We start from the raw sequence: 279546 nt of genomic DNA, 5'->3' as shown, positions 1-279546 counted from the left end.
GCATTTTTGTCATCATCGTCATCATCGTCAACACCGTCGTCGGTGTTCAAAGTGCTTGAATGAAGTAGTGGCCACTTCAGGTGGAGACTAAAACAGGGCATAAATTTTGCTTCCATTACGCGGTCTACTTGGCGGCTCGCTCGCGTTAGCGTAAACAACGAGACAGCAGCTGAGAGCTTTTTTTTTTTTCATCCCGACACTTATTTATCCCTCGGATGAAGTTTGCAGGAAGGTCGCTGCCGGAGTGGAAAGTTTGCGTTCCAGCCAGCTGGCAGCAGCAAACGCAAGTAAAGTACGAGTGCACACAACAGCACCGCAAAAAACACACACCAAAGATAAAACTAAAAAATAAATGATCATTTGGGTTATTTTGGAGCTTGTTTATTTGTTTATCATCTTGCGTTCTGCTCTGATTTGATCTGCACATTGTCGACTTTGCAAAGCAACGTGAAGGCTGTGAAGTTTGACAACAAAGCTTCCATCCATCCATCCATCCATCCATCCATCCATCCATCCATCCATCCATCCATCCATCCATCCATCCATCCATCCATCCATCCATCCATCCATCCATCCATCCATCCATCCATCCATCCATCCATCCATCCATCCATCCATCTTCTTCCGCTTATCCGGGGTCGGGTCGCGGGGGCAGCAGCTTTAGGAGGGCCAGCTGAGAGACATAGTGTCTCCAGCGCGTCCTGGGTTGTCCCCGGGGTCTCCTACCGGTGGGACATGCCCGGAACACCTCCCCAGGGAGGCGTCCAGGAGGCATCCTGATAAGATGCCCGAGCCACCTCATCTGGCTCCTCTCAACGTGGAGGAGTAGCGACTCTACTCCGAGTCTCTCCCGGATGACCGAGCTTCTCACCCTATCTCTAAGGGAGAGCCCGGACATCCTGCGGAGAAAACTCATTTCGGCCGCTTGTATCCGAGATCCCGTTCTTTCGGTCACGACCCATAGCTCGTGACCATAGGTGAGGGTAGGAGCGTAAATCGACTGGTAAATTGAGAGCTTTGCCTTTTGGCTCAGCTCTCTCTTCACCATGACGGACCGGTACAGAGTCCGCATGACTGCCGACGCTGCACCGATCTGCCTGTCGATCTCACGCTCCATCCTCCCCTCACTCGTGAACAAGACTCCAAGATACTTGAACTCCTCCACTTGGGGCAGGATCTCATCCCCGATCCGGAGAGGGCATTCCACCCTTTTCCGATCGAGGACCATGGACTCGGATTTGGAGGTGCTGACCCTCATCCCGACCGCTTCACACTCGGCTGCGAACCGTTCCAGCAAGAGCTGGAGATCACGGCCTGAAGAAGCCAACAGCACCACGTCATCTGCAAAAAGCAGAGACGCGATGCTGAGGTCCCCAAACCGGACCCCCTCAACGCTTCGGCTGCGCCTAGAAATTCTGTCCATAAAAATTATGAACAGAATCGGTGACAAAGGGCAGCCTTGGCGGAGTCCAACCCTCACTGGGAACGAATCCGACTTACTGCCGGAAATGCGGACCAGACTCTGGCATCGGTGATACAGGGACCGAACCGCCCTTATCAGTTGGCTCGGCACCCCGCACTCCCGAAGCACCCTCCACAGAACCTCCCGAGGGACACGGTCGAACGCCTTCTCCAAGTCCACAAAACACATGTGGACTGGTTGGGCGAACTCCCATGCACCCTCGAGGATCCTGCCGAGGGTGTAGAGCTGGTCCACTGTTCCACGGCCAGGACGAAAGCCAAACTGCTCCTCCTGAATCCGAGGTTCGACCTCCCGACGGACCCTCCTCTCCAGCACCCCTGAATAGACCTTACCAGGGAGGCTGAGGAGTGTGATTCCCCACAACAAAGCTTTGCAAATGCAATTTGGCTACCTGATTACTTAATGGACACCATGCCGGCGAGGAAGGGGGCGAGGCGGCTTTTATCGTCATTTTGCCGCAACTCTCACGTTACCCCCAATTTGATTCAATTAAGTGTGAATGATGACTGCGCTAAAGACGCGAGAGGCCCAAGCAAGGAGGAAGGACCGCGGTCTGCATACATGTGTGCGTGGGTGAAAAGGGATTGCGGGCCCCGTCCCGTTTTCAGCTGCTTGGTGCTGTCCGTAGCGCCACACAACAATGCTACTGCACATTTGCGTCAAATCAAGGTGACTTTCCAAACTGCACAAAAAACAAAAGCAAAGGGAAAAATTACCACACTAACAAAAGTTATGAGACGTTAAGTGCTTTTTTTAAGGTTGCTGAGTAAGCAAGTGCTGGAGCAGCCCCCTTCGTCTCCCAGGAAGATGGAGAGGAAGTAGGAGGAGGAGGTGAAAGGGTGGTGCTGTGTTTGTTAGCTGACATGACTTAAAAAAAAAAAAGGTTTTCCTGGGAGCTCCCATGAACGCTGATTAATGATTTATTTGCAGGAGAACGCACAACATGGGCGTTTGGCATCGCGGCGTGGTCAACACATGCTAACAGACAGCCAATTAGTTCGCGGTGGTGTGGAAAGGCACGGAAACAAAATGGCAGTCCGCCAGACAAGTTTACGCCGTGGGTGGGAGGGGCTTCTGTTGAGTGGAAACTACGTGAAAGGGGCTTTGCAGAAGCACCACTAACTGCAGAAACCTTTGTGCGTTAAAAAGGCCGTCGCTGTTGTTTTGTCAGATGTTGCGCGATGGTGCCGTTTAAAATGTCAGCGGCGGGCGGTCCCCCCGGTAATTGGCCGCGGACAAATGTCAGGGACACTTTCAGCTTTGTCGCCGACATTCGTATGATAGCTTGCGTGTGTGAGGAAGCGTTTCATTGCGAGCTCACGCAGCTCTCCAACTGCTGCAAACGAAGCTTCTTTTGCACACATGCTGCAAAATGGAAGAGCTCATTCAAGGCCATGCGCATAGGCCAAGAGGTCACGGCGGGTCACTGTGCTGTTAGCTTTAGCATCAGAGCTAATGTTGCAAACAAAAACATCAACTCTATCTTTTATCCTTAAAATAATTTAAATCTTTGTGCTTTTTAACAATGAATTATTGTCTGACGGCAACTGAAATGGAAACGATGATTGCGTCCTTGTGCAAATTGGGCATTTTTTAGCGTGCTTAATTACGACTGGTCGTTAACATTTTCTCTTGACACTTTGCAGGATGAACGCACACATGCGTCGACGCACGCACATTTACCCAATGTGCACTTGCCGCTCTGGAGACACACACACGCGCACACATGCGCACACGTGCACACACACGCGCACACACACACACACACATGCACATACTCAAACACATGCAGAAAGACACTCTCATTCTCACACACTTTCTCAAACGCACTCTCACTCACAGAGACACACTTCCAATCACACACACACACACAGATAGACAGACAGACACGCATGCAGCAGGCAGGCCTTATAAATCCCGTCCCGGTGCGTTGTGATTGTGTTTGAGGCCGGTCGTCATGGTGCCGCTTCCTGCCGTGTTTACAGTGAGCGCCACCATAAATTAAGACCATCTCAACAACACTTAAGCACGTGGGTGCAAAAGCGGCCCAGGCGCCTGGACCAAGGCCTTTGCCTTCGCAGGATGCGCAAACGTCTCTAAAAGGCCAGCAAGACGGACGCCGCCTCTTGATGGAAGCTGATGGGAAAAAAAACGCACGCACGCACGTGCTCTAATGGAGGTTCTCGTGAGCGTGTGTGACAAAGATGCTGACACAGGAATACAGCACAGGACGCTTTTCACGGCAATATCAACTAATACGAGCGCATATGCGGGGCTGCGTGTGGTTCGTGTCACCCTGTGAGCAGAGCAGTAGAAACAACAACAAACACGGCAGCAGCACGTTGAAGACCTCCGCTGAGGCTTAATATCACTAAACGGGTCACAAAGGCCATCTTGCGCCTGGGCCTGTCGCTGCAACTGGATTGTCATATCATCCAGCTGCAGACACGACACTTAAGCAGTGCCACCTAAACGGGTCTGAAGTGGCACAGGTGGCGAACGACTCATCCCTTGCGTAAACAATCCAGTCATCGTTCCTTGTCAAAATGTTTCGTCTGTTCCCGACTTGTCACCGTCGCGGCTTTAGCAATGACGTGGGTGGTGGGGGGGCTGATTTAAAGCCGTGTGAGAACCAAAACACGGGCAGCGGGAAGGGGGACAGAACTCCCACAACGGCTGAGAGCTGTCGGATCGAGAAATAGCTTGGGGAATGCTGATCATCCAAGCCAGAACTGCCACCTCCTTTTTAAATCTTGGACTTGCAAGTATTAGGCACCTCGCCTTGCGAGAAGGTCGAGGTCTCTCCTAGACACGTTTTAGCCCAGAAAGGAGAAATGAAGGCAGAAGACGCGCGGGGGCGGAGCATGCCGACACGTCAACAGCGTGGCTACTCGGCAATGTTGGCGTCCCTGGAAAATTTTACTCCTATTTCACGTAGCCATTCATTAGCCGGCGGAAGATCCCTTCATGGCCGCCTTTAATCCTGGTGGAAGACGGACTCGACGGGTGCGGGAACATGTATCGTATTTTTTTAGGCAGGGGGGCGCTAACTGAAACGTACCTTTGTGGAGCGTGTCTGTTTTACTTGTCACAGAGTTAAAACCAGCGTGAGGCGGCGAGGTAGTCTGGGAGGGAGAACGGCGGGTCAATTAGAGTGGGAAGCCCGGCTAATGAGAGATCCAGGAAGAGCCAGCCAGCGAGCAGCTAAAGGCACGGGGCTCATAAAGGATCGTTAATGGAGCAGAATTTACATCAGCCGCAGACTTCAACACATCAAATTAAAATATGGCCACTTGAAAATGCATAAAAGCACCAAATTAAACAAAAAAAAGTCATTTCGAGACATCATCATCCTGCCTGTGAATTTTGATTTTTTTTTTATAACCTTACTCCTATTTTATTTAATACTAGATTTCTATGTTTACTATTACTATTACTATTTGTTTACTCATTTATTAGTTGATTTGTGATTATTTATATGATTTTACGAGCACGTTTCTGTAACAAAAAGGGAAAGCATTCTTTTCTATTTGTGCCCGCCAGCAACATTTAGAATGTTTTTGCACGCCGCCGCAGTTGCGAGTAAGCGTGCACGGAGGCTTCTGTTAAGACTTTCTCCCAGTTCATCTATAAATACGGCGACTTTGGCCTCAAGCTTTCCTAAACACACACACACGGTAGCTGGAGGGAGCGTAGGCCATAAAAGGTGACAGGGGATGTTTTCCAAAGACTGACAGCGACTTACTTTGCGCGATTGCATTGGAGGAGACGTTAACTATCATCCGGTAGTTTTTCAACGACTAGACGACACGATCACGCCGAGAACCAGGAACAAACCGTCGCACGTGTTAACACGGCGCCGAGGTAGAAAATTGCTATAAAAATTATTAAGAGTTGAACTGCGTAACTCGCCCCAATTAATAATTCATGGACACTCTATTTACGCCTGTCAATCAATCACTTATCACTCACAAGATCACGGCTGGCTTCTCATCCACAGGAGCACTTTTTTTGTTTAGTTGGGACGGATTTAGCATGAAGTCTCAAGGAACGAGGCGGGCAGAATGATGGGTTCATGTGACGCGCTATATGCGGCCCTGGGTGAAGGGTCAAAGGTGAAGGCAAACATTGACCATCCCTCAAGAGAACCTCGTGTCTTCCTGATATTTGGGGCCATTCAACTTGCATAAAAAGTCTGCGCACCCATTGTTCATGAAACAAATGAAATCATGTCAAACATTCTTTTAGCATGATTATGGCTGATACATTTTAAAAGTCAATTAAAAAGCCGACCAGAACACCTAAAGTTTAGTTGGAGGGTATCCTGCAGTTGATTCATTTAAAAAGGAGGGGTGTGTAGACTTTTTATAGCCAGCGTACCATAAGACTGGGCCGAAATGTCGGAAACACTTTTTAAGTGGACTTCAAGTGATCTCTTCAAATATGCGTGCGGATTTTACTGCCACTCAAGTGGAGAAACACAACCCGACACATGTAGACAGATTTGGGAAAACCATAGTGTGGTTTAGCAGATGACATTCTGATTGGATGTTTGGAACAATTTTATTTTTACCGTTTTTAATTGCTTGAGTTTTATATCCATTGTAGTGCAACCATCTTTGTGTGTTGAAAAACAAAGCCCAGCTCATCGTTTTGGAATTTAGAACTGCTGAGCTCTAATTGGCAAAGTAGATGCCATGACATCACTGCTGATCATGTTGCATTTGCCAATCTTTCCCAAATCAACCGTTTAGACAAAATTAGTTCCTAGACGCCTCACTGCAAATGGATGGCTGAAGATAGTGCTGCACTCCTCCACGGGAGCAATTCAATTAGCAAAGCTCAAAGCCGCTTTAAGCGGGCTTTGCTATGAACCCCCCCCCAACTTGTGGTTCTGACCCAACATAATAGGACTCTCAATATGCGCTTCCCCGGCATGTGAAACCGGATCCCGGCGGGCTCGCAAAAAACAAAGTCCGGGATTTCCCTGGGTGGTGGCATCAGCGCGGCAGCGGCAGCTGCTCACGGCATACGTGGGCGGCATATGGGTCCATGCGTGTCATGTGCCAAAGGACAACTGTTGCCCCGGCCTGACAATGCAACGCTAGCTGACACACTTTACAAATAAGTGGCAAGTGAAGTTTGACTTTCGCCAGGCGCTTGATGTCCATGCTGACGCAGCGTTCTTCATTTGACAAGGACATTTAAAAACGACTTTATCGTGCTCACGCTTAGCAAGGTCCTGATTTTGTGAATGTCAACAGTGACCATCTAGGCTACGAAGGCCAATTGGATTTTCTGGGGTTAAATTCAATCTTTGGCTTCTAGTTAGATTGAAAACTTTGCTTCTAACTATGGAAAGGGTTTGGTTTTAAGCGGCCTCCCATCATAGCTTCACACCAAAATAATTAAAGGACAAAATCTGCGTCTTGACCAGTGGACAAATTTGCAACCTGACGTGCGTTCGTACTTTTGCGTACCCAAAGAAAGGTTTCTATGCTATGTTGTGAGGGGCTGCATGATTTCTTAGCCTCATCAATTCTATCGGAATGGATTGATTTTAATGTCTCAAATTTCCCCACGTGATTTCATAGTGGAAATTGAAGAGCGGAGATCCTGCGGAGATGATGCATGGCTGGGATGCTGCCTGGGTAATTGGAAGAAACGTCATACTGCACGTGATTGGACTTTTTTCTTTTTTTTCTCGCTTCTTAAGTGTGTAAAAAGGAGACTATACTCACATGAAGACGTGGTAGATGAAGGCCCATCCCCGTGGTCGTTCCAGAATGTTATACAAGTAGTTTTGCAGCTTGCGGAAGCGCTTGCTGGTCTGGGACGCGCTGGCCCGGGGCCCCGGGGGTCCGGGCAACGGCGTACCCAGCAGCCCAGTGCGGTGCGACGGCAAGATGCGCTCTGGGGTGGACGGCTCGCTGCGCTCCGTGTGCACGGCGGTGAGCGCCACGAACTCGACGCGTCGCTCGTCACCGGCGCCCGGTGGCGGCGATGGCGGTGGCGGCGGCGGCGGCGGCGCCAGCATTCGGACGCCGCCGTTGTTGGACGGACTCCCCAACATCAACGTCTCAGGGGCGCAAAGTTGGGCTCCATCCGAGAACACTCCGCACCCAAAACACAAAAGCACGCGTGGAGGTTTGTTTTTGTTCCCTTGCTTGAACGACTTGAGTCAAGTTACAGTCGCCAAGGGAAGCGTCCGGACAAGCGTGGCGCGACCTGCAGACTTCATGATGCCTGCTTGCTTGCTGGTTTGGAGATAGTGGCGCGCGCTTCCGTCCACTTTGAGCGAGTCCAGACCAGGTGGAGAAGGGAGGGTTGCGCGCACGTCAGCCTATCGTTGCTCCGCCTGCCCGGTGGAGTGCGCGCGTCGTTATGCACTCGCACTAAAGTCAGTAAAAGAAACTACGACTCAATTTGAGTAATTAAAATAAGATTAAGAAATTAAGTGACTGCACCTTAATAACACATTTCTAATATTTCCGTTTACGTTTTCATCCATCCATCCATTTTCTATACCGCTTTTTTTTTGCGGTCTCTGGTACGAGGGATTGTGTGTGCGTGTGTGCGTGCGTGTGTGTGTGCGTGTGTGTGCGCGCGCGCGTGTGCGTGCACGTGTGCGTGCGTGTGTGTATGTGGTGTTGGGGTTTGTTTCAACATGTTACTTCACACGGGACAGATGTCGTGCATGCTTTTTAAGTGTGGAGAAGGGGTGGGGGGCTTGGGGGTCAGTTTTATCAATGTCAAGGGGAGCAGACCTTCACACACTGAAGTTTTCAAGGATGCCTCAAACAGACGAAATGGTTTCTTCCAAAGAAAATGTCAGACTTTCGCTGTTGTCTGTGGCTTCTTTAAACTTTTAGTTAACAGCTGCTCTTGGTTGTGCTACTGAGCCAAACCAAAATGGCTGAACTTCTGTGTGTTTTTTTTGTTGTTTTTATAGTAAATGGCCTTTTATGATTTTGTGGGTCTATCCATGTCAATCAAATTTCAGGTACTTAAGTTAAACTGGCTTTGAACACCAATGTCACCATTGACTAATCATAGATCGTAAATTATCAGTGGAGCAACTTATCTCATGCACTTTACAATGTCCGCAGAGTGCCAAGCAGCGGCTTCTATTCTAATCTGAGGAACATTTCCTTCACCTTTGCTCCGCAGAAAGTCATTGTGAGCGGAGGGGGCGTCGCAGAAGCAACAGAGACAGGTGCTGTGTGCCTGGCTTGGGAGTGCTGGTGGTGGTAGGGCACAGAGTACAACAACAGCCTCCTCGCAAGACCTAAATGCACAACCGGGCGCCATCGAGATCACCTGTCAAGTGGGAATGCATGGCGTACGCCCTGCCCCCCAGCCTTTGTTATCTGACCACCAAAAGGTGACATGGACAAAGGCCGCGCCGCAGATCCTGCAATCTAACAGCACAATAAAAGTTTTTTTTATGAGGCGTTCCAGAGCAACGCCAATGTTAACGGCAGGTCCGGCACCTACGTCGACTGAGCCGACGTGTGAGAATGCAGCTGGAATGCCTCACGAGTCACAAATCCGGATTTAAAATCTTGCCAGGGTTGGCTCGTGGCGTGGAGTTTGATGTGGCTAATCTCTCAAAATCTCTTCTGCCCTTTGAACTGAATACAAATGCCACACAAACACCAACAAAAACATGTTTGCATGAGGATAAACAAGACTCTTCAGGATTATAACCCAGCAAAAATGTAGGCATATGTGCATCATGACGTCAGTGGGCATCTGGTGTGCACTCTTTGGCCACCAGGGGGTAGTACAACACACACAGACATACTGTACTACATGAGGCTTGGTTGCAACACAGAAGACCAATGAAACTAAGCCGCAGTTGCAGTGTTGATCTTTTTTGGGGGGATAAAGCTTAGAAGCAGAGGGACTTTGAACATTTTAAGTCATAAAAATAAATACTAGTAATAAAAACAACCACTATCTTTTTTTGTCTGCAAAATAAAACTGAAACCAGGTGGTAACCAAGAGTCAACACAAACCCACCTTGTGCATGACAAGCCTCCTTCTGTTGCCCCCCCCCCCCCCCCCCAACAGCAACAACAGCACCGGCTTCCAGTCTTCGGCCCCACGGGACCCGATGGGGGCGGCTCCCTGACAACCCCCGACAGCTGAGTGGGCTCAGCCCGCAAGCTCTGGCGCTGTAACAAGAGCATTGAATAGGGCACGCCTTTCAATCCACATCATCAACAACGTCTTGTACCGGAGTGGAATAACAGTCGGGGATCACCCAAAATGAGGGTGGGGGTGCTTGGGGCGGCCTGGACACCCTCTGCCACGCTGTTCTTTTTCCACTCCAGTCTGGGAGCCACTCAGGGAGAGGAACCGGGAAAAGGGTCTACAGGGATTGCAAACTACTCCAGTCAGCAAATGTGCACATTACAGTTGGACCACTGCACCTCCCCCATCCGCACCGACTTTTTTTTTCCCCCACTGCTTAAAGGCCTTCTCGGCCCTGGAGTGGCCCTTATTTTATCGCTTTCCTTGAAGTTCTGCTCTTTGGTGTGTCTGGAGAAGCTCATGTGGAGCGTTGACACAACACAGTGGCCTAGCATTAGCATCGTGGGGGATGCCTGTCTAAAAGGGCTATGGAAGGAATTCAAACAAAAGGATGGAATGGAATGGGAGAACGAATATGAGTAGGAAATTGGACATTGCTGTAATTACTTTTTTACATTTCGCTCTGAGCTTCATCTTTTTCATTCCACCAATTCACATTCAGTCACTCAGACAAACTCAACAATATCATTTGACCTTGGAGTAAAGGTTCTGTACGTTCCTTACAATTTCCTGTCATCTGACCGCAATCTAAAAAATTAATTATTAATCCGCGATTGATCGTTTAATGTTCTCATTGATCAAGTAAACGCCCAGGCCTCTAATGCACATGCAGGTGTGGCGGCGCAAAGGCCAGAGAAGCCAAAGCAGGAAGTTAGAGGGGAGACGACGTTTTTGGGACTCAGAGGCGCAATTCAAGCACCAGTCAAAGGCTTCTTTGTGAACTGCCCTTGCTTTTGGAGCCACTCAATTGGGATGTTTAGCAGACAGACGCCAGTGGCCCAACGACGCAGTGCCGCCATAATGGAGCCACCGACTGTGACACAAAAACATGACACCACGGGAAATGCAGCGGTGGGCAAGATTGCGCAACACTCGAGTCGTCATTGGCATCGAGTCTAATTTTAGCTGATGTGGACCACAACCGTTTTAGATTTAGGTGAAGAAAGAAGGGGGGGGGGAGGCCAAAATTACCCAAGTCACCCGATAAGTTTTACAGTCAAATGACTGAGTTATTTTGGATATTACGCTATGCTGTCATTAAGCTTTGATAAATATTGATTATCATTTTATGGCAGCATGTGAGCGATATTGTGTACAAATTGCTGCAATCAATGAGCAGATAACAACAACAGCAACCTCTTCAATAAGTTAAACATGCACTCGCCATGGAATACTCACTGACCAAAATATTAGGTACACCTTATTTTGTACCTATAATACAAATGAATGTAATAGGTGTGATGAATATAATTGGTTAAAAATATTTCAATGCAATTATTTCATGTTTCAATATTTAATTAAATTGGCAGTATAATAGAAGAGTGTCAGTATAGACGGCCAATAGAATTCAGTCATATTTAATTATGCATAAAAATATATTTAAAAATTCAATAAATTAAAATTTAAAAAAAGGCTACCCGTGAAAAACAAGTTCTCAGGGGCTAAACCATCATTATTGTTGGGCAAGTGAATGATTAGCTGCCAACCGGTCACACGGTCCAGAATCGGCCTGGGGGGGTGGCGCACACCATTCCAGCCGCTGACTTGATGTGAGCGCCGAAGCCGGCCAAGACAAACACGAGCAGACAATCCCCCTCGCGCTGGATTTAAGCCACCCGACATTCTCGCCCCGCTCATTAATGCCGTTATTGTTGCCCCATTAATCCGCCATTAGCCGCCTGTGCCGACTACCGTTTTGCTCGGCGAGGTGGGAACAAGATAGCCATCCGTGGTTGTGTACGCTGCCTATCAGCTACGACGTAATTAGCCTTTCAAAGGCGCCGCCAGATAACCCGTGACGCCTGTTGCGTCAGGAGTCAGGGCTACTTTGGGGGGGGGGGTCGGTTTTGGCAAACTCAGGCCATTGATTCAATTATTTTCATAAACGGATGAAGTGTTTGTAATCAAATTATTCGATGAATCGTTTGCAGCCAGTAAGAGGACGCTGCTGTCAGTGTCAGTGGGGAGGCCGCAGTGGCACTCACCAAGATATGACACTAAAGCTGAATAAATGTTGATTGATTTTCTTGCCAATTGCAGTCATTGAGACATTGAGACGATACACTTAGTAGTAATACTCAAGAAGGCTTTTAAAGCTAAAGCTGAAGAATCAAAATGTTACCAGTACAGAGAGCATAACCTGGTTGCCTTGGCCCCCAAATAAGTGACGCCCCCCGGTGCTCCTGATGGAATAGTGTTGGCGACTTGTACACTACATTAGACAAATGTTGCCCTCAAGTGGCCACTTTAAAGAACACAGGGCTGTACTTGCTGGACTCCAAAACTGTCGTTTGGAGGATGTGTGACTCGCCGCATTCATGAAGAAAAAAAAAACACAAACATCCGACGAGACGTTCTTGACCTGTCACCATTTTGTTCTACGACAATATAGACAAAGAACACCTACCAAAACAAATTATACACTAATATTTCATCAGGAGAAAAAAAATCTCTGTTCTTTCTGATTTGAAGAAGCATTAAAACCATAGAAGACTGTTGTCCCAATTTGTGGTTTAAAAGCACTCCGCCTTTGAGAATTCATTTTTTTGTGCTTTTTATCATTTTCAGCCATTGTTGACTAAATCAATAAAATTGCACCAAACTGAAATGGTTGTGTACCTGTTTGTGCAGAAGAAGCGCTTGTCACGACTCTTTTGTATGCCTCACCGAGCACAAAAGTGCACCACACGGCCTGAAAGCATTCGCGCTTTGTTAGTTGGTCAAAGCAACAAAACACGAGTCGTACTACAAGTTGAAGGCTTCTTCTTTCATTTATTTTTTTTTGTCACCAACAAAATTTGCTTACAAAACATCCCAAAAATAAAAGTGTACCTGTCTTTCGGCATGTCATGCAGGCTGGCGGTTTGGACCACATACACAAATACAAATGAGGACAATCGCAGATAATTACTGTACAAAAATGAGGAAACATAGATGGGGGGTGCTATGAAGAGGGACACTAAACAAAACAAAGGTGTAATTGCTGAAGCTCCTCCTCCTCGTCTGAGCGCATGTGTGTGAGGTATATGGCTACTTCCGTCCGAGGGCGGGACAAAACGGCAGACGGGGCGTGGTCCATAGCGTATCAAAAAAAGTATAAAAACATAAAAGACTACATGGGGGGGGGGGGTTAAGATTTCACTGTAGAAAAAAAAAAAACGAACACGGGCGAGGCAGTCTGTCGGTCAGAGCTCAGTCGCTGGTGACCTGCGTGACCTGCGTCTCTCCCGTTTGGCTGGTGGACTGAATGAACATGGACTGGCTCAGGTCCTGACCCACCGGCACAGTCACCTGCTGGATCTGGTACAACTGCTGTCGAGCCACAACACACACAGGGAGGCGGGCCTTACAAACACACTTCCAAAAGACAAGACAGATTGTGAATGCTAAGCTACTTTAAAATCATCAACGTTGGCTGTGTTTGCGCCCCACCCCTCCACACAGAAGCCCCTAATTCGAAGCCCGAGTCTCAGGATGTGTTGGTGAGTCATTACCTGTCCGTCAGTGAACTGGTTGAACTGCTGCTGCCCTGGTTGCACATCAGCCTGCGTGATTTGCAAGAGCAAGTGCGTCGTCGGATGAGCAGCCAGTCGTTTCAGACAGTGCAGAAAAGACAAAAAGAAAAAAAAAGGTGTGTACCTGCTGCGTGTTGGCGAGGGTCTGAATCTGTCCTTGGACCACCTGCGCGTTGGAGACTGGCTGGGCCAGGCGAATGTACTGCAGCTGGCCCGTATTGAGCTGCACCTGCACTCGGTGGACACAAGGGGGAGACAGTGTCGAGAAGCACAGTGTGACGATGAGTATGTCCAAATAGGAGTTGAAGTCATTCCGTGAGTACAATCATAACGTAAGACATTTGGAAAAAAATAAAACACTTTGTCCAAGCGACGGCTTGGACTCACCGGAATCTGCTGGATCTCGCCTGTGTTGGTGATGATCTGCTGCATGACTTGCATGGTCTGGCCCTGGGCCTGTGCCTGGGCCGTCTGCGCTTGTCCCCCCGCCGCTGCCTGCACTATCTGCACCTGCTGGTCGCCCACCTGCATGGCCACGGGCGCGCTCTGGGGAAAGATGGATGCAAAACGGTCAATGGGGGCACGGGGGAAAACAAATCATTTCCTAAGCTGAACTGGGGGAGGGGTTTCATGGGCGGGGTGGATCAGACAGACAAGCGCATGCTGTGTTTACCGTGATGGGCGTGCCTTGCGATTGCACCTGCACTTGCTGCAACTGCTGCATGGTGGCACCTTGAAGCATCTGATGGGTCGCAGGAGAACGGGGACAAAGAAAAAGCAAAGCACCAGAATAGAAAGGAAGGAAGGACGGACGTACGGGGAGGATGACAACATGGAGAGAAAGGCAGCGTGAGAAAAGCGGCAACGCATGAAGCACAAGTAAAAAAAAAAAAAAAAATGATCCAAGCATTTGTATGAAAAATGGCAGAAGTGATGGGAGAGCTTCACATACAGGAAGGGGCACACAAGGCCGAAAATTTTCTTTACGCCGCACATTACATTCTCTTCCTCCTTGGGAAGAGAGATGAGTGCTAAGCTAGGCTATCCAATTATTCAGAAGAAGCCATCTACATGTACCATACGTCCAGTGTTTGCTTAGATCAAATGCTTCCTCTTGGGCTCGAGCGCCTGGGTGCCAGCAAGCTAACCAAAGTCAACAAAGGCAGGTGCGTTTGCCTGTCCGTCCTCTTTTGTTCGTGGGTACCTGTCCTTGCTGCGGCTGCGCAATGATGATCTGGCCGGGTTGGATGGTGGTGGCCGTTTGCGCGGCGGCAGCCTGCTGGCCCTGTTGCGCCCCCTGCACTTGCACGGCGCCAGGCTGCTGCGCCAGCGTGAAGTAGTACTGCACCGGCTCGGCTGGGGCCACTGTCTGACGCATCTCCTCCTACGCGTGCCGACAGAAGTAAGCTTGTCAGCACATGACGTCTCCCTGCGGTGTGTCAGCAGGTGTAATGGGAGAGGGGAGCCACTGATGAATAACTGATGGGGGTTGGGGGGGGCAGTTTGTACTCGAGATCTATTACGAGTGAGAGTATGTGTGTGTTGGCGGGGAAGAACATAGCAGAAAAGGTGTGAGTGCATTGTAAGCAACTTCAATTTCTATCAGCACTCCTGGGGGGGGTCACATAAGACCACACGCTTGCTTGCCAAAATATTTCTTCAATGGCTCCCGCACCAGTTATTCGGAACGCAATAGAAATTACAGCGATGAGGAAAACAGACCTAAGGAAAAAAGTCCACTTAATGTACACCAACAGGTGTCAAACTCAAGGACGGGGAGCCAGATATGGCCCACTGTATCATTTTCTGTGGCCCGCGAAGACAAATTGTGCATTAAATTTAAGTCATACTAAAATTGCAAATTGTCTTAACTTTTAAAAATCATCTTTTTAAAATATTTGAAAAGTTTTCATTAGTCTGATTTGAAAAAACAATTATTTGTCAGTTTGTTTTGTAGCTTGTACTGTATATAATATGAGGCGTTTATTTATTTGAGTTGACAGTCATAATGGCCCTTCAAGGGAAACTTTGACTACAATGTGGCCCGTGACAAAAATGAGTTTGACACCCCTGATGTACACTGTCCCACCCTTTCTTTCATGTGAATTGCCACCTTTCACAATAAAATGAGCTTGTTGGAGCGCGCTGGCTAAGCGAGCGACGTGGTGGCTGCCGCCGGGAGCGTAAACACCCCTCTCCCAGCTTTCATGACGGCACAGCTGAGAGTGTAGGATGTTTACACGCCCGGAGACACAAAGAGCTCGCACGTCCGTCTTCTGCTGGGTTGGGGCGCTTTGGTCAGCGCGAAAGCTGTCGTCAGGAGCAATAAGACGCTGCAAACATCCGACTGAAAGCTCTTGCGGCTCAGAGCGGCAGCTTCCAGTCAAGGATGTTTACAGCGCCTCCGGGTTGCCAACGGGCGAACGGCGGCGACCGAGATGATCGTCCCAGACAAACACAAAATAAATCCTACCTGTCGCTTCGGGGGCTTCAGGTCATCTCGGGGAACAATGTCGATGAGGAAGTCAAACTGGTCAAACTTGGTAATGGCCATGGCGATGTCGTTCCTCTGTAAACATGGCAAAATGTGAGTTTTTCCACCACGACTATGTGTTTAAAAAGCACTGTTAGAACAGTTTGGGACTTTTCATCACAGGTTACTTCTTATTTCTCATTTCTTCCCCTATTTAGGATGATTCAAGTGAACTTTCTTCAATGTTTGTGTGGTTGCCATACATCTCTTCCATATGCACAGCCTAGAGGCCCCGCTACTGCTGCCTCTGTGGAATTTTCCACAGGATATTGACTGTCAGACCCCCCGGTTCCCCCCCTTGCTCCATTGTGAACCTCCCAGCACTATTTATAGTCACTTGATTAATATCTGGCCACACCGGGTCACCCATCTCCACTTGTTCCATTGATAAGCGTTGCCGTGGTGATCCTGGACGCTGTCCCGTGCACGTGTGCAAAGGAAAAACTTACTTCTGAGGCGCTGCAGGAGGCAAAATAAATCAGATCTTAGGTGCCTTAATATCTGCCGTCCAAAATCAATTTGGAGCAGCGGGTTTGAGCCACAGCGCCCTCTACCGCAGTTCGGGCTTTGCCTTTCCCAAACTGTTTTATGGTGGCTGTTAACAACTGGTAGCATGTCATGTTATGGGGGTGTGGGGGGGAGTACGTGAACGGAACAAGATGGCAGTTTTTTTTTGTTTTAGTTGGCTTAAAAGTGTTCTTGTAATTTCTTAGTGTCACTTTGTCTGCTGTAGAGACAACGTATGAGAATGGGACTGGATAAAGCGGACTTAGGGGCTTTCATGTTCTGCTTGACAATTTTCCCTTCTTAACGTACTGGTGAGGCGAGCTCTAAGCTTCCCAACTGTTCCCATCGCCTTTTGCCGCCATTGCCCCCCCCCCCCCCCTCCCCCCCAACCCCCATTCCCGCTGGTCATTCCCAGAGTCCAGCTTGTTCAACTTTGTACCAAACGGCAGCTTGGGGGCGGGCCGAAAGTGGCTCAGTGGCACCCGGCTGGCTTTCAGACCCATTCCTTAGTGGGAGACGGCCGCTGAGGGGCCCCTTTCGCTTGTAGGCATACAGCGTCACAGGGCCTTAGTGAAGCGCAAGGAAGGTAACGCGGGCTTCTTGGCGCAAAAGAAACGTGAACAGGAGGAAGAAGCACAGTATGGACGACAACTGACCTGTAGCGTGCGTCGCTTGTTATCCTCCGTGTGGATCCATGCTCGCAGCGTGAGTTCCGTGATGAAGATCTGCGCCGCCTTGGCGAACAACACGGGCGCTTCAGCGCTGATCATCTGCGCAGTTAGCGAAAAAGAAATCAATTCTGGACTTTGCATGGCAATCAAAAGTTTGGTTTGAAAACGGCAAAAAAGGACAGTGTTGCCTCATAAAGAAAACCTCTGAGCCCTGTTAATAACAAAAACAGCAGTGCCTACAGACCCCGGCCGGCTCATACCAAAGACTATAAAAATGGGACCCATTGCCTCCCTGCTTGGTACTCAGCATTAAGGGTTGGAATTGGGGGGTTAGATCACCAAATGATTCCCGAGCGCGGCACCGCTGCTGCTCACAAAAAAAAGTGTGTCTGACTTCATAAGAGACCAAGTCGGGTTGTTGTGATGCGTCTAGTGTGTTGGTGGAGTGCCCAGTGCATGTCACTTCTCACTGACAACCCTCACCGCTGGCTAGCAGTATGCGAACGGGAGAGCCGAGTGCGTAAGTCTCTTCCTGCTAGTACATAGCCTCTCTAACAGCAAGCCCTATGTCGTGGCTCCACGCGGCGACACATGGCAACTGGGTACAACACGGACCCAGGCTAAACTACAAGGGACTCAGAGGAGGTTTGGCCCCTAGACGTGCGGCACGCAGGCTCACCGGTGTGTGGACACGCCCCGGTGCCCACGAACCAGCCCCCAACTATGGGTTAAATAGTACCACTGCCCAGTGGGTTCCTCGGGAGAGGAATGGGCTAAGGGAGTCAACCCCTACAGAAAATAAATTTCCCTTTGGGTTGGTGTCAGGAAGGGCATCCGGCTGTAAAAGGTTTTGCTCCAAAAAAAATTCTCAGTATAGGACTCTCAACCACGAGATGGCCATGGACCGTCCCCGGTGGAAGAAAGCCATACTGAGAATCCAGTCCAACCGAGCGGCAGCCTGGAAAGCGGACTTTAAACCGATGATGATGATGATGATGATGATGACTACAGATGCATAGCCAAGTAAGAATTACCAGTGAGGTATTCAAGATTTCAAAATGATTAGCAGGTAGGTTGACTAAATAGAGGGAATTGTTCACTCAGTGCCATTCAAGAGTTAGCTGCTCATTTTAACTCTGTGGCTAACAAAAACAGCAGCACCCGCAAAAACATTCGTGTGAAGCCTTGCATAATGTAGTGCTTAGCCTCGCAGCTAATGTGAGCAGCTGAAGGCGATAACCAAGCGCCGAGTGGTGCCGTTTTGCCGTTCTGAGAAGGGTCTCGCTGTCCTCACATAGAGGCCAGTGATCTCCTGATCTCTTTACGACATTTAAGCCGCCGCTTAACAGCAGAGGACAGCGCTCGACACGACACGGGTTGCGGCCCGCTCGCGCTTCGAGCCGATAATCCCAGCAAAATAAATCGCCCGCCACGTGGCGAGAACAACTCTGGCATCACTTCTGCTGTTTTACCTTCACATCCTCATCCAGCTTCATGATTTTCTTGATTCGAGCCAAAGGCAACTCCTGCACGCGGAAGTCCTTCTGGAATCAATCAACAAGCTAAGCGAGTGACAAACGACTACTTTGCCTTGCGTGCCGGTGCCAACGTACCACAGTTAGGTTCCGGATGTCTTCCATGACGCGAGGCCAGAAGGACTGAAGCGTCTGCTGGGCGTCGCTGCCGCCAGCGCCAAATGAATCTGCGGACATGATCTACAAAGCTGCATGGAGAGAAGACACAAATTTGTTAAATCACACTGGTCGCCGGAGGTTCGGGAAACTGTCAAATCACAGCCATCAATGTGCGGCGTTCAAACATGACATCCCCGCACAGATTCCCTTTCACACAGCCTCGGGCGCTCCAAGCCAAGCCGGCAATCTTGGCGGGTCGACTTTGCCCCATTCCGTGTCCCAAAGAGCAACTTTGACTGGCGCTGTCAAAGGGGCTGAAGCTTATCACCGCCTTGTAATTGAGCACCTCATGTCAACAATTGGCCTTCGCGGCGCAGCCTTCGTTCCGCTATCCCGCCTTGGCACAAACATTCGAAAAGCACGGCGTTCCGGAATGAACGCTTGCTGGCTTATCAGAACACCAAGCGTGGCATCGTTTGAGCAGGTATGTCCAACACAACCGGGTCGTATTCCATCAAACACGGCCTGAACGGGCTTCTATTCTGGTCCTGTCAGGATGGTCACTGTCGACCACATAGCTCCTCACCTAGACTGGCGTGTTTTGGATAGTGGCCGTGCCACCGAGTTCACAAAGACAGCAGCTAACACCGGGAAGAGCACTGCTAGCTAAGGGTGTCTGAAAAAGGATTCGGCAGGTTACTACGGCATGCCAAGAATTTGGTGGGGGGGTACTGGGCGGCGTGTCTGGGCACGCACAGCTACTGAGTGTATAGATCGCCGTCTCGCGCTTAACAGATGCGAGGAGCGTTTGCCTGAGAAGTGTTTGCCCAAGTTCACGCCGCAGTGCCACAGACGTTAACGCGAACCGGGCAGACACAAGCACGGGCGCAGTGCCGCGACTGGAGAGCTATGCGGGTCAAAAACATTCACAAGTGTAGGAAGACATGCCAGGGAGGATGCAACTCTGCCCAAGCCTGCCTATGGTGTTATTTCATTCCCTCCCGACATGGAAAAGATACTGAAAAAATACAGGACAAATGAAGAAAAACCAAAGGTGACTAGAGCTCCAAAATATTGTCAGTCCAAGGTGAGCGATGAGAGCAGACTTCCCCTCCGGACGGTGACGGGTGCTGGCGAACGTAGCCGCAGCCTCAATGAATGCGACAGAGAGGCCGCTGTGGCAATCAATGGCGTCGCTTGTAGCCGCCATGACAGTCGAGTGATTGACCTTGACAATAGCTCACCGCAGTAGCGCGCCTGCTCCACTCGGAGCACGATTGAAACGCAGCGGGTGAGCGCGCCGATCCTTGCCGACGTCTTCCGGCACCCGTGCTTCCGACGGCAACGAGGCAAGAGAAGCCTTTATTTGTCCCAGGGGAGGCGGCTAAATCAGCAAGCGGTCCCGTGGTGACTCGGAACAAGATGGCCTTGTCCCAGAGCGCGCCCGCCAGGCAGGGCAACTTGCTCTCCCTCGCGCTAACCTCAACAATTGAGCCATTAGCGTGGCCAGTTGGACTTGAACGCCATGGCAACGATGCAGCGGGACTCAAAAGGCTAACTTTTTGTCACTTTCGCTTCTTTGACACGCCTTTGATCTAAATACGCCGGAGGAAACGAATACAAACGAGAGGCAAAAAATGTAAGGCCGAGCCGTCAGAGAGGTTTTGGACAACAATATGTTCATTGTGTTCTAGTCAGAACAGTTCCTAAAATTTTAGCTTAAGGTGACGCGACACAGTTTACAACACTGTGTCTTTGTTCATCTACCTTTGCCGATGATGCATGGAAACTTTCCCACAGTGACATCCCGCAAATAGAAATGGTGATGTGCAAGACAGGTGGGAAGGCGCTGATCGCTTTCAACCACACGGCACAAGTGAGTCAGGTGTCACATTTCTCAGTAGCTTTTTTTTTTTAAACAGAGCATCAAAACAGAAAGAGACTATGAGAAGCATTTTTTTCCAGCTTTGTTCACAAATCTCTCATCTTTTTCACAATTGTGTTTAAATTAGAGCTTTGTGGGACATTCAAGACAAAGCTGAAAGCTGGTTCCTATGTGGACGCTGAATGTTTCTTGATTAGCTTCTTTGCTAGTGTCGGCTTTGTTACGGCGGACTGCGGAGGACGCCTATCGTCTCCTCTTCCCTGCGGCTGCGCCATCGTCGTCCTTTCGGGTCGCCAGAAGCGGCGGTGTCGGGTTTCTGCGCGCTGACGTGTAGCTCAACCTTTCCTGCTTTCACCTGACAACCCTTGTCGGAGAAAAGTCAATGGCGCTGCGCTGAATCAGCAGCTGCGCTGATGTTGCTCACAGCCTGGCCTTTTCCTGCCACAGCAGCGGCAAATAAGATGATAGCGGTTAGCCATGCGCCCGCATAAACGGTTTGATAGGTGTAATCAGGTGTATCAATAAGGCGCTCGCTCTTTGGGGGAGAGGACCAGTTCATCTGTCATAAAGTGTAAGAAGCGCCGCGACGCAATGATATCATCTAGGCATTTCATTTCCGATGAGATTAAAGCCGAGTGTGAGTTGTGCCGAAAATAGCCACACTTTACGACGAAATCCCGACGGGAGACGGAGGGCTTCCTTCCCCGGGCACCACGACCTCAAGCCGACCTTCCTGATGGTGACGAGTGAAATGAGCGAGGGTCTGTGGAAGGGTGGCTAACAAAATGCGTCGTAGCTTTGTGCTAAAGCTACCTTCTCAGGCAAATGTCGACCTTGAAAACACCGTTTCCTCACAGATCCAACATGCGGGGATCAATCATCTACTCCTAAAAAAAACAAGTTCCCAGGAGCGCATTACAGATTAACTACGATAATCTGTGCTGGTTTTCGTTTTTTTAGGACAGCAGATCATCCGTTTGTCAAACTTTGCCCTTGGTCCTGGATTGAAGAAAACTCTAGGAAGTGCTCGTCACTGATCTGTCAAGGTCATTTGGGAGAGGAGAATGCGACGAGGAAGGGTGGAGGAACTTGGGGGTGGGGGGTGGGGGGTGGGGGGTGGGGGGGGGGGGGCAGGTTTTGCATTGCAGCACGAGAGTGAACCCAAACTTGTTTTTGTTAGCACGCAGCTAAGACAATCAGGCCTCTCTGATTTGGAGCTTACACTTCCTCCACATACTTCCTTGCATTCTTGTGACCTTCATTCACTGCCGGGCCTCCAAGGAAGAGGAGGAGGAAGCGGGAGGAAGGAGGAGGGCCGACGCTACCTGCCAAGGGCAACGGGACGCGGCACCGCACTGACCTTAGCGTTGTTACCACAAATCTCCACATCCAAAACCCTGAGATTTGGGGATTCAATTTAGGATGGGTTATTTTTAGGCTTCCTCACTGTTGTTAGAAAAAAGAAAAGAAAAAAAAACAGTGGAAACTTTCAACAAGGGAGGGAAAACAGTGAGTGAGAGAGCGAGCGAGAGGGCAACTAAGGGAAAGCTGCGCCCTCCAAAAAGATTACATCACAAGAGATCAGATCAGACCATTAGTCTCCTCTGCCCCCCACCTCTTCCGCTCGCCCTCCCACGGCCCATCTGGAAGAATAACAGTGTACGAGGTCACTGAGACCAGCTGCACGTCCACCTCCAACCCCGAAGGACCACCAACCTTTGCATGTCCCCTTCAAGACTGGGGCGCTCACATTAGCGTATCAACAGGGACGTTCGGGGACAGGAGGCTCCAGGGAAAGCGGCTTCAAATAAGCAAATGTTACTTCGTCAAATTGTCGTTATCAGTGCCACTGTGGGAAGCCACAATGTCGATGAAGGGATGGGGTAAAAATAAATGTCACAAGGATTTTTTTTTTTTTATTGGGAAGAGATGCAGAAGACAACACAGGCGACTAAGATTTTGTCAACATCTTAAAATGTGTGTATTGGCGCCTACTGTTTTGTCGAATTTCTCATATCTCTATCCCCATGTTTCCCAATATTTTTTTGAAACTGTGTGCTTATTTTTCTCGTATTTTTTCCTGATCTTTTTACAAATATTTACTACCAGTTTCGATTTCATATTTTTTTTAGTTTTTATTATTTATTTACGATTTACCTGCTATTTTTGCATGTATAATTTTCCAGATTTCTAGTTTCTTCTATTTTCTACTTTGTATTTTATATTTTCGCATTTGTGTGCCATGTCTAATGTTTAGTTTCTCAATATTTTTGTATTTTATGTGCCACTTTTTGGATTTGTTCATATATCCTCAAAAATCTTTAAATTTTTCCAATATATTTGTATCTTGAAGTACTTTGCAATGTTCTTGTCATCCTTCTATGATTTTCCTGAGCTGTTTCCGTATTTCTGTGTGCATTTCTCCTGCTGAGGGTCACAGTGAGCTGGAGCCGACCGACCCAGCTGACTTGGAGTGAAAGGCAGATTACGTCATGGACTGGTTGCTCAAAGGTTTTGCATTTTTTCCAAATAATATTTATCATAGCAGGGGGGGGGGGGCAACTTCACAACACAACAAGCGAGAGCCTGAAGAGCAGGTTGTTGCTACAACTCAAGGGCATAACTCAGGACAGGGCAGGACAGCCTCATCACTCCAAGAGGTGAGTCTTGAAAAGATCACCTCAAACATACAGGTGCAGCCCCCTCCACTTTTCATTCTTAATGTGTGTTTCCAGCGGTCGCACTCACCCCGTGCCCTTCATGGTGGATGGTCCGTTCCGTGTTGATGGCGGTGGGGGGGACAGGACGCTGCTTGATTCTCCTTGCAGTAAGAACTTCCTTCCAAAACGCCACCGTTGCTCCACCGTGGGCCGTGGGGTAGAAAAAAATCTCGCCTTTGCTTGTTCACAAAGCCCCCCCCCCCCTTTACCTAGAACGACCCCCCAGCTTAAAAAAAGAAGAAATAGAAGGAGGGCTGGAGAGAGCGGTGACAGTCCGACTCCTGACTAGAACCGCTTTGCCTTTAACACTGGCCCCGCAATCAATCTAGCCTGCTACGTAACACCCCGGCTCCGCCTCTCGGCCAATGAGAGCGTGTGATGCTGCGCTTTCATTGGTTTGCCGAGCATGTCTGTCAAGCCCCCCCCCCCCCCCCCCCCCCCCCCCCCCTGCGCTGACGGCCAACTTCCTGCTCTAAGTTACCTTGAGCGGCAGCGTTAGGGGTCAGGGGAAAGAAAAAGAGGAAGAGAAAAGCTCGGAGAAGAGAAAAGTCGTGTGAGGAAGCTCTGGCAAGGTGCGTTCAGGGGTGCGACCTCATGCCGCCTTGCCTCTTTTGCATTGTCCTCTTCAGCGTGACACCCCCTCACCCCGTCCCTTTGGCTTTTCCGCGCGCTGCTCTGTCTGTGGCTGTGCTCTTGTTTACAATGTCAAACTAGACGTCTTTCCGTGGCCCCGCCACTTACGCTGCGCCATTGGCCGTTGAGGGAGTGACGTGTAAGGCCGCGCTGGGCGCTCATTCGCCGGCGCAGGTGCCCGTGCGGGCCTCCGCGTGTTGCATGCGCATAATTTAAAGCGCGCGCACACGCACGCACAAACACTTTGTCCTTGCTTTCTCGTTCATCGTTACTTGTCGACGCAGGTACAGCATGGCAGTTGTCCAGATACATGGGCGCCTTTTATTTATAAAATAACAATTATGGCCTGACCAAATCGATTAAAGTAGTACAAAATTAAAGTGTGTGCTATTGTGGCATTTGACAATAATTTTGGTGCTTCCATTTAATTGCACAGACAAATAATATTTACCCTCACATATTTGGTTGCTAGCACAGCTATAAACAACAGTGATCATTGTGGTCACCATAGTATAATTAAAAAAAAAAAAAAAATTGCCCTGACTTGCAACAGCCGCAAAATAGATCCAATTAAATTTCCATCAGACGTCAATGGAGCTGACGTGGAAAAGCGTCGGAACACTGAAGGAGGCTAATAAAATCAACGGCTACAAATAGCCAGCCCGCTATTTGTGGACAAAACGTATTATTATGCTTGAGTACAGAGGGGCAAAACAATCCAAAGGTCTCCTAAAAGCAAGTTGCAGGCATAGAATGGTGCTCGTTGTTGGCGGACGAGCGCACCTCAAAGGCGGCGACGACCTTCAAGGCAGCGAGGCCAAACGCCACTCGTGTGCATCCTATGTTGGCAATCTTACATCATAGGCCTTACAGAAAAGAGAACAAAAATCATTGCGCACAATTCGTATCACATGGCTAATACTAAAACTTGCTATTTTTCTTCACAATAAAATTATTTTCCAGTATTTTTATTGTAGTATATTTTTATTTTGTCTAATACATATTTTGCCTTTTTTGCCAAACGTGTGTAATTCTCACTAAATACGCGCATTAACTATTTCCAAATATTCTGCCTAATATCTTGTCTTATTTGATGATATTTTTGAAACTCTAAAAGAAATGGGACGGAAAAAAGCAAAGTGGTGAAGGACGCAGCAGATAAAACTCCCGGGACATTCCCTGTTTCTATTTGGGTGACGAGCCTAGGGACCGACGAGCGCGCCGCTTCTTCCCGTGTGCAGCACAAGATGGCCGCCCGCAAAAAAAGGCGTGCAGAGACACCTGGCAAGGTCACGGCAGACGGCAAACCTTCCCATGACCTGCAGCGGCGACGTGTTTAGAGATAAACATGCAGCATACAGGTTGCACCTTTTGGTAAATACACACCATGGGGGCAAAGCTGACTTTCATTGCATATTTTGGTCCTTAAAAAATGCTGACACCAACAATAAAGTAATAAAACGCACATTGTGTACGACTCTCTGAATTTTGCCGACTTAATGCTAACGTAATGCAAAATGCCATAAACGTGCTAACAAAACAATAGACCTCGCATATATTCTTTATACTTCGTGAAAATAAAGACTAATATTCTTTTTTGACTGCCCTTTGTTGGCTCAGGCACACAACAGCACGGGCAGCATAATGTCCACTGAATTACATATTTCATACAGTACAATATGCAAAAATGTCAGGGTTTTTTTTTTTGGGGGGGGGGGGGTGAAACTGATAGCAATAACAACTTTTGCATTTATTTCAATGATTAAAGATGATTTGAGCTAAAAGCTGGCAATGGAGCAAATTATACTTCTATGTCAATGTATTTGTGCATTTTTCATTTAATACTATCTATTTTCAATCATTTTGGGTGCATTTTTAGTTTATTTGATAATGTCTACTATTTTCTGTCTGAATGTTGAACTTTTTCCTTTCTCCATTACTTTACGATACTTTCGGAACTGAAAACCGTATTAATCATTGTTTTGCTGCGGTTTGTAAACAAGCTCTTTCTCATTTTGATACATCTTGATGTCGTTTTATAAGAAGCACCTTTGGCATGAAGATAACAATAAGATCATCCTTATGACCTTGTCAAGCATGCGTCAAAGTGCAGACGTGTATCAAACGACGTCGACACCAACCAACCAACCAAACAAACAAGATTTTGGTGGCGACCCCAGGACAAAACGCAATGAGGGCAAGGACACGCAAGCTATCTTGCTACTTAAATGGTTTCAACGCGCTTTGGACACGTTACGCTGTTGTGGCTCGAGGCAAGCTAACGTGAATGCTAAAAGCAAATTTTGAATTTATCCCTTGCCAGCACGATATCACCAAGTGGGAAGTTGATAAAGCTTCACTCTGGCCCGGGCAAGAAGGAGCCCTATCCAATAAAGACAACGTTCGGATGTGTCATTCAGACCAATCAAACCTCGGACTACATTCCACCAATCAAGATTTCTTGGGGGCCGATGTTGCTTCGCAGAGCAACCGGCGCCATTCAGGCTCTGTCGCCAGCGGCGCGCTAAGTCGAGCGCTCACTGACGTCGCGAGCCAAAATGGAGGACCGCTGGCGCCAGTTTCCCGAGCGGGCCACCCAATAAGCTGCTCACATAGCGCGGGGAGGGAAATGGCGCCGCTGTTCATGTCGCCTCCAAAACAATCGTCCATTGGCCAAGAACGAGCACATGAACCCTGGACAAAGTCTTACAACCCCCCGCTCTAGCACCCGCCGCGGGGCCACACGCTCCGTTCACACGCGTCACACTAAAAAATTGCGGTTTGGGCTACTTACTTTGTTGATGGCGAAGAGAGGACAGGCTCGGCACTATTATTTATTTTGTTTAGCTTGCTGAAGTCAAACAAGATGGCGGTGGCCGAAACCGGAAATAGTTTCCCGCGCGATGTGATGATGTCATTAATTCCGACAGCCACCCCGACGGTATGGCCATTTAAAATCAATAGTTTTGCACTTAGCCTTTTTTTTTAATAAACGTTGGGTTAACTGTTTCTAACCCTAACCTCATAAAATATAAAATAATAGTGATGAAATGTGTTGCATGATTAAGAATTTATTTTGGCATCAATTAGCATTAAAAGAAGTGAAAGCAGAGGAGGTGCAGCAGACAAATATTTTATTTACACATTTCCTGAACAATAATTAGCAATTTAAGTTTGCATGGCGCAATGAGTGACCAGTCCAAGGGACATCTGACCTTTGCCAAAAGTCAGCCGACTTGGGTTCTGGCTCTCCCGCAACAATAAAGAAGATATGCAGTACAGAAAATAGATGGGTGGATAGTCAACAAAGATGACATTTTATTTTAAAGCTTCTACTTAAACTGCAGCCATGGTACACTACAATAAATGTATGACTAATTCCTAGACATGAATTCCAGGATAGTGGATTTGAGTTTTTCTAGACTTTTGGAGTACTGAGGGTTCCGATGCATCCCAATGGGGCTCTCCAAGTCCAAAGGCGGCGAGCGAGAATTGAAAACACCTTGGGAGAATGGCTGCAGGTCACGCCGCTGAAACTGCTGCTGCAGAGCGTCTCCTTGGAAGCGTTCAGGACACTGTGCTCGCTCATCCGGATGACGCGTCATGTACATCTGTTGCTGACCAAAACCTCCAATGGACAGGAGAAAGGTGAAGCTTGATTGTGCAGGTGCAACTCATGTGAGAAGTACAACTCGTACCTTCGTAACGGTTTCCGTCCAAGTCGCTGGGCTCTCTGCACACTTCTTGCTGGTACATGTGCGGGCCATCGCACAAGTTGCTCGAGTTTCTTCCTCCTCCGTTTCTTTCCTCGCCATAACCGTCTTCGGATCTCCGAAAGTTGGGCTCTTGCCAGGAGCGTTGAGAGGACATCTGTAGGAGTGTGGGACTGTTTGGCTGTTGGAAAACAGAAACATTTGTCAACAAAGGCTTTTCAGGCAGAACCCAGCCAATTAGTAGAAGTGCAGGAGGATGACATTGCCTTCACCGCGGGATGGCAAACTTCACCCCAAGTGTTCTTCGCCCCATTCCCTTTGACTCTGAACTACTTAGTACCTTTGAAACGAGGACATTCGCAAGTCGACCCAGCATGCCTTGCCACATTAGCTGTTTGGCTATTGTGAATATTCTCCAAAACCAGGCATGGGATGATGGCTATGAAGAGAGGTTGTCATTTTATTAACAAAGACTACCTGTGTTTGTGAGAATTGATTGGGATGCCGCGTCAGTCTACGGGTCTCCTGCTGGGACGTTCCGCTGGCGGATGATTCCAGAGGACGTCTGAGTTTGACGTCCGGAGGTCTATCGTTGAACCTGTTGACAAAAAAATGTCCGCAAAGCTAACAAATCACAACAAAACCAAAAGAATAGCAACACTCAATTGCTTACATCCTGTTGGTCACCGCCACCTCCTCGGGCGTAGCGTCCGAGAAGCGGCTCTTTCTTTTGCGTCTGCCAGATGCCTCGTCAGCTGCGGGACCATTCAAGAAACGGCGGAAAGGCTCCGGGATGGCCGACATGCTTCTGGAATCTTCTAGAGGGGTCTGGAAGCCGGCGGGGTTGTCTGGAAGGGACTCCGCTTGACACATGCCATGATTGTAATCTCGAAAACGCTCACGCGGTCGCTCTGAAGATAAGCGAACATTCCTCATGGGTGGTTCCGACACACTTGTCCCAACTCTCACATCTCTACCCTTGTCATAAGACCACCACAGGTCATCTCCTTGAAAGCCTGGGCTCTTGGACTGAAAGTCTAGACGCTGGGTCTGGTATTCCGGACGCTTGGTCTGGTACTCTGGATGCTGGGTCTGGATGTCAGGACCCTGGGTTTGGAGGTCTGGATGCTGGGTCTGGATGTCAAGACCCTGGGTTTGGAGGTCTAAACGCTGGGTCTGGTAGTCCAGACGCTGGGCCTGATAATCTGGACGCTGAGTTTGATAATCTGGATGCGGGATTTGGTACTCAGAACGCTGGGGCTGATACCCTTGACGCGGGGGCTGACAGTCCAGACCAGGGAGCAGAAACTCGCGCCTTCTATCCTCTGTGAAAAACTCATTGTTTGCCTCCTGCTTTTTGTAGTTGGTGTAACTCTCTGCGGGTTGATCCCAAGCCTGTTCGGTCTCTCTATAGGGCTCGACCCTTTTTGTTCCTGTGCTACAATTATCCAGACGATATTCCAGGTCCAAACCCTTTCCCTGGCTAGAAGTCCTTACCCAGTCGTTGGCCTTTGCCATCTGCTGATTCCACGGGTTTGTAGTCTGTCCCCTTCCTGCCACATTCATGGGGCGAGCCTCGGCTGGGAGGAACGCGGCTCTGCTCGGTGGATCTGCCCTAAAACGACCGTGGTCCGAGGCATGGAATTCCTGCTTGCGTTGGTGCGCGCTTGAGGGCTTCTGCGGGTTTTCCGTATGCCTCTGCCATGAGGGAACTACACAGCCATAGGACTTGAATCACCACAACGGCACAAATTGTACAGTAGCCATTGTCATTTTTGTCATTGAATTATACTCGTGAAGCAATAAATACTCAGTATTTAATGATCCACGAGTGGTCGCCACGACGACCTATTCCTGTTGCCTTTTGTTCGCATTCACCACAGCAGACATTTATTTACCTCTTGTCATGATGTGTCCCAAATTCTTCATTGTCTGTAATACAAAACAAAAGTATTTTAGTTCCTTTTTGGATGCAAGGTGACGACTACCAGACCATGCGTCTTACCTTGGGACGTCCGCTTCCGTCCTGCCTGGCGATGATCTCCGCTCGGGTGCGAATTATCTTTCCAGTTAGCGTCATCACCGATTGCTTATCCCAGGAAACCAGATCCGGACGCTTTGTCTCCTGCAATGATACACTGCTTTGAGTAACGTTATTATTTAAAAAAAAAAAAAAAAAAAAATGGAATTTGTGGGATTATGAAGTGCAATACAATATATTTCTGCCTGTGTTTTCGCCCGATCACATGATGAATAATTTCCGGCGGGTGTGCGGTGATATTACAAAGTGTGCATGTGTATCGGGGCCCAATGTTGGAATGCTCCGCATTCACACTCAGCACCTCTTCCAAGAAGCTTAAACCTGAAACGGGAGTTAACAATTATTCTGTCACATCAATTTAGGAGCTGAAAAGCACAAGCTGCGTTACATACCAATCACTGGCTCGTCAAGCTTCAGGTAATCCACGTATTGTAAAATATCGTTGAACTTTGGTATGATTTGTTCTCGGACCATGTGACCTGACAACACCAAACAAAGATGCATAAGTAAAATCCAGTTTGTTTGAGTTATGCTCAAATTTTAACCTAGTAGTGTAGTGGAGTGTCATTGCACCTTCCATTGGCAACCTACAAAGATGGCTTAAAGTAAGCATGCAAAGAGGGCACTGGTACATGTTGGCACACCCACTCAAGTAATGACCGTGGGGAAAGGGATGCCTAAAGAACATTAGAAAGATTCTCAAAGTCAGCTGATCGCTGCGCCAATCTTCAAGACCGCTGAAGAAAAAAGTCACCAGTCAGCCAAGAGAAAGTCTCCACTTGCTCCACTGGTAAACAACAGAAATAGTGATTTCTGATACAGCCTGCTTGGTAAATGTAAAACTAAAAAAATGTGATGTTGCAACTGTGCAAGAGCAGTTTACCCAAAGTGCAGCCTCTGCACCAAAAAGAAAAATCCAAGCTACTTGAGAACCAACTAAGGAGTACTATTGGACCCGGTACACAAGATCCAACGTAAGGGCACCAGAGACAAGAACCATTCTTGTGTTAAAGAACCAAGCTGCCTGTATTCAAGAACCAAGCTACAAGTCCTCAAAAAAAATCCCAGTAAGTGAACTTGCCTCAACACGCTCCGCAACATCGTCACTATGAAAGTTCAGAAGAGCTCGGGAGAACTGCGCTGGGACCCAAAAGTTAAGACCGACGATCCATATGAAAATATGACCGGTGCTGCCACTGCAATCCCATCGACACGGAAAATGTTTGAAAGATGAAGAACGGGACCTGCCTTTGTGTGTGCGTACCTGTACTTCAAGTGTGGAGCAAACATATGCTAGGCCATTGCAGACCCCAAATGACTCGACGGACGACGGGGTCTACTTACCAGCGGCGACGGCAGCATCCTCCTTCTGCCAGGGATGAAAGGAGAGCAATAAAAAAAAAAAAAATCAGTGTTGAGCAGAGGCGTGGTGGCGCTACAATGGAAAAATACATCTTTAACAGTTAGTTCAGTAAATATCTTTGCTTTTGGGAGACGCTGTACTTACAGAACGCCAATATGGTTGTGGGAGAGGACCGAATCCGATTGTACTGACTTGGAAGGTGAGCAGACAAAGTGAATTTGTTGACTAAACTTACCAAGTCCTACATACTTTGAAACGTTTTTGTTTAAAAGAACAAGATGTTGCTTGATGCCTTCGGGTACTCGAGAGGGGTGGATCCCATAAGTGTCCGAGAGAAGACAAGACAAACATCAAAGAGTCAGATGAAGAAAGTTGTGAGCGTAAAAACTCAGTTGGCCAGGACTAGAGAAGGTGTTAGCTTCAAAACTCGTCATGAACCCCCCCAAAATGGAACACCTGAGTATGGAGGTTGGACTGCTTCCTTGAAACTGGACAGGTCGTAAAACTTGTGGGTTATAATTTGAGGTGTCCTGTGTAGGGGCTTGATGTTCTACATCAAGAGTCTGAAGCACTTCAAGTCAATCGGTAGCGGTACACTGCGGTGTCAAGGCGACAAATGGCTGCAGAGTGGAAAGCAAGCTGCACATGCCAAGACTGAACAGAATCTTCTCTTTCGTGAGCATGCTCATCAAGACCACCATTTCTTCAAGTCCGATAGTCAAGCAGTTCAGCAATGTCGTGAAAACATAAGAACACCTTATCTCTTGGTCACTGGTTATTGCTCAATGTCCAGAAAGCCTCTTTCTTGCTGTTCCCATCACTATGGCTCCACCTGCAAAGCTAAAAACTTGAGTTCGTGCCATCAGCGATTAGAGTTGGGAAATGGCAGCTTGAAGGGGATATGTAAAGGAGACACGTAAATAAAGCCTTGGTCTGCTTTGCTTATTGTCTTTTAACTGTGAAACAATAGTTGCATTGTCATAAATGTTAAAGGTAATGCATCCAGTTCCCAGAAAATACCATGCGAGAGCAGCGTTATAGCATTATAACGCAAGTTTCCTGAACTCCGTTTACACGAGGACGTGGGGGTTTTTTTTCCTATAATTTTCAAACATATACTGTTGGCTCGCAGTCTTTCAGCTACTTATACTTTAAACTTCCCATTGATGTAGTACAATGCAGAAGAAGCACCTGAATACAGACTCTGGACTTTACTGAGCTCCTTTTTGTTGCTCGATTGTTAATGTACAAGGATAATGAAATTAGCTACAATCATCATCATCGTACCTTTAAGTGTCCCGGCGTCGTTAAGTGTATCTTATACAAACTGAGTCCCCTTAAGGATACTTCACATACCTGCAAGTGCAAAACACGTAAACAATTGTACGAATTGATGCTTGGGTAGCTGAATACTCCATCTTAGCTCGCTTACCGAACACTCCATGAACTCCGTCACCGAGTCATCTTCGTATGGAGTTGTCAAACCATCCATTGTTAAAAAAAAAACAATCAACTCGTGGTCGTTTCAAATTCAATTTGACCAGGGGTACGCACGACGATAGCGTTTGAGGCTAAGCTAACTAGCATGCAAACGCGATTTGCAGAGAAAACCAGTTCAGTTTTAAGGTAAACTATAAAAATTGAAGTTATATTGACTATATTTATGCTACACTAATAGTCTTCGTGCACAAGTTAATTCATAATTCTTAATATTTAAACTAAATCGGAAACGACGCTCATCCTAAACGCGCAGGCTTGGGACTCCAAACCATGTACTTCCGGGTAATAGTTCATCCTTTTGGATTGTTGAGCGGTTTGCCACCTAACTGGGCATTACCGTCAACTACTGCTCCAGACACTAAATCAGAGCATAAGCTCTCAATCTAAAACTTTATCTACACCTAGCTAATACACGCATATATAAGCTCCGTGTAATAGCATTTAGAGGGGGAAAAAAATATTTTAAAAAGTATTTAGAAGCAATTGTCACTGTCGCCCCTTCTTGGCCTGGCGCAATACTACACAAATTATACTGCCATAGCCTTTTTTTTTATTTTGACACCAGCAGATATGTACAAAAAGCCACAACCTGAATGAAAAAATTCACATTGACACAAATTCAAATATAAGATATTTACATGGAGCCGTGTAGTATTATGTACACTGACTCTACACTCACACTTTTGCAATTACAGCTTGAATTAACATGTAATACAGTAGCATGGTTTTCGAGAACGGCAGGATATAATGATATGGGGAGGGTGCAAGATGAGCACGTGGGAGAAATTAAAAACACACTGACATTATTTGGATGAAAATAAAATACGACAAACAATGCTAAAACCGAAGAAGTGACAGATTCAAAAGTTGAATGTCAGGTGGAGGCGTCACGGAGGCCACCCGGGAGATTGTTCAAGCGGGATCGCAGCTCTTTCCTGACCTGGCTCACTCGGGCCAGTTTGCGTTTGTATTCCTGGAGAAAAAGCCACAGAAATTTGGAATTTGCATCATTTCCGGACCTGGCTCACTCGGGCCAGTTTGCGTTTGTATTCCTGGAGAAAAAGCCACAAAAATTTGGAATTTGCATCATAACTATAGTCATTTACCAGACCTTGATTTAAAGAAATTATATACAGTACCATAAAGTAAAAATTTGGCACCAACCAACGAGATCAGTTCTCCGTTTTATTACAAAGTGACACAAATCCTATTATGCATATTTTTGGTTGTTGGCTAACCATTTGATTGTATAAAATCATGACAAATCTAGAAGGGCTTCAGCACACCCTCAAATTCATGCAAAGAATAAAAACTAATGGCTACATACTTCGAGTTTGTGCTCGTTGTGAACCAGACCGTCACGCTGGCTCTGCAGGAAGCTGGTTAGCGTGCGTGTCAGCTGCCGCCGGTCGTCAATTTCGGCCGCCAGCCGGCCACTGTAGTCGGCCAGCAGCATGCAGGCGTCGTCTACCTGCCGCGAGAAACGTGCGCCCGACTCCTTATCTGAGACGGGGACACGCATCACACCAGTCGGATGCGGTGAGCAAAATGCAAACGCTTGATTAGGGCTGGCTAACCAGTACAACATTTTATTTTGAATTTTACACAATACTAATTGAAAACATAAACACCATGACTCAAGCAAAGACATGTTTAAAACAATTTAATGAAACTCAGCCTAATTGACTTGTCTATTAAAATAAAATAAAGAAACAAAAATACAACATTTTTGTTTCAACTCCAGAGACGGATGAAATTATTGAAATGTAACAAATGATTTTTAATGCAGTTTCTTAGATCAGAGCTGTGGAAAAACTGCTGAGTTTTGATTTAACAGAGGTACTAGTTCTTAAAGTTGTGGAGTGCAAATGTGTTTCAAGAAGAAGATGGCTTCCCCTACCTGTAATCCTGTGCAGCAGCGACGTGTCCTGCACCTCAGCGGGCAGCGAGGAAATGCGCTGACGCAGCAGCGAGTCTCCCGAGGTTGCGTTCTCCAGCTCCTGCAGCGCTCGGATCAGCTCCGAAGTCTGTCGGGAAGAGAATCAAGACCCCATCAGGCTTCAAAGTCAAGGCCGTTGCAGTAAAGCGGCCTTTTCAGCCATTAGGAAGCCAGAACAAAGTCACTTCCAGGAAAAGAAAAAGGATGCTGCCGTAACTGTACGCTTTCACACAGGGGTGCAGCTTCCCACATTTAGAAAATTGGATGATGTCTTATGATTTTCCGACATGTAGACGATATATTTTTTCTGTGTAGCCTAAAATTCAACCAGCGAAATGTGTAACAATTCCGCCCGCTGTCTTACTAAACCGTCAGGGTCAGGACCTTCGGGGGCTCGGCTGGAGAAGTCTGGCTGGGAAAGTTGTCGTTCAGTGTTTGGATGGACTCGTAGGACCTCTTGATGGGCTTCCTCTCACCATCTACGGAATGTCACAAGAGACAATGCACGTCATTGTCCTCAATCAATTAGGAAAAAGCAAACGGGAGCTTACAGATGACTCTGGAGAGCTGGTCCAGTAGCTCATTTTCGTAGACGGCTCTCTCCTGCCAGATGGACAACACTCGGCCCAGTTGCTTCTTACAACCATCCTCGCACTCTCTGAGGGACAACACAAACTGTGATAAACAAATTGTGTGTGACACTGGTTTAGCGTGAGGCCAGGGGTCACTGTTGCCCACTGATTCATGTGATCGTTGTTGACCAGTCTCATACGCACTTCTGGACTGGACTAAGGTAAGTTGGTATGGTTCAGGGTGCAGAAACACACATGCATACCTGTAAACATGTTTGAACGCATCGACAATGATAGGCGCAAAATCCTGGGTGAACTCAGGTCCTTTCCTCTTGCTGTTCTGAATGACGTCATTGGCCAAGTACAGGAAGGTCAGTTTGCGTGACACCGGAGCTGCACACACAATTAAGAAGAGTACACGTGTTGTGGTAAACATACGAGAGGTAGCAGAACTGCAACATCGATAAGCGGCTGGTGTAAATACGAGCTTGGGCGTTTCAAGGACGGTCTTGGTCTTTAGAGCGATCACAAGTACGTTGGGCATTCCCCATGATCTTTAACAGTGAAGACACTATTCCGCATTTGACTTGCTAGCGCCTGCACCACAACACATTATGCACGCTGGCAAAGAAAGCTTGCAGCTGCATGGAGGTCGCTTACCTTTAACGAGCTCGTCGTACCAAACGTGCACGATGGTCTTGGAGTGTTTCCTGTGGTGGATGAGCCACAGCGACAGCGTCTGAACGCTCTGCTGAGAGTTGCTGAGCTCGGACAGTTTCTTCTCGAGAGCAGCTTCGGAGAACGAGGACATGACGACCGCCGCACAAACCTCGTCGCTCCGCGTTACCGACACGCTTTAGCTTGATTGTTCCAACTTCCTCACTCGGTTATTGCAGTTCTTTTTTAACTTTAAATGCGCGTTAAAGTAGCCATCCACAATTAAAACATGTTAGCGTACCGCTTGCGCAGTGTCGTACTTGACTACCTAGCTAGCCTAGCCTGGTGGCCTGCGCGAGGTACTTTTCCGTGTGCTCGTCATGACGCATTCATGACAACCGGAATTCCAAAGATCTAGATATCAATTTTAGAATTAAATGTATTTAAAACTATTCTTGATATTTTAAGAGCGGATTGACAATTGTGCAGAAGCTATTTGCATGTCTGAAAAAATAGTACATACGTGTCCCTGTTCACTACAGGTTAAAAAGATACACGATAGCGCTTACTCTTGTTATAATGCGTTAAAAATGTGTCAAAACTCTGTATTTTAAAATGCTGATTTGGAATCTAATCAACATGTAAAATGAATCTGGTGACGAACTTTGATTTGACCAATTGTAAATAAGCCTATTTCGCACTATGGACAATTTTTACGTACTTACCTTGAACAGATCAGTCCGTGTCTGTTATACGTTAACACGGCCGCCGTATTGGATGTGGCAGATCTGCTGTAAATTACCACACGTTAAAGGACCGATACATTTTTTGTAGAAATTTAATATTTTATAGGGAAATTATTTTATTTATGCCTTTAATGTAACCAATCCCATCTTCAAGCTAGAGATCTTGGCATTGCCTACACAGGTTTACATTCATGCCTGAAACATTGTATGAATTAATTCTTGTCAATCCAAGTGTTGGTGCTGCACACTGAGCTACTCACATGCTATGCTATATTCATTAGTATCACGAAATGTCAGTTGTATTGCATTAAGCTACTTTTAATCTTTCTGGAACAGGCATGAATTTCCCTGCGCCAGCTTCCTGATCACAGTACTCCTCAATCAAAGCATCGAGGGATGTTACGGCCTCTGAGAATAAACTCTCCTCCATCCCATCGACTTCGAGGTAATGATGTAAGTGTGCCTTCTTCCGATAAAGTTTTTGGAATCGTTCTCTCATCTCCATGAATGTGGATTTGATAGTGGTAGTGTTGGCCAGGGCTAACAGGGATTGAGAGAGACCAACAGGGGGCACAGAACAAAGACTTGTCTTCCAGCCTTCCGGGTTCCATGACACAAAGCGCACCGTGGGCTTTAACCTCTCAATATTCCTGCGCAGGTCTGACACTTGAGCATCCCCCCTAAGCATGAGGGCACAGCCAAAGTAGAGACTGCGCTTTGGCTCTGCTTTGATCAACTGGTGGCCTTTTCTGAAGACATCGCTAAAGAGCTTATCCATTCTTCTTATCGGGTGGCTGACCTGCGCAAGTCTGTAGACAGGACTTAGACTTGGAACCAGATAGTGTAATCGAGGGAAAGGAACCAGGTTCATGGCAATTTCATTCAGATCCATATTGAGGGAACCCTCAAAACGGGCAGAACTGGTAAGGTTGAGTAGCATGTTAGCAACAATGTCATTCATAGCATCAAAAGGCTTCTCAGAGCCCGTCAGCCTGTCCTTTGCCGAGATGATGTTGCCTTTCGCGTGTTGTGTGCCATGGCATGTGTGTTCCGTGTTCAAAATGTCCACCAGTGCCTGGTTCTCTACCAGCAGAACACAGTCAGCATTCTCTGTGAGCTCTCTCATGGCCAGCATACTGTTGTAGGGTGACACAATGACATCGTCATCCACAGATGGGCAGACAGGTATAACAATGCGACACACCTCTGGAAATTCATCCTTAAGAAGGCGCAGTACTTTGGTCCCAAGCCCTGAACCTGTACCTCCTCCCATCGAGTGGATCAGAAAAAAGGATTGCAGACAGTGACACTGCTCTGCTGCCCTCCTCAGCTGATCCACAATCTCGTCCTTGTAGGTCGAACCGTAAGTCAGGTGGCCAGCTGCCCAGTTGTTGCCCGCACCTGACACGCCCGTGAGGAGCTGAGTGCTGTCAAAAAGCTCTCGCAAAGGCCCTTTCAGGAACTCACCGATTACACCCTCCTCCATGTCCAGCAGCACCGCTCTCGCTTTCAGCTGCTGGATTCTCCCATTAGCAGAACCACAACAGACGCCATTCCAGCTCACCGAGTCCACATTGCGAAAAAAGGTGCCGGTGGTGTCGTCATACAATCCCCTTTGGTTGTAATGGGCATGCTCTTGCAAAGCCAGGTCCCAAAAGCGACAACCGATCTGGTTTCCACACTGTCCGACTTGAACTACAATAGACTGGGTCATGTTAAATCCCGTTCGTCACCCAAATCTTGCTCTTTCTTTATGTTGCCAGTATAAAGTGACACCGATCAGCTGGCGCTCCAGTTTGTACTTTCTTCTTCTTTTTCGTTTTTTTCTGGTCACGAAACCGTACGCCGCTCAACATCATATGAAGCAGCGCCGTAGTGTGGCCACAAAGTGCCACTGCAACAACAAACAAGCTCTTTTTTGTTTTTTGTTTTTGTACACGCTTTACCACACTGCACACATATATGTTTAAAGTCCAGGACGCTGGCTGATGTAAGACATTCTTTTTAAAGTGCACATTTTTGTGGTGGCAGTTTTTTTTTTACATACAAAGCTACTCCCTCGTATGTGGTCAGAATTCTTGACCGAGTGTATCAGGGTCACGGCGTCTTTTGAACGCTGATAACGCTCAGGAAGGCACCATGTGAGTCCTGTCGTCATGGCAACCGGAGGGAGGGAAGTGTTGTGTGTATGGCAACAGATTATTGTAGCGACCCAGATTGCGTTTGAGAACTAACCTACAATTTGTTTGTTTACTGTCGGTGTCTGACAGATTAACAGCGAGACACATTGGTGCTATAGTGGTGAGACAAACTGAAATGATTCAATAAATTCATCCATTTATCCATCCATCCGTCCGTCCGTCCGTCCGTCCGTCCGTCCATCTATCTATCTAAACAAAAAACACAAAACTAAAAACGTCCTTGTCTGAGGTAACAATCCTAGTTTGTCTATTTGTTTGTTTGTCTGTTTGTTTGTTTGTTTGTGTGCGTGTGTGTTTTGTGGGGATTAACCCCCGTCTCAAGTCTGTGATCGCTCAAACTGGCTCAAACCAACGTAATCCGTCGAAGCATTATGAGAAGGATACTCTCTGACGCTGCATCTATACCATTTATCACGTTTGACAATGGAAATAAAGGGAATGGGAAAACTTTTGGCCGTTAATTTCTCGTTATACTTTCCGATCTATCCACGGAGTGGCGCTGCCGCCATCGGTGTCCAAGCTCCCGGTCACGTCTCACTCGTCGTCCTCGTACGCCCCCCCCCCCCCCCCCCCCCCCCCCCACACACACACACACACACACACACACATACAAACACACACACAAAACATCACTGTGGGGGGGGCACAAGAAGCAACACCCTGCATAGTCAACAATTAGTCACCGGCAGCATGTGATAAATTACTGGGTCATCATCGCAACAAGCAGCAATTTCATCATTTACTCACGAGTTCATTTTCGCGATTTTATCTCTTATTAGAATGGAGATACAGTAATACACTTAGCATGCAAAAGAGTAAACCAAACGTTAAATGACTAAATAAGAAATATGAGAATATAGATATATTTATGCAAGAATGCACACACGTTTAACTGTAATATATAAATGCTAACAAAATAGAATTGTTATGATTATTCGACCTCCATAACAGCATTTAACAAATGTCTTATAGAATAGAAAATTATTTTAAACAAATTCACTTGATTTTCAGTCACGTCAAGTATTGAGATGATTCTCGATCTTTGACATTGTCGCTGTCACTTTGAAACTCTCAATTGTTCGTCGTCGCCCTTTTATTGACGACTGTTGAGGTGAAGTCTGATATGAGCCACTAACCTTTGATTTACGATTCACATGAGCTGCTTTGTGTTAATTGTTCACTTCAATGATCAAATATTACAACAAAGTGTGATTGTTGTCCTGTTGCCACTCCAAAACAATCTTGCAACGATTAGCGTTTCGTTGTTCATCTACTCCCCAAGTGAATGTTTGACCTCGACCGAATGCAAAATGTCGGCTGTTGTTTCTCATTCCCAAAACATCCCATCCTCAAAAATAGCTTATTTATAAACCTGTTGTTCTGCCACATTACATCACATTTCTTATCCCGCTGTGTGTCACAGGACACGGGACAAATCCAGGAAGACGCTTGCAGTTGAGATCGCCATTTCACACTGGTTTTGTTTTTGTGGAAAAATAAATAAAAACACAAACATTTCTCATGTCCGTCATTCCTTTTTTACCTTCACACAAAACTAAAAATGCAACCCTGCTATTGTTGCTTGGAAGAATTCGCGTTAAAGAAAGTCTGATGTATTAAATGCATAAAAAATGTACAGCATGTGCCGCGGTCTTTTTTTAATTTCAGGTTAATTAGAATTCTGTGGTTTCCTCGCCCACCATTCAAGCTAACGTGCGTGCAGTGTGAGCAATGTGTGCTAAATGCTAAGGCATAGCATAACATGTCTTGTCATGTGTCCGGTGTCTTTCTCGGAACAAGGATGTCAGCTGAGCAGCGTGACCACGTTGGGTGCTTCGCAAAAAAAAAAAAAAAAGCAGTGGACATGTTCAAGTACTTCCCATAAATAAATAAATAAAGTCAACTTGATTTATTTATTTATTTATTATCTTAACCTTTGCACCTATAGCGCAAACAGTACTATTAAGCCTTCAATCTGTCCACCGCCCGGCGAGTCACTCAGTAACAGTTTTATCAGCACCCGGAGGGAAAGGAGGGCAATTTTATCGCGACTTGAGTCAGACGATCGATATCAAAGTCAAGCATTGTAAAATATTGTTGCGGCACGATGGTGCAGAAGAATGAGACGCACGTTCGACACACTGGTAACAGCGACAGTCTTAAAAAATGCAAAGAAGCCTTGTGAGGGAATGTTACACTGCGAGCGTCTACTGTCTTTAACTTGAACCATTTTCTTCAGGGCCTGGTCTCAACTTGCAAACTCTCGCCAGGGTGAAAGTCTGCGAGTGCTTTTATCAAGTGTTGAGCAACCCAACACTTTTGTTCTGTACTTTTGTTCGCCAAGATGAAAATCGCAACCAAAAGGCCCAACGGGTGCGTTCGAGGACGCTTGGCTTTCAGGGCCTCATCCACACTCGCTGAGTCCTTCAGACAAACAAAAATGCAATCTTGCGGGTAAAAGTCCAAACCGCTGCTGGTTTTATCAACTATTAACCTACATTCAAAGCTTTTTACGCCCTACACACTTTACTCCATATTTTGTATAAGATAATGCTCCACCCCACAAAAAAAAAAAAAACATGCAGTCATTTTGTTTATTGGACTTGCCAATGCAGCCATTGTGTTCCCATTGAGGGCCTTGCGTTACAAGGCAACAGTGAACTTATTGTGCCTCGGCCGAGGCCACACGCGCACGCACTGCAACAGTTAGTCAGTCAGCGGCGGCAGGTGTGGAAAATTTCACAAGGAGGCGTAAAAGCCAGACGCATGGCTTCGGAATCGCAAGCAGCCCACTTAGGAAACTCGACCCCATGTCAAAGCAAAGCGTTTTATGGCGCCCGCCAATCAGGGGGAGGCCAAAGGATGGGTCTCATGTGAAGATACAGCATTTTACTTGGACAAGGTGCTAGCATCCTTGCGGCAATGCACAGCATCTTCATTCCTCAAACTTTAAAGTAATCCAGTAAAAACAAGTGTCTCCCCAAATCAAGTGACACCATGACTCGTGCCCATAATCTTCAATATGTAATCTCAATTAAAAAGAGTGACTTCAAAAATAAAACGTTTAACCTCGCATTTTTACAATTTGTTTTCATTTTTAAAACAGTTCCATATAAACATAGGAGAGGAAAGGTGAAGCAAGTTCATCAAGGCGCAGCGAGTTCATCAAGGCGCGACCCAGTTGAGCGGCAGTTGCGCTTTACTGCCTCCCGAACGGGTCCTTGAACATCACACGGGCCAATTTGCCAACATTTGAGCTGCTACTCCGCCTTGAGAGGGCGTCACGTCCAGGTGCACACGTGCTTACTTTGGACGGGTACTGCGCCTATTTTGTCCCTGTGCAGCCCAGCCCAGCTGCATTTTCATCGTTTAAGATGTACTTTTTATTCTTTGTTTTGAGGAATGTTATTGGCGTTCTTCTTGGTGCTGCTGTTAAGCTGTGGGAAAGTTGCACTCGGTTGCACGATCACTCCCCGCAGCAGATGTTGCCCAATCCGGGAAAGTGGGCCGAGTTTTCGCCCCTCCACTCCGACCCCACCCCCCGCCTCTTCGCAACACTCATCTCCACCCTCCCCAAGTCTTTATAAAATTCCCTCATACATCCGCCGACACGTTGTAAACAAAACTGCTGCCGTCACTGAACGCCTGAACGCCTTCAAATCTTTTGAAATCTATTTGTGAGAAAAATTTCCCCTCTGCTTCAGGACATTTTGAAACCTGCAAGTAAGTTGAACTTTTAAAACATTAAAATATATATTTTTTTCTTTTTCACGCACATGCACGCAAGTAAGGAAAGGCGCACGCGCGTGTGCGTGCAGGGATCTGCATGCACAAGTGACAAGTTCTTCGTGCAATCTGCAGAAATTTTTTTAAAAAACGGAAGAAAAAGATAAACCCTTGCCCAAAAGACTTGGTGTTTGAAATTCCGTCTGTAGTTTATGGTCACAGTACAATCGCAAAAGTGGAAAACAAAAAGTTAATCGTGCACATCAAACGCTCCATTATCATGTTTCGGTTTATGTTTATTATATTGTTATTATTATTTTATCTCGGGTTTACTTGTTTTATGTATTGTTTTGCATTCGTTATCTCATCACGCTTATGGTGAACATCTGTTTATTTTTCCAATCACGGTGGTGCTTGGCTCGGTTCTGGTTGTGTCCTCTTTCATTTTTCCCCCCGTATAAAAGACAAAGAGAAATAGCTACACGCACCACGTGACTGAGTAACAGCACCCAGGTCATATGATTGGATGATCAAGTTGCGTAACGAGACGTTTTATTTTGCATTCTTGACAGAGAGGAAGAGTTTTTTTAGCGTGTCTTGTTTACTCGCATATCCTCCTTTGGCCCTGGTAACTCATCTGTGCAGAGCCGCGTTCAGGGTCCCTCGTTTTTAGGGTCCTCATAATTTCAGTGCTATGTGTTCAGGGTCCCAGTGTTTTTTTTGTTTGACATGGTAACTTTTCTTTCAACGCTGCGTTCAGGGTCCCTACTTCTAAAATCTGGTTCTTGAGCGCACCCTCATTCACTTTTATGCATCAAGTGTACGCCAAACAGGACCCCTTCCCCAGTCATTTAGTCCAAATGTAGGTCTGCGGCGGCTTAGCTCAGTTTAGTTTATCTTGCTTTCTTGCTCGCTCGCTCGCTCAGCTCTGTTGATATTTGACAAGCGAGGGATTTGACAGATTAAGTGAGTTTGTCGGAAAAGATTAGGGAAGCAATAATTGTTGCTGCAGATGGACACCGATTTCAAAGAGAAGGAGCTTCTTCATCTTGTTGATACAAACAATAGTTATCATCATCAACCCAAAATTACCAATACAATAAATAGCTAATGCCATTTATACAAATAGTTGCTAACATGGTCAGCTAAGCTAACACTGTGAATGCAACAACTCATCAGTCACCTTGCACAGTGTAGACAACAAGTGGAAAGTGCCATCATAATCTGTTGCGGCGTCTTCTTTTTATGCAAGGCAGCAGATTTTCAGGCCCATCCCGACCCCGCCCCCCCTTTCTCCCCAGCCTTCGTTTCCTCTCCCAATTGCATAACAAGCCTGACCCACGCCAGCACTTCTTTCGGCAACAACAAAAAAACAGAACGGAGCAGTCGGGACTCGCACGGAGGGACCGGTTTGACGTGAGTTGGTTACTATAGACACTAAAACTGCAAGAACCAGCGCCGGCAACCTTGCCCCTCTCCTCGGCCCCCTCAAGACCACCCTAGTAACAGAAGAAGACCCTTAGTTGGGGGGGGGGTGTCAAAATTCACATGAGCGTGTTTGATTTGCCAGCACGTGTGCTGCTCCTGCGGTGAAAAGCACACAAGGAAGCTGGTGCTCTGTTTCCCCACGTTGTGCCCTCACAAGAAGACGGCTGTGAGAAACAAAGAAAGCCAGCTGGCGAAGTTGACACTTGTGTTTTTCCTGTGACGGCTACTCTGACATCATAGAAAAAAACAGTTGCTGACATCACGTTGGCTTTTTAGCACGTGAAACGGGTCACGGCATGCCATGGCTGCCCTGCCTCCTCCTTCTTCTACTGCTTCTCCTTCTTCTCCTTGTCCTCCAACAAAGGTTCCACAGTGCAGCCCACCCAAAAAATGGGCGTGTTGTTTGATACTACTCATTGCCATTGTGCGATCCGGATCGCTCCGGTCTCCCGGCCCTGACTCTCCATGTGAGAAAGAGAAAGTATTTCACACTTCCTGTGCAAGACGTCTCGCTGTGTCAAGCCATTAAGTACGGCTACACGCAAGTCACACATTCATGCGCTAATGTGGCTGTCGTCCAAATAGTAGCAAACATCGGCCGCGTTGGTGCTTCTCCACTTTTTTGACCCATTAAGATCTGGCATGTTTTACCAATCCTTCCTCATAAAACAAATTCCCCTAAACAGGTATCTTGTCATCTCCGCACCTTTGTAGTGAAATGTTGAGTATGAAAGCAGGCGTCAAACAAGCATGCAGGCACGGCAGGCATGACGGGACACGACAAGTGATTGATAGACAAAAGGGAAAAAATGCCCACACATTTGCTTGAGTCTCGTGCCGACAAGTCTGTTTTTTCCTACACTGTACCTAAGGCTGATGAAGGCAGCACAGGCAGCACCAGAAGAACCAGTTGGTGTCCAAGATCACGTCTGTATCTCAATCCTATTGTAACTTGTTTTGTGGTCCAACAGGCCGCGCAGCCCGTAGCCATGGACGACATCCAGGTTGTTGAATCCAAACCTCTGCTGGTGGATAGGGAGCTGCCTGTACGTATTCATATGATTGCTCCTTATTTTGGCCATCCCAAAATTTGAGGGCACGCTCCCTCATGATATTTGATTAGGCGCATGCTAATTGTGATGTGACTTGAGAAGTGTTTTTTTTGTGTGACTGTGTGTGTGCATGCGTGCGTGCGTGCGTGCGTGCGTGCGTGCGTGCGTGTGTGTGTGTGTGTGTGTGTGTGTGTGTGTGTGTGCATGTGTGCCTGCGTGTGCATGTGTGCGTGTGTCTGTGTTGCAGGGTCTGAGGGAGGCGGTGCAGCAGCTTGCTATCAAGGTACGCTAGCACACGCGCGGGACATTTATTAGCTCGCTATCAAATTACACTAGCACTGATTAGCCATCTTATCTGGACTGGCGACCTTTGTCACATGACCCAGTTAGCTTGGGCCGGCCTAGCACCATCTAGCAGCAGAATGAGTAAGCAATCATCATTGTCACGGTGATTTTGTTTTTCCACAAATCAAATCTGGGCTTGGCTAATCAAGTTTGCCTGCTTCTGTATGTCGGCTTTTTTCTGCGGCGATTTGGTGATTATTTTGTTTATTCAAATGTATTCTTTTGTTATATGAACATTTATGTCTTCATATAAAAATCTTTGGAAAACTCAGATATGTTCCTTCCGTGCTGAAACGTACCTGACAACAGAAGCACAGCCTTTTTTCTAGTGCCTTAGGCAGATCGATTTCATCACGGTGGTGATTGCAGACAAACGCAGCAACTTGTTTGTGCCACGAAGGTGGCGGGATTACGACTCGTCCGGGCCCAGCCTACGTGCTGGTGTGCTCGTGCAGCGTGGGTGTGGTCGCAGATGACGCCTGGGTGTTTACGTCTGGTAAACGGGTCATCCTCGTCTCTCACTTGAGGAGGATGAAAAACAAAAGTAGGAAAATCAACAAGCACAAAGGTGCCATTGGTGTGTATGGTGAAATCTGACATCCACGCAAACATATATTTTGCAAATGATTGAAACAAGATCTTACTGTGTTACAATTGGTGTGGTTCAAGAGTAGTCCCCTGTGGTGCTCCTCATGCTTTTGACCTTCTATTAACTCGAGGGACACTTTTATAAATTGGACTTCAGAATATTCCCTTGACTGGTGGAATATTTTCAGAATCTCACAGCTGCACAAACACACAGCATCTTTGTTTCGTCGGCCATTTTAACAAGACTGCCGGTGAACGACTGCGAACCCGCCACCGCCTGGTCCCAACAATCCAATTTAAGGATCTCTCCATCTGGATTTAGCTTGTTTTGACCGGGTCGCAAGGCACCACGGGAGGTCAGGGGGCTTATGGCTTAGCGCTATAAACGCCTCGAACCGATCCGCTCCACCCAGCCTGCACTTGGGACCTTCGCCGTTCGTACCCATCTCGAGTTTCCCGCAAAGATGGTTCTGGACGATTCCGACGGGGAGATGATTGTGGCCGACGTTGAAGTTGCAGTGAGTCCGCGCGCTGGGATTTTGTCCGATGTTTTTTAGATGGGGCGTTTGGCTGCGGTTTGTCAGCTGCTGCGACAGAAATGTGGAGTGGTTACAAGGAACCGGTTTGCAAATGAAGTTCTATATGTTCTATACAGTTATAGAGTAATAATTGTTGGTGTAATGTGCATCGCTTACTCTGCTGTAAAACAACTATAGCCACTTTAGTTGAATTAATAATGTAACTGTTTTTAATATAATGACAACCTTACAAAGTATTTTAAAGCCAGCAGTTTTCAGGGTGTCTAAAGTAGTGTTTTGGCGTCATTTTGGAAGGAGCATGACGTGGAGACGCCGTATGGACGACTCCACTGCACCATGCGGGGCATTCCCAAAGGCGAGCGGCCCGTCATCCTCACCTTTCACGACATCGGGCTTAACCGTAAGGCGCGCCTGCACGCTGCGACTCTTCGTCACGCTAGTCACATTCCTCATCGTCATCATTTTCTTGCGGGCAGACAAGACGTGCTGGGACTCGCTGTTCCAGCATGAGGACATGCTGGAGATCCTGCACCACTTTGCTGTGTGTCACGTGGATGCGCTGGGGCAGCATGAAGGCGCCAACACCTTTTCTACCGGGTAAGCCAAACCCACGCACACACTTGCGCCGGTGACCTTTGACACGACGACCAGATCAGGGCAAGATGTGTTACAAATTTCATATGACAACTTGCATTGTATTTTTTATTGGTGATATTTTTTAAATTGACACTTCCTCCAGCTACGAGTATCCTTCCATGGACGAGCTCTCTGAGACGCTCCCGCTGGTCCTGAAGCATTTTGGGTAGGTTGAAACGCTCGCTTGTTAAATTGCAGACGTGCCAGATTGTTGTTGGGACTTGTTCTAATAGCTTGTGTGTGTGTGCGTGTGTGTGCGTGCGCGTTTGTGCACGCTGCAGGCTGAAGTCTGTTATTGGATTAGGGATGGGAGCTGGAGCTTTCATGCTGACCAAATTTGCTGTAAGCCACAAACACACACACACACACACACACACACACACACACACACACACACACACACACACACACACACACACATCTCCTCTTCTTCCTCGGCCGAGCTTAATCATTGACTGAAAATCAATCATCCTCCTCCTTTTTGATGATTTTGGCAACACACCTCCACAATGTCTCGAGACCGTTCCAAGGTCAAACGTTCACCACAGCGATGCATTCATTTTTTACCAAAAATATCATATTGAAGTAAAACCAAAACCGCTCCTGACTGCCACAGTGACTTTGTGTTTTTAAGAAAAATATTTGCACGATTAGAAGCTCGGACGCAACAATGGTCTGAGTATGATGAACTGTTTGTCTAACTGATTGTAATGTTTGCTCTGAACGCGGTAGCTGGAGTACCCGAAAATGGTGGAAGGTTTGGTGCTGATCAACATCAACCCGTGCGCCGAGGGCTGGATGGACTGGGCTGCGCACAAGGTCATCCATTGAAAATAAAAGAAAGAAATTCAATTAGAGATGCAGTTCTCAAAACTATCTCATTGTGACTTCAGATTAGCGGCTGGACCCACGCCTTGCCCGACCTGATTATCAGCCACCTCTTCGGAAAGGTGAGCATCATGCCGCTTTTTGTTCCAATATGCTAACGGAAGCTAATGCCAAATGTGAATCCGGCAGGAGGAGATCCACCACAACCAGGACATGGTGGCCACATACCGCCACCATGTGATGAGGGACATGAACCAGTTCAACCTGCAGCTCTTCGTCAAGGCCTACGAAAGGTGAAAGGTCACATTGCCTTTGTAGGTCGCTGAGAATTTCCAATTTAATTTTCTTTTTTTTTTTTTTTAAGTCGGCGGGACCTGGAGATCGAGAGGCCGATGCCAGGAAGCAACACCAGAACCCTCAAGTGAGTCAGCGCCGTTTGCGTTTGTTTGCTTCATCCCAAAACCCTGCTCATGCGTGACCTTTGAACCCAGGTGTCCTTCTCTTTTGGTGGTCGGGGACAGCTCGCCTGCCGTGGACGCCGTGGTGAGGAACACGCCGCAATTCATTGCTTGAAACTAATTTAAGACTTCAACTTAATCTAAGACCCCAACTAGAAGCCCCAATTTGAAGCCAAATGTCTAACCGGTAATTTGAAACCCTGATACGGGCTGGAAAGGGTCATTTTGAAACCTTCAACCTGTCTGAAACCCGACTTTGTAAACCTGAGCCTGTCTACTTTTGATGTGTTGTGCATGCAGGTGGAGTGCAACACCAAACTGGACCCCACAAAAGCGACCCTGCTTAAGGTGCGAGCGTTAGGCTACTTGAGGCTACTTGCTATCGTCACGGAAACGGCACGCGTGTCTGCGTGTCTGTGTGTGTGTCTGTGTGTTTGTGTGTGTATGTGTGTGTGCACGCGCGTGTGTGTGCGTGCGCGTGTGTGTGTGTGTGCGCGTTTACGTGGTAACACATTAACCGGCGCCTGTGCCCAATCTGCCGCGTCTGACCTACTTGTGGCGACCTCTGGCTCAGGTCCGACAGGCCAAAATGTTGGCTGCGTGCTGATGTGGCGTTTAATGGCCCTGTGGAGAAAATAACGTCAGCTCTTTAATGGCCTTTTTTCTGCTTCTCGTTTCACCTGCTTTAGTCATTTGATTTAATATTTTATTTCCTTTCAGATGGCCGACTGTGGAGGCATGCCCCAGATTGACCAGGTGCGTATGACTTCAAATGTCCATTCATCAATGTAGAAACGGACAAGACGTACTTTGGCATTGTGTTTTTGTTTTTTGATAGCCCGCCAAGCTGACGGAGGCATTTAAGTACTTCATTCAGGGCATGGGATACAGTGAGTACATCTTGCGCTTTGCTCATAGTTGACTGCCCTCTTGTGGTCAAATGAGGGGCTACCAAAAATCATTGCCAAGGCAGAGTTTGTTGGCAATACAATCACATTTAAGCAAGACAGATCAGTTTGCAATACTATCTGCCCAATTTGATGGGACACCAATTGAGTTTTCCACTTGTGTTTGTTGTGGCAGTGCCGTCAGCCAGTATGACCCGCCTGGTGCGCTCTCGCACGGCCTCGGGTTCCAGCGTGACATCCTTCGAGGGTTCACGCTCGCGCTCACACACCCACGAGGGAAACCGCTCGCGCGCGCACACGAATGAGGGCCCACGCTCACGCTCACACACGGCCGAGCACCTGCGGGGTCACACCCCTGCCGCCGCCACCAACGCTGCCCCCGACGTGGACCAGGGCATGCTCAAGACCCCCGAAGTCTCTTGCTAATCCCGTCGCAATTAACTCCCTTTTTGTTTGCTGTACCTACCACTGTCAAAATTTTTGTTTTTTTCATCTAGATTAAGAGGGTTGGACCTAAGATTTTGGGTTTGGTGATGATGTAGCTTGTAGGGGGCATCGCTAGTGGCTGACAGAGCACAGAGGAAGCTTGTTGTGCATCATTATTTCTCTCCTTTTTTAGTACCAAAATGGACAAATATTCATTCACATACGATCAGTTGACTTTTACACATTGTCCACATGCAAAAATCTCTTCAAATAATAATCAGATCAGAGAGCACGGCGCCATCTGCTGGGTGGCACGCACGCTCCCTTCAGCTCTTGCTGCCCTCGTGGACCACGCCATGCCAACGGCCACTTTTTAACAATAATTTTTTCAAACGTATAAAAGAAGGTTGAACCAGTTGAGTCTGGAGATGACGTGGTAGGTTGGAGGGGGTGGGGGTGAAGGAGAGCGCAGCGGAAGCTAGCTTTTTAAGCATCATTTTAGCTCATCCTGTTTTTATTTTGACCATACTGAACATGCATTTTATTTCCTTTCCCTCGAGAAACTTTTTGGAGAAAGACGAAAATACGTTAAGGGATATGAGTTGCTTTTTTGTAATCCATACCACCAAAACGAAAAGCTTTATTAACAACGCCGGCAGACAAACGATTAACTGTTTTTATAAGGTTTTTTTTTTCAATACTATCAAGCACAAGGGAACAAAGCGTTGCCATGTAGTTGTTGACAGTTCTGCGTCTTGTCATTTTGTCGTCATTAATAACGTCGTCATGCTCTGTCGCTCTGACTTGCACTACGTTGGCAAACGTTTGCTTTTGTAGGAGCTGTGTAAAGATGCTCGAGCGGCATAACAGTTTGTATTTATTAAGAAAAAAACGACATTAAAAAATGACAATGTGTAACTCAGCTGAACTCAGTGTGTCGTCTTTTTTCTGCTTTGTATATATATATATATATATATATATATATATATATATATATATATATATATATATATATATATATATATATATATATATATATATATATATATATATATGTTTTGTTTTTATAAACAACAGCAACAGGAACAACAACAAAAGCTCTCTATTTTGGGGTCCAATTCTAAAGGGTGTCCATTATTCAGATCGTCACTATTGCTGAGCCACATCTGCAACGTCAACAAACCAAACCAGACACTTACTTGGTGAACTTTAGCAGGTTCACACTTACTTCAGCAGAACTTTAACAGAAGACTTGCTTGACGTGAGCAAACTCTCGGAGGTCGTTTCGCTGCCGGTTGATGAGAAGCACCTGTGGCTAAAGGCAAACTGTGGCAGGCTTTTTACTTTCTGGACCTGTATTTGACATTTCAAAAATTAAATGCGCCAACTGTATTGAGGAACAATGTTGAGAGAGTATTTTAAAACGGCCATTAAAGTCAAATGTAGTGGTTCGTGTTTTTTTGGGGCATTTCCAAGGCCTATCTTTTTATGATTTGAAAAATGACAAAATTAAAGTCTAATGCATCATTCATTATAAATATCATGCAGGTGTTTATTTTTCCATGTTTTTTTAGGGGGGCATTTCCAAGGCCTGTGAATGACAAAATTAACGTGTAATGCATCATTCAGCATTATAAATATCAGGGTTTTTTTTTGTTTCTTTGTCTGATTGAGGGTGTAAAAAAAGAGCTGACACTGACATGAAAGTGCGGCCATCCATCCATCCATTTTGCCACTTTTTATAACAACTTCTCAAGTCCCTTTTGCAAGGCATCAGTGGAGCGGGGAAGGGCGGGGCTTAATTAGTTGCTGACCTCGGGGTACCCGTAGTAATTCTCCAGCTCGGCAAAGATGTCGTTGGGGTTCTTGCAGCTGAGGTTGCAAAAGCAAGCCTGTACCCACATCACCTTCCACGACACAGCCGAGCCGTCCGGGCACACAAAGTCCACATTCACCGTCTTAGATTTGTACGGAATGCAGCAGCGCTCGTCCGTGCACACGCCGCAGAACTTAGGCCGGTACTGCTTGTTGCTGGTGCAGCCCGAGATGCTCATGTTGGACGCACGCTCCTCGCGGTAAACGTTCAAGCACTTCTTGCCCACCTGACGACCACAACGAGGACCACCAAGCAGCTTACCAAAATCTCATTGTCATAACGAGCGAGGAAAAAAAATGTCGGGAAGAAGGAAGGGAAAACGGCAGGGGGGGTGCTGCATCTATACCTTGATGTGCTTGGTGAAGTCGATGTCGCACGGCCGCAGGGTACACAGGCGCGACTCCTTGACCAACTCGCAGCGCCGGTTGGCATTGGAGACACGCAGAGACAGACCGCGCCCGCACGTCTTGGAGCAGGGACTCCAAGACGTGGTCTGGCTGACACAGTTCTTGTGCCAGCTGCTCAGTTCAGCGGGGGGCGCTGACACATGCGGAAAACACGTGGACAAACCCCGACACAGCAAATTTAGCGATTTCATAAAAGCGCCGCTTTGTCGCCATCTTGTGGTGTGATTGTTGAGGCGAGTCGAAGAACTCATACCCATATCGCCTAGCGCGTGTGCAGCTCTGTTGTTTTCATCCATGTTCGACTCCACGGCGTGCCTGGGCGCCGTCTTGCGTCCCCTCTTGGGCTCGTCGCATATCCACTCCTCGCAGCAGCGTCCGGGCACCTTGACGCGGCGCGGGTTCTGGCACCAGACGCGCGGCGGCTTGGACTGGGTGCAGAGCGGCACGCAGCCGATAGCGCCGTTGACGCACACGCACTGGTACTTGCAGCTGGGCTGGAAGCTCTGCCCGTTGCGGTATATGATGCCGTCGTGCTCACAGCCGGTACCCACCATGTCTAGCGGAAGGGGGCGGGGGGGAATTTGCGGATGACCGAGACGCTACACGGAGACTGCGAGCGAGCGACACTTACATGCACACAAGCCCTTTTCGTACCTGGGCTTGTCCGAGCTGTAGTCACAGTAGAGCCCCCTGTGGTGGTCGCAGGTGTCGGCCTCATTGCACACCTCGCCCACCTGCCGGGCGCAGGCCTTGCAGCAGCCGCAGCCGTCCATCAGCAGGCTGACGCCCGGCGGGCAGGCGGGCGGCCGGGCGGGACACTCGCAAGGCCAGTGGCAGTAGCGCACGGGGGTGTAGGGTTCGGCCGACGGCGACGTGAGCGCCGCGGGCACAGCGGTGGCATTCTGCTGGGAGGACGTCTGTGGGACGCAAAGTGAGAAAGACTCAAAACTGCTTTGTCCACTGCAGCAATTTCTAGTAATCCACCGTCACTTAATCATTGTCGTCGAGTTTGTAAGGACAAAATTAAGCCATCGCTGAATCCAGCAACAGTTTGCAGCATTAGAGGCGCAGTGACCCCTGATGGCCACATTAGGTCGCCAAAGCAGACTTGATCAAGAACACTGCTTCTAATGTTTGGATGACTTATGATCCCCCCCCACACACACACACACACACACACTCTCACACACACACCATGAAATACACGGATGACTTCTATGCATTCATTTGGACGAGTGCAGGCAGAAGCCAGAAAAACAATCCGACCCTTTCCTGTATACCTGTTGAATCCCGACTGCAGTTATAACCCACAAAAGGAGCCAACTCATCCCGGGCGAGTTGCCTGACATGGATCCAGCCCAGAAACGCCGTTCATGTGCTCCTATACGGAGTGCGCAGTGTTCCGCGCGCACACGCCACATCCTGCACCCGACCGCGACATCCCTGCACGCACCCACCGTCCAACTGAGCGAGCGAGTTCCGAGCACAAGTGTAAAGAAATCCATGATGACGTCAACGGGCTTTGACACGCGGCTTTTCAGTGTGCAGCTCCTCCTCCTCCTCCTTCTCCTGTGAGTGCGGCCCTTTCAGTCCAAGAGCTTTTGGGCAGAATTAGCGCCACCAATTGGCGCCGAAAAAAAAAGTGCGCCCTGGGGCAACGCGTGAAAATACAGACGTCGCAGGGCGCTTCATAATTGGAAAAAGATGCGTTACAAACAGCTTTACATTAAATACGCCACAATTATTCAATCGGGAGGTGAATGCATAAAACAATCAGAGCTACAATCATATTGCTGCAAAGCTCAGTTAATGGCAACCTATTCTAGTTGTTGCCATTTAAAGAAAATTGAGAGCGTTCTCTTTTTGTCCCGATATTCTGATTCTTGAGCTTTTTGGGTGGATAATAATTTCACGCGAGGCCCGTGGCTTTTTGCTACATGCCTTGTTTTTGAACGTGTGGACCAAGCAATCCGCTAATATAGAGATGCTTTATATAGCCGCGCTCTCGAGCTCACGGACGGGCAAGAAAAAAATTAATGGAAGCGCTCCAGCAAGAATGCTGCAGCCTGGCGCGAACGTGCCCGCAACGCGGGTCAACATCTCCGAGCCTCCACGATCGGAATGCAACGTGCGCGTCTTCGGGGAAGCACAACATCGGCCTCACACAGAAACGCGTTTGAAACCAAATAATGTTTCCCCAAAACGCCAATACGGCAACTCTGCCACTTGGCAATGGAGGATTCTGCATTCCAAAAGATTCCAATTGAAAAAGTGACGTCACGCTCAAAGTGCCAACGAGAGCGCAACAAATCAGACGCAGGATTCGAGTGGGCCCGTCTAGCGGTACTTCGCCGCCGGTGGAGAAGCAAAAAATGATTTGGACTCTGTGTGAGTTCCTTTTGGGTTCACGCTAAGTTGGCGAAAACAAGCAAAAGTGCGTCTGCCTGCCCGGCATAAAAACGGACGCCGAGCCTTACTCGATGGTGTGGTGCGTTCTCCGCCCACCCGCCACAGGAATGCTCTGTCTCGGGAGTGTTTTGGCTGACCCGCCGTCCATTGACGCTGCGGCCGCTGGGTTAGTCGGCCAAAGTCATTCGTGAGAGGCACAGCTGGAAGACATGCAAGCAATCGATGAGATGCTGAAGCGATGACAACATCTTGCCTCTGATCTTCTCGTGCAATAAGAGAACGTGTTTTGCCTGACGTGCGAAACAACGAGATCGAGCAGAAAGAAAATCTATTTTTAGGACACAGACAAGCGTGAAAGCGTCTGCCGATATTTTCGAAATAGTTGATCGTGCATATCGTTGACGTGGAGGTCCCACTTGTCAGGCAGGGATCAAGGCGGAGGACTCGGATGCAGAGTCTTTCTTTTCACGGATTTATTCCAACAGAAAGATGACCAAAAAGACAACTCAAAGCGCCTCTTGCGAGAGAAACACTCGGCAAAAGTCCAAACAAAAAGCGTCGCACTCAGGCGAGACAAAAAGGGCTATGGGGGAAAAGGCACTAACAAAACGCGTCGCTCTGTGGGGAGACAGAAAGGAGGAATCTTAGTAGGAATTCGTACGGCAATGAATCGCTGGTGGTCAGGACGAGGGAAGACACACTGGCACAAGACAAGGGGAAGACACAGAAAGGAGGAATCTTAGTAGGAATTCGTACGGCAATGAATCGCTGGTGGTCAGGACGAGGGAAGACACACTGGCACAAGACAAGGGGAAGACACGGACTAAATACACACAAAAGGGCTGGGACACAAGTGCTGACAATTAGTGTCAACCACACAGGTGCACACAATTGGGATCAGGGAATACAAGACAACAGAAACAGAGGAAGGAACCACGAACTGAAACGGAAGAGATGACAAAATAAAACAGGGGGAATGCGCTTTGCACAGGTGCGCCTGGCCATAATGGCTCCCTGGTGCATAATAACAGGGTGATAGATGATGACACGGCGATAAATGCGCAAGTCCCATCTGGGCGGCTGAAGGCAGCACGCTCATTATGAGCTTGGCTGGCAAGCAAACTCGTACTCGTAGGTTGGCATTAAAACATGGTCACGTAGGGGGGGAGGGGGGGGGCGCACAGGTGGCACCACACAAGAGACTTTCACTCTTTGCACTGTCTCTTCTGTCTTTGAAGAATAACCTGAAGGTGCAAAAGCCGGCTGGTATCACGCTGCCCTGCGCTGGATGATGTGGCAGCCGGAAAATGTGATGTCATTCTCATGAGTGGGCCTTTCCGGACAAAAAGAGCCACAAATGCCTCATGCGGGCTTCACTTAAAGAATGTTGTGCGAGACGGAATGATGGATTTTACGTCGAGATTTTTTAATTTTTTTTTTATTTTTTATGGTTTTGTTGTACCCGCATTTGACAACATCCTCAGTTTGCACACAAGAGTAAAACGACGGCAACGGTCTCATGGCGGCCAGTTGTGGTTTTGGCTGCGCAATCGAGTCAGACTCGCTTTTAGATGTTATTTGCAGCTAGCCAGGCGCTAACTAGTGGCCCGACGTCTGTCATTTCGAGAGGGCAGAGTCGACTTTGGAAGGAAAAACGATCCCTGACGAGCATCTGGGGAATTTGGCTTGTAAGAAAAAACCTCGCAGTGGATAATTTTGTCATTTCAGACAGAGGCTGTGGAAATGTCCTTGCAGCGTTCAAACGCTGTCGGGGTTACTGGGGTTCCCCTAAAGACGTTAGTGGAAATGCCACCAAAACGGGGCGAGGTGCTCCTGCATCTGCATCTTTTTCCTGATCTGCTCAAAAGTTTATAGCTTCTTCCTTTTTACAAGCTCGCCTGCTCATTAAAGCGCGAGAGTGGATGAGTCAGTGTTTTGTTAGTGTAAAAAGGGCATGGTTAAATCATGTCTGTGTTCGTAAAATTGACATTACGTGTTGGCAGAAAGCCTCCTGTGCAGTGCATGGTAATTTTAGGGTGCAAGCCTCAGAAAGCCGTTGCTCTTCTGTAGCCAAAATACTCGGAACTCGGCCCAGTCCACTGCACACATTGTTAAAACTAGTCAACACCCTGTTCATAGTTCTGGAGAGGGGCGCATTTGAAAACAAGAGGTCTCGGACAGCCAGTTTCACTACGTTGCTGTAAAGGTTTTGGAGAGGCCCACGATATGTTGACTTGAACCTAACAAGTATCCGTCATGTTTTTTGTTCTCGCGCTCACATACGCACATCCATGGGAGTGAAATATTTCCGGCCGCACCCCAGACTGCTTTGGGTATTTTTAGTAGTGCTATAAGACCTATAGAAAACAACTTGGGAGAGCACACCACAACTTCAACAACCCTGCAATCATCTTTTGACATTTGTTTGGGGGACCACTGATTTGTGCAAAGTAGTTAAAAGTTACTGACCTGGATGGGGCAGGGAGTTCAAATGGGGCAGATCTAGCAAAATGCAAAATGAAAAGAAACAAAGAAAGAAAGAAAAAGCTCACATTGGCAGTGTGGCAGTTGTGACCTAGTACATTATGAGCATTAGTGCCACCTACAGGACAGGAGAGGGTAGCACCGGCACTATGGATTTTTCCGAGCCAGACGGAACCAAAAGACTTCCTCCCAATGCACATTTGCAAATGTCTTGTCCTTTTCCAGGAAAATACTTTTTTTCTGGCTTCTGTTTGGCTGCAGTGGCCTTTAATGAGTTGTGACTTGCTCAAACGCATCCTGGCCTTGGCCCATTTTCTTAGGTGTTCCCTTATCTATCTTTCCAAGCTCCTGGAGCAGGTCCACGCCCGGGGTGTTTTTCATGCCAAAGAAGAAGTCGAGTGTAGCGGTAGCAGCTGACGTGGAGCTCCGTGTGTGCTTTTGTGTGTGTGTGTGTGTGTGTGTGTGTGTGTGTGTGCGTGCGTGCGTGCGTGCGTGCGTGCGTGTGAGCCTGCTGCAGCTGCAGACGCTCCAGTGACAGCGGCCCGCCGGTGAACCCCTCGGGAAGGAACCTTCCAACAATAAGTGGTGAAATGCACGGAATGTAGACAGGCTGACAGATACAAATGGACAGCAGAGCAACTGATAAACACTTGAAAATGCCAAAACAGCAAGAACAGGAAGCCGAGGGGGCACCGTGGACACCAATCTGGGATCATTATTGGACTCCGAGGAGCTTTTGCAAGTCCAAAATGGTGTGATCATGTACCCCCATCTCAAAAAACAGAGTGCCGAGTTATTGTAAACTTAGTCATTTGGCTTTTGAAGCAGGGAGGGCAGCGACCCAGCAGCTCCAGCAGATGGCGCCACAGTGAAGAAACTTACTTCAAGCTTATTCATATTAAATCAAAACTAGCGGTTTTAGCTTGCATGCTAACTAAAAATTGACTGCAAATCTAGCCAAGTGGGCTGTGTGCCGCATTTTGCTTTCATCCTGAAAACACCACTGACCATATGTTTTTTTTTATTCTAGGGCTGATGCAAGATTCTCCCTTTAGATGAACTATTTCCACCCAAGCGACCATTACATTTTTGGTGTTGCGTGAGAGTCATGGAAAAAGTCCACACGACAGGCCCTGACAGCAAAACTTTCCGTCTCGGCGGCAGCTGATGCAGACAGAAAGATTTACGGAAAACTCATTTGGCTGTCAAACACCTGTACTACTCTGACATCTTGTGGACAATGTGAAAAACTGTTTAGGTTGACTAGAGTCAATAGACGGACGGCACTTACTTGATTGCTTGGTGAAGCCAATTACTTGCAGGCGGAATTTGTCAGGTTGTCTGTGTAAATGTGAAGAGGACAGCGGCTGGTGCACTGCACGAGACAGATCTACTCCTAAAACAACGGAAAACATGCTGTTACAACAATGTTGAGTATTTCTCAGCACATACAGTATTTTGACCAAAGTTATGACACATGAAAACGGTTTGCAATGGTATAACAGATGTTTTGGTTAAGACAAATACTTACAATTAGTTGCTTATCTATTGCAAAAGTGCTGTCTGTTTTTTTTTTTTTTTATACACGCGGAACTTAGAATGCAGAACCATTTTCTGTATGTCTCTTTTGAAAGCGGACCGTCTTTTTGTGGTACACTGTTTACTGTCCGACAAGAAACAAGTAAGGTGAACATCGTAGTTCTCTTTTAATCCATTTCATGGACGACGATGTGGAGCACAAAGTTGGTGACGCCGCCGCGCCTTCGGTGATCGACCGTTACTACACACGATGGTATAGAGCCGGTAAATAAAAACAAAGTGGTCCTCGTGTAAGGCTTTTAGCCTAGCCGTCGTGTAAAGTGGACTTGAGGCTTAAGTTGTCACTATTGCAAAAATATCGAAATACAAATGTGTTTCACAAGTCAGGACACTGCAATAATGGAAAACAATATAAGCTCATAATTGATCAATGGGACCAATCATTGATTTATTGTGAGTTTTCTATGTAATGCATACATTTTATAGATATGAAGGGAAAGCCGTGTGAAGACCATTGCATTCTTCAGCATTCAAACAGGTAACTATTTGTTGTTCTACAATTAAATAATAGCTGATCATACATAAAAAAAAACCTGTGTCTGTTCTTCTTTCAGAATATGTGTCATCACCTTGGCCGAAACTCACCCGCTGCTGGAGAAAGGGCGAACCATCACTAAGATCGATTACCAGATCAGTAAAAGCTGCAGCCGTTTAAACAACAAAGTGTCTGGAAAGTCCAAGCGGGTAACGTTAGCACCCTGAATGTGTTGCATTTCAGCCTGCCTCTGTACTCACTTTTATTGCTTTGCGTTCACCAGGGCGGACAGTTCCTTACCGAATTTGCACCACTGTGTCGTATATCGTGCACGGATGGAACTGAGTTCACGGTCTACAGGTGAACCTTCCGGTTTTGTATCCACAATTCGTGTGTGGAGAATTTTGTCCCAGTCATCCCAATCTATTTTGCAGCTGCATCAGGGGACATCTGCTGGAGGTCAACGAGAACATTCTGGAAAGACCCGCTCTCTTGCAGGAGAAGGTAACTGAAGCTTAAGAACGTTCATCTAATCATGACGTCAGTTTGATTTGAAGCGGTTTTTGCGTGCAGCCATCCACGAATGGCTACATCGCCATCATCCTGCCGAAGTTTGAGGAGAGCAAAAGCATCACGGAGAACCTTCTGAGCAGAGGTGACTTTGAAAAGCTCATCGCCGGACGGGAAACCGCACAGACGACGGCGTTAACGCAGCCGTCGTGAAGACATACGTGAAATTGTGCAAGAGCCGTGCTTTCAGGATGGCTGCACGTCATCAGCCGTTTGGTCTTTGATGCACTGACTTCTTTGACATTTGCCTCTTTTTTCTATACTTTTGGAAATGGGCAAAATGGCCTGATATGGTGGACTTCCTGTTGCATCTTTTCCGTTCTCAAGTTTTGTACGGGACCTATCGGAGGTTGTAAATATTGAAAACATTTTAGTTTCAAAGCCTTATGGTTTAGTTTTAGGTGAATGTAAAATCCTGTTTAGTTTTGAATACATCACATCAAACAAGCAACAGTGATTTAATAAAAAATATTGTTTATTATTTATTCTTCGTGTTATGCATTTTATTATTTTATCTAAAACTAAACTTCTTCACGTCCGACCAAGCATCCTTAGCTGCTCACACTTTGAGACAAAAAGCATCTCGACACAAAATCGATCATGGCCATTCCATGTACACACCTGCTAACAAATTTCTCCTTAAGATCATGTTTGGCATATTTAACTGGGTTGTCCTTATGTGGCACATAGTGTGGAACAGCGTAGCGCAAAACTGGCACAAAAACACATAGCACAAGACAATCATGTTGACGCAGTGGATGTAAAATGTACACACCAGTGTTCAAATATGCAATTTCTTTTGAGTCAAAAAAGACCTACAAACCATTTAAAAACTTTTCCATCATTGAGGCGTTCTGACCACAGCCACATCCTCAGTTCTAAGAGGGTGTGCACACTTTTGATCTCTTTCGTAATGCCGTTTTGAAAAGGCTCCACTAAAATTTGAGTTTTTAAATGACAACATTTTGAGCAGAGGTGTGTCACCTTTTATCCACTGTTTGTACAAGACAACAAGTATGGGCGACGCCACAAAGCTCAAGTGAAGTTCTTGAATCAATTTCGGCAGCTTTGTCGCCCTCGTGTGGCCGTCGGGTGTAATGACGCGACCCACAGGCTCCAGTGTTCGTTTTAGTTGCTTTCCAGCAGGTTGAGGCCTGCCAAGTGCTGCTCGAAGGCCTTGACGGCAAATTCGTCATGGTGGCTGCCATCGTTGTTGTCATTGTTATGGAGGATGTCCTCGCCGTCTCGGACGGGTGTGGAGGTGTTCGGGCGCCAATCTTGCGGAGAGTCCAGGCTGCTCTGCTCTGACTTGGACTGCCACAAGAGGATATGGAAAGCCGTTTGAGCATTTATTCCATAGCCTTGATATTCCGCTTGTTTTGCATGTACTAATACGTGTTCTCAACGCACTCGCAGTACTTCTACTACACCATTAATTTTTTTAAACTCTAATAATCCATTTTGTCTTATTTTTTTGGGAATTACCTTTGCATTGGGCTTGTTACACGCTGGAAGAATGTTGAGGATGAGGGTCAACATGCTCCTGGTAGTCTGAATGGAAGAGTCCACCTGAAGAGACAAGATAGGAGCCCTCAAGAGCTAGTCAACACATCAAATGTGTTGCTGTGTGGTACCTTCTGGAAAGTGGCGCTTTTGCCCAGCACGGGGGTCCTGGACCCCGCCTGCAGTTGTTGACACAACACGAGCAGCTTCTCCACCTTGGACATCAATGCCAACTTCTCATCACCAACCAGCTGAAAAGAGATTTAATAAATGGAAAGAAAATTTCGGTGAACACAGCAAGATTTTGTCATGATTTTCAGTTCAGCTCAGGTTAGGAATCACTCGCTTCCTGCAACCCGGAAAGTTGAAGGCAGTTACTCCAAACACACATTGGGCCCTTCCAAAACGTTCCAGTTCCCTTTCACCGTGTTAATGCGTAACATGGCAAAACAGCAGGGAGCGCTGTTTTGCCGGTAAATACCTGCGTGCTGAAGATTTGCAGGGAAGAGCACAGCTGGAGTCCTTCTTCCGACAGAACCTGAAGAGGACAAGAGCAAGGAAAACAAACAAGAAAGTGATTTCTGCAAGGCGAGAAGGGGGAGCGTGTCTCGGTTTCTGAAGAATCAATCTCAGAACAAATGACATCATTTGAAAGGCGGGAGGAGGTCAAGAACAGACCAACAACAATAAATGGCCTGATGATGCGTTGGGTCCATCAAGAAAAATGATTTCTCACTTCTGGGGTGTTGTCTGTTTTATCCCCCCCATACCAACCAGTGTAAAATAGCCCGACTGCAAAGAATGGAAACGTAATCGACCCGATCTGGAAAAAAAAAATTGGGTCACTCCTCAGGAAAGACGTACAAGAAGAAGTACCTCAGCTTGACGGAAGAGATCGAGCGTGGTCTTGAGCAGCCCCTCGCCTCTGGGAAAGGCAAGCAGAGAAATAAATGAAGACCAAGCTACGAAAGAGGACGTTGTGCTGACAAGTCAACCTGGTAAAGAGGTACATGTTGTAGGCCATGCTAGCCACGCTCTGGCTGTGGCGAACCACCTGCTGCTCTTGCTCCTCCCACTTTTCCAGTTCGGCGTCCACGTCGGACGACAGCAGTCGCAGCTCCAAGCCCACTTTGGCCACGCCGCTCTGCTCCTGCACGACCAGCACAAAGGCGCTGCCGGTTTGATCTGGCTTAGGGCGACAATCGATCACGCACTGTAGCATGACAGCGTGGCCTCACCTCGGCGTCCAACTCGACAGGCTTGGCACTCTTCGTGTTGGCGGCGTGTTTCTGCAAGGTGGAAGAACAGAACCAAAACAAAAGTGTATCTCACCATGCCGTGATGAAGGACGCATGGGTGCACTGCAGGCGACTCACTCCGGTTCTGGGAAGGGACAAATAGGCCCTTTTGTCTCCTGTAAGCACAAAAGCGGACGGATGGGGCTTTAGCTCATCGGCATTCCTCAACTTGAACTTTGAAAGCCTCACGTAGAAAACAACAGCACGAGCTTGCCGCTGAATGTTTTCATTATTGCAGACAGAGTTGTTTTTAGCAATTCACAAGTTAATCAACGTGCGCACCTTGCTTTCCCTCCAAGACGTCGTCGATCTCGCGCAGCAGGAGCACCACGTCGGCCAGCTGAGACTCCCAGGCCTCGCAGAACACGTCCAAGTTCTCCTTAGCGATCTTGCTGGACGGGTGCAGCGCAAGCGTCTGCGCTGCCGAAACGATCTTGAGAAAAACACGTAAAATTATAATTGGTATCATGACTATCATTATATGTATTATTGCTATTGTATAACACAGTGAGGAAAAAATGGCATCATGACAACCTGCATAAAAACATCAGCAAAGGTTAAAAAAAATCAATGTTAATTCGTCCTACAGGAAATGAGGTCGTCCCCGGGAGGGTGTTTTCATTAATAGCCAATTAGCCTGTTGGGCTAACAGCATAGCGCCTGGTGCTGCTGCCTTACTAACGGCTCGACTTTTCACCTCTGCGGCCGTGTAGTCATTACGCTGGAGGACCGAGTCGGATAATTACAAGCACGGACAATTTCCCACAGCAAACACAATTAGATGAGGGAGAGGCGCACGGGCTGGCTTCAAAAACAATGGACGTCTGCAGCGGCCAACCGGAATACAGGCGATAGCGGGATGGTTTCCACTGAGCAATGTGGCGCTTACCTGCGGGCCGATCACGTGGAAGGTTTCCTGGGCGTGCACGCAGGTGATCTCCAGCGGTTTGGTGCCGCAAACATGACACAGCAGCCGACAGTTCTGCGGGTGGGGAGAGCCGTTGGGAAGGGGGTCGGCAACACTACTTGCCATCCCTCGGCCGTCGTCGTACCTCCACTAGCTGCTCCTTTTGCTCAGTCAGCGTTCGGGAATACTGTGCCACCGCCTCTGGGTCGCCCTGGGCGCCGGCAGCCTTGAGCGCACGCAGCGGCGAGTGCTCGGCATGCATCCTCAGCAGCTCGAAGGTGCGACCCACCGCCACCTTGTGCAACTGAGATGCCAAAATCGCAGAAGTGCCGGTTGAAAGCAGCCACATCATCCCTTAGTTAAATGCTAACAAACGGCAGACAGGCCGGATGGCTTGTCACCTCGCGTCTGAGGTCGTTGACACTCTGGCACGACTTGGCGATGGCCACTTCCAACTCCTCGCTGGTCTCCATGGCCTGCAGCGACTGCTGCTGGAGCGGGCGCAAAACAAGACGGGAGACATTTCACACGCGGCTCCAGAAAACCCAGAAAGGAAAAGGAAGCTCCGTACGGCCTGGGTCCAGGCGTGCAGCAGCTGCCGGGCGTCTTGGCGCGCCAGCTGGCACAGGGCTAGAATGGCCTGGCGCTGCTGGTGTCCCGTGTACGGCGAGTCGGTGAAGTCCTCTGTGCGCTCCACCAGCGCCTCCAGCCGGCGGCCCACGCCTTCCGGTGGCGAGGCGGCCAGCTTGTCGCGCAGGCTCTCCACGCTCATCTGCCCAAAGCAAATGCAAATATTTCAGTCACCTACTTTTTGAGTCTGGTCATTAGATGGCGTGCGGTGGACAAATGCGCTGGATATAGCGCGCACCTTGTAGTCCTTGACGGCATCGCAGATGCTAGCGGGTAGGACGGTTTTGGCGCAGCCGCGGGCCTCGGTGACGATGTCCACGACCTGCTCAAGGGCGCAGCGCATCCGCTGGAAGACGGCGTCCTTGTTGATGCGCGCCGACTCGCAGTCAGGGTGCCTCAGGCAAGTCTGCGGCCGCCAAAGCCAAATGGGTCAAAAGCCTCAGCTCAGCTTCATCCGGACGGCGAGCCTTTTTACCTTGGAGGCCGTCAACAGCATCATGGTGCATTTCTCCAGCACGGCCCGAGCCGCTGCCATACGGGCTTTCTTCCTCTCATCTTTCAAGTCCTGCAACAGACACGCGGGTGGTCAAAAGTGGCTCCTGCCAATTGTCTCTGGTGCTGCTACGAAGGGACACATCAAAACAAAACGGAAATCCAAAATAACAGAAAAGGATCTCACAAAAATAGAACGAGAGGGACACAAATTGCACCTCTCAAAACCCAACTGGGCACGAGGAAGATTTGGCCAAGGGACAAAAGAATCAAACACGCTCTCAGCAATTTAGCACAAAGGCCATGTAATTATTAGTCATTATTTCCTCCCGCTTAGCAGCGACGCATAAAAAAGTGCAAGCTGCTCCCAAAGAGAACTCGGCATGCAGAGTTGAAGCGTACTAGTCCTCACATTCTGTCTGTCGCCAGTGAGGTGTGCAAAGTCCACCATCTCGTTGCCAAACTGGCTGAAGATGTGCACAAACCCCTGGAAGGTGCTCACGCGCTCCAGATGCTCCAGAGTCACCAGGACCTGCCACAAGAGAGAGAGAGAACTCTTTCATTAGGGGCTGATGTCGGCTGTCTACATGTGTCTACACAGTTTGTGTTCAAATGGCTTGAGGCTATGCTGATGCTAATTTTCCTAGCGTTGAGCTAGCGGAGGCAGTTACCTTGTTGCGCGATGCCACTATCTGCTTGATGACGATGCGGTCGGCAAGCACCAAAACCTTTGTGACGGACGACAGTAGCAGCCGGGCGGCCTTCACCATACCTGAGCGGTCGCTGAACACCGTCACCGAGGGCGAGGGAACGACGCAGGGTGGGCCCGGCTCTGTCAGCTGGGCTATGGTGTCCCCTGCAGGACAAGACAAGGCAGAAAGTCACGCGGGACCAAGAATAACACGTGTGGGAGAGTTTGCGTGTATCCTGACTCTTTTGTGGCCAACATACCGGCTCGGCGCGCCTCGAAGCAGGCGTGTCCCATCTCGTCCTTGAGCTCATGGTGCTCCAAGGCGATGGCCTCCCCGACGGCTACAAAGCGGCCCACCGCCACGCTGACCGCCTGGCCCACGCGCTGGATGGCCACCAGGGTGCGCTCAGACTTTCTGGGACGCTCTTTGTGGTTGATCAGCGTTGTGATCTGGACGGCAAAAGTCAAGTCAGGAGCGCATCGCACAGCCTTAGCGGAGGCCCGGTAAAAATAGAAGTGGGCGGGAAAGGCCACCCAAGGGTGCTTGACGCAACTCCTACTGAGCCCATCTATTATGTATGCCTCCAGTCAATGAACCATCACTTGATTATTAATTGCTTGCACACTTATTATTGCGCAGAGAAAAGTACCGATGCTGTTTATGTAAGAAACCAAGTCGCAAACTGCGTTGAAACTGTTTGGAAACACTTCATACCTGTCTTATCGTATTTTCCGGAATATAAGTCGCTCCGGAGTACAAGTCGCACCAGCCATAAAATGCATAATAAAGAAGAAAAAAAACATATACAAGTCGCACCGAAGTCACATTTCTGGGGGAACTTTATTTGACAAAATCCAACATGACATCTACAGACATGAATAGGCAACAACAGGCCAAACAATACAGTATGCTAACTTTACATAAACACAAACGCAGAACTGAGAACGTGCCTAACGTAACATCCATCCATCCATCCATTTTCTGAACCGCTTAGTCCCCACGGGGGTCGCGGGCGTGCTGGAGCCTATCCCAGCCGTCATCGGGCAGTAGGCGGGGGACACCCTGAACTGGTTGCCAGCCAATCGCAGGGCACACAGAGACAGACAACCAATCGCACTCACACTCACACCTAGGGACAATTTGGAGTCTTCAATCGGCCTACCAAGCATGTTTTTGGAATGTGGGAGGAAACCGGAGTGCCCGGAGAAAACCCACGCGGGCCCGGGGAGAACATGCAAACTCCACACAGGGAGGGCCGGAGGTGGAATCGAACCCGCACCCTCCTAACTGTGAGGCGGACGTGCTACCCAGTGCGCCACCGAGCCGCCCCTAACGTAACATATTAACTTTTATTCAAATAACTATAACATAAATAACAAGTTTATCAGACCATCAGCGTCAGTCCAAATCATTAAATCCAATTTAATCTTTATCCTCCGTGTATAAATAACGCTGCTGCTGACTCCGGAAGTACATGTGGAGCTGAGGTCAAACTCATTGTCAGTTGCGGTTCTAATTATTCCACAGGCCTAGTGCGCCCTCATGCAGTTTTAAGTGAAAATAATATGTGAAGTGATTAACTATACTTGTGAGTATGTAATGTGTAGTGGTAGTAAGTAATGTGTTAACAATTTCACATATAAGTCGCTCCTGATTATAAATCGCACGCCCAAACTATGAAAAAAATACTGTGATTTATAGTCCGGAAAATACGATAGTTTGGATCAATTCAAAATTGATAGAAATTGTTTTATTGGTATGGCCAACACCAGAGCTGAATATCTCCCGAGAGTCAGGAACGCATCGCTGATGTAAATCAGTCGGAAAACAAAAGCAGCTGGGGAGACGCACGCCGTTAGGAGTGGAATGAAAGCAGAAAGCAGACGACACGGCTGACACGGATTGCATTTTTGGACCCTGTTTGTGTCGCGTCCGTAGCTACTTTGCACGATTCATCGGTGCTGAACGCTCCCACCATTGTAAGCCGGGACAGCTCTGAGAGCCAAGCCAGAATTTGGAAAGAAAATTGGATTTTTGGCCAATTTTTGCCCAGCAAGAATGTGAGGTCTTTATAGTGGGTGTCAGCACAAAACGTATTCCTTTTATTCTCAGTGTATATGCTATTCAATATCTCTATTTTTATTCATTTTTGTGAGCAAGCATGTGGCTGGGTGTGTAAACGCAGGAGGCCGCTGATTTGTTTCCTGGCAGCGTTGCCGTGCCGCACTCAGCTCGGCCGGCCGCTGTGACTTCCCGAACCTTGCCCCGCCCGAGCATTTAGGGAAAAAGGACGAGGAACGTCATCTGCCGGGCTGATAAAAGTCCGGGAAGTGGAGGAAGAGGAGCCGGCCGCAGCGGATAACAAACGAGAGATAATTCAAACATCCACTGAAAGATGGCGGCGCGTGCACACGCAGCGGCCACTCTCTGTCCCGTCGGTACGGTGATTTGTTCGTCTAATGAGTGTTCGTCCGACAGTCTTGTGTGTTCGTCTCGTCCGTGCTACAAGTACAGCAGGCAGGTTCTGCTTGACATCGGCAGAAGTGGGTTTTGCGGCGTTCTGGACTTTGAAGCGTCGACATTAAAGGCGCTCGGACTGCTACGTCCTGAAACGTCGCCGACCTCACCCGCTATTCCTCCTCCGGTTGGGAGCCGTCGGAAACGGTGTGCGAGGAGGCAGAAGAGGGGCAAGCGCGGAGGCGTCCGGGCCAGGCTGGCGGCCAACCCAGCGCGACCGGCGGTGCCCTCCATTCTTCTGGCGAATGTTCGATCGCTGGACAACAAAATGGATTACGTTCGCCTGCTGAGGTCTACGAACCGGACGGTGCGGAACTGCTGTGTGCTCGTGTTCACCGAGACCTGGTTGAGTGACAACATTCCGGACTCTGCAGTGCACCTGGAGCGGCTAGCGTGCTATCGGGCGGACCGTGCCATTGTACGAGGGGGAAAGTCGCGTGGAGGTGGAATATGCGTCTACATCCGAGAAGAATGGTGCCGGGACTCTGTGGTGGTATGTAAGCACTGCTCGCCGCTTGTGGAGTTTGTGATCATTAAGTGCCGTCCTTTTTATCTGCCGAGGGAATTTACCGCGATTCTGCTAGTCGCGGTATACATCCCGCCTTCCAACATCGAAGGAGACAGGATCGCGGCGCTTGGTGAACTGTACCAGGCTGTCAGTGAACAGCAAACAGCGCACCCTGACGGTTTCACCATCTTCGCTGGAGACTTCAATCATGCCAACCTGAAGTCTGTTTTCCCGAGGCTTCACCAGCATGTTCCTTTTCCGACACGTGGCGACAGCTTCCTGGGCCTAGTCTACTCGGCGCAAAAGGGAGCTTTCAAAGCCACCCCCCTCCCCCATCTGGGGCTTTCTGACCATCTCACCGTTTTGCTTTTGCCCGCATACAGACACTTGGTAAAGGCATCCAGGCCGGTTCGGAGGCAGGTTCGAGTGTGGCCTGAGGGTGCCTCCGATGCACTTCGTGACTGCTTCGACACCACTGACTGGGACTTGTTTAAGCAGGCAGCCACCTACAACGATTGGACGGACATAGAGGAGTATACAGACTCTGTTACCTCTTACATCACGAAGTGCATCGATGATGTGACTTGCTCGAAATCCGTCGTCACTCGCGCGAACTGGAAGCCGTGGCTGACGGGGGCTGTCCTCAGACTGTTGAGGGCCAGGGACAAGGCTTTCAGAGCGGGGGATGAGGCTGGCTTGAGGACAGCGAGGGCCGACCTGTCCCGAGGCATCAAAGAAGCGAAGAAGGCGTTCTCGTGCAAGGTCTCCACCCACTTCAAGGACAGCAAGGACGCACGTAGCCTTTGGCGGGGCATTCAGACCATCACGGACTACAAGCCCGCGCCGAGGAGCTGTGAGGGCGACATCCGTCTGCTGAACGATCTGAACCGCTTCTTTGCTCGCTTCGACGCCCAGAACAGCACTTGCCCGCTGAAGACCACTCCCCCCCCCACACGAGCAGCCCCTGCGCCTCTCTGCCGACGGTGTGAGGAGGGCGCTTGCCGCTATTGACACCCGTAAGGCGGCTGGCCCTGATAACATCCCGGGTCGAGCGCTGAAGGACTGCGCTGGGGAGCTGTCGGGTGTCTTCACGGACATCTTTAACGTTTCCCTGCAGCAGGCCATCGTCCCCTCGTGTTTCAAGGCTGCCACCATCGTTCCTGTGCCGAAGAAACCTGCACCGTCCTGCTTCAATGACTACCGCCCTGTGGCACTGACACCCATCATCATGAAGTGCTTTGAGCGGCTGGTCATGGAGCACATCAAGTCCGTTCTCCCCCCCACCATTGACCCTTTCCAGTTTGCGTACCGTGCCAAGCGGTCCTCTGAGGATGCCATCTGCTCTGCCCTCCACTCGGCCCTCACCCATCTGGAGAGAAAGGACTCATATGTGAGGTTGCTGTTTGTGGACTTCAGCTCTGCCTTCAACACCATTGTGCCGCAGCGACTCATCTGCAAACTCGACGAGCTGGGCCTCAGTACCTCCCTCTGCAACTGGATACTGGACTTCCTCTGTCAGAGGCCTCAGGTGGTGCGTGTTGGCGACAAAATCTCCGCCAGCATCACGCTGAGCACGGGGGCCCCCCAGGGCTGCGTGCTCAGTCCATTACTCTTCACCCTGCTGACGCATGACTGCACTGCGACCTACAGCGACAACCGCATAGTGAAGTTTGCTGACGACACGACTCTGGTGGGTCTCATCACAAAGGGCGACGAGACTCGGTACAGGTCGGAGGTTGACCTTCTGACCACGTGGTGCAGGGACAACAACCTCCTGCTGAACGTTAATAAGACCAAGGAAATCATTGTTGACTTCCGGAAGGGTCACACAACACACCTGCCGCTGATCATCGATGGTGCTGTGGTGGAGAGGGTGAGCTGCACCAAGTTCCTGGGGGTGCACATCAGTGAGGACCTCTCCTGGTCCGCAAACACCTCGTCACTGGCAAAGAAAGCTCAGCGCCGCCTGTACTTTCTGCGGAAGCTCAGGCGTGCATGTGCTCCTCAGGCAGTCCTGTCTACATTTTACCGTGGCACTATTGAGAGCGTCATCACCGGTTGCATCGCTGTCTGGGGTGGTAACTGCACTGAACAGAACTTGAAGGCCCTGCAGCGCATAGTGAATACGGCTGGTAAGATTATTGGTGCTTCGCTCCCCTCCCTGAAGGACATTTACACCTCCCATCTCGCCCGCAAGGCAACCTCGATTGCCAGAGATGTGAGTCACCCGGCTCACTCTTTGTTTGACCTTCTGCCCTCTGGGAAGAGGTACAGGAGCCTGCGCTCCCGCACCACCAGACTTGCCAACAGCTTCTTTCCCCAAGCTGTTAGGGCCCTGAACTCGCTACCCCCTTCTGCGTAGCGTGTGGCACTGTTGCGCTATTTTCGGGAATGTCTGCTGTACGCGCACTTGCTCCTTTTTTTTCTGCTCCTCTTATTTATTTATTTATTGTTGTGTTATTTATTCATTATTTATTCAGCACGCTTTTGTTATACTTGTTACTTGTTTGTCTGTTGTGAGCCATGTCTTGTCACCGTGGGATAGGGGGGAACGAAATTTCGGTTTCTTTGTGTGTCTTTGGCATGTGGAGAAATTGACAATAAAGCTGACTTTGACTTTGACTTTGATAAAGCAGCCGAGGGAGGGAACAGTAGATGGATACCCGCGATGGGCGACAACGGCGAACGCACGATCCGCAAGAGACGTGACGGGCTAATACCGCGTGTCCGTCTGAACAAATACGAAGCGGCGCGCGCTCAATTCGCTGCGTCAGATGCGATCTGATTTGAAGCGAGACGGCAAAGGCGAGCGGGGAATCGATATCCAGCTGGAGCTGGAACCGTGACGGCAAAAGCCCCTCAACGTTCGACACCTGCTTAGCTTAGCGTATCGCGTTAGCGTTACATTAGGCAATGGATAACACAAGAACAGTGTCTTGTATTGTTGATAATGACTACGTGGAGCACTGCATGGAGTTTGGTCCTCATCAGGGGTCTCAAACTCATGGCCCGCGTGCCAATTGCGGCCCTCGGGACAATATTTTGCGGCCCCCTGCGTGACATCTAAGCTGTGTGTTAGTGCGGCCCGCGAATTTCTTTTCGCACATGCATCTGGCCGTTTTACTTTTTTTGACACGTATGGGCTCCCGTAGCTCAGGCTCGTGACAACTGGGCGAAATAGCAATTGGCTAATTGGCGAATTAGCACTTTGACATGTTTGAATGAGCGAGTGGAGGGAAATATCTTGTCACTGTCACCTAGTGCTGTACATTGTTTGTCAGCCCTCGTCATGTCTGTTTCAAAACCTGCCGTGAAGAGAAAAGTTGCGGATGAGCACAGGCAATTTCAGGAGAAGTGGGAGGCGGAATATTTTTTTGTTGAGCACAGGAACGTCGCAACCTGTCTAATATGCATGGGTAAAGTTGCTGTTAACAAAGAGTTTAACATCAGACGTCATTACTCAACTGAACATGCTGAGGAGTATGCAAAATACCTGGGAGATGAGCGAGAGGATCGGGTCGCCAAACTTAAATAATCTCTACTGAGGCAACAAGTTTTTTTCAAAACAACAAGCAAAGAGAACGAAGCGGCTGTGAAAGCTAGCTATGTTGTGAGTGAAATGATAGCAAAAGCTGGAAATGGATTCAGGCACAGCATTCAGTGGTGAGAAGTATGCTGATACCATTGGGAAGCTACAAGAAGAATTTGATCACAGGTTTGCAGACTTCAAGACACACAGAGCCACTTTTAACATTTTTGCTGACCCCTTCTCCTTTGATGTTGAGGATGCCCCCCCCTGTTCTGCAGATGGAGCTAATTGACCTGCAGTGCAATACTGAACTCAAAGCCAAGTTCAGGGAAGTGAGTGGAAGAACAGTGGAGCTTGGACAATTTTTGAGAGAACTGCCCCCCAGCTTCCCTGAGCTTTCCAGGATGTTCAAGCGGATCATGTGCCTTTTTGGCAGCACCTATCTGTGTGAAAAGCTCTTCTCCACAATGAACTTCAATAAGTCAAAGTACAGGTCCAGAATTAAAGATGAGCATCTTAAAGCCATACTGAGGGTCTCAGTTGCCTCCTCCCTCAAGCCAAATGTGGCTCAGCTGTGTGAGAGGAAGCGTTGCCAAGTCTCTGGCAGCAAGGAGTAGGAGGAAGTAGAAATGAAGCCTATGTTCTGAAGAACTGTTCCTGTTCTTCATGTTCTGCATGTTCTGACTGTTAATTTGTTCAAATTGAGAAGATTGGATCAGGACCTTTTTTATGGATTACTTTTGTGGATTACGATTTGTTGCGGCCCAGCCTCACCCAGACTCTACCTCCAGCGGCCCCCAGGTAAATTGAGTTTGAGACCCCTGGTCCTCATTAACACTAATCGTTTGGATTAGACCTGGTTTTTGGACTTTGAACTGAAATTCTAATAAACCCAAACAAACCAACGAACAAAACAAGAGTTGGTCCAAACAAGCTGCTCACATGTCGTCCCTTGTGTCGTCTTTCTACAGAGCGGAGTTTAATGAGCGGGTAATTCAATAAAGTCCTCGGCGGGATCGGCCCGACCGCTTGCCAACTCGGCCTTGGAGAACATTCCATCAGTCATCGGGATGGCTAATTACAAGTAATGGAGAAATAATAGCATGCGGCTTCCCACAGCTATAGAATGCTCGGCTGAAGAAAAGGATCAGCAAGAGAAAGCAGCCCGGTCCAGACACAAAAGCCGACTGCCGTGACTCTCCACCACTACTTATAAAGAGTTCGCCTCGAGGAAACACTCTCGCCTCTCGGCTTGTGCTTTTCGGAAAGATAAACCCCCCCAGACAAAAATGAATGACGGCGTCAATTCATCAAGATAAACATCAGAACCAGAATTGAGCCTCCAAGGACGAAGACGACTTGGGCTGCTTCAGGCCTGTAAAGCACTCAAGAGACTTTTGACCCTTGATAGTACGCATGGGCTGGAAACAGGAGAAGGAAGGCCCCTCCCAGTGGATGAATTCAGGCGTTCATCTGACTGAATTTCAGTGAAACTCGTGTCAGGGGCAGATTGCCCCCAGCAACTTTCCAAAGGTGCACTGCTCAAAGTTGCTTCCTCTCTCGATCGGCTCGTTATTTATAGAAAGCGGGTGACTCCCCCCCCCCCCCCTCCCCCCGTCATCTGGCCCACAAATAGTGACGAGACGGGACGGGAGTGTCTGATATGATCTTACATGCCGAGGTTGGATGATGTCCACTCACAGAAGCGCCACATTATCACCCAGCTGATAAAACGCTATCTCTCCTTGACAGGTTCCAGAATCACAACAAAGGACGACGGCCGCTGCACTTTTTCTCCTTCAACACTCCGAACGCAGAGGTTTGTCTCATGTCATGACAACTGTCGACTTTGGCTCCGCTTTCATGCCCCCGCCTAGCTAATGAGTTAAAGTTAAAGTCCCAATGATCGTCACACACACATCTGGGTGTAGTGAAATTTGTCCTCTGCATTTAAGCCATCCCCGTGTGATTTTGAGCCATCCCCTGTGGGAGAGGGGAGCAGTGAGCAGCAGCGGTGCCGCGCTCGGGAATCATTTGGTGATCTAACCCCCAATTCCAACCCTTAATGCTGAGTGCCAAGCAGGGAGGCAATGGGTCCCATATTTATAGTCTTTGGTATGACCCGACCGGGGTTCGACCCAACAACCTTCCAGTCTCAAGGCGGAGTTGATCCGGGCACAGCGGAGGGACTGAGATTAAAGATTGAGAGGCCTGCAAGGCGAGCCATTCTGTGATGGGAAACAAAATGAGGAAAGCGGATGTCGTCCATCAGCCGTGGTCACAAAGAGCGCTAACGTAGCTAGCAGCAAATGACAACTGTCTGAGCTGTCTCATCTCATTCCTTGCAAACGATTGACAGAGACTGAAAGTTGAAGGAGAGTGGGTGGCGGGGCTTGGGGGCAAAGGGCCACAGCACTACATTAGCCGCCACAACCCAGCTGATAAAGAGCACTTCCTGTCTATCTCATGAGTGGAAATGGACGACTTGCAGCTGTGACGCCATGTCGCCATCAGATGAGTCGCATCTTTCTCGATAGTTGCGCTGTACCTGCGCCATGCCAGCATTTTCGCAGCAACGACAGAACGATGATCATGAATGCTTTCATCGCTGCAATCACAGCTTTTTTTTTTTTTGGGCATAAAAATAATGGCCATGCATTTTGGCCAGTGCCCAGGCAGCAGACTTGTCATCTTTTCACTCTTGGTTGCCTCCTTGGGCCACTCCATACCTGACTAGGATTTTATGTATGAACCCACTTTGACGCCATTCGCACGTTGCGGGTTCAAATGAGAATGGGCAAAAACGAGCTGATCAGCGTGTCCACTAAAGTACGCTAATTGCTGGAAGCTGTTGGCTTGGCGACCGGACGAGAAAACAATGTGCCTTGGCAACGCTGGAGATAAGCGTGAACCCTCGGTCGCTCTGATTCACTGGCCCGCCGGAAAAACACTTTTCACGAGCAAATGCGTGGAGTCGATGGAGCCTTTTATCAGCACTTAACGAGAGGCAAAAGAATCGATGGCGACTCCAGGGATGTGAGCGTCGCCGACAGCGACCGCTTCACACTTTCGGCTGCGAAAACAATGATGCACGGACGGCGAAAGATCACCTGCCTGGTAATAGCGCGCTGCCTATGTCATCGCCCAACCAGCCAATCAGATCCCAGCTTGAGCACTTTTGCAGCTACCAAGCTATTCTGAAGCCTCCCGCGTGCTTGGTCCGGACATTTCGCTTTTAAAAGGCAAAATAAAGAACATATAGCGAGGTCGACCCGCAATACAACAATTACATATGAATGAAAAAATCAAATCCAAATACAATTAAAGCAAAAGAAAAAACCTCCTGAAAATTGAATGACTTTGTTGGTGTAAACAAGGCTATGGATGGCGTTGATTTGCGCTGCACATCCCTTCGCTTTCTGTTGACCCAAAGCAAACAAGCGCGCATTCCAAAGCGCAAAGACACACAAACCCCGCCAGCGCATTGGCACTACAGTACACACAAAAGGACGACTGTCTCGAGAACGACAGCGGCCTTGAACGGCAGCGCGGGAAGGCGCGTGATGAGGCCGCTTTGGCTTTCCGCGGCAAAAGAACAGCTTATGCAGGAATTGGAGGGACAAAAACAAATGTGGAAGCTCCGCGCAAATCGCATCCCGGAAGCTTTTGTCGGGATTTAAAAATATGCAATCCAATTTGAGTCACATGACAAAACAACAAGCCTCGTAATCGCGTCTCTCGATGATGTGCAAGGGGTGGGCGTGTCATCAAATACGGGCCCATTTAGCTGAATATCGCACTACCAAACTTCAGACATCAAGTGAGCACGACTTGATGCTAAAATACTTGGGCAGAGGGCTCGTTTGGTGGGCCCAATTATTCTGGAAAAAAGCCAAGCAAATCCCTGTCACAGCCGTTTAGCTGTTCTCCCATCTGATCAAACTCCAAACGCCTCGTGAGAGCCTGAGACCACCGACAAAAGCCTCCAAGTTAGCAAGGCTTTGACGCCGCTGCCATTCTCTCTACGTGAGGGCTAATTACATCCCAGCTGGTACGCTACCATTGGTATGGATATGGAGCGGCGGCGGCGACATCGGTTGAAACAAAACCAAAAACTAACTTGAGTGACAACCTGTAGCCCGAGGCTTTGGTGGGACAAAAAAAAAAAGCAAAAGGCCTCCTCAGTGTTGCAAATAAGAAGTGAAAAGTCATGTGGTTAAAGGCAAGCTGAGAAGGGGCGGGCAGGAAGTGCAAAAAGGGGAAATGGAAGCACAAAGAATCAATAAAAATGCGTCAATAGGGCAAAGCTGGGTGGGACAGCGTTCATGTGCCGTGCATATCCGGCGTGCATGTGCAAAGGCGGGAGTCGCCCACCGGGCTCGGGAGGGATCACGCCTGATAAGGGGACTCGGAAATAGCAAGGGAAAAATACAGCAGAAGGATCAGACGAGATAGCAGATTTTCTCATTTCCTGCCTGATAGACATCAAACGCCACAACAACACAAAAAGTCCACCTTAAGAAAGCCATTGGCCCTTTAAGCTCCGATGCCTTGGCAATTTTGTCAATGTTGCTTTGTTTGCCTTCTCTTCACGTTACAAATGTGTCACTGACAAGCTGTTGGACGACAAATGCTTACTTCTCTCACTTCTGACTGAATGATGTCATTCAAAAAAGCAGTCCTTGGAAAATATTCTCTTTGCAATATCTGTTGCTACGCAAACAGAAGAAAGAAAGGTAGGAATAAAAAAAATATCTTTGAAGCACAATAAAATAAATGCCGCAAGAAATTATTAAAAGTAATTCAAGTCGTTTCAACCATGCAAAAAGCATCTTAAAATTCCGCGGCATAAATAGGATTAAAATATATCGTCTTCCGATGAATGAATCCGTATACTCAAACTTGTTCCAGTAGATGTGTGAATGCTAAAAGTCAAGCATTTATACGCACGAGGTTGGGTTAGTTTGTGTTAGCAAGGGTCAAGCGTTACATCCAAAACGTGAATGCTGAGTAAATGCTGAGCTTCAAACCGTCACACTACCCCGCCCCCACCCAAAAAATACTCCTCGTGAATGCTGAGAGTCAAGCATTAACATGTTTGGGAACTTTGAGTTCAGCAGTCACACGCATGTTGCAAGTCAGAACGGTGGATGAATGCTGTGTGTTGAGCATTCGCCTCCAATCGGCGTGCGTGGAATGTTGCAAACTTTTCGGAAACTTTTTAGCAGGCACACGCAAAAAAAGGTGCATTTGTGCGTGCGCCTAGTTGTGAGTAAAATGCACACGATGTGTTACGTTATGTAATCTTGCAGGTTCTGCCCAACAACAGACCAGCGTGAGCTAAAACTTGCATTAAAAAAAAAATGTCCCATGTGCTTCACTCACGCTTTCACCGGAGAAACACAACAACAATTAAAGTGCGCGCGCGCCCCTATACGACAAGACAAAACCCATTGCAAAACACGCAAAGTTGCCGCGCGGACTTTACCTGAGACACAAGCGGGATCAGCGTCTGCTCCACCGAGCGAGTTTTGATTTCCAGGCCGGAGTCCAAGTTGCCGCACGGAGGCGAAGCCATGCTCGTACGCCCTCCCGCCGAACCGAGCAGCGGCTCCCGGCCAGCCTCACTAACCGCGCGACGCCGCCGACTTCACCGCGGATCTCTGGGGGAGTGTCGGGAGTCCGATTTGCGGTTGCTGCTCCCCGCTCGATTTGTGGCAACTGCGGCTTCGAGCCAAACCAGTGCATGCAAGTTGACGGCCGGAGGCGGAGTGCGGACTGGAGCTCACGTGTACGAGCGCACACACATGCACGCTCGCGTTCAAACACGCTGCTCGAAGTGAACGTGTGCAACCTTGTGCAGCGTGACCACAATGAGAATGTTCCGTCGGATTAATTTACAGTTACAGCTCATATCTGTTCCGAACCACCACAAAGTAGCATTTAAAATGCTTGCATTTTTTCTATCCTATCCAGAATACTTAAAAATGGGGAGAAAATAATTGGTTAATCTTTTCTAGTCCCACGCTGTCTAAATCTACGTGACGAAAACAAACTAGCTCGATAATGTACGCGTCGTTCTTGAATGCAGGTCTACCGCTTAAGGGTGTCAGCCCTAAAAGCTAAAGAAAAAGCCAAATGAGGCCTACAGAGTTGATTCTTTGACACTGGTGAGCTTTGCATGACGGGAGAGGTCACAAGACATGTCGGCGGCCATGCTGGCGACAGTTTGAGGCCTTTTTTGTGCTCTGTTTGCACCTTTGTGACACTCAGGCACTATGTATTGCAAAGCCTGCAGTGAAGCTTCTTGTTCACACGCACGCACACGTAGTATGTCAGGGCATGCAACGTGTCGTGCCGCTACCGCTAACGAGATAATATCGACACGTTTTCTCTGGTGTTAATCAGCCTTCAGGTGCCCTTGCGTGAGCATCACCATGATGATAAGGAGCTCATTGTGCGAACCGCGCAGTTTGTGCCGTTCCACCCGCGACTGTTCCATTCACGCTCCGACAGTTTAGAGAGCCGCACGCAGATAAGAAAAGCGGATAGGTCGCCGTGTGTGGCTGGGAAATTGTTTAATTTTTGCGCTGGGAATTTGCAAAATGTGCAATCATCTGTTAGCATTCTACCGACCTAAAATGCTTGTAAACTCAAACTAGTTTTTTTTTCATTAAAGACTCATCATTTAAATAAAGGTCTGGTTTTTGGGAGAAATTTGCCATCCCGCCACAAAGATCAATGGAATTTGGTAGCCATGTCTTTGCCTTTGCCAAAGGAGGTTGCTGTGGAAATGCTCACCTTCATTAACACGGGCGTGAAAGCACCAGTTTTATCTCCTACGTCAGCATATTTGCGTCTGCTATAGGAGCGTGAAAAAAGAACCACTTTGAGGCTCACCGGGTGTTGACAGGCACCTGCTGTTCAACTCTGGATGCAGCCACGTTAGTTTGTTGGCAATCATAAATAACATTCCAATGCAGCGGCAACTGGATTGGAGTCACACTAATGAGGAACGGGTTTGCTACGTTGTCGCCACCTCAGGCACAAATGGGCTTATTTAAAGACAAACAGCAAAAAATTCAAAATAACAGCGTCTCCGTTTCCGCTGTTACATCATCAGCGGCATACTGATGACGACGTTTAGCAGCCGGCTGGGTGCTGTGTAAAAGCAAACACCAGACATGGTAATGGTTGCACAAACATGCTATTTTGGGGGGTCTGCTGAAAAGTACAAGCATTCCGCCCTACGCCAGGCTTGCCTTGGTGTATGTAGTTACAGCTGCATTTAAGTCAAATGAATAAATTAAAATAATAATGACGCATTGATCTGCCTTGAGTCCTATTGTGTCAACATTCTTCAACCAGCAGACAACGGTTGACAGTAAACAAAGACCTTTGCTTTCCACTTTGTCGCTGCTCGTAGACTGCTGACAACTCTTGGTGACTAAAGTGTCACCTCAGCCCTTGACCCCCCCCCCCCCCCCCACCCCCCTAAAAAAAAGGCCTCAGGGCTTTTTATTTAACAAGCACGGTAGCTCTGCTGCGACCAATTATTCAACACAGTCAACATTGAGAGAGGTTTACATTGTGACTGTCGTGTCAGCAGCGTGTCAAATGGGCTTCGTTTGCTTGTCTGGGGATGGAGTCGCTGCCGTTTACAGAAATGTCTGTTCTATTTTGTTGACTTCACTCAAAACAAAATCGAAAAAAAAGCATCAAAACTAATCTAGTGGAGAGTGGGAATTACTAAAAACGAAAAAAAAGCATCAAAACTAATCTAGTGGAGTGTGGGAATTACTAAAAACGAAAAAAAAGGTAACATACAATCCAGTACATTCAGTAAACTACAGAACTGTACTGTCCGTTTAGTATTTACGTGAGTGTATTTTGCCCCCTCGCGGTTATATTTCGAAGGTGCACTTTATGTTCCTGATTTAATTGAAAACAAAACTAAATGTTTTTGTTCATCATCATTATTATTTATTAAGTAATAATAGTTTTTCATCTAGTTTTGGTTGTGTCATATTTTTTACTATTATATTAATTTTGCTTTCTCTTAGTCTATTGTTTTCATTATCGGTGTTATTTATTGTAATTTATTTGATAGTGTGTCATTTGTGTGCGTATTTTAGTTTTTATTATTGCATTGTTTTTATTCGTTTATATGTTGGAATTTGTTATATTTTCAATTAATCCAAAGGCAGACCAAGTATCTCAGTTTGTGTTGCACTACGGCCGCCCTCAACTATGACGCCATCGTCTTTCGAAATCCTGCAGCAAAATGGCGACGCTCAGGCTCGAAACATGCCATGTCGCCTGTTCGGCTAACAGGACGCCCAACGTCGTGTCTTGGGGCCGCGGGGGGTCGCTCGCTTTTGGGACATGTCACTCCGTAGCACTGTACGACCCGCAGGTAGGGACATAAGTCATTTTTGTCACATTTGGCCGTGAATTTTCCACTATTAACAATCTCTGAGCTAAAAAGAATATTTGGGGCTTTCGATCACAGGAAAGACGAGTTTTGTCAATGCTGAATGGCCACACAGCAAGAGTCAACGCCGTCCAGTGGGTCTATAAAGAAGACGGTGGTGAGTTTATTCCAAAAAATACACATGCAAGTTGTCGCGTCTAAGACCCGAGCCATGGTGTGATACCGCTTTCTTCCTTCTAGAGGGGGGTGTTGCATTGTTATTGTTGGCTACCATACGAGGTATTAGATTGCCATTAAAAGAGATGTCATTATTTATAATGGTTGTATTTTGAGTTGTGCTTCCCTCAACAACATTAGAGAGTAATCAACAACAAGAACTTTGATTAAATAAATGTGTTTAAAACAATACTGTGACTGCAAATATGTGCACATATTATTATAAGTGGGGATATGGCTTTCAGGAGCCAGTCACATTCCAACTCAGCGCATATCTGCCACCATTTATAGTGTCAGACTGACCCCAAATTAAGTTCGGATGCTCTAGTTCTAGTAGGCTATTCTTGACATTTTTTTACTTTATAGCAGAAAACCAAAGGGTTTGCACAAACGCACCATTCAATTAACTTGAATCCAAAGGATATAATTGTGCTCTATGAAAGTTTATTCTGTTGGGTTTTTCACACCACAGGTGCCGAGACCCATCTGGTCTCAGGAGGCTCGGACAGCCGCATCCTGCTTTGGGCTGCTCAGAATGGCGAGGGGAACCTCTGCCGCCAAAGAGCACAATTCCCTTCTTGTGTGCAGTTTATCCAGTCGGTGGAGTGCAAAGGCCACACGGGTGCCGTTTGCACTGTGGACGCCCTCTACGTTGGCACCAGTATCCTGGTGGCCTCTGCAGCGGCAGACTCTAGCGTTAGGCTGTGGCGCTGCGGTGACACCAAAGAGGGTATGAGCCGAAGAATGTCAACACGTTGAAATAATATTTGCCACCTTCTCATTTTCATTTGATATATTTTAGGGACGTCATATCATTTAGAAAATGTATTTTCAATTGACTTGAATTGTCATTATGTAAGATGTTAAAATGTGCTTGATGATCCATAAACAACTGTGATAAACATGCTAAAAAAAGAAAATCATAAATTGAGAAGGAGGCAAACGTACTTTATGCCGGGAACACCATATACGTACAACAAATGTTTGTTTTCTGCAGCCGAGTGTCTCCACTCGCTAACATTGGGCAACGGGTTCGTGATGGACGTCTCCCTGGCTCTGTTGCCAGGCACTCGAGGTACGCCGCCGCGTTCTAGTTGTGCTCATTATTTTCCTGACTTGTCATACGCTGTCTCTCATCGCAGTTCCTGTTCTGGCCTGCGGGGGCGACGACTCTTGGGTCCACCTGTACGTGCAGTCCCGAGAGGAGGTGAGTTTATGCTTGCTTGTCATTTGGAATCTGAACAAGAAAATTATGTTTGATGTCTGAACGTTGCTCTGCAGAAGCTGCAGAGAGTCCTGACACTGCAGGGACATGAGGACTGGGTGCGTGGCGTTGCCTGGACAGCCATAGGTGAGCTTCTATGCGATTGACTGGGTCGCTGCCGAAATAGACAATAAACAAGGTGAATCGTTAACTCATCACATTGGCAGATGAAGCTTCAACCAACAGATGACAACAGTGAGTCCGGCCCACAGTTTTGCCACCTAAATGGGCAGTCCAGCATGGCTTTTGGCAGCGGCCCAAAACAAACCCTCATTAAGTTTAACCGCGCCGCGTCACCCACCCATTGACAAACAATAAAGACTTCCTCCTCCGCCCCACCGCCTTTACGAAGGCGGCCAAGCGTCACTTTTCGCCCCCGTCGCCGTTCATCACCGCGCCCAACGAGGCCAGAGCTGACATCGCTCACGCGGTGAGACGGTGGAGCGTGTTCGTTTTGTCTCCCGCCTGCTGCCGGATATTTATTACTTGGCTCGTCTGTCACCGGCTCCAAGGTGGACTAATACTATTAGCACTTGTGGTACGCCACAAAATGTTCTTTGTTAATTGTTTATGAAAAAAACATCCACCCAATATATTTGTTAATCATGAACTTCAATCAGCCCGTCCAACTTGCACCCCACCGACTCGACTGGTGCACCCAAACGTGCGTGTGCGTGTATGTTTGTGCAGGCAGCGAGCTGCTGCTGGCCAGCTGCTCGCAGGACTGTCTCATCCGAGTGTGGCGGCTGCGCGCCAAGCCCGGGAGCGGCGCCCGGCCCGAGGGCGACCGGGATGACGCTGTCATCAGAATGAAAGAGGACGTTTTTGGAGTGGAGTGGCAAGAGGAGGACCGAGGCGAGCCGCGCTCCAAGCTCATCAACTAACCGCTGCTTATCTTGCCAAACTGGGTTTTCGACTGTGCGCCTTTTGGCGTCTTTTAGTCTTTGCAGTGGCTCTGGAAACGGTGTTGGCAGGACACGAGAACTGGGTGTATGGCGTACACTGGCAGCCTCATGGGGGTAAGGACATTTGGAGGAACTAAGTGTACCATTTGGTCAACTCTTGGGCTCCTGGAATGGAAACGAGCTGTCTTGGTAGTTGTCTTGGTGTCAGGCATCCCGGGAACTTTCTAGTCCGGTGTGGGGTGAATGTCGTTTATGTCGCCCCCTGCAGGCGGCGAGAAGCAAGAGCCGCTCAGTTTGCTCTCAGCCTCCATGGACAGGACCATGATCATCTGGAAGCCGGACCAGGAATCTGGAGTCTGGACAGAGCAGGTGAGTTGTAGCGCCGGTCTTGTTTTGCCAGAGTAGAGTGAATGACGCCTGCTCATCTCTCGACCAATCGCGTTTGCGCCGCTTCAATTTCAAAAGAGCGATTAGCACCCGAAGCGACGCACAAAGGCACCGGCCGTGCAAGAAAATCATTATGTGGCTGTTTGAAGTTCACTCGGGTGTGAACCATCTGTAGAAACGAGAGGTGGCTGCTTTGAAGCGACTGGTGCTCAGTCTGCACAGGAAGCTTAACATGGCACAGGCGCACTCGAGCGCGCATCAAAGGTGCGCTGGCGAATTAGCATTTTGTCTCTTTTGCCAGCGCCAGCTCATAAAAGGCTTCGACTCTTCTTGGGTGCATCAGCCGTTAAGCAAGCTATGAAACGGATGGTATGCAAATCTCGGTTTTCAGACAAACACCCCTACACCATTCCCAGGAAATCACAATATCCTATCAGCGTTGGGCTATGTTTAGGGCTACTCTGTTTACTGTGAGGTAGAAGATGGAATTAAAAATGTTGATCTATGTCATGACTTCTCCAAATGCAGTCTTTTTTTGTTTGTTTCTGGGCGCAGGTGCGTGTCGGGGAGGTGGGCGGTAACACACTGGGCTTCTACGGCGGCCAGATGAGTCCGGACGGTTGCATGATCCTGGCGCACGCCTTCCACGGTGCTCTCCACTTGTGGAGCAAGGACGCCGACTCGGTTGGAACTCCACTCGTTCGCGCTGTCCGTGTAGCTCGACGCTGCTTTAGGATTCTTCATCAATCGTGCGTCTCCTCTGCCAGGGCGAGTGGAGGCCCGACGTGGTGCTGTCGGGCCACTTTGACGCCGTCCAGGACCTGATCTGGGATCCCGAAGGCCAGTTTGTGCTGAGCGTGAGCTCAGACCAGACCGCCCGCCTCTTCACGCCGTGGAGCGGGCGGCCGCGGCCCAGCTGGCACGAAATTGCACGTCCGCAAATCCACGGCTACGACGTGCAATGCCTGGCCGTGCTGGGCCGCTTCCGCTTCGTGTCGGGCGCCGACGAGAAGGTTCTACGCGTCTTCCAGGCGCCGCGCAATTTCGTGGACAACTTGGCCAACATTTCAGGGACGTCCAGGGAAGAGCTGCTGGCGTCCGACGTGAGGATCTGTCCGTAGTTGTTCGAAAAGCTTTCGTGTGGAAAAGCTTTCGTGACTCATCCACGTCCCCCTCGGCAGGACTGCGCCCGGCTGCCTGAAGGCGCCAGCACGCCCGCCTTGGGCTTGTCCAACAAGGCTGTCTTTCAAGGTCAGATTTCAGGGCCGGCATGTCATTTGTGCCATTTCCAACATCTTGGGTATGATTGACAGCTGATCCTGTTCTATCATTCAAAGACGGCGAGGAGAAGTTCAGCGGCGCCTCTGACCGATATCAAGAGTCTAACTTCCACCCTATCAACATGAGCGGTACGCTACTTGCCTCCTTGGTGTCACCACCTTTACGACCACAACCACGACGTACGCTTGCTTGTTTGCAGAACCTCCACCGGAAGATCATCTGCTGCAGAACACACTTTGGCCCGAGGTGCAAAAACTGTGAGTATCCATCAGCCCTCTTTGCATTAGCAGTCCAAGCCTCCTGATTGGTCCCTACGACTGACAGCCCAATATTTGCATCCATTTTCTTTTGCAAATGTCACGTCCATTTCGCCTTGCGCATTTATTTAGCACGGCCCCCAATTGGACCCACAAGCTAAAAAAAACAAAAACAAATGTAACATTCTCTTGGGCGACATGAAAATGACTTTTCCCCTTTGTAAAGGTTTCCAATGCAGCGAGATGGAATTGTTTGTTTTGCTTTGGGCCCTGAGGCTTAATTGCATGTGAAAATGATGCTCTTGCCTTCTTTTCATCAGCCCACTTTACTACGCACACACACGCGCACACACACACAGCGTCCAGCCTATGCATTGCCTGCCTCCTGTTGTTAATTCCATTTACAAGTCATTTTGCCATAAAGATGACACATGATGCCCGTTTGTTGCCCCGGTTTGACTAGAGTGCATCGTTTAGCCTTAATGGCACCCTGACAAATTGTCCTTTTCCAGGTACGGCCACGGCTTTGAGATGTTCTGCCTGGCTTCTGACAGAGGCGGGACGGTGGTGGCGTCAGCGTGCAAGGTAACATCGGCCCAACCAACAGAAGGGGCAAGGAGAGCCACCATCGCAAGCTGCTCTTGAGCCACAAGGAAGGAATGGAAGCCGCAATTTTTTTTTTTCCTGGATGGCAGGCGTCCAAGGCGGAGCACGCGTCGGTGCTGTTGTGGAGCGCCAGCACGTGGCGCCAGCTCCAGGCGCTGCCATGCCACGCCCTCACTGTCACTCAGATGGCCTTCTCGCCCGACGCCGCCATGCTGCTACTCGTCTCCAGAGACCGTACCTGGTCTCTGTGGCGCAGACAACAGGCTCATCCAGGTATTGTGCCACTACAACAGGGGTGGGCAAACCTTTTGACTTGCGGGCCGAATTGGGTTCTAAATTTTGACCGGGGGGCCGAACCAGGAGCTGATGGATGTAGTGTTTGTGTGAAGTAATATAAACGACCTGTAAAGGTCATTGCATAAAAGGTTTTGGCCTTTAGTAGGTAGTAAAGCATGGATATTCCAAAAAGGTTTTTTGAAAACAAATGCATTTATTAACAGCATTAAAAAAAAAAAAAAAAAATCCCTAAAAAACTGCTATCAGTGATTGTCATAAAATACGACACTGTTGTTATGAATAACAGTCTCCATCACTTCAGTGCCTGCAGGTCAGATTAATGAAAGATGTTTATCTTATGAGATCACATCAAACGGCAAACATTCTGACCAAATATATCATCTTGAAGAATCGGTGAAAGCATACATCCAAATAAAGTAATCAAAACGGCAACACGGTGAGGGGTATCTGAAAATGAGAGCAGAATTTTAACTCACAAACACCTGGTAACAGAGGTGAGGAAAGGGGAAACACTTCCTTAAAGTAAGCCTTAAGAACTTTACAGGTTAAGATTAGTCACAAACAGGTGGTGCATCAATGTCCTTGAGCATCCTGCATTGTTTGAAAATGAGAATGGTCGCTAGTTTCCATCCCTGCTATTTGTACAGATCATATTCAAAATGCATTTTTTTACAACAAACTTGAAAGCCTCCCCTTCATTTTCAGTGGGAACAGTGTTGTTGATCTCCCATTTTTTGATAGTGTGTCATAGTCTGGAGTAAAATTTTTTGTGGCAATTCTTAGGAGAGATCCGAGGTGTTGGTCCGTTTACCTAGATCTGTGACGGGTTGATCTTGATGTTCATGTGGCTGAACGTCACGTCGCGTACGTCGAGCCAAATTGGCCACTCTTTTTAAACACTCGGCACTCAGTGTCCACCTTGCTTTTCCATGGGCGACTCATTTTAATGGAAGGATTGCAGGGGAAGGTTTGTGGGTGGCTTTAGCGTAAAACTGTATCCGAAAGCTCGGCGCGCAAATTACAAGAATGCTGTCGTCACAGCCCACGCTTTAAATTCGGCACTGATACAAATAGAGCGCGAGTGCGCCATTTCCGTACTACTGAGTACGTACACGCACTTGTGAGTGTGCACCGAGCTTTCTGACACGGCTTCCGGTAGTAAATGCGCAGGCGAGTGGTTCCCCATCTACTGGGGAAACACAGTCGTTGCAGGCAAAATGACCGGAAAAAAAAAAAAACGTTTAATAATACAATTTATTTAGGGTTGGCGGGCCGGATTAAACGGTCCCGTGGGCCGGATGTGGCCCGCGGGCCGTAGTTTGCCCATACCTGCACTACAACTATTCCTTACGAACAGAACTTAGACGTGTTGGTCCGGGCGAACCAGTCCTTCTCTTAAATGAGCCACTACTACAAATAATATTAGGATTTGCTGCTTTTGTTGTTGTTGTGTGCCCGTGCAGAGCCTCAGTATGATTTATACGCACGCACTACGAAGGATACGTCAGTGCACAGCCGCATCCTCTGGTCATGTGACTGGAGTCCCGACGGCACATACTTCGTGACGTCCAGCCGAGACAAAAAGGTGACCTCCCGCCCGTAACATGGACGGCACCACGTGCAGCACGGCGCGACAACGTGCTACGTACTTTGCGTGTCTTCCAGGTGCTGGTGTGGGGACCTTGTCCAAAGGACCGGCGTGACGACTCGGTCGCTCCCGCTGAGGTGAAGCCGTGCTCCTCCATCTTGGATGTGGGCGATTCTGCTACGGCCGTCACCTTCTGCCCGCAGCTCTGCTCGGACAACAGGTTTTTTTTTTTTTTAACACTACCACCACCGCTAAAGTTTCGTAAACCTAATAACATGCATCATATTCAAAAGACATTTTTAGCAAGACACTTATTCATCTTCCTCTTCAGTTACCTGCTGGCCGTGGGACTGGAGTGCGGCCGGATAATTGTGTTCGGGTGGAGGCCCGATGGAGATCCCGCCGGAGGCCAAGACTGGATCAGATACGGCGAAACGGACCCTTCGTATCCTTCCGCTAGACATTTATCGCTTTCCGTCTCCTGTTGTAGCAGCGTTACAAGAGTGTCTTCTAGTTGCGAGTACCCCTGCACACTTTGCAGTCTTGTTTACCTTCACCGTGCGCTGTCCAACAGACAAAGTCACACGCTAGCCGTCAAACGCTTGTGCTGGAGCCCCCGGCCAGGCCGGGCAGGGGTCCCGGAGAAGAGCACCAGCGCCTGGCTGCAGCTGGCCAGCGCCGGTGCCGACCATGCCGTTAAGATCTTTGACGTCAATGCCAAGGCGTGCTCACCGATTCCATGCAGTCAGTCAACAGAACTAAAGAAAAGTGAGGCAGAATTTGCCACCTTGCACATTAAAAATCAAGGCCACTCTCAAAGGTGAACTACCAGCATCTCAGGGAGATTCGTTTCCGCGTAATGTCGTTACCGGAATCGTCCATCCGACCCGAGCGGCATATTAATGCTCGGATGCCCTTGAAGGCTTCTCTAGAAAATACATGCAGTGAAAAAAAAGGTCAAGACTCATTTTGTCACTTTCAGTCTCACTTTATTCAACAATGATGTGAAACGTAAAAGCCTGTCCAGAACATTCAGACGAGAAAGAAGGTCGCTTTTGAAACTCCGCTCACAATTAGCGCCTACATATTCAGGTCCGGAATAACAACTAATGGCTCTCTGAGAAAATAAAGAAAAGTGAATAACAAATAAGAACATTCAGGTGTTTCCAACATGTGATACTTTTTCTTTTATACAACGCTTCCATATCTATAACTCATCTGTACATAACAGTTACAGATACTGTAAATTAAGGTTTGCCCAAAAATAATTCAAAAGATTAAAAGGAGACGACTTCCAAAGTATCCTGGTGGCATATTTTGTGAAAGAAATGTAGAAATGGTACTTTTACATATACACTTCAATATATCTATGTATTTTGTATATATATATATATACTGATATATAAATATCTATATACTGCAGTTCACTCTGTGTGGTAACAGAAAACAAGTTATTGCCCTTCTTGAACGTGTTGCATTCAAACGCAAGTTTTGGTTAGTGTTTGCTGCATGTTGGTTCATGAATAATCATAATCATCATCATAAATGTATCGTTATGGAGTAAAGCACAATCATTGACAAAACAGCAATTTTTAATCCAGAATGTAGTGTGCGTTCGGCTCTTGCGGAGACACTTTGATTTTTGTAAAAAGGCCGCTTTGAGAAGGAAAAAAGTCAAATGTATTTTGAATTGTTTTGAGGGAGAATAGATTAACAATTCCTTTCCTTTTTTAAATGAGATTCACCCTGCCGACTGCTCGTGAGGAAAAGCGTTTCTGAAGATGAAATTTACCAAAACCAGCTTTTTTTTAGGCTTGAATGTAACATTTTCTCAGTAAAATTAAGATTATGAAAGTTTTGGGGGAGAAAAATTTTAGATGAAGTGAAGGAAATTTCTGAAAGCTTTTATTTGAAATCTTGCAGTATAACCTCCCCCCCCCCTCATTTTTCATCTCGTAAAAATACTATTTTTAATTTAAAAACCAACAACTTTATTGCCATATGACTACTGTATATGTTTTTCCTTGTCAGTGCGGCTCTGTTAACACTCCTTAGTCATTTTGAAACAGAAAGGCTACAACTTTTGGACCAAATTGTGTTCATGTTTGAATAATAAAAAAACAACAGCAGCAAAACATGTCATTTGGCAAATAAAAAAGCGGTGCGAAGGATCGTTGAATTCTGTCTGCTCACCTGTTCATACGACTCAAAAATGAGTTTTTTTTTAATTATTTTTATTTTATTTTACGGGAACGTCACAAGGACGAGCAGCTGATAACACCTGTGTGAAGTCTACATTTGATTTCATGCCGTCTTGAGGGAAAAACACCTCAACAATTAATTGGAAAAAAACAACCAAAAACAAACAAACATCCCATCCATGGACACCTGTGCTCAAGGTATCTGCAAAATTGTACACAATCACGGAGAATGTCACAGAATAGAAAATGTCCACTTGGACTTTATTCAGCGTCTCTGAATTTTTCTTGTTTGGACTCAACTGGGCGAGGAGCGCCAGTCCTGCGCAAGATTCCGAAAAGGGGGCGGAGCCACACTGAAACTTTGAAACTTCGCCTACTGCTCCTTTTACGTTCCCAAGTCAGAACTTGAGTACAGTTTCTGCTCGATGGGGGAAGGGAAGGAGTGCACTCCTGCTGTCCCGAGTGTGTGTGTGTGTCTGTGTGTGTGTGTGTGTGCGTGCGTGTACGAGTGTGTGTGTACGTGTGTGTGTGCCCAGCATGATGACGGTGAGTGTAGAAGACGACAGGCGCAGCGCTTGGACAGACGCCTTTTACAAAAACAAAAAACCAAGACACCGATGGTGAAAAACAACAAATTTGCTCCAAATAAGCAAATATCTCCATAGCAACGGGGGCCAGAGGAGTGTGCTTTGACGCTCGGACCCGCTTGGCAACGACGCCTAGGCGGCCAAAACGCGGGATTGGGATGGATATGCTCGCAGATGACAACGCTCAAAATTTCCACGAGCCACAAAGGGGTCGTGCTTTTTATTGCTGAAGATGGATGGACGGCTTCAACAATTTTGGTAGAATAATTTTGCTTGCTACAGCACTTTTTAGACGTGGGCTAGTGCTAGTTTCTTGCATTCCATTTCTTTCGACAGTGACATGACTGTCATGCGATGACAAATGTATCATCTCATACAGGTACAGATTTGTAACATTGCAACAATTTACACGCTGTTTGTGATACGACAATTCGGGAGCTTCATCATTCGTTGCGAGTAAAAATTGTATCTAAATCTAAATTGGCGAAATCTGCGTTTTCGTCAGGCAAAATAGAGACGTTCTCGTATTTTGGTTTTATATTATGGAAAAAAAAAATCTGACTTTAAGATTTTTGAGAACCAGTGCCTTGAGCACAAAAATATATATATAAAGCTACCAATTAGCATCTGATCGTTTCCTGAACGGCGAGCAGAGTCACCGTTACCCGCGGTGTGGCCGTCATGACGATATTTACAACATCACAAATGATAAAGACCTGCGGTGTAAGGAGGCGGGGCAAGCGAGGGACTGCTCGCTCTCAAGGTCGCGCTCGCCGTGGCGGGTGTTTAGCGGCTCGGCCACCGAGTTCCCCGAAGAGGCTCAAAAGAGTGCTTGGCTCTCCTCCGCGTGGATGCTAGCAGTCAGTCTGCCGTAGAAAAGACGCCGACACACAAAAAGACAGTTGTGTGCGCGTGTGCGCGTGCGTGTGTACGGGGAGGGCGTTGTCTGTGCGCAGCTCACAGGCCCGACACCATGACCCGGTAGGAGGGCGGCATGTGTCTGTGGCGCGGGCTTGATCCGGGGCTGTCGGTGGGGCTGGTGCAGCTGGCGTCCACACCTCCTATGGATGGCAGATAGGCGTGGTGCAAGATAGGCAGCTGCAGGGACAGCCGGCGCTGGATGCTAAGCACGCAAAAAGCACAAAATGCCATTACAAGATGACTCGCGGCGGGCGGGAAACGTGCTACCACAAAAGTTTGCTAATTTTTTAGCCTATCTCATCGAATTCTGTATTTGACGATGAATGCTATCAAAGAGCGTCACGCTCATTGTGGCTTCCCCTGAGACAATTGTGGAAAACGCGGTCTGTCTCCCTCTTTGCCGACATTTGAGCTCACTCCGTATTTTCTTTCCCCGGCGCGCAATCAAACATTCAGCGGGCTGGGGAATCGCTGCCAGTGTTCTGCTCTATTTCCAGAGCCACCTTACATAAGCCTCTTTCCGACATCCTACCTGTCGAAGTCGGCATTTTGACGCCAAATGCGTGCGTGTGTGCGCGGCGCTTCGCTAAATGATGCATGACGACCATGCCACGCGCTCATCAATTATGAGTGAGAAGACGTCGACGCGACGAGTCCGGTGCAAGCGCAAGGCGGCGTGGGCGAGCACCGTCGGTGACGTGGGCGAGCACCGTTGGTGACGTGAGCTCCTTTGCGCGATTGCCACAGCAACCGCCGAGCGACCAAAAGACGGCCGGCGAATGTTATGAGGGTGTATGGGGGGGGACTTACTGTTCGGGAGAGTTGATGTCCTCCAGGGGACCTCTGGTTATTCTGGAAGGATCCATGGAACCCCACTGGCCTTGAGGCTTCTGCTCCAGGTGGTTCTTCAGCAGGCTCCGCTCGATGTCTGCACGCAAACACAAAATGCAGCCGGCTGTCAAGAACGGCATCGCTTGGGGGTTTCTCTTTGTTGTTTCGTCCTCCTCAGTTTTCGTCCCAGATTTCTGCGCACCGGCTGATCTGGTTCATTGATCACAGTGTTCTGAGCGCCCGCTGGACATCAGAGCACCACCATTTGAAAGTCCCTAAAAAGGCTAAGCTTGTAGTGGCGCATTAAAAGCGCGGCTCGATGTCAACTTCGTTAAGAATGCAGGAACGCAGTGCTCTACTCAAAAGGAGACAAGTCGCACTCGAGGACGAGTGGCCAATTTGTTACCTTTGCCGTCAGTGAAGTTGCGTATGCTGAGGATGTTGTTGGCGTCCGGGTAGTGGTTCTGTTTGATGTAAGGCGTCTTCTCAGGGGTGTCCTGCAGCTGCATGGTCACCTCCTCCAGCTCCTTGTCCAACTTAAAGACAAAACGAGACACCAAATGTTTGGCCGCCAGCTAACAACGTCCCGGGTCAAGTTTGATGGCTCTCTGCGCCACCTCGGTGATCCTCATGCGGAGGCGGTGGTTGTCGGTCTGCAGGCCGTCCAGTCTGGAGGTATTGGCTTGATTGACGCTGGTGACCGAGGTGGAGGTCTTGGAGTCCTCTTTCTTCTGGTTCTGCGTGAACTTGAGCCTGCGGTTCTGTGTGGCGGCGTCCGGGTTGGTCCTCATGGTAATCAACTACGAGAGGACGTGATGTCATTAGCTTGCCAGCGTCGACGTTGGCTAGCTCGTTTCACTACTTTGGGCGACCATTCACCTTGGGTACAAAGACCAAGCAGAGGGTGATGGTACTGCAGAAGATGATGACCAGCGCCACAATGCAGAACTGGACGTTGGGCTGGTCCCTGGTGAGGAAAGAGACGGCGGCTCCGATGATGCACATGATGCCGACGTTGTAGACGCTCATGCCAATGTATTTGCTGTCGTTGAGGGCGGGGATGCTGACGTTCCTGGTCTCCCAAGCCAGGAAGCAGCCGAACAACTGCGGGGGCAACAAGAGGAAGGCCGTGAGCGAGGTGTCGAGGCGGCGTGTCGGAGCCATGTTTCCGCACCATCAGCAGGCCCTTGTAGGCATAGACGATGCCAAGCCAGATGGTCATGTGGGTGCTCTCGCAGTGCTCCAAGAAGGGACGGATAGCGATGTCTCTGTCGTGAGGGTCCGCCTGTTCCCAAACACAACGCAGGAAATGTGCTTAGATACAGATGCAGATGGTGGCTGCTACCGAGTTTTGAAACACTGTGGCAGCGTCTTTGACCAATGAGAGACAAATTTTATGATGCTAAGTAAAACTAGCATTAAGGGCTGAATCTGTAGAGCGTGCAACCTAGCCCAAGATGACCCAAAACGGGGGACCTCCTGTCTTTTTCGTGACGGCATTGTCTCATGAGGCGTTTGGGAGTCCTCCTTTCAAATTGTGGATTCTCCCAAGTGGATTTCAACTAATCCATGACACAAATGACACTAATGGGCGAGACTAATCTGGAATAATCATGAGATTTACACCTCCTCATGTGCTCTTGACACAATGCGTCTAATCTCATACGCACATCCACGCGTGAGTTAAGGCACGCTTTTTGTCTTAAAAAAACAAGTTTAAAAAAGGATCTTGTGTGCGAGAATATTTCTGGAGTGGGACACCCAGCAGTGATGTAGAGGGAGAGCAAAGCCATGAAGGCAGAAATACTGCGAGGGAAAGTTGCTTCATTATTTAAAAGCAAAGAAATGTCTTTAGAAATGTTTTGTTTCTGTTCCCAGTCCATAAAAAAGCAAGCTTGGATTAGTTTGAAGCGAAAAAGGAAGGCAAAAAGTCCCTTGGGAACACTCCAAAATCTGGGGACGAGCCGATGCCGGAAGCGGCAATTCGTGTTTAGACACAGTTTTTAGCGGAGTTCCTCAGGGCAAGTCCACACTTCCTTCACTTAAACCTTTGTCCCTGATTATTAGCTCACCCATAGCCTTGTATTTTAACCTGTGATATAAGCTATTAACTACGTTTTCAGCCCATTATTCTGAACACCACATCCATTATACACGTTCATGTTTTGCTGGTTTTCATCCCGACAGCGGAATTGTTTGTTTGTGCAAAGCCGCGTCGCCCACAAGGAGAAAAAATAAAAATAATGAGCGTAAATGAGTTATAACGCTCATTAGGCTCACGTGGCTATCGTGGCGCGGCAGGCGGGAGATGTCTGGGGAGTTGCCAGGCAACCGGGGGGAGGACGGGAGGTGGCGGGTGGAAGGCAAAAGGCGCCCGTCCACTGTCATTTTTCACGGCATTAGCCCGGTGACAGGAAGGCCGCGAGAAGAGTTTAGATGAGCCCGGTGGGGAGTGACGGGAGAAATGGAGGGTGGGATGGAGATGGATGACAGGATAAGACATCAAGGCGGGTGGGAGAAATGGAAGCAAGGAGACAGGAAGGAATGCGGAGCCTGAGTGGAAATGAGGAGCCACAACCGACCTCCCCCAAGGCTTGCTTGTGTGGTTAGATCAAACACAATTCATTTTTATACATGCATATTTGGATTTCATTTCAAAAAATTTATCTGTATTCAATCAACTGTTTTGTGGCGACCATACATAAATTAGTTTAAAGTCACTTCATTACAGTTTCAACTAGAGAGTCTTTTTAGAAATATCATAAAACCCTCCCACTCGAAGAGTGTGTATTGTATTCCCGCGTCACGTGTGAGCCCGGCGGCCATGGCACGGAAATTCAACGAGGATCAAGTGTGACTATATGACAAGGTCCAGAGGAGGAAGTGAAGGAGTCCCTGCCTGGTGCTGCTGGTGTGGCTGTGCCCCCTTAGGCCTGAGCTGACCTACATGCACGCCTACACACGCACACACCGCAGCGACTTGCCTTCATGCTCACATGAGGACCAGCTTTTGACACGTCCTGGTGAGCAGTGAGTGCCCGTAACAACTTTGATGGCATAAATAATCTGAACAATTGCAATGCCTTCACCCACAGGGATTGTTTCCTGAAATCCAAAGACAACCCGTTAAAAAAACAAAACAATTATGAATATAGTATACCTGGTGGCGGTAAATGGTTCGATTTCAGTTAGTGAATATCAGCATCCACGGTGGTAAAGTTTTTGTTTGCTGACGGCTGCATGTCTTGGCAGGCTTCTGAGGACAACGGTTTGGGGAGTTCAACACCCCGTCCGCTCCCACCTCAGGGGAGTTGACGAGAGGCGTTGCGTGCACTGGATAACACAGCCAATTAAGCAGCCGCCATGCGGCGGCGCCGGCCGAAGGCAACCAGTACCGGCCTCGCAAGACTCAATTAGTACTCTGTTTTGTCAGCACTGCCGCAGACGAGAGGATTCCCTCCATCGGAGGATCAACAAATCTTGAGGCGTCAAACATGATGCACACTAGAATTTAGCATAACATTTTTTTTTTCAACCTTTTATTCAAACACAAACACATTCGATATAATAACACCATCAACTAAAATCCAACAAATACAAAATTAAAACATCATTTTCGGCATAAAGTGTGTTGGTTGGCAATGGCATAGCGGCAATGCTGTCTGTCACTCACTCGTGAATCTTCGCGAACAACCAATCAGCAGCGCCAGCGAGCGTTAAATGGAGGAGGGACTTTACGAGTTAGTGACGTAATTTCCCGTTCACGAACGAGTCAGTGACGCATTTTCCCGTTCACGACCGGGTGAGAGACTGTTGCCAACGGATCAGTGTGTAAGTGTTGTATTATAGAAAGAAATGTGTTAATTACCCGAGCCAATTATTATTATATATAATAATTTGGGGGTGGGGGGGGGGGCGGGGTAGTTGTATTGTTTGATGTGTATGGGTTATTTCCACTGGATATTAAAAAAAAAAAAGCCGAAGGGGTGCATCCTCTCCCCACTGCTCTTCTCCCTCTACACCAACGATTTCTCCGCAAGTGACTCTTCTGTGAAGCTCCTGAAGTATGCAGACGACACCACTCTCATCGGACTGATCCAGAACGGTGATGAGACTGCGTACAGACAGCAGGTGAAGCGGCTGGTCCATTGGTGCAGCCAAAACCACCTGGACCTGAACCCGCTCAAGACCGTGGAGATAACAGTGGACTTCAGGCGAGGCCCTTCACCACTTTCACCCCTCACTATCCGCAGTAATGCTATTCTCTCATCAGACACCTTCAAGTTCCTTGGAACCACAATCTCTCGGGACCTGAAATGGACCGGCCACATAGACTCTGTCCGGAAGAAGGCCCAGCAGAGGCTGTACTTCCTGAGACAGCTCAAGAAGTTCAACCTGCCGCGGGAGCTGCTGAAGACCTTCTACACTGCCATCATCCAGTCTGTCCTCTGCACCTCCATCACTGTCTGGTTTGGATCGGCCTCCAAAAAAGACAAGCACAGACTGCAACGGATAATAAGGACTGCAGAAAAGATAATTGGAATCAACCTCCCATCTATCCAAGACTTGTACCTGTCCAGGACCAGGAAACGTGCAAGTAACATCTCAACAGACCCTTCGCACCCAGGTTGCAGCCTGTTTGAACTACTCCCCTCCGGACGCCGTTATAGAGCTCTGTACACTAAAACCAGCAGACACAGAGACAGCTTCTTCCCCCAGGCTCTGATGAACTCACACCACTCTTAGAGTCTCAGAGTCATTACTGTGCAATAACATCCCGCTTTCCACACCTTTTTTGTCTACACTGTTTGTACTATGTGTACTCTCTGCATCCATTGCAGCCTGGTCATCCTAGAAGAGGAGGGTCCATCTGTGGTCTCTTCTCAAGGTTTCTCATTTCCCCTAGCTGGAGTTTTGAGTCTTTCCTTGCCCTCTTGGGAGTTTAAGATCAGTTTAAGGTCAGGGGATGTTTGAGAATATCTTTCGTTTTTCACATGTCCTGAGTGTTGTTGTTAGTCACCTAAATATTGAACAGAGGCTGTGATTTACCGAAGTCAAATTCCTTGTTTGGCACGCTCAAACATGGCGAATAAAAAACTCTTGAATCTTGAATTGTGTGTGTGTGTGTGTGTTGGGGGGGTTCATTTAACGATTCGTTTGAACGAATCTTTTGAGTGAACTGATTCTAACGATTCAGTTCACCTAAAAGAACTGGAATGCACATCACTAGAGGCCGTGTCACATTGACTGAGACTGTTGCGAGGAAACACCTCCTCTAATCTCCTTCCACCCTACACGAGATGTTCGCTAATTATGCTCAGCACGTCCACAAACGTGACGGAATTAAAAAGCCACGAGAAGCAGAGGCTCAGGCTGAGGTGGCGGCACGGGCGGAGCGCGCCTCAACTAACGCTAACCCCGTAAAGCCCATAATCACAGAACCAACGACAGCGAAACCGAGAACAGATCATTTGCATCTAATCAACCTCCATTTTTTTTTTTTTTTTTTTTTTTTAAGACGTTGCCGACAAAAAAGGTCCTCCGCCCGTGCTGGGATTTAATACCCGCCATCTTCGTCAGCATGCCGCAACTCATTAGCAGTATTGCCACTTCAGTGGCATTTAACGCCTCGCCACAAATACGACTCAGCCTGCCCGCCGACAAAGCAAACAAACGGCAGCAACTTCGCGGCCTCGGGCAGTTAACGCACAAGTCGCAGATGGAAAGCGCTTAACAAACGGCGGCCGTAAAAGAAAAATAAAGTCGGAAGCTAGGCTCGACTGACAAAGCCCGAGCGGGCTGCCTTGCATTTGCATATTCAAATGAGAGCGCCGTTCAGGGTTAGCCGCTTACGCTAATGACGCGTTTAGCGCCTACTAAATCAGTTAAGGCACTTCCATTCCGCAGCCCAGGGAGCTACGCTACTGTAGCTTTCTCCAGTTGCTTATTTTAGCGGCTATGCTTCAGCCTCACGTTTTTATGCCCTTTGCATTTTTTCCATCAAAGCATTTTTCCCATTTTCACAAGCGTACAACGTGACATTCTGGCAATAAATGTTTTGAATTTTGTTTAACTTGTATTCTTCCATGACTGTGTTCGGCAACTATCGGCTGTAAAGTGCACACGTAGGCACAAAGAGTGCGACAGCCGTGACAAAGGTGGTGTTCGGAGGCCGCAAGTTATGGGATAGGAGCATCGCTGGCCACCCGAGGGAGCTGACACAACGAGTGCGGCAGCGGTGGCTGAATATGACAGCCTTGCCAACACCTCAAGAGTGAGTCACACGCGCTCCCCGGGCCATCTCAGCACCTATCTAATGCACACAAGTGGCAAAGGCGACAACCTTATGCCACCGAGGCTACGAGGCGCTGGAAAGCCCCGACGCGTGGCCGAATGCGGCCCCATGAAACTTACAGGTGCCAAAGGGACCGGTGTTTAATTTCAAGCCACATACGTGGGCGTACGCAGGCGCTCAGGCAATCAGCTTTGGCTCTGGCTTTGGCCCGCCGTCGCCGGTGACTGATGCCACCACCCAGAGAGCATCCTGGCACAGTCACGGGAGAAGATATTAGAAGACATTAAAGGAAATGAATTGCTTGGGTGTCATTTGTCTTCTGGTTTGGCAGCGTACACATTTGCAGATGCTAGCATATAGAAATCTATATATGTACGTCTATCTGCAGGTTCTATGTCTCTGTCCATCCATCTGTTAGTCCATCTATCTGTCCGTCCATCCATCTTAGCACATCTCTTCTTTCTTTCCCTTTATAGACGTAATGAAGAACCAATCCATCTCTCTCTCTGTCTCTCTGTCTCTGTCTCTGTCTCTCTCTCTCTCTCTCTCTCTCCAAATCGATCCGTCCCAACCAATCAGTCTCATGTGAAGCTCATTGTGAGGATGAGGCAGCACATTTAATCTGAACGTGAATCGATAGCTGGGGTATGGTGAACCCCACTGTACGTACCCCAAATTATCTTGTGCACGAATGAAAATCAAATACTGTTACATTGAACGCACGCATGGAAGTATTATTGTCCCGCTGATGTCTAACCAGAATGGCACTCGGCTTGACCCGCACTCTCTTTCAATTCTGCTTTCAACAACCGTGCGCCGCATTTGTATCGTCACACACACTTGTGTGGAGAACAGAAGTGGCCATTTGGCTTTCAGAGCCACACAAAACACTTTGCGGAAGGCGCTTGACAGATGGCCGTCGGCGATGTCGTTGCCGTTTGCGAGAGGGGGGTAGATTGACACGCGGTGGACTTGGCGCTCGGCTGTAACCCACAGACATCATTGAACGCACACGACGTTTGGATTGCAAGCTGCTGGTCTTGCAACACATCACCCGTTGACTTTTTCAAAATTCATCGACCAAAAAGACAAGACGATGAAAAGTGAGTTTTCTGGGGTTTTTTTTGCAAATGGAGTCCGGTTGATAGCCCACAATGAGGCTCTTTGATGTTCCTCCTAAAAGGCAAGGTCACGGAGCAGAGATCCAACGGGGCGGTCTTCTGAACTTATAATAATGATACATCGCATTATGACATGATATGTAAAGCTTGGCTCGCATAAGTCTTTAGAGGGGGTGGAGAACTAAAGTGGTAGTCAGCGATATATTGCATCCTGAAGGATATGGCAATACAGTGACTGAACTTGCCCTACTAAGCCACCCTCCACCTAAGTGATTTTGCTTCGACTGCTGCTTGAAGTCACCCATGAAGCTCCCGGAGCTCTCACGGCGGTCCTTTTTGACTTTGAGGAGCCGAGCCGGGAAATGACAGGAAGCCAATTCACACTTTGGAGGAGGAGGAGGAGGAGGAGGAAGAGGGTTTAAACAGAGGTGACATTGACACAAAGAGCCAGCCAGCCAGCCAGCCAGCCAGCCAGCCAGCCAGCCAGCCAGCCAGCCAGCCAGCCAGCCAGCCAGCCAGCCAGCCAGCCAGCCAGCCAGCCAGCCAGCCAGCAGGTAACGCAAACGAGGCCTACAGCGTCGGAGAGAGCCGGGTCTCCACGGTGTCGGCTCGGGTTTAATTAGCCGACCTTTCAGTCGGCGCTGTCAGCGGTGTGCGCAAATCAACGTCACTTTCCGTGGCGTGACGTTAAGTGGCCGTGACACGTTCACAGAGCTTGCGCTTCAGCCTTCTGCTACTCTCGTTTACTTTCTTCCTGTTCCACCAGCCGGTTACTGCAAGTGGATCTCGCTTAACTTTCCGGGCTCTGTTTTACTTCAACCGGCCTTTCTGCAAGTGGGCCTAGCACCTTACTTGAACTTCAAAGCAATGATTTAAATATCACACTGCTGCTTTTAACCGTGAGCTGAACTCAACGGGACCTTTGTCATTGACATTTGGTGTCCTTGCCTCACATTCATCCACTTCAGTCCCTCATGAGTTCTGCGTCACCCCCTCCCCATCTTTCAATCTTACGCCATCGTCCACAGCGTGCCCGAGGCTCAAGGTCTGGTGTAAAAGAACTCCACAGAGCAGCCATGTCTTTGCAATTGGCGGGCTCACACCGCCGAGGCGGCGGCCAAGTGCTCTTATCATCTCCGTCGTTGGGCGACCTTGGTGGTCTTCTCACAGAAAGGGCAGCATACTTGTGGCAAACATTCCAATCCAGAAGCACTTACCTCCTCAGGTGAGGTGCCACACCCCGGCATTTTCTCCCTCCATCCATGCGTCCAGCCGTCGTCTTACTTTCCATCTAGGTCCCCCGGGCAGCCTGCAGAGCTGCGGGCCCTCCATCAGGGAGCAGACACATCCATCAGCATCAGAGGATTCCATTATGGCTCAGCAGCTGATTCATTCGCCTTTGTGTCAATTGGCAGTGAATCACACTTGCGTTCGTTCATAGAGACGAGACGTGCCACCAGTCGAACGTCCCTTTACTGGTAGTGCACTAAACACAACCTAAGTGCAAACTGGACCTGTCACCTTCAAGTAACTTCAAGTTCTAAAATATGCTGCAACTAGGCCTGAAACCTCGTTTGTGTCAAGGATAGACAAAATCGCAACGAGCATTTTGCCACAGCTGAATATCAAATTGAAGCGAGCGCGTCAAACAATCAGCACGTTTGGCTTCCATTGCACACTGCTGTGCCTTTACAGGACACGGCCGGCACGTTCGAGCCTCGACCGCGTAACCGAGGGGACTCTTCGTACTGGTTTTCATTTGGAAGACTTCTAATTGGTCAATCAGCTGTTGCCGAGCAACAGCAGTCTGGGGGAGCAGCAGGAGAGGAGAAATGAGGGGGAAAAAATGAGGAAAATAAAAGAGGCGAGTGGAAGGTGACGGGTGGGTAAAAGACACAGCGAGATAGCAAAGAACACAAATACAGAAAAGGAATTGCCCCCCCCCCTTTTCATTTTGAACGGGCTGAGCCGTGCGGAACCACGAGGTCCAATTTAGTCCGCCAGAGTGTCAACAAAGAAGCAAGGCACCTCTGGAAGAGGCCTCAGAGAGCTTCCCGCAAGATTTCTTTTCAGCAGTAGGAGTGGAAAGTGTAACTTTGACTATTGCAATATGAAAAAACAATTTTTTCCGTAGCGTATTTGTAGCTAAGTATAATTTGCGTCATCGGGCGCACATGCTCGGTATCGATCGATGTCTGCCATTGCCATATTGCTACGGAGGACTGCTGTCTCCGACTGCATTCCTGAAAAGAAACGCAAAATTAAGGCACACTCTCGCTCCCTCTTCTTCTCTCTCTGCCATCCCAGATAAAAATCCACAAGAGGAGCTGGCCCCACTTGACATAGCGCCGGTTCGCGTGCACTCGGAAGAATATCTGGCTCGGCAAAACCTGCTTTTGGCGTAATCTTCTTAAGAGTCGACGCGAAGCAAAGCAAAGTGGCTGCTTTCACCCGGCAGCTTGCGAGTTGAATCGAGGACAGCCACCATCTTAATTGCACTTGTGTTTTATAGGCTTACGACAAATTGGACCTTTCTCCCATGACGCAATGGGGCGCTCGCTAACACTTGCGCCATTCTTACTGTCTGTCAAGACTCGGCTTGAGCGGAAGGAAAAATGTTGCAAGGTCTCGGTGCGCCGCCTGGGTTCCTGCCTCCCCCCCTTGCCTCCCCCGGAGGTGGTCGATGAGAAAAGGCCTAGGTGGGTGGCGGTTATCCCTTAATGACCCAGTTCGCTTTGAGAAGGCAGGCATTGATCAGAGTAGTTGCGTTGTGTCCTCGCTGACAAAGCCAGTCCGTGCTCGGCGGCATCGGCAACGCTTAATGCCGCCCGTGAAGACCGAATCCCGCTCGCTACTTTCTCCTTACTTATATTCAGGCTCACCGCGGAGTGCAATTGAATTCATTCGCCCGACCTGAAGACGAGCTAAATAGGAAGTGAGTGAGTGCCACCCATGTATTTTGTGTTCAATCTTTTATTTGTCTTTCAACGATTTTTTGGGAGAGGGAAGAGCCAGCTGGCTTTTGAGGCGGCATGAACGAGACAATTGCGCAATAGTCAAAAGTCAGTAAAAGTAGTAATTAAAATGCAATCAACAAAACGGCTTGGCACTGTTGCTGTACCTGGTCGGCGATGATGTCAGCGTTTGCAGCGCTAATAATAAACAACGGGATACCTTCAAAGGGCCGGGCGGGAGCTGAAAGCGGGCGGCGTGAGTCAGTGAACACTTCATCATCGCTGCCGTCATCATCACCCTTGCACGCGTGTTGCCACGCAAAAAATCCGCAGAAAAAGCCCTAAACCTGCTATTTAGGTTTGCCGGGATCAACGGAGTTACGGGTGTCGGGAACCGTGGTCGTTGCCGTAGCGACGGAGGGGGGTAGGAAACAGAAGGAAGGGTGGAGATGCTTGGCTGCGGGATCCGACGGAATGCTAATCATCTTCTTCCTGACAGTTTGTCCTTCATTATGCAAGAGAAGCCACGGGAGGGGGCGGCGACGCACCAGCGGGCGGGTGCAAAAAAAAAAATCATAAAATCAAATCTACATCTATGCAAAAGCCACACACAAGGTCACATGCTTGACTCCGTTGCTAAACATGCGTCTCATTCGTCATTCCCAAGTTGCCCCCCCAAAGAAAAGAAAAAAAATGCTTTTTGACAGTGAATGAGCGGCTTGTTTTGTGACGTCACGTCAAGTTCAGCGGTTCCCCCGTAAGCTCAGAGGAGGCTCTGTCAGCGTGGTCGCAGTTCCATCTTCTTGTTAACGCTCAAACGGCCAGCAAAAGGGGCTGGCCTACTTTTGCAAATGGTTGCTCATTAAGTGGAGCCAGCTGTTTTAAGCATAAGCACGTTAGTCCCACCATGGCAACATAAATGTTGACATTCCGCCACATGAACAACACAGGCTTATTCCCAAAAATGTCCAATGGCTGGAGAAGTTATCTGATTTTTCCAACACTTTCTGCCAACAGAAGCAAAAGAGTCAAAATATATTCGTGTTCTTCCTCACTAAGTTACTTATTAGCACGATTGCAGCGATATGTCATGGCAGCGCGTTCCCATCTTCCGCCATTCTGAGAGTTGGGTATGGTAACAGCGTATACGTACGGCGTGCATCTCTGGCACAGATCTCATTGGAAAGACTAAAATAAACCTCCTTGTGGACTTTACTCATCACTGCGTTAAGTGAAGGCGCTGGTCCAAACGAGCTGTCAGATAGAGAGTCCTTCTATCCCCTGGCAGGATGTTGGCAACAATCAACAAACAGAAAAGAAGATGAAAAGCAGGAATCACGTTTTCCCTGTCGAGACCTTCCAATAACCCCCTGATAGCTTGTTAATCATCTCAAAGCTCCAACCATTCAGACTTTCATGCTCCAAGTCAACACAAAGCTCTCCACTTGAGGTACAGTAAAGCCGCGAGATGTGCAAAACATCACGAGTGATTCTCACGAAATTCTCATCTCACCCGAAAAATACTCGACTACTGAGTGAAGCTACTTTATTAAGAAACTGATTCTGATCCTGCTGATGCTAAATGCCCAAAAAGAGCCTTGCCAAATATGGTTGGTAATTATTTTTTTTTTTTGACAAAAATGCGGTAGCAAAGCACTGCTGACTCATGAGATGCCAAAGCTTCGTTCACATTTTAGCCAGTGGGTGGCTGAGCGGGAAACACCAGAGTCACGAGTTCATTTTAATTACACGCATCTCCGGCTAGAAAAACAAGGCCAAGCGGGGCGATGCCAGCAGGCCTTGCCAACGCCTTGCATCCAAGTTGGCAAATGTTGGGCGGTGTGGGGGTTGTGGCGTGGAAAGTTGTGGCGGCTCGCATCCGAACCCAAAACTAATCAAGAGAAAAAAGACAGATGGTACCATAGCCCGAGGCTCACAATTTGTTTTTCTCTGCTCCAAATGCAGGCATTCTGGGGTTTTTTTCAGTTTGATTCTGGGACTCTCCCAAATTGCGATGGAAGCAACGAACAGAGGTGGGCTGACACGGGAGCGTGCACTGACCTCCAGGCTGTATTCTTCCACGGTCCTCTTGAGCGGGTCCACAATCTGCCAGCAAATCAGGATGCACAAGTCGATCAGCAGCATCCCACCAACGATGATCAGCAATTTCTGGTCTTTTATAATCTGCACGAGGGGGGTGGTAACAAAAGGTTTTATGAGCGTGGCACTCAACAATCCCGATTATTGTCCGACCGGCGACCCGCGGGTTTCTCACAAGCGTCTCTGATTAGCTGCAATTAAGCAGCGATGAGGATGCGTCATGCGCCGTGTGCAGCGCGAGACACTAACGGCCAGGTGTGGAGCAATGACATCAGATGGCGACGCTCAGCTTTTGTAGCCTGAACTTTTGCTGGGATGAAAGCGGCAGCCTGTCGGTGATCTTTATTTGGAATGCCGTTTGACGGTACGGAAACGTCGTTCAAAGCAAAGGTCAGGTGGCATTTCTTCCTGAAGCAGACTGTACTGCTTGGTGGGAATTGAGCCAGTCAGATGCTGTGAATATTTCAGAACATCTTTCGCCGTTGCCTGGGCCTAATTAAAAGATACAAAGGCTGACAAATCAGCTTTGATTTTTCTCATCCCGAGAAGATCTCGGTTACAGTTCCTGATGCTGCGAGGCATCCCGCCATATCGGAATTCCCGCTCTCCTCGTCTTCGAGCCAAGCCGACTTCCTTTTCCATATGTGCCACTTTGTCTGCCTCTCTGGTTTGTCTTTTCTGCGTCTCGCTTCTTGGCCTTCTTTGCCCCAAATCCTTCCAACGCTTTGATCCGTCCCTCATCATGGCAGGCCACCCACACTTGCTCCAGAAAGCCGGCAAGTGGGAGCGAGAGACAGGGCAGGAGGAAGGGATGGCGGAAGAGAGCGGTTCTATTTATACAAAAAAAAGGCCACGAACCGCCACTACTGTCTGCATCTCTTTTACATAACTGGGCCAATCGATGTGATTGAATGTGATGGCTCAAAAACGTTCACGTGCTTCAATAAAGTTATTTCAAGACTATAAAGAGTGGCTACAAACTGATGAGTCGTGCGAACATTTTGGGCTTTGTGGCGTGGGACCCAATGAGAGCCCTAACGGTGTCTGCTAAAATACGTTGACATCACGTACCTTTTTCTTCATCTTAACATTCTTGAAGATGGCGTGCACCCTCCACGTCTTAGCAAACATGGCGCCAAACGCCGTGGTGTAGCCAACGATGAGGATCCATGTTCGGACCTATCAGGCAATACATGGGTCGTGACCACTTTTTCTTGCGTGACACACACCCGCTGTGGTGTCAGTGTGTGCGTCGGGGGCTAACATTTTCTAACTTGGCGCTCGTGACGTCTGTGACGAGTATGAACGTTTCCTTGAAGATGCCAAAATAGCGCTCTAAAAATGAACCACAAATATATGAATAATAAAAAAAAAAGCTGTCAGGTTGCTTTCTCATCTCTTATCTGGTAAGCACCGCGGCTGTCACACTGAAGCGAGTAATTCGTCCTAATGAGAAGAAACAAAAGGTTGACCTCTCGCTCTGCTTTGGCGCCAGAGGACGCCGCTGATGTGGGTTTTAAAGTTTGAACATAACCCGATAAAGCCTGATATAGCCACGCTGTGCAAACTTCTACCTGCAGCATCCTATGCGGCCTGCACCATTTTGCTGCTGCGGCAAAACACAATGTTATCTGCGTAATGGCAGAAACTGACCGTGCAGAGTGTCTGAAACTCGTTGTCGGATACAAAGCCGCCATCCAATCCGAACAGGAAGATGGAGGCGTAGGAGAGCATGCCGCCCAAGATGATCAGATTGTTCATGTAGGGACTGGACATCTTGATCAGTCTGCAAGACAAGACGCACTCTTCAACGTTTCGTTTTGCACTTCTCTCATTGTTTCTTTTTTTAGACCGGCCCTCACCTGTGGTTTCTGTTCTTGATGTTGAAAAAGAGGAATGCTCCGGCCATAAGCATGCCCAGAATGGTGATGGTGGACAGGATGCTGTAAAGCGGAACGTTGATGTGCCGTCGCTGCGAATGCACAAAGGTCTGATCTTTGGGCGGCTCCACGCCTGACGGGAAGAAGAAGGACGGCTTCAGATGACTTTGGCAGCAAGTTGTGGTCCTCCCAACCGCCAACTTAGCGACAAGGCTATTCCACGGCCATTTCCTGTTTCCTTTGCAAGCGCGGCGGTCGTTCGAGCTATTATGGGAGCCTTCGCTTTTTTTATCTCCCGGTCTATTCTTTTCTGGCTGGGGGCAGATCGATGGCAGCGCAATCGTTTTACACATCTCTGCTTTCCACGCTATTGTCCAGAACTTTCTGAATGCAGAGGCGTGGGCGGAAGGGAAAAAATAACAGTAAGGTACGATGACAAGCAAAAATTGGAGTGGTAAATAATTTTGTTTCCATGGGAAAAAAACGTACCTATAACGTGCTTAAAAAAAAAAAAAAAATTCAATTGACCCCCATCAAAAAAAAAAAAAAAAAACTCAGCATGACCTTATTTTTGTTTGTTTATTCGCGGCGTTGTGATGTCAAAAAAAGTTTCAAAATTGAGGGGGAAAAAAATCATAACCTGAGATTTTTTTGGGAGAGGCAGCTTTCTGTTTTTGCAATGATAACATGTTACAGATAAAGATTATGGGTGCTGGACATTCATTTTTCCTCCATACCTTGGAAGCGGATTGAATTGTTGATGAGATCCAGCACGTCTGCGATGGCGTTGTACTCTCCCACTTTCACTTCCTGCCCCTCTGTTTTGAAAAACAACAGCATCCGATCAACTTTACGGCCTTGAACAAAATATGTCCAAAGCGCATTCGTAACATAACAAAACATCAATAAGGTAGATAATAAAGCACTCGGCAACGGCTATCACTTAAGGATGGGAATATGCACTTTAATATGTTTTTTAATATGCTTCCCGCTTTTATGCCGTTTCAATTATGCGTTTATTTCACCTCAAGGAGAGCCGGCGGGCGATAAAGAGAAGATAGCGGCGCAGGAAGCAAAGGCGATAAACGCTTCTTCAAGATGGGTGGGCAGCGAAAAAACTAGCGCCGCTGTTCCGCTCAAACGAATCGCAGTGTTTTTGCGGAGTAACTTTGTCTGACGATCAACATTGGAAAAAGAAAAAAAAAAAAAAAAAAAAACCAGCAGCCGACATGACGTCGTAAGTTATTTTTGTACCTTGGAACTGGTTGAATTTAATCGTGCCCATCCGCTCACCGTTACGGAACATCACTTGGCCCTGGAAGAAAGACAAACAACAACAATAGGGCATCATTACATTTAATAAACATGTTAAGCGCGAGCAGCTCAAGTGGTTTATTCTACCACACGACCAAACTGTCATACCGTACTAAAGCCGGGAAAAGTCCTGACGTTAGCATTTGGCAAAAGAGAGCCGTCCTCGGTGAGCCTCCTCCCAGCAAAATAAGTCTTTGATTGAAGCAGGGAGGGAACAAGATAAGCACTTTTAAGCCGCAGAGCCGACAAAGCAGACAAAACAATGGAGCTTTGCGCCATTATCGTCTAGTGTCGTCTACTCAGTTTGGCTTCTGTGGCTTTCTCCGGCCGCCGACTCTGTGTGTTATTGACGTGTGAACTTCAGAGAAGACTCATCGCTCGACAGAATTTGCTGCTGTTCACGAAATGTCTGTCTGTTCACGATTGCATCCTGCGTGTGTCTGTCCATTCACGCACAGGGTAAAAGTGTGTCAGTCCTTTCACGATACATCAACAGCTCACCTCATTAAGCGGCACCTTCGGGCACCTGCTGTGCAAACAGGGTCTTGCCCTCATGACTCAGCAAAAAGTCAACATCAGCAAAATGAGCAGATGACTGAACCGGGGCGCCGGTGCAACCTCGGTTGCTCTCCGCTTCACTTCCCCTCCCCTCTACACGAACACTCACTTGCGCTCTCCAAACAAGGCGCTGACTCACACCTGGCTAATTACAGTAATATGTCGCCGCCCCCCGGATTTAATTAACACACATACACGCTCGCACGTAATGAGAAACGTTTGCGCTCATGCCTCGGTGACCGCAAATCAAAGGGAACATACGCATCATCTCAATAGCCACCCATTACATTCGCGGTTCCGGGGGTATCTGCTACGCAGTGACCTCCGTGATAAGAGTGGTCACAATTGTGTTCTCTCAGGATGGGAATGTGCGTTGCAAAAAAAAAAAAAAAAAAAGTGGACCACCACCAGGGGAAGACAAAGGCTTCTAATGAAGGGGCGGAATTTGCAGTTTTTCCCGTTGTGTAACACCGGCTAGTTTGTGTGTGTGCGTGAAAAGAAAGTAGCATAAAAGATGCATGCGGCTTGCTGGCCGTGCTGGCGGGAGATTGCCTTCCCGTGTCTGCTGCGTGTGGGTGTGGTTCTTGTGCGTGCAGGATCATCTCATTTCAGGGATGCTTTTAAGAGGACAGCTCTTATTATAGCATCAACACACGTTTATACTTATATTGCTAGTGCTCGTTGATTGTTTACTAATTGGGAAATGGCCCAGTCACAAGCAAACAAAGCACAATGACAGAAACAATGCACGGCTCAAGACGTAGCCTTCAATGCCACACTTGGCATCCTGCTGCCGGACGGGAGCTGCAATTTCCTCTCACGGCCCAACAGGCAGGACAGAACAGGATCAATGCTGGATGCGCTGGACTGGGCACGCAGCAGCACTTTGCAGGGGCTAAGTAACCTCTGCAAACCATTTGCGCTAATCAATGCAAAGGCTGCCTGACATTTTTCTTGCGTACGCGCGCACACACGTACACAAGCCTGCATTAGACACACATACAGATATTTGAAGAAAGTCGGAAGGGACTTATTAGCAACTTTTTGTGTAAGCTGGCCGCCCTGTCATTTCGACTCACCGTGACGCCAAAGAAGTTGGTCTCGTTCATGACGTCGAGCACCATCTTGCCCACCTCGTGGTTGTTCACAGTGAAGTTGGGGTGTCCGCTTTCCCGCTGCTTTTCACGCAGCAGGTGCATGACCCGAGTCAGGGTCTTGGCAATGACCCAGATTCCGTCGTAGGCGAAGCCGTGGAACTTGCTGGGCTCCACGCCCTTCTGACGTAGCTCGCGGCTGTACTCCAGCTCGTACTCCTTCGGGGTCTAAAACGGGGCATCGCCTTTTAGTAATTAGATGCAAGCCAGACAAATCGGGAAGAAGCTCGCTAATTAACAAACTGCAAAAACAATGTCAGATGCCTGCTCAGCGTCGAGAAAAAAGCACCTTACTACCATGTTGCCTGCTAACAAGAAAGACAGACCTGGAACTCATGAAGTTGAAAAACAAACGGGGACATTGCCTGCTAACTGACCAAGCAGGCAGAAGCAAACCAACAGATGAACTACAAAGTAGTGAGCTAAATCCCAAAGTCCACAAATTGTAACAAAACACTTCATGGTTCAACTGCCCAGTGCTCTTTTTTTCAGTGTGGCAATTATTGGGAGCGTAAATACCAAGCAAATACCACCACCAGCAGCACGCTTGAGTGCATTTGCTATTTCCTGTACCTCTTTTTTGTTTTTCTACTCGCAGACTGGGAAACAGGGCTCACCCTTCCGGAGATGCCCTTGATCTGCCTGGCGCTGAGGGGCTCAAAGTCCACACTGATGTAGCCCTCCATGGCGGCCAGCAGCTTCTTGGTGGTGCAGTTGGTGCTGTTGGCCTGCTCCCACCAGTTGCCCTGGTACCAGCCAGGAATGATCCACTGGTATTTGCTTCCAAACATGTTCAGGTTGTACGCCTGCACGAGAGGAGAGGAGAGAGTGCTGTTCAGGTGCCGTGGGGCCGTCGAGGCGTCGCATCAGGGGAGGCCACTTACGCAGCAGAAGACTTTGGCAGCCAGGTTCTCGTCAAACTGGCCAATGATGATCCTCACATCGTTGTCCTATAAGAAAACCCAAAAATGGACAGATAGTTAGAAAAAGTAGGTCGTGTGTGCAAAGTATGTGCCCACAAATGTACCATCCGAATGTTGCTGTGAGTGTTTAGTGCAGCTGTGCCGTCTGCTTGAAACTTTACGATGGTCATAATGAGCAACATGCTATGCCACGCAAGCTGCGAGCTTGTGCATCGGGACTAGCGGGATGCCGACGGCGCAATACAGCAAGAAGAAGAACACCCCGTCACCATCAAGGCGGCGTTGAGACGCTCCCGTGTTCTTCGTCCGGAGCACGACCGTCAGGAAACTTTAGCGGAAATCACCTTGAGTTTTTTTACGTTGACGCAGGGGTCATTGGAGAAACTCTCGGTGTCTGCGATCTGGATGTCGGCCTTCTCCAGTTCGCTTGTGAGGTCATTCCTCACCTGAGGAAGCACGCCAAATTCCAGTTTCACAATCAATCTTTTTTTTTCAATAACGTCAAATGAATAAATACAATATGAATACACAATTCAATCCATTACTTGAGTATGCTAATTGTGTCTTTTCAAGGGCTAAAACACAATTTTTGTCCTTTGTTATTTGACTAGAAAGGTCAATACACAACAAGATTCTTTTGCTGTGTATTGTTCCAGAGTGTAATTAAACACCCTGAGGGCATTTTCCTAATCCTGTTCTCCGTCAGCTCTGATTGATGTTTGCCGTTCCCGCCTGTCCGGCAATAAAGTTGATTGCCAAATATTGCGCACGTGTTCACGTGTGGGATGGCTCGCCGCTCCCTCGTCGTCGTTACCATTAAAGCAGGGATGTGCCGTAAATAGAAGGTGGCCGGAGAGGCTCAAGCTTGCAAGGCGAGGCCAGCTGCTGGAAGTGGGCTATTCCTGCCTTGGCGTCGGTCCGCGCCCACCCCCCGTATGTGACGCCAACGCCGTCGAGGGGGCTTGTGCAAATACTGGAGCGCGGGAGCGACGCGCTCGCATATTTGAAAATGAGGATTAGAGGACAATCTGGCAGGAGGTTGACGGAACGGCGGCGTTTTCCATCTTCTTCCTGCCCTAAGCCTCTGCCTGCTCTCACAAGCGTGGCGATGAAGGGATTTCAGCTCGTGGAGGAAGTTTTGCAAGCACACTTTTCTAGGTATATATTTAAATAGTGTATGAAGTACGGAGCAGAGCAGATTGCTTTCTGGTGAGGAGGTGACGTTTTCAGCAGTTCTGTCTTGTTTTATCGCGATACAACGTTGGTGTCGCACTTGTGTCTCCAGCATCTTACAAACACTTGAAATGAGATAGCGACGCGCAACACAACTTATACACTCCGTTGAGTGGGAGAATGATAAGAGAAATACCTCCTCCAGAGTTTTTCATGTCAACGCCTGACGCCTCAACCTTACTCAAAACCCGAACACCTCAACCCACAAATGTGCAGCCCATCAATTTATCTGGTGGGGGTAACATCCAGCGCAACGTAAAAAAATGAGAAGCTAATCAAGCTAACGCTAACCCACCTATAGTACAGCAGCTCAGAATGGCGCCTTTCACAATGTCATTGACGACAGAAGAAGCGTTTGCGTCCACAAATGTTCTCCCGATGCAAGCGGCAGATTTGCGTAGGCGGCAAAGAAATGAAGCGGCACGACGGGAGAAAGGGCTTGAATGGAAAATGACTGCCACCTACTCAAAACACATTGGCATCGTCAAAGAGATAATGCTTTCAAACGTGCCAATTATTGCTGGGCGTTGATACTCCGGCCTCGCGTCACTACACTGTTGTTTGTGCCGTGTCGTTTTTGGTTTTTAAACATTTTGTTTTATGCTCGTGGTTAGCGGTAAAAAAAAATGAACATGTGTATTTGATAAGTTAGCTATTAATTAATTCGCGATTCATGGCTACTTTGACATTCGCAAAACAGCTAACAGCTATTTTGAGGCGATGCTTTGATTTTCTGAGGGCATAGACACCCTTTGGACTCTTGTTTGATTTTGTTTGTGTTGTTTTACCATTAGCCCGAAACAAAGTACATCTGCTGTCTGCTTGCATCATTCACACGCCAAAAAAAACACTGAGCGCTTTCTCATTTTCATCGCGTTCCACTGGGACGCCCAAGTCTTCTTATGAAAAATACGTAAATCCTCATCTTTATTTTACATACAAAGTGCTGTTTTTTCCCCCTTTTGTTTGTGAATAGAGCAAAAGGAGAGGACAGACCTCGGAGAACCTCTGCACGTCCTGTGTGAGTGTCCCTACGCGGCTCCAGTTGTAGTAGTTGAGGAACTTGACCACGGCCGGGTTGACGGCGTTGTCCGACGGGACTGTGCGGAAGAAGTTGGGATACTTTTTCTTGTCTGCCAGCACCGGGGTGGTCGCTGCAAAGGACAGCTGAAAAGCACAAAAAACACAAACATGACTAAGATTCAATGCACATGTGCATTAAATGGTGTAGAGAGTAGAGATCGTTAAAAAGAAGGGGGGGGGGGGGCATAAATGTTAAATGGGAATGATGTCGTTTGTCATTCCTTGCTGTTTGGCTTTGCCTTTCTCTCTCGCTTCACCATGCACGAATTCTAGCAATAGGTCACCAGCGTTCCCTTGAGCCAAAAACAGCTGTAATTAATTTTTGCAATGAGATTAGACATAGGCGCGCGCATGCACGCACACACACACACACACACACACACACGCACACACACACACACACACACATACACGCGCGCGCGCACACACATGCACACACTCGCTCTCATGCAAAATGGAAGCGGCACCTTGCACGAGGACAAGAGCGCATGTGACGTTTGCCGCAATATGACAACGTGTACGATAACGGGGGTCAATATTTCAGTGGATTGTTGCACAGCAATGTCGAGTGCGATGGGTGCAAATTAGACCTTAGATAACGTAAATCGGTGTTGATTTAAGGAAGCGTGTGACTCAGTGGGGTTAATTACACACTTTACGAGTAGCAGACCAGGCTGTGATTCATGATAGCGATAGACAGCGGCGTTACGGGGTCCGCCCCTCGCAGCGTTTTCCTAAAAAGAGTTCAAGCACCTCCTGACTGTGATCTCCTCATTATACGGCTCTCTCGGTGAATCACGGTCGCATCATCTTTTCATCTCCCACTCGTCACCAGGTGCAGTTAGCTGGCGCTGTTGAAATTTGACTTTTGCTTAAGGAGTTCGCAGCAAAAAAAAATCGTTTGTGTTGCAAGAAAGATGTCTATGGTTTGAGTCTTTCACAATTTGATTTTTTTTCCAAGCCTGCATTAGCTGCTCATGAGGTGAGCCCTGCACTGGGGTGTCATTTTCTGTGAACTTGAAACAGACTGCAATCCATTAGGATGTGCAGCCAACGCGTAGGAAAGATGACGACTCCGATGACCGTCATCTTATCGTCGTAAAAGTGCTGGCGGTTCGGATCGGATCTTTTCTTGCAGAGTGCCTCCGCGACCTTGTCGTGAGACAAGCGCTTTTAATTACCTTCGGTGTAAAGGGGAGGAGGGAGCCAGGGACCGAGCGAGACATGGCAGGCGAGTGAGTTCCGAGTACGAGTGAGTTCTTTACATTGGCTGCTCCGAGGACTATTTTGGGCCCTTTCCGTCGGGGGTCTTCAGCGTTAGCTCAAGACTCCACTGCTCTTTCAATTACCGTAATTTCCGGACTATAAGTCGCGGTTTTTTTCATAGTTTGGGTGGGGGGGCGACTTATACTCAGGAGCGACTTATATATGTTTTTTTTTCACAAATTTTTACTTGATCATTAAGACATCACTTACAAGTATAGTTGACCACTTCCCATGTTATTTTTAGTATAGTTGATCACTTCACATGCTTTTATTTCTTTATCTTGAACATATTCAAAACATAAAAAATAGAGAAAACGTCAAATAAAGCAATTAACACTTTAAAGCACCATATCCAAGTCCACTGTCTGCTGTATGTACACTTGCTCCATTTTTGCTCCTCTTATATTTATTATTATTATTTATTATTATTTGTTTATTTATCATTTATTCAATACTCTTATTTATTCATTGTTAGTGCCTTCTTGGTTTTTTTTTGTGATGCTTGTATGCATATGTGTACTATCTCACCGAGGGATAGTGGAAATGTAATTTCAATCTCTTTGTGTGTCTTAGTATATAAAAAAATATATCGACGATAAAGCAGACTTTGACTTTGATAAAACAACCAAAAAAAAATATATTTTCAGACGAAACTGGATGAGGGCGCTCTAAATTTTACCGTTGGCCGTGACTCATCAACTGGGTGGGCTTAAGAAAAATGGCACCAAAAAGAAACTCATATTTTGCAGGTTACAAACTTCAAGTTGTAAAATATGCAGCTGAAAACAGTAATCGAGCAGCAGAAAGAAAGTTTGGAGAACCGTGATGTACCAATGGATTACTATTTCAAGTGACGTCAGTAGCGCGGCGCGCCGGTTGTTTACATACAAACGTGCCCACACAAGGACTACCATCATTAGCGGTGACCATTTCTAAGTGACACGGAGGACAACGAGTTTGAAGGAATTAAGGATTTGGAGTGACATAGAAGGTTTGAAAAACTATTATGGCTTTTACGCACGCCCGGTCTCTACTGAGTCGGGGGCCGACGCTCGGCCGAGTGGCTGTCCGCGAACGGTGCGTGGGGCTCGGACATGGCCATTACGCACGCCCGGTCTGTCTGGAAGTCCACGCCGCCACACGCTTGGAAGTTTGTTTTGTTTAATAAAGAGCCGTTTACCAAACCTACGTCTATCCTTGTACTTTGTTAACGCTACAATATAGTTATATAGTAGATCTGTGGAATAAAGACGAGGCTGACGTCAGGGCGCACGCGCGGCGATGTTGACAAAGGACGAGGAATTTGATCGATGGATTTAATGGAATTAAAGTGCACGGATGGTTTGATAATATTATTGGCTTGTATTATAGTTATTTAAAATATAGTTTATCTATCGTTATATGAGCCTGTGGAATATTTTGAAGCGCAAGCGCCCTCAGCCGTGCGCACCCATTGTTGACAAAGAACGATCGATGGATTTAATGAATTGGAGTGACACTGATGGTTTTATAAACATGTTATTCATGTAATAGTTGTCCTTAATCACTCTATATGTTACGTCAGGCCCGTTCTCAGCTCTTTGTTTGTGTTTGTCATGTTAGCATACCTATCGTTTAGCCTGTTGTTGCTATTTAATGAATTGGAGTGACACCGATGGTTTTATAAACATGTTATTCATGTAATAGTTGTCCTTAATCACTCTATATGTTACGTCAGGCCCGTTCTCAGCTCTTTGTTTGAGTTTGTCACGTTAGCATACCTATCGTTTAGCCTGTTGTTGCTATTTAATGAATTGGAGTGACACTGATGGTTTTATAAACATGTTATTCATGTAATAGTTGTCCTTAATCACTCTATATGTTACGTCAGGCCCGTTCTCAGCTCTTTGTTTGTGTTTGTCACGTTAGCATACCTATCGTTTAGCCTGTTGTTGCTATCGTTTAGCCTGTTGTTGCTCGTTCATGACTGTTTTTGGTGTGGGATTTTGTCGAATAAATTGCCCCCAAAATGCGACTTATACTCCGGAGCGACTTATATATCTTTTTTTTCACTTTTTGGGGCATTTTATGGCTGGTGCGACTTATACTCCGGAGCGACTTATAGTCCGGAAAATACGGTAAACATCAGTGCTCCTTCAAACCGGATTGGATGGATGGTGTTGACAAAAGGTTTGGCCTCTGGGTTCCTAAAGAAAATGGCCACACCTTGATCCAAATGCCTCAAACTGTCAGGGTCATCCGCAGTTCATTTGAAGCAGCGCAATGTTGCAGTAGAGCTGCGTTTTCATGGAACACTGATGGTGGGTTTCAACGCCTTGGTGTGGTTCAGTAGCAAAGTAGCCAGCTAGTGAGTAAAATTAACAAACAATGTCGCTAGTTTGTCGGAATAGCGAGCCATTAGAAAATCAATGAAAAAGCTTAGGCTAAATGAGCTTCCATTAAACAGCAAGTCAGTCTGTCCCTAAACGAGGAGCCGGCGTGATCTGGCAGCATCGATCGATCGTAGCGGGGGCTCCGTTCCAATCACTTCCGCCGAGGCTAACTGGTCGGTTTGCCTTTGAATAATGAAGTGGCCGTCGTGGATAATAAATGAAGCGATACGACGGCCACGTTTAGACCGCCACGCATGCGACTAACTCAATAGAAGAAGAGGAGGACCAACCGAGACCCTTAAGTATGAATATCGATAAGTGCTTAAATGGAAACCGGGCTGGTGGTCGATGCGACGACAAAACATTTTGAACGCGCTCAGTTGGGCCAATCTTCCTCAAGGGGGAAAAAAAATGTTGTTCAATGGTGGCGAAAAAAGTATTTCCTTGCCCATCCCTGTGGCTTATTGATCAAACATGATTGGCTGCAACGATCGAACACGGGCTGATGAATGATCGGCGCTTAACCCTGAAAAATTAATCATTGTGGGATCGTTACAAACCCGAGAGGAATTTAAATACGGAAATATTTCAGTGCTTACAAGCATCATGTTTAGCATCCGCTGCAATCCCCATTTGTGACATTCTATCTTGATGGTCCTAATGAGTTGCAAGCGTTTGTGTTGGGTCCAAAAGTTTCTCCAACTCGGTACTCCCGCAGCGCAGCAAAAGCCACATACTGAATATTGAATGAAGCTCAGGACCACCGGCGTGCTTCCTGATCTAGGTTAAACTGCACCGAAGGTCTCTGCTCTCCAGAAAGTAACCGATAATTGACACCAAAAGGCTGATTGGTAGAGCCTCCAATACATCAATTAGTAACCATCAGTGCTAACACGCAGCAATATATGTCTCAGAATCACGGCGTCATTTCAACGTTGGACTTTTATGACATCGACATGCAGCTCCTCGCAAAATCTGACCATAAAATTAAGTTTTACGTTACCTTTGCACCCTCAATCAAAGCCAACATACGAGAACCAGGAAGTATCCTTCCTCCCCAGCTGCCAACTCGTAATTCTGCTGAGGTTGACGCGCGATAAGTTTGACGTGACATAAATTGTTAACACGGCTACCCCGCCTCCCTCATCACTCGCGTCCGCAGGCAGCTTTATCAGCAATGGTGGCCATTCTTCACGCCGCCATCTGTCGACGGATCGGGCCTGTCCCCCCGCTTTCAAGGACAATGATGGAATTGTGCCCTGCCATCATCCCCCTTAACCATCAATTACTTTTAAGGGAGACATGCATTTTTTCATCATTTTAAACAGATTCCACATCATCTGTGTGGCTCATGGCCAAACAAAATCAGCCACGCAGCAATCACCAAGTGGCATTCCTCAGAAGCAAGCACCCAGAAAGGTTCCATTGCGTGACCACGAGTGCACTGTGCTGAAAAAAAAAAAAATCATATATTCAATTAATCGTCTCTGACTTTCATCACATTATAGTCAAGTACAAAAAAATATTGCTTCATGCAACATTTAGAATTTTAATCATGCCCTCCGTGTGTCTCCCAGGTTTTGAAGGAAATCCCAGCAAGAGTGGAGAGCAAGGGGAGCTTATGGGGGGGGGTCGCTGTTGAGCGATGGCATCCTGTCACCTGGCTTCATAGCTATTCTATTTATAAATAGAGATTTGATAGCGCAACCTGAAATGGCCTGCCTGTGCATGATTAATGAGCAGATGCTGCGTCGGGGAGGCCACCACCGTGCTCTCCAGCTGTTCTCTCCCAGAGAGAAAGCCAATGAGAAAAGAACTGGAAATTTACCGCAGATCAAGAATGTTCGAGTGCACGGCTTGTGGCGTTATTCGAGTGAACGGTGCCAAATGTGTTGAAGTTAAGCTGGGCTCCAACACACAAATTGGTGTTAAGGCTCAGCTAGGCCAGGAAAGCTAAAGGTACCAATATTGTAACTATCTTTCCCACTTTAACTTCAAATTATTATTTTAACCTAGCTTCTTTTTAAGAACATTTGTCATGTTTTGCATATGCTTGCTCCTCTTTAAAAACAAAGACATTGGTGTGCTGTCTAACTCTGCATTCGTGAACGCGTTCCGACGCCGCGTGCATGAATTAAAGCTGACTCTGCTTTTTTTTCGGCTGCTTCCCCGGACTCCCGTGCCGTCGTGACGCATTAGCCGCGCTACGTGATGTCGGTAAAAAGGCGTCCCCGCATCTTCCTGCACTGCCTCGGCGGTCCCGCGGGCGGGCTGCACTTCAGAAAGCAGCAGATTACCTCTGGGCAACAACTCTGCTTGTCAGAACACCTCTTTGCCATGCTAATTGCTTTTTTTTTTTTTTTTTTTAATTTATTTTTGCATTAGGAGCATTCCGTTAGCATTTCGATCATTGTTAGCATTGTTCAACAATTGTTAGCATCGCTGCTAACAAGCTTTTACAGGTAGTAAAGCACATTGCTGACTTTTTGAGATTTTTGAGGGATTTAAATTTAAACATTTCCAGCTGAGGACTTTCCTATACAAGCCACGTTAGTGTTTGATTAGTGCGTTCAAAGACCCGACTCGGCGTGTATGCAGTTTGCTTAGTTTCTTAATGACGCCGCCGTAAATGTCAAGATTATTACTGGCAAAGTATTATACGCGGCTAATGTGTGCGTTACTACAGCCTGCACATCACTGCGTGTGTGTGTAGGTTGAAAGAGGAAGACGATAGCGCCAGCGGTTACTTTCAATTATGTCCTTATTCATATTTAATGTTGTTTATTAGCGCTAAAAGGTCAGCGCCGGTGTGTGTTTGTGCGCTGACGCGTCCTGCTGCCAGCAGGGTGTCCAAGGGGTGGTGGCAGCCCGCGCCATGTCTTTCAAAATTCGCTGCCCCAGGACTCCCTGCCGCCGCCCCCCGCCGCCACCCTTTCCTGTTAACCTATCGAGTTGTAAATATCTCATAATACCATCCGTCCCGGCCCCATATCCAGCCCCCCCTCCTTGCAACTTGCTTGGATGAGGATTCCAACCACCAAATAAAGTTTAGGCCTCAATGCCTAACAGTAGTATGACAAACAGCATGTAGCCATAAAAAGCAGGCTTAAAGAGGATGTCTTGTTTAGTAATCTTTGGCAAAAACTAAAATAAGCTCAAATACTAATTATTTTCATTCGTCTTTCAAATTTACATCTTCAAACAAAACTCAGTGTTAGTAATTAGTGTCAGCAGTGGAATTGCACCCAACAAAATAAGGAAGCAGAACACAATATTGAGTTGCAAATTGCACAAAATAATCTACTAAATAGCATGACTGTGAACCCAAGACCCACAATGGATTTTTTTAGCCGTTGAATAACATTTGTTTTCTTCATGTCCACGCCGTGCACAATGTCTTATCTTTCTCTGTAAATGTTTCCCATTTCCTCCTGGGCTTGTATGCGTGCAATTTACATACAAATTTGAACTCCAAATGACATTATAAACATGCAAAGTGTCCACAAGCGTGTGATGAATGCTTTAAAAGAGATTTTCACTGACTAGTGACTGGCTCTGCTTATCCAGCCTGAAAAAGACTGGTGGGGAAAAAAGAGAACTTGTCTGAGTTATTTTGGATTGTCACACTGACCCAATGTCATCTTACCCCGTCCAGTGGTTGAAAGGAAATCCGCAAAGAAGGCGGAGCGCTCCGAGCGCTTGGACTGCCGGACTCCATTACGAGCCATTAAGCAACGCGACGGCCTGCTTGGAAAAGACCAAAGCTGGCGCGATCGATTAAGAGCAGTTTAACTGTCTGACACAGCCACACGCTAAGATGAGAAACATCAACTCCCCCTCACACACATGCAGAGAGAGTTAGGAAGTAGAAAAGACATCATTACTACAAAGTGCTTTGCAAACCGCTGGTTATCATCACTGGATTGCCTCATCATGGGCCAACACTCACCAAATTTGGCATGTGCTTGAATTTTGGTACTGTCTGCATATTTTAGAGATCCCAAACAAGTCGCCTTTAAAAAAAAATCAAAAAAAAAATCCCTGCATTCGAAAAAAAAGCTTATCTCCGCTTGCAGTTTAATTATGCTTGCTATTGTCAGCTAGTTGTCAAACATACCCAGGGATCAAAAGGTCAAACTGGTGTGTTGACAGCATGTCCAAAATGACAAGACTCTAACGACTATATAATGACAAAAATATTTGTCACGTGCTGGCGCCACCTGCGACAGGACCACGCCCCCCTGTCAGTGGAATCGCTGTAACCTGCCACGGGCTCATGGACAGCGCTATATCAGCGCCGCCAGCGCAGACCCGAGTGTCAGTCTGTCCCGTGATGCTTTGCTCATCTGTCCCTGAGAAACTGACCTTACAATTCGAAAATCCGCAGAACTGCCTGCCAGATCGCCGCTCCAGCGCCAGCTATTTCCATCATCCCCTTCCACAATAAAGTCTCTGTCGCTACGCACTTGGCTGTACTGTCTGATCTCTTACAGTACAGGCTGAACAACGCTATGCAGCCAGCGAACAACGAGACGGCATTGAGCCGACTGGAACGAGCCGAGACCGCCATCAGCAGCCTGTCCGCCGACATCCAGAATCTGATCGAGGTTGGTCAACAACAACAGCTACAGCACCAGGAGATGGCCCAAGCCCTCCAGTGACTGTCGGTGGCTGCGTCCCCGGCTGTCATGGCACCCCCGCACCGCCCGTCTGCCGAGGCCAGGAGGCTCGTGGACGTCCCGGAGCCCCGCCTTGGCAACATCGAGAAGTTTAACGGAGATCCCAAGCACGTGAGGGCATACTAACTGCCGTATAATGTTCAGCCTCCAGCCCGTCACGTTTGCGTCGGAATCTGCCAAGGTCGGGTTCGTCCTAACCCACCTCACGGGCGAGGCGCGGCTGTGGGGTCTGGCCGAATACGAAAGGATGGCCCCAGCTTGCGATTCATTCGACGCCTTCGCGGAGGAATTGCTCTGCCTGTTCGACCTGGGCTCCGCCGCCGAAGACGCCGCCGAGGAACTGGCGACGCTGCGTCAAGGTAGTCAATCGGTCGCGGAGTACGCACTTAAGTTCCAGACGTTGGCCGGCAGCAGCGGATGGAACACGCCGGCGCTCGTTAGCACATTCCTCAACGGCCTCGCTGAGTACATGAAAGACGAACTAGTTTCTTACGATCGCCCGCGAACCCTGAAGGGCACGATGGACTTGGCAGCCCGAGTAGACCGCGATCGGGAGAGGAGGTCCCCACGGAACCCGCGTGGTCACCTTCCTCCGTCTGCTGGGGACCCGCCAACCGCACCACCCGCCGAGCCCATGGATCTGGGAGGGGCCCGGGTTCCCTCGGAGGAGCACCGTCGACGCCTCTCACTGGGCTTGTGTTTTTACTGTAGGGAGGGGGGTCATCGGGTGGCGGGGTGCCCGTTAAAAGGCCGGAGCTCACGCGGCGTCAGGGGATCCGCGTGAGCTTGACCAGCACCGGCTCTCCCAGTCCCAGCACGCTCACGCTACAGGCACGTGTCCAGCTTGCGGCGGGCGACCAGAATGTGGCAGCCTTGGTGGATTCCGGGGTGGAGGGGAACATCATGGACATTAACCTGGCACGTCAGTGGGGAGTCGGCTTCCTCCCTCTGAGCCCGTCCATTCCCGCACGTGCCATTGATGGCCGTCTGATTGGCGAGGTGGCTTTCGTGACGGAACCAGTTAAGTTACTGCTCTCCGGCAATCACCACGAGACCATCCATTTTTTTCTTCTTTCCCTTCCAGGACAGCAGCTCATACTGGGGCACCCTTGGTTGCGGCAGCACAACCCGGTGCCGGACTGGGAAGTGGGGGTTGTTCGGCAGTGGAGTGAACCCTGCCATTGGCTGTGCCTGAAGGCGGCCACCAGCCCACTCGGCAGAGCCCCGCCCAGGTACAGCCCCGACATTTCCAATGTCCCAGCATTTTATTACGAACTCAAAGAGGTTTTTAGTAAAGCCAGGGCCACTTCTCTTCCTCCACACCGGTCCTACGATTGCGCCATCGATCTGTTGCCCGGCACCTTCCCTCCCAAGGGACGCGTCTCCTCCCTGTCCGCTCCTGAGCGCCGGGCTATGGAGGAATACATCCGGGAGTCCCTGGCGGCCGGTATCATACGGCTGTCCTCTTCACCGGGGTTTTTCTTCGTGAAGAAGAAGGAGGGCACGCTCCGCCCGTGTGTCGACTACCGGGGAATAAACGAGATCACTGTAAAGAACCGATACCCTCTGCCTCTTCTTTCTTCCGCCTTCGAGAGCCTTCAGGGTGCCACCATCTTCACAAAGCTGGATCTTCGCAACGCCTGCCACCTGATCCGCATCCAGGAGGGAGACGAGTGGAAGACGGCTTTCAACAACCCGAGCAGACACTACGAGTACTTGGTGGTTCCGTTTGGGCTCACCAATGCCCCAGCGGTTTTCCAGTCCTTGATAAATGACGTGTTATGAGACATGATGGACAAATTCGTGTTCGTTTATTTGGACGACATCCTCATCTTCTCCCACTCGCTACCTGAGCACATCAAGCATGTTCGGGCGGTGCTGCGCCGCCTCCTGGAGAATTCGCTCTACGTGAAGGCAGAGAAGAGCGAATTCCACGCCTCCTCTGTCAAATTCCTCGGCTACGTGGTGCGTGGGGGATCCATCGAAATGGACCCTGGGAAGGTGCAAGCGGTCACGTCATGGCCTGTTCCCGAAACACGCAAGCGGCTGCAACAGTTCTTAGGATTCACGAACTTTTATCGCCGTTTTATCCGTGGATACAGCATGGTGGCCGCGCCCCTCACCGCCCTTACCAACCCCGCCTCCCCGTACAAATGGACGGAACGGGCAGAACAGGCATTTCAGGAGCTTAAGAGGAGGTTCACATCCGCTCCCATCCTCCGAGTTCCCGATCCCAACAGACAGTTCGTGGTCGAGGTGAACGCCTCGAACGTGGGTGTCGGGGCGGTGTTGTCTCAACGTAGCCGCCAAGACGATCGTCTCTACCCGTGCGCCTTCTTTTCTCGCCGTTTGTCAGCCTCAGAACGGAACTATGACATCGGTAATCGGGAGCTCCTCGCTGTCAAGTTGGCCTTGGAGGAGTGGCGGCATTGGCTCGAGGGCGCCACCACCCCGTTCATTATCTGGACCGACTTGGAGTATCTGAGATCGGCCAAGAGACTGAACGCGAGACAAGCACGTAGGGCTCTGTTCTTTGACCGGTTTGACTTCTCTCTTTCCTACAGACCGGGTTCCCGTAACGCGAAGGCAGACGCCCTATCGCGTTTGTTTCCTGGTGGGGAGGAGGGACAGGGTCCGCCTTCCACTATCCTCCCGAGCTCGGTTCGGGTGGCGGCTCTTTCATGGGAGATTGAACGCCAAGTGAAAGCCGCATCACGCGATCAACCCGGCCCCAGCAACTGCCCGGAGGGTCGCCTGTTCGTCCCTGAAGGCCTGCGGTCGTCCGTCCTGCAATGGGCGCACAACTCACGCCTGGCCTGTCATCCCGGAGCTGCACACACGAGGTACGTGGTTGCACAGCGTTTCTGGTGGCCCACCTGGCAAGTGGACACCAGCGATTACGTCAGAACCTGCTCAATTTGTAACCGCTGTAAGACGTCTACTCGTCCTCCGGTCGGGCTGCTTCAACCCTTGCCGGTTCCCCAGTGTCCCTGGTCTCACCTGTCAATCGACTTTGTCACGGGCCTCCCCCCCCCTCGGAGGGAAACACGGTGGTCCTCACGGTGGTGGACCGTTTCAGCAAGATGACGCATTTCATCCCTCTGCCTAAGCTCCCATCTGCGAAGCAAACTGCGTCCATCATGGTGCGGGAGGTGTTTCGTCACCCCGGTCTCCCACAAGACATCGTGTCAGACCGAGGTCCACAATTCGCTTCCACCTTCTGGGCGGAGTTCGGCCGACTCCTTGGCGCCACGGCCAGCCTCTCCTCGGGGTTTCACCCTCAGTCCAATGGTCAAGCGGAGCGCCTGAACCAGGAACTGGGCAGGTCTCTCCAATGCAGCGCGGGTGGGTCCAACAGCTTCCCTGGGTAGAGTATGCTCACAATTCCCTCCCCAGCTCGGCCACGGGACTTTCACCTTTCCACTGCGTCTTCGGGTACCAGCCACCCTTGTTCGCCCACCAGGAGCGTGGTGCGGCGTACCCGTTGGCCCAGGCTTGTGTCGGCCATTGTCATCGTGCCTGGGCGAGGGCCCGGATCACTCTTCTCCGCTCTGTTTCAGGCTACGCCCGCCAGGCGAACAAGCGCCAGACGCCGGCTCCGGAGAACAGACTGGGGCAGCGTGTGTGGCTCTCGACGCGGGATTTGCCGCTGCGAGCGGGATCCCGCAAACTGGCGCCCCGCTTTGTTGGACCGTTCGCTATTCAGAAGGTGATTGGCCCATCCGCAGTCCGTCTTCTTCTTCCAGAGTCCATGAAGGTTCACCCCACGTTCCACGTGTCCCGTGTGCGGCCCATCCATGAGAGCGTGTTGGCGCCGGCGCCCGTTCCGCCGCCCCAGCTCGTCGGTGGGGGTCCAGCTTACGCTGTCCGCTCCTTGCTCCAATCGTGGCGGCGCGGTCGTGGCCTCCAATACCTCATGGATTGGGAGGGTTATGACGACGCGCACCGCTCCTGGGTTCCGAGCCGCTGGATACTCGACTGTTCACTCATCACGGAGTTCCATCGCTGTCATCCGGACCAACCGGGTCCTCGGCGCGGGCGCCCGAGGAGTGACGAGGGGACCAGGGGTGAGGGTCAGGGGAGGTCTTGTCCGCCGGTACCGGGGTCTTCTGCTCCCGCGTCCGTCGATCCTGCGTCTGGCGGTGTGCTGACCCCCCCCACCTGGTCACCCGGGGGATTGCCTTCCTTTTTTTTTTGTTTTTTGGTTCCTTGTGGGGGGGTTCTGTCATGTGCTGGCGCCACCTGCGACAGAACCACGCCCCCCTGTCAGTGGAATCGCCCTAACCTGCCACGGGATCATGGACAGCGCTATATCAGCGCCACCAGCGCAGACCCGAGTGTCAGTCTGTCCCGTGATGCTTCGCTCATCTGTCACTGAGAAACTGACTTTACAATTCGAAAATCCGCAGAACTGCTTGTCCACCCCAGCCAGATCGCCGCTCCAGCGCCAGCTATTCCCATCATACCCTTCCACAATAAAGTCTCTGTCGCTACGCACTTGGCTGTACTGTCTGATCCCTTACAATATTATGAGAATTGCCTACACGTCCAGCTCAGGCAAAACAAAAGCCAGCAGCATCAGCATCAGTGGCAAGCTGCGAGACGAAGTGGAGGGGCTAATCATCTCGCAGCCCTGCAGCAGCACACAGAGCAGCTGGATAAATACGTGCTAAGCAAACAGCCAGGCATTCAACAAAGAGCTATACATCTCATTTGTGCAATTAAAATAAAAACAACTTGGCAGCCACGTCAAAGTGTTTGCATTTGACAAATATTTCTTGCCATTTGTATTCTCCAGTGCTGCTCTGATGATGTTAGTGCAGTTTCTGTTATAAAGCAGACAAACGTAGCCATGTATTTAAAAAAAGAAGAAAAAAAAAGACTTTAATGCTCGATAAAACAACTTGGTAGTTGCTTGGTGTCTTGTTGGTAGGATTCAGGGAGGTGGGTGCAGTACAGCCAGATTTTGTAGGGCTCAATCACAACTGCCACCACTGACCAATAAAAAGCCAAGAAAACACATCATAAAGTAAATAGAGATGACTCTTTTGCCAGTAATCCTTCCTGATATATCGTCACGTCCAATGTCGGATGCAGTAAAAATCTCCACAAAGAAACAATTTGAATCTATGAATGAAAGAAATTTATGTTTTTTCGTGTAATCTTTTCTCCTGCGAGGTGTCTTGTTGGCCATAATTGCGGGCAGAAGGAGATTCGTGGCGTAAATGTGACATTGGCATTAAGCCGCTGCCTCTTGAATTATGCTATCTGCTGGCGGCAGCGGCTTTTCGCCTTATCTTATCGCCGGCCAATAACCTTTTGCGGTGCTCGACACAGATGGAGCATTTTTCCATTCGGCTGGGAAAGGGGGTGCCGATGTATCGCTGGCTTTGAGCACATGCTCGAATGTAAGGAGTACACTGTAAAGAGTGGGGGGGGGGAGGGGGTCAATGCTATGTGGTCGTTAGCTTAGAATGCTAACATTATAAATGCTAATTTAAGGCCTAAAAGCTTGGTTTGGTCAGCTGCATCAAATCTCTCACAAATGAATTCCAGGCTCAGCAATATATTTGCATAGTCTGTAAAATAATCCTATGCTTTTGTTAGCGGTAAATGCTAATCAAGTAAAGTCAGATTTATTTAGATGTATTTATATTTATTTGTATACTACAAATGGCGCACTGGGTAGCACGTCCGCCTCACAGTTAGGAGGGTGCGGGTTCGATTCCACCTCCGGCCCTCCCTGTGTGGAGTTTGCATGTTCTCCCCGGGCCCGCGTGGGTTTTCTCCGGGCGCTCCGGTTTCCTCCCACATTCCAAAAACATGCTTGGTAGGCCGATTGAAGACTCCAAATTGTCCCTAGGTGTGAGTGTGAGTGCGAATGGTTGTCTGTCTCTGTGTGCCCTGCGATTGGCTGGCAACCGGTTCAGGGTGTCCCCCGCCTACTGCCTGATGACGGCTGGGATAGGCTCCAGCACGCCCGCGACCCCCGTGGGGACTAAGCGGTTCAGAAAATGGATGGATGGATGGATGGATGGATGGATGGATGGATGGATGGATGGATGGATGGATGGATGGATGGATGGATGGATGGATGGATGGATGGATGGATGGATGGATGGATGGATGGATGGATGGATGGATGGATACTACTAAAATAGGAGGTGATGTGGCTGTCTGATTTAAATCACTGCAAAAAATGTAGATGCGCAGCTGTTTTCTCAAAGGGAAGCATCCATCCATCCTCTGAGATGTATTATCTGACAAATAGTCTGAGGTTTAAAAGCAACTAATTACAACTAAAAGTCTAATGCTATGCTGTTATGTTGTTTTCGTTCAATATGCTTACATTATGCTAGTGAAGTCATTCCACCACAATTTTGTTAGTGTGGATAGCTAAGTTTATAAAAATGAGACATCTTAAGCGTACCAATGCCGCTCCTTGATTGTACTCAACTCTGTTAGCATGTCGTAATAGACGATGTCAGGACAATCTTCAAAACAGACTGCGAGTAATGGTGGCATTAGAAATTAGCTAGTACCTGCACCAGGTTCCATCCCTCCAAGGACTCCGCAATGATAGAGGTGACGGAGGGGCAGACGCCGCCAAAGATCATCAGGCGTTTGGGTCCGTAGCAGATGGCGTCAAAGAAGGCCCGCAGGCCCTTGGCGTTGTCACACTGCAGACCACAAAAAAAGAAAAAAGAAAATGAAGTCTGCTTTATTTACTTTGTTCAGTTGAAGAGCCTAATACTTGCCACTATCAAACACTTTAAAAAAAAAATGTTTTTCTTATGCCTTTTCACCACAAATGTTTAGAATGTATGATTGGGCTCAGAGAGCTTTTTCCAAGAAACACTGCCACAGCATCAACTCTCCGCCGATGTTACGTTGCCATGGCAACGGCTGAAATGAGCCGAGGCAATGTGTAACAAAGTTTACATGCCTATTATGGGTATTAATAACCATGAAGCACCCTTGTATAGATCAATAGTTTCCAACTTGGACCAGTGGAAGTGATATTAGGTTTAGCTCATGGGAGCCAAGGATGTTATTACTAAAGGGAAGCTGCAGAAGAAAAGAGAGTTTGTGTAAATACCGTATTTTTTGGACTATAAGTCACGTTTTTTTTTTCATAGTTTGGGTGGGGGAGCGACATACTCTGAAGTTCAAGTTCAAGTTCAAGTTTACTTTATTGTCAAAAATCCTATGTAACAGGGTTACCACAGAAGTTTGAAATTGCGTTTGACCAGTCTCCAATGTGCAGTTTAGCTAAAAACATTTAAATAAGACATTGACATAAATCTCTTTCTTTCTCACACACACATACACACAACACACACACACACACAAGCGACTTATATGTGAAATTATTCACACATTTTTACTTGATCATTAACACATTACTTACTAGTATAGTTGATCACTTCACATGTTATTGGGGGGGGGGGGGGAGCGATCCACGGCGCTTGCTTGGAGCACACACACATATGTTGAGCTCTTGTTTTGTGAAATAAAGAGCCGGTTACCATACCCACGTCTTGCCTGGTACTTTGGTAACGCTACAGTATAGTTATATAGGTAGATCTGTGGAATAATTGGAGCCGCAACTGACGACGAGTTTTACGTCAGTGGTGCATGGCGTTCCGGAGTCAACAGCTGTTTTTTTTGTTGTTGTTTTTTTAAGTGACACAGAGGACGAAGATTTCTATGGATTTAATGCTTTGGAGTGACACGGATGGTTCGATAAAATTGTTGTTTATATTATAGTTTGATATATAGTTTATATATACTAGTTGTATGGGCCTGAGGAATAAGTTGAACTGCAACTGATGTCAGCGGCGCACCGCACACACTTCCGGGGTTAGAAGCGCCGGTGTTTACACAAAGGACAAAGATTCCAATGGATTTAATGATTTGGAGTGACACGGATGGTTCGATAAAATTGTTGTTTATATTATTGTTATTTAATATATAGTTTATAGTATCTAGTTATATGGGCCTGTCGAATAATTTGAACTGCAACTGACGACGAGTCCGACGTCAGCGGCAAGCCGCATGCGCGGCGTTGTTTACACAAAGGACGAAGAATTCGATTAATTTAATGATTTGAAGTGACACAGATGGTTTGATAAACGTGTTCTTTATGTTATAGTTATTTGAATCACTGTTAATGTTACGTCAGGCCCGTTCTCAGCTCCTCGTTTGTGTTCATGTCACGTTAGCATACCGTATTGTTTAGCCTGTTGTTGCTGGTTTATGTCTGTTCTTGATGTTGGATTTTGTCAAATAAATTTCCCCCAAAATGCGACTTAAACTCCGGTGCGACTTATGTTTTTTTCCTCTTTATTGTGCATTATATGGCTGATGTGACTTGTACTCCGGAGTAACTTTTAGTCTGAAAAATACGGTATGTTTATATTGAACAAATAGATAATAAATATTCTCAGTGAACATCCAACATTTGTTGTAAAGACAGCCTGTGTATCCTGGATGCAAAAAAATTTTTCGTAGGATATTTCTGGTATTATACATTTCTCTGCCAATCATGAAGCCAGTACGTCATACATATCATGAGGCAACACCCCTCGGAGCAAGGTTTCTCACATACGTAATACTGTGAATTTACCTCGGCACCATGGCCCTGTTAATTGTATGGATTCAATCATGGACACAACGATTCCATGGACTTATAACACGTGTGCATCAAATGCCAAAAAATCGCTATTCATTCATGCACTGCAGGTTGTTTACGTGGGATATTTACCTTCAATCGTGAGAATTCGTACAAAGACCTTTAATCACACTCGCACCAGCGCCATTGTTGTGCTAACGAATGGATGACGTAGCGCAGGGGTGCCCAATACGTCGATCGCGATCGACCGGTCGATCGCCTAGCCACTACTGGTCGATCGCGTGACATTAAAATGTTTTTGTTTTTTTTTCACACTTGACGCGTGCGCAAACGGCGCTAACACTAACGCTCGCGAGTTCCCTCCAATTGTCCCTGTTTTTTCTCTTAAATTTAAGAAAGGGTATAAAAAGGGCAAATTTAAAAAAAGTATCACTTTCATAGGGAATGGCAGGACTTTTTTTTTCACGTTGAGATATATATATATATATATATATATATATATATATATATATATATATATATATATATATATATATATATTTCCATGTGTGATCATTTGGACTTCCGAAAATTACGTCAGCTATATATATATATAAAATAATTTTTTTAGTGGGTAGATCTTTGTGACTTGGTCATTTCAAAAGTAGCTCGCGAGCTGAAAATGTTTGGGCACCCCTGACGTAGCGGGTTCTGGCGCCAACGATATGCATGACGTGGCGGGTTCTGGGTTTATGATTGGGTGAGAAGTGTACATAATGGCAGAAGTATCCTACGCGAAAAAAATCGCATCTCGGATGTGTGGAAGATAGCGGGCTAAATTAGCCACGAAGGAAAGCTCGAGCTAAATGTTTAAAGAGAGTAACTGAGTTTTAACAAAGTAGTTCAAACACACAGCGTTCAAACTTGTCAGAACACTAACTGATAATAGAAAGTCTTTCCTTTCACGTTTTTACTCTCAAAATACCTCTTTAACCCAGCCGACAAATACGTGCGCACTGGTTTACGTGGCGTCTGGAAAAGAACGAGATTAATCAGACGGCGAGCGTTTGCTGAAGCAAAGCTAACGATGGTGTCCCTCATTGGGTAACACCTAGTATGCTGTGCCGTGATTGGCTAATGCCACCAACAATTCTTATTATTTTTCCCTTATTGTTAGAAGACTATTTTAATAATGCTCCGCTTCTCATCAGCATAATGTATTTCCTATCCTTTAAACGAAATACGCATCTATTTTACATTTCATTTATATTTCCTCTGTCATTGCTTAACGCCTCACTTGTACGCTGTGCCCTGATTGGCGAATGGCACGGATATCGTACAATTTGTTCTTATTACTACAAGACATATATATATATATATATATATATATATATATATATATATATATATATATATATATATATATATATATATATATATATATATATATATATATATATATATATATATATATATAATTTTTTTTAATTGATCATTGCTTCATCCCATAACATGGGATACAGAGAAGAAAAAGAAGGGAAGGAGGAGGAGGAAGTCTACTGATAGCGACACAATCTCACTAGTTTTGTTGTGATACACACACTCGCTAATGATATCAGCAGCCCTCACTCTTCTATTATTGACACTCCATTCCCGCAGATGGACCGCGTGTGTGTCCAAGTGTGTGTGAGCGTGTGCTCCGCCAGTGCACCTCATCTGTGGAGTCATTTGACCTTGTTAGCCGTCAGCCGGCAAACTGAATGAGATTTCCCACAACAGCACCTCCGCGCACTTCCATTGAAAAAGAAAAAAAGAAAAGAAAAGAACTAGGAAATGCAATCAGATGGGTCACCGTGATGGGCTTTATTTAGAAGGGGCAAGTGTTGGCCATGTAGCTCGTCTGAGCGCATGGCCTCCTTTCAAAAATGTCCACACACGGATGGAAATCAATTCAGTCAACCATTTAGTGGCATTTCATACAAAAATGACTCAAAATAAACCCATCAGGGGTCTAAAATGACAGCAACCAATGGCGTCTTGCGGTTCTTGTGCTTCCGGTACAAAGTTTGGTATCTAGCAAAACTCTTGTGAGACTCTATGAACTCTACGAGAATACCCCATAAATTAGCATGATCTCATCTAAAAAGCTTGATACATCCCGCACTCGTCTTCCACCCCAAGTCTCCCGAGAGAGATGCCAAACACATTAAGTGGTTTGCGGTACGACGAGGAAGTCACGAGAGCACTTAAATCCTGAGCCGAGCGTCGAGGAATACTACGCCACTTTATTTCCCCCTCATCATCTCATTCCTGGCATTGGGAACCCATTTGGAGATGATCGATGGCGATAACGTTGGTGGCGGTCATCAGACAGAACTGTCTGGGTGGCATTGACGGCAGGGCGGTGGCACGGGGCAGGGCCAAGGGATAGCACGAGTGAAGGCGCGCGGCAATTCAGCTAACACGGATGCAGTTGCCGTGGCGGCCTCGCATGCTGAAAGGTCATCGAATATCCATTCAACTCTGTAATCAAATTACAATGCAGTAAAACGACTCACCCAAGTGTTGAATTGTATTGTTATTGCTAGCTAGCGCTTTTGGAGGCTCACTGAGCTGAGGTTTTGCAAAATTTGCTGACATCATGCGTGATTTGGTTTAGGATGTGAATCTGTCTGGATTTTGAGGCAGATTTTCTCCACTGTGCAGTTCTTGTGTGTGTGTGTGTGTGCGTGTGCGTGTGTGTGTGTGTGTGTGTGTCGGCGTTAACCATGATGAAATGTCTTGTTAGCGCCACAAACAGAGGCAGCTGCACCTGTCCTCCATCTAATAGCAAAATGAGCACACTCCAATCAGCAAGCTGCGGTGCAGCGGCACATATACACGTCTAAATTCATGGTCGCCTAACTCTACATAGGGCCGAATCCTTTGTGGCAGGCGCTTTATTGGTTATTATAGGATGCCAAATAGGCTTCGGGCTTTATTTGATTGGGTGAAATGTTTTAGGCTTGTTGTGACAAATGAAAATGTCTTTAAAATAGTAAGTTGATGTGTGTGAGGGGTTCAACACTGTTCAATCTGAAAGTGCCATGGCATTCCGTTGCGGCTGCTGGCAGCTCGCCATGCGTTCGGGCTGACTTGACAGTATGCAAATGAACGGGGGCCAGTTTGTCAAAATTGGAGAGCTTGCACTTGAGACTAAAGTCAACTGTAGCCCCTCGCGCTGGTCGGGGTCATTAATCAGCATCGTCTTGATTCAAGCGTAAAAGCAGAAGAAGGAGCTAGTCAAGCCTTCGTTCGTTGACAGCTAATTTACTGGGTGCTGAAGAAGAAACGCATAATCCATCAAGGTTTACAGCAAGTGGCCCCAACAGTCACAGCCACACACAACATCATGGTTCATCCTTGTTGCCCCCACCAAATTGTCCATTTTTAATCACTTCATATTTGTGTTAAAGTAGCAGGTACCAATGCTAATTTCCTGTAGCCAGTCTATGGCCTTTTGCATTCTATCTTAGCATCAAGCTGGTAAGATATTTTGACCTCATTTGCTTGGTATTTAAGGATCCAGTTGAATCTGTTTGACCGTTAAAAGCCGCTGCTTGTGGAGGTAATATTTAGACAGCGAGCTCCCAACTACCCGAGGAGAGTCGACATTGATCCGACAGCCGGATGAAGTGGATCAAATCAAATGGTGATGGAGTGGAATTTTTCTATCTGCTCCCTCAACGCCGACACCGAGGCCACTCGGAGAAAATAACAAGAGGCAGACTAGCAAACTGCCCTTTCGAATCCACCCACGAGGACAACCGTGGCTACCCCACGACTTCATTCGCTAAACAGTAGCCGATTATATTGTATTCTATGTATTGCGCAATCACACTAAGTCACACAATGATGTCATATCACAAGAAATGATACATTTCGCGTTACAGTCACATCAACGACGTGACACCTAATCACATTACGGAACTTAATTCCACTTTGACTTTAATTTGATTTAGAAGGACGCAATGGCCGAGTGCACTCTGTACCCGAGTCACGTTTGCGTGCGTCTCTCTGACATTGCCAGCAGTGGTCTCTCCTCCGCGCTGGTTATCTCACAGAAGCCATTCAGAGGCGGACATATTTCCGTTGACCTTTTTCGGCCCCGCCTGAAAGGACCAATGCGTCGCAGATAAGTCGACGAATGAGAGGCTGGCTGTGCGTGTAAAAAAAAAAGGCAACGTTTGTGTTTTTGCTTAAAAATAGATCAGAATTGTGTGTGCGCGTGTGTGTGTGTCACTGCAGCCAGCTGTGGAATTCTTCTGTCCACACACATCAATCTTGTTAGCGCGTTAGCGGCATAGCCTCACAGGAATCCTGGCCCCGCGGTTAACGTTGCGACCCACAATTCTATTCTGTCAACCTTGCTTGCGTTCTCTCGTTTGGCTTCTCGGCATCAATGAAACGCTCAACCCGCTGAAGATAGAATGAGCCGGACTGGATATGGCGTGCTATCAAAGGTCTGGATAAATGGTTGATGTTGGCAGGTGGTGGATGACAAATGAGAGACAAAATTCATCCTGGTGGAAATTCACATAGGATGCCGAGTGGCAGGCCACCAAAATTGTCTATCATGCCTAAATGCACCAAAAAAGCTTCAAGAAGTCATTCTTGAAAAGGCAACGAAAGCTCGCCATTTTGGTTTGAAGCTAACATTTGAGCCTACATCGTAAGCTTTCACTGTGTTGTCTGTTTGCCATCTCAGCAAGGGTGTGCCAAAGTCTTAAACGATGACTCATCGAGCGCTGTTTGCGCCGACTAATTGGGGGTGGGGGGTGCAAATCATTCGCACCAATCACTAACCCCCCGCTCGCATTTTTCCGAGGGTCGGTCCGACTTTGGATGGACAATGGCGTCAACGTTTGAGGGGTTGACGTGCTACACTGCGTTACCATGGTGACATAGGAAGAAGAACAAGAAGAAGAGTGAGGCGGTAGAAAAGGAAGGAAAATTAATTTGTGTATAAGGTCGCTACGAAAATTGCTTTTTTCTTTAAACAGAAGGTGACAGAGGGAACGGCCTTTTTTTGTGCAATGCGCGTGTGTGTGCGTGTGTGTGTGTCTTGATTATGCAGCCGTTTTTGACCCAAAACATACTTAAAGGCTTTAAAACAACACAAAACATGTCAGACAATGTGCTACAACACACACATCCAGATTTTTCATCTTGTGTGATACAACCAGTTGTCAGAATTCCACGGCTCTCTAAGTAGGTCACGCAGCTGCTTTCTCTTCCCCCCCCCCCCCCCCCTTTCCCGCTCCGCATCAAAATTGCATCAATCCCTGCAACATTGGAAGCGTCGGAGAGATACTGTATGGCTTTAGCAAAGCTTTTAAACGTCGTGTACGATGCCGTGATGACTATGAGCGCTTGCAAAAGTAGGGTTGCAAATCAGGAGTAGGGTTTCAGTTTTGGGATTCAAGTCTGCATTCAAGACTCAAGAAACGAGGTCGACAACATGATCATGTCAATATCTTCTTGCGTGCTGTGCTTTGTGCGAAAGACCCCTTCTGAACATTTCGCTGTCATCTCGATGAGGAACGTCTACCCCCCAAAATTTATTCTCGTCAATCACACCTCGCGGCTGACAATGTGTTTCATCACAGGTGGGAGACAAAACGCACATGTGGCCACTGGGCTGAAGAAATCTTGCGCATATACACTTTTGCGGTGTGGTAATTTTCCCGCACGTCTTCTCCGGTTACCGAGGAAATGAGCTTTTCACTTCATCCTGCGGCGTCGCCACGGCAACACCCGCTGACGATGGCGTTCATGAGGAATGTCATGGAATGTGGCCGGACAGGTGAGCCACACATTTTGTGGTATCTCTGCGTGAAATGTCTTTAAAAGGCAGGATGCTTGAATGACAAGCTTGAAAAAAATCTCAAAAACACCCCCCATACACACACACGCACACACACTCACGCACACGCACTCACGCGCACACGCACACACACACACGCACACACACACACACACACACACACGCACACTCCACCCAAGATGCCCTCAGAGTGGGTTCAGGTGTTTGTTTGCCTTTTCTTTTACCACTTTTTCAAGGCGCCCCGAAGGTAACAGGAGAGCCCAGGGCTCCGAGGGGGGTGTACAGCTGTGCTCCAACGTGCCTAACGGCAAAAAAAAAAAAAAAGTGAACGGCAAGATGGAAGAAAGTTGCCTGGTACTTTTTACACAGATGCTGGCAGCCTGAACGGCACACGTACGATGATCAAAAAAGAAGTTTGAATGGAAAAATAATCAAGCAGATAATTTTAGTTACAAACCGGGGATGTGGCTGTGCTCCACTAATAAACAAAAAACTGTCAATCACAGGTTCCCCGCTTATTGCATGTCATTACGCACACACACTACGCAGACGCGGAAACACGTTGACGGCTGAAACGGCGCCGCGGAGGAGGGCGAAAGACGCTGCCGAATCAGCACGATGAGGGCGACTTATTTAAGACTCGCTGCTCTCTCGCCGAAGCCAGCAGGTCAAACAACCGCTCGCATTAGACACGCAGTACGCGCGCATGCTCGCGCGCACGCTGAGGGAAAACCCTGGACTGTCCTGCCTCCATTATTCATGCTTGCATGCAACATGCTCCCGAAACACGCATCGAGAGCTTGGAGATAAAACAGGATGGCCCAATGTGCATGCGCGACCTTATTTGCTAGCACATGCGAGAGAGAAGCGGCAGCCAATTAGATGTCGGCTGGCGCTGTGGGGGATGAACGGAAACTGACTGCGCACGCACATTACACACGTTGTCAGGAAGCAGAAAATGCATTACATATGATTACATATATAGACTTTGATTGTTTTTTGTTGAAAGGAAGCAAAAAAAATAAGTAAGAAACTGAAGCTCGGTTTAGCGGTACACGCTAGCTAGCGCCGCAAGCCAAGCAGAAGGCCGCTTCCAAGTGGGATTGTGGGATGGATATCAAACGCAGCAGTGCGAGACAACGGACACGTTTTGAGCTCACAACGAGCGTATCCCACATTTTTTGCTTGAAAATGCGCTGGATTAAAAGCTTTTGTTTGAGTTCCTAGGAAATCAAATTTCTTATTGCGTTTGAGCTCCTCCCTGGCGCGCATGCACCGCGCTCTTTTTCTCAGCGTGCCTTTGCGTCATCTGGCCAAGAGCCAAATGGGCAGATTAGACACAGCAGGTTTCATGTTCTCTTCACACAAAATCACAAGGAGATTAAAGCAGCTCAAAGCTCCTTTTTCTCTCCATCCATCCATCCATCCATCCATCCATCCATCCATCCATCCATCCATCCATCCATCCATCCATCCATCCATCCATCCATCCATCCATCCATCCATCCATCCATCCGTCAAGACAACACACAACAAGCAGCAGAGGACACTTCATGACAAGAACTACTCGACATCTCAGAAAAGGTCATTACGGAGGAAAAAAAGTCACAATGTCAAGTAAACATTGACTTTTTTGTCTTTCTGAACTCATCAATATTTTAAATATGACGACCGTACAGTGGACAGACATGTTAGAAAGCAAGCTGAAGCTTTCAAGGCCAACTTTGAAGAAATCAATAGCAGCGTTTATGGATTTTTCTTCTCATGATCAAGCCTTCAAATACTGAACCACGAGCGAGTGTTTTTGTTTCGAGTGATTTACGCTTGCCCACAAGACGAAGGCCATAAAAACATGTGAGCCACGACGTGTTTGTATTATTATTTTTTTCTTTTGGTTGTGGTCACTGGCGAAGCCTCCGCCATCTGTCAGGGCTTCTTCAGCGTGGGCAACCTTTCCCCGAGCAGACACGGCTGACATTTACACTCGCCCTCTATCAAAAGAGAGAAGAACGGTCGCCACCCCGTCAACCTCCGGAAGCGAACGACGCGTCTTTTCCTCAACGACGCGTGGACGTGACATTTTGCTGTCCAATCCACTGCAAATACAACCAGCACCATTTGTGTTCGGATTTTCGTAGAGTATTTCAACTTTGTGCCAACGTGAGTGAACTAATATGCCAAGACAACTTGACACCTGCATGAATTGTAAACGACAGGATAGGTTCAAAGAGAATGCGGACGGCATGCCGAAGCTTGACCTGCTGTGTGTTCTTCACACAAAGCAGCCTTTTATACACTATGAATCAGAATCATGCATAACACTTGCTGCTGCCTCCTCTGCAAAAAGATTGCGTGTGCAGTCGGATACCACTGTTGGCAGCACGCACGCAGGCACGCAGGCACGCACACACACACACACACACGCGCGCACACACGCACGCACACACACACACACACACATACACACACACACACACACACGGTGCATCCTATTGATTTTTGCGCTTCCTCCTACGCGCCCGAATCATATTTTCAACTGTGCTCTGTGTGAGTGCAATTGAACCTCTTTTTTTCTCTCCCTCCCTCCCTCCACCCGCCACTCCATTCACAAGCTTTTTGGATAGGCCCTCACTCATCCCAGTGTGCACTTTGGCTCAATACCGCCAAAGTTGCGGTTATGCTAGCTAGAAACATTGCAATTACCGTATTTTTAGGACTAATAGTCGCTCCGGAATATACGTCACATTAGCCATAAAATGCACAATAAAGTGAAAAAAACATGTAAAAGTCGCTCCGGCGTATAAGTCGCATTTTGGGGAAATTTATTCGACAAAATCCAACACCAAGAACAGACATGAACGAGCAACAACAGGCTAAACGATAGGTATGCTAATGCGACATAAACACAAACAAAGAGCTGAGAACGTGCCTGACGTAACATTGACAGTTACCCAAATAACTATAACATAAATAACACCTTTATCAAACCATCTGTGTCACTCCAAATAATTAAATCCATCGATCGTCCTTTATGTCAACAATGCCGTGTGCGCGCCGCTGACGGCGGTTGCACTCAACAATGCCGGGTGCGTGCCACTGACGGCGGTTGCACTTCAAATCATTCCACAGGCCCATATAACGATGTATAAATTATATATCAAATAACTATCATATAAGCAATATTAATATCAAACCATCTGTGTCACTCCAAATCATTAAATCCATCGATCGTCCTTTATGTCAACAATGCAGCATGTGCGGCGCGCCGCTGATCGCGGTTGCACTTCAAATTATTCCACAGGCCCATATAACGATATATAAATTGTATATCAAATAACTATTATATAAGCAATAATATTATCAAACCATCTGTGTCATTCCAAATCTTTAAATCCATCGATCGTCCTTTATGTCAACAATGCCGGGTGCGAGCCGCTGACGGCGGTTGCACTTCAAAATATTCCACAGGCCCATATAATTATAAACAACAATTTCATCAAACAATCTCTGTCACTCCAAGTCATTAAATCCCGTGATCGAATCCTTTGTCCTTTATGTGAAACACGGCCACATATGCGCCGCAGTTGCAGTTCAGATTGTAGTAATCCTTTGCTACATCGCGGTTCGTTCATCGCGGTTTCACTACATCGTGGATTTTTGAATTTTGAAAATTTGTGAATAATTTCACATATAAATCGCTCCTGAGTATAAGTCGCCCCCTCACCCAAACTATGAAAATAAACGCGATTTATAGTCCAAAAAATACGGTATTAACAATTGACATTACGTTTCTGTCACTATTGTCATGTTAGGAGCGCTCCTTTTCTTTGTTTCTTGGTGGAAACAAAAAATAAACCAAACCAAATGTGGATTTATAAGCGGCGTACTTTGGGCTGTTAGCATTCCCTGCTGGGTGGCCACCTCATCTGCTTGCAATTAGCACCATTCAGCCGCCTCATGCATGCATACATGCACGCTACCTTTTCAAGCACCATTAACATGCGTGGAGGGCGGGGTGTCGCTTCGCCTTGCCTCGCAGGGGGGCGGCCTTGACAGCCGTGGGAGACATCAACGATGGCATGCATTTTAGCGTCACTTTGTTCTCCTTGTTGTGTGTGTGTGGTTTTTCTTTTATATATAGTTTTTATTTTTTTATATTGGCCACCCTCAGGTGGCTGATGGCGCTAATGGTTTTGCTAATTGCTATTATTTTGCAAGGAGTGGGAATGAACGTTGCTACAAAGTGGAAAAAAAAGTCTTTGGTGAAGCATCATGTTGCTCACCACCCTTGTGTCCTTTTAACCAGATCGGCCAATCACAAATGCTGAACTGTCATAGCAGCATGCGAGATCATTTGTGTTGTGAATTAGCATGATCTAAATAAAACTGACTTGACGTTTCACACGCACACACACACATGCTAATCTAAAAATGTCCAATTTATTTTGGCAAGATAATATTTGCGCAGGGTGTGAGAACAGCTGCTGCTGTGTGATGGTCCAATCACAAGAAGAAGGAAAGAACGGCGACATGGAGCCGTTACCATGGCGTGTGATGTCGGGATGTATTTTTATTTTTTTTTCTCCAAAGTGACGTGACATAATTGACAAGAATTTGCATTTTTACTGCACTGGAGCAAGTTTACCAGAGGAAGCCAATTCCCTTTGGGTCAAGTCAGGTAGGCTCGTCAGAGCTGAGCAAAGTGTTGACACGAAGATAACGACGAGGAGGATGAAGTCAAATAGCAACAGCACTGTTTTTTTTTTTCTTCTCCGCCGGTGGCAACATGTCCCAGCTGCGTCCATGACAACAAACATCTCCATCCTCTGGGAGGCGATGGTGTCAAGCGCCTGCCGCTCCTCTGGGGGCAACAAGCACATGTGCCCCCTCCCGTGCCTGTATCGCTAAATCCATCAAGCTAACCCCGAAGCCTACCAAATATACAGTGATACATCGTTTTACGGCTTTCTTAGTCGCTTGTTGCCAGGCAGAATTTGTAGAGCTCGTATGACAAACCAGAGACACAGTTTTGCAATTTTTAATCATTTCTTTGTATTAAACAAAAGCACAGCTGGATAGTCAATTAATTTCACACTTTAGTTCGGTCAGAGTTGCCCCACTTTCTCCAAGTCTGTGTGTTTTCGCTTTTATGAGAAGGTCGCCGAACGACTGCTGCGAGTTTTATAGAGGTTGTCAAACGACCGGCCTTCTGTCGCATCGTTTTGGGCACCTTTACATTTGCCCTTTTGTCATTGACGACAGCTTTTATTGTGAAAGTAGTTGAGGCCGCGGGCAGACCTTGGGCGGCTGACAAAAGATTCATTGCGACTGCAAACGTGCGCAAACGTGGCTACACTTTTTGTCGTCACGGTAACCTGAATTGAACGCGTGTGGTGGAAAATATTGGAGCTGGTGGCGGCATGAGGGTGGACTGAGGTGGGCGTGCTTATTTTAGCAAAACGCAATCTGGCGCCGCTGTGGTGCCGCCACATGCTCACGTCCCCGGGCACTTCTGCGGGGCGTAACGCACACCATATGCATGTATGAATGTGTGGAGGAGCCAGTTTGTGTTTTACACACAAAACCAGGCCACCATTACACTTTTTACAGCGTGCAAGCGATACACCACACGGACAACTCTAAACAGGAATGCAGATCATTATTTACTCAGACTATTAGTGATGAGCACCCCGGCCCAAAATGCAAATGGCAGAGTCCCATTTGTCAGTTTCTGTGTCTCCATGAAACGACAAGTTCCAGAAAAACTTGAATGATTTCCCCCTCCACCCTCTTACTCGACGTATTGGTCGACACATGGCCGGCACCTTTTTGACATCGTCTATCATCTAAATGTCAAGAAAAAGTTCAGTGGAGAGGGAAGACAAGACAAGCGGGAGAGGATTGGGGGGGGGGCTGGGTTGGGTTCTGGGTCCCAAAAGTGCTTAGTACGTCTCAATGCACTGACCCAGCACAGATAGTGGGATCAATGCACAGCAGCACAAAAGGATCTCCGGGGACCAACGGAGAGAGCGGTGAGAGAGTGCCGGCGAGAGCCGCGAGATGGAGATCCCGAAATAGGATGGGATCATCTTCTCCACAGGAAGAGGAAATGGTCAGCTTCGCCATTCCTATTAGATCATAATGCAGTGCTATTTGCGCTCTTGTTTCAAGCTAACACTTACTAACACTTACTAACTCGGAAAAACTCAACTTAAGTAGCCGGCTACTTCCGGGTATGAAGAATGACGGAAGATAGCCGTTATTTTCGATATTGGGGCAAGGAGACGATTCTGTTGCAACACAAACGGGAGGGGGGGGGGGGGGGGTTATAAATGGTGTAATTTTTTTTTTGAAGTAGTCAGCGGTCTACTTCCTAGTTTGTGCGGATGATGTAAGATGACAGAACAAGAGCATTATTCAGCCTGGAGGGCAGAAGAAAATGGCTCCATTGTGACTGGACTGTACTGGAATGTCAAGGCAGCGCTGACTAGCCTATGCACTAGCTTAGCACCGGGAACCCCCCCCCACACACACATCCAAAGTCTTGATCCTGTAAGCCCGGCCAGCTACAGTATCAGTCCTCAGCTCAGCTATATTCCACATGAAGATGAAGGAGCAGCGCTGTACTGAACTCCTCGCTCCATGCATAATGCTTCCTTCCCTCTACCTACTCCAAAAAAAATCATCAAAAGAACAAGTCCACGCTCCTCTGACCACAGAATTCATGGCGACCCTCCAGGGTTAAGGCGCAGGCCCCACTGGCGTGACCAGTGGCTCCACCGACGGGGATGAAGGGATAAAGTCCCTCTGCTCGGGAACTGATTACTTACATCTGTCTGGCTAAATCCCAACGCTTGCACACACGCACACAACGCACTCGGGGCCCAACACTTCCAAAAATAACCAATTTAAATGTGAAATGGCTTCATGCAGCCCTGAACGTATTTCCGATACGCTTATCCCAACAAAACAAAGTTTTAAAACAGTAAGATCATAAAAATCAGAGTATGGAAAGAAAAGCCAGCAAAGATGAAGAAGCGGCGTAACCATGCTATGATGTACAGCACCAAAGACGACAGATGGACGGATAGTTGAGTCCAACTGGCGCCTTCCTTCTGCGTTGGCATAGCAACTGATGCGGCACCGCACACACTTCCATACGCAGGATGCGGCTCGTTTCACACCAAGTGCTCGTTTAGTCATTCCCGACCTTGCCTTCAATTTACAGATGGTAAAATCGGGAAGACGGTTCCGAGAGGAGGCGCGCCTGACGTGGGCCGTGGCGCCCGGCCGCCTGTGCAAATCGCGAGGCCTGATGATGTTTTGGCATCAGGCGAAGGCAGCATCAGACTTGGTGCCACTGACGTCAGCGGCCATTTGCCAGCAAAATCACCCCGAAACCTCTTGACCCTGAAATCTCCATGCAGAAGGCCAACACAATGGGGGACAAGCCGCCGTGAGGCTCGGAAACTGTGTCTCTTCATTGACCCAATCAACACGTCAGCGGACTCAAATTGCGCACGGTTCGATTGAGACGTTGAAGCAAACGCGGCGTTGTCGCCTCCGCAGACGCGCACACTCACCTCGGTATCGTAGATTTCAGTGATGAGCGAGAAGTTGTACTTGCGGGACTCCCTCATGTGCTGGATGGCGAGCTGGACGGCGGGCTCGATGCCCTGGCTGATGCTGCTCATCAGCGCAGACTCGTTCATGGGCATGAGCACCATGATGGGCAAATTCTCGCCGTTGCGGGCGAACCAGCTGTTGTCCTGGCCGCGCTTGGTGCGGTCGTTGCACACCTTGGCCAGCGCGGTGCCCGCCAGCAGGCAGCACGCTGCCGCGGCTGCCGCCAGGGGGAGGAGCGCTGCGCGGCGGCCGCCGCGCTCCCAACGGGCCGGGGCCATGCTCGGGTGAGGGGCGGGTTAGGGGGCGATCCCCCAAGTCACAAGGTGGGCATCGCCGTTTCTGATCCGGGCGCAGCTACTCCAAGATGCGTGGCTCGCCCCCACCTCCTCCCTCCCTCCCCCGGTGACGAGAAGAGGGCGCCGAAAATCCGCAGCAGCCCCCGCAGTGGGGAGAGAAGAGAAAGCACTGCAGAATATTCCCAAGAAAAAGGCGCAGGGAGTGGGGAGCAATGACTGACACCACGTTGAGCCCAAAAAAAGAAGAGCAACAAGAAAGGGGGAAGGTGGACGACTCCCAGCAAGTAAATTCCCAGCCAAGCGTGCGCAATCCTCGCGGTGCAAAAGAGGGGGCGGGGGGCCACAAAGCAGGCCGGGTTACAAAAGGAGGAAGAGCAAGCAAGGAAAAGGGGTGGACAGCGGATGTCGAGGGAGTCAGCCCGCGGGAGGGAAGCTCATCTTCGGGTGGTGCGTCAGAAAAGCACCGCTTGACGCTGCCACTTGTGCTGCCGTTGCCCGCAAGAGGGATGTGGAGGAGGAGAGAGGGAGGATGCGGAGGTGGAGAGAGAGAGCGGGAGAGAGAGAGAGAGAGCGGGAGAGAGAGAGAGCATAAAAAAAAGAGAGAGAGAGAGAGCATAAAAAAGAGAGAGAGAGCATAAAAAAAAGAGAGAGAGAGAGAGAGAGAGAGCATAAAAAGAGAGCGAGAGAGAGAGCGAGAGAGAGAGAGAGCGAGAGAGCGAGAGAGAGAGCGAGAGAGCGAGAGAGCGAGAGAGCGAGAGAGAGAGAGAGAGAGAGAGAGAGAGAGAGAGAGAGAGAGAGAGAGAGAGAGAGAGAGAGAGAGAGAGAGAGAGAGAGAGAGAGAGAGAGAGAGAGAGAGAGAGAGAGAGAGAGAGGATGCAGATACATGCAGGCTTTTTGCAAGGCAGACTCGCCACAGCCGGGAAGGATTTAACTGCATGCGTCCCTCCGCCAAATACAAGGCAGCAAAAACCTGCCAGGGACCTTCCATATTCTCTCAGAAGAAAACAAATAGTAGGTAGAGCAGGTTTATCCAAAAGGAGATTAAGGGCCAAGTGCATCCAAGAGGCGACTATGGAGTGTAATTCTGCAGTTCTTGGGCATTTAATTTTATTTGTTGACCACAGTAGGGCTCAAGATGATTTTGTGAAAATAACACGTTGAATGTGAGATTACATTAGCACGTGTGACATCAATTTGGATCCAAGAGGAGACTGTGGGCAACGTGCAACCAAGTGGAGATTGAGGAGACGTAACTGTTCAGAGATTGAGATTCGAGATTCGTGTTCATTTTGACCCTCAAATTAAATCCAAGAGGAGACTGTGGGCTGCAAAGCCCCCGCACGCCGATGTGGAGAGTGTCCATTAGCCGCATTTCCTGCAGGTCGGAGGCTGGCCAAGTGCTTTTTCTATTCACGCGTCTAAGCGAGAGGATTAAGTTCCCCCGCAGCCCCCGCCCGCCCCTGCGCCGATAAAAAATACAATAGGATTGCGCTATAATTCATGGGATTGTTAAACAGGCGTGGGAAGAGAAGAGCCAGTGGAGGGAGGGGGGGGGAGGGGCAGCGGGGGTCATGTGACGGAAGCTTTTTCACTCATCAGCTTCGACAGGGGGGAAGGTTTTTCGGGCCGCTGTGATTGCAATTTGATGTCAGCCCTCTCTAGCATGCTACAGCTAGCTAGCACTGTTTCCATTAGTTTTCATTCAGTTTTGCTCTATTTTAAATTCTTTCCCCTTTCTATTTTCTCTGCTTATTTTCTGCATTTAATTTTCTCCATTTTTTTTAGTATTTCATTTTTATGCCCCGCTTTTTGAAATAATTTTCTTTTGCAGTTTGTCACTTTTCTTTGACTGCAGTTTGAGTTTTCATATTTGAATTTTCCTCTCCCCGAACCCGTCTTGTTCGTCTGCTCGGCCATGCAGAAGGGCGGGCGGACGTGCTCACGCTGGCACAGGGGGGTTGAAATAATCCCTCTGCGGTTGTTTGTATTGTGATATTTGCAGACTGACATAAGCTTTGTTAGGGGACAGAAGAGGACAAAAATTAACACAGGCAAAACAACCACAATGTGGTTCTATCTCTTGCCCAAGTTGTTCAACATTTTCTTACGCTAGCGATTCAGCTGAAAACAGGAGGACAGTCTCCTTAATACCCTCAAAATGGTCAGAACCATGGATGGCGGCTTGGACAGAGGTCAGAAGCCAAAGCTTTTCGGGGGGGGGGGGGTAACATGCTCTGATCTTGGTAAAAAGTGCATTGCATAAATGTCCTCCAAAGTGAAAAATCATTTGGAGGAAGACGTCAGCGAGGGACGGACACATTTACGATTCAGGTAAAGTAGCGACAAAACATTTGTTCTGTACCATTAAACGGCGCTATCATGCCCCCGTGGCGCTGCGGGAAAGTCGCGCTGAAGGACGTCAAGATATTCTTGAAAGAGGCGGGGCTTCTATGCTGCACCACACCACGACCATGCTCCATTTGTCCTGGTCAGAGGAGGTTATCAGCACTCCCTCTTCTCCCACAATGCAAATTAAATCACGAGCGCGTCCAATCAAACAGGCAGCTTCAAAGGAGGCGTGCGCCGTGGTGGGAGGACGCCATTTTGATTAGCAAAAGAAAGGGGGGTAAAAAAAGAAAGTCTTACGTAATGGCTCTTAGAGTGATGTGCCCGAGGGTCGAATATGCTGCGATTGAACCGAGACGCGTTCTCGCCGTTTGCTGCCAACCGTCGTCGGGTGCCTCGGCACTGCAAGCGCCTCTCGGGAGACAAACTGCAAGTGAAGACCCGACGGTAAGAACAAAAAATGCTTGCACTGAAGCAAAAAAAAAAAAGCAGGATTTTATTTTTAGGACAGAAAATGAGTTGAGCAGCATCATTTCCAATTTCGATATTTCAATCCGTACTGTCAAATTGGAGGCTTTTACCATGCAGCTCTCACACTTATATTTTATGCAGAGCCTTGCAGGTTTTTTTAGATTGTTGTCATGCTAGTTTTGAATAATTTACCACGAGCAAGCCGCTAAGAAAGAAGGCGCCGGGGATTAGCTTGCTCCACGGTGGCTTACATATGACCGACGCAAAATTAAAAACACTGTAGCTTGCACTCAATGACATCACAAAAAAATCACTCTTGCGCAAATATTTGAACTGCTGGTCTTTCTTATTATTTCTTGGTTTCAAATCTAAAAGAGCAGAGCATCTGCTGCCGAAGTAAGCGCAAACATCCCCAAAACATTTTTGTGGTCGCCGTAGCCCCAACAAATGAAAGGCATGAAAGATAGATGAGGAAGCGAGGCGCTTCATTCATATTTGATGGGTGGCCTTTGGATGCAAAGCATCACAAGAAGCTTCACGTCATGCTCCCCACAGACAGGTGCCACTCGCATGCCAAAGCTGCTGGAAAGGCAGAAGACCCAAAACAAAAACCAAAGAGGCAATTGTACAAGTACGCCATGGGGCAGCCTGCTGATTAAGACATAATGGCTGGTGTGGAGAAAAGGGAAAGATCCAGAACTTTGGGGGGTAAGCCAATATGCTTGAAGGGAATGGGGGGAGGGTCTACATAAACCTGCACAACTCGAACTCGCAAAGATTTGAAGAAAATGCAAATTGTGAAACGGCACAATCCCACCAAAAATAATGAGCCTGAAGAAGCATCTGCGATGGCAGCAGGGGCTGTGTGTTGTGTTTGTGTGTGTGTGTGTGTGTGTGTGTGTGTGTGGGGTACCATTAAATCGCTTGTTGTGGCTATATCGATCGCACCCGTGCACACACACACACGCACACACACACGCACACACACACGCACACGCACACACACACACACACACACACAGGCAGGCCTCTTCATTAAGAGTCTCGGGGGCCGCGCAGTCCACCTGCCACTCACTCACTGACTGACTCAGCCTCTACTTGATGGATTTTGTGTCGTCTCTCAAATCTTGTGTGTGCGTATGCTCACTGGTGGGTGAAAAAACAGAAAAAAGAAAGAGAAAATTGTACCTGCTTCCATGTGTCACTCTGGGGTTTCCACGGTGACGGGAGAAAGAGACGTGACGGCCAACGGGAGCTGCACGTGCATATTCTTCAGCTATACAAGGAAAGGAAAAAGTAAAGCATTTAATGAACAATGCTAATGTGGTAAATTTTCTTCAGTGGTCAGCTGGTCTGCAAAAGCAAGTGGTGGAACGGTGGCTGGCTCGGGGAAGGAAAACTTCAGTGACACACGGCTGATTGGGAAAGGATTTTATTCAACCGATGTCAGAGTGAAGTGTCTCTCTCTAGCCAAAAGTGTCCAGTCCCCCCAAGTCTTCCCGCCCTCTAATTTTATACCCCGCGCCCCCACCTCATTGGAACGCACACACACGAGGGCTGCTGGATGACCTCTGACCCGATAGCCTGCCTTGCTGATTCTACATAGATGGCCACCAGCTGTATCTATACATCCTGGTGCCAGTAACCCTGCATTCCTGGACCAGGCCCCATATAATCCAACTCGAGCGTGACCTGGTCACACTTAGGCTTACAAGTGAAATATATATCGCATACGACCAGAATACAAATATACTACACTAAAAAGTAAAATAAAAATAATAATAATTGGATTTCAGGATGGTACCGCTGAGATCCACGGCGGGTTGTCGTGGCGGTGTGTGCAACGAGTGCCAACAATTAGCTCATCATCTGCCCTCCCGCTTCTCACCCAGCCCTTTGCGCAACTCCGCCACGCTGAGCCCGCTCGATGGCAAAAGGTCAGGAACTTGGCTTAGTGGCGCCCCCCCACACCCACAAACAAAATAATTACAGAAAAAAATCTGGCTAGAAAATTGATTTTCAGGCTCTCAATATGTAAACACTTTTAAAGATCTTTAAAAGTGTTTACATATTGAGAGCGCCATTTTCAGTAATCGGTCTTCACAAGAAGGAGGGAGGGGAACGGCCTCAGCATTTAATTCACACACTCGAAAAGCATTTGACCTGAGAAGAGACCGGGGACCCCGAGAGAGCGGACGGAATTCAATTTGATCACACGCTGTCAAATGCGGGAGTCAAAGTATTCGAGGGCGTGTGGAGGTAAGAGACCCCGGTTGGGGCATCTGGGACAAGGTGTGAAGAAAAACAATCCTATCAGAGCTTTTAATATGCCAAAAGTCAAGGTTTCTGGCATGCGCATTAAGCGCGGCGTAACAACGCAGGGCCGAAGTACCCTGAAATTGAACATAAGCACCATGGGTGCACATACGGGGATTTTGCGCCCTCTTGTGGAGCGGTCAGGTAACGATAGCGTGATGCTTTGTGACCCTGAGTCACGTCCATTTGAACAGCCGTGCTTGCCTGGCTTCAAATTATTTTACAGAGCCCAAAGTCGCGGCTTATCGACCCTGGTTTGAGAAGCGCCGATCTCAACAACGCATTGGAAGTGCACGCAACCTGAGATTGGGTCCTCGTTTCTGAAAGGGAGCCCATTTAGCAAGCAATCAAGGAATGGCATGAAGAGAAAGGAGAAAGGAAAGGGAGGCGGAGCTTGATCGCTCGCAAAAGCGTTCAATCTTCTAAAAAGGCTTGAAACGTATCAAGCCTAATTTCTAAGACTTGTATGGGGTGGGAGGGAATCTGAATTTTTTTCTACTCTACATCCTGTAAGCAAATCAATATCTGATTATGAGGTGTTTGGACATCTCACGGGATCATGGCACGCACACGCAACGGTGCAGCTGGTAGATGTCAAGAGCTGCTTCTCGGCCGCTGATGTTGGAATCTGTGAGGGACTGGCATGTTTTCAACCTCCCTCCTGGAAGTCAAAATATGTCGTCTAATGCAGTGTTTCCCAACCTTTTTTCATTCACGGCACACCTTTTCATTGGAAAAAATCTCGAGGCACACCACCAACAAAAATCTGTTAAGTGTTACACCAGCTTCTATATTAAAATCAGTTATATTACAACAAAAGACCTATTCCTTTATATGTATGGAGAGTCGAATAATTGAATAAAGATAAATACTAAATATTCTTCAAATTGTATTTCTTTTGTAAATGAAAGTGACAGTTTTTGAAAAAAGGTTTTAGACAGTATAAGAAATAAACTATTGAAAGTGATTGTGATCAGAATCCAAAAGAATCAATATGGCTTTGTTTACTGTTTTAGGAACAATCCAGGTTCTCCCGTTGAACTACATGCTCTGATTTCCATCGGAACGAAAACGTCATTTTCTTCTTCGTTTCGCTTCAGGAAGTGATTCCTTCACTCTTGTTCACTGAAATAAAAATTGTTCCTTTGAACGAATCGTTCGCTCACGAGCCAACACTAACAGCAACACACACAAAGATTCTCAAGATTCTCCGATTTGCCACGCATGCACGATTAGCCTTGCGTTAACTGACCTGTGGTTTGGTAATCCTGTTTACAATTCGCTCGGTATTTAATGTTGGACAATTTCCCACGGCACAGCTGAACATCTCTCACGGCACACCAGTGTGCCGCGGCACACTGATTGGGAAACACTGGTCTAATGTATGCAAGTGCAGCTCCTGAGCTGTTCTGGGTATTGGGGATTACCTCAAATCAAGCGACATGCATGCGGCGGAGAAATGGCCCAGGCACTCCGTCGCCCTGACAACTGAAGCCTGAGCATTTGCAAAGCCTCAACCCCCATGGAGAGCCTTGTTTTGCATTATCATTAAAGACACGTGTGCAATTGGAGACGGGCGCACCGTGTTCTGCCACCCCGAATCAAAGACGAGGCCTTTTTGCAACGTGTGACCAAAGATCCTGCAAAGAAATCCAAGTAAAAAAAGAATAATAAAAATACAAACCAAAGTGTAGAAAAGGGGAAGTAAACAATGAAAGCCAAGTGAACATAGAATAACAATTTCAAACAAAAGTGTAGAAAAGGGGAAGTGAACAATAAAATAGTAAACCTAAAGAACGAAGACTTGAAAAAATGGCTTTGTTTTTAGTCTGTTGAAGCTGCACGCCCGAAAAGGCAAATTCCCTTTCAGTGTAAACATTTAGCAGGCCGATTCTGAAGTTTGTCCAACAAGTTTGATGGAGGAGCTTGGGCGCTCTCTGCTGGGCAAACTGTGCACTTCATTCTCCATCTTCATTAAAAAAAACAGCAAAATCCACACAGCTGTAAAAATGAATCCCTCCAGTCTTCACAAAGAACTCGTCAGAACCAACTGACCGACCACGCAAAAACGTGAGGAGGTGGCAAAAAGTGAAGAACGGTACCATCACATGGGCTGAAAGGTCCACTTTTGGAAATGGCTGTCCGAACACGGCCGCAGCATCGGTGCCGGTACGCCTTGGTCTGTCCGCTCCAGCGCTTCCACGCACTTCAGGCTGTCCAAGTGCAGTAGCCTGCCATCCTACAAGCAAGCGCAAGGCATTGGGCTCAGTACAACCCTGGCTAGGAAAAGTCTACACACCCCTCTTTAGGTATTTTCCATGTGTGATCTGAACATGGCCCATACTTGCCTCCCTCAAGTTGAACTTCTGTTGCGCCAGTACCGGCTCGGAGGTTTTGGCGCAGAGCTGCACGGTCAGATAGGCACTGACGTTGTCGCCTTCCACGCAGGAGTCGCCCATGTGGTAACGGAGGGCTCCGTCCGACGAGAATTCAAAGAACTGCAAAACCATTTTTTTTTTTTCAATTTCAGGATTTTGTAGACAATTAGACAGCTGAAGGTACGCAAAAAGGAAAAAGAATATTGGCATTTTTTTGTTTCTTGTGTGTTGTGTTGCCAACCTGGTTATGGCCCAAGCCGTGGCAATGATATAGAATCACTGTTTTGCTCTCGCCTTGAGGGTTGTAGTCCAAACAAAAATCTGCCTTGCCCACACTTTTTAACTGAAAAAAACACACAAAAAAAATCTACTTTTTTTTCCCCACAATCAAAAAATGAGCTTCGTTGCAGCCATTTCTCACCATTCCGAAAAATCCCGGCCGGTCCTCTGGGACATAGAGTTCAGGGTAAATGTTGTTCAGGTACCATTTGAAGTTTTTGCAGCCCAGCTTCTCCCGCAGCCGAAGGCGCTCTGACACGTCGCCGAAGTTCTCCTGAAAGACAACAGGCGTTCGTTTTGAAAGGCTTCTGTGTAAAAGGCATTCATTTAGCGGGGCCACCACGCAAAAGAGGGCTCTGATTTGACAGTATGTCTTTTGTGTAAGACGATTTGCTTGATCTCTGTGTGAAACACATTTGGCCAAGTCTCGGCAGGAACAAAGTGGTCATTTGGTGAAAACTCAATGTGTGAAAGAGAGCAGCTCAAGTCGCTGCAAATGAAAATATGTTGCCGTGTGAAAGAGGCAGTTCTTTTACAGCTGTGTGAAAGAGATGCTCATTTTGCTGGAGCTGCTGTCACCTTCTCAAACTAAACTAGAGATTTCTGGCGCTTACACAGGGTGTTTGTGACCCGTTACTTGGCACAGGAGGCGCACAAGCCACCTGATCCTGGCAGCTCCAGCTCGATTACACGGCTGACACATCGGAGGAGCGACAGGCGACACCTGTTGGCTAACGGTGTTCGTTCATGGCCGGCTCACCGCTCGGGCGTGACGGTTGCGGTTGTAGTAGACCTCCCTGTAGTCGTCCAGCCACACTTCGACGGCGCGCACATTGTTGGCCAGCGCCTTCTTGCGCGAGTACGGCGCCGCCTTGGGGAAGACATGGCCCACGTGCGAGCATGGGTGCACCTCGAGGCTGCCGCCGCACTGCCAGATCTGGAAATAAACCGCGCGTAATGCCCATTGAGTTTGTGGTGACACTGAACACTTAGCATTCAAAACTTTTCTTACCCGGAAGGAGAATTCCAGGTTCTCCCCTCCCCACACCTCCATGCCCGTGTCGTACGTGCCCAAGTAGGAAAAGTAGCTCTTACTCACAGCAAATAAACCGCCCGCCATAGTGGGGGACCTAACAATGAGAAAAGATGTTGCAGGATCTCTGCGTGAAAGTTGAGGACGGCATTTGCCCCCTTTTGGGAGGGCCGAAGCACACCTGATGACGTCGATGGGCGAATTGCGCCGTTTCCTCTCGTGATCTGGGATTGTGTGCCACGTAAAGACCATCCCCCAGTTGAAGCCGCCGATCTGAGGCTCGCCGGGGTTGCCCAAATATTTGAAAGTGTTCCAGTCGATGGAGTCAATGACGGGACACACCACGGCTGTTGGCTCCTCCTTGATCCTAGCGGGAGGCTTTGTTTACGTGGTGTGTGGCAAGGAGGTGGCTCGGCCCGGCCCGACCCGGCTTGTACCTGTGGAGAAGAGGCTCCAGCCAGCCTTCGTGGCACTCGCAGTGGCAATCCAGGAAGGTCAGGATGTCGCCCGTGCTGTAGGACGCCCCCAGCAGGCGGGCTCGCACTAGGCCCTCCCGCTTGGTGGCCCGGATCAGGCGCACCTTCCGCAAGCCTCTCAGGTATTTCTCCAAAGGCTCTTTCAAGTGATCTTTACAAAAGAAACACAAACAACAAACCATTGCGATATTAAGGTAGAATTGTTTTTATTAAAGTCCCCCAAAGTCCCAATGATCATCGTCACACACACATCTGGGTGTGGTGAAATTTGTCCTCTGCATTTAACCCATCCCCATGTGATTTTAATCCATCCCCTGGGGGAGAGGGGAGCAGTGAGCAGCAGCGGTGCCGCGCTCGGGAATCATTTGGTGATCTAACCCCCCAATTCCAACCCTTAATGCTGAGTGCCAAGCAGGGAGGCAATGGGTCCCATTTTTATAGTCTTTGGTATGACCCGGCCGGGGTTTGAACCCACAACCTTCCAGTCTCAGGGCGGACACTCTACTACTAGGCCACTGAGCTGGTTTATTATTATTTGACAAAACATTTAGGACAACTGTTGTGTTGCAAAGTTCTCGGCACCTCTGTGTGTTGATTTTTTTTCAACCACCGTACTTCACACCGACACACCTGTGAAGGCATGCCAATAATTGGAGCATCTGGCGAGTCCTGAGCAACTTGTTTTCAGCCCATCTGTCACATGAAGTAGTAATTTAAACTCTTTCTAATTGCCACATCTCAACTGTAGAAGAGGGTGAGGCGGGTAATTTGTCAACTTTGCGGCCAAACGTGTTGTGAGCTAAACAAGGCTAGCCAAAATAGTTCAAAGGCCGGCGGGAAAGAGTGTAGGACGCATCGCCGGGTCACCTGCTTCGCTGAAGTCGTCGACCAGGATCAGCTCCTTGAGCAGGATGTCGGGAGACGTCTCCAGGACGCTGTGGACTGTCCTGAGCAGCGTGGACCAGGCCTCGTTGTAGAAGGCGATGATGACAGAGGTGCTGGGCAAATGGTGGTAGTCGTAGAGCACGTCTCGGCACCTACAATCCAAGTGCACAGCAACACACAAGAATTGAGAAAAAGAACTATCAAGTTTGCACAATTGACTCTCAGTATTCAAGCAGCGATGGCGTGACATCCATGCAAGTGAAGAACAAATTTGCGTGCTCTCAGCATTCACAAAACAGAATGATGGGAAAGCTGCAGTGTCAATGATCGACTTTCAGCATTCTCCCGGCGTTGTTTCCAAAGTTACTCACAGCGGGTTCCACCTCTCCGGGAGGCGTCGATGCAATGAGATCATGTCACTGACGTAGATGTTGATCTGATGCTTGGAGATGCTCTCTTCCTGCTTGCGTTTCTCGTCGCCGGTCAGCGTCAGCAGCACGGCACTGCCCAGCGCCCCGGGGGCGTCCGGCAGCAACGGCGGCTTCTCGTAAACCGGCCTCCTCAGGTACGACTCGCGTGCCTCGAGGACGTGGGGGTCGGTGTCGGGAGGCTCGCCAAAGTAGAGGAAAAGTAAAGCCAACAAGGCAGCGCCGCTGAGAAAAAGTTTGAGTCGGTTCCGTCGACAGGCGGCCATGTCGCGGCTTCTTCTTGGTTGCCTGCAACCGAGTGAGGTGTTCGCTGAGGTGGAGATTCCTCGGTGGATTCGATTCAACTAATTGCGGCTTCATCAGCGGCGCTGTTCCTCCTCCTCCTCCTCGCTCCCCTTTTCACACCTACGTGACTCCGTTCATTCCAATGAGACAAATATAAATGGATTAGCCTACACGGATTATTTATTTACCCGGATTATCGAGTTAGGTTGGTTATTTAGCGAGAGCGAATGAGTCCATTGAGGTCAATTCTAACTTTGGCGTGAGATTCAGTAAATAGCTGTGATTCCAGACAGTGCCGTTTCCGCCTGTAGTTCAAAATAAAACACCCGATGTTTTTATTATTTTTAGACTTCTCCAACGTAATAAAATCCCCAGAAAAGCAAAAATGTTTTTCTTTCGTCGCTTGATGAACATTTATGCTCTTTCGAAACATTTCTCAACTGTTCTAATCACTTTTAATCTCCAAATATTTTCACGCGTTTATAAATCACAATAAACTGCCTGACAGTGTAATAGCTTCATATTTGTGAAAAATTGTATTTTTATGTCATCAGTTTGAATTAATTGAATTTATTTCGGGAGGACATTGATAGTCATAGTGGAGGGCCATATTAAACATAATCATAACTATAAATATAGACAATGGAATACCGTAAACTAGAACTGCACACGTCTTTCTTCTCAGCGCTCACTTTCTTAAGATCCTTGCTGCGAGGCAAAAATACAGACACGTAAAACAGCACTGTGTAACCATGTGAATTGGTGGTGGGCAGAGCTCTTGAATTACTCTGTCGCCCTCTCGTGGGACAAGTTTGAAGCACATGCTTAAATATGAATTTAAAGTAAAACATAAGTTCTGCAGTAGATCAAAACTGTATAGACAAAGCCCAATTGCAATCATTACAGTTTTTAATTCCTTCCCTTCAGATCAAGTAATCCCGTCATTGCATCAGTAGTTTCAGGAGTGCCTACATCAACTTTGTCCCTCAAACTCGACAATAATCCAAAAACATAACAAAAGGTACCGAACAGTTCTCCATTTTGTTTTAGCCACTTCAAGTACAGTCAGACAAAAAAACATCCAGCAGAGGCGAGTTTAAAGTCACAAAGTGACTATAGTCATCCAACAATCATGTTTTCGTTCAACTAATCACATTTAAAAGGCAAGAAATCTCACAGGCGTTATAATGACATCCTTCTAAAAGGCCCACCGATTCAGTCTTGTCGATAATAATTGCACTTGCTTGTGTTAAAAGTGTCTTTTGTCTGCTGCCTCTCATTTTAGGAAGCAGCTACATTGGGTCAAAGCCACCACCTCAAGATTTTAAAAAAATATATATGTTTTTGGGGGGGTTTGGGGCAGTTCTTGGCAGTTTATCCTAATTTTGTTCAAGAATGTATTTTTGAGGGGGGGGGGGCTTTACAAAAGTACTAAAATTAATGCATTATTGTCACAATGCATTTATAATGTGCATCAATTAGATGTGGATTTTTTCGATTTATAGACATAACCTTTTGTCTGTGGCGACACGGTTTTGCCTGAGGTGGCGCACTCTGTTGATTCGGAGTGACGCAGTCAGGCACTTTGTGAGCTTGACACTTTTCCTGAGGCACTTCCATGCTACACAGCGGCTAAAAGTCAGCAATCTCCATCTCTGCAGCACATGCAGGCAGAAAAAATGCACTAAAAGGGGGCCAATCATCCCTCAATAGTCAAGACTTTGGCTTTGGGCATCTACCACTCAAACTTCCACTGCTGGTTTTGATCGAGCGGATCGCAGGTCCTCATGCGGACGTCAGCGCGGCCCTCGGGTGTGCGGTAGGCCGTGATGCATTTGTCTGACTGAGGGTGGTAGATGCTCTTGTCCTAGCAGGAGGGAAACAAAGGCAAAAAAGACGAAATGAGAGACGGTGAGCGAGACGAACAACGTTATAGTAAGAGCGTGGGGGGTTACTGCTTACGTCTCGAAAGTCCCACAGGATGGCGGCCGGCGAGACGTCACGGTCGCTGGGGCAGTGCCTCATGCCGACGGCCGTCTGGCCCTCGGCCACCTCGGCGCACAGCTCCGTCACCGAGTTGAAGCGGATTTCCTTCCGGGACGTGTACTCAAAGTACTGCGACGCAAAGGCAAGCGACTGTCACACACTTGAGTTTCATCGCGGAAATAAATGGTAATGCGATTAATGCACTCAAAGCCACCAAGTTAGCACAAAGCTAGTGGCTGTTTTTCAGTGAAGTGGTTCAGTTCAACACGACGGAGGTCAAGTGCGTCACCTGGTTGCCTCCCTGGCCGTGACAGCCGAACAGCGAGAGGTTTGAATCAGTGGGATTGTGATCCGGGGCATTGTAGTCCAGACACTCCGAAGGGATTCCCGAGCTGCGCAACTTGGTTGGAGGGCAACAATCAGTCAAAATTGTTATTTGTGCAAATTCCCACTGGTTAGTTAGGTTGGCTCAATTTGGAATGATTTGTCCTTCAATGTATCTGCAATGGGCCACTCACGGCGCCGTGCCATCCCGCCCTGTCCTCGGGTATGTGCAGGTCCGGGTAGATGTTGCTCAGGTACCACTGGAAAGACTTGCACTGTAGCCGCTCCCTGAGCTGCAAGCGCTCTGAAACGTCGCCGTAGTTCTCCTGTCAGGTGCGAAATAGCATCATCGTCATCGCCAATCCATTTTCAATTGTTCAGGTGTATGTTTAGTGCAGGCAGCTAAAATAAATATTGAACATGGGCGTGTTTGCAAAGGTGTGCAGCGGCTGGCCACCTGTTGGTGCACCCTCCTGGAATGTTGCATAGTGCTGATCTTGGCAGCTTTGAGGAACTACCATGCAAGAATGAGGAAGCGGTTGGCCACACAGAGTTTACACTTCGGAGTGGAACTAAAAGTAATTCAAGTTGGTGAAGCTAAAAACAGCCCAGGTTAAATTTGTCACTCATTGTATCGGTGTATCTGTGCCCTCTGGCGCTGATGTTTTGCCTTTTTGGGAATCAAAGCAATTCTGGCTCTCCAACTTGATCGGATGATTTGACACAGAGTTTTAGAGACAATTTATTATTCTACTTTTTGAACTGTGCTTTTGTGTACAGCGATTTGTTCGAGCTGCAGTTGTTTTTAAAGTATGAAATAAATATGAATAAGTTGAGTTAGCTTCATGCATAGCATTAGCATTCACTCATCCACTAATTAATGATATCGGCTGCTGTGCAAACCGTCTGAGCAAACCAAGTCGGTCTTTGTCAGCTAAAAGTATTCAAGAAAGGACAAAAGTCCCTCCGGCTGAAAAAGAATCCGTCCGGAGAACCGGGAGATCAGCCAGCTGTTCCCTCATTTTATTTTTGGGGGACATTAACACTGGGGTGTGCACACCTTTTTTGCAGGCGGGTTCCTTTTGTAGAAATGCTGCTTGTAGTCGTCCATCCACACCTCAGCCGCCCGCACCGTGTTCTGCAGGAAGTTGGGCCGAGCGTACGGTGCCTTCTTGGGGAAGACGTGGCCGACGTGGGAGCAAGGGTGGATCTCCAGGCTGCCGCCGCACTGCCACACCTGAGGGACAACGCGCACGCTTCAGCCTTGGTGGAGCGAGCATAAACGCGTGGCAGGCCGGTCGACAAGGAGGTGGTGCTGACCCGAAAGGAGAGCTCCAGGTTCTCGCCGCCCCAGACCTCCATGCCCGTGTCGTAGGTGCCCAGGCGCTTAAAGTAGGCTTTGCTGACCGCAAACAAGCCACCCGCCATCGTCGGGGACCTGGCGAGGACGCCACACAGTTGTTGCGTATCAGGTCTGACTTCGCCCCCATGCGTCCTCACCTGAGCGGTTCGATGCGTGACTTGCGGCGCCGGCGTTCCTGCTCGGGCACGGCGTGCCACTGGAAGGTGAGCCTCCAGTCAAAGCCCCCAATCATGGGCTCCTCGGGCTGCATGTAAAACTCAAAAGTGTTCCAGTCAATGGTGTCGATGACGGGGCACACGATGGTGTTGGGGTTCTGCCTGATCCTTCAAAAAAAGACAATCCGCTGCTTGCGTACCCCCCATCTGAAGCGCTCTGACGGGCCGAGCGGACCCACCTCTCCAGCAGGGGCTCGATCCAGCCGGGGACGCACTCGCAGTGGCAATCCAGGAAGGTGAGCACGTTGCCGGCCGAGTAGCTGGCGCCGATGAGACGGGCCCGGACCAGGCCCTCGCGCTTGGTGGTGCGGATGAGACGGACGCGCTGTAGGCCGCTCAGGTATTGGGCCAGCGGCGTTTTTAGGTAGCCTGACAAACAAGCAAGCGTGTCAACGTCAACAAAAGTTGCTGGCACTTTCCTGGTCGAGGTCCCACCTCTGTCGCTGTAGTCGTCGACCAGGATCACCTCCTTGAGCAGAATGTCGGGCGTGCTCTCCAAGACGCTGTGGACCGTCCTGAGTAGCGTGGACCAGGCTTCATTGTAGAAGGCGATGATGACAGAAGTGCTGGGCAAATGGCGGTAGTCAAACTGCTTGCTGCGACACCTGGCGTATGACACATAGTGGACAGCGATCATGTTAAATGTTATTTGCGCGCCGTCTCCACTTCACACCGAGTCCGAAAATCGGATTACATGAATGACACCTCCAAAATTTGAATTGCTTCTGACTCACTCGGGCATCCGGTTGTCCTTGATGTGTCTGTGGAGGGAAATCCTTTCGCTGACGAAGATGTTGATGGCGTACCGCTCCACGCTGTCCTGCGCCTGTGTCTTCTCCTCCGGCCCCAGGTCAAGGACCGCCGCCCGGCCCCACTCCCCCGGGGCGCCGTCATCTGCCGGCGGTTTGGCGTAGACGGGCCGGGCCAGCTCGGCCAGGTCCGGCTCGGCGACGTGGCGTTTATCATGCTCCGGGTCTGGCGTGTCGCTGGAGGACGAGGAGGGTGATGACGATGAGGGGGAGAGGACGAGGAGGAGATACCCGAGCCACAACAGCCACAGCAGGAAGAAGGCCTTGGCCAGCACGCCCACTTTGTGTGAGTAACGCCCCCTCATCGCAGCCAGGAGAGGAAAACCTGCGGGAATGTGACAACTGTTCACATGTGCTTTCTTTTTGATTCAATGGGCAAAACAATGGTTTTCTCCTCAGCTTAGCCGCACTGAGAGAATTACTGTATCTCATGCTTGGCAGATTATTGGGAGGAAACGCAGATTTCCACAGGAAGAAAGCCATGTTGGATCCCCGCCAGGGAGCTCGGGGCGTCTCGAGGTTACAAAACGGAGACGCCAGAGGACAAAAAGGCCCTTTGATTGGTGACACCTTCCAACATCCAATAGCTCCAAGCCCCACTGAGAACTTGACATGCATCCTAAATTCTTCCCTTTCTCTCCGCCATTCACCACTTTCAATTAGTGGTGAACAGTCCAAAAATAATATATAAAAGAAGCATTTTTTTTTTTTAGACAAGGTCTTTGATGTTGGGCAGATACCACAACTGCAGCTAGTTGCTCATTAGTCGGCCAGATTGAAACGTGCGCGCATTCTAACGTTAGAGGACCCCTGTGCTGTGTTTTCTCACTTGGAACTGACGACTTGTGGCGTTTTTGAGCCATCCAACACAGCTCATTTCCTCATTGGGTCTTCGATGCGGCCAGCAGGTTGCTACAGCAGAGCAAAGATCAAAAGGCACAATCTCCCAAAACTAAAATATTTTAAAAAGTTAAATCTATTTTTAGAAGTCTGCCACCAGGCTTAATAAAAATATTAGTGCCAAATTAAAACACATGGACATAACTAATGAGGTCTACATCCAAACAACCATTCCGATGACTTGTCATTTTCTGTACTTTTATTTACATGCTGTCTTCAACAGTATGTATTTCACAACAAATATCTGAAAGCACTTGACAAGTATTGAAGCAAAGAGAAGCAAGATATTCCCAATTCGTGGCCATATAAAATTTTTGGACGTCTGTGCAAAGAAGGACTTGTGGCCAGTGCCTTGCATCAGTCTAAAAAGTTTCTCTTTCGAATGTGATAAAACGAATGTGTGCTCAGTGTTTTTATTTAACTTTGATCTAAATTAACATTTTGTTTGCAACATAAGCAAAGCTATATAAAAGTGTTTGATAGTGTAATGATTTTATGCACTTCTCATTGCGAGGACTGATTTAAAAGAATGAAACAAAATTTTATGTTAGTGCTTGAGAACATAACTTTTTAGCGTTTACTCGAGTAAACGATCCGACTAGGTCTACCTTAACCTGAGTAGTTTTAGTTTTGAGAACTTTTGCACCTCTGCTCGAGAAGTGAGGAAACGAAGCATTTCTTCGAACAGACAAAGGTGTCGACGTCGCCGACCTACCTCGGCCAGCAGTCGCATGAGTCCGGGCGTCCTTCCGTGGCTGTCGCGGTTGTTGTTTGCCGTCCTCGGTTCTCCGGGAGAAATAAACCGCTGGCGTGCAGATGTCAGCAGACGTCGCCAACATCCTCTCGCTGCTCCGCGTTCCTCGTCACGCTAGCCGGGGACAAGACGGAAACGCCATGGAAGTAGTTCCGCTACATCCTGTCAAAATAGAATAGTTTTTATATTACTTTTTTAAAAGCCTTGTTTTTGCTTTGATTTTGATCTAAGTCATTTTTATTGCGTTAAAAATATATATATTACACGTTGACTCTTCCTTTTAAAATTGTGACTTTTAAAGTGTGAATAACTCAACGCTTTTAGACCTCCTGCCACCTGGTGGAAGAATTTTTTTTTTTTCTGCCTGCTCATTATTGTCAAGGTGTTTTTATGAGCTCGGTTACCTTTGTACCATTGTTCCCATGGATTCAGAAGAAACGCAGTTCAATGGAATTATTATGTAGGCTATACGTTAGCGTTTTTTTACATTACAAGAGGTAGCATACAAGATGATAAATTATTTCTCACAATTTTGAGTTAATTGAGTGTGACGTCATGTTGCTTCTTTTTGCTCAAAACACCTTTTTGGTTGTCTGGGGGAGGACTGAAGGATGCCTTTGTGCGCTCCATGAATAAACAATGAACGGAGCTAGCACACACATATGAAAAGCCTTGGATGTGTGTGTTTGTTTGCCATTCTAGGCTCGCTTTGAGTCTCCCGGAGCGTCGAGGTCCTGCTCTGGCGTGGCCTGCTGTTATTGGACAGACACCTGCACTGTTTGGTCTCACGCCAAGCTCCTTTTTCCTCCTCTTTCATTCTCTCTTCTTCAGCTACTCAGACTCTTCCTACCCCTTCTTTTCCCTTCCCGGCTGCATTGACCTCATTCCTCCAGGCCTCCAAAGAAGGCCTTGAATGGTTCTTTAACCAACAGCTTTAAAGCACTATTGTTTCTCTCGTCTTGTTGCTTGGGTTGTCCTTGGATGTTATGTGGGTGGGTGTGTTTGTTTGATGGTTCAAAGTACATCAGTCAGAAAAACATAGAAGCAAAAGGTGCAAGGAGTCACTAGATAGTGCTCCTTGCTTCTTTGTTTAGCAAACACGTCATCATGAAGCCAAGTCAGAAAGTTGCTATGGTGGTGGTAGTGTGACAGTCGACGCATTCACTGTCGGTTCTTTTCAAAGTAAAGTTCCCCAAAGTTTTAAAGCATTTATTTTCTCAACTCAACTTTATTTGGAAAGCACATGGCTGTATACAGAGTGCTGGACATAACATCGACAGACATGATAGCTACAGCTGTTGAAGAACCAAGACTCAGACACATGAAAGGCATGAAAGCTTCCTGAGAGTTTTTGTGGGTCTACTCGGGATAGACATGCCAACCAAATATTGCTGGGGTTTTTAACTGGTTTTGTCCAAGGGACCACTATTATAAACAACAAGCAACTCGGGGAGCACTACTTTGGCGGAATATTATTTTATTTTGCACCGAAGGAGGATAGACCTATACAGGCTATTTATTTGCATCTGTATGTCTATTTTGGGAATCTCGGCTACATTTGACACAATTTGGATGGGTAAATTTTCACAAAAGGAGCTGGAAAACAAATCAAGTCTAAATAATGATTCAATTTTATTTTTAAAAATGTTACAATTATTTTCTTTTTCCAATTTTGTGGGGCCACTTGCAATACCACCTGAACTACTAGAGGGCCGCGGACCACTAGGCGACAATGACAATCCCTGAAATATTGCATTGCTAAGTTAAACAGCGTTGGGGCTGAATATTAATAGCAAAATCCCAGCCAAGTTTTTAGCCAGTTTTTGTCTCTTTCCAAAACCTTAAAATGTTTTTGTTTTTGTGTGTGTGTGTGTGTGTGTGTGTGGGGGGGGGTGTCTAACTTATAAAAAACAGAAAATACATCATCTTTCAATGTTTGACTAGCAGATTCATTGAGTTAAAATAGAGTGAGGTGAGCGGGTTACGCTGCACTTCATCTTCCCTTTAACTCTTGCATAACATTTACATCTAACGTCATCCTCCAATTGAAATTTGAAGGCTGGTTTCACGTTTCAAAGTGTAGGGAGGTGCGCTTGTCGCTGTTGGCCTTGTCGGAAACATGCAGTCACAACCGCGAACACACAGCCAAGCTGTTCACGGCAAGCAAAACCATCCCCATTTTTTTCTGACTGAGGGGAAATGTATGCAACTCACTATCTCCTAAGAAAATAATATGCGTTTCTGCTCCACCAAAATGTAATCTCGTTTTCATTGACAAAATGATGTCAAACGAAGCAAGTGGAAGCAATGCAGAGCGGCCGAGCCGCTGGCTGCAACACAAGACACGAGCGGGGACAAGAGACAAGACCCATGTCCTGTGTTGCAGCCCCCGGCCTGGCCCAGCAAGTCACCTTCAACTCCAGACAGCCGTGGGTGATTGGCTGTAAAGAAAAAAAAAGATCAAATGAATAAAAATGCTCCCGAGAGAAAAGGCCAAAATGGAAACACGTGGCAAAGGGTTTGGTAACACCAAAAGGAACCTTTTCGATTCTTCATTCAGTGGTCCCAATGCCCCCCCGCTCCCACTGTCTGCTTCGTGCTATTGCAGCTCACTAAAGTAGGGCTAACCTAGATTGAGGACAATGCAGAACACATCAAAGGAGGTGAAGGACAAAGCAAGCAGGAGATGAATTATAGACAGAGCAGCCAGAGGGACGCATTCTACTAAACTCCTTCGAGCTTTGTCGAATGGAACACCTATTTCTCCAGAAAAAGACTCAAACACTGTTTCATCCACTTACTTATTATAATTCCCTTGGTGATAGGAGAGCCTGTCCGAGTCTGCTGAATAAGCTTCTCTGTTCTCTGGTGTTCTGGATGCTGTTGCCTGAAGTAAACACAAAGTAGGCAAAGCTTCATTACGATTGTTTAGGGCCTGAGAATGAACAGAAATGAGTGGAGGGCAAACAGTATTCAAATCAAAATAAGGCACTCCCATAACCACAGAGCAAAATGTATCCATGACCTTACTTGTGAATCCTCAAGCCACACAGGGCAAGCGTGTCAGCATGAGTGAGCTAAATATGCAAAGCCCTGCAGGAGCATGACATCGTGCATCTTCATCACCTCCACTTAGGTCAGGAAATTGCCCAAATCACCCTAAAATTGCTGCTTTAAATCAAAATGGCAGAATGCCAGCATCTTTTCGAGCATAGCCTCTTAAGACTTTTTTGTGGGTCTGTTCATGATAGACATGCCTACCAAATTTTATAATAGTCAGTGAAACCAGTTCCCTTAGCAATAAAAGAATGCTTGGCTTCCATCATCATCAGTTAGTATTGCTCATGTGACTGAATCACACCACACTAACACATTCGGTACATTCACCTGCCACAATGTTAGACCCACATGGACATTTAAAAATAATAAAAATGTGACACTTTACTAGTTCACGTAGTTATAAAGTTTCAGGAAGAATCCCCATTGTTCAAAGCCTGCAAAATACACCCCAAATAATAACATTTGCTTCATAAAATGAACACCTGTCTAGCAGTGTAAATCACAATATTGGAATTTGTGATGGAGCTCTTTTCTATTGTGGTACCTAATAAAGTGGTTAATTGCTGATGATCAACACCAACCATGCAAATATGATATGTGGTATTTTTCAAAACGTACCTTTTGTCTGCAGATGTTCTGGAACCGGTCAAGAGGAATTGTCACAGCGCCAGACCAAAGTCACTTTTCCAAACAGTGCTATTCTGGTTTTGAAACTGTTTCTCGTCGCAGTCGGCTAGGCTCACGTGTGGAGCATTTGCGTTCGACTTACTTGACTTCGTGCTCACACATCGGCGGGCTTCATCTTTCTCTTCCTCCCAAGTGCTGCTTCAAAATAGCCGATGACACATTTTTCTCCCCGCAGTGTATCACCGGGAGACCTCTGCGTGTTTGAAGCCTTAGAGCGACACCTGGAGTTGAATTACTCCTCTCTCAGTGTCAGTTGAACGTAGCTATTTGTTGTTGTTGTTGTTTTGTTGCGAATGTAGTGGTGGATTGTGAGTGAATTCGAGATTGTTGTTTTTTGTTTGGTTTTTCACTAAAAGGCTTTTAAACGGCTCCAGACTCGGTTTCCCATAACTTACCGCGTTCTCTTACGTCATCGACTCGCGACTGAAAATGATTCGAATTAGCGTGATCGACATTTGCTCCTCTCACTACGCATGAATAATGGTATACTTGGCTCATTCGTTTGCTTTATAAGGTTCTATTGATTAAAAAAAAAACAACAACACTGAAAGTCATCAAAGGATTCTACGTGTGGGTAAAATGAGTTTCAAATCCAAAGACTTGTCGGACATGTTTCGGTTTAACGCGTCCCTGTTGTTTCAAGAAAGCTGTCCGGAGGAATCACGGTTTTTCCTGTAAGGTATCAATTATTTTGCATTATTTAACACTTCACAACCCCCATTGGCATTACATTTGTTTTTGATGGTGGAAACGCATCATAAAATATTTAAAAGGCATAACAGGCAAGTCCAGATAAATGTTTTCCACTGTGCTTGTTATTTTGCCCTCTTTAGTGGACATTTTTTTTGTATAGCAACATTGTTTGTCACGAATTCTTTAAAATCCTTTAAAATTCATCATTAAAGTCTTCCATATTTGTAGTACTTTAAATTTAATGTTTGGCCGTAAAAAGCATTATACGTATTTTGGATGATATCATGACTATGATTGATCTGAAGAAGCATGTCCTTTTTTTGTGTGCTAGAATGATTGCCATTAGGGATTGTTCAATGTTTGTGGACAATCAGGGTCACGCATGAAAAAAAAAATGCTGTTGGGAAATATGCGTTAATGTTTGTAATCCCGGAAAGGCGGGCCGGTACGTGTTTGGGACGACGTTCCAGCACTCTGCCGATAGCCTCTCTCCCGTTTATCGTCACAACTAAACGTGCTCTTAAAAGGAGATGCGTGTCAAGTATGTAAATAAGGAAGAGCTCGTTTATGAGCAGTAGACTCCCACCGGAGAGGCTGTGGGAAAACAAAATTCTTCAAGATCCTGGCCTGGAATCAGCAGTCCTTTCATAGACGTTACCTCCACCAAGGAAGCCGTGTGTTAAAACACACAGGAAGTTGGTCATTTTCACCGCATTTTGGTCATTTGAACTTTGATGACTCGCTTTAAAACACAGTAGTTACAAATAATGCAAATTGTGTCTTCAAATTTGTATTGTTCCAATGTCATTGAAACTTTTCATTCACACATTTCAGACGTGAACTCTAAATAAAGTTTAATCCAGAAGAGTTTCTGAAATTTTGAGTGGATCAACTGCCGAGTTGTCCTGGTATCTTCCGTGTGATGTCTCGCCTTCGGGGTGGACTACATCAACAAACACCCCCGCTGTCGCCAGATTAAATCTGATCCCAAACAAGATCCAGGCCTCCCAAACGCACGTGCAGATCGACTTAAAAATAAAAGCCAAACAAAATGAATCCCTTTATTGATTCAGGGCCACAGCTAATTTTAGGCAGACTTAGCGGTGGCAGAGCACAAATATGTCATTGGTGACGTTCCAAAAGTGGAGCCTCATAGTGAGGACTTGAAACTGGCAATATATTTTGGTGGATTGCCATGTATTGTTTGACAGAGTCCAAGTTGGCTTCCACTCATTTTTAGACACTTGTATCCAAGTGCAGCCACTGAAACTGGTAACAGGCCTTTGGTCTTACAAGTGCTGATTTACAGTCTATCTCACGATACTTTGCAATCTTAGTTTGTGTTAACTCTCATAATGTGGCAAAATACTTGGAGCAATCTCTCCTCCATGTGAATCCGTTTGTCCATCCTATCTGCAAACTACATATTCATTTGCAAAGTGGTTTATCTCGCAGTCATGTGTCTTAACTTTTTTTTTTGTCCATTTCCTCCACAGTGAGAAGTATTTTGCGTGCCTGGGTAAGTCAATAGCTCCCTCGTGAGCATTTTCCCCTCACTTGTGTCAATGTGCGTTTTATCGTCAAGAAGTGTCTGCGCTGGCAAATGGCACCTTGTCAGTGTTGCTCAAGCTCACGCAAACCACCAGCTGTCTGGCGGGCGCCCAACTGCCTTGTCCAAGCGATATCATGACTGTCGCCTCTGAGAGCGCCATGCCGCTTACTGCTAATAGCGAACACCATATTGTGGAATGCCTGTTTGGCTCCTCTCACTTGCTACACTTTGCAATGGTCTCGTTTGCAGATAAAAAGAAGCCAGGCTCCTCTGCGGTGGCGTTGGATAAGACATTGGTATGCCAGTACTGCTTTCAGTTGCTGCGGCCTGACAACCAGCGGCTGCGCCTGAAACCCAAACGCCGGCCCTCCGCCAGGGTGCAGAGGCTTCTGTGGCGCAGAGCCGAGGGCAAGGCCCTCAGCCTGTTACAGAAGCGTCGCCTGCATCACTTCTGGACGTCATCCTCAGTGCTGGTGAGCCTACCGAATGCCCGCCGGCGTTTTGACACCACAACTATGTCATTCATCTACACAGATGCGAGTGTTTTGGTCACATGACTTCCTCATAAGCTAATAGTCGGGGTATATTTTTAGCCAGCCGCACAGAGTCGGTCCTCCAAAACTGTAGGAGCCCGCTCACAACATCTGCGAGGACGACCAAAACATTCAAGCAACTCCAGACCCGTACAGAGCAGTGTGAGAGGTAAATGTCCCTCTCGTGGGTCTGAGGGGCCCGTCGGGCCGGATGCCTGTCCGGGCCCGTGACGTCATTCCTTCCCCTGTGACGTTGCCGGTCAGATTATCTGCTAATAGTTTGTTAGTCCAACTGAGGCCGCCACCATAAATGGAGACGGAAACATTTATTTTTCTTGTCGGGCAGTGGGGTTTAAAAAAAACAAAAACGGAGTACTCTTAAGTGGTTAAAAAATGCGTACCTTTCGTGAGGCTGGGTCAACCTCCAGCAACAATTACTGCCATTTTCTCATTTCCTTCAATTGACTCATTCTGCCAGCATGTGATTTGTCGCTCTCTGCAAGTTTACGAGAGCGCCCGGAGGGGGTTTGGGAATGAGGGAGGAGGCCTCCGGCTGCTGCTAAAGAAGAATCTCAACCATCCCCACATGCGTATTTGTGCCTACAGTCACTTCCTGCAAGCAGAGCCAGGCAGGTTAGTCACTGTGGAGGAAATGGACCCAAAAAAAAATTGGGCGGGCATAAATAAATGTCGTCATTCCGTACGCTGTTAATAAAAGTCAGCCGAGGAACTTGGCAGATTAAGCGTTGGCACTGTCTATTTCTGGCACATGCCCAATTGTAATTTGAAGTCAGTCACTTCACTTGAGTGTTGACTGCATTTATCTTGAAACCAGTTGATGGCTGAAGGCGCAGTCGTATTGATCCAAGAGCCCGTCTGCTTTTGTGGCTCGTATCGATATTGGCTCGGATGACTCAGAACGGGGTCACACTTGGAAAGAAAAACACCACTGAGAGAAGGCCCTCGTCTGCGCTTCCATCCCTCACTCTCGGGCGGTGTCATCCTGCCAAGGTGAAATGAATCGAACACGCACGCACAAGCATTTCAGTGGCACTGCCGGTCTCGTTCTCATTTTTGAACGCAGGTCAGCGTGAGGTCCAAATCCCTCTCTAGACAGTCTCTCAACTTTTGATGCATCCGTGTGCATTATGCACCTTTTAAACGTCACTGGATGAGTTTCTGCAGTGAGCGGCGTTCTGCTCGGTGCTGGGAATGCCACCAATAAATCCCGGCCAGTCATACTTACAGTCAACACACACACAGAGCCCCACCCCCTTGGATAGATGGGTGGGCCAGTTGCCCAGCCGGCTATAAAGCAGGACATGCACGCTCCGGCATAGTAAGCACTACTACGGAGCAGCCCATCGTCGTCACCTGTTGCAAAATGGCTACCTTCGTGTCGGTGAGTTTTTGCCCACAGTCAGCTTTTGAAGGCAGAGGCAATTCATGTTCAAACTTTTTGTCCAGTGCCAGCTGAGCATGCAAAAAGAAAAGGCAAAGTTTGAGCCTGTGGTTTGGTCTTATTAGAAGTGATGATGCGATTTTCTCCTAAACAATCTTTGCTCTAACCCCCGGCGGGTGGTCGTAAAATAGGAATCTGCTGGAAATGAGATCCTGATGTGGAGTGCCTGCCGGATCGTCTCGTTTACTTGAACAGATTGTACCGTTTGCAGTTTTTAATTGGAGGTTCGTAGAGCTCACGCGGAAAAAGTTGTCGTCCACCCTTGAGCGTTATAGCACCCGTCGCCCCTTAGAGACGCCACCGCGTGCCAACGGCCCCTCTTCGTTCTCTCATTGGCTAAAATCCAAGTGCATCCTGCTCTCAAAAAAGCTGGGAAAGAAGCTCAGCTGTTAAAGGGCTAGAGACACCGGTATATGTATAAATCGGTTTTAGTTAGCTTAGGGGCTTATAAATATAAATTGACGCCCGAAACAACGAAAAGGAAGCTGTTGCTCTGAAAAATATAATTTAAATTTGCCGCACAGACGAGTTTGACTGCACCGAGCCGCCAGCCGGAAATGACGTCTCATGACGTCTCAAGTTGTACGCGTTTAGCTTCAGTGAATGTAAACAAAAAGAGAAGAGGGGCCAGCGCGGAGACGTCGGGCCAGGTTTGCGACCAACCCAGCTCGCCTAGCCGTGCCTTCCATTATCCTGGCGTACGTTCGTTCGCGGGACGACAAGATGGGTTGAGTTCGCCTGATAGGATCCACGAACCGGACAGTGCGTGCCTGCTGTCTGCTCGTGTTCACAGTGGCCTGGTTGACTGTCATCTTTCCGGACTCTGCTGTGCATCGGGAGCGGCTAGCGTGCTATCACTCTTATTGTTCATCTTGTTTTAATTTTCCTGTGTTGTTTACTTGTATGTGCGTTCTGAACTCTGTCTTGTCACCCTGGGATAGTGAGAAACGTAATTTCGATCTCTTTGTGTGTCTTGACATGCGGAGGAATTGACAATAAAGGAGACTTTGGAAAGTATGTCGAAGCGTGACGGGAGGGGCACAATTCAGAAAACGTGCTCAGCTCGTCGAAAAATGCGATTTAAGAAATAAAATTAAAAATGCGCCTAAAACCTAAACCAAACGCTGCAGCTGTTCATTTCTCCATGCGCAGTGGTCAACTCGGCACTCTACTCTTTTTACTATGCCAACCTAACCACAGTGACGGGAGAGGCACAATTCAGAAAACGTGCTCAGCTCGTCGAGAAAATGCGATTTAAGCAATAAAATTAAAAATGCTTATAAAACCTAAACCAAACGTTGCAGGTGGTCATGTCTTCATGTGCCGAGATCAACTCGGCACTCTAAAGCCCCCAAGAGCACTTTTTACTATGCCAACCTAACCAGAGTGACAGGAGGGGCACAATTCAGAAAATGTGCTCAGCCCAAGTGAACTGCTAGATTCATCATATTCTGCGTCAAAAGAGGTTTCTGAATTGGATAAAATGATGCTAATATTGCCGCCAGAAACGGAGCTGTCGCTATCATCCGCCATGTTTGGGTTTGTTGACATCCAGATGTACAACTTGTGACGTCACAGTAATGACGCCGCCAGTTTGGCTTCGTGTGGGACCCGATCGATAAACTGGCATTTCATTTCAGCTTTATTCTTAGTAATCGGTGTCCATTTTTCATTTCCAATGCGGCAAATGTGTTCACTTTATACATTCTATCAAATTCCGTTCTAATTGAAAAAAAAAAAAGGGATGTCTCTAGGCCTTTAATTGAATCACTTCCCGCGCTCCATTGTGGAGCATAACTCAGCAGTTCAGATGTTTTGAGGGGCAGAGCTTCATCGTTAGAGCCCCCCCAATTGGTTTTGTTATATCCCAGGGGTCTGAAATGAGTCACAACAAACGTCATAGGCATTTGCTTACTGTCGCTTTCACCCTGACATAATGTGATCGCTCTTATTGTTTATGAACATGTCCACCCACGTTCTGTTACTTTGTGAAATTGGTGCACGTTCTAGTCCTGGAATTGATTTATTTATGTTTTCTGTGTTGTATTTCTAGATGGCCACCTGCCACGCGTGCAGCAAGACAACCAAACACAAAGGAATGAACCGCGAGTTTTTGTCCACCTTTCCCACTCCCGGCAACAGCGGCAAGCGCAAGACCACTCCGTCGACCAACAAATACATTCCCGGCAAGGACAAGGCCCTCCTCCGCACCCCCAGGTAAGCTCAGTCCAGCCGAAGCGCGAGCGTGACTGCGTGGTGGTCTTCACTCCTCATCCTCCCTGTTGGCCAGGTCGTCTACATCCTCTGGCACGCCCGGCTCCACCTCATCCACCCCTTCAGCCACCAAGACCCCCTTCAAGGGCAAGAACTGGGTGGTCCGGCGTCTAAGCAAAATCCTGATGCGTGAGGAGAAGCCAGACAACAAGAAGGGCAGCTTGAAAGACTTCCTTTCCTCTCTCTGAGTCACCTGGTCGTCTTCTACTTGGGGAAGCCGTTTCAACGGAAGGAGGGGAGGCCGGTTTTGACTGCTTCGCTCTTACAGCGCCCCCTCTGGCTGGAATGTTGCAACAGTGCCGCCATGAACCTCTGGGACCTCAAACGTGATGCTTTGATCAGAGGTTTGGGATGGAAATTCCTCAAATGAGCATTTCTGCTTCATGAATGAGAAATTCGAGCGATTATGTGGTATTGATGAACATTGATGTCAAAATTATACGATTTACATGTCTTTATTTCGTTTGACAAAATAATTATGGAAGCTGTTGATAAGCTTATACAGTGTCTATTGTTGTTTCTTTACAAAGCTCATTTTTTTTTAAAGTAAATCCAAGAAGTAATTTGATATTAATACTGTACTTCGGTGTGCGCATGTCTGTATGTGAATGTTATTTTTGTTTTTTACTTGTAAAATTTGCATACAATTGTCAACATGTTCTCATAAGACTTGTCGCATTTATTTTTCCCTCTGGCTTTATTTCATGATTTACATAATAGGATGATATATTGTCCTGTAGAAATTTAATCTAGTTTTCTTTTTTTGCAGAATGGCTTTTGTAGAAAAACATTTGCAGGTTGTTGTTTTTTTAAATTTTTTTTATTAACTAATTAGTTTCTATTTGGGTATTATATTACTTCCCATACCTATTTCTATCAATAAGAGTTTTTTTTTTGTACTTACTTTCCCACCCGGTTTGCTCATAAATGTACAATGCTTTATTACCACGTTCCCATTTTTAAACCACATCTAAATGAAATAAAACCTTTTCAGAAAGTCAAACTGTCATGCCTTTTTTTTCCTTTAGTATATAATTTAATGTGAGATTAGATCATAAAATTATTATATTACAATCATTTTAAGGTAGTTTATGTATTGATGGTGTTCACATTTCTCATAAAGCAGGCATGTTTGGCCCGCGGGCCAAATCCGGCCCCCGGTCATATTTCATGCGGCCCACAGCTTATGTCTTATAATGTATTATTTATGGCCCGCCTGCACTGTCAAACTGAATAAAAAAAATTCAAAAAAAAAAAAAAAATCATGAAACTTGAAACTGTAATTCCTCCTATTACCAAAAGGTGACAGCACCAGCCCTCTCCGCTCATTTCTGCCATGGCGACTGCAAAGAAAACGAGGAAAGTTGGCATTGAGGGCCGTCGCTCTCAAGAGAAATGGGAATTACAATACTACTTCACTGAAAATCAAGGCAATGGTGTTTGTCTAATTCGTAAAGAGACTGTTGCCTTGTTTAAGGATTTCAACCTAAAGAGACACCATCAGACTAAACATGCTAACACATACGACAAGCTAACAGGGAGTGACCGCGCTGATAAAGTGAAGCAGCTCCAAGCTGAACTGCCATCACAACAGCGATTCATCACGTGGGGCTGTGAGTCAAAAGTAAATCAAAAGTAAAAATTACTTAGTATTAAATATTACGAAGTGGCCATGTTAATACTGTTGAAGTTATGAACCTGTAGACGTGACACAAACTATTACTTTCTGAAAAATCTTGTAAATGACAAGAGCAAAATTCACTTTTTTTTAAGTTTTAATAATAACAGACAACTTTGCATTACTTATAACTCCTGTTTAAAATGTTCATGAGGCAAAAATAATTTTAAACTCTTGTAAATTAAATTATTTCATACAGTTTGTTCAATGTTATCTGACTCTTCAGATATGAATGAAAGGCAAAATGTGTGTTTTTAAAGTTGTTCACATCTGCTTGAGTGGCTTATATTTGGTTATTTTGTCATTTAAAAAGTAAAGACAATTGGGACAATGAAATTTGTTTCATAACAGTATGTATTTGCATGAAATTTCTGGAGTTAAAAAATGTCTGAAAAAAGTATCGGCCCCCGGGCCCCTTCACTTTATCAAATCTGGCCCTCCATGCAAAAAGTTTGGACACCCCTCAGTCATAGATGATTTATTTATGACATAAACTTTATGTAGCTTGTTAATGCAGTCCCGCTTGCCACCCGCTCGGGGCACTGGACTTGTACGAAGCAGCTTAGATCTCCCGCTCCGGAAGTCGAGCAGCAGCGCTAGCTTCACATCAGCTTCTCCACAAGCCCTTAGTGCGACGCACAAAGTGTCTAAACGCATTTATCTGGTCTTATTATTTTGAGTGGAACGACGTTTGCCACAAAATGTCGAGCAGGAAGAGGTCGAGGGAGAAAGACGAGCGACGAGAGCACAAACGACATAAGACGACGTCCAAGGAGGACGACGAGAAGCTTAAAAGTCAGATGAAGAGGCTCAACCAGCAAGTACAAAACCTCAAACACATCGAGACATTGTGAGTGTTAACATCATTTCTTGAATTTATTTATGCTTAGAATTCGGGCTAGGCGAAATGGTCCTAAAATAAACTGCCATACAGTGCTAGCAAAAAGTATTGGCACCCCAACAATTCTGTCAGATAATGGTCAATTTCTCCCAGAAAATTATTGCAATTACAAATGCTTTGATATTAAAATGTTCATTTCGTTTGTCTTTCATGTAAAACTACTAAAATAATTGTTAAAAAGCCAAATTGGATATAATTCCACACTAAACAAAAAAGGGGGTAGGCAAAAGTATTGGCACCGTTTGAAAAATCACGTGGTGCTTCTCTATAATTTGTGTACTTAACAGCACCTGTTATTTACCTGTGGCACATAACTGGTAATTACTAAATCACACCAGTTAAACTCGATTAAAGTTGACGCAACCTGTGTCCTTGTGTGTACAACCTTGAGCATGGAACAAAGAAAGAAGACCAGAGAACTGTCTGAGGACTTGAGAAGCAAAATTGTGACTAAGCATGGGCAATCTCAAGGCTACAAGTCCATTTCCAAAAACCTGGATGTTCCTGTGTCTACGGTGCGCAGTGTCATCAAGAGGTTTGAAGCCCATGGCACTGCGGCTAACCTCCCTAGATGTGGACGGAAAAGAAAAATTGATGAGAGATTTCAACGAAAGATTGTGCGGATGGTGGATTAAGAACCTCTACTAACATCCAAACAAGTTCAAGCTGTCCAGCAGTCTGAGGGTACAACAGTGTCAACCCGTACTATCCGTCGGCGTCAGAATGAAAACGGACGATAGGCAGCCTCGGTACAATTATGTGTGTGGTTCTATAAAACAAATAAGTGTTAATGTCTGAATAATGTAAATGTCAACACAATATATACACAAGACAGCCCAACTCAAAATTGTACACGCGAATGCAAACCACTATGATAGCGCTCTTAAACATACTCAAGGACATTTTGTATCACTGACTGGCAGTCAAAGAGGCGGGTAGTTATACAACAATAAACAACGTGTAGAACTTACTTTCTTTACACACACTCTGAAGTGGGGTAAACTGTACTTGGCTGAACTAAACTTAAACTATATGATGTCAGAACTCGCAAACTATGGCCACCGTCTTTCCTTTCTCTTCTGCCTTTCACATATGATACGGGCTCCACCCTCTTAAAAGAGTCTCACAGTCTTCTAGCACAAGGGTCCCCAACCACCGGTCCGCAGACCGGTACTGGTCCGCGGGTCACTTGTTACCGGTTTGCCAAGCCGCACAGAAAAAAATAAAATAAAATAATTATTGACGATCAATTAATTCAGGTCAAGATGCTCGTTCCGGTTACGTGACATGTTACCTCAGTCAAGCCCGCGAAGCAAGCAAGTATGAGCAAAAAACAGAGATGTTTCTGGGGGAAACACCCAGTCGAGCCCGCAAAGCTAGCAAAAATGAGTAAGAATTTATTTTGAAAACTTTAAAAAAAATTGGCGATTCTCTCCCAATTACATCCATCGGTTCAGGTCAAGACGCTCGTCTCGGTCACGTGACATGTCACCTCAGTCGAGCCCGCGAAGCAAGCAAATATGAGCAAGAAACAGAGATGTTTGGAAAGCTTCTTCGGAAAGGGAAAAAAGCCCAATGAGGAGACAGAAGAAGAAGAGGCTACCACTTCTAAGAAAAGGAAAGCTGCATTTAAAAGAAAATTTCTGGAGTCCTACTTAAAATATGGATTTATCACCACAGGTGACTGCGCTAAGCCAGTGGTTCTTAACCTTGTTGGATGTACCGAACCCCACCAGTTTCATATGCGCATTCACCGAACCCTTCGTTAGTGGAAAATAATTTTGGGGAAATTCAAGACATAGATGATTTATACTAGTGCACAAAATGAGCCGTGCATGAACATCACCTTGCTCAAAGAACAAAACCAACACTGTGCATGACCTCACAACAAATTACATACTGGCAAATCAGAATTTACGCAATAAATTAAGATTCAAGAGTTTTTTATTCGCCATGTTTGAGCGTGCCAAACAAGGAATTTGACTTCGGTAAATCACAGCCTCTGTTCAACATTTAGGTGACTAACAACAACACTCAGGACATGTGAAGAACGAAAGATATTCTCAAACACCCCCTGATCTTAAACTCCCAAGAGGGCAAGGAAAAACTCAAAACTCCAGCTAGGGGAAATGAGAAACCTTGAGAAGAGACCACAGATGGGAGGGTCCCTCTTCTAGGATGACCAGGCTGCAATGGATGCAGAGAGGACACATAGTACAAACAGTGTAGACAAAAAAGGTGTGGCAAGCGGGATGTTATTGCACAGTAATGACTCTGAGACTCTAAGAGTGGTGTGAGTTCATCAGAGCGACAGCCTGGGGGAAGAAGCTGTCTCTGTGTCTGCTGGTTTTAGTGTACAGAGCTCTATAACGGCGTCCGGAGGGGAGTAGTTCAAACAGGCTGCAACCTGGGTGCGAAGGGTCTGTTGAGATGTTACTTGCACGTTTCCTGTTCCTGGACAGGTACAAGTCTTGGATAGATGGGAGGTTGATTCCAATTATCTTTTCTGCAGTCCTTATTGTCCGTTGCAGTCTGTGCTTGTCTTGTTTGGAGGCCGATCCAAACCAGACAGTGATGGAGGTGCAGAGGACAGACTGGATGATGGCAGTGTAGAAGGTCTTCAGCAGCTCCCGTGGCAGGTTGAACTTCTTGAGCTGTCTCAGGAAGTACAGCCTCTGCTGGGCCTTCTTCCGGACAGAGTCTATGTGGCCGGTCCATTTCAGGTCCCGAGAGATTGTGGTTCCCAGGAACTTGAAGGTGTCTGATGAGAGAATAGTATTACTGCAGATAGTGAGGGGTGAAAGTGGTGAAGGGCCTCGCCTGAAGTCCACTGTCATCTCCACGGTCTTGAGCGGGTTCAGGTCCAGGTGGTTTTGGCTGCACCAGTGGACCAGCCGCTCCACCTCCTGTCTGTACGCAGTCTCATCACCGTTCTGGATCAGTCCGATGAGAGTGGTGTCGTCTGCATACTTCAGGAGCTTCACGGAAGAGTCACTTGCGGAGAAATCGTTGGTGTAGAGGGAGAAGAGCAGTGGGGAGAGGACGCATCCCTGAGGGGCTCCAGTGTTGGTGGTCAGGGTGTCAGATGTGATGCTCCCCAGCCTCACACGCTGTCTCCTGTTGGTCAGGAAGCTGGTGATCCACTGACAGGTGGAGGCAGGCACCGCAAGCTGGATGAGCTTCTGTTGGAGGATGTCAGGAGCGATGGTGTTGAACGCCGAGCTGAAGTCCACAAACAGGATCCTGGCGTACTTTCCTGGGGTGTCCAGGTGTTGCAGGATGTAGTGCAGTCCCATGTTGACCGCATCATCTACCGACCTGTTTGCCCGGTAGGCAAACTGGAGGGGGTCCAGCAGGGGGCCCGTGACATCCTTCAGGTGGTTCAGTACTAACCTCTCGAAAGATTTCATGACCACAGATGTCAGTGCAACAGGTCTATAGTCATTCATACCTGTGATGGCGGGCTTCTTGGCCACTGGAACGATGGTGGAGCTCTTGAAGCACGAGGGCACCTCACACAGCTCCAGGGAACGGTTGAAGATCCGTGCAAAGGTGGGCGCCAGCTGCTCAGCGCAGACTTTCAAGCAGGAAGGTGACACGCCGTCTGGGCCCGCTGCCTTCCTGATCTTTTGTCTCCGGAACATCTGGCGCACTTCCTCCTTGCGAATCTGGAGTGCGGGCGCGGCCTCTGCAAGAGAGAGAGTCGGTGACCACGGTGATGGAGGTGTGGACAGAGCAGTTGTGGGGGGAGGTGAGTATGTGGATTGTGTGGATTGTGCTGCAGGAGGTCCCGTTGTGTGGGAGGACCGATCAAACCTGCAGTAGAACCTGTTTAGCTGGTCAGCGAGCCTTGGGCTCTCCACAGGACGGGGGGGGGGTTCGTTTCTTGAAGCCCGTGATGCTCTGCAGGCCTTTCCACACTGTTGAGGGATCAGGATTGGCAGAGAGGTGTCTCTCCAGGCTCTCCCCGTAACACCTCCTGGCTTTCCTGACCTCTCGGTTCAGTGTGTTTCTGGTCTGCTTGAACAGGTCCCGGTCGCCGCTCCTGTAGGCCTCCTCCTTGACTTTGCGCAGCCTCCTAAGGTTCGGTGTAAACCAAGGTTTGTCGTTGTTGTACGTGCAGAAGGTCTTAGTCTGCACACACAGATCCTCACAAAAACTGATGTATGATGTGACAGTGTCAGTGAGTTCATGCAAGTCTGAATTTGCAGCATCAAAAACACTCCAATCGGTGCAGTCAAAGCAGGCTTGGAGGTCCTGCCTTGACTCCACTGTCCACTTCCTGACAGTCCTCACCACAGGCTTAGAAGTTTTTAGTTTCTGTCTGTAGGCAGGCATCAGATGAACTGGACAGTGGTCCGAGAGTCCTAAAGCTGCACGAGCCACAGAGTGGTATGCATCCTTAATTACGGTGTAGCAGTAGTCCAGTGTCTGTGCCCCTCTGGTGGGACACGTTATGTGCTGTCTGTATCTGGGGAGTTCGTGTGCGAGGTTCGCCCTGTTAAGATCACCCAGAACAATGATTAGTGAATTTGGTAGAAGTTTCTCCACATCTGTCACCTGGTCAGCCAGCATCTGCGTGGCTTCACTCGCACGTGCGTGTGGTGGGATGTAAACAGCCGCCATGACGATCGAGCAGAACTCCCGTGGTGAATAGAACGGCCGGCAGTTTATGAAAAGTGTTTCTAGGAGAGGGCTGCAAAACTCTTTCAACACCATGACATCGGTACACCAACGTTCATTAATGTAGAAACAGAGACCACCTCCCTTTGATTTTCCGGAGAGCTCCGCGCTGCGATCTGCACGCGTTAGCCGAAACCCAGCTAACTCCATGGCGTGGTGGGGGGTTCGTTCGCTAAGCCACGTCTCAACAAAACACAGCGCGGCGGATCTGCTGAAGTCCGTGTTCCTTGAAGTGAGGAGCAGCAGTTCGTCCATCTTGTTCGCCAGGGAGCGGACATTCGCCAGATGAATTGACGGTAGGGCAGAACGGAACCCTCTCTGCCTCAGCTTTACGAGGGCTCCCGCTCGTTTTCCGCGTCGCCGCCGTCGCGCTAGCTTGTATAGCACCGCCGCTCCGGCTAAAATCTCCGACAAACAGTCTGAATCAGAGAGAACAGGAGAGAAAATACCAGAAGAAGACTGACCGATGTTTAACAGTGCTTCTCTAGTAAAAGTGATCCGGGATGGACAGCAGAAGACACAGAAAACACACAAAATAAGACAAAGAAACAGAGAGCGACTCACCGTGGCAGCCATCCGCGGCGCCAAATTAGGTTTGTTCGGACCTCCACAGTGGAGGCTCTGTCGAACCCTTGAGACCGACTCCTCGAACCCCTAGGGTTCGATTGAACCCAGGTTAAGAACCACTGCGCTAAGCCCACTCTGCATAATATAAAAAAAAAAAGAAAAAAAAAGAAAGACCCAATAATTGTCACACACACATCTGGGTGTGGTGAAATTTGTCTCTGCATTTAACCCATCCCCAAGGGAGCAGTGAGCAGCAGCGGTGCCGCGTCCGGGAATAATTTGCCGCGTCCCAATTCCAACCCTTAATGCTGAGTGCCGAGCAGGGAGGCAATGGGTCTCATTTTTATAGTCCTGGGTATGACCCGGCCGGGGTTTGAACCCACAACCTTCCAGTCTCAGGGTGGACACTCTACCACTAGGTCACTGAGCTGTATGTGGCAACAGGCTAGCTAACGAGGCAATGAAGCCTTCAAAACTGCTTCGGCACATGGACACCAAGCATCCTGTATTAAAAGACAAACCTTAACCACTTGGGGTGTCATTGTCCCCTATTACGCCTAGATGGGACCGGCTCGTTTCTGAGAAACAAGCTCAATGCTCTCACTAATTCAACGTAATGGTGAGTTTTATTTTCATGTCGTTTATATCTTGTTTTTATGCCAGTCGTATCATTTTATTTCATCGTATTTATATATTTATTATAAATGTATTATTTCTTTATATAGATGTATTATTTATTTATATAAAGGCCGGTCCGTGAAAATATTTCTGACACGTTACCGGTCCGTCGTGCAGAAAAGGTTGGGGACCACTGTTTTAGCAGCCTTTTCTACACTATGGTAGGATACCCAGGAAGACCCAGAGACATAAAAGCCTTGATTGCTTGATTGATTGAAATTGATTTAACGCTTTTTTTTTCTCCAGTCTCTTTTGTGGTTTTTCATTGCAAGCAAAATAAATAAAGATATTATTACCAAATCATTTGTAATTGCAATCATTTTCTGGAAGAAATTGAGCATTATCTGAATTGCAAGTGTGCCAATACCTTTGGCCAGTACAGTATATCACAAAAGTGATCAAAATGCAGAAATTAAGGTCTATTGGCAGTTCCACTATGTTCGCAACCATGTTGTTAGACTTAGTGCATGTCAACAGAGCTTTGTGCTACAAAAGAAGCTAAATGACTTTAAAAAAAATCAAAGGTCATTTAAAAATAAACTGGAATCAATAAAATTCCTTAGTCGTCCAGTCCGACTTTAAGAAAAAGCAGCAGTTAATTAACTCGTCTAATCTTTTTCCAGCTATGAAAAACCTCCACCTGGATATATTAAGGTAACCTCCCTCTCGTGACTTACCAGATTTGGCCAAGTCTTGTGAAGAAAAGTGACACTGACTACTCACCCTACATACGGACATTTGATTGACAGGAGCATGAGGAGAAACCCGAGGACTGCATTCCTGCCGAACCCGGAAATGAGGGTGCGCGCACTTTCCTGGCCAAGGCGCCCACCAAGGGCCTGTGGATGCCGCTGGGCAAAGAGGTCAAGGTGATGCAGTGTAAGTTCAGACAATCTGTGTATATAGGTCCCCAGATAGCGCATAACTTGATCCCATGGTGTCCAAAACTTAAGGCTTCATGTTATTGGAAAATGGCACCTCACAATTTCAAGTTACAAAACTAGTTAGTTTTAATTATTTATTTAGTTTCATTTTGATTAGCTTTTTAAAATGAACCCCAAAAGCTCATATCTATTGATTGACATTTTTGCTGTAATTATAGTTTTATGAAAGCTTTATGAAATTTTGTGTTTAGTAAACCCAAGAGCACAGCTGAGTTACCCTGGCGACCAGGATTAGACCTCTACAAGTTCTTCTCCACATGCCGGCTCTAAAACCATCCTTGAAATTAATTTGAATTGTTTGATTAATCAAACAATTGACAAACTGTTCCTGGTGGTGTTTTTATTTATTTTTCTATTTCTGGCAGGCTGGAGGTGCAAACGTTACGGCCATCGCACGGGAGATCGCGAGTGTCCGTTTTTCATCAAAGGCAACCAGAAACTGGAGCAGTTCCGCGTGGTGAGTGCACCATGCGCGTGTGGAAAGCACGTGTGGGCCGCTCTATCTAATGTAACGTAATGGAACAATGGAGCACTCAGGATCCTACAATGATTACCATAAATGCAACTGTATATATTTTTTTTTGTTCTCCAACTGGGAAAATGCTGAGTGACGGAAAAAGGGAGCAAAAATGGCAGTAAATGGAGTCCCATAAGAGGCCATTTCCTGACTGCTATCTCTCATCTCTTGGGAGTCCATTTTAACAGCTTCCCATTTATCTGGCAGGCCCACGAAGACCCCATGTACGACCTGATTCGAGAGAATGAAAGGAACGCCAAAGAAAGCAGGTGATTGAGCGGTACAACAAAGTATTATTCTGATGCCGGCGTGCTCGCGGCACACTGGTGTGAGTCTGCATGCATTGGAAAAAGCTCATTGAAAGGCCATCACCACATGAAACATCTGACGTTTTCCCTGAAAGGGAGACAAAACTGAGCCTAAGCTGCCCTTCAAATTCTGTTTTTCAACCAGTAATTATGCTCGTTTTGCAGAAAGTAATTATATTTTTTATAATTACATCCACATCTAATGATATATAATTATAATTGTCAGAATTGGATTTAAATTGTTTCTGAGCAGGATTATTCAGTGAGTCTATTGATGTCGTGGAGTGGATTTGGATTCATGCGCATATTCCAAATTGTCTAAATGTTGGCGTCATTGGAAAACGCACAAATAAGAATGATCCCGCTGTCAAAACTTGTTTTCTGGTTACGCTTTCCTCCTCGTATCATAACACAATCCCCATGGAGCAGGATTCTTATTACGCGATGTCAGCGTCTCTTCGATTTGCCAAATTCGAGGCCTTCATCCTCCCTCAAATGACTCGTAACCCTGAAACCAAAAAGCGTTGCTATGTTGACTTTGGAAAGGCTGCCATTATTTTTCTTCGTTAGTGATTCCAAAACATTATCCCTCGATAGGAAACGATTGTCATCTATTAGTGGCATGAACCCCGAGTGGTCACATAAATACCATTGAGCACAAGCGACACACTTTTTTTCAGTCGCTGTCCTTGGCTCGTTGCTCTGGTGCCAATCTGCCTAAACCTCGGTGCAAATGCCGAGTACCGCCATAACAAAGCCAGAGCCGGCTGATTTCCCTTGAATATTCACAGCAAGTATTAGCCATCATGCTAGGTCAAGAAAATATTTGTTGTCGCACTCCGATAGAAAGCCGTTGGTCTCATCTCTTATTTTGCAAGTTAAGCACTCATGAGGTGATGTCGACATTAGAATGTTAGCCAAAGACAGCCAATAAACGCACATCTCTGATCTGATTTGTGTCCGTCTTCCACTTAGTGGTGGGAAGGCGTCTCATGCTCATAAATCAACACAAAACTTTTGCGAGCGAGCAAGATGGCAGCAGTTGCTTGGACAAAGGAAATGTCGCTGACGTTGCGCCTGATGGTCTGCATGGCCTCCTCTACAGGATCCAGCAGCTGCAGCAGCTTCTCCAAGACACCACGTCATCCTCCTCGTCCTCCGACTCCGACGGCGGCAAGAAGAAGAAGAAAAAGGAAAAGAAGAAAAAGAAGAAGAAGAAGCACAAGAAGAAGCAGAAGCACCAGTCGTCCTCCGAGTCCGATTGATCGGCGACACTGCGAGTGGACGTCAAGAAATACAACCTTAAGGCAGCATCCTTGTGCAGGTGATGACTCACCCTTGTGTTGGCTCGTGAACACTCACACAAGATGAGACTTTTTTTTTTTTTGTTCAGATGTTTACCTTGTTTTTGTGTTGGTGCCATCTTGGGTTTCTGTGAAAGCACTCTGTTGAGTGCGGAGCGCGCAACGGAAACCGTTCACCGCCGCGCTCCGGACTAAACCCTCAGGAGGCGACTGCGTAGCATACTTGGGATGGTTTGAGGTTTGGGGGTTGTTTGCTCTGGAAAAAAAAAAATCCGCTCGGTGGCTGAGAAATGTATGCCAATATTTCTCGTGTGCTGAGGATAAAGACCTTTTTTTTCCATTGTTCTTGAACCCCTAAGTCCGAAAGTAATGATGAAGAACTTGCTGCGGCTTGATCTTGCTCTGAGCACCATCCCCCATCTCTTCATCGTCTGTTACTCTCGCTTAGTTAAGGCAGATGTTCGCATGTGAGCCTTGCTTCTCTCCGAGGTTCCCTGCTGGATCTTTCACACGACACAGACCACGACAAATCATTTGAAAAGTTATTTTGTCCATAGCGAAGGTCAATGGTTTTGTAGGAAGTTCTTGTAGCCAGACTGACAATTGTGAAATGTCAAGTCCTTTCATCACTTAAAGATACAGTGTCCAAAATTTGCCTCTTTACCACCTTTCTGGTTTTGGAGACAGCAGGTAGAGGTTCATCTCCAAGAGTCTCATTCTTAACATGTGCAACAATGGGCGTCACCTTGGCAGCGGGAAGCGTCCGGATCCCAGTGAAAGAGTTCCATGCACTGGAACGAATAAAGCTGCTGTCTTGTTCCCTCCTTCGCAGCTGTGACTCGCTGCCTTTGACATCCCGCCGCGCAGCTTTAAATTCAAATGCGGCCCCGGATGGAAGGATTACTCTTGCTGGCGCTCGCCTCCAGCCTGAAAACATTGCCACCATTTGTACGTGCTAAAGCATCTGACGGCGCTCTAGCATTGATTCACTTTCATTGCTATGATGCTGCTCAAAACTCTTTTTTAACATCTTCAGTTGGCCAGGCGGGCAAGAGAAGCAAAATTAACTCGTATCCACGGCAATGTTTTTTTTTTTCTTCTTTCTCAGAGTGATATTGCTCATACATGCTTTGACCCACCATCAGCGCCACTTGTTGGATCTGGTGGGGCACTGCATATTGCTCCTTAACAGAATCAGTCAAACCATTAATTCTGTTCCTGAATTCAAACTGCATCGTTTATGAAAGAGATCACGCGGAAGCATTGCATGTAACGTGACCATCGCAGAGGGGGGGTGGGGGAGCATTCAATGACGATGAATTATTAAAAATATGGCTATGCTCGAAGCTTTTCTTGGGCGTTAACGCCTCACTTCAATTTGCTGTATCATTTCCTTTGGCAGAGATTTACAATAAATACAAAAATGTTTTTACTAGATGCACTTCAAAGAGGTTACAAATAAAAGTGTAAGATGAAATGTAAGGGCTTTTTTTGCTCAAAATATGAGAACCTGTGACAAACTGCTCTCATTATGATTTGTACACTACCAAAACCACAGTAATAAACCAAGTTTCTCTACATTTTATGCCAACCTTTTGTCACATTTCCATCTTTTATGTGTTTAAACATGCTTGAATTATTTTTTTAATGAGCAAAATCCCAGCATCCCACATGACTGTTGAACAATTAGATTACCATTTGGCTGACTCAGTCATGACAATGATACAGAATGAACTATACATTTTCAACTATAAAGGTCACATAATGTAAGCTCTGTAAGACAATTTAATATTAAATACAAGTTGAAAACAAATTACACCAGGGTCGTGTCTCATTCCTGGTGAATACATTCATTATATTTGGTTCAGTTTTGATCCTGCCAATTAAAACAAATTATTGAAATGTTTCAACTCTGAGCCGCAGTAAACAGAAAAAATCTCCCATTTTGGTGAGAACAGTGTCATGCAGTAAAATGAAAGACTAAATTATTGGAATGTCTGAAAACGTATCTCATTTCACATGAAATGGGTCTAAAAATCTGCTTCCAAATGAAAACCAGCAGACACAACCGCAACACATGCCGCATGTGCTTGTCTCCTTGTCAGGTCTTCTGCTTTGCGCTGGTCATGACGGCGGCGGCCTGCAGGGGGCGGAAGAGACGAGGAAGTGCCCGCATCCACACAAACGCACACAAACACAGGAAGAGAGCAAAAGAGAGAGAGTGACGCGCGCAGCCAACCAGTCACACACACAGCAACTCCAGTTGGAGAAGTGTCTTCGCTGCAGCAGGTACGCTTACGCTTTTCAGCCTTTCTAGTTGTAAAGCGTTTCCTTCCTTCGTCGCCGAACGTTGCGCAATGGCGAGTTCTGCGCGTGCACACACGCGTTGCAGCGTTCCGCCGCTTTCGGGAACGCGCGTTTACGTTGCGACTTAACCAAGTGTCGTTCGAATGAAACGCTTTGTGCAAGTTGTGCGTGCGTACGCGCGTGTGTGTGATCTACTGCAGTGTGTGTTGACTCTGCCTCTGCGCAAATGAAAGAGATGCGTAATGGTCCGTGGAGCCCCCAACCCCCCCACCCCAGCGTGCTCGTCATGCCGCGTGGGCATTCTCGTCATCTTATTATTTCTATTATTATCAATAATGGAGCCACTTATTATTATTATGGAATGCCCACGTGGATGTATGTCATACGAGTGAGAGGGCCACTCAAAGTTTGTATTACGCTAGAGTTCTTCTGAAATAATGACGCCAAACCTAAAGGGAAAAAAAAGATGCAGGTGTTTGAGTGGATGTCATTCAAACGCACCCATGTGGAACATTAGGCCTCAGAAAGCTGAATGTGCCACATGTTAAATTCAAAATCTGGTTTTTCAATGCTCCAAATGTCTATTATATAATTTAACTACCCCCAAATATTCATATCTGAACATATGCCAGGCCAGTATTTCTCAAATAGCGGGATGGGCCCCCCTGGGGGTGCCGCGCGATGCCAGGGGGGCATGGGTGACCCAGGGTTAATTAAGATACAATTTTATTCAGAGTTGTACCTACTACTTCGTGGAGAAATTATACTATTTATAGTCACACAGGAGAGCAGTGTGAAATATTGTTTTTTTGGGGGGCATGACAGAAAATAATTGACGAACAGTGGGCTGGGCCAAACCAACAGGTAGCAATGTGGCCAATTTCAAAGTCTCAAAGGAATCACATTTGATTGTCAGGTCATGGTAGTCTACAACGGTTGAAGCGTTCGATTTTGTTTTCCAAAAACATTTGAGAAATGACTTGGGCAATGATGCGACTAAGCTAGCGGAATGTTTGCTGTGGAATTTTTACATTCTTCTTTGAGAAACCACAGCAGCATCTGGTGTTGGCTCACAACACTCGTTCAAAGTTGTCTTGTTGCGGTCCTTCAGCAGAATGTTCATTATTGTGGTTTGCGGCGTCTTATGCCCGTAGATTTTGGCGTGGCTAAATTGGAGACGTAATTTTGCGACAGCGGCGGCTTTGAAGCCGAAGGGCTCGCATGTTTGCGCGGAATCTGCGGCGGAGCGTGAGGCGTCTTTTGCCTGCAGCGCCACGTCTGGCCGTAAAGGCCAGGAAACATCCATTTTGCGTTCTTCCGTTAAATCGAAGTGCGTGTGTGTGTGTGTGTGTGTGTGTGTGTGTGTGTGTGTGTGTGTGTGTGTGTGTGTGTGTGTGTGTGTGTGTGTGTGTGTGTGTGTGTGTGTGTGTGTGTGTGCGTGCGTGCGTGCGTGCGTGCGTGCGTGCGTGCGTGCGTGCGTGCGTGCGTGCGTTCTGGCCAGAAGAAACATCCTCCCTCTGCTCAGGGGGGCTGTACGTCAAAAGGAATGCATACAGATTTATTCGCTGCACCCGAGTTAAATATTTTATTTGTCGGCCCTCTCGAGTAAACATTTCGGCTACGGTTACACCGCAGACTCTCATCTCATCAAATTCCTTGTTTGGCATGCACAAACTTGGCCAATAAAGCTGATTCTGATTCTGATCTGGAGGAGCGTTGTAATGTGCCTGCCAGGCGGTGGTGATGTCACGCTCGCATCGGAATAATCTTTTTGATCGTTTACTTTAGAATTACTCGTGAGTTCAACGCAGTTGTGACTTCTTTTTTTGTCCTTATTTTTATCTTGTAAATGTAAACAGTATCAGAATCAAAACGTTTGAGGCCCATTTTCAAATGCTAGCATTGTTTTCGTTCCAAAATAAGTTGTTTGCTAAAAACACGGTCAGTCCGATCGGTCAGATCTGCAGTTTTCATTTTTTGACTTGTGTTGAAATACTTGCATATATTTTTGCCGCAGTTATCGAACACGATAATGTTACGCTGACAAGACTGTTGTCGCAAAATTAAATTTTGAATTTGTAAGCGCTAAAAAAAAACAGTCCAAACGTTAGTGAGGTTGGTTAATAAGTAGTTAAGATGCTGGATGCCACTTGAACGTTAGGATTTGCAAATGGCAGGCGCAAATGGGGAAAACAACACGGTTCTTCTAAAACACTTGAGAAGCTAAAATGGTGCTGAGAAAGCGCCACCACCACTGCCACCACCCGTCCGTCTTCCCTCTCCGCTTGTTATCTTTTCTCATTAGCTTCTACTCGCACAATATGAAAGTGTCATTCACGTACCCCCCCCCCCCCCTCCAGCTGCAGCGGCGCTCCAGCGTGTCGGCTTTCTTGCTCTGTTCAGCTTCCTGGCGGCGGCTATGTAAATTGTTTTCCCCTTGATGTCAAGCCAGCCTCCTATCTGTCTATCTTAATGAACCGCTTTCCCGCCCCCCTTACCGTCTTCCACGTTCTCCCGTGGCTTTCAAGCATTAACTTTTGCCGACGAAAACCCCCCCCACCAACTTTTGAATGTACTAGCTGGCAGTTTGAGGTTGCGTTCATTTGCAGGCCGGCTTAATTGCTCCCACTGGCGGCAAATGGGGCGACGAGATGGGGCGGGCGAGGCCCTAGCTAGGCCATTGTGAACATAGAATCAAGGGCCTTGCGTCCTTGAATTTGGAATTTGGGGAAAGGGAAGCCATTAGGCGCACGTTTGCTAATGATCTGCGATAATGGAATCGATGCACCATGGGAAAATGAATCCCCCTTGCAAGGATAAGCGAGCGTTGACGTCATCGGTGGCCCGAAAGTGATACGTCTCGCTGCCTTCCAGCTGTGCCACTGCAGTGCTGGAAATGAGCAATTTGGAGGGAGGGGTAGCCGGAGTTTGTGGTATTTGGTGTTACCCCGCTGAGAACCTTTAGCTAACGCTCTACTTGAGTGGCGCAGTCATGCTTTGCAGCAAATATTTGGGTTATAGTATGTGCAAAGTTTTTGTTGTGTTTTTTTTTTGTAGCATTTGTTAAAATGTTTTTCTTCCCAAAAATGTTTTGATTTGGTATTCAGATATTTTTGTTTTTTCCTAAATCATAGTATTTTTCAGTTTTGATTTTTCTGCAAAATGTTGTTGTCTAATGTGATTTATATATTTTACTTTTTTTGCTTTGGGTCTGTTTTCCCGCTCATTTTAGCTTATTCCAGCGTATTTCTACCGCTAGTGTAATCTGGTTTAGATGTGCATCATTTCCATCACGGTGACCGGCGCTTAGCCGTTGGCGCTTGTCACGGTAATAACACATTTAGTCTCTCTTCCATTGTGTTGACTCGCAGTGTGTGTCATAGCTGTGTGACTCATAGTTAAACGCATCTTTTTGTGACCTAGGCTCTTTGACAACAATATCTAATAACATCTCGCGTCTAAACAAATGGCGATTCCTGTCCGCAAAAGCAGTTTTCTTTTGAAAGATGGCTTTTGCAAGGAGATTGCGTGAAGATGACACGTTAGGCTAAGTAGAGGCCACGCGTGAAGGTGAATCCGTCAAGGTCGCCGCCAAGCCTGCGGGATGCCTCGGATTGAAAGCTTTCACGGCTTGGCCTTTTCACTGTCGGAATCAATCAATGGCGCACAAGGACATCTTCTGCGCACGTTTCTTTCAAAAATCATTTTAGCTGTCTTCTTTTTTTTTTTTTTTACCTCCATCAAGGTGGTGTGCACCTTTTCCCATCTTAGCCTTCGGCCCGCGCCACTACCACGTCTGTTGTTTTGTTGTCCGTGGGGAAAGCCCCTCGGCACAGCTGCATGCATCCTCTCGTGTGGTTTGAATTTTTGCATCTGAGTCATGTTGGAATTTAACGCTTGCCTCCCAGAAGCGCAGGAAGTGCACAGGGGCAGTTTCATATCATGGCAAAAAAAAAAAAAAAATGCAATCGGGAAGTGAAATGGGTTCCTCACAGACACTTTATTAGCAACACTCAATGAGTACAAGACAAGGTTTGGGAGCGTTTTATTTTATTTTTTTCTAGTTAGGCCACGGGGTAAAATGATTAAGTCTCGCTAAAATGCAATCACTATCATTTTAAAAATGTGACTAACAGCACTTACATTTTTTCTTTAATCCTTAAGCAAAAAAAAAAAAAAAGCATTAACAATATTTATGTAAATAATGGAAACAATGTTTAAAAATATATATTTTTTCACAAATAAACAACTGCACATAGTGCCTTAAATGTATTTTAAATTAATTTGTAAAATAATTTGCATTTTTTTGCATGAAAAATGTTTGTGTAAACATTGTATTTTAAAATGAACAAAATTCAGGTTTTTAAATTAAAAAGAGTAAAAAGTTATTGTACAACCACATTACTATTTTTCCATTGAAAAAAATTAACATTTTTAACATAAATAAACCACTTCCTGAAAGAATATAAACCAAAATAATAACAAAGCTATTGTTGAATATTAATTCAGTAGGGTGTGTTGAACATTGATAGGGGGTGTAGTTTTTGTGGGAAAGTCTCATCAAGTTGCCACAATTCTAAAAATAAAGCACAAACGACATGAAATGTAATTTGCAAATGCCACAAATTGTACGCTTTGCCTAAAGTGCTTCCAACCGCTTCCCGTCACCATGGAAACGAGGGTGGGGGCAATCGTTTTTCCACCGTCGCTGCCGTGAGATCTTGGAATCATCGCCGGGTGTGAACGTAAATGTGGGCGGGAATGCTTTTTGCCTGCCTCCGCCCTGCACAGTGTCAGCTGGCTCAGGCTCACCTTTGACCCTTGTGATGCCATGCCTGAATGTGACGAGTTTGGTTGTATGACATCACTGGCATGACATCATACTCCCAGCAGCCCAAGATGCCTGAAGGAATCACCTCCCTTTGTGTGTCTGTGCCCGTGTGCGCGTGTATTCCGTGTAGGCGTGTGCGTAAACCACTAAGAAACTAAAATGAACTCCTCCGAGTCCCACACTCTGTAAATAGTCTTCCCCATTTGTGGAGCACCGGCCCACACTCGCCTTGCTTTTTGTCTCTCCTTTTCCTCGGCACACTTTTTTTCGCAGTGCCAGGGATGGCCGGCCGCGAGTAGCGTTTGTCGAAACGTGTGCGGCCGGGGGCAAAGATCAATAAATAAATAATAGGGCAGCAGTCTAAAGTTGGGAGGCTGCGGCCGCAGCTAATTGACGGCTGACTGAGCCCACAGAAAGGGCGTGGATGCAAGTGGGAAAAGCCTGTGTGCGCGTATGCGATTGTCTGTGAGTGTGCGCGGGCTTGTGTGGTAGGGTTAAAATAGTTGAGTACTTACTGTACCGAGGTCGCCGTCTTGCTGCGTGTTAGCATAACAACAGTTACCATATTACCATGCTTTGGCTCAGGTGCTTCATTTCCTGGAAGATGTGGAAAGAAAAGGTGTGGCAGGGCCGCTTGGCAATGGATCAGCAAGTGTGTGTAATGCGCGCCGAGTATGCGTCATGCGTGCATCCCTGTCGACGACAGTGACTCCTTTGTTCTCGCTCATCCCTCATGAGGGCAAAATCTTTCACGGCACCTTGGTTGACTTGGTCACTGGCTGATTGGGGTTGAAGCCTTCAGCCCCTGAAGCCAGTTTGACTTGGCAATAGAACTTTTGGGCGGCATGTCTATCATGAGTCAACCCACCAAAAACCCTCAAGGACCCATGCCCGAAAAGACGCAGGAAGTCGGCCATTTTGGGTTGAAGCAACCATTCCGGTAGCATCCTCTCGGATGCAAAGTTTCAGTCAGTTTAATTTGCGAGAAAGTGAAGTTTAGGTCAGTGGGCATGGGTGGAGCGTTGCAGCCAAAGCTTGATGAGTGGTCGGAAACTAGGTCACAAGCGGTTGCTAACGACTCGGTTGCTCGCGGGCCCGCCCGCTCGCCTGAGTTATGGTTCAATAAGACGAGCAATTGTCTGCTCCGGTCAAGAGTGTGCAGTAAAGCCGCTTCATCAGTCAGTTGGGAGACAGAACGCTTCTGCTTACCTTTTATTCAACTTTCTCCATTGTGCACACGTGGGCTTTTATAGCTCCCGGCGGCCGATTGTTCATTTAACACCTTACCCTCCCAGCCCCAAAACGACACTCTTCATAGCTAGATGGAAGCCAAATGCGTCGCGGTGATGGATGATGAAGATTGAGGCCTTTGATTGATTCATTAAGCGACCTCAGCCACATTTTCGCCTCATTTGTTACATTTTCTGCTAGTCTCTGGTGCGCGTCTGAACCCTTTGGTTCAAGTAGGACGGGTAAAAATAGCCACAAATCAATCCCCAAAGTTCCCTCCCTGCTCTTTTGCATCTCAGCATAGGCTCGCGCGCAAAGTCGGCAGGGGGGATGGATGGGATGCGGCGGGGAAAAGCTTGGCCACAATGACTGGCAGACTGGCACTTGGCAGCGAGCTTCGTTCACAAACACCCACCGGTGGCCCCGTTTCCCAGCCTCGGCACACTTTTGAAGCTATTAATGAGGCACTTGTGATGATGATGATGACCTTTGGGTTATTGGGTTATGCTTGGGTGCGCATGCTAATCCTCTGCGCTGCGAAATTTAGCTCACAATACTTTGTTTATGCGTACGCTTTGTTCCAAGTCATTGTTGATAATTGCGAACAGAGCATTAGCAGTGAGTTGTTGCAACTCTTCCTTGTGCTTCCGTCTGCCTTTGCCGTTTTCAAATCCGCCAAAAAGTTTTTGTTTGACTGCCTCGCCCTTAAGCACTAAATGCTTTTCACTCCATTTATTTACGACGCACCTCGATAGCAGCTAGTTAGCACGCGTCGTTAGCCCCATTGGCGCTGCAGGCCATATAGGCCCTTTAAGTTTACCACCCATTGACTGCAAGGATGCCGGAATGTTGACCTTGTCCAAGAAATCCTTCACCACTGGCAGTTCACTATGTGAGCGTGCAAACTCGCTCGGCTGCTTTTGCAACAGAATTCCACGACCAGGGATGACTGATCGTTCACGTCCCGTTTAACTGCACATGCCAGCTTGCCACAAGCGTGCGATGTTAAGCTCTTAATGTTTTTTTTTTTTTTTAAATATCATGAGAAAAGCTTTTGTGTCATGACTGCATTGTTAGCCTTTTAGCTTAAAAGCCAGCTAAGTTGGGAACGCTAATGCTGTGCTCCGTCAACAACGGAATTAGTCTGATTTTATTTTTTCACAATCACGCTTAATCTTAAATACGATCTTAACCACTGGTGAATAAATTCACTGGTTGCAAGCCATAAATCGGTTTTGTTTTAAAGCATATTTAAATCGTTAAATTGTACACAAGTTTTGTGACACTAAATTTAAATTTAAATTCACAAAATTCACCACAAGCTAGAGCGACTACATTTTGACTGACGGTTTATTCCGCAAAATGTGGCATGAGAACATTTGTGATTAGAAGTGTTCTTTGTCGCTTGATGTGTTCCATGCGTGCCGCAGCATCAGCACAAGGAGCCTTCCGAGCGTGGTGGGTGCGTGTGCACACCAGTGGCGCCGCGGGCCTGTAAACGTTCCATTTATGAAATGAGCCCAACTTGGCCTATAGCTATGGCGTTGTTCTTGCATGAAGGCAGTGGCGTTTCTATTCCGGGAGATGCACACCAACTTGTCTTGCAGATGGAGACGCTTCTTCCCGTCGTACCTGTATTGTGTCACACACTTAGGACAAGACAAGATTTGGTCACTGTTGCTAGTTTCCATCATGATGTTGCGATGCTACGCTATGTTATGGCGCCACGATGTGAGCCACACTGTCTTGGTGCTATGTTCCGCCCATTCTCGCAATTCTCGAATCCAACCTGATGAGGAAAAAAAATATCCACATGAATCAGCGCTTTGATTCTTATTTTGTGCAGTGGAAGGCGAGCTAGGAGACGTCATGGTGCTTCTATTGATTTTGCCCTGCGCTCTACGGTTGGCACGGTTACACAATGTGGAAAGTAGAGCGAGTCATAATGACCTGTTTCCTTTTTTTTTTCTTTTTTTTTGTTTGTTTTTTTTTCCCTCCTCAACGAGGGCCTCGTTTTCACTGGATTTTGGCTGATTTCTCATAGCGCTAAAGTTAGCTTCCGCGTGGTTGTCAGCATGCTCTCACAGTGATGGCGGGGGCGTGAGAGGATGTTACTTTATGATGGAGGCGTTGTTTCATTTTTTTGTTGCTCTGTTGTGAATGAAGACTGCAACACGCACAAAGATATGGAGAGACAGTTAGACAATGGAACTATAGACCTGTTTCCATGACTTCCTCCTCTGCCCAACCAAAAAGAGCCATTCATCCCAGCCTTGGTCACATGACCTGGCTGGATTTTCTCTGTGTGTGCGTGTGTGTCGGGTGTTTGTTTCATAGACAGGCAACAGGCAGTTCTCTTAATTTATAATTCATAAGCTTGATTCCGCTACTCCAGATGACACAGTCGCCTGCCAGACGGCACGGGCGGGACTTCATCAACCCCCCCCCCAAGTCTTCTTCACAGCACCCCCCCAGCCCCACCCACACCCACCCTTACATTACAAGTACATATGACTCCACTAGGGAACCAGGAATAAACTGAAAAAGACATGCGTGTCCAACACCACGGCTGGCTCACAACTGCCCCTTGAGGACAGCATTGCCCCCACACCGCCACCATTCTTATGTCGTACAACTCGAGGGGCCTCAGGGGAGCACGTCAACAGAAGAGCCTTTAAGTAATGAATGGCGGTCACAAACTAGGCGGGCAGGCAGGAAGGATGCAATCGACTCTGTCACTCGTCACTTAATGGCCACTCTTTGCTTTTTACTTGCAATTACTGACTCCTTTTGTTTTTTTGATCAAAGGTCAAATAAGGTCATGTCAGCGCTAATGTAGGTTAATGTTTGTCAAACGACCGGCTGCGATGGTTTTCCAGATCGATGAGTGAGGCGCGAGGGTCCATTTCAATGAGGCTATTTGGCTAGCATGCTCAGACACACTCAAATACAAATCTTTTTGTTAGTTCCCCAACATGGCTAGCTCAAAGCTAATGCAAAATGCAAACCGTCATTGACCAGCTAACAAAAATAAACGTAAGACTACTCCTGACAATGATTTTTGGTATGATCCGTTGATGTGCCTTTAGCTTTTGTAGAAACCTCCACTAGAAGCGTACAAAGCGTTGACCGCGGGATCGCTCAACGTCATTCTGCGTTTCCGTGGATGGCGATTGACGCTTTGCAGACCCAAGCGAGCATGCGTGAGTGATCCAATAAGATAGCGATAGTATTAATCCGACGCAGGCTTCCTGCTCTGGCTTTGGGCCGCATCCTGCGCCACACCGCGTAGCTTCACGGTGAGGCCGATAGAGGACAATGTGCATTTACAAATCGCTGAGTTTTCATGGCATGATAATCACCGGCGCCTTTGAGCATCCACAAGTCAAGTGGATTATTCCTCTTTGGGGATGGTGTCGTTGAATAATAAATGTTCCCTCGAGATTCTTGGCCTGGCCAACGCGGAGGAGCCATTCGGTAATGAGCTGAATGGTCGATGTTCGCGCTGTTGTTTATTTAGTAGGTACTCGTCATTTTGGACAAATTTGAACAAGAAAGACAATAAAATCAAAGCAAAACATTTTTTTATGTCAGTGTAGCTTTTTTCAAGTCCTATTCATACTTGTCTTTTATGAGAAAATGTAAATGAAAAAGAAAGTCAGTTAACGCGGCTGGGCGATATTTATTATTGAGCGCAAAATGTTGACCTCATGACAGACAGGATGGGCCACTTTTGTGTTTGTGAGACTGTTGAGCTCATGCAGGGTGGAGGAAACGTTTTCATGTCACAATGCCGTTTGAGCTGAAACGCTCCTTAGTTCTTCCGCACCCAGTGACATATTTGCTCTGTGAGCTCAATGAATGGGAGCTTAATTGACATTTTTGGCCGTGACGTCACACTTCCTCCTTGTCCGTGCGCCGCACTGACTCGTTTCCTCTTTTCTCGACAGACGCCCACTTCCCCTTCTTGCTCCTCGGCACCGCCGGGTGCAAACATTCGCCTTTTGCCAACATGTCCATGACAACAACACATCCACGCGCGCAAAAGTTGATCTATTGAGCGGGTTGGAATAAGCCAGGCAGAAGTCGCGCCAGGTGAGTCAGTTTGTTGTCTAACTTTACAAGGAAAAAGACACAAGTTGAAAACAGTAATTATCATTTTATGATAAAATGTCCTAATTTGACAATTTTAAAATGTTTTTATAGGAAAATAAATCACAATTTTATGATGGGGCTGTCAGAATTATATGAAAATGATTTTTACAGGCCACACGTTAATCGAAAAAAAATTAAACTAAAAATAACTAGTAATTCTACTATGCAGTCTAAATTTAGAATTGTATTTACAAAAAATGTTCACAGTTTAATTTAAAAAAAAAATCCTAATTTGACAATTTTCTGTAGCCTTGGCGAGCAGGTCGAACAAGAGCAAGCGCTCCTTTGCACCGGTCCGATGGTGGTGCTGAGACGTCGCCCATCCGGTTAGCAAAGTGGTGTGCGCATGGAAATGCGGCGTCAGTCAAAAGTAGAACATTTTTTGTGGCTGACCTACTGGGCCGACATTTGTAAATATTCCTCCGTTTCGTTCTATTGTTCCCGTCTGCCAGCTGGAACACTTGCCGGCTACATTTAGTATCGTGTTTGGAGTTGGGAGTCTGTCGCAAGCTCCTCCTGTTCTTTGTGTGTGTGTTCTTGACAGGATATCCTGCTTGCAACATTGTAGCGAGGCCCTTGTGACACTCGCTTGCTACCTTTTTCCACTTGAGGGTTTTCCGAGATCAGCGTCCCCAGACAGCGTTTTCACTTCCTATACGATGTCGATAATCGTACCCTCCGATACCGGTCGAGACCAATATCGATCCAATAATATATGCAGCAAAAAAAGGTTACTTTTTTGAGAAGCTATAATTTGACAGTGAGCTTTAAAAAAAAATCCTACAATAATAAAAGCATATTGTAGGCACTCATTGTGATGAAAAGTTGTGAAGGTGCGCAAACATGAGCGGCCATCTGTCACTGTGATCATCGAACTTGATTGTTTTTATTTCTTTTTCTTTTTTTTTGCCTTTTGTTTTGGGTGCATTGTTTCATGGCAGTTCTTCCTCCGCTCGCCAATCTTTCCTTGCCTTTTGTCGTCCTTCCTTTTCACACGTCAGTCTTTTGTCCCAGCCTTTTTTTTTTTGGATAGGTTTTCCTCTGTACATTTGCGTGTTTAATCTGCACGCCCGCGCTGGAGGGGGTAACTTGAGCGTCTTGATCACTAAGACATAAGCCTGTCTTATGTTTTGCAGTAGTTTTTTTTTTTTTTTTGTCGCTTTGATGTCGGATTGCGCTTTCAGGCTAGCACCACACGTTTGCGTTTTGGAAGCAACGACCCGATTGTCCTGATTTTGACTAGTATAAAGTTCCCGCAAAAATTTACTTTTTTGAAATGTTTTCACACTTTTGTTTGTCTCATTTATAATAAGAATGTTTTTGATTTTGAAGTGTCTCAAATTTCAAACGTTGAACTAAGAGGTGAGCAAAGGGTGCGCTCTGTGGGTCGGTTTCACGTTTCCGTCTTTGTTGGGACGTGCTGAGGAGGATCACTCGGCGGCAACCTGAGACCAACACACTTTGTTGTTTTGACCTCCCCATGATCACATGATAGCTTTAAATTTGCCCCTTCCACAATTTACACCCTCCCTTTATCTGATCTGCTTAGCATTAGCATAGTGAGTTTTTTGGATAGACAAGACATTTCTACCACTGACAAGTTGTTGTTTTTTTGTCGTCTTTGCGCTCCAGAAGACAACAGTTTCTAGATTTGGTTCGGTTAGGGTTCCCGGTTAGGGTTTTCAATTGGTGCTAGAGGTCTCGTGTTGGATTTCAAAGTAGGGTCTCAAATAAGTGTGTAAGTCTGAAGTTGGGGTTTCAAGAGTATGGCATCAAGTGGGCTCGGATTGGTCAATGAATGCAAACATTCATGATGGAGGACATGAAGGAGGGGCTGGAGAGTGAATCACTTTATTTTGGGGGTGGGGTGGGTTGTGACAAAACATCGGGCCTCGGAAAGAAAGAGGCATGTTCGCTATTGATGCGGCTGCTGCCATGGCGACTGCTCGCGGGAAGAAAGCTGGTGTGGATTATTATGGGCTGACTCACTCTTAACACCGCGCCGCTCGGGTTGGAAGATCACGCCGTGCGCACGCGCCTTCCAAGTTGGCTTAGGAGACAGGGTTGCCAGGCCTGGGTAGGATTTTGAATTTAGGATACCAATTGCGGTAAATAAGGCTTTCAAACCGTTAAGGTTACATACAAGGTTTGGGTTTTGAATTATGGTGTGACGACATCAATCGTCATGACAACAATGATGATTTTTTATTTTTTTTTTGCTCTAATATTTTCTGTGCATTTGAAGGTGCCTGGAGGACATGACCAAAGTGAGTTTGCTGTTTTTCCAGGTGTGAATGATTGTCCTCCTGCTTTAAAGAGAGAGGCTCCAGAGCAACCACGCCGCCATGCCGCCGCCTGCCGACACCGTCAAGGTGGCCATCGAGTGGCCGGGGGCCTTCCCCAAACTCATGGAGATCGACCAGGTAACACTTGCACACTCAATTTGCCCAGTGGAAAACAAAAAAACCAATCTACTTATGAGTAACATAAAAGTGAAAGATGTTGTGGAAAAATAAATTCTAAAAAAACGCTTGGTACGAAAGAAGATGGTTCGAAAAAAATAAGGCTATTTTCTGAAGAAGTTGATTTAAAACAAAAATGAAATTTAAATTGTATGATCGAGTCCACCAAAAATACACGATTAAAAAAAAGACTATAGTCAATCATTAGGTATCATGCGTGTGCACGTGAGTCACGCACGCACCACCGGTAGTAAAAGTTTAGCGTCGTCACGGCAACGGGGTCGGCCTCGACGCACCAACCTCTGCAGATGTTGGCGTTCCCTTGCCTCCGAGGCGCCGCGATGCGGCTACGCTCATCATCCTTCGCTTCCTCACACTGCTGTTCCTCCTCTTCCTCTTGTTGCACCGCCTCCGCCTCATAACCGCCTTCCTCATCCTCCTGATTCGCGTACGAACGGCCTATGGCGGCATATGGCAGTGTGAGTCATGCCATGCCAGAGCCCCCTTCACCCCCCCCGTGTGTGTATGTGTGAGGTAACACCCCCATTCACCAATAGGTGTGATAAAAGAGGACCCTGAAAAAAAAAAATGAGCGCATACGAAAATCACAACGTTAAGGCGGAAAACCATTTTTTTTTAATTCTATCGTATATTGACACACACAACTTTCTTCTTGGACCTTATCAAACTCTCAACTGACCTTCCTTTTGCTCTTCTTGTTTTGGCAGAAAAAGCCACTCTCCGCCATCATCAAAGAAGTGTGCGAAGGGTAAGTTGACAAAAAGTTGCAAAACGCCACAAAATGTTAAATTTCTCAACAAATTTTGGCCACACACTAAAATGTGTTGTGTAAATTGAGACCCATGAATGAATGAACTGTTTTTATTGCAGTTGGTCTCTGGGGAATCATGAGAATTTTGCGCTGCAAATGGCTGACGCCAACTTCTACATCACTGAAAAGGTTTAGTGTATATAAACAAAAAGTCCCCAAATGTGAGCTTTGTTGTTTCAATATTGTTTTTTGTGCGTGTGTCTCAGAACCGCAATGACATCAAGAATGGCTCCATCCTGCGTTTGACCACCTCACCTGTAAGTGGTGCTGTGGTTGCTTGGCATGATCCGCCACAAAGGCCAAAAGCTAAGCAGAGCTGCAGTGTATTAGATGGATGAGCTTAGCTGAGTGGCGTAGCGTAGCGTGCTAATGCAGGTGTGTCTTGTTAGTACCAAACGGCGCTGCAGCTGCACGAGCGGATCCAGTCGTCCAGCATGGACGCCAAGCTGGAGGCGCTCAAGGACCTGGCCAGCGCCTCGCGCGACGTCACCTTCGCCTTGGACTTCATCAACATGGACGGCATCTCACTGCTCACCCAGATGGTGGAGAGCGGCACAGAGTAAGTCCCGCCGCCTCCTCTCGCACTTGTTCAGACAAAGTACGAGTATCTCGACTGAGGCCCAACCTTGAAGAACAACAAAAACTTGAGGGAGTGGGCCCAGCTGCCAGCAAAAAAAAAAAAAAAGAGTTGTGGCTTTGTTTGCGTCCCAATAGTTTTGTCTTCCCCAGAGGCTGTCTGGATTGAAGGTTAATAAAAGTCAAGGCAGTTTCTGCTGAGGTGGACTTTTTCATCCATGATGGAAAGGCCTCGCGCACGCACACACACACGCACACACACATGCGCACACAGTCTCGCCTGTGCACATAGGAACTGAGTGGGCGGCGTGTTTTTGCCCACTTGTGTGGCAAATAAAGGTTTGCCCGTTGAAAGGCGCCCTTTGCCTGCAGCCGTGGCAGCGCAAGCTCATGTTGACACCTCATTAAATCGCCTTTATGTAAATCACATCTTCGTGTGCGTAGGCTCGCGTGCACATTTGATTGCACAAGCGAGAGGCAGAAGGCGCCCTCTACTGGCGCAAACTAGCAGCTGAATCTTCCTTCGTGGCATTCTAGCATCCAAAGTGATATATTTTTAGTAAGGTTAGAAAAATACTTTTTAATTGAAGTCACACCTTGCAACAAATATGTTATTGTTTTTCTTTTTTTAATTTTCCTTGGCAGTGTTTGCGTAAGTCAGCAAAATCACTGCCATGTGTTTTTGTCATGTTTACATAACAATTTCTTGGATAAGGAAACAATTTCTGTTGAGTATTTTTTCCCCCCCAATGACTCTTTCATTGTTTATGTTGTTTTATTTGCAACTCAAGTTTGGTGCTCTTTGCCTGTTTTTCTTTTGTGGCATTTGACGGCAAAGTTTGTAAAATGTTTGCAGGCGCTATCAGAAACTGCAGAAGATTATGAAGCCCTGGTAAGATAGCCTGCGTCCGCGTTCTCCGGTGTTGTGCTCAAGGCGGTTCTGCGCTCTTCTGCTTCTTCACCGCCAGTGCTGCCGCAGCTCGAGTCCGCATGATTGAGAGCGGCGGCCCAAAATGTCTTCTGGGAACTCATTCAAGGCTTCCGTTTTGTGCTGCATGTCCTTTTTTCAGGGCGTTCTTCTCCTCTCTATGCGAAGGACTGCCAAGATTTGTTTGTCTATTAGCAGCATGTATTCTTTTTTTTTTTTTTCATTTTCTTAATCTTGGTGGTCCTGTGTGACGCGGGGGTTCACTTTGCCATAGATCCATTCAAAGAGGTGTCACTTCTTTCTACCACTATGGAATCCTCTTTTATCCTCATTTAAAGACTCGTCTAGAAATAAAAATCTGGAATTGCACATGTATAAAATACTAACACGGCACTTGAATTATTATTTTTTGCCCTTTAATCTTTTGACAGATTTCAATGACGTTATTAACAGTGCCAAGAATGACTCAAAGACGCTGAATTCATTTAGTCCTGACATGGCAGCGCTCCTCAATTCAAATGATGTTATGGGCATTAGAACACTAGAGGGCGATATCGTAAAGGTTATCACTGGGTGTTGAGTTTGGCCTTCAATTCTGAAGTGAACCAAGTAGAAGTTGGCTTGTTTTTGGTCTTTCTATAAAGCAAATGTGTCCAAAAGTCACAAGACAGTTTTCTTTTCCTTCTTTAGTTTCATTTGTGCTTTGGATGTGTTCTTCAGCAGGCCTTCCCATATGTGGTTCCTCAAAAACAAATTTGAGTTAGAGAATTTTGATACAAATGGCGTTAATAACCTCATGTCTGATACCTGAAGGGGAACCTTGTCTTCCTGTTTTTCTTGCTCTTGCATGGCACTCAACAACTCAGGCTCGCTCTCGCTTTTCCGTATCCGCTCTCCAAGCTTGCAGCTGCTTCTTCCTCCTCATCTGCCGCCGCTACTGCTGCTACTGCTGCTGGCCGCTCACTCACTCCTCATCCGCCAAAGCATGTCCCTCATTATTTTGTATTTGTGCCTGTGCCTTGTAGTTTCGGCGACCTGCTCTCGTTCACGCTCACGGCCTTTGTGGAGCTGATGGACCACGGCATCGTCTCCTGGGACACTTTTTCCGTGGCATTCATCAAGAAGGTGAGCGGCAAGATGCCTGCCGAGCGAACGGGCTGTAAAGGCGGGCGTGCTTCTTTGCGTCGCAGATCGCCAGCTACGTCAACAAGGCGGCCATGGACACGGCCGTGCTGCAGCGCTCGCTAGCCATTCTGGAGTCCATGGTGCTCAACAGTCAGGACCTCTACCACAAGGTGGCGCAGGAGATCACCATCGGCCAGCTCATCCCGCACCTGCAGGGGTGAGCCTGCGCTTGCACTAGAAGCAACTGAAAATGGCCGGGGGGAAAAAAACAAAAGAAATATTTCGAGATTTCAACCAAATATTTAATCTGTGGCTTTTGTCAGAATAACAATTTCCAAGAAAATTACAGAGTGAAGCCACACAAGTGAATAGCGTCCGCAAATAATTGCAAGCCCTCTACCAAACGAGATCTGTCGACCCCCGTGCGCTCACGCCCAGGCACCTGCAGATTCACCAAATATTTTGAAGCTGTTTTAAGATTCGTGCCCTATGTGTGTCCTTCCAGGACGGATCAGGACATCCAGACGTACACCATTGCTGTCATCAACGCGCTCTTCCTCAAAGCTCCCGAGGAAAGAAGACAAGTATGAATGCTTGACTACTCCCCTCCTCCTTCTCTTCCTTCTCACCTGCTTTGGCCTGCACTTCCTAACTCCATCTCGTATCAGTGCCGTCCAGCTGTCTGTGCCCTTAAATAATGAATGAAGCCCCACCCCATCACCAACTTTCTCCTGTGCACATGTGCTGGAATTTCGCATTGGAATGACATGACATTATTAAAAATACAAAATGCTTTTTTGACATCAATTCCTCAGCCAGGCTTCCTTTGTTTACCCCCCTCCATCTTATGTCAACGCCGCCGTCACTCTCGCTCACCTTGTGGTGTGTTTGTTGTCTTTTTTTCTCACTTTGTTTCCTCGCCGCGCTAGTCTGATGAGCACATTGTGGACATCCTAAATTGTCCCTTGACAGTAAGTGGCACCCTCCACTACATTAGTTGTACAGACATACTTTTCCGTCTGGCTTTGGATTTTTCTCATTCGTTGTTATTGTTTTATCATTTCAAGTGGTTTTCATTTCTGTTTGCCGATTGTCCCTTTGTGGTGTGCAGGAGATGGCGGACATCTTGGCCCAGAAGCAACTCCGCTCCATTATCCTCAGCGTAAGCGCCAACCCGACTCGCTTTGCTCGCTTCTTTCTTTGGGTGGGGACTTGGGCTGACGTGGTGTTTTGCGCTGGTCAGAACGTGATCCGGAGCCCGACGCCCATCAACGACGAGATGGCGCACCAACTGTACGTTCTGCAGGTTCTCACCTTCAACCTGCTGGAGGACCGCATGATGACTAAGATGGACCCCCAGGATCAGGTTAGCGGTTGACGTCAGGAGGGAAAACATATTCAATCTTGTGGAGAAAGCAAACAGTCCTCATGTGGAGGAAAAATCAATTTTTCCTCATGAAAAATGTTTTGTGAAAAATCCATCGAGTCTCGGAAATACAGTCAAACCTCGGTTTTCGACCACAATCCATTCCAGAAGGCGGTTCGAGAAGTGAATCGGTCGAATTCCGAATCTATTTTTCCCATTACAAATAATGGAAAATTTTTTAATCTGTTCTAAGACTAAAAAAGACGCCTTTTTTGAGCATTTAATCATTTGCGTATTTTTGTCCCATCGCGCAACAGCAGCGCAACGCCAAACGCACAATCATAGCGCGCCGCCGACCGTCCAACTGCACCGCACTGGTCGCAATATTGTGACAGAGCCGTCGCTGAAATTTAGAAAATATTTTTAAAGTCCTGATGTACTTTCCAAAATTTAAGTGGACCTTAGTGGGCAGGGAGCTTCATTTGGTCCGATCACGCAACCGCAGCGCGCCGGGTGCTCACTGTCGCATTGCTTTAAGAGCGTCTTTGTGTTTTCGGATGGCTTTACTGCCCCCTCTTGCTTTCTTTGGAGGCATGATTAGGGGTTAATACAATCCTCAAAGTAACGAAAATACAATAACGAACGGAGTCAGTCGGCATCCGGGCCGCGCGGTCGGGTTTTCTCTGGTCCTTTTTGCTCATCTCGCGAGGTTCGACCTCCGAATTTTGTTCGACAACCGAAGCAAAAAAATCTCGAATTTTTCATTGAAATTCCGATTTGTTCGAGAACCGAGGTTTGACTGTAATTTTTTTGTGAAGCAAAGTTGTCATTTCCAAGATCTTTTGAAATGATTCCTTTTTTTACAGGAGTGTTGACAGGATTTTTTATACCATGTTTTTGTCAGGCTCAGCGTGACATCATCTTTGAGCTGCGTCGGATTGCCTTCGACGTGGACTGCGAGCCCAATAACAGCGGTGGCAGCAGCATGGAGAAACGCAAATCCATGTACACTCGCGACTACAAGAAGCTTGGATTTATTGTAAGCATCCTCGCAAACCAAAGTCAGACCTCAACTTCGGAGTCTTGAGTTGCAAGCACTAACCACAGGAGCGTTATCTTACAAAATGCTACTAGCTCAGTGCTAACATACAATGCAAAACCTCTCAGAGGGGCTGTTGCAAACTGCAGACCTTTTTTTTTTTTTTTTTTAATTCCCCCGCAGAATCACGTGAACCCGGCAGTGGATTTCACCCAGATTCCTCCCGGAATGCTGGCGCTGGACAACATGCTCTACTTTGCCAGGCACCACCAGGACGTCTACATCCGGGTGAGTCCGCGATCCTTGTGAAATCGGTGAAGGCAAAAATGAGCCCTGTAATTCATCTGGCGCTTTGTTGCTTTGCTGGCGCGTCAGATTGTTCTGGAGAACAGTAGTCGGGAGGACAAGCACGAGTGCCCTTTCGGACGCAGCAGCATCGAACTCACCAAGATGCTCTGCGAGATCCTCAAAGTGGGCGAGCTGCGTAAGTCACACACGCACGCATCATGTCACTGTGCTTCACGTAGTCACACAAAAATGGACCTTTTTCCATTTCATCCATCCATCCATCTTCTTCCGCTTATCCGGGGTCGGGTCGCGGGGGCAGCAGCTTTAGGAGGGACTCCCAGACCTCCGTCTCCCCAGCCACTTCATCCAGCTCATCCCGAGGGATCCGAAGGCGTTCCCAGGCCAGCTGAGAGACATAGTCTCTCCAGTGGGTCCTGGGTCATCCACAGGGTCTCCTACCGGTGGGACATGCCCGGAACACCTCCCCAGGGAGGCGTCCAGGAGGCATCCTGATAAGATGCCCAAGCCACCTCATCTGGCTCCTCTCTACGTGGAGGAGCAGCGGCTCTACTCCGAGTCTCTCCCGGATGACCGAGCTTCTCACCTTATCTCTAAAGGAGAGCCCGGACATCCTGCGGAGGAAACTCATTTCAGCCGCTTGTATCCGGAATTTCGTTCTTTCAGTCACGACCCATAGTTCGTGACCATAGGTGAGGGCAGGAGCGTAGATCGACCGGTAAATTGATAGCTTTGCCTTTTGGCTCAGCTCTCTCTTCACCACGACAGACCGGTACAGAGTCCGCATTACTGCCGACGCTGCACCGATCCGCCTGTCGATCTCGCACTCCATCCTGCCCTCACTTGTGAACAAGACCCCAAGATACTTGAACTCCTCCACTTGGGGCAGGATCTCATCCCCGATCCGGAGAGGGCATTCCACCCTTTTCCGACCGAGGATTTGGAGGTGCTGACCCTCATTCTGACTGCTTCACACTCAGCTGTGAACCGCTCCAGTGAAAGCTGGAGATCATGGCTTGAAGAAGCCAACAGCACCACGTCGTCTGCAAAAACAAGAGATGCAGTGCTGAGGTCCCCAAACCGGACACCCTCAACGCCTCGGCTGCACCTAGAAAATCTGTCCATAAAAGTTATGAACAGAATCGGTGACAAAGGGCAGCCTTGGCGGAGTCCAACCCTCACTGGGAACGAATCCGACTTACTGCCAGAAATGCAGACCAAACTCTGGCATCGGTGATACAGGGACCAAACCGCCCTTATGAGTTGACTCGGCACCCCGGACTCTCAAAGTACCCTCCACACAACTTCCTGAGGGACACGGTCGAACGCCTTCTCCAATTCCACAAAACACATGTGGACTGGTTGAGCGAACTCCCATGGCCCCTCGAGGATCCTGCCAAGGGTGTAGAGCTGGTCCACCGTTCCATGGTCAGGACAAAAGCCACACTGCTCCTCCTGAATCCGAGGTTCGACCTCCCGACGGACCCTCCTCTCCAGCACCCCTGAATAGACTTTACCAGGGAGGCTGAGGAGTGTGATTCCCCTGCAGTTAGAACACACCCTCCGGTCCCCCTTCTTAAAGAACCCCAGTCTGCCAATCCAGGGGCACTCCATTTCAATCAATGTAAAAAAAAAAAAAAAAATGTATTTTACCAATTGTATTTGATGTATTTAATTCCAGTTGTACTTTGATTCATGTTGACATTGTTTCATCTTTGTTCAAGTTGGGCTGTGTTGACAGCAGATCTTTCTTTTTTTTATTTTTGCTTGCTGGCGTGTCTCCTTCTCTGCCTCCGCATTATTATTTATTTATATATTTATTTATTTTGTATGCTTTCTCCATCTGCCGGCCCGCTCCCGGCTCTCCATCTGCTGCGCTGAGCCACAACGCTCTCTCGGCAAGTCGTAACAAATCTCTATCTCTCGCGCTCTTTAGCCGTCTGGACTCATTGTTGGGATTGGAGTCGCCTTACACAACTGAAAGTATGTAGAAGTAATTGGGGAGAAAGGCATTTTTTAAGACGAAATAAAATCGGAACAAAGACTTGGTGAGGCTGTTGTCTCGCTTCTGCCTGCGAGGCCGGCGTAATTAGCCGTCAAGCTCATTAAAGATGATTAGCGCACGCGTTCTCACGCTTGGCCACATCAAAGTACGTGCGTGCACCTTTTCGCTTCAACATCATAAGACCAGGAAAAGACATGCTGTGTCGTATACTTTGCCATTACAACTTCACATTTGCTTGGCGCTTAATACTAACATTTCATTATGCTCATGTGCTAATGCTAATACTGTCGACGCTATGTTCTAATTTTATATCCTATATTTGGCTTGAGTTTTGCTTTGTATAGATTATTTTTTCCTCTTTGTCCGGGTCCTGGAGCCACGCCATTGCCAAGCACCGCATGAGATGACTGTGGCCCGCATAGCGACTGCACTGTAAAATGGTGCTGATGTTGCTTGCTACACACACACTCTCCCCTTGTCACAGCGGGCCATGAGGCTGGCAATTAGAGCGAGGATGACATCTTTGACTGTGCATTCATCATGTGGCTTTGCTACAAGGTGACTCTCCTTTACACACACGCACACACAAGTGGACGCTGGCAGATGTCAGGGATGGCGCGAAGCCCGCTAAAGCCCCCATGCCCCTGTGGACCTCATTTGCATGGTGTCCAGCCCACTAACGAACTGACGTCACACATTCACGGGCCCTCAGGCATAGGCACAAAAATAGACTTCCACTTGGATGGCAGCGGGACCCGCTGACCTCAACCAAGGCACGCGCGTCCCATGAGGAACAGTTGATGTCTGTGTCTTTTTTTCTTTTGTACGTGTCAGTTGCTATTTATACGGAAGACACCATATTTGTGTGAAAGGGTCTTCAGCTAATGTCTTAAATCTGGCAAACACCTCCTGTTAACTTTATGCTAATAATGCCAAATGCCGTAGACAAGCTGATAAATAGCATTGTTAAGAAATGGATATGGAGTTGTTTCCAGGTGAGCGTGACCCAGCATGTGTCCGTGTGCTCGTTGTCTCGCAGCTGGTGAAAACTGCCACGACTTCCACCCGATGTTTTTTACGCACGACCGCTCCTTTGAGGAGTTCTTCTGCATTTGCATCCAGCTGCTCAACAAGACCTGGAAGGAGATGAGGGCCACCAGCGAGGACTTCAACAAGGTCAGCTGTCCGTGCTCGTGGTTGTGGACTGCGAAAAGTGCAATTTATCTGTCCTAAATAGAATGGCCAAAAAGACACAGCAAGTGCCAGTTTCGATTGTGCTCACAATTGTGTGATTCAAAAAATATTTATCAGTGTGATTCAATACAATGAATAATCTGCAGACTGACAATTTGTGCGTTTGAACGGTAGCAAGAACTCTGATGCTCGGTGCACCCACCGCCAGGCAACCGTACCCGTTGCCATAGCGACCTTTCTCCAAATACAGCGCCGTTGCTCGACACTGTTTGGGCTGGCTCGCTTCATTCTATTGTCACCATGTTTGTGCGAGCATCTTCATCTTCCCTTCCCTCCCCTCCCTCCTTCCATCTCCTCTATAATATAGTGGACCCCACTCACACACACGCAAACACACACATCATGTGATCCTCTTGCCGCATCACTATTGGCGTGTGCGACTGTGGCCCGTATCCAATCAGAGCTCTTAAAACCGCAGATCAACATAAGGCTGAGAGAGTGAGAGAGAAAAGGGAAGGGAAGAAGAACACGACAGGTACAGCGTTGGGAATTTTCATAGCGACGGGAATACTTGGGAAAGGAGTACATTGTGGGGGGGGACAAAACGATCTGACGAGCTGCCTGTGCCGCTGTGACTCGCACTCGGCGCCATCAGCTAGACGGCCATCTGCCTCCCCCCACAGTCCGCCCCCTCCCCCTTCCTCATCCTCTCGGTCCGCCCGAGCTGCGGAGGATTTGGTTGCGTGCATGCTCGCGACTATGGAGCCAACATGTAAGTAGAAGTGAGGGTGAAGGGGGTGGTCAATCAGCAATGCTTGATTGGGGGAGGAAGAGGGGGTAGCATTTTTCCGCATTTTCTGAAAGAGGAGAAAGATGGAACCCACGACCCAAATTGCAGAATAATCTACTGGATTACACACATCACAATGTGGGTGTGGGCAAGTGTGTGTTCGGGGGGGGGGGGGGGCTTTGCTGAATGTGATTAAGCCACACACACCAATTTATCACCTCAGGGGACGTGGCGGCAGGCATCTGCTGGTGTTTTTATCTGGGTGGGGGGAGGCGGGGGGGGGGGGGGGGGGGTCAACATGGAATTAGCATGATCCTGCAGCGCCAACCTAATACTTTCTACTTTCCTTACATTCAAATTGTCCACATGGTTTTCTCTAGAATGAGGACAATTCTGATTTGTAATTGTTCCCAAATAGTTATTTTTGTTTTCCCATCTTGAAGCCCCTCCGTGGGTGCCACACGGGCCGACCGATGTTTTTGAGCAACTCTCGAGACTCACTGGAGGTGTGCCTGACTATTTTGACACGTCTTACCGGCGTGTAGTAGCACGAGCGCTATGCAGCGTTGCGCTCCCCCGTTGCATTTTTTTTTCTTTGCCGAGAGCCTCTTTTGTTTCTTCAACTCTTCCAGCTTTGGGCTTGTGGACCCAGCCCACCTCCCCCATCCTGCACAGCCACCTTTTGTTGCGTTCAGACGAGCTATTTTTATCATCCGCCTTCACCTCCTACTCCCTGGGCGAGCTTCTCTTTTTTCACAATCCTCTGTCTTTTTTTGTGTGTGTGTGTGTGTGTGTGTGTGTGTGTGTGTGTGTGTGTGCGCGCGTGTGCGTGCGTGTGTGTATGTATCTGTGTTCATTGTGGCTTGCACTAATATTGAAGCACGCCAGAATGACCCGCGCTCATTATCCATTAGCACGAGCAGCAGCAGACAAGATTTGCTCTCGATTCTATTTGCATGCATCAACAGTCTCGAGTGTCTCACTGTTGCTGCATGCTGAAATGCGATGTGTGTTTCGGATGTGACACGCTCGATGTTGCTCGGGCATCTCTGCTGCTCTGCACGTCGTTTCTTCAGCGGCATAAGAGGGAGGAGGCTAGACTCAGTAGAGATGGAGAAAATCATCCACGGTCAAAAACCCTTTCATGACTTCTTTCTTACTGCAAGCTGAGCCGCCGCACGACTATTTAAGAGGCTTATCCACGCTACGCCCGTGTCGTCTTTGCGCTTTCTCCTACTTAGTGGCGATTAGCGCTCCTCTGGGGGGGGGGGGGGGGGGGGGGGGCGCTCCCTAACTCAATAACGAGGCTTCCTGCTGCTGACTCCGTCCACCCCTTTCTCCGGCGCAGGTTATGCAGGTGGTGCGCGAGCAGGTCATGCGAGCGCTGACGCTGAAGCCTAACTCACTGGACCAGTTCAAGAGTCGCCTGCAGAATCTGAGCTACGCCGAGATCCTGAAGATACGACAGTCAGAAAGGATGAATCAGGAGGACTTCCAGTCCCGCCCCATCCTGTGAGTCGCCCTTATCTTCAGCCTTTTAGGAAAAAACGATGGCGATTCTGTGTTAGCGTGCGCGACAGGATGCTAACGTATTCCGCCATGTGCACCTGGTTGCCTGCCTGCCGCAGGGAGCTGAGGGAGAAGATCCAGCCGGAGATTATGGAGCTGATCAAACAACAAAGGCTCAATCGACTGTGTGAAGGAACGTGCTTCAGGAAGATCAGCAGTCGAAGGAGACAAGGTGACAAACTAGCATTAGTAGCAATTCCTGGCTTCGAATGGGCAGTGGAGCACCACTGGCAGCTAGCATTGTCCACTGCTAGCAGCAGTGTTTTCAGATGTCATATGGACATGTGTGCGCACACAAACACACAGCTGCTAGTGTCCTCCACACCGCCCACAGGTCCGTCTGCTCCCCGTGGACCAGAGCCACCAAGCGTGTCTTTTTCCGGGCCTACGCTGCCTAACCGCAGGCTACCAGTTTCATTCAAAGACGCTCGTTTGCTGCCAAAGGTTTCAGTGACTCATCTGTCCGCCCCGTTTTTTTGTCCCGCTGCTAGACAAATTCTGGTACTGCCGGCTGTCCCCCAATCACAAGGTCCTGCACTACGGGGACCTTGAGGAGAGTCCTCAAGGGGAGGTACCCCACGATTCTCTGCAGGACAAATGTGAGCGCTGCCAGTTTGTGACATGAGCACAAGTTAACATGTCGATAATTAACGGCGCGCACGTTTCTCCGCAGTGCCCGTGGCCGACATCAAGGCGGTCATCACGGGGAAAGACTGTCCGCATATGAAAGAGAAGGGCGCTCTCAAGCAGAACAAGGTATGCTCATGCTAATGAAAAGCGCCAAGAGCACGAGTGTGAACGTATTCTTGACCAGCTTGTGATGATGATTCGCTCCCCCTCCAGGAGGTGCTGGATTTAGCCTTCTCCATCCTCTACGAGTCGGACGAGTATTTAAACTTTATCGCTCCGGACAAGCACGAGGTGAGCCGAACTAATGCGGTGAAGTGGCTTTTTAACTACGGGTGCAAGCTGCAAACGAGAAGCTACTGCTAGCTACCGCTAGACGACGAGTTGCTTGAATGTAGCTAAATGTAGCCATAGGCTCCATGTAGTTGTACCCAGAAGTTTATATGTATTTTCCTTTTTATAGTTTCTTAACGGCAATATTTAAGTGTGTTGTCAATACTTTTTTTTTTCCCACCCCTGGGTCCCATGTCCAGTACTGCGTGTGGACCGACGGCCTGAACGCGCTCCTGGGCAAGGAGATGACCAGTGACTACACCAAATCCGACATGGACACGCTGCTCACTATGGAGATGAAGCTACGCCTGCTAGACCTGGAGAACATTCAGATCCCTGAAGCGCCGCCCCCTATTCCCAAAGAGCCCAGCAACTATGACTTTGTTTACGATTGTAACTAGTTTAGCTTAGTTTAGCCCTGCTGTATTCACTGGACCCCCCTTGCATCCCTTCTTCTCCTTCCTTAAAACTGGATGATTTCAAGAACTGTGATTGAGGGTTCTCCCCCCCACCCCACCCACCTTTCCTCTTTGCTATGAAGACCAGAAGAAACTAGAATGCAAGAAACTCCTTTTTTATGATTTGTCCTCAGGGCTTCTGTGCGGGGAGGGACAGCCATGTTAGTTGTGATCCACTTGTTTATTTCCTGTCACATGACACAAGTTTCACCATTATTGTGGCAGCTAAATGTTTTCCCCACACCACAAGAAGTACTTTACTTCACTCACTTCTTGTCTGCTCAAGACTGTTAAAACATTTTTTCCCCTTGTCACAAAGTCCCTGAGCGACTGCTGTACACCACATTTCTGAGCAATATTTACTTTATCACTTAAGCCCCTATCCCACTGATTGCCCAACGTGTTCGAGAGTGTTAGAGAAGCTAGCAAATGCTCGTCGCAGACCTTCACCAACAGTTTTGTTTTTCTTGTCGCAAGGACATTTTGATCATTTTCAAGAGTTCCTTGCAATACAGATGAACGTATGTTCAAACATTTGTGACCGTTACCTTTGCAAAAATTTGCAAATGTTGGCCCTTCAGTGGAATACTATCTTAAGTGTTTATTTTTTTAATTGTAAAGCTGTTAATTTAGGGTGTGAAAAAGGGACGCTTGACAAAAATTTGAAGGTTAATGTACTTTTTTTCTTTTATTTAAAAACAGATCATGGTTGTGATTTAAAGTTTGATTTTTTTATATAAATATATGTATAAAATACAGTATTTACAACCCCCTACATAAAGCTGTACTATACGTGGTCTTTCTGTTTAAGAAAACCAAGCCTTTTTTTTTTAGCAAAAAAAAAGCCTCAATTTTTAAGAAAAAAACAGCCTTACTATACATGCTCATTTTCTTGGTCAAGTAAAAAAAAAAAGCCTTACATATTTATAATGGTTTAAGCATTTGATTCAGACTTTTACCACGAGAGGGCGACAGAGCAATTCAAAACATCCCCCGCGCCGTAAATTCACGTGGTTACGCAGTCCATTGTCTATATATATTAATATATTACTTTGCTCAGTGGCAGAGTGTTCGCCTCTCAACTATGGTTGTGGGATCAATTCTCAACCCTGGTGACCATGTCGAAGTGTCCTTGGCAAGACGATGAACCCCAATTTGCTCCACGTGGACCTGGCAGCGCCTTGCATTGCACCAGCCTCCAATTTTGTGAATGGGCGATTGTTAGCCATTGTAAAGCGCTTCGGGCACCAAGTGGTGTAGATAAAGCGCTATACATATGTACAGGCCGTTTATATTTTATTTTCTACTATATTAATGAAGGCGGCGGCACGATGGAGCACTGGATAGCACGTCCGCTTCATAGGTCAGAGGATGTGGGTTCGATTCCAGCCCTCCCTGTGTGGAGTTTGCATGTTCTCCCCGTGCCTGCGTGGGTTCCCTCCGGGCAGTCCGGTTTCTTCCCACATCCCTAAAACATGCATGGTAGGCCAGTGTTTCCCGGCTTTTTTCATTCACGGCACACCTTTTAATTGGAAAAAATCTCGAGGCACACCACCAACAAAAATCTGTGAAGTGTTACACCAGCTTCTCGCGGCTGAGTGGCTATCACAGTCGAGGTGTCTCGACTTGACTGTGTGTTTTATGTTGGTGAAATATGAACAATCCAGGTTCTCCGGTTGAACTGCGTGCTCTGATTTCCATCGGACCACAAATGCACCACAGCCGTCATAGTGTCACTGAGCAAAAGCACACAGCGACACACACATAAACTGAATACAATAATCGGTAATTGGTTCCAAGACCACCCGCGATAGGTGAAAATCCACGAAGTAGTGTCACCCTCTCATTTTTAACATACATACATTTTTTGTGTATCAATAAATGTATATTGAACTATATAACTGCATATGTTATCATTACAACATTAAATAATAGTTTCAAACATGTAAATACTATATTAATAGTATAAATGACATACAGAAAATAATGTTTAAATAATATAAATATGGGGCGGCTCGGTGACGCACTGGGTAGCACGTCCGCCTCACAGTTAGGAGGGTGCGGGTTCGATTCCACCTCCGGCCCTCCCTGAGTTTGCATGTTCTCCCCGGGCCCGCGTGGGTTTTCTCCCAGATTCCAAAAACATGCTTGGTAGGCCGATTGAAGACTCCAAATTGTCCCTAGGTGTGAGTGTGAGTGCGATTGGTTGTCTGTCTCTGTGTGCCCTGCGATTGGCTGGCAACCAGTTCAGGGTGTCCCCCGCCTACTGCCCGATGACGGCTGGGATAGGCTCCAGCACGCCCGTGACCCCCGTGGGGACTAAGCGGTTCAGAAAATGGATGGATGGATGGATAATATAAATATGATGGGGCGGCTCGGTGACGCACTGGTTAGCACGATCACCTCACAGTTAGGAGGGTGCCAGTTCGATTCCACCTCCGGCCGTCCCAGTGTGGAGTTTGCATGTTCTCCCTGGGCCCGCGTGGATTTTCTCCGGGCACTCCGGTTACCTCCCACATCCCAAAATCATGCTTGGTAAGCAGATTGAGCACTCCAAATTGTCCCTAGGTGTGAATGCGAGTGCAAATGTTTGTTCGTCTCTGTGTGCCCTGCGATTGGCTGGCAACCAGTTCAGGGTGTCTCACGGCTACTGCCCGATGACTGCTGGGATAGGCTCCAGTGGGGACAAGCGGTACAGATAATGGATGGATGGATAAATAAATATGTGTGCGTGCGTGTGTGTGTAACATATGTAGATGTAGCTAAAGTATACATACTGTATATATGTTTTTAGAACTCTTTTAGTATGGTTGACTCCTTTCGGCTTTTCCCCAAAGGGGTCGCCATAGCGAAACACCCGTTTTTGCCCAGATGATTTGCATGAGTTTTTGGCTCATAACTTTTTTATAACAAGGTACATGTTCACATACTGTAAATATGTTTTTAGAACTCTTTCATTATTATATTTTTTTTATAACAAGGTGCAATACTGTACATATATTTTTAGAACTCATCATTATGAATTTTTTTTTTTTATAACAAGGTACACGTATACGTAGTGCAATTGTGTGTGATGAATTTAGATGAATCAACAACAACTCAACAAGCTACTGATGCTGTTGTGGCGCTCCGCATGCAGGACAATTCACCAAAGATCACCCAACCGTTTTTTCATTGCAAGCGTGTCAACAACAACAAAAAAGCCATGAATGAATGCTAACATTTTTATTTCCTGCAAACAATCTTTAAAATCGAGACAGGGTATGTGTGAATTTACTCAATCTGTAAAATGAAAAAACAAAAACATGTAGTACATTTTAAAAATACTTATCTCATCACTATTTTATTATTTACCTGATAAATAATCTATTTTACTTATATTTTTTAAAATATATTTCATTATAATAAATTGCTTAATAAAAGAGTCTGAAGGTTTTTAAGGGCTCAAATTCATCCAGACATCAACTTTCATGATGCGACTTTCATGATGCGACTTGGTAACCACTGACTTGATTTATTTAATTGTACAAAATCAAAGTGAACAAACAAGGGACTTTCCACTTAGGTCGACCATCTTGCATTTCAGCTCTCAGTCCTGAAATGGCGGAGTGGCAGGCTTTTTGCGCCCAATTTCCTCATTCTTGCCTAACCGGTATCTGGTTAATTCCTCGCTTGGTGCACGGTACTATACGAAAACTGTTGGTCAGATATTATAAGTTACAAACAGTGTAAGCCAAATTATTAACATTTTATTTTGATTCTGTGATTTGCAGGAGAAAAAGTATCTGAATAAATTCAGCTTGTAAATGCATGTCAGTGCTTATGAAGGCCTAGAGTCACATCGTTCAAGTTGAGTCTCAAGCCAGGCCAGTCTCAAAATAAGCAAGGTACAAAACTTTTGAGGTAAGGAGTGTCATGTCACCTAGTTCAAGTCGAGTCTCCGGACTACAGAGCCAACCAAGTATACAACCAGGGATACTCTGGTGCACATCATCCGGCATTATATAAGAAGTTCCATCCATCCATCCATCCATCCATCCATCTTCTTCCGCTTATCCGGGGTCGGGTCGCGGGGGCAACAGCTTCAGGAGGGACTCCCAGACTTCCCTCTCCCCAGCCACTTCATCCAGCTCATCCCGGGGGATCCCAAGGCGTTCCCAGGCCAGCTGCGAGACATAGTCTCTCCAGCGCGTCCTGGGTCGTCCCCGGGGTCTCCTACCGGTGGGACATGCCCGGAACACCTCCCCAGGGAGGCGTCCAGGAGGCATCCTGATAAGATGCCCGAGCCACCTCATCTGGCTCCTCTCAACGTGGAGGAGTAGCGATGATGTTGAACTTCTTATATACTGGAGGCGGGGCTCGAAGGCGAGCGTCTGGTGGCCGGGCCTTCGCCCATGGGGCCCGGCCGGGCATAGCCCGAAATGGAAACGTGGGTCCCCCTTCCCATGGGCTCACCACCTGTGGGAGGGGCCGAAGGGGTCGGGTGCAATGTGAGCTGGGCGGCAGCCAAAGGCGGGGACCTTGGCGGTCTGATCCCCGGCTGCAGAAGCTGGCTCTTGGGACATGGAATGTCACCTCTCTGGCTGGAAAGGAGCCCGAGCTGGTGTGCGAGGCAGAAAGATTCCGACTAGATATAGTCGGACTAGCCTCCACACACAGTTTGGGTTCCGGTACAAGCCCTCTCGAGAGGGGCTGGACTCTCTTCCACTCTGGAGTTGCCCACGGTGAGAGGCGTCGAGCAGGTGTGGGTATACTTATTGCCCCCCGGCTGGGCGCCTGCACATTGGGGTTCACCCCGGTGAACGAGAGGGTAGCCTCCCTCCGCCTTCGGGTGGGGGGACGGGTCCTGACTGTTGTTTGTGTCTATGCACCAAACAGCAGCTCAGAGTACCCACCCTTCTTGGGGTCCCTGGAGGAAGTGCTGGAGAGCGCTCCTTCTGGGGACTCTATCGTTCTACTGGGTGACTTCAATGCTCACGTGGGCAATGACAGTGAGACCTGGAAGGGCGTGATTGGGAGGAACGGCCCCCCTGATCTGAACCCGAGCGGTGTTCTATTGTTGGACTTCTGTGCTCGACACGGATTTTCAATAATGAACACCATGTTCAAACATAAGGGTGTCCATGTGTGCACTTGGCACCAGGACACCCTAGGCCGCAGTTCGATGATCGACTTTGTAGTCGTGTCATCGGATTTGCGGCCGCATGTTTTGGACACTCGGGTGAAGAGAGGGGCGGAGCTGTCAACTGATCACCACCTGGTGGTGGGTTGGCTCCGATGGTGGGGGAAGATGCCGGTCCGACCTGGCAGACCCAAACGCTCTGTGAGGGTCTGCTGGGAACGTCTGGCAGAATCTCCTGTCAGGAAGAGCTTCAACTCCCACCTCCGGCAGAGCTTTTCCCACGTCCCGGGGGAGGCGGGGGACATTGAGTCTGAGTGGACCATGTTCCGCGCCTCCATTGTTGAGGCGGCCGACCGGAGCTGTGGCCGTAAGGTCGTTGGTGCCTGTCGTGGCGGCAACCCCCGAACCCGCTGGTGGACACCGGCGGTAAGGGATGCCGTCAAGCTGAAGAAGGAGTCCTATCGGGCCGTTTTGGCCTGCGGGACTCCGGAGGCAGCTGACGGGTACCGGATGGCCAAGCGGAACGCGGCTTCGGCGGTTGCTGAGGCAAAAACCCGGGCGTGGGAGGAGTTCGGTGAGGCCATGGAGAATGACTTTCGGACGGCTTCGAGGAAATTCTGGTCCACCATCCGGCGTCTCAGGAGGGGGAAGCAGTGCAACGTCAACACTGTTTACAGTGGGGATGGCGTGCTGCTCACCTCGACTCGGGACGTCGTGAGTCGGTGGGGAGAATACTTCGAAGACCTCCTCAATTCCACCTACACGCCTTCCATTGAGGAAGCAGGGCCTAGAGACTCTGAGGCGGATTCTCCAATCTCTGGGGTCGAAGTCACTGAGGTAGTTAAAAAACTCCCCGGTGGCAAGGCCCCGGGGGTGGATGAGATCCGCCCAGAGTTCTTAAAGGCTCTGGATGTTGTGGGGCTGTCATGGCTGACACGCCTCTACAACGTTGCGTGGACATCGGGGACAGTGCCTCTGGATTGGCAGACTGGGGTGGTGGTTCCCCTCTTTAAGAAGGGGGACCGGAGGGTGTGTTCCAATTACAGGGGAATCACACTCCTCAGCCTCCCTGGTAAGGTCTATTCAGGGGTGCTGGAGAGGAGGGTCCGTCGGGAGGTCGAACCTCGGATTCAGGAGGAGCAGTGTGGCTTTCGTCCTGGCCGTGGAACAGTGGACCAGCTCTACACCCTCGGCAGGATCCTCGAGGGTGCATGGGAGTTTGCCCAACCAGTCCACATGTGTTTTGTGGACTTGGAGAAGGCGTTCGACCGTGTCCCTCGGGAGGTTCTGTGGAGGGTGCTTCGGGAGTACGGGGTGCCGAGCCAACTGATAAGGGCGGTTCGGTCCCTGTATCACCGATGCCAGAGTCTGGTCCGCATTTCCGGCAGTAAGTCGGATTCGTTCCCAGTGAGGGTTGGACTCCGCCAAGGCTGCCCTTTGTCACCGATTCTGTTCATAATTTTTATGGACAGAATTTCTAGGCGCAGCCGAGGCGTTGAGGGGGTCCGGTTTGGGGACCTCAGCATCGCGTCTCTGCTTTTTGCAGATGACGTGGTGCTGTTGGCTTCTTCAGGCCGTGATCTCCAGCTCTCGCTGGAACGGTTCGCAGCCGAGTGTGAAGCGGTCGGGATGAGGGTCAGCACCTCCAAATCCGAGTCCATGGTCCTCGATCGGAAAAGGGTGGAATGCCCTCTCCGGATCGGGGATGAGATCCTGCCCCAAGTGGAGGAGTTCAAGTATCTTGGAGTCTTGTTCACGAGTGAGGGGAGGATGGAGCGTGAGATCGACAGGCGGATCGGTGCAGCGTCGGCAGTAATGCGGACCCTGTACCGGTCCGTTGTGGTGAAGAGAGAGCTGAGCCAAAAGGCAAAGCTCTCAATTTACCGGTCGATTTACGCTCCTACCCTCACCTATGGTCACGAGCTATGGGTCGTGACCGAAAGAACGAGATCTCGGATACAAGCGGCCGAAATGAGTTTTCTCCGCAGGATGTCCGGGCTCTCCCTTAGAGATAGGGTGAGAAGCTCGGTCATCCGGGAGAGACTCGGAGTAGTATAAGAAGTTCAACATCATTTATGTAAGATAGGGGTTCACGGTTGTACCTATTCATGATGTATAGTGTTAATGCTTTGCCTATGTTTTTGATTGTGTTATTCTGGATCACAGTAAACAAATCAAGCCTTACTATTTATTTCTTTGCAGAGGATAAGAAATATGTTTCTGTGTTGTTATAGTGTCTGTCTACATGTGTTGATGCACCGTTTGTGTTCAATACCACCACCACCACCACTACACAAAGAAGCTATCCGTTAGCCTATCTATGGCGGTACCCTTTATGTGTTAACCTAGGAGACGTTGAGGTGAAGCAACCAAATGTAGGGCCATGTCTGGGAAAACAATGAAAGATGTCTCAACGTCACCACAACATCATGTGTATTTATATACTACATATATAACTATTTCTGAAAAAGTAACATTAAAATGACATATTTCACAACATTTATATCATGTTTTATTGACACATTTGATTGACACGTGATTACCACAATGATGAAAAATGGCAACTGCTTTTTTCTTTCAGAGAGAGCAAAATTTCAAGCGCAGCGGCAAGTATTTCGCTTCACTTCTCATCGTCTTGTTGAACTTCTTTAGACAGCCAACCTGTTGAGCGTGACTCAACACCATCTCTGCTGGTTGCAGTCGAGTAGAACACTCCGTTTTGGATTTCCACATTAGGCATTGATCGTTGAATATGTTCAGCCGCAGTTCAAATAAGGGCAGTCAAGCACCTCACCTTCTGAGAAACGTGTTAGTTGTTTATTAGATGAAGACCTGAGATCAAATGGCATTTCAAAACAGGAACTACAATTAAACAAGAATGAAGCTTGTCGCTATCGTTGTTGAAACCACCCAAAAACTTCATTTAACAGAAACATAATTGTTGTTGACTTGAAGAAGAAAAAAACACCTGTGTTGTGATGAGAAAGTCCTCTGAAAGAATTCTGACACCTGGCAAAGAAGAGCAGATAGTCAACAAGAATCCAGATGTTCCCTACCACACCTCCAGAATCCGTAGACCACGTGTCGACAGCATGAGCTAACTTACCGGGTGACCGTTGCTGCCTCTCACCCGGAAACAGCTAAAAGCGAGAGATGTTAAATTACACGACAGCAATTTTGATGAAGAATGTCTTTCCATTCCTTTCAATGGCAATAAAGCATTTGCGATCGTATCACAGGGCACCAGTGTACGCAGCTGGCATTGTCTGACGCGACTCCTCTTTGACACTATAGGTTTGAATCAAACCTTGACATGGCTGCCTTGTTTTTGTGGCTCAAAGGAAGCAGAAAACGTTTTACTTACAAGCTTGAGAGTATTTGGCTGAAATGGAAAAAAAGCAAGAGGAGATTTGGAATGGTCACAGACAATGTTCTCTTTGGATGTTCCTGACGGAGCAAACATTTGTGTCGCTCACCTTGTTTGCTTTTGAGACGCTTGGCAAGGACCATCACCACCACCGCCATCGCCACCAGAGCGAGGACCACCAACGGGACGGCGATGGCCACTGCCTTCTTCCTGTCTTGCTCTTCTTCACATGGCAAAGCGCAAAGAGAGACATGCCAATGACTCGCGAGAGCCCACAGCCAATCGGATGTGTCTGAGCCTCGCCAAACGCTCACCCTGGATGCGCGCGTTGCTCAGGATGCTTCCGGCGTCCAGCTTGATGACAATGTCTTCCGAGACACCGGCCATCTGGAAAATGCATTTGTACTCCTGCTCCGCGTCGGGCGTCACCTCCACTTTCAGGTCAACCGAGGTCTGGAAGTTTCCGTAGTGGTTGGGGAGGGTCTCCCCCATCCCCACGTCCTCGTGGATCTCCTGGCCGTCCTTCCTCCAAAAGAGGTCCGAAGTCCTGGGGTAGAAACCCGTGGCGTGGCAGGTGACCGGAGAGGAAGGCGTCTTCTGCAGGAGAGACACCTTGGGAAGCTCTGCACACAGGGGCAAAGATTGAGGGAAATGCATGGAGGGCACGAAAGATGGAGAGAATGTGAAGGGAGGAAACACAGAAAGTGTGTGCGTGAGTTTGAGAGAAGGCGTGAGAGGACAACGTACCGGTTCTTGTCAGGAAGTCCCTCCTGTTGCTCATATGCTTCTTCAAATCAGAATGCAACACCTCAGTGGAGAAATTACTCTGGGCTTCATTGTACCCATCTATTTGGTCCCACTTCAATTTGGTGATGAAAGCTTGTGGATGTGCTGCGGTCTATGTCATCGTCTTCGCCTCAAATGATATGAAGTCTTCTGCATCGTAATGGTTGTGCTACCAACCATCAACCTCACAAGTCTCATCGTCCCATTCACAGTCGTTTATCACCTGAAACATGTGAACACCTGAAATGATCGCACACAAGATTCAGTGACAATAATCAGAGAGGAGCCAGCGGTGGCATGTCTGTTCATTAGTCATGAAAAAAAAAAATTAACCAGCATATGAAATTAATTTTACGAGCGGACGCTCGGACGTAAACAATCCTCCAGTTTGGTTGAAGCGCTTTTTAGCGATTTCAATGTTGACTTTCATGACCTGCTCATACCCAATACTGCCCTCCGTCTGTCTCTTCCAGAAGTGCGTATCATCTTCTGTGATTTTGTTCACCCAGTTATGTTTCACTTTTGTTTCCCTGTGGTTGCTGTCAAACTGCTGAATCTCAACACCGTCAATATACGCCACCTCCCAGAACTCTGGTAGCTTTGCAATTTGAGAGCATGTCAGGAAATAATTGAGCGTGTGAATGACTGAAAGACAAACACAAAAATGACACCCATGATCTTGCTTTGTTTTTACATTAACCAATCTTGTGCAATTTATATTTTCAATGATTCTGTCTGCAGTTGGAACATTGCAGCACTTGACATGTTGGAGTTCATGTTTATCCAAGTTCATTCTTTCGCTCAAACCTGTCAGTGAATTGCATTCTTTCACTCAAACCTGTCAGTGAATTGACAATTGTTTGTTTTCTGCTGGTTGTTGATAAATATGTTTGATGATATGATTCCAGCGGGATGCTCCTCATCAGCGATTTAAATCCACTTATGAAAGAAATATAATTACACAACTTTTGCCATTCTCTTTAATTTGCCCCCCCAAAACAAACTATTCCAATAAGGTAATTGATCATATATTGTCTATTCAGGAGGCTACACAATGTTTGTTTTTATTATGAAAGATTAGATACATTATTGCCGTTACTGTGAAATGTTCATTATTAATTGCAAAGATTCTACTGTCGAACATTTCATTACTGTACTTTAGCTGTACTATTATTAATCAAATGGTGTTCATGCAAGGTATCACCTTGATTTGCGTCAATTTTAAGTTTTTCAACTTCAACAAAATATTCCAAAAGTTATAATCAAAGCATTGTGTTCCCCGTCTAAGTATGAGAAAACTAAAACATTTCTGCTTATGAAATGTAGACACAGCAGACGTGAAGAAAATGTAACCAAACAAAATAATAATAAATGCGTCAGTTCAAAATTAAGAGCGTCAATCTTGAGGATAATAAACAAGCGAAGTACAACTTACCAGGCGCTACGCTGTATATTTGCACAGCCGCAACAAAGAATACAAGTAAATTCATTGCAAGCATCAAGTTGTCTTTGCGATTTTAGTCAAGCGTGGTATTTGGTCAAAGTTGCCACTAGTGACTAGTCTGACTGGCAAAGAAGTACAGAAAACAGCAGATGCGCTTTGACTACTTCCCACTTAAGCCAATCGGAGTTCAGCCTGGCGAGTACGAGTAGCCGTTACGCAGCGGCACGCCGACTAACGGTCGCCAGCAAATCTATTTTTGTTGTCTCGATCGGTGACTTATGTTTGGTGTGCTGCCGAGAGTATTTCATTTATGGTTATTTAGTATAGCGGAACCGTTACGCGCAGTTAGTTATGTAATGTGTGCTGTCTACGAGTGTTGTGTGACGTCAGAGGTTGAGTGTTGATTTACGTGTTGTATTTCTGTCTGTTGCAGAACCACACACACACACCCCACAAACCACACACACCCTTCACACGCTTCACACAATACCCTTTTGCCAATTTGCCTGTATGCCTCTATGAGCCACAGTGCCTGTTGCGTTTTTGCCAATAATTCAGTAAAGCAATCAAAACTGAACCACGTCTTCCCTCCTGTGTTCTGACCGACACCCGGGGGCGAAAAGAGCAAACCATCCGAGCCAACCCCCTATACAGTCCTCAGGCTCCCCAACAATAGCAGTTTGCATTATTTAATTGCAAAGTTGTTCCTTATTCAGATTTGTTTCAAGACTACAGTTACAGTTAGACCTCACTTTGATAGTTAATGCAGTTATTACAATTTTGTTGTTTTATCACAGTAGACTGGTTTATTTACATTTCAAAAACCAGAAGCCATTCATTTACAAATGTGATCGCACTTTAGTTTACATATTTAAATGTTCAGATATTAAGATGTGATAGACAGTTTTTGCATGATTTGAATGAGGCAAAATAACATGCTTTTTCTCTCAAATATATTGTTATACCCATTTGTTTCAGATGTACTGTAATTATAAAAATTAAATTTGGTGTTCAAAAAGTCTTTTTTCAAACCTGAGTCTTGATGGGGTCGTCTTATAATCAGGGTTGTCTTATATTCGGGCCAATACGGTAGTATAGTATGTACTTCCCGTTGCCGCAAACAAGGTTAAAGCCGACGTAAAATGTCCACAGTACCTACATGAGGAAAACTTCACGTTACTTCAGTAAACACAAAATACGGCATAAATCACAGAACAAATAACACAATGACATACAGATGTACACGCCATCATAAGATTATAATGAGAGCACAAAAATCTCAACACCCTCCCTTGCTCTCATCATCCCAAAACAGTTTCACCGAAGACTTCCTCAGTTTCCCAAAAAAACCTTTTGAATTTGTTAATTCTAATCCTAGATACTGGTTTTCATTATATGTATACATTTTGGCATCATCCATCATAACACCATTTTTGGTCACAAGGAGTTTCTCTTGGCTTGCAGTTTTCCATTTTGAATTTTTCTAAAGTCTTGTGTACATGTGTTTCCTGTGACATTTTCACACATCCATCAGATATTTTGAAATCGATACCCAGAAAATGCTTGAGCCGACCTAGATCTTTCATCTTGAATTTTCCTGAAAGCATCATTTTAACATCCATTATTTTGTCATTACTGGCTGAAATGATCAAATCATCTACCCAGATGATCAAAATCACCTTTCCTTGTCCGGTCTCCTTGCACAGTTGTCTGCTGGGTTTTGTGTGAAACTATTTTCCGTTAGGCATTCGTGTAGAACCCTATTTCAGTTACGGCCAGATTGTTTTAGACCATACAAAAATGTTTCCAGCTTCCACACAAGACTTTCCCCTTCTTCATAGCCTTCTGGTTGATCTGTGTAAATCTCATAATCAGTTGGGGCGTGTAAGTAAGCCGTTTTTACATCCATTTGATGGATTAGCATATCCTCCTGGACTGCTTTCTGTATCATTACTCTCACACTGGTTAAATTTGCTGTTAGGGAGAATGTTTCACCATAATCTATCCCCATCTTTTGACTGTAACATGTTGCCACAAATCTTGCTTTGAGTTTGTCTTTACCTTCCATGTCAGTCTTTACAGCATAGACCCGTTTACCCCCCACTGTTTTTGTGCCCTTCGGCAGAGTAGTGAAGGAATGGGGTCGAAATACAAAAAGTCCTGCCTAGCTACAAAAACAGATATGCTCAAACCTCATTGAATAAAGTACATAAGCAGAAAAGTATATTCACATATTAAATCGATAAAAGAAACATTTTAAGTATATAATTATACCTACACACCAAATCAATAAAGAAGACATAACTAGATATTTTTGATAAGTGGTAATGAGAAAGGTTTTTATAACTTCATGATCTGATATATATTTCTGAGCAATTTGAAATAACAAATGTCTTTTGATATATTGCCTAAATAGCTTAATGACCCTTAAGGAACTGTGTAATGCATGCCTGATGTTTTTCTCTAAATCATGGACACGGCCAGATTCGTCTTGACCGTTCAGTACTTGATTATATCTTGTGTTTTGACTAAATGTCATATGTCGCCTAATGCGAGACGCCAGCTTTTCGATTACTACTGAACAGAGGGAAATATTTTGCCTAACAAAGAAAAGATACGGTTGGAAGCATGATTAAACTGAGAATATAATGACGTAAGCAAAGACATGGAGTATCAAAAGAACAAACTTTGCATAGCCAGGGAACAGTAATAGATTAATGATGTCACAGCCAAAAGCTCAAACAATTTAGTACAAAATGACAAAATTGAAAGAATGAGGTGCGACAGAGTATGTGCAAGAATGGAGGAGAATGTTCACTGGAAGGTCACGTGGAGATAAAAACCAGCAGGTGCCAGAGGGAGCCAGCCAAGGACTCGGCCAAAGATGATCGCCAAGGCCGAAAGACAACAGCCCGCACACACACCGAATCGCCCATAATCAGCACCACTCCCATGGAATCAGAATATCCTGCGAACTTGCCACACCCCCTGACTCATCACCCATCAAACTCGGCCCACACTGGCATGTGCAAATGAATATAAGCCGACCAAAGAACCTTGAATGTTGCCTTTTCTGAATGGAGACTTTCTACTCTTGAAGGGCCCAGCGCTGTATTGTACTTTCCTGAAAACAGAGCTTTCTGAACAAGAATTGTGATTGAACTCAACCAACCTGTGTAAGTCTAATTTCTGCTTCAGTGTCTTAGCATTTTCCTAAATCTGAAGAAATCAAACGAGCATGCAGTGAGTAAATTGGATAACAGGTGATTGGCAATGGCTTTTGCCATGAGGCGCAGATAGCGCGCTCCCTAAATTGTGGACAAAATCCAACAGTAGTTAGAGTAAATGTGTTGTTTTCTTTTAATGACTGTATTTTTTCATCCATAGCTTTAACCCATTGTTTTAAGTTAGCTGACCTCATTGCTTCTGTGTATGTGTTTGGGATACCACACATTGCTGTAGCAGTAATCAATTGTGAGAATAATCTCATCACTATCATCGCTGTCTGTTAGGAAATCTTTTAAGTGACTTGGCTTACTCCTCTCTCTTACAGGATATCTCCCACTGACAGGTTCACTACTTGTCACTTCTTGATCATATATATCAGATGTACCACCTTGTGGATTTTTGTCTTTTACAATTGACTCGTTAGCCTCTGTACGTCCGCCCTCCCAAGGGTGTCTCCATCTGCCCTCATCGTTTGGTTCTATGTCCTCTGTGTCTGTTTCTCCGCATTTTCTTTGTACATAAATTTGACAAGACTGTGTTTCTGAACCTTCTCAGTGTCTGGGTGGTAAACCAAGTATGCAGGGCTGCTTTTGTCATAGCCTACAAAAAGACCTACGTCACACCTTGAGTAGAGTTTGCCCTTGTTTTGTTTGTATGTGTAACACTCAGACCCACATTTTTGCATTTTGGACAAGTCTGGTATTTTACCTGTTAACATCTGGTACGGGGTTTTCTGTACGCTTGCTAAAACACCTGTTTCTCACTATGGCTGCTGTTTGTACTGCATAGTTCCATAGACATTTAGGTAGATTACGTTCAACTAGCATGCATCTGCCTATCTCAAAAAGTATACGCCAGCCCCTTTCAGCAGTCACCGTTTGGGTGGGGTGTGTATGGCGCTGATGTCTCATGTCTGATACAATTCTTTCTCAACAGAGTTTGAAACCCTCTGCACATGAATTCTGTACCTTTGTCTGACCTTATACACTTTATTGTCCCATAAGGTGCTGTATACTCTAAAAACGTTTCAGTTACCTGCACAGTATGATTTTTTGCTTTAAGAAAATATACAAACACTGCGTTTGAATAGTCATCTGTGAATGACTGCACATATTTGTAACCATCAATAGAATCATTAGTAATTGGACCTACTAGGTCTGTATGCACCATTTGTAAAGGAGCCTCTGCTCTTGGATCAGGGTTTAAAGTATCTCCCGTAATTTTCATACCATTCACCACATTCTGTAGTTTGAGCACATCCTCTTAGTTGCAGTGGCCTAATATTTCGTGCCATGTCTGCATGTCATGACAAGTATTACATTGGTCAACATTATCACTCTCAGAGTGTAGATAATACAACTTGCCGTATACATAGATGTTGAATTTTGTACCGCCTTTATATACCAGCACGCTCTGTCCTTGCTTGAAAATGACTGTTGCTCCACAGGCAGTGGCTGACTTGACCGAAAATATGTCTTGTGGGTAGGAGGGTATGAACAACGCATCCCTCCCCCTGTGTTGTCCACCAGGATCACCTCTGCAATCACCTTGCGCTGAGCAACACCTCTGCACAAGGTCCGTCTGCTTGCGCAACACAGTTCGTATCTGGTGTTAAGTGGCATGGTGGTACAAGATGGTGTAAAATTGGGTATCGAATTTGGCCCAGCCACATTGGCTATCCCAAAACATGCAGTAGTTCAAAAATTTCACCAGGAGATGGTGTTAAAGCTTGACATAGGGGTGACCTGATGGAAACTAACAAATCTAATAAATTAAATTGTTAGCAACTGGGAGGACACGACCTGTTCAAACACATAGCAACACACAATTTTGGAATATGAGTTTGCTATGCCTTAATTTTAAGCTGTAACAGCTAGAGCAATATCAATATATATGTTAAAGTTAGAAGATCCCATTATTATGGCTAAGTTTGATTATGTGTTAAGATGGATCTGTACTGTGTGTCAGGTGAAGATTGCGCAACCCTAAAATATCAGCTGAGAAATCCACTGAGACAGCATTAAAATATCAGTTGGAAAATCAGATGAGGTCATGCATTCCTAGCATACCAGGCATTCCAGACATTCCACACATTCCGATGAGGTAATGCCAGAGGAACTGACAAGCCTATAAAAGCTTGGCTTCAGACGAGAGAAGGGTTCTTCCTGGTCAGGGCGATGGCCCTGTTGCTGCCCGGAGTAAAGAACGCCGTTTAGACAAAGATGGATTTTCCATTCTTTTTGACATTGGACCAAAATCTACTAAAATAAATTTCCAGAGTCTTCGAATTGGACTTTGTCAAATTTTAAGCTTCGAATTAGCCTTTGCCAAATTTTAAGCTTCGAGGAAAGCAGAGGAGACAGCCGCTTCAGGCAGAAAGGGGAAGACGCCAATGTTACGGCGTTGGCTAATCTCCTCATCGGCAGACCTTTCCTCTTTTTAAACAGTATTCAGATTTTGGAACAAAGGAGAGCCGATCACTCGACTTGTTCAACCAAAGAGGATTTTGGACCTTTTGTCTCCTCTTTTGTTCTGAGATGGGTGAGTGGAATTCATTGTTGTTTTTCGACTTGTAATTCTTTTTCTTGCTTATTCATTAAATTTCTTCGTAATCCTTAATTCGGTTATCGATTATTTTATATTAACTATGTTGAGCATGGTTTTATATGCAGTAATTAGAACTTTAAATTTTCTTTATTTCCCTAGCATAGTCATTCTTTAAATCTGCTCAATTATTTTTAAAGTGAAGACAGCTTTTATCATTAACATCAGGTATTGTCTGATCTGGTTTGAAATAGTTATCTTAAGCTCAGCTGGGGCGAATGCGCACTAGTGTAAATAACGAATCCCTGAGGTCTTAACAAAGACATCTAAATATATCCGAAATTTAACAAAAGCCTCAAATCACAGAAGTGAGCCATCAGTATGGCGCGGTTATTCTGACGACGCGTCTCAATTTTAAGTTACCCGGCACGAGGGTCGTTTTACTTCAAAGGGAATGGCGTCATAAAGAGATTATATTGATTCTTTCAGAATTAATTTAATAAAGGTGGTTAGCAATTCGGACGAGTCTCTTCACCTCCGGCTTATTTAACCCTTTAATGGGAAGCCGGTCGCTTAAAGAGTATGTAAAGGCACCTTTAACATGTTTTAAAAAACACTCAGAATGTTTGATTATAGACACCTGTATCCAAATAATATTATAGAATTTGAAATAAAATTGCATTCGTGAGCCAAACGCAGTCAATTTGTGTGTATTTCTCGATGTTTCCTGCCCCTGTCATGAACCGCGCCATTCTGGATCACATGGTACCGTGACGTAGATGATAGGACTTCCCCCATTGTTTACCGATTGATAGCGCGAAGATCCATACAATTTCCTGGTGTTTTGTCTCCAATACTTCACATATAAGCATAATAGAGACAATGGAGCCCCTTCAAGTTCACCCCCCCCCCCCCAGCCCCCGAAAGTGCCAAGACAGAGCCATGCAATTGCTAAAAGGGAGATTCTTGGGGTATGAAAATGTTACCTTTATGTTATTTGAAAAATAAAAAAGTTTAGGCTTATAACTATAGGTGTAACTTCTGTAACAAACTGTGTGCAAAGGGAAAATAAGAATTATCACACCAAAGTAATAATTGTTTATGGGTTTTCCCAGTCCTAAAAATTAATGTCCCTACTGTTTTCTACCCTATAAAAAAAAAATGTTGCCGAATATTTTATTAAAAGAAATTTTCTTTGCAACTTTCTTAGAATTTACTAAATTGGACACCCAAAACAATATCAGCATAGAGCCATTGATTTTCTCCGGCTGTACATTCTGCGCCTTTGTTTTGCGATGCTTCAGTCGCTGGGGTACTTCTCACTGGTTCAAATTGGTAGCCTTGTACCCCAAGAAAGAAATCATACTCTTCTTCATTTTCGTCAGAAGGTGAAGAATGATCTGAGGGAGATTCGTCAGACGCTTCCACTTCTGTATCCGCCATTATGCTTATATGGGCTAAGTAACTCGGCAACGCTCGGCCTCCTATAATCTACGTCACAGTCACTTCGGCAATTTCCGGGATGAATTTCAACGATCACATACAAACCGTTGATTTTTCATCGAGTACTCCTCAATTCACAATTTTTCTTCAAAAATTCACAACAGTTTTCAAAAATACAAGTCCATCTTTATCAAATACATTTTGGGACCCCATAGTGTCTTTACATGCCCTTTAAATATAATAAGTGCAGGTTTGACATATGGCGTTCAATGTTGTTTTGGGGAGTTGCGATTTAAGTTTGATATCAGATTTCACTCAAAAGAACCTGTGTGGAGTTTTTTTCAGTTTTTGTTTTTTTCCAAAAGCTGTTAGGATTCCACTCACTGCTTGATATCATGTCAGAACGGCCTTGAAAACAATCTCTTTAAGGAATAGAGTTTCCTAGAAAATAACCTTTAGTATCACGGAAGGACTAGAACTGTTTTGTGTCATCTTAACGGTGGCCAGTGCCCCCTCACCTTAAAGCTTTCAAGTATGATTAAAGATCAGTTTCGTGTGAACTGGTTCATTTTTGCAGAACTGAGAGTAATGTTTTAGGTTATGCGGAAAATGCAAGAGAGATTACTTTCGCTAGAGGGGTTGGTAATTGGGCACGGATCTTGCGGTCTTGAAGATAGTGCGCGGCTATTTGACGGCGAGGCATTGGCAGATGTCTTGGATTTTATGCCTAAACCAGAGCCAAGGAAGAAGTGACCATCTTTAAGCTTCACGCGGAGGGACTATTTGTTTTTTCTAAGGACTCCACTTGGACAAGGCGCTCACCAGTGGATTAGAAATTGTTTTTTGCTGCATTCACCAGTGGATTACAAATTGTTTTTTTGCTGCGCTCACCAGTGGATTACAAATTGTTTTTTTGCTGCGTTCACCAGCGGATTACAAATAGTTTTTTGCTGCTTTCACCAGTGGGTTATAATTGCTCTCCATGAGGACGACGGTTTGTCAAAACAATTCTTTTACGGTTTTTGTGGTTCATGGCTATTAACAGCTGGCGGCCCTCCGTGAGTACCAGTACCTCTTGGCCACAATAGCCTGTGGGCTGCAGTTTGCCGTGGAACACACTCATTGAAGTATCCTTGCAGTGAAGACATTGCAACGCAAGAAGTGCATCCAGCCGTTGAGGGCATCAACTAGCGAGGCGTGGGTCCTCAAGTTGGTGTTCTTGTGCGAGTAGAGTCGACGCGAAATGCTCCATCGAGTAACTAGGAGGCTGCCATCCCAGCCCCGAAGTACAAGGGGGGCTTTGGAAATGAACAGCTTCGACCTACAACTAAGCGTTCTGCTATTCAGAAGACCAGTTTGTGTAATGCTTTTTGGAGATGGCTTTTGAAGCTGGCCTCCAGAGTTTGCTAAATACGTTGTAGAGCTAGCGTGGGAGCGGCGCCTCGTTGCATCGTGTGTGCACTTTTTGAGGAAGGAAAAATAGAGAATAAAAAAAAAAGAAAAATTAAAAAGAGGAAGAGCAGAGCAGGTCGTTTGCCCGGTCGGGGCTGAGTGTGCTCGAGGAGAATATTAAATATTATGTTTCCCACAGAGTGTTTGAAGCGGGGAGAAGATGACATTTGCGCTGCGTTGCTTGTGTATGTATGTTGTCTGTCGGTGTTCTGTGTTGTAAGACTAAATTGGCTATAATGGTGCGTTAAAGAATTTGCTAGACTGTAGTCTGTCTGGTTTGCACCGCAAAACGGAAAAAAAAAGAGGGGAATTAGTAGTTGACAGAAACTGGTCCACACTGGTTTAGGGTCTAGCCTGGGGGTCTCAAACTCCAGTCCTCGAGGGCCGCATTCCTACATGTTTTCCAAGTTTCCCTCGTTAAACACACCTGATTAAATTATCAGGCTCCTGCAGAACGTGAGAATGAACTGATCATTTGACATGTAGGAATGCGGCCCCCGAGGACTGGAGTTTGAGACCCCTGGCTAGCCCTAATAGAATTATTTTTTCTTTTTTTAAAGACAGAGAGCATTCTGTCTGACATTGGATGAAGCAAAATTATGAAATAAAGACATTTCAATCCCAAAGTCAGGAAAACGAGTTGATTTGGCTGTGTCAAGAATATACAAGTATTTGCACAGGAAAATAAGAGAGATTAAGTTATATAAAGTTGAGACAACGAGAATTTTGATTAATCTATTGGCAGTTATTTTGCTGATCCTTTTTTTCTTTTTGGGGAAGTGAGTGGGTTATCAGAATCCTTGAGAGAGCAAAAACGGGACACAGCTGACTCGAAAAAGGGAACTGTCGGCAGCCTTGAGTGAGACATCTGAGGCCAGCTGACTTAGAGGAAGCGGAACATTTTTAAAGTTTTTTTTCTTCAAAATTTCAAACATTTTTGCTGTAAACAAGAGATTAGTGGAGAGTGACTGAAGAAGATTTGCCAGCAAAAAAAAAAAAGTTGTGGAGGCAGTCCAATTGCCACGAAAAAAAGCTATATGCACGTGTCCAGCACACACACACATGCACGCACCCACCCACGCACGCACGCACGCACGCACGCACACACAAATACACACACACACACACACACACACACACACACACACACACACACACACACACACACACACACACACACACACACACACACACACACACACACACACACACACACACACACACACACAAGACTGATGAGATGTCAAAAGGAAACGAGTTGCAGACAGGCCCTCAGAAGCAGACATTGCAAAAAGAGACGGATTAAGAAAGGATGGAGACTTGAAAGCCCATAGGGGCTTCATCCCTAAGAGGAGTTACCGACGCCGAGGAAGAACGCCCGGTGACGCACAGGCAGGAGAAGTCACTCCTACAGTGCTGGAAAGACTGTTGGAGGTTGTAAACAGACACGCAGGAGGCGTGAGAGTCATAACCGACAGCCGTTATGGTGAGGAAGCCCTCAAAGACGTTCTGGCCATTTGGGAAGAACATGGCTACGGGGTTGTCTAGGAAGACCGGGTGGGCCCTAGGAGGGCCCGCTGGTTAAGAATCAAGGTTCATCGATACTTGAATGAGTCATCAAAACTTTTAAATTTGGATATATCCGTGACAATATGGGAAGTAGCTCCAGCTTCGACCATCATCCCTTACTTTGTGATGATGCGCGCTGTGTGCTGGTTTCTCCCGATGTCCGTGTGCTTGATCCTAAAGGCATAGTCCGCTGCTTCCGATCCTGATCTGTTGCCGCTCTCATCTGCGACTTTTCTTGCGCCATCATTCTTCTCCTTACGTCTACATGTGGCGTTGTTGTGTGCTCATGAAATAGTGTGCATCACATTGTTGCTGGTCTCTGCTGTAGTTAGGTTCTCTGTAGCTTCATAACTACGCAGCTTTGTTTTCAAATCGACAAACGTTATCGTCTCTTCATGGTGGGCTATGTTTATTGCAAACGGTTTGAATTGTTCAGGCAAATCCATCGCTCACATCTTCTGTTGCTACGGCCCTGAGACGAAGTCCTCCTCCGCTGCCACCATGTTTAATGTATGGTGTTATCAGAAACAAGGCACACACTCTGGTCTCAATTCAACCTGTACACTATGTTGACTTTGCTCCAGAAATCGAGCAGAGAGATAGTACCGGACTACATCATCAGGGCGGAGGCCAACATTACGGCGCTGCGGAACGCAGGTGAGACGTTCGCCAGCCTACGGGGCTGTCCAACCGCGTAAGTGCCATGGTATCTGGATGGGCCTAGAGGATGGCGGTCGTGAACCTTGGACACTGTGTGGTCAACCGATTCACATGGTTGCTCCAGGGGAATCTGTTTGTTACCTTGGGGTCGGTGTAGTGCCGTGGCTGGGAATTGTCTCTCCAGATTTGGATGTCCAAGTGTCGGAGGGGATTAAGAGGATATCACAGTTGCACACCTGTACTTCCTATAGAAACTCAGGCGAGCAAGTGCTCCTCCAGCAGTCATGACTACATTCTACCGTGGCACCATTGAGAGCGTCCGCCCCAGTTGTATCGCTGTGTGGGGTGGTAGCTGCACTGAATAGATTAGATAGATTGAGAACACAGTCGCTTTCATTACGTCACTGATTGGCGGGAAACATTTCCTTCTGGAAGCATCCCACAGTCTTCCTCCAGAGATTCTTAAATTTGTCATAATGTGAGACCAAACCAAGTTGGTTTTCCTGGCATCCTTTCCTCATGACACTAGCAGTAAGTTGGATCGCTTCAAAATCGCATCTGCCAACTCAAACGGAGTGCTAGCGGCAAAACGGAGTGCTAGCGGCTAGCTGGTTTTGAACTGTCAACGCTGGAAAATCAGGTAGTACAGTTTTTCGAGAGTAAGCATATGGATCTCCAGAAAGGAAACATTGCCGCTTGTCACACACTCCCAAGAAACCGAAAACGACCAAAAGATGCTCCGAAAATTATCATTCGGTTCGTCAATAGGAAACATAAAGTAGATCTTTTGAAGCAAGGGAGGAAACTAAAAGGAACGGGTGTTTACCTAAATGAACACCTCACTACGAAGAATGCTGAGATAGCCTGGAACGCACGCAAACTGAAGAAGGTCAGAAACTGCAAAGTATGGATTAAAACAAACGGAGCAACACCAGAAGATGTCAAAACCCTCGTTGTGAGTGAACTGGAAGAACTGAAGATCTATGGCCTGGTGCAACCTAACATCTACAATGGCTGAACTGATGACCATAAACTGGTACCTATTGGACCCTCCTGACGAGAATGGTGGATTACAGCGGAGCACAACATGGCAAACAGAAACTGGCGGGGAGGACATCCAACTCAGGTAGACCGTCCCCTTACACCCTTCATGGCATCCAGTGACACTCAAAAATGCAGGAATTTCTGTCCCACCGAATCTAGACTCTTTATTATTTAATTCATTTGACCTAGAGAATGTTACTGCTGGTATTTATGAGTCCTTCTTGAACCCAGATACTAATTACACTGCTCTAAAATCTGTTGAATTGTCATGCGAATATTTTTCTGAAGATATGTTTAACAAACTGTGCAATACTCCTCCTGGCCACTGCCTAACAAATGTATTCTCCACTGTTCACTTTAATGTACGGAGTATCTCTAAAAATCATGATAGTCTGCAAACCTATTTATCAACCTTAACACATTCCTTTTCAGTAATAGCTCTTACTGAAACCTGGATGGTTGATAATACATCTAGCTACCCTCTCTTTCACTACACTCCTATACACTCATGTAGACCAAACAAGCAAGGTGGAGGAGTCTCACTGTATGTGATTGATAATTTCAATTTCTCTCCCAGAAAGGATCTAAGTGGTAACTTTGATGACTATAGCAGAATCTGTGTTTATAGAACTTTCATCTTGCTCACTTATAAACAACAAAAATGTGATAATTGGATGTATATATAGACCACCAGACTCTGATAAAATCACTTTCAATGAAGCCCTTGACTCCACTCTAGAAATCATAAACAAAGAAAATAAATTGTGTGTCCTACTTGGTGACTATAATATTAATTTACTTGAAACTAAGCAGTCACATACAACAGACTTCCTTAATACATTATACTCCAGTAACTTTTTCCCTCTTATTAACAAACCCTCCAGGATCACAAACTCAACGGCCACTCTCATTGATAACATTTTATTTAATTCTCTAGACTACAAAATAACATCTGGCCTGTTGATCTGTGATGTATCTGATCATCTTCCTGTCTTCAATTTCATCCACAATGATAGTGGTCCAAAAATCAAAGGTTATACTGGTGATCAAATTAAATTCCGCAAATTTACTGAGAAAAACATGGTATCTTTTATATCTATCATCAGCTCTGTGTCATGGGATGAGGTTATCCTGTTGCAAGATGTCAACAAAACCTATCACTCCTTTTTAACAATACTCACAAATGCATTAGAGTCCTCATTTCCTTTAATCTCTAATCGTAAAAATAACTCCAAAGGGAAACCATGGATAACGGATGAACTAAAAAAGTCTTCACGTAAAAAAAATAAACTTTATAGAAAATCTATTGCAAATCCCACTCCTATAAATATAGAAACATACAAGAAATATAAAAATAAATTTACAGTATTACTAAGGACAACCAAACAAACTTACTATGCTGATAAATTTACTCAAGCCTCTGGTGACATCAAAACAACATGGAATCTTATCAACCATTTATTACATCGCAAAAAATCTAAAACATCTACCCCAAATGAGATGCTGGGGAAAAATGGAGCCCATTTAAACCCAGTAGACATTTCTAATGGTTTCAATGATTTCTTCGTAAATGTTGGCGCTACCTTGGCATCTAGCTTCTCAACTTCTGATACAAGCAAGCCCCTGTTGCCTAATTAAAGGACAGTTTCCTTCACTCTCCATTCTTGACCCTCCTAGTGTTGAGGAAGTTTACAGCATTGTCATGAGCTTGAAAAACTCGGCCCCTGGCCATGATGAGATCAGAAGCTTACTTATTAAGAGAATCATCCATTCAATAATAATCCCAATAACACACATTTTCTCCTCATCTTTAAAATTTGGCATTGTACCCCAAGAACTAAAAATTGCTAAAGTCATTCCTATTTACAAAGCTGGCGAGACAAATGAATATGGTAATTTTCGGCCTATATCCATTCTTCCATGCTTCTCCAAGATTCTAGAAAAATTGGTTTATTCAAGATTGGCAAAGCACCTAGAAACAAATAATATTCTTTACAAGCATCAATATGGTTTCCGCAAAAAGTTTTCCACTGAGCATGCACTGCTTCAGCTTGTCAATCATATCTCAACAGCTCTTGACAATAAGAAATTCGCTCTTGGTGTCTTTCTAGATCTAACTAAAGCATTTGATACTGTCGACCATAAGATCCTTATCGCTAAGCTAGAGAGATATGGAGAGAAGGATTCTGCCCTGAAATGGTTCACAAACTATCTTGCCAACAGAGAACAATATGTATATTAAAATGGTTGTTCTTCCAACAGATCTAAAATACCATTTGGGGTCCCGCAGGGCTCAATATTGGGTCCTCTATTATTTTTGGTGTACATAAATGATTTTCCCATGTCTTGTTCAAATTTTCTCCCTTTGTTATTTGCGGATGATACCAACCTCATTGCCACCCACGATGATTTTAATTCCCTCATTGCAAGTGTGAATGCTGAGTTGTACGCTATTACAAAATGGTTCAAAATAAATAAGTTGACACTAAATATAAAAAAATGTAACTTCATGATCTTCTGCAATATAAACAAATCTTACCCCAAAGATCAGACCAAAATTTACATAAACAATAACGAAATCCATCAAGTTACAAGCACCAAATTCCTAGGAGTTATAGTAGACGAACACTTAAATTGGTCCGAACACATTGATTTGGTTTGCAAAAGATCTATGAAAATGCTAGGTATTTTACGAAAAGTTTGTCCCTTGGTCCATCCTTCTGCTCATCTCACTCTGTATTATAGTTTCCTGTTTCCTTTACTCAATTACTGCAACATAATCTGGGCAGCCACATATCCAAGATACCTAAACAAATTACTCATTTTACAAAAGAAGTTCCTAAGAATAATCTCTTTTTCAAATAGATATGAACCATCGGCACCACTGTTTAGAAATTATTCATTACTGCCAATTGATAAAGTAAACATTCATCAAACCTGTCTACTCATCCATAAATACATATATAGGAAACACTGTCTTCCAGCCACTTTTCATAATTTCTTCACATTTGCATCAGACTTTCACTCTTATCCAACAAGTCAGAGGAACAATCTTCACCCACCTTTCTGTCGAACATCACGCCATCAATATAATATCCACTTTAGAGGGCCCTCACTCTGGAATAAGCTACCAATCCACATCCGATCCATATCTGCACAGGCTGCTTTTACAAAGCACCTGAAACACCACCTTCTCCACTCATGATCCTACCAGTCCATAATTACTCCACCGCACTCAGCTGATCCATACTATGATCATCAACTTAATCCACAATTTTGACTCAGATTCTTCTTTGTTTTGTTTTGTTATTTTCTGTTTACAGTTCTTCTCTTTACTTTTAGCTATTCCTATCTGGTATCTCTTTGATTGCTTCAACATCGATAAGTGTCTATTTTGTTTCGCTTGTTTCTTATTTTTGTATCATGTATCTGTTTATGTATGTATACATGCATGCTCGTATATATGCATGTATAGATATGAAAAAATTAATACTTAGCTTGTTATGCTTTTCATTATTTACTTATGTACCGTATTTGCCGGTGTATAAGTCGACTCGGTGTATAAGTCGACCCCCTAAAATTCGACGGAAATTTACGATTTTATGATATATCCTTTGTATAAGTCGAGCTCAATTGTTGCATTATATTAAACTTCAAAATTCAATATGCAAAATTTATTGACGAAATGTGTTCAAATTCCGGGAGGCCGTGCGCATGCGGCTGTTTATAAGCACCGCGGAGGAGATCGCGGAGCCTCATTCGACTTCCAGCGGCCGGCGAGCTCGCGCACGCCGCCCGGCACCACCGGGAGGCCGGAAATAGCTCCAAGCCGAGCGGATCGGCACTTTATAAGCACCGCGGAGGAGATCGCGGAGCCTCATTCGACTTCCAGCGGCCAGCGCACTCGCGCACGCCGCCCGGCCCCACCGGGAGGCCGTGGACACGCGCCAAGTGGCCGGAAATAGCTTCTGCCGAGCGGACCGGCTCTTTATAAGCACCGCGGAGGAGATCGCGGAGCCTCATTCGACTTCCAGCGGCCAGCGCACTCGCGCACGCCGCCCGGCACCACCGGGAGGCCGTGGACACGCGCCAAGTGGCCGGAAATAGCTCCTGCCGAGCGGACCGGCTCTTTATAAGCACCGCGGAGGAGATCGCAGAGCCTCATTCGACTTCCAGCACCCGGCGAGCTCGCGCACGCCGCCCGGCACATCCGGGAGGCCATGCGCACGCGCCAAGTGGCCGGGAATACCTCCCGCGGAGCGGATCGGCTGTTTATAATCACCGCGGAGGAGATCGCGGAGCCTCATTCGACTTCCAGCAGCCGGCGAGCTCGCGCACGCCGCCCGGCACAGCCGGGAGGCCGTGCACACGCGCCGGGTGGCCGAAAATAGCTCCGGCCGAGCGGATTGGCACTTTATAAGCACCGCGGATGAAATCGCGGAGCCTCATTCGACTTCCAGCGGGCCGCGCACTCGTGCACGCCGCCCGGTTCAAATTTTCTAAGTGCCAACGGCTCTTGCGCCATAAAGAGTCCGCCTCGGCTGGTTCCCCATGTCGGCCAGAACAAGTGAAAATTCGGCCTCTTCCCCTGGAAGTCCGGCCAAGTTTGGCGAATATTTTCTAAGTGCCAACGACTCAACCGCCGTAAAGTGTCCGCCTCGGCTGCTTCCCCATGTCGGCCACCACAAGTGAAAATTCGGCCTCTTCCCCTGGAAGTCTGGCCAAGTTTGGCAAATATTTTCAAAGTGCGAACGACTCAACCGCCGTAAAGTGTCCGCCTCGGCTGGTTCCCCGTGTCGGCCACCACAAGTGAAAATTCGGCCTCTTCCCCTGGAAGTCCGGCCAAGTTTGGCGAATATTTTCTAAGTGCCAACGACTCAACCGCCGTAAAGTGTCCGCCTCGGCTGGTTCCTCCGGTCGGCCAGAACAAGTGAAAATTCGGCCTCTTCCCCTGGAAGTCTGGCCAAGTTTAGCGAATATTTTCTAAGTGCCAACGACATTCATTTAGACATGGCGATTGAATGTTTACGTACCGGTAGTTATTGTCGTTGCTTGACGCGCGATGACTCGCACATTCGCTCAATACCCAGTACTTCCCCCTAGCAGTCATCGTCGCTGCCTGGCTTTTGATGTCCGTTATTGAGGTGAGAATATTTGAAATTGTTGCTGAGGATGCGTGTTAATGCGACGAACGCTTTATAATGATTCAGTTTCTCGCTGTTTGATGAGCCTGACGGACGCACACCCACGCACAATGAGATGCATGAGAAACAGCCTTGGTTACCATCACATTTGAAGCGATGAATACGAAGTTAAATTTTATGACTCGGTGTATAAGTCGAGGTCGATTTTTTTCGGGCGATTTTGGATCGAAAAAGGTCAACCAATACACCGGCAAATACGGTATATGTATATGTTCTCTCTGATTCAGACTGTTTGTCGGAGATTTTAGCCGGAGCGGCGGTGCTATACAAGCTAGCGCGACGGCGGCGACGCGGAAAACGAGCGGGAGCCCTCGTAAAGCTGAGGCAGAGAGGGTTCCGTTCTGCCCTCCCGTCAATTCATCTGGCGAATGTCCGCTCCCTGGCGAACAAGATGGACGAACTGCTGCTCCTCACTTCAAGGAACACGGACTTCAGCAGATCCGCCGCGCTGTGTTTTGTTGAGACGTGGCTTAGCGAACGAACCCCCCACCACGCCATGGAGTTAGCTGGGTTTCGGCTAACGCGTGCAGATCGCAGCGCGGAGCTCTCCGGAAAATCAAAGGGAGGTGGTCTCTGTTTCTACATTAATGAACGTTGGTGTTCGATGTCATGGTGTTGAAAGAGTTTTGCAGCCCTCTCCTAGAAACACTTTTCATAAACTGCCGGCCGTTCTATTCACCACGGGAGTTCTCCTCGATCGTCATGGCGGCTGTTTACATCCCACCACACGCACGTGCGAGTGAAGCCACGCAGATGCTGGCTGACCAGGTGACAGACATGGAGAAACCTCTACCAAATTCACTAATCATTGTTCTGGGTGATCTTAACAGGGCGAACCTCGCACACGAACTCCCCAGATACAGACAGCACATAACGTGTCCCACCAGAGGGGCACAGACACTGGACCACTGCTACACCGTAATTAAGGATCCATACCACTCTGTGGCTCGTGCAGCTTTAGGACTCTCGGACCACTGTCTAGTTCATCTGATCCCTGCCTACAGACAGAAACTAAAAACTTCTAAGCCTGTGGTGAGGACTGTCAGGAAGTGGACAGTGGAGTCAAGGCAGGACCTCCAAGCCTGCTTTGACTGCACCGATTGGAGTGTTTTTGAAGCTGCATACTCAGACTTGCATGAACTCACTGACACTGTCACATCATACATCAGTTTTTGTGAGGATCTGTGTGTGCAGACTAAGACCTTCTGCACGTACAACAACGACAAACCTTGGTTTACACCGAACCTTAGGAGGCTGCGCAAAGTCAAGGAGGAGGCCTACAGGAGCGGCGACCGGGACCTGTTCAAGCTGACCAGAAACACACTGAACTGAGAGGTCAGGAAAGCCAGGAGGTGTTACGGGGAGAGCCTGGAGAGACACCTCTCTGCCAATCCTGATCTCTCAACAGTGTGGATAGGCCTGCAGAGCATTACGGGCTTCAAGAAACGAACCCCCCGTCCTGTGGAGAGCCCAAGGCTCGCTGACCAGCTAAACAGGTTCTACTGCAGGTTTGATCGGTCCTCCCACACAACGGGACCTCCTGCAGCACAATCCACACAATCCACATACTCACCTCCCCCCACAACTGCTCTGTCCACACCTCCATCACCGTGGTCACCGACTCTCTCTCTTGCAGAGGCCGCGCCCGCACTCCAGATTCGCGAGGAGGAAGTGCGCCAGATGTTCCGGAGACAAAAGATCAGGAAGGCACCGGGCCCAGACGGCGTGTCACCTTCCTGCTTGAAAGTCTGCGCTGAGCAGCTGGCGCCCACCTTTGCACGGATCTTCAACCGTTCCCTGGAGCTGTGTGAGGTGCCCTCGTGCTTCAAGAGCTCCACCATCGTTCCAGTGGCCAAGAAGCCCGCCATCACAGGTATGAATGACTACAGACCTGTTGCACTGACATCTGTGGTCATGAAATCTTTCGAGAGGTTAGTACTGTACCACCTGAAGGATGTCAGGGGCCCCCTGCTGGACCCCCTCCAGTTTGCCTACCGGGCAAACAGGTCGGTGGATGATGCGGTCAACATGGGACTGCACTACATCCTGCAACACCTGGATACCCCAGGAAAGTACGCCAGGATCCTGTTTGTGGACTTCAGCTCGGCGTTCAACACCATCGCTCCTGACATCCTCCAACAGAAGCTCATCCAGCTTGCGGTGCCTGCCTCCACCTGTCAGTGGATCACCAGCTTCCTGACCAACAGGAGACAGCGTGTGAGGCTGGGGAGCATCACATCTGACACCCTGACCACCAACACTGGAGCCCCTCAGGGATGCGTCCTCTCCCCACTGCTCTTCTCCCTCTACACCACATATGTCAGAGTCAAGGCCCGCGGGCCACATCCGGCCCGCGAGAAGGTTTTTTACGGCCCCTGGGATGATCTTGATTTATTATTAGAACCGGCCGGCAGACCGCAGCAAGCCGGAAGCCCGCAGATCTTTTACACGCACCAATACTTCATTTCCCACAATGCAACGGTGACGCACCGAGCAGTACGCTGCTTCATTTCAGTGTTTATTATTAGCACAGCAGTCGTCAGCATAACTGTAAAATTAACTTTCAGATACCCATCAAAAATGGCAAAAAGGAAGGTGGACACTGAGAACCGGGGGGTTTCAAACAAGGTGGGAGTTGGAGTATATGTTCACGGAGGTAGCTGGAAAACCTGTCTGTCTTCTGTGTGGAGAAAGTGTGGCGGTACTGAAAGAGTATAATCTGAGATGACATTATGAAACGAAAGACGCAGATTTTTTTTTCTTTGAAGTAAATTTAGCCCACTTTTGCTAAAATAGAAAGTTTAAAAGTTAAAGTTTAATATTTGTTTTCACTGCATGTTACTTCTCCTTGAGGAAAGTGTTGTTTTTGATTAATAGATTTTTGCACTTTATTTTATTGTATTTCAATCCAATTATATTTTAAAAATATTTCAGTTGAGTGGATGATAGAAAATTGCTATTATTTTTTTCTTTGAAGTAAATTTAGCCCACTTTTGCTAAAATATAAAATATAGGTTACTGATGGTGCCTTAAACAATACAGGTTTCTTTCATTTAATGTTCATGTTATGGGGATTTTTTATATAAAGGAAATTTGTCTTTTGTGTCTGTTGAAAATGAAAGATTACTGACAGAGCCATAAGAAAATATTGCTTTATTTATCTGATCATATTGGAATATATTTGTTAGGTTTTCAGTAGGTTCAATTAGGTTCACTAGACTATATGCGTCATTTAAAAACATTTCAATGAACATTCGATCAATCCGGCCCTCGGCTTGTAGCTAAATTTTTTATTTGGCCCTCCGTCCATTTGACTTTGACACTCCTGCTCTACACCAACGATTTCTCCGCAAGTGACTCTTCCGTGAAGCTCCTGAAGTATGCAGACGACACCACTCTCATCGGACTGATCCAGAACGGTGATGAGACTGCGTACAGACAGGAGGTGGAGCGGCTGGTCCACCGGTGCAGCCAAAACCACCTCGACCTGAACCCGCTCAAGACCGTGGAGATGACAGTGGACTTCAGGCGAGGCCCTTCACCACTTTCACCCCTCACTATCCGCAGTAATACTATTCTCTCATCAGACACCTTCAAGTTCCTGGGAACCACAATCTCTCGGGACCTGAAATGGACCGGCCACATAGACTCTGTCCGGAAGAAGGCCCAGCAGAGGCTGTACTTCCTGAGACAGAGAAGTTCAACCTGCCACGGGAGCTGCTGAAGACCTTCTACACTGCCATCATCCAGTCTGTCCTCTGCACCTCCATCACTGTCTGGTTTGGATCGGCCTCCAAACAAGACAAGCACAGACTGCAACGGACAATAAGGACTGCAGAAAAGATAATTGGAATCAACCTCCCATCTATCCAAGACTTGTACCTGTCCAGGACCAGGAAACGTGCAAGTAACATCTCAACAGACCCTTCGCACCCAGGTTGCAGCCTGTTTGAACTACTCCCCTCCGGACGCCGTTATAGAGCTCTGTACACTAAAACCAGCAGACACAGAGACAGCTTCTTCCCCCAGGCTGTCGCTCTGATGAACTCACACCACTCTTACAGTCTCAGAGTCATTACTGTGCAATAACATCCCGCTTGCCACACCTTTTTTGTCTACACTGTTTGTACTATGTGTCCTCTCTGCATCCATTGCAGCCTGGTCATCCTAGAAGAGGGACCCTCCCATCTGTGGTCTCTTCTCAAGGTTTCTCATTTCCCCTAGCTGGAGTTTTGAGTTTTTCCTTGCCCTCTTGGGAGCTTAAGATCCGGGGATGTTTGAGAATATCTTTCGTTTTTCACATGTCCTGAGTGTTGTTGTTAGTCACCTAAATGTTGAACAGAGGCTGTGATTTACCGAAGTCAAATTCCTTGTTTGGCACGCCCAAACATGGCGAATAAAAAACTCTTGAATCTTGAATCTTGAATATATATTGTTGGGTCTAAATACGATTAGACATTAAATCACTCGCTGGAATGAAGAGGAGAAGACAACCAGAACAGGTTTACTCGCGAGGAGAACAATAGAGCAAGCAATCTCAGTTACAACCTCCATCAGTTCTGAGTCCTTACTCCACGTGCCCCTCTTTTTAATGTTATGGTTGCCCTGGTTACAGAGGCGTTGCTACACTAAAGGGAGGGGGGGATTGTGTCTGTAGCAACGCTGATTAGCAAAAGAATGTAGTGTGGTGTGAATTAGCACTTCGCTGTTGGCTCGTGACCCCCCGCAGATGCCGTCCCCAGCTGTCTTCCTTCACAGTTGGCTGACTTGTCCTCAGGTCAACAAATACCCTGACGCACGTTGATTGCCGCTTTGCTGTGGAACAAATGCAACTAGACCTTTGCTAACTTTATCTACTTGGTAATTAACACACAATAGTAATAAGTAACTTGTCCTAAACATTTCAACACACATTAAACAAACGTGAGGTAACCGGTATGCAGTTCCTTAAACAAACATTGAGTAAATATGGGATAACTTTTATGCAACTACTTCTAACTGTATGTAACCTTTAACAAAGAAAAATAGGTCTGATAAACTACAATCTATGAACCAAACCTACATCTAAATGAAAAGGAATGAAGTTCCTGTGAATCAAACAAAGAACATGTCACCTATGCAAATAAGCCCTGCTCATTGTTAGTGAAGGCCTCTTACGGGAACCAAAACACACAGACAACATAAGGACAGGAAGGATACAAATGGCTGACAGGGATCAAAAGACATCCCTATCACTAAAAAGGAAGAACCTAGATAAAAGGAAAGATAAACTCGTAAAGGCGAGGCCTCCAGGTCTGGCAGGCCAAAGCTTCACTTAAAATTATTCCAACATATATATATATATATATATATATATATATATATATATATATATATATATATGTGTATGTGTATGTGTATGTGTGTGTATGTGTATATATTTGTATATATATATATATTTTTTTTCTCTTTTCTTAAACACTTGAATGACATTTGACTGCACAGCACTTTGTTTGTTTCTGCACTTTGTTTGTATATATAGCAGGAGAGGAGCTTCTTACAAGCCCTAGGCTTCGTCTCCCTCCTTGCACTGTTATTTGTGCTAAACAATAAACTAAACTAAACTAATACAACATGAAGGCCCTGCAGCGCATAGTGAACATGGCTGGTAAGATTATTGGAGCGTCACTCCCCTCCCTGAAGGACATTTACACCTCCCATCGCACCCGCAAGGTGACCACGATTGTGTGTGATGTGAATCACCCCGCTCACTCTTTGTTTGATCTTCTGCCTTCTGGGAAGAGGTACAGGAGCCTGTGCTCCCGCACCACCAGGCTCAGGATCCTGAACTCCCCCTCCTGCATAACGTCCAGTACTTTTGCGCTATATTCTGACTGTCTGCTGTATGCACACTTGTTCCATTTTTGCTCCTCTTATTTATTATGTTATTTGTTTATTTATTATTTATTCATCGCTCTTATTTATTCATTGTTTGTGCCTTCTTGTTTTTACTTTTTGTGTTGTTTACTTGTATGTATATTGTGTACTATGTCTTGTCACCATAGGATAGTGGGAAACGTAATTTCGATCACTGTGCGTCTTGACATGTGAAGAAATTGACAATAAAGCAGACTTTGACTTTTGATGTGTCTAGAGCAGGGGTGGGCAAACTTTTTGACTTGCGGGCCGAATTGGGTTCTAAATTTTGACCGGGGGGCCGAACCAGGAGCAGATGGATGTAGTGTTTGTGTGAAATAATATAAACGACCTGTAAAGGTCATTGCATAAAAGGTTTTGGCCTTTAGTAGGTAGTAAAGCATGGATATTCAAAAAACGTTTTTTGAAAACAAATGCATTTATTAACAGCATTAAAAAAAAAAAAAACATCCCTAAAAAACTGCTATCAGTGATTCTCATAAAATACGACACTGTTATTATGAATAACAGTCTCCATCACTTCAGTACCTGCAGGTCAGATTAATGAAAGATGTGTATCTTATGAGATCACATCAAACGCAAATATTCTGACCAAATATATCATCTTGAAGAATCGGTGAAAGCTTACATCCAAATAAAGTAATCAAAACGGCAACACGGTGAGGGGCTCCCGGTCCATTTAAGATGTGACTTCAAGGTTCTTCTACTAACCTATAAATCACTGCATGGCTTAGCGCCTTCATATCTCGTCGATCTAGTCGTTCCTTATGTTCCGTCTCGTAACCTTCGTTCGCAAAACGCTAGTCTTTAAGTTACACCGAGGGCCAAGAAAATGTCTGCATGTTCTAGAGCATTCTCTATTCGGGATCCAGAGCTTTGGAATGCCCTACCAATGGATATTAGAACTACTACCTCAGTAGAAACATTTTAGACACGTTTGAAGACACATTTCTATGAGATGGCCTTTAACTAACTTGTCGTGGCCGATTCGGCCGGAGTTTGTTTTGTTCTCTCTGCCCACCCCCTCCCTGGCTGGGGAGGGGGTTAGGTGGCGCAAAAGCTGATAGCGGCTAGCTGGATTCTCGGGGACCAATTCAAGATGAAGAAACTGCAGCTCAACCTCCTTGAAGGACAATCGAGGGCACCTCCGACATCCATTTTTTCATTGATTTTCATAATATGTATTACTTGTGCCCTCTCTGCATCCATTACAACCTGGTGATCCTGAAAGGGGGATCCTTCCATCTGTGGTCCCTTCTCAAGGTTTCACATTTTCCCCTGGCAGGGGTTTTGAGTTTTTCCTTGCCCTTTTGGGAGCTTAAGATCAGGGGATGCTTTGAGAATAATTGTCAATTTTTGGCTATGTGAAGCCCTTTGAGACTGTTTGTGATTTAGGGCTATACAAATAAACTTGACTTGACTTGACTTGGGTATCTGAAAATCAGAGCAGAGTTTTAACTCGCAAACACCTGGTAACAGAGGTGAGGAAACGGGAAACACTTTGTTGGATTTTGTCCACAATTTAGGGAGCGCGTTATCTGCGCCTCACGGCAAAAGCCTTTGCCAATCACCTGTTATCCAATTTACTCACTGCGTGCTCGTTTGATTTCTTCAGATTTAGGAAAATGCAAAGACACTGAAGCAGAAATTAGACTTACACAGATTGGTTGAGTTCAATCACAATTTTTGCTCAAAAAGTGTCACGGACGGGGGTGGAGCATGGAGCAGGACGACCAAGTGCAGCTTGGACCAGGGTTTATTGAAGCAACTCAAAATACAGACTCGTTAAACTGACATGACTTAAACAATAACTTGACTGACTGACCGGGACGTGGAACAAGAAGACAGCAGGACATGACGGCACCAAGACAGGACGACAACACCGAACGACAGCAACCAAAACCAAAACCAATACCAATGATCCGACCGGGAGAGAGGGGCAGACAGGACTTTTATACAAGACAGGTAATGAGAGGCAGGTGGGAACAATCACACTGATCATGGGCACACAGGAGGGGAGGGGCGAGCACACAGACAGAAACCAAGACAACAGACACATACTGGAGCAGTTGGGGACGAGACGTGACAGAACCCCCCCCACAAAGGACGTCTCCCGACGTCCCAAAAAAAAAAAAACTAGGGGAACCGAACCGCGCCGCACTCGGGCGGCGACTTGGGGAACCGAACCGCGCCGCACTCGGGCGGCGACTTGGGGAACCGAACCGCGCCGCACTCGGGCGGCGACTTGGGGAACCGAACCGCGCCGCACTCGGGCGGCGACTTCGGGGGACAGATCCGCACTCTGGCGGCGACTGCGGGGACAGATCCGCACTCTGGCGGCGACTGCGGGGACAGATCCGCACTCTGGCGGCGACTGCGGGGACAGATCCGCACTCTGGCGGCGACTGCGGGGACAGATCCGCACTCTGGCGGCGACTGCGGGGACAGATTCGCACTCTGGCGGCGACTGCGGGGACAGATCCGCACTCTGGCGGCGACTGCGGGGACAGATCCGCACTCTGGCGGCGACAGATTCGCACTCTGGCGGCGACTGCGGGGACAGATCCGCACTCTCGCGGCGACTGAGGGGACAGATCCGCACTCTGGCGGTGACTTCGGGGACAGAACCGCACTCGGGCGGTGACTGCGGGGACAGATCCGCACTCGGGCGGTGACTGCGGGGACAGAGCCGCACTCTGGCGGTGACCTAGGGGACAGAGCCGCACTCTGGCGGTGACTTGGGGAACAGAACCGCGCTCGGGAAGCGACTTGGGGAACACAACCGCACACGGGCGGCGACTTGGGGAAACAGAAACGCACTCCGCGGAAACTCGGGGAAACACAACCGCACTGGGGCGGCGACTTGGGAAGTCTGTACCGCGATCGGCGGCCACTCACAAAGTCCGTACAGTGATCGGCGACATTCGGAAGGCGGGGCTCTGCGCGGCAGCAAGAGCCATCACGAGCCGCAGCAGTGGGAGTGGAGCCAGGGACGATCGCGGGTCCGACGCAGCTGGCTTGGATGTCTGGCGACGTTCGCGGGTCCTGCGACGCTGGGGTGGAGCCCGATGGCGGCTGTGAGTCTGATGACGCCGGGAGGCACTCCAACGGCGGCCGTGGGTCCGGCGTCGCGGCACCAGAGTCCGATCGCGGCCGCAAAGCCGCTGGCGCCAGAAGCACTCCGATGGCGACCGCGGGTCCGGCGTCCCGGCAGCGAAGTCGGACGACGGTCGCAGAGGCGATGGTGCCGGGAGGAACTCCGATGGCGGCCGTGAGTCCGGCGTCGCTGGAGCAAGATCCGATGGCAGCTGCAAGCCCATGGCGCTGGAACAAGCTCGGACGACGATCGGGCGTCGCAGCGGGAGCTGGTGGTGAAGGGTGGTCCAAGCGCTGGTCGTTTTGGTGGTCGGATCATTCTGTCACGGACGGGGGTGGAGCATGGAGCAGGACGACCAAGTGCAGCTTGGACCAGGGTTTATTGAAGCAACTCAAAATACAGACTCGGTAAACTGACATGACTTAAACAATAACTTGACTGACTGACCGGGACGTGGAACAAGAAGACAGCAGGACATGACGGCACCAAGACAGGACGACAACACCGAACGACAGCAACCAAAACCAAAACCAATACCAATGATCCGACCGGGAGAGAGGGGCAGACAGGACTTTTATACAAGACAGGTAATGAGAGGCAGGTGGGAACAATCACACTGATCATGGGCACACAGGAGGGGAGGGGCGAGCACACAGACAGAAACCAAGACAACAGACACATAGTGGAGCAGTTGGGGACGAGACGTGACAAAAAGCTCTGTTTTCAGGAAAGTACAATACAGCGCTGGGCCCTTCAAGAGCGGAAAGTCTCCATTCAGAAAAGGCAACGTCCAAGGTTGTTAGATCAGTTTTATATTCAGTAGCACATTGTGGGCCAAGATTGATGGGGGATGAGTCTTCGGGGTGGGGCAAGTTCAAAGGAGAGTCTGCTTCCATGGGAGTGGTGCTGGTTATGGGCGATTCGGTGTGTAGGTGGGGGGCTGTTGGTGTGTGTGTGTGGAGGGGGGCTGTTGTCTTCCATCCCGTCTTTCGGCCTTGGCGATCATCTTTGGCCGAGTTCTCGGGTGGGGGCTGTTGTCTTCCATCCCGTCTTCCGGCCTTGGCGATCATCTTTGGCCGAGTCCTTGGCTGGCTCCCTCTGGCACCTGCTGGTTTTATCTCCACGTGACCTTCCTGTGAACATTCTTCCCCAATCTTGGACATACACTGTCGTACCTCATTCTTTTAATTTTGTCATTTTGTACGAAATTATGTTAGCCTTTGGCTGTGACATCATTAATCTATTGCTGTTCTTTTGATACATCATGTCTTTGCTTATTCTTAGTTTAATCATGCTTCCAACCGTATCTTTTCTTTGTTAGGCAAACTATTTCCCTCTGTGCAGAGCGTTCAGTAGTAATCAAAAACTGGCGTCTAGCATTAGTCAAAACATAAGATACAATCAAGTACTGAACGGTGAAGACGACTCTGGCCGTGTCCATGATTCAGAGAAAACACATCAGGCATGCATTCCACAGTTCTTTAAGGGTCATTAAGCTATTTAGGCAACATATCAAAAGTCATTTGTTATTTCAAAGTCCTCAGAAATATATCAGATCATAAAGTTATAAAAACCTTTCTTATCACCACTTATCAAAAATATCTAGTTACGTCTTCTTTATTGATTTTGTGTGTAGGTATAATTATATGCTTAAAATGTTTCTTTTATTTATTTAATATGTGAATATACTTGTCTGCTTATGTACTTTATTCAATGAGGTTTGAGCATATCTGTTTTTGTAGCGAGGCAGGACTTTTTGTATTTCGACCTCATTCCTTCAACTTCCTTAAAGTAAGCCTTAAGAACTTTACAGGTTAAGATTAGTCACAAACAGGTGGTGCATCAATGTCCTTGAGCATCCTGCATTGTTTGAAAATGAGAATTGTCGCTAGTTTCAATCCCTGCTATTTGTACAGATCATATTCAAAATGCATTTTTTTACAACAAACTTGAAAACCTGCCCTTCATTTTCAGTGGGAACAGTGTTGTTGGTCTCCCTTTTTTTGCTAGTGTGTAAAATTTGTTGTGGCAATTCTTAGGAGAGATCCGAGGTGTTGGTCCGTTTACCTAGATCTGTGACAAGTTGATGTTGATGTTCATGTGTCTGAACGTCACGTCGCGTACGTCGAGCCAAATTGGCCACTCTTTTTAAACACTCGGCACTCAGTGTCCACCTTGCTTTTCCTTGGGCGACTCATTTTAATGGAAGGATTCCAGGGGAAGGTTTGTGGGTGGCTTTAGCGTAAAACTGTATCCGAAAGCTCGGCGCGCAAATTACAAGAATGCTGTCGTCACAGCCCACGCTCTAAATTCGGCACTGATACAAATAGAGCGCGAGTGCGACATTTCCGTACGACTGAGTACGTACACGCACTTGTGAGTGTGCACCGAGCTTTCTGACACGGCTTCCGGTAGTAAATGCGCAGGCGAGTGGTTCCCCATCTACTGGGGAAACGCAGTCATTGTTCGAGATTTGCTCACTCCAACTTATTTTGCAAGAACCACACGGGAGACAAGCAAGTCCTTTTAGACACCTGCAGGTGGAGAGTTCACTCGTTCAAGGAATGAAGTCTCAACCCTCCTTCTTGCAAGGGCATATTTATTAGGAGGAACAGAGTGGGGGTGAGAGTGGACAGGTTTGGTGAACCCCCGGCCTCTGGTAAGATCAGAGCAGGGGGTGTTTTACGATGTTGTGGGAAACAGAACAACTTTGATTGCTTCCTCTGCAGCTGGTCAATCAAGCAGAGGAAGCAACCACTTTATTTTACTGCGTTGTGAGAGCAAGACAAGGTTGCTTAATCATTATAGTCTACATTCCAACATAATCCTACGATAAAGATAACCTGGAAAACCCTAACAGTCATTGCAGGCAAAATGACCCAAAAAAAAAGTTTAATAATACAATTTATTTAGGGTTGGCAGTGTCATGCTGTCATGTGTCGTCCGGATCACTTCCTGTTTTATTGTGTACTTTTCCTCTCGTTCCAGTCGGTGTGTCCTTCCCCTGTGCGTCCGGTCACGTGAACCCCTGATTCCCAAGTGTGTGCACCTGCGTCAATGACCAACTGTCTTCACCTGTGTTCCCCTCCTGTGTCCATACAACCCGCGTCTTTCCCCGTGTCCAGTGCCAGTGCGTCTTGCCTTGTGAAAGAACACTAGCGATCACGAAATCCTCGAGTCCCGCCTAGAAGCCTTGTTTGTTCACCCATGGTAACTTTGTTACATCGCTATCTTGTTATAGTATTTCCCTCGGTTCGAGGCGCTTTGATTTCCCCTTTTTTCTCCCTCGGTTCGAGGCGCTTTGATTTCCCCTTTTTTTCTCCCTTGGTTCGAGGCGCCTTAGTTTCCCCTTTTTCCCTCATATTGAGGCGCTTTTTGTTATTACTACCAGTGGAGAGAATAAACACATCTTTGGACAGTGGAAACTCTGCATTCGAGTCCTCTCCCTGCTCCGCGCATGACAGGCAGGCCGGATTAAACGGTCCCGTGGGCCGGATGTGGCCCGCGGGCCGTAGTTTGCCCATACCTGGTCTAGAGTGAGGTTTTTCTCCCGCAAAAGTCTCTCCGTCATCCCTGCAGTGTATCCACCACACACAATCCGATCCCGAATGAGGGAGTCTCTCAGAGTTGCATGTTTTCACCAACAGTCTCAGTTCCGTGAGATAAGTGTCTATATTTTTGCCGATGCCCTGACTTCTAGAGAAGAAATGGTAGCGTTCCACAATCTCATTCACGACGGTGTTAGTGATCATCAAACTTTGTAATTTTAGATAGACTGTGGGGCTACATGCAATGTTATTCCAATTAACCTGTTGAACCCTGACATTAAGCTGGAGCATACTACCACAGTGCTAGTTATCTATAACAAAAGTAAGGTGAGGCCATTGGGGAAATGTAAAATAAAAATTAGAAATCCACGAAATCACAGACAATATCGCTTGGAGTTTCAAGTGGTAAATACAGAGGGTGCAGTGCCACTCTTGGGCAGGAGTGCCAGTGAGGCAATGAAGCTGATCAGAGTGCACCGTGAGAATATCATGGCTATAGATGAGATAGTCACGACAGGGAAAATCGCAACAGAACAGTAGACAATGGAACAAATTAAAACAAGCTATGCCGACGTGTTCACAGGAGATGGATGTCTTGAAGGAAAATATAAAATGGAGATAGACGGCAACATGAAGCCTGTGCAGCTGCCAAAGCGACGGGTCCCTGTTGCACTGATGAAACCGTTGAAGGAGGATCTCACAGACCTGCAACGCAAAGGAATAATCGCCTCTGTTACTGCAGCACAGACTGGATCAGCGCTATGATGGTGGTACAGAAACAGAACGGCAAGCCAAGAGTCTGTAAAAGACCATAAAAATAAACGTGGAAAGATTCAGATTGAGACAGAAGGAGACAACATACATTGGACACCGCTTGTCGGCCAAGGGACTCAAAGCGGACCCGGAAAAAGTGTGTGCAGTGGAGCAGATGCCAGTGCCGACAGATGTGAAAGGTGTGCAGAGGCTTCTAGGTATGGTCAATTACCTCACAAAGTTTTGCCGTCATCTCTGAGGGACCTGACGCACAAAGACGAGGATTGGAAATGGACAACAGAGCACACGGAGGCATTCCTTAAAGAGACAATGATGAATGCTTCAGTGCTGAAATATTACAATCCGGATGAGGAGCTGTCTGTACACTGCGACGCCTCAGACACTGGGTTGGGCGCAGCGCTCATGCAGAAGGGTAAGCCAGTTGCTTTTGCAAGCAGAGCGTTGACACAAACCAAGCGTCGTTATGCTCAAATCGAAAAATAGTTTTGGGTTAGATTTTCAGCATGGAAAAATTCCACCAGTACACATATGGTCGCAGGGTCACAGTCCAGAGCGATCACAAGCCGTTAGAAACCATTGTTAAAAAAAAACTACTGACTGCGCCGAAAAGACTCAAGGGCATGATGTTGTGCATTCAGAAGTATGACGTGGACGTTGTGTACGTGCTGGGGAGAGACATGCTATTGGCTGACACACTCAGCAGAGCCTATCTTCCAGAAAGCCTGCCCGTGGAGGATGAATTGGAGACTGTCAATATGGTACGACACCTACCGATCTCATCGGACAGACTGCAGGACATAAGATCAGCCACGGCCAAGGACAAGACCCTGCAACTGTTCATCCAAACAATGAGCCAGAAATGGCCCACGATTAAGTCTCAGGTACCAAATGAAATTAGGCCATTTTACGTGTTCCAAGATGAACTGAGCCACCAAGATGGGATAGTCTTCTGGGGGGAGCTTGCTGTCAATCCGGACACTTTGAGGTCGGACATCACTGGGTGATTGCACTCATCTCATCTTGGCCTTGAAGGATGCCGACGGAGAGCTAGAGAATGCGTCTACTCGCAGGGCATGAACGATCAGTTCAAGCAATATGTTGCCAAGTGTTAAGGTTGATAGATTAGTTTGATCCTATGGTTATGTTGGAATGTAACCTGCAATAATTAACCTAGCCTGTCCTGTCTTGACAAAAGTAGTAGAATAAAGTGCTAGGATCTTTTGAACTGATTGACCAGCTGCAGAGGAAGCAATCAAAGTTGTTTTGTTTACACAACGTCGTAAAAGACCCCCTGCTATGCTTTGACCAGCAGGCCAAGGGCGTCAACCCCATCCTGTCCACTCTCACCCCCACCCTCACCCCCACCCTGTCTCTCTCAATAAAAATGCTCTTGGAAGAGGCCTGAGTCAGACCTCATTCGATCATCGCTGTATGCACAGCGACGAATGACTCTCCACTTGCAAGCGTTTAAAAGGGCATACTGTCTCCCGTGTGGTTCTTGCAAAATAAGTTCGAGTGAGCACCACTCTAACATTTTGGTGCCGAAACCCGGGACCCTCATACCCGCGGCTGGTGGACGGAGGACGACGTCCTGCATTGTCGACAAGCCAGCGTCCATTAGGAGGACCTGGAAAAGAAAGACCTGGGAAGAAAATTCTTCGCTGGGCCAGCATCTTAGGTCTGCCTTTGTCTGACAACAGTGGATTGACGGGATCCGGCAGTGCAATGAACCAGGGGACAAGTAAGTTAAAGCTCTAAAGTTGTGTGATTGTGCTGTTGTGAAACGTGTACAAGTAAAAGTAAAAGTGCACAGGGAAAAGTACAAGTAAATAGGCAGGACAGAAGATCTCAAGTCTTGTGGAAGGAGGGGGTGTTGTAGAGTCCCCCTCCGGATGAAGTGGCTCTTCTGGAGCAGTGGTTCTCAAAATGTTTCATATATTTTTGTAAAATCTCACGTACCCCCTAGAGTACCTCCGTGTACCCCCATTTGACAACCACTGTTCTAAAAAGTACTACTTCACGTTGGCAGGGCTGGGTAACAGGACTGTTGTCTTTAGTTTCCAGGGAAAGAGAGGGTGTTTTTACAGAGGACTTCGTGTAGGCAGGGATAAAAAACTTGTGTGGTTGAGAGTGTGACTGGTAGGATCCATCCATCCATCCATCCATCCATCCATCCATCCATCCATCCATCCATCCATCCATCCATCCATCCATCCATCCATCCATCCATCCATCCATCCATCCATTTTCTGAACCGCTTAGTCCCCACGGGGGTCGCGGGCGTGCTGGAGCCTATCCCAGCCGTCATCGGGCAGTAGGCGGGGGACACCCTGAACTGGTTGCCAGCCAATCGCAGGGCACACAGAGACAGACAACCAATCTCACTCACACTCACACCTAGGGACAATTTAGAGTCTTCAATCGGCCTACCAAGCATGTTTTTGGAATGTGGGAGGAAACCGGAGTGCCCGGAGAAAACCCATGCGGGCCCGGGGAGAACATGCAAACTCCACACAGGGAGGGCCGGAGGTGGAATCGAACCCGCACCCTCCTAACTGTGAGGCGGACGTGCTACCCAGTGCCCCACCGAGCCGCCCACTGGTAGGATAAATTGGCTAAAAACAGTTCTAGCATTAATCCACGGTAATAACATAGGTTGGAAATTTGTTGAAAGGTCAATTTAAACCTGCATTGAGGATCCTCAAAGAAAAAAAAACTAAAACTACTAAAATTAAGATGGGAAATAAGAACGGTAAATCTCTAGCTCTTGAAGGTGATGAGAAGTACATGGCGAGTAGATTTTCTAATTGTATGCAATACATGCCGAAGTGGAAGAAAAAGTATGGAGTACAAGGAAAGTTGAAAGTTGAAATGTGGAACGTAGTGGACATTTTGGAGGAGAGTGTGGTTAGGAAGCCAAAGGGATTGAGAAAGGAAAGAAAAGAGAGAGAAGTGCATTGTACTAGAATATTGTTGAAAGCTTCACAAGAGAGAAGAGAACAAATTCAAAAAACGAAAAATAGAAAGATAAAAAGTGATAAGGCCGTTATTCGATTAAGATTTGAAAAAGAATTCAGGGTGCACAGTGGCATTCCATTCAATGATGCACTTGAGAGTGCTTATCGGCAACATTTTAAAAATGCGCTCCTCACTGGTTTCCCCCTGACTTCGGCAACTGGGTGAGGAAACACTTGGTGGAAGCGGACACTGCTTGTGTTACAACAACCATGCAGTGGGCCAGAGACGCTGACAAAGTGATCAAAAAAGGTGAAAGTTCTGATGTATTTCATCTAGATGATGATGGTAATGATCTAGATCAGGCATGTCAAACATACGGCCCGCGGGCCGGATCCGGCCCATTGGATCATTTAATCCGGCCCGTCATAAATTTCTGAGTATGTCAAAAAAAGAAGCGAGTCTCTAGCTCATTTCTATCACAAGTTATGATTTTTTAAAATAAATACAAACCAAGTGCTCCCTCCGGCCACGGGAGGGCAGTAAATGTGTAAAAGAGCTCACGTCCAGCGGCATTGACACGAGTTAGTACTAAAACCAAACCGTCAATCTTGCTTCACAATTTACCACAAGTTATCGGTCAACACACCCTTCCCAAAATGGCACTGTCAAAAAAAAGAAAAGTGGACACGGAGTGCAGAGTTTTCAAGGAAAAATGGACTGAGCATTATTTATTTACAGAAGTTACTCTGCGCATTTCTCTTGTCTCACAGCTGTTCGTCCGGAGGCACCGGACCGTCCCGATAATGATTTGAAAAAATATAAAGACAACATAACAGATTTTCTGCGAGAGTTTGAGCAGAGGTTTCAGGTATTCAGTGAACTTGAGAACAAATTTGGCTTTTTTCGCTCGCCATTTACAGTCAAGCCTTCTGATATGCCAGCTGACATTCAACTCGAGCTTATTGACTTGCAGTGCGATTCCGCTATGAAGGATAAATTTGGGTCCGTGGGATTGGATACGTTTTATCAATATCTCGTGCCAGGTTACCCCAAATTAACAGCCATGGCTGCAAACGTTCTACGACTACTTATCTTTGTGAACAGGTTTTCTCCGTAATGAACAATAATAAAACAAAGCAGCGCTCAAGGTTAACAAACACTTGAATGATATTGTTAAATGTGCTGCTACTCAGGATTTGACACCCAATATTGATACACTTGTGAAGGCAAAAAGATCCCAAGTTTCAGGAGCCAGCAGCAGCAAGTAGACTGCAGGAGTGCAGTGAAAGAGAAAAAAAGTGTGATGACACGAAATTTGTTTGCACTCATTAATACAGATCATTAAAAATAAGATTAATCTGGTTTCATACTAAAGACAGTTAATATTGTGCAGTATATTCTCAGCTTCAGTAGGCCCAGCCTAGTAGTTTGATCGGATGTAGTATAAGCATGCACTGCTATAACTTTTATTTTGTATTTCTTTTTTTATTTATTTCAAAGCAGTACGACAATTAAGGCGAGAATATTTTTTTCATAGCTCCCACTTGAGTTTGTTAAGTGTGGTGAGTTGGTTCAGGTGTAAAACTGCATTCACTTCATTGTTAAAATAAACCAGTGAACCATGAAATCATTTTTTTTTTCATTGTTTGTGAAAAAAATGTGTTGTGCTTAGAAAAGATTCCTTGTCATCCGTGATTATAATATGTAGGGTAGGCTACAAATGTAGGCTGAATGATAAAGCATAGTACTGAAAAACAAAGCAAAATATTTGGAGTTGACATTCTTTTACTGATCGGGCCCACCTGAGAACAGAAAGTCTGGATCCGGCCCCAGAGCCAAACTGAGTTTGACATGCCTGATCTAGATGAAGATACAATGATCTTCTTCCAAAGTTCCCAAAGGGGCAGAGGAAGAGTTCCAGACCAACAAGGTCGCAAGCCACCAATCAAATCAAAACCCCCATCAGATTCAGACAACTGTTGGAACTGTGGACACTGGTCAAGAGAGTGTTGTCATAAAAAACAAAACCCATCAAAGGGTGGAGGAAGAGGCAGAGGAAAAGTCAAATTTTCAGCATGACAAGCCTCCTCCCATTTGACCGCTCATGCTCATACAGAGAAAGAAATAATAGATGTCCATACAGCAAAACATGTCATTGTCAGAATATTAGAATATTTTTTATATTATTAGAGCTCCTGTCCATACAAGGAGTATGACAATGCTGTGTGTATGCCCAATGACAAATGACCAGAGATCAAATTGTGTGTGTACACTAAAGTCAAAATTTGCAAATCAAGTGGTAAAGAAATGCAAATTGCTTCTAAAAGATAAATAAAAAATTAGAATGTGCTGTCCTCGTGTGCGTGGGAGGGACCAGCTCATGATCGAATGCAGGAAATGGCCAGCCTGTGACGAATCATTGGTGCTGGGACCTACCTTTCGCACGCGGGAGCTGTGCATGTGTGTGCGTATGTGTTAAAATGATGAAAATTGGCTAAACTTTTACTGTAAAGAAATGTGCTAGGCTGTGGTCTATCCAATTTGCACCGCAGAACAGAAACAATTTTGAAAAATAAAAATGAGAGAAAAAGAGAGAAATCTGTTTGCGAGCAGAAACTGATCCACACTAGTGCATGGTAGTGTCAAGTCCTCATGAGAAATTCGAAAAAAAACGACAGAACATGCTTTCAGGAATTGGAAGAAGCAAAATTATGAATTTAAGACATTGCAATGCTACATTTAATAGGAATAATTGATTGGTTGTGTTATAAGATTATACAAACTTCTATATGCGAGCTAAATCGGAGATATTGAGTTCTTTAAATTTAAAAACAAAGAAAAAATTCAGATTAATTTGCCAGCAGTTTTTTTGTGTTGAGTTTTTTGGATTGGTGGATTGTTCTATCAGGAACCTTGAGTTGAAAATGGTATATGAATGTTGTGTGGAGAGCTTGGATGAATTGGGACCAATGTGATAGAAAGACTCCATTTTTGAGACTGTGTGTGAGATGCAAATGAGCATTGATGAATGATTGCCCGAATGAAAGGAAAATACAGGTTGAATGGTTGAAGTTGTTGGAGACTACTTTGGAAAATTAGTAGAGCGACTTTGAAGAAAGTGATTTTGAGTAAGTTAAATGCTAAGAAAAAATAAGAAAAAGGGTTGCTTTTGAATTGATAATTAACGAGAGAAAAAAACTAGAGACCCTGTAACACATGCAGGAGATGTGTGAACTGGGAATTTGAGAAGCGTTTTGGAAAGAAAGTCAAATTAAATGATGATAGAATCATATGTGAACACATCGTCTCAAAAAAAAGTTTGACAAAGTGTGAGGCATGCCAAGCCTCAGAAGGAGGGAGGGAGTAGGACAGATAGTGAAAGATAGTAATAGTACAACACTTTACGACATAGATTTTTCTCAAGCTTTTCAAACTTTTGCTTGAAGCAATCGGAAGATGATTGAAAAGTGACTAAATAAGCTATGAGGAAGTGGTGTAGGTGTTAAGGGCACGCGCTTATGCGCTTCCCTGGCTAATCAACACTTGTTTGAATGAAAAGGAAGAGGGGGAATTGGCTGGGCTTCCTGAAAAACTGTGGACAAAGGGCCCATCTGATGTAGGACTTGTACCGTCCATTACCCCAATACAAATCCAACCAAGATCAGAGAATCTCCTTTGAAACAGGAGGCAATAAATGGGATAGCCCCTGTCATAAATGGTCTTCGGTTAGGAGGAATCATTAGGAAGTGCTCAAACTCTTACCGCAAACACTCCTATCTGCCCAGTTCAAAAGGGCAATAAAATTGACTACAAGAGATGCAAAGAACAGACAAAGAACAGTCCTTGGCATAATCAGAGCATTCAAATTGAAAGATGTGTCAAATGCAAATTTACTGCCGCCTGATCTTTCTTCCCCACAGGTCAACAACCGCTCCAAGCCAGGAGACTGAGACGACATAAAGGTCATCAAAAAGGACAAACTGGGCCATATATGTTATCATGTGTTCTCTAATCAATGCTTTACTGCAATATTATTGCAATATATGCTTGCTGTTTGGGTTTGCTGTTTTTATGTTGTGCAACAGAAAAGAAACGTTACAGCTGGGTCACGAGAGAGGTGACGGCTGGGTCAGGCAGGACGCAGGTACCAGCTTGCAACTCTGCAAAAAGAGAACGTCTACCGAGACAATTTGTAGAAACAACATGCCTGACCGCAGTTTTACACTCTCAGATGGAACGGCAAGAGAACGTCAAGTTTCCTGTTTTTATCACAGAGACAAAGAGAGATGCGTCTTGTTGTGTCTTGTCTCATTATGATTTCTGTTTGCTGAGTTTTTTCTCTTTACTTTATAGTACACGTCAGTAAAATAAACCTGACAGAAATTGGGGGCTTGTTCCGGGATCTCAACACACCTGACGTGGTCCAGCGGACTCTTCGACACAGCTGAAAATCCTTGGCTGAGGTAAACAAAGCCCTTTGACGGGACTGTCTCGATCAGTCGGTTGGACACCGGAGGGGTTGACGAGATCATCCGAGGAAGAGAACCAGCAGACCGTGAGTAAGAATGTTAATTCCACTAAAAGACATGAAAGACTGGTGACAAGAGGTCACCTAAAACCTTGACAATTCTAGACCCTATCAAGTGCAATTAAAAACAGTTAAATTCCGCTGGGGTGGTGGAGCCCCCTAACTTATAGGTTGGTTAAATTCCACGGGAGGGCGGACTCCTCTGTTTTTCTGATAAAAGCACAGGTAATTGAGAGCAGTTAAATTCCGCAGGGGCGTTGTGGAGCCCCCTAACTTCCAAGTTAGTTAAATTCCGCAGGAGGGCGGACTCCTCTGCTTGCCTGAAAGTCGACTGAAAGTGTGTTGTGTTATGTGTATGGTTTGATTGAGAGTGATCTCATTAGAGCTCTCCTCTATATTAAAGCACAGAATTGTAAACAGTGGCTTTGTGTGGAGGCAGAGGCAAGAACTCTCTGCTCCCTTCGGGGAGGTGAAAGGAGACTTACCACACATCGAACATTTAACCACTGTCCTGTGAATAAAGTTGGCTTTTAGGACACTGTAGGTGCCATTCGAATTGCCAACTCCGAAATTTAGAAAAATAAACCATGGGAAAATCAAATAGTAAGAAAAAGTCCCTACCCCGACATGAATTAAAATGCAAGGATTGGAAATTAATGGAGTGGGTCGACCCTGAAAATGTAAAATATCTTGACAAATGGGTAACCAATTACAACTTTGATGGTCAGTTGAGCTCAAATTCGTCGAATAACCTCAAACAATCAATTAATGCCAAATGTGGTGCAAATAAAAATAACAAAGACGGGTATCATTTAATAGTAAAATGGGAATTGGAAGCTGAGAAAAGAAAATGTGGACAAATAAGAGAAAAACTGAAAGATAAGTGAAGTGAAGAAAAAGCTAAAAAGAGCTTGTTGTTGCATAGGCAGGAAGATGATGAAACAATATCAGCACGGTCTCACTTGAGAGCCGTGGCTGAGAGTGTGAAGGAGGAAGTTGAAGATGATGATCAAATTACAAGGAAAGATGTTGTGGCACGCCAAAGCGAACTATCCTTTCCGGCTTTGTACCCCAAATTGCCAAACGCAGACGATCCTCCAAAATATAGTGATTCTGCTCATGGCATGATGACACGGAGCCGTGTGAAGTTAGAGACTTCCTCTCCCTTGGCCCCCGCGGCAACTGCAGCTCAAGCAAAATGGGAGCAGCAGTAGCTGACGCCTACCCAATGATTCAAGTGGCAAATCCTCATGATGATGGGGGACCCACAATTTTAGTATACAGAACATGGACACAAGCTGATGTAAAATCAGCAACAGAGGGAATAGCATTGCCTTCTGAAGACAGTGAACAATACTGCACTGACATGATACAACTCATTGCTTCCTATAATTTGAGAGGTGATGAGGTGCAGCAGGTTTTTATGGCAACCTTAACAAAAGAGTGGGCCAGCGTTAAGAGCGACTGGAATCCCTTTTATCTCCATGGCCGCCCTTTACAATATAATGGGTTGCCATTCTAAACTCAAATTGACCAACTATTGGGTAGGATAAGAATAAAATTTCAACGTAGAGCAAATTATACAGATATTGGCTGAACCAGACAAAAAGATGAGCTGTTTGAAGATTTTAGACACAGACTGGAAAAGGTGTTCAAAGCCAATAGCGGCTTGGAGCCTGGAACTGATGTCTATAACCAACAGCTCAAAAATGCTCTACCTGCAAATTCACGACCAGCAATCCAGAGCTGGGTTGCTAAACATATGATCACTTTCCCAACCTCTACATTGCAGCAGTTTATTGATCATGCTATACACGCTGAGAAGTCAAAGTCAAAGTCAGCTTTATTGTCAATTTCTCCACATGCCAAAGACACACAAAGAAACCGAAATTTCGTTCCCCCCTATCCCACGGTGACAAGACATGGCCCACAATAGACAATCAAGTAAACAAGTAAACAACAGCGTACTGAATAAATAATGAATAAATAACACAACAAATAAATAAATAAGAGGAGCAAAAAGGAGCAAGTGCGCGTACAGCAGACATTCTAGAAAAATAGTGCAACAGTGCCGCACGCTACACAGAAGGGGGTAGCGAGTTCAGGGTCCTAACAGCCTGGAGAAAGAAGCTGTTGGCGAGTCTGGTGGTGCGGGAGCGCAGGCTTCCCAGAGGGCAGAAGGTCAAACAAAGAGTGAGCCGGGTGACTCACATCACTCGCAATCGAGGTTGCCTTGCGGGCGAGATGGGAGGTGTAAATGTCCTTCAGGGGGGGGAGCGAAGCACCAATAATCTTACCAGCCGTATTCACTATGCGCTGCAGGGCCTTCAAGTTCTGTTCAGTGCAGTTACCACCCCAGACAGCGATGCAACTGGTGAGGACGCTCTCAATGGTGAAAGTTGTCAATTTGAAAAAAGGGAAAGAAAAAGGGCAAATGGGCACCATCTTTCTTGTTAAAGATGATTCGTCTGACGTGTTCTATCAAAATAGAACCTTCGAACCACGCCAGGGTGAGCGTGGTCGTGAGGGTGGGCGCGGTCGTGAAGGCTTCCGTGGCAAAGGCAGAGGAGGGTATAATCGTGGTCCTTTCGATTATGACCCAAAAAGCCAGCCTGCCCCAGGTCAGTCTAAACAATATAGCAACCGACCTCCTATTTGTTGGTCATGTGGCAAAGAAGGCCATACAGCAAAAAACTGTCCGGATTACCGTAAGGGTCAGGTTAATCCTCCCTTATGACTAACCGACGGTCAACAAAACATTGAAAAAACCGTCCTGACAACAGCTCCCCCTGTTGATGTAGATTTGAACATTCAGGACTTATTGATGAACAATGTAGAGAAACCTGTGATAACTCTGATGATGAATGGGACTCCCATAACCTTTCTGTGCGACTCAGGTGCATCTGTGACTACGTGTCGCGACATACCTGCAGATGTGTGGGAAGATGGGAAGACCTTCTGGGTCAGAGCAGCAAATGGGATGACAACCCCAGTTCCCCAGTCTCGACCAGTTTGGATACGGGACCCAGAAGGGGGAAGTTGTTGCATTCCCATTTTGGTGATGCCCAAATGCCCTATTAATTTACTAGGACGAGATGCTCTCACTGCCCTTGGTCTTTCCCTCGTGTCCCTTAATGACAAAATCGTTGTCAAAAGTCGACACCAATTACAGGTTTTTGGTCAATTTCATTGTTACTATTTTTATTCTTTGGATTTGACTGATGCAGAAGTAGTGCATTTTGGATCACCTCTTCTGGCTCAAGCGGGCACCCTTTTGCGTTGTCGCGAATAGGCGATGGACCCGCTCATGCACATAACCATGTGGCATAAAGACACGCCTGGTCCTGATCACAACTACGAAAACATGCTTGAGGCTGTTACACCTGCCTCCTTGAGGACATCTTTCCTCCTGCATGATGGTGAGAGCCGTGCCTGTGTAGTCATAGAGCCGGCTTCCTCTGCAATTCAGAAATTGCACATCTCTCACACTCTGCTCCACATCTCCTTGTTTCGGCCTTTCACTGCCACGTGGCAAAGCTTGGGATTTATGGCCGGAGATGCGTTGGCGGCTTCTGATTGGACTCAAGTCGGTCCTGACTCCTTTTATAGTCCCTCTGCCAAGCTTTTTAAACAAAACATGAACCAGGTCCTGTCATTTATTAGTGGAGTTCACGTTGACTCCTGCTCTGAGAAAGCTCCCTCATTCTGAGATTTTGTACTGTCGCCAGATGACGAGCAGATCCTCGCTGAGATCCCAAGTGATCTTTGGTCTGCGGGTCCTTCTGATGTAGGTCTTGTGAAGGGAGCACTTCCTGTTGTCATAAGACCTAAAACCGAATACCGCCCTTGCGTGAGACAGTACCCATTAAAACCAGATGCCTTACAAGGCATCGCACCTGTCATTTCAGATCTATTAAAATCATGCCCTGATTCTCCCTGCAATACTCCAATTTTCCCTGTAAAGAAGGCTTCTGTAGGGTGGAGGTTGGTACAAGATTTGCAAGCTGTAAACAATGCTGTCATTCAGAGAGCACCTTGTGTCCCTGACCCGCATACCTTGTTGAATTCGTTAATACCTGGTGCAATTTTTTTTTTCAGTAATTGACATTAGCAATGCCTTTTTCTCTGTCCCTATTGCTGAAGAAAGTCAGTTTTGGTTTGCATTTACATACGCTGGCTTGAGGTACACCTTTACCAGGTTGCCCCAAGGGTATTGTGAAAGCCCGACAATTTACTCACAGGTGATGGCAGCCAGCATGGCAAAATTTATCCCACCAATGGGGAGTCAAATTTTGCTCTATGTTGATGACATTTTGATAGCATCCCCTGATTGTGCTTCCTGTCAAACAGACACACTTGTTGTGTTGCGCCATTTGGCAGATGAAGGCCGCAAGGGCAGCAAGAGCAAACTCCAGTTGTGGTCCACTGAAATTAAATATTTAATAATTAAATATAGTTCTCAAGGTCGCACTATAGTTGAAAGTAGGAAAACCTCCATTTTGCAAGCTCCTAAACCACTCACAAAAAAAACAAATGATGTCTTTTCTGGGACTCACGGGTTATTGTAGAAGCTGGATACCTGATTATGCACAAATTGTTGCTCCTCTGTCCAAATTGATGTATGAAGAGAACATCTCAATGTCCACTCTGTTAAAATGGACTTCCGAAGCAGAGGACTTGGGGAACCGAACCGCACTCGGGCGGCGACTTGGGGAACCGAACCGCACTCGGGCGGCGACTTGGGGAACCGAACCGCACTCGAGCGGCGACTTGGGAGACAGAACCGTACTCGGGCGGCGACTTGGCAGTCAGGAGGTCCAAAACCATTCGGGACTGTAGTGCCATTAGTCTCATAGCTTGCAGCGCCGTCTGGTAACCTGTAAGGGCTTCTAGAGTAAAATTCGCAAAGGTCTTCAACCCGTAGTCCATAGTTTCTATTCGGATAATAGTCTTAGCCACACCCGCCTGTGGGAAAAGTACGAGTGCCAACTTTTGTCCTGTGCTCCAAAGCTTGAATTCATCTGGTACGTCTGAGCCCCAGACACTGGTGTAGGGATGGAAGGTGGGAGCAACAGCTGCACGTGTCTTTCGCTGATGATGTTCCTGAAAATGTGTCAGACTGAGGAACACAGTGTGATGACACATATACGGGGGCACATGTGCCATCCCATTGTCCTGGAAGGACTGCGTAGCTTCGGCGACCACAGAGCCACCATCCCCCTTTGATGATAGAGTGGGGATTTTCGCCTCGTGCTAGGATTTGTCTGATTGCTGCTGTGGTATTCATCGAGGTGAAGGTTGAGACTGATGCCAAACTAAAATTGACACCCCCTTTGTAGCCAGACTTCGCCCTGACCGGGGCCTCGGAGCCAAGCACTCTCTGCAGCTTACAGTGGCTGAGACCAGCTGGGTCAATCTTGACAGCTATGGGTGTGGCGAGTAGGACTTGGAATGGTCCCTCCCACCGAGGTGAAGACCACGTCTTTCTCTTGATTACTTTGATGAAAACCCAGTCACCTGGTTTTGCTGAGTCATCCTGTGGAGATAAAGGAGTGGAGGGCAGTAAATTTGCATTTGAGACTTCTTTCGTTTGCATGGTTTTGATCATGTAGTCAGCTAGAGTTAGCTCTTCTGTGGCTTTGTCTAAATCAGGGGTAGGCAATTAATTTTTACAAGGGGCCACATGAAAAACCTGAGTTGTGTCAAAGGGCCACACCTACTTAAACCTGCTCGATTTTCTTCCATTGTAAAATGCACTAAATTATTTATTTTAAATAGCTTGTACTGGTAATTAGAAGAATACAATTATTCTGTTTATATTTATATTAAGCTATGTGAAATTGTGGTGTATAGGTCAAATAAAAAACAATCATTAATCAGTACAATTTATTCTTAACTTCTTTAATTTTTCCTCAAACGACAAAGCCGCTGCATCTCTGGGTGTGAAGTTTGAGAAAAAGTCCTTGTTGGGCTTGCAGTTTTGCTAGGAATGCATCAGCCTCTGATGCGCGCTGTTTATCAGACAGATGTATTTTTTCTCATGCTTGGTCGTGTAGTGGCGACTCAAATTATATTCTTTAAACACAGCGACCTGTGTACCACAAATCAGGCACACGGCTTTACCTTTCATTTCTGTAAAGAAATACTTGGCAGTCCATGTCTTGTTGAAAACACGGCGCTCCTTGTCAACTTTTCTTTTCTGAGGATCAGCACACATTTCGCGGGCAGCATTACTTCGCACTGCTCACCTTCACGCACAGCTCACATACACGTACTCTACACGGAAGTGCGACGCCTTTCAAAATAAAAGCAAAACAGTTGTATTGCACGCACGACACAGATTTTTTTTTAAATTAAGTTGTAATCAAATATAATTTTCGATTGGCCTCATGCGGGCCGGACAGGGACGCACAAAGGGCCAGATGTGGCCTGCGGGCCGTATTTTGCCCAGGTCTGGTCTAAATCATGTGAGAACAGAGGGAGCCTGTATGCTCTGCCATGAATGATCTCATAAGGGGTTAATACAGGGCATAATCCTCATATAGAGTTTTACCAAATCTAGACATTCGGGCCATGGTCTTCCCGTTTCTGCCATGCATTTGGTTAATCTATTTTTAATTGTTCCATTTGTCCGTAATCTTAATGTAATCTACAAGTGTTCAGCCATTTTGTTGATGACTGAATTGACAAAATGTGGTCCGTTGTCACTGTAAATGGTCTCTGGGATGCCATAACTGGGAATGATGGTCTTGCAGATAGCCTTTGCTACTGTTGTAGCATCTGCATTTTTTGCTGGGATTATTTCTGTCCACCTTGGCATCAATTAGGACTAAACAGTATTTGTACAGTCCACACCTGTTTAGTTCTATGAAGTCCATATGCAACATTTGGAACGGATATGTCGGTTCTGGGAATTTTCCTCTTTTTGGTCTTACATTCCCTTGTGGATTATTTTTATACATACTTCACACGCTCTACAAAACCGTTTTGAGCACAAATCGAAACCATACGTTGTAAAGTGTTGTGATATTAGCTCCTGCATCCCCACTGTCGACACGAGTACTTCCGTGTGTAGAAATTGCAGCTGCACTAAAAAGGGATTTAGGGAGAACAGGCTTCTTATTTACGACGTATATGTCTTTGTCTGTCAGTTGTGCACCTTTAGCAATCCACATTTTCTGTTCTTGTTTAGGGGCTAAATGTTGCATATCATGCAAGATCTGTGTATTTATCAGTTCCTCCTTTTCTGACGGCAATCTCAGGAATAGGTCTGAGGTTCCGTATTTGCCTATAGCAGCTTCCTTTGCTATTTTATCTGCTAAGGCATTGCTTAGTGATACCAAGTCTTTCCTCCGTGTGTGTGCCTCACATTTGCAAATTGCAAGCTTTGTGGGCAACATTACTGCCTGGAGGAGCTGGATTAGAAGTTGTGCATGTGTTATTTGCTTTCCTGTTGAAGTTATCATTCCACCCCTTTCCCATTGTTTTGCAAAGTAAAAAACTGTTGAAAATGCATACTGGCTGTCTGTGTATACAGTCAGGTCTTGTCCATCTGCAAGAATACATGCTCTGGTCAGTGCAATGATTTCAGCTGCTTGGGCTGAGAAATGCGAAGGAAGAGTTGCTGCTTCTCTTACTGTATCTGGGTTTTTCACTACAGCATAACCTGTCTGCGTTTTTCCTATTGGTGTTCTTGAGCAAGACCCATCTACAAACCACGTTTTACCTGTGGTGAGTGGTGTGTCTGACAAATCTCCTCTGGGAAGCTGCAGTTGTTCAGTTTCCTCTACACAATTATGAGGTATTCCATCATGTGGTGTAGGGAGTAAAGTAGCTGAATTTAATACAGTGCAGCGTTTAATGGTTATGTGTGGCTGTGACAGTAACAGAGCTGTATAAGATAAATGTCTGGCTGGAGACAGCATATTCATTTTACTTTGAAGTAACAACACATCAACAGCATGTGGTACGAACAGGTCTGTGGGATGGAACAAGATAACGTCTGCTGACAATTCTACTGCCATTGCAGCAGCACATATAGCTTGAACACATGGTGGCAAAGCTCTAGCTACAGGGTCAAGTCTTTTGGAATAGAAAGCTATTGGTAGCCATTTCATGCCATGTTGTTGAGTCAGTTCTGATGTCATAAACCCATCTTTACAGTCCACTGTTTGCATAAACCTTTTGCTGTAGTCAGGTAGGATCAAATTTGTTGTTTGAACCAAAGCCATTTTCAATTTTGTGAATGCTTCTTCTGCTTCTGGTGTCCACGTGATTTTATCTTTGAGTGCTAATGGCTGTCCATGAGCTACCTCTATTAGTGGTTGAACCATTTCAGCATAGAGTGGAACCCAGGCTCTGCAGTAATTACATAGTCCTAAGAAAGACATAAGTTGTTTCTTTGTGTCTAATATAGCCTGTTGTACTGCTCTTCCCCTTGCTGAGAGTGTGTGACCAAGATAATTCACTTCTGGTTTTACCCATTGTAACTTCTATTTACTGACTTTATTTCCTGTCTGGCCTAGGTGTTGCAGAAGAAGGAGGGAATCTCGTCTGCATGCTTCCTTTGTTTCTGAAGCAATTAAAATATCATCAACGTAGACCAAAACTTGACTCTCAGATGAAGGTGTGAAACCAGCCATACAGTTCATGATAGCCTGTGTGAAAATGGTTGGGCTGTCGGTAAAACCTTGTGGTAATCTGGTATAGGTGTACCCCTGACCCTTATAGGTGAATGCGAACCAATACTGAGAATCATCAGCTACAGGAATAGAGAAAAATGCATTACTCAAATCAATCACGGTGAAATGAGTCCTATTTGGCTGCAATGAATTTAGTAATGTGTGCGGATCAGGAACGTTTGGTGCCCTGGTCTGCACTGCATCATTTACAGCTCTCAAATCCTGGATCATTCTCCATTTTGATGCTTCTGCTTTTTGAACTGGGAATATAAGTCTATTACATGGAGAGTCATTACATTTCCTAATTATTCCTGCCTTTAATAGATCTTTAATGACTGGTTCAATGCCTATAGAAGCTTCAGGCTTCAAAGGATACTGTTTTACTCTGGGTCTGTAAGAAGATATTGGTGTCACGTCTCGTCCCCAACTGCTCCACTATGTGTCTGTTGTCTTGGTTTCTGTCTGTGTGCTCGCCCCTCCCCTCCTGTGTGCCCATGATCAGTGTGATTATTCCCACCTGCCTCTCGTTACCTGTCGTGTATATAAGTCCTGTCTGCCCCTCACTCCCGGTCGGATCATTGGTTGTGGTCGTTCGATGTTGGATTTATGTTATGTGTTCATGTCATGATGTCTTTTTGGTTCCTCTTCCTGTCGTTGGTAATGTCACCCTGTCTTTTTGTTTCCCGTCTTTTTGGTCAGGCTCGTTGTTAGGTTTTGTTAAGTCATGTCAGTTGCCGAGTCTGTTAGTTTGCCTTTTTTGAGTTCACCAATAAACCCTGGTCTAAGCTGCACTTGGTCGTCCTGCTCCATGCTCCACCCGACCGTGACAGAATGATCCAACCACCAAAACGACCAGCGCTTGGACCCCCCTCCACCACCAGCTTCCACTGCGACGCCCGATCCACGTCTGAGCAGGTTTCATCGCCGTGGGCTCCACAGCTGCCGTCGAACTTGCTCCCGCGACTCCGAACCCGCGGCCGCCGCCAGACTTCGCTCCAGCGACGCCGGACCCGCGACCGCCATCAGACTCGCGGCCACCATCGGGCCTCACCCCGGCGTCACTGGACCCACGGCCGTCGTCGGACTTCTTGCCAGCAACGCCGGACCCGTGGTCGTCGCCGGACTTTGAGCCAGCTGCACCTGGCTCCACGCCCACTGCTGCGGCGCGTGATGGCTCCTGCCGCTACGCACAGCCACGCCTTCTGAAATGCCGCCGATCACGGTACGGACTTTCAGAGTTGCCGCCGATCGCGGCACAGACTTCCAGAGTCGCCGCCAATTGCTGTACGGACTTCCAGAGTCGCCATCCGAGTGCACCTTATGTTTGGGTTGCCGCCCGAGTGCGGTTCATGTTTGTGTTGCCGCAGATTGCGGTTCATGTTAGGGTTGCCGCCCGAGTGCGGTTCAGGTTAGGGTTGCCGCCCGAGTGCGGTTCAGGTTAGGGTTGCCGCCCGAGTGCGGTTCAGGTTAGGGTTGCCGCCCGAGTGCAGTTCATGTTAGGGTTGCCGCCCGAGAGCGGTTCATGTTAGGATTGCCGCCAGAGTGCGATTCATGTTAGGGTTGCCGCCCGAGTGCGGTTCATGTTAGAGTACCCGCCAGAGTGCGGTTCAGGTTCCCCAAGTACCCGCCAGAGTGCGGTTCGGTCCCCCAGTTCGCCGCCCGAGCGCGGTTCGGTCCCCCAGTTGGCCGCCTAAGTGCGGTTCGGTTCCCCAAGTTGCCGCCCGAGTGCGGTTCTGTCCCCCAAGTCGCCGCCCGAGTGCGGTTCTGTCCCCCAAGTCGCCGCCCGAGTGCGGTTCGGTTCCCCTAGTCGCCGCCCGAGTGCGGTTCGGTTCCCCTAGTTTTTTTTTGGGACGTCGGGAGCCGTCCCTTGTGGGGGGGGTTCTGTCACGTCTCGTCCCCAACTGCTCCACTATGTGTCTGTTGTCTTGGTTTCTGTCTGTGTGCTCGCCCCTCCCCTCCTGTATGCCCATGATCAGTGTGATTATTCCCACCCCAAACAACAAAGGCAAGCAAGAAAATATAACGAAGAAAGAAGAATAGTAAAAATAAAAAACAACAAACAATGATAGCAACAATTTCCAGTGAAGATGAGGTTGTCCCTCAATACCCCAGATCAAACTCATTGTGGAAGCGAAAAACCTGCTGGCCAGATATTATTTAGCAGGAAAAGTCCCACACGGTCCCTCTACCTAAGACGACCAGAATGCTATCAATTAAAAAAAAAAGAAAAAGAAAAACACAGAAACAGTACATCATTGTATCCATCACTTGCGAAGCATTTTTGATGGTCAAATCAACAAGTTTCTGTAAAACATGCTCAGCAGAACAGCATCTACGCAATCCACGTTTCATTATTATTATCACATCTGTCACGTCCAAGAAGTTGTGTTTTTGTCAGCTGATGATGTTGTAGTCTGTAGGTGTGGTCTGTCACTCACACTGGTGCACACACTTGCGTCCAGTTGGCAGGCAGCATCGGACAACTCTTGTGACCACAAAAGTATGATCCGTTCTGAACAGGCACGTGCACTCATAGGATGCAGGTGAGGCAGTGCTTCTAAACTTCTGAATGAAGTAGGTCCCGTCCGATGGTGCAGCCATGTTGGTAGTAGAGCCCTTACACCTTGAAAACGGCTCTTTCATCCTGGCACACAGCGGTGATGTCCAAAGCTCCCATCCAGTTTCCTCCTGGAGAGCAGTCGTCGTTAATGCATTTGTGGGTCCCGTTACCTTGGATGTAACATGTGTAATTCACTCCAGCTGGTCTCCCTGTGTAGGCCACTTGTGGTATTGTTCATCTTCTAACAGTCACATTGAGATTTGCCCAGAAGAGTTCATCATAGGCACCGTCTGCAAGTCCAGGCCGGGATGGGTCGGCATCACTGATTGTGACAGCTCGGTGTTGATATCCAACTCCTCCCATGGATGCCATACATTTCGCTTCAGTGACATTCATTGCTCTGGCCTCCAAGTGAACTTGTGTGGAGGAAGAGGGGAGTTTTGAACACACATAACGTCCCTCCTGTGTGGAAGCTCTCACAGTGACCTTTACATACTGGTACCAAGTGTTGGTTTCGTATGGCTTTAAAGTTCTCATCGTGTGACCATCGTTTTCCACGGTCAACATTGTCATTTGGTCTGTTCAGATGAGTCCATAGACCATAGCACGCTCCAACCACAACGCAGCAGAGGATCCATCTGGCATATGGATCCCCATTGCTACTAGGATAGCAGAGACACCGGGACATCCCCTCGCCTAGCAGAGTGGGGATCGTTGTTCGCTTCACCATCATTGAGACGCCCCACCACTCCGAAGTAGGGGTCCAGTACCCTCTGCAACTTGCAGTGGCTGAGGTGAATCCAACTGGGCCGTACAGCGATCTTCACTGCGGTAGTCAGCAAGACTTGGAATGGTCCCTCCCGTCGTGGCTGGCCCAGTTCTTTCTTTTGATGACCTTGATGTAGACCCAGTCTCCTGGATTGATGGGGTTGTCGACCTGTGAGGAGGAAAGATCAGGCGGCAGTAAATTTGTCTTTGACACAGTTTGAGCGTCCTGATCATATAATCTGCCAAGGACTGCTCTTCATCTGTTGTTTGCAACTCTCGTAGTCAATTGTAGTGCCCATTTAACTGGCAAGTAGGAGTGTTTGCGGGAAGAGTTTGAACACTTCCTAATGATTCCCTCTAACCAAAGACTACTTATGACAGGGGCTTTCCCATTTATTGCCTCCTGTTTTAAAAGAGATTGTCTTATCCATGCCTTCTTTCTCCTCACACGCCCGCACCCACACAGGGTGTGCCACACACACACACACACACACACACACACACACACACACACACACACACACACACACACACACACACACACATACACAAAACGGCATACAAAGTTCAGACGAACGACAACAGACTGTCACAACTTTACAGAGATTACGCACGAACACAGAACACACAGACAAAGGGATTCTAATACATCTCTCGTGCAGCTTCTTTTGATAGAATCTCCTATTGGTAACTGTATAGCAGACGTTTTAGCATATAATCCCATACTCTGCTCTCTCGCTTCTACTTTTTCATGTCAGTGCAGTCGTAGGTGGCCCCTATTGCAGTCATTGTCTTGTTAACTGTCGCCTTGTGCGACTCCTATGCATGATTGTGTGAATGTCAAAAATTGAACGTACCTAACTTTCTGACCATCCAACCTCCACTGTGGTACAAAAAACCTTACTATTGTATTGAATAGGTACATTAAGCAACCTAGCTTCCTCCTGACTGAATTCACTTTAGTCCAAATGTCCTGTTCTAAAATTTATATAACTCGACCTCTACTTCGTAAGCTTGACGAGCCAAAATATCAGATCTTGCTCTTGTTTCCTACCGTTTTAGCCTATTTGTTTTATCCAAATCCGTTCAATCTCTGATTATAATGCTTTTCTCTGTAGCCCTACGTATTTTTCTTTTTTTTTTTAATCTCCTCAGTTCTGTCAAACTCAGTGCACAATGAACCTCCCTTCCATTTTCAACCAAGCTCCACCAAGTTTGGTAACGCCGTAGCAAGGAGTGCGATTTGGTCATCGGACACTCCAAGTCCATATCTTTTGCCACACTTCACCCTCTCAAGTTGGTGTTATTTTGTTGTTGCTTCAGAGCAAACTCCTTCATCACTCTTGAATGAGTCCATTGTTCAAATGAATTCATTTTTATCATTGTGAGTTCCTCCGCTTCTCACTGTCTTTTCTCGTCCCCGAGGATGTTGTCTGTCCTCCGGAGTGGACTTGCCCCTCTCCAAGCACAACAGTAATCTTTTCTTGTCCTTCGCCAAAGGTCAAAGGTGCTTCAGAGCCAGGCACCATTTTGTAGTTGTTCACGGCTGTAGGCAAAGTCTCGGATCGAGTTTCAGGGACCCTGACACTGAGAATGACAGGCTGGGACATCAAACTAGTAAGACTATCTCCAAATGTAGCTGCTTCCATCAATTTGCTGGTAACGTTTATTTACCAAACTTCAAATTCTCCTAATAACAGCGGTCTCATTTTTATATTGTAAATCCTGCAACTCATTCTATTTTTGAGCTACATTTTATCTATAGTTCCAATTTAATGGGACAGTATGTTGTCTTCAGTATCATTATTGAAAATTAACTCATCGAGGTCTGCGTTCCACATCTAGCCCTGATATATGTCTCGACCTCTTAAATGTTATTAACTGTCATGCTTGCTCAAAAATGTGACTTAGAATATGGTGCTGTGAATTCTCAGTCTCTCCAATCAAATTGGATCCTACTTCTTAGTTCTTATCTTTCTCATGTTCCTGTTAGCCTGCAATTGTCCAAATCAAAAATGTTGTTTTCTTCTAACTGTCTTTCTTTTGAACCTCTAAATCCCTTGTGTTGCTAACCTATCCACACCAGAAAACCATTTAAAGGGTCTTAAAGAAAGGACCAACAGATTACTCGCAATACGTATCTCCTGATTATTTATGAGAAAGCACGCCTTTTCTCACTTGGGTGGGCGCACATGGGGCTGCTGGGCAATCTATGACCCCACAGTCAGCCTCCCCAACTCAACACGGTGCATCTCTTGTCAGTTGTTAATGGAAACCAGACGTGTCTCGTGCCAATCAGTCTACGTTCATGGACCAATGCCCAAACAATTCCTCACGAACCTGACCCAAAACATGACCCGGTCACACTTATGCTTACTAGTGAGATATACATTGCATGATACCAGAACAAAAAAATTACCACAGTATAACACCAAATGTATTCGAAAATTCATTGTCATAAAGTGTTGTATTATTACTATCTTCCACTATCTGTCCTACTCATTCACTCCTTCTGAGGCTTGGCAACGCCCATGCCTCACACCTTGACAAACCTTTTGGGAGAATGTGTTCTTTACTACATACGATTCTATCATCATTTAATTTGACTTTCTTTCCAAAACGCTTCTCAATTTCTCAGTTCACACATCTTCTACATGTGTTACTGGTTCTCCAGGTTTTTCTCTAGTTAATTATCAATCCAAAAGCTAGTGTTTCTTTTTAGCATCCAACCTGCTCAAAATCACTCTTTCATCAAAGTCGCTCTACTAATTTTCCATAGTAGTCGCCAACGACTTCAACCATTCAACCTTTCATTCAGGCAATCATTCATCAATGCTCATCATATGCATCTCACACAGTCTCGAAAAAGGAGTCTTCCTATCACATTGGTCCCAATTCATCCAAGCTCACCACACAACATTCGTATATCATTTTCAACTCAAAGTTCCTGGTAGAACAATCCACCAATTCAAAATAAACTTAACTAAAAAAAAACTACTGGCAAATTAATGTGAATTTTTTTCTTTGTTTTTAAATTTGAAGAGCTCAATCTCTCAGATTTAGTTTACATTTAGAATTTTGTATAATCTTATAACACAACCAATCAATTATTCCTATTAAATGTAGCGTTGCAAAATCTTAAATTCACAATTTAGCGTCTTCCAATTCCTGAAAGCATGTTCTGTTGTTTTGTTTACTTCGAATTTCTCATGAGGGCTCGACACTAGCATGCACTAGTGTGAATTAGTTTCTGCTCGCAAACAGATTTCTCTCTTTCCCTCTCATTTTTATCTGTCAAAATTGTTTCTGTTCTGCGGTGTAAATTGAATAGACAACAGTCTAGCAAATTTCTTTATACTAAAGGTTTAGCCAATCTTCATCATTTTAACACATAAGCACACACATGCACAGCTCTCGCGTGCGAAAGGTAGGCCCCAGCACTAATGATTCGTCACAGGTTGGCCATTTTCCGCGGTCGATCATGAGCTGGTCGCTCCCACGCACACGAGGACAGCACATTCTATTTTATTTTTTATTTTTTTTATCTTCTAGAAGCAAGTTGTATTTCTTTACCACTTGATTTGCAAATTTTAACTTTCTGGTCACACTTCAACTTCCAACTCCCCTTTTACTCCATACTTTTTCTTCCACTTTGTCATGTATTGCATACAATTAAGAAATCTACTTGCCATGTACCTCTCATCTCAAAGAAGAGCAGAGCAAGAGATTTACCGTTCTTATTTCCCATCTTAATTTTAGTAGTTTTAGGTTTTCCAATTTTTTTTTCCAATTTTTTTTTTTTTCTTTGAGGATCCTCAATGCAGGTTTAAATTGACCTTTCAACAGATTACTAGCCTGTGTTATTGCCGTGGATCAATGCTAGAACTGCTTTTTAGTCAATTTATCCTACCACTCTCAACCACACAAACTCCAGCGCTTTTTAGGCCTATCCAGGGATGGGTGTAAAACCCTCCCAAACAGCTTGGAAAAACGGACAAAAGAAAGAATCTACGCCCTTCTTCAATTAAGAAAAAGAAGCTCTGTTTTTCTTAGCCTGTTCCTTCCACTGGGACTTGAACCCAAGCTGTTCTTTGGCCGGAAACACATACAAAGAAAAATCTATGCCCTTCTTTGATTAACAAAAAAGAAGCTCTGTGTTTCTTAGCACGTTCTTTCCACTGGGACTCTACCCCAAGCCAGATCGCTCAGCTCGGAAAAACAGACAAAGAAGAATCTACGCACTTCTTCGATGAACGAAAAAGAAGCTCTGCTTTTCTTAGCCTATTTCTTGCACTGGGACTTGAACCCAAGCTGTTCTCGTGCACCTCTACGTCTGCGTTTCAACTTCAGGCCTTTAACTTACTTGTCCCCTGGTTCGTTGCACTGCCGGATCCCGTCAATCCACCTCTGTCAGACGAAGTCAGACCTAAGATGCTGGCCCAGCGAAGCTTTCTCTTCCCAGGTCTTTCTTTACCAAGTCCTCCTAATGGACGCTGGCTTGTCAACAATGCAGCACTTCCTTCTTCGTCAGCCAGATAGCAGATATGAGGGATCCGGGTCACGGCACCAAAATGTTAGAGTTTCGCTCATTCCAACTTATTTTGCAAGAACCACACGGGAGACAAGTAAGTCCTTTTAGACACCTGCAGGTGGAGAGTCCATTCGTCGCTGTGCGTACAGCGATGATCGAATGGAGGTCTGACTCTTGGCTCCTTCAAGAGCATTTTTATTTTAGAGAAACAGGGTTGGGGTAAGAGTGGACTGAATAGAGAAAGCCCTTGACCTCTAGTCAAAACTTAGCAAGGGGTGTTTTACGACTTTGTGTAGGATGGGACAAGCTAGGTTATTTATCACAGGTTGCATTCCAACATAAGCATAAAACTAATCTAGCTACATTATTTATTACAGGTTGCATTCCAACATAATCATACCATAATCTGGAAAACCCTGACAAATTTCATCAAGCGCTCAAAATTTAGTGATTGCAACAAACACAATATTAGATGTAGGGATTAGGATGGTGCAAAACCTGCCAAAATACGGAATGAAGTTTGCTCGAGAGTCATTAGTGGTCAGCTTGACGGCCTCGGCCGCGGCAGTAAGTGCAACGTGCTCGACGGCTGCGGTCGGAGCAGAATCGGCAGCCAGAACCGCCTTGAGCGCCGCGGAGGAAGCGGCGAGTGCCGCCACCTTGCTGAGCAACGATAACAACAACCTGGGTTCCGCAGTGAACGCCGCAATGGCGGCGTCCCAGGAAGCCAAAAACACCGCCCAGGCAGCCATGGCGGAATTGCAAAACGGATTGGCCCTGGACACGCTGGCCGACCTGCCCACCGAGGTGGCCCAAATGGCGTCTAGGCTAACGAACTCGGCAAAAGAAGTGGCCTCCCATGTGACGGAGCAAACCATAAAGGACGCCCACCAAATGGTCAAACAAATGGACAACGACTGGAAGGTTTTGACGATATGTGTGCAGGACATGCTGATGGGTACTCCGGAGGAATGCTGCAAGATGCTTTTGAAGCAACTGGCCATCCTGAACTGTTCACTGCACAGGCGACCATGGAGGCCGCCAACCGGGCAGCAATTTCTGCTGTGATTATTACTACCGAAATACTGGACTCCTTTTCAAGGACCAACGTGGCCACCATGAAATCTCAGGCGGGAGTGGCGGCCTCCACCGCCAAATTAGCCGCGAAAGCAACGGACACATCACTGGCTGCCTCGGCAAAATCAAGTGGCGCCCAGATGTTCTCACTCAGCACCGCCGCCTTGCTCGCGTTTGTGTTTTCAATCTTGTAAATATGTACATTATGGGAGGAAATTTACCTGCTTGTTCTCGTGTTACGGTCTGTATTTTACGTGTTCACGCTGACCAACCGCATTTGTCTGCCGGGATGCCATCATGAACGTCAGCGACAGTGTTAGAGTTGATAGATATATGTTAGGGTTGATAGATTAGTATTATCCTATGCTTATGTTAGAATGTAACCTGTAGTAAACAACCCAGCTGGATTAGTTTTATGCTCATGTTAGAATGTAGCCTGGAATAAATAACCTAGCTTGAGCTGTTTTACACAACGTCGTAAAACACTCCCTGATATGCTTTGACCAGAGGTCAGGGACTTCAACTCCATTCTGTCCAGTCTCACCCCCACCCTGTTTCTCTCAATAAAAATGCTCTTGCAAGAGGCCTGAGTCAGACCTCATTTGATCATCGCTGTATGCACAGCGACGAATGACTCTCCACTTGCAGGTGTATAAAAGGGCATACTGTCTCTCGTGTGGTTCTTGCAAAACAAGTTAGATTGAGCACCACTCTAACATTTTGGTGCCTTGACCCGGAGTCGAACCAGGGTTGCTGCGGCCACAACGCAGAGTACTAACCACTCTACGAACACGGCTTTGGTTTGTCTGAGCTATGAGATATGGCTTTGGTTTTTCCAAGCCAAGAAACAGCTGGGATTCTAGTCCCAGTGGAAGGAACGGGCTAAGAAAAAACAGAGTTTCTTTTTCCTAATTGAAGAAGGGCGTAGATTCTTTTTTTGTCTGTTTTTTTTCTAAGCTGTTTGGGAGGGTTTTACACCCATCCTGGGTAGGCCTAAAAATAAAAAGCTCTGGAGTTTGTGGTTGAGTGTGTGACTGGTAGGATAAATTGACTAAATAGCAGTTCTAGCATTGATCCACGGCAATAACACAGGCTAGTAATTTGTTGAAAGGTCAATTTAAACCTGCAATGGGGATCCTCAAAGAAATAAAAAAAATGTGATTTTTTTTTTTATAAACCTAAAAAAATACCAAATTAAGATCCATCCATCCATCCATCCATTTTCTGAACCGCTTAGTCCCCACGGGGGTCGCGTGCGCGCTGGAGCCTATCCCAGCCGTCATCGGGCAGTAGGCGGGGGACACCCTGAACTGGTTGCCAGCCAATCGCAGGGCACACAGAGACAGACAACCAATCTCACTCACACCTAGGGACAATTTTGGAGTCTTCAATCGGCCTACCAAGCATGTTTTTGGAATGTGGGAGGAAACCGGAGTGCCCGGAGAAAACCCACGCGGGCCCGGGGAGAACATGCAAACTCCACACAGGGAGGGCCGGAGGTGGAATCGAACCCGCACCCTCCTAACTGTGAGGCGGACGTGCTACCCAGTGCGCCACCGAGCCGCCCCCAAATTAAGATGGGAAATAAAAACGGTAAATCTCTAGCTCTTGAAGGAGATGAGAAGTACATGGCGGGTAGATTTCTTAATTGTATGCAATACATGCCGAAGTGGAAGAAAACGTATGGAGTAGAGGGGAAGTTGAAAGTTGAAATGTGGAAAATAGTGGTTGATGTTTTGGAGGAGAGTGTGATTGACCAGCTGCAGAGGAAGCAATCAAAGTTGTTTTGTTTACACAATGTCGTAAAAGACCCCCTGCTATGCTTTGACCAGCAGGCCAGGGGCTTCAACCCCATCCTGTCCACTCTCACCCCCACCCTCACCCCCACCCTGTTTCTCTCAATAAAAATGCTCTTGCAAGAGGCCTGAGTCAGACCTCATTCGATCATCGCTGTATGCACAGCGACGAATGACTCTCTACTTGCAAGTGTTTAAAAGGGCATACTGTCTCCCGTGTGGTTCTTGCAAAATAAGTTAGAGTGAGCACCACTCTAACAGACGGTATCATCAACACCGCCTTGGAAACGGCGGAAGTGGCAAATCTTGCAGCCCAGTCAGTTGCCAATCGAGATTGTTAGATTTGATCCACAATTTGGGAAGCGCAGGTAGCGCTTCACGGCAAGAACCTAAAGCCAATTACCAATTCACTCACTGTGTGCTCGTTTTCTTTTTTCAGTTTTTAGGAAAAGAATAAGACACTGAAAAAAAAATTAGACTTACAAAGGTTGGTTGAGTTCAATCACAATTCCTGTTAAATAAGGAAAAATAAAAAACAGCGCTGGGCTTTTTGTCCGACAATGCTCACGAGCAGAAAATCGCCATTCAGAAAAAGCAATGACAAAGTTCCTTGGTCAGCTTATACAGTATTCAGTTGCGCATGCTGGTGGGGGCCAAGTTTGTTGAGAACTGATTCCATGGGAGTGGGGGCAAGTTTGATGACAGCTGATTCCATGGGAGTGGGGGCAATTCGGTGTGTGTGTGGGGGGGGGTTGACTTGGTGGTGGCTATTGTTTTTCCCGCCAGCTGCTTCCAGTCTTTCGGTCTTGGTAATCACACTTTGGCTGGGTTCTTGGCTGTCCTTCTCCTGCCGTGCTCCCTCTCACACCTCTGCTGGTTTTATCTCCAAGTGTTCTTCCTTGTAAACATTTCTCCTCCATTCTTGCACTACCGACCTTCTGCATACATCCACTCCACCCTCTATCGCACATCCACTCAACATCTTGCCAATTTGTTATTTTGTATGAAGTTAGGTGAACTTTTGGGTGTGACATAAACTGTCAGTTGGGACGTGAACTTGCTGCATTTAGCAATTTCATTCATATTCAATCCGTTAATGTTTCCTGACTATGTTTTGTTGATTTTCCATGCAACGCTTTTACGCACCATATACCATGCATTTGTTTATTCTTTTCACATTCCATGCACTTGTCAGGAATGAGTGGAGCAGGGCGACTAAATGCAGCTTGGACCAGGGTTTATTGAAGGGTTAGGTGGGTAGGCGAACAAAGACGCAGGTGGGACTCACGGACGGCGGGCAAGAAGCAGAAGTCTACTCGGACCAGGAACAGATACAAGAACGGGTTCTGACCGTCAGCTTCCACACGAAACCGGGGGGAAAGGACAAGCAGGATAGGACCAAAAGAAGCAGAAACAGACGGGAAGCGACAATAGACACAGACAGGGAGAAACGCATGGGCGGGATTTAAATACATGAGGTAACAAGAGGGAGCAGGTGACAGTTGTTAGAGCAGTGGTGGGCCGTCAGGGTCTGCAAGGCCTTCTCTGTTGGCCTAAAAATATCTGAATCACAGACTGTTAATTATATTTTGTCCA

The 279546-nt window shown here is 47.0% G+C and overlaps 17 protein-coding genes and 1 long non-coding RNA gene across 47 annotated transcripts in view; 7 read left to right on the top strand and 11 right to left on the bottom strand.

Annotated features, from left to right (window-relative positions):
• Positions 1 to 7556, bottom strand: part of LOC125986899 (potassium voltage-gated channel subfamily KQT member 4) — an 18079-nt gene extending 10523 nt beyond the window's left edge. For both annotated transcript variants that reach the window (XM_049750833.1, XM_049750834.1), the window contains exon 1: positions 7225 to 7556. In XM_049750833.1, the coding sequence (XP_049606790.1) occupies positions 7225 to 7556 (332 nt within the window). The remainder of the gene's footprint in view (positions 1 to 7224) is intronic.
• A 4998-nt stretch (positions 7557 to 12554) lies between these two features.
• On the bottom strand, positions 12555 to 26826 carry nfyc (nuclear transcription factor Y, gamma). Of its 6 annotated transcripts, none has more exons than XM_049750862.1 (11): positions 26695 to 26826; positions 18642 to 18751; positions 18501 to 18572; positions 17014 to 17127; positions 15791 to 15886; positions 14522 to 14701; positions 13991 to 14059; positions 13705 to 13863; positions 13442 to 13546; positions 13297 to 13347; positions 12555 to 13114 (listed from the first exon to the last, which is right to left on the bottom strand). In XM_049750862.1, the coding sequence occupies exons 2-11, from the start codon at positions 18738 to 18740 to the stop codon at positions 12995 to 12997; spliced, it is 1065 nt and encodes a 354-aa protein (XP_049606819.1). In that variant the 5' UTR covers positions 18741 to 18751; positions 26695 to 26826; the 3' UTR covers positions 12555 to 12994. The 6 variants fall into 6 exon arrangements, with proteins under 6 accessions (XP_049606819.1, XP_049606821.1, XP_049606818.1 ...); XM_049750864.1 differs by having other exon boundaries at positions 18501 to 18569; XM_049750861.2 differs by lacking the exon at positions 26695 to 26826 and adding an exon at positions 23296 to 23715.
• On the top strand, positions 23709 to 25365 carry LOC125986925 (uncharacterized). The gene is made up of 2 exons (XR_007487807.1): positions 23709 to 23839; positions 25018 to 25365. It is a non-coding gene; the product is annotated as an uncharacterized lncRNA (long non-coding RNA).
• Positions 26827 to 27017: 191 nt separating the features above from the next.
• si:ch211-13c6.2 (uncharacterized protein LOC100000125 homolog) lies at positions 27018 to 32918 on the bottom strand. 5 transcript variants are annotated; one of them, XM_068649069.1, is made up of 11 exons: positions 32450 to 32918; positions 31162 to 32373; positions 30999 to 31089; positions 30047 to 30133; positions 29827 to 29975; positions 29619 to 29738; positions 29512 to 29545; positions 28287 to 29325; positions 28091 to 28211; positions 27599 to 27794; positions 27018 to 27528 (listed from the first exon to the last, which is right to left on the bottom strand). In XM_068649069.1, the coding sequence occupies exons 4-11, from the start codon at positions 30126 to 30128 to the stop codon at positions 27275 to 27277; spliced, it is 1995 nt and encodes a 664-aa protein (XP_068505170.1). In that variant the 5' UTR covers positions 30129 to 30133; positions 30999 to 31089; positions 31162 to 32373; positions 32450 to 32918; the 3' UTR covers positions 27018 to 27274. The 5 variants fall into 5 exon arrangements, with proteins under 5 accessions (XP_068505170.1, XP_068505171.1, XP_049606788.1 ...); XM_068649070.1 differs by having other exon boundaries at positions 30999 to 31023; positions 31253 to 32373; XM_049750831.2 differs by having other exon boundaries at positions 30999 to 31023; positions 32305 to 32373.
• A 126-nt stretch (positions 32919 to 33044) lies between these two features.
• LOC125986917 (regulation of nuclear pre-mRNA domain-containing protein 1A) lies at positions 33045 to 36081 on the bottom strand. Of its 2 annotated transcripts, none has more exons than XM_049750873.2 (7): positions 35689 to 36080; positions 35292 to 35421; positions 35008 to 35114; positions 34841 to 34935; positions 34418 to 34544; positions 33845 to 34020; positions 33045 to 33490 (listed from the first exon to the last, which is right to left on the bottom strand). In XM_049750873.2, exons 1-7 carry the CDS (start codon positions 35837 to 35839, stop codon positions 33392 to 33394), a joined length of 885 nt encoding a protein of 294 aa, XP_049606830.1. In that variant the 5' UTR covers positions 35840 to 36080; the 3' UTR covers positions 33045 to 33391. The 2 variants fall into 2 exon arrangements, with proteins under 2 accessions (XP_049606830.1, XP_049606831.1); XM_049750874.2 differs by having other exon boundaries at positions 33421 to 33569; positions 35689 to 36081.
• A 426-nt stretch (positions 36082 to 36507) lies between these two features.
• On the bottom strand, positions 36508 to 39107 carry tube1 (tubulin, epsilon 1). The gene has a single exon (XM_049750847.2). It carries the CDS (start codon positions 38143 to 38145, stop codon positions 36739 to 36741), a length of 1407 nt encoding a protein of 468 aa, XP_049606804.1. The 5' UTR covers positions 38146 to 39107; the 3' UTR covers positions 36508 to 36738.
• A 3079-nt stretch (positions 39108 to 42186) lies between these two features.
• ndrg1a (N-myc downstream regulated 1a) lies at positions 42187 to 50548 on the top strand. 2 transcript variants are annotated; one of them, XM_049750857.1, is made up of 16 exons: positions 42187 to 42355; positions 44818 to 44892; positions 45146 to 45181; positions 46665 to 46770; positions 46847 to 46967; positions 47110 to 47172; positions 47288 to 47348; positions 47739 to 47825; positions 47900 to 47956; positions 48024 to 48127; positions 48199 to 48255; positions 48326 to 48377; positions 48593 to 48640; positions 49013 to 49048; positions 49131 to 49182; positions 49376 to 50548. In XM_049750857.1, exons 2-16 carry the CDS (start codon positions 44836 to 44838, stop codon positions 49624 to 49626), a joined length of 1188 nt encoding a protein of 395 aa, XP_049606814.1. In that variant the 5' UTR covers positions 42187 to 42355; positions 44818 to 44835; the 3' UTR covers positions 49627 to 50548. The 2 variants fall into 2 exon arrangements, with proteins under 2 accessions (XP_049606814.1, XP_049606815.1); XM_049750858.2 differs by lacking the exons at positions 42187 to 42355; positions 44818 to 44892; positions 45146 to 45181 and adding an exon at positions 45188 to 46349.
• Positions 50549 to 51153: 605 nt separating this feature from the next.
• ccn4a (cellular communication network factor 4a) lies at positions 51154 to 53473 on the bottom strand. Its single transcript, XM_049750856.2, has 5 exons — positions 53190 to 53473; positions 52541 to 52826; positions 52163 to 52465; positions 51849 to 52042; positions 51154 to 51728 (listed from the first exon to the last, which is right to left on the bottom strand). The coding sequence occupies exons 1-5, from the start codon at positions 53412 to 53414 to the stop codon at positions 51429 to 51431; spliced, it is 1308 nt and encodes a 435-aa protein (XP_049606813.1). The 5' UTR covers positions 53415 to 53473; the 3' UTR covers positions 51154 to 51428.
• A 4957-nt stretch (positions 53474 to 58430) lies between these two features.
• Positions 58431 to 59931, top strand: abitram (actin binding transcription modulator). Of its 2 annotated transcripts, none has more exons than XM_049750878.2 (6): positions 58431 to 58605; positions 58828 to 58879; positions 58956 to 59085; positions 59160 to 59236; positions 59311 to 59380; positions 59450 to 59931. In XM_049750878.2, exons 1-6 carry the CDS (start codon positions 58521 to 58523, stop codon positions 59597 to 59599), a joined length of 564 nt encoding a protein of 187 aa, XP_049606835.1. In that variant the 5' UTR covers positions 58431 to 58520; the 3' UTR covers positions 59600 to 59931. The 2 variants fall into 2 exon arrangements, with proteins under 2 accessions (XP_049606835.1, XP_068505041.1); XM_068648940.1 differs by having other exon boundaries at positions 58453 to 58594.
• On the bottom strand, positions 59904 to 77336 carry ctnnal1 (catenin (cadherin-associated protein), alpha-like 1). Of its 4 annotated transcripts, none has more exons than XM_049750824.2 (19): positions 77011 to 77336; positions 65228 to 65417; positions 64948 to 65132; positions 64689 to 64808; positions 64260 to 64349; positions 64023 to 64190; positions 63726 to 63926; positions 63556 to 63645; positions 63300 to 63458; positions 63137 to 63229; positions 62530 to 62680; positions 62326 to 62363; positions 62188 to 62238; positions 61945 to 62099; positions 61814 to 61874; positions 61431 to 61487; positions 61081 to 61200; positions 60932 to 61015; positions 59904 to 60760 (listed from the first exon to the last, which is right to left on the bottom strand). In XM_049750824.2, exons 1-19 carry the CDS (start codon positions 77098 to 77100, stop codon positions 60575 to 60577), a joined length of 2289 nt encoding a protein of 762 aa, XP_049606781.1. In that variant the 5' UTR covers positions 77101 to 77336; the 3' UTR covers positions 59904 to 60574. The 4 variants fall into 4 exon arrangements, with proteins under 4 accessions (XP_049606781.1, XP_049606782.1, XP_049606783.1 ...); XM_049750825.2 differs by having other exon boundaries at positions 63556 to 63642; XM_049750826.2 differs by having other exon boundaries at positions 61826 to 61874; positions 77011 to 77335.
• A 2434-nt stretch (positions 77337 to 79770) lies between these two features.
• On the top strand, positions 79771 to 88059 carry elp2 (elongator acetyltransferase complex subunit 2). 2 transcript variants are annotated; one of them, XM_049751758.1, is made up of 20 exons: positions 79771 to 79938; positions 80035 to 80113; positions 80645 to 80902; positions 81170 to 81247; positions 81315 to 81379; positions 81454 to 81523; positions 82127 to 82291; positions 82378 to 82455; positions 82610 to 82710; positions 83284 to 83412; positions 83496 to 83831; positions 83910 to 83979; positions 84066 to 84137; positions 84209 to 84266; positions 84779 to 84851; positions 84962 to 85145; positions 86633 to 86754; positions 86835 to 86977; positions 87089 to 87202; positions 87332 to 88059. In XM_049751758.1, exons 1-20 carry the CDS (start codon positions 79807 to 79809, stop codon positions 87579 to 87581), a joined length of 2577 nt encoding a protein of 858 aa, XP_049607715.1. In that variant the 5' UTR covers positions 79771 to 79806; the 3' UTR covers positions 87582 to 88059. The 2 variants fall into 2 exon arrangements, with proteins under 2 accessions (XP_049607715.1, XP_049607714.1); XM_049751757.1 differs by having other exon boundaries at positions 84042 to 84137.
• Positions 87725 to 143250, bottom strand: gabbr2 (gamma-aminobutyric acid (GABA) B receptor, 2). 2 transcript variants are annotated; one of them, XM_049751743.2, is made up of 19 exons: positions 142293 to 143250; positions 126772 to 126909; positions 111826 to 111996; positions 109941 to 110042; positions 109558 to 109623; positions 109291 to 109479; positions 108599 to 108841; positions 106902 to 106962; positions 106385 to 106465; positions 105630 to 105780; positions 105421 to 105553; positions 104839 to 104946; positions 103729 to 103851; positions 92472 to 92582; positions 92177 to 92401; positions 91915 to 92097; positions 91704 to 91833; positions 91277 to 91394; positions 87725 to 90668 (listed from the first exon to the last, which is right to left on the bottom strand). In XM_049751743.2, the coding sequence occupies exons 1-19, from the start codon at positions 142611 to 142613 to the stop codon at positions 90503 to 90505; spliced, it is 2820 nt and encodes a 939-aa protein (XP_049607700.1). In that variant the 5' UTR covers positions 142614 to 143250; the 3' UTR covers positions 87725 to 90502. The 2 variants fall into 2 exon arrangements, with proteins under 2 accessions (XP_049607700.1, XP_049607701.1); XM_049751744.2 differs by lacking the exon at positions 142293 to 143250 and adding an exon at positions 129829 to 130156.
• A 925-nt stretch (positions 143251 to 144175) lies between these two features.
• galnt12 (UDP-N-acetyl-alpha-D-galactosamine:polypeptide N-acetylgalactosaminyltransferase 12) lies at positions 144176 to 153815 on the bottom strand. Of its 3 annotated transcripts, XR_011085806.1 has the most exons (12): positions 153187 to 153815; positions 152798 to 152967; positions 151892 to 152081; positions 151636 to 151821; positions 151434 to 151551; positions 151182 to 151358; positions 150564 to 150695; positions 150384 to 150485; positions 150113 to 150262; positions 149867 to 150003; positions 146637 to 146724; positions 144176 to 145404 (listed from the first exon to the last, which is right to left on the bottom strand). XR_011085806.1 is itself a non-coding variant. In XM_049751805.1 (11 exons), exons 1-10 carry the CDS (start codon positions 153507 to 153509, stop codon positions 149869 to 149871), a joined length of 1683 nt encoding a protein of 560 aa, XP_049607762.1. In that variant the 5' UTR covers positions 153510 to 153815; the 3' UTR covers positions 148534 to 149733; positions 149867 to 149868. The 3 variants fall into 3 exon arrangements, 2 of the variants coding, with proteins under 2 accessions (XP_049607762.1, XP_049607761.1); XM_049751805.1 differs by lacking the exons at positions 144176 to 145404; positions 146637 to 146724 and adding an exon at positions 148534 to 149733; XM_049751804.2 differs by lacking the exons at positions 144176 to 145404; positions 146637 to 146724 and having other exon boundaries at positions 148534 to 150003.
• A 604-nt stretch (positions 153816 to 154419) lies between these two features.
• poc1bl (POC1 centriolar protein homolog B (Chlamydomonas), like) lies at positions 154420 to 160032 on the bottom strand. Of its 2 annotated transcripts, none has more exons than XM_049751790.2 (11): positions 159841 to 160032; positions 158151 to 158550; positions 157852 to 158021; positions 157596 to 157785; positions 157339 to 157524; positions 157159 to 157276; positions 156899 to 157075; positions 156033 to 156164; positions 155804 to 155914; positions 155491 to 155643; positions 154420 to 155395 (listed from the first exon to the last, which is right to left on the bottom strand). In XM_049751790.2, the coding sequence occupies exons 1-11, from the start codon at positions 159962 to 159964 to the stop codon at positions 155264 to 155266; spliced, it is 1893 nt and encodes a 630-aa protein (XP_049607747.1). In that variant the 5' UTR covers positions 159965 to 160032; the 3' UTR covers positions 154420 to 155263. The 2 variants fall into 2 exon arrangements, with proteins under 2 accessions (XP_049607747.1, XP_049607748.1); XM_049751791.2 differs by having other exon boundaries at positions 157339 to 157518; positions 159841 to 160029.
• Positions 160033 to 164023: 3991 nt separating this feature from the next.
• Positions 164024 to 171143, top strand: c19h18orf21 (chromosome 19 C18orf21 homolog). Of its 2 annotated transcripts, XM_049751865.2 has the most exons (6): positions 164024 to 164300; positions 165816 to 165838; positions 166121 to 166344; positions 166465 to 166573; positions 169920 to 170083; positions 170157 to 171143. In XM_049751865.2, the coding sequence occupies exons 1-6, from the start codon at positions 164206 to 164208 to the stop codon at positions 170271 to 170273; spliced, it is 732 nt and encodes a 243-aa protein (XP_049607822.1). In that variant the 5' UTR covers positions 164024 to 164205; the 3' UTR covers positions 170274 to 171143. The 2 variants fall into 2 exon arrangements, with proteins under 2 accessions (XP_049607822.1, XP_049607823.1); XM_049751866.2 differs by lacking the exon at positions 166465 to 166573 and having other exon boundaries at positions 164029 to 164300.
• Positions 171144 to 172368: 1225 nt separating this feature from the next.
• rp9 (RP9 pre-mRNA splicing factor) lies at positions 172369 to 183972 on the top strand. 3 transcript variants are annotated; one of them, XR_011085807.1, is made up of 7 exons: positions 172369 to 172668; positions 179271 to 179301; positions 179397 to 179526; positions 179957 to 180048; positions 180316 to 180377; positions 181522 to 181740; positions 183826 to 183972. XR_011085807.1 is itself a non-coding variant. In XM_049751887.1 (6 exons), the coding sequence occupies exons 1-6, from the start codon at positions 172520 to 172522 to the stop codon at positions 181679 to 181681; spliced, it is 624 nt and encodes a 207-aa protein (XP_049607844.1). In that variant the 5' UTR covers positions 172369 to 172519; the 3' UTR covers positions 181682 to 183311. The 3 variants fall into 3 exon arrangements, 1 of the variants encoding a protein (XP_049607844.1); XR_007488006.1 differs by lacking the exon at positions 183826 to 183972 and adding an exon at positions 181810 to 183311; XM_049751887.1 differs by lacking the exon at positions 183826 to 183972 and having other exon boundaries at positions 181522 to 183311.
• Positions 183877 to 210634, top strand: elmo1 (engulfment and cell motility 1 (ced-12 homolog, C. elegans)). Of its 5 annotated transcripts, none has more exons than XM_049751770.2 (23): positions 183877 to 184009; positions 196532 to 196666; positions 197434 to 197474; positions 197597 to 197666; positions 197744 to 197794; positions 197927 to 198096; positions 198970 to 199005; positions 200067 to 200166; positions 200232 to 200383; positions 200672 to 200750; positions 201096 to 201137; positions 201278 to 201328; positions 201410 to 201532; positions 202437 to 202571; positions 202755 to 202859; positions 202947 to 203055; positions 205922 to 206058; positions 208215 to 208378; positions 208495 to 208607; positions 208927 to 209034; positions 209109 to 209191; positions 209279 to 209356; positions 209596 to 210634. In XM_049751770.2, the coding sequence occupies exons 2-23, from the start codon at positions 196589 to 196591 to the stop codon at positions 209794 to 209796; spliced, it is 2226 nt and encodes a 741-aa protein (XP_049607727.1). In that variant the 5' UTR covers positions 183877 to 184009; positions 196532 to 196588; the 3' UTR covers positions 209797 to 210634. The 5 variants fall into 5 exon arrangements, with proteins under 5 accessions (XP_049607727.1, XP_068505096.1, XP_049607728.1 ...); XM_068648995.1 differs by lacking the exon at positions 183877 to 184009 and adding an exon at positions 194040 to 194183; XM_049751771.2 differs by lacking the exons at positions 183877 to 184009; positions 201096 to 201137 and adding an exon at positions 194040 to 194183.
• A 6830-nt stretch (positions 210635 to 217464) lies between these two features.
• LOC125987458 (major histocompatibility complex class I-related gene protein-like) lies at positions 217465 to 229003 on the bottom strand. Of its 2 annotated transcripts, XM_049751867.1 has the most exons (7): positions 228860 to 229003; positions 221605 to 221727; positions 219090 to 219368; positions 218657 to 218965; positions 218340 to 218565; positions 218082 to 218115; positions 217465 to 217984 (listed from the first exon to the last, which is right to left on the bottom strand). In XM_049751867.1, the coding sequence occupies exons 3-7, from the start codon at positions 219121 to 219123 to the stop codon at positions 217895 to 217897; spliced, it is 693 nt and encodes a 230-aa protein (XP_049607824.1). In that variant the 5' UTR covers positions 219124 to 219368; positions 221605 to 221727; positions 228860 to 229003; the 3' UTR covers positions 217465 to 217894. The 2 variants fall into 2 exon arrangements, with proteins under 2 accessions (XP_049607824.1, XP_068505037.1); XM_068648936.1 differs by having other exon boundaries at positions 219090 to 221727.
• Between the last annotated feature and the right edge of the window lie 50543 nt (positions 229004 to 279546).

Source organism: Syngnathus scovelli, chromosome 19, assembly GCF_024217435.2.
Source record: "Syngnathus scovelli strain Florida chromosome 19, RoL_Ssco_1.2, whole genome shotgun sequence".
Lineage (NCBI taxonomy): Eukaryota > Metazoa > Chordata > Actinopteri > Syngnathiformes > Syngnathidae > Syngnathus > Syngnathus scovelli.
This window is presented reverse-complemented; position numbering and strand designations above follow the sequence as displayed.

Excerpts from the sequence above, each read along its gene's own strand:
- nfyc (XM_049750862.1), bottom strand. The coding sequence starts at position 18,740 with ATGTCCGCAGATTCATTTGGCGCTGGCGGCAGCGACGCCCAGCAGACG. Across the intron at positions 17,128-18,500 it reads AGCTGGATGAGGATGTGAAG|ATGATCAGCGCTGAAGCGCC; the intron begins GTAAAACAGCAG and ends CTAACTGCGCAG. Across the intron at positions 14,702-15,790 it reads TGAAGCCCCCGAAGCGACAG|GAGGAGATGCGTCAGACAGT; the intron begins GTAGGATTTATT and ends CGGCACGCGTAG.
- ndrg1a (XM_049750857.1), top strand. The coding sequence starts at position 44,836 with ATGGACGACATCCAGGTTGTTGAATCCAAACCTCTGCTGGTGGATAGG. Across the intron at positions 44,893-45,145 it reads TGGTGGATAGGGAGCTGCCT|GGTCTGAGGGAGGCGGTGCA; the intron begins GTACGTATTCAT and ends TCTGTGTTGCAG. Across the intron at positions 46,968-47,109 it reads GCCAACACCTTTTCTACCGG|CTACGAGTATCCTTCCATGG; the intron begins GTAAGCCAAACC and ends CACTTCCTCCAG.
- abitram (XM_049750878.2), top strand. The coding sequence starts at position 58,521 with ATGGACGACGATGTGGAGCACAAAGTTGGTGACGCCGCCGCGCCTTCG. Across the intron at positions 58,606-58,827 it reads CACACGATGGTATAGAGCCG|ATATGAAGGGAAAGCCGTGT; the intron begins GTAAATAAAAAC and ends TACATTTTATAG. Across the intron at positions 59,086-59,159 it reads TGTCTGGAAAGTCCAAGCGG|GGCGGACAGTTCCTTACCGA; the intron begins GTAACGTTAGCA and ends TGCGTTCACCAG.
- LOC125987458 (XM_068648936.1), bottom strand. The coding sequence starts at position 219,123 with ATGAGCAACAGGAGGGACTTCCTGACAAGAACCG. Across the intron at positions 218,116-218,339 it reads AGCCAAATACTCTCAAGCTT|CTGTTTCCGGGTGAGAGGCA; the intron begins GTAAGTAAAACG and ends TCTCGCTTTTAG. Across the intron at positions 217,985-218,081 it reads GAGGCAGCAACGGTCACCCG|GTGTCAGAATTCTTTCAGAG; the intron begins GTAAGTTAGCTC and ends CTTCTTTGCCAG.
- ccn4a (XM_049750856.2), bottom strand. The coding sequence starts at position 53,414 with ATGGATTTCTTTACACTTGTGCTCGGAACTCGCTCGCTCAGTTGGACG. Across the intron at positions 52,827-53,189 it reads CTGCAGTCGGGATTCAACAG|ACGTCCTCCCAGCAGAATGC; the intron begins GTATACAGGAAA and ends TGCGTCCCACAG. Across the intron at positions 52,043-52,162 it reads ACACGCGCTAGGCGATATGG|CGCCCCCCGCTGAACTGAGC; the intron begins GTATGAGTTCTT and ends CGCATGTGTCAG.
- c19h18orf21 (XM_049751865.2), top strand. The coding sequence starts at position 164,206 with ATGAGTTTCAAATCCAAAGACTTGTCGGACATGTTTCGGTTTAACGCG. Across the intron at positions 164,301-165,815 it reads GAGGAATCACGGTTTTTCCT|TGAGAAGTATTTTGCGTGCC; the intron begins GTAAGGTATCAA and ends TTTCCTCCACAG. Across the intron at positions 170,084-170,156 it reads GCCCTCCTCCGCACCCCCAG|GTCGTCTACATCCTCTGGCA; the intron begins GTAAGCTCAGTC and ends CCTGTTGGCCAG.
- galnt12 (XM_049751804.2), bottom strand. The coding sequence starts at position 153,509 with ATGGCCGCCTGTCGACGGAACCGACTCAAACTTTTTCTCAGCGGCGCT. Across the intron at positions 151,359-151,433 it reads ACCTGGAATTCTCCTTCCGG|ATCTGGCAGTGCGGCGGCAG; the intron begins GTAAGAAAAGTT and ends GTTTATTTCCAG. Across the intron at positions 150,486-150,563 it reads GGCCGGGATTTTTCGGAATG|TTAAAAAGTGTGGGCAAGGC; the intron begins GTGAGAAATGGC and ends TGTTTTTTTCAG.
- rp9 (XM_049751887.1), top strand. The coding sequence starts at position 172,520 with ATGTCGAGCAGGAAGAGGTCGAGGGAGAAAGACGAGCGACGAGAGCAC. Across the intron at positions 172,669-179,270 it reads CTCAAACACATCGAGACATT|CTATGAAAAACCTCCACCTG; the intron begins GTGAGTGTTAAC and ends ATCTTTTTCCAG. Across the intron at positions 179,302-179,396 it reads CTCCACCTGGATATATTAAG|GAGCATGAGGAGAAACCCGA; the intron begins GTAACCTCCCTC and ends TTTGATTGACAG.
- ctnnal1 (XM_049750824.2), bottom strand. The coding sequence starts at position 77,100 with ATGGCTTCGCCTCCGTGCGGCAACTTGGACTCCGGCCTGGAAATCAAA. Across the intron at positions 65,133-65,227 it reads CTTCGAGGCGCGCCGAGCCG|GGGACACCATAGCCCAGCTG; the intron begins GTATGTTGGCCA and ends CTTGTCCTGCAG. Across the intron at positions 64,191-64,259 it reads TGCTGTTGACGGCCTCCAAG|ACTTGCCTGAGGCACCCTGA; the intron begins GTAAAAAGGCTC and ends TGGCGGCCGCAG.
- si:ch211-13c6.2 (XM_049750831.2), bottom strand. The coding sequence starts at position 32,509 with ATGGATGGTTTGACAACTCCATACGAAGATGACTCGGTGACGGAGTTC. Across the intron at positions 31,024-32,304 it reads CGACGCCGGGACACTTAAAG|AAGGAGGATGCTGCCGTCGC; the intron begins GTACGATGATGA and ends CATCCCTGGCAG. Across the intron at positions 29,546-29,618 it reads ACGGAAGCGGACGTCCCAAG|ACAATGAAGAATTTGGGACA; the intron begins GTAAGACGCATG and ends TTTGTATTACAG.
- tube1 (XM_049750847.2), bottom strand. The coding sequence starts at position 38,145 with ATGACCCAGTCTATTGTAGTTCAAGTCGGACAGTGTGGAAACCAGATC.
- gabbr2 (XM_049751743.2), bottom strand. The coding sequence starts at position 142,613 with ATGGCCCCGGCCCGTTGGGAGCGCGGCGGCCGCCGCGCAGCGCTCCTC. Across the intron at positions 126,910-142,292 it reads CTGAAATCTACGATACCGAG|TGTGACAACGCCAAGGGCCT; the intron begins GTGAGTGTGCGC and ends TGTGGTCTGCAG. Across the intron at positions 106,466-106,901 it reads TAAATTCAACCAGTTCCAAG|AGGGGCAGGAAGTGAAAGTG; the intron begins GTACAAAAATAA and ends TTTTCAAAACAG.
- elp2 (XM_049751757.1), top strand. The coding sequence starts at position 79,807 with ATGGCGACGCTCAGGCTCGAAACATGCCATGTCGCCTGTTCGGCTAAC. Across the intron at positions 81,248-81,314 it reads TCTGTTGCCAGGCACTCGAG|TTCCTGTTCTGGCCTGCGGG; the intron begins GTACGCCGCCGC and ends CTCTCATCGCAG. Across the intron at positions 83,980-84,041 it reads CAACAAGGCTGTCTTTCAAG|CTGATCCTGTTCTATCATTC; the intron begins GTCAGATTTCAG and ends TATGATTGACAG.
- poc1bl (XM_049751790.2), bottom strand. The coding sequence starts at position 159,964 with ATGTTGGCGACGTCTGCTGACATCTGCACGCCAGCGGTTTATTTCTCC. Across the intron at positions 158,551-159,840 it reads TCATGCGACTGCTGGCCGAG|GTTTTCCTCTCCTGGCTGCG; the intron begins GTAGGTCGGCGA and ends ACATTCCCGCAG. Across the intron at positions 155,396-155,490 it reads TCCTGTGGGACTTTCGAGAC|GACAAGAGCATCTACCACCC; the intron begins GTAAGCAGTAAC and ends CCCTCCTGCTAG.
- LOC125986917 (XM_049750873.2), bottom strand. The coding sequence starts at position 35,839 with ATGTCCTCGTTCTCCGAAGCTGCTCTCGAGAAGAAACTGTCCGAGCTC. Across the intron at positions 35,115-35,291 it reads GCGTTCAAACATGTTTACAG|AGAGTGCGAGGATGGTTGTA; the intron begins GTATGCATGTGT and ends GTTGTCCCTCAG. Across the intron at positions 33,491-33,844 it reads ACAACGAGCACAAACTCGAA|GAATACAAACGCAAACTGGC; the intron begins GTATGTAGCCAT and ends CTTTTTCTCCAG.
- elmo1 (XM_049751770.2), top strand. The coding sequence starts at position 196,589 with ATGCCGCCGCCTGCCGACACCGTCAAGGTGGCCATCGAGTGGCCGGGG. Across the intron at positions 197,667-197,743 it reads ACTTCTACATCACTGAAAAG|AACCGCAATGACATCAAGAA; the intron begins GTTTAGTGTATA and ends CGTGTGTCTCAG. Across the intron at positions 201,329-201,409 it reads TCCGCTCCATTATCCTCAGC|AACGTGATCCGGAGCCCGAC; the intron begins GTAAGCGCCAAC and ends TGCGCTGGTCAG.